The sequence below is a fragment of the Mytilus trossulus genome, chromosome 14 (assembly GCF_036588685.1).
Source record: "Mytilus trossulus isolate FHL-02 chromosome 14, PNRI_Mtr1.1.1.hap1, whole genome shotgun sequence".
NCBI classification, from domain to species: domain Eukaryota; kingdom Metazoa; phylum Mollusca; class Bivalvia; order Mytilida; family Mytilidae; genus Mytilus; species Mytilus trossulus.
Genome location: NC_086386.1, coordinates 36,285,616 through 36,573,973, shown reverse-complemented (window position 1 = coordinate 36,573,973; position 288,358 = coordinate 36,285,616). Strand labels below are relative to the sequence as shown.

General features: G+C 31.9%; 8 protein-coding genes across 14 annotated transcripts; 3 read left to right on the top strand and 5 right to left on the bottom strand.

The window, feature by feature from the left end:
* Positions 1 to 5,188: 5,188 nt before the first annotated feature.
* On the bottom strand, positions 5,189 to 15,921 carry LOC134697709 (short-chain collagen C4-like). Its single transcript, XM_063559994.1, has 3 exons — positions 15,558 to 15,921; positions 13,416 to 13,487; positions 5,189 to 5,649 (listed from the first exon to the last, which is right to left on the bottom strand). The coding sequence occupies exons 1-3, from the start codon at positions 15,895 to 15,897 to the stop codon at positions 5,189 to 5,191; spliced, it is 873 nt and encodes a 290-aa protein (XP_063416064.1). The 5' UTR covers positions 15,898 to 15,921.
* A 9,731-nt stretch (positions 15,922 to 25,652) lies between these two features.
* On the bottom strand, positions 25,653 to 26,699 carry LOC134697708 (3'-5' ssDNA/RNA exonuclease TatD-like). Its single transcript, XM_063559993.1, has one exon. It carries the CDS (start codon positions 26,697 to 26,699, stop codon positions 25,653 to 25,655), a length of 1,047 nt encoding a protein of 348 aa, XP_063416063.1.
* Positions 26,700 to 31,641: 4,942 nt separating this feature from the next.
* Positions 31,642 to 33,793, bottom strand: LOC134697707 (uncharacterized). The gene is made up of 2 exons (XM_063559991.1): positions 33,617 to 33,793; positions 31,642 to 32,886 (listed from the first exon to the last, which is right to left on the bottom strand). Exon 2 carries the CDS (start codon positions 32,869 to 32,871, stop codon positions 31,642 to 31,644), a length of 1,230 nt encoding a protein of 409 aa, XP_063416061.1. The 5' UTR covers positions 32,872 to 32,886; positions 33,617 to 33,793.
* A 62,283-nt stretch (positions 33,794 to 96,076) lies between these two features.
* Positions 96,077 to 97,096, top strand: LOC134697706 (rhodopsin-like). Its single transcript, XM_063559990.1, has one exon. The coding sequence runs from the start codon at positions 96,077 to 96,079 to the stop codon at positions 97,094 to 97,096; it is 1,020 nt and encodes a 339-aa protein (XP_063416060.1).
* Positions 97,097 to 154,701: 57,605 nt separating this feature from the next.
* LOC134696072 (centrosomal protein of 83 kDa-like) lies at positions 154,702 to 209,090 on the bottom strand. 4 transcript variants are annotated; one of them, XM_063557656.1, is made up of 10 exons: positions 208,979 to 209,090; positions 164,842 to 164,970; positions 164,184 to 164,315; positions 163,614 to 163,735; positions 161,866 to 162,123; positions 161,033 to 161,095; positions 160,447 to 160,587; positions 159,726 to 159,992; positions 158,937 to 159,170; positions 154,702 to 158,232 (listed from the first exon to the last, which is right to left on the bottom strand). In XM_063557656.1, the coding sequence occupies exons 1-10, from the start codon at positions 209,057 to 209,059 to the stop codon at positions 157,980 to 157,982; spliced, it is 1,680 nt and encodes a 559-aa protein (XP_063413726.1). In that variant the 5' UTR covers positions 209,060 to 209,090; the 3' UTR covers positions 154,702 to 157,979. The 4 variants fall into 4 exon arrangements, with proteins under 4 accessions (XP_063413726.1, XP_063413729.1, XP_063413725.1 ...); XM_063557659.1 differs by lacking the exon at positions 208,979 to 209,090 and adding an exon at positions 183,273 to 183,405; XM_063557655.1 differs by lacking the exon at positions 208,979 to 209,090 and adding an exon at positions 181,246 to 181,387.
* Positions 194,177 to 235,418, top strand: LOC134696069 (myosin heavy chain, striated muscle-like). 4 transcript variants are annotated; one of them, XM_063557650.1, is made up of 22 exons: positions 194,188 to 194,453; positions 203,044 to 203,168; positions 214,412 to 214,540; positions 215,125 to 215,250; positions 217,957 to 218,198; positions 219,435 to 219,728; positions 220,015 to 220,077; positions 221,362 to 221,427; positions 221,812 to 221,886; positions 222,914 to 223,150; positions 223,915 to 224,145; positions 224,605 to 224,817; positions 225,195 to 225,443; positions 226,439 to 226,633; positions 227,566 to 227,778; positions 228,329 to 228,517; positions 229,452 to 229,568; positions 230,539 to 230,718; positions 232,316 to 232,517; positions 233,474 to 233,569; positions 234,147 to 234,248; positions 234,906 to 235,418. In XM_063557650.1, exons 3-22 carry the CDS (start codon positions 214,412 to 214,414, stop codon positions 235,182 to 235,184), a joined length of 3,498 nt encoding a protein of 1,165 aa, XP_063413720.1. In that variant the 5' UTR covers positions 194,188 to 194,453; positions 203,044 to 203,168; the 3' UTR covers positions 235,185 to 235,418. The 4 variants fall into 4 exon arrangements, with proteins under 4 accessions (XP_063413722.1, XP_063413720.1, XP_063413723.1 ...); XM_063557652.1 differs by lacking the exon at positions 229,452 to 229,568 and having other exon boundaries at positions 194,177 to 194,453; XM_063557653.1 differs by lacking the exon at positions 222,914 to 223,150 and having other exon boundaries at positions 194,189 to 194,453.
* Positions 235,419 to 242,399: 6,981 nt separating this feature from the next.
* On the top strand, positions 242,400 to 274,599 carry LOC134697705 (gamma-aminobutyric acid type B receptor subunit 2-like). Its single transcript, XM_063559989.1, has 16 exons — positions 242,400 to 242,567; positions 254,097 to 254,234; positions 254,622 to 254,792; positions 256,102 to 256,212; positions 257,891 to 257,956; positions 258,953 to 259,141; positions 262,639 to 262,878; positions 266,210 to 266,270; positions 267,311 to 267,461; positions 268,166 to 268,298; positions 269,004 to 269,120; positions 270,210 to 270,332; positions 271,427 to 271,762; positions 272,156 to 272,311; positions 272,983 to 273,131; positions 273,882 to 274,599. Exons 1-16 carry the CDS (start codon positions 242,400 to 242,402, stop codon positions 274,567 to 274,569), a joined length of 2,997 nt encoding a protein of 998 aa, XP_063416059.1. The 3' UTR covers positions 274,570 to 274,599.
* An 841-nt stretch (positions 274,600 to 275,440) lies between these two features.
* On the bottom strand, positions 275,441 to 278,828 carry LOC134695878 (uncharacterized). Its single transcript, XM_063557347.1, has 3 exons — positions 278,657 to 278,828; positions 276,998 to 277,208; positions 275,441 to 275,585 (listed from the first exon to the last, which is right to left on the bottom strand). Exons 1-3 carry the CDS (start codon positions 278,766 to 278,768, stop codon positions 275,477 to 275,479), a joined length of 432 nt encoding a protein of 143 aa, XP_063413417.1. The 5' UTR covers positions 278,769 to 278,828; the 3' UTR covers positions 275,441 to 275,476.
* Between the last annotated feature and the right edge of the window lie 9,530 nt (positions 278,829 to 288,358).

Genomic DNA, 288,358 nt, shown 5'->3' with positions numbered 1-288,358 from the left:
TGTATGTAAATCATCCGTCAGTACGAAATGGCATGCATGTACCATGGGGTTTGAAAAGGTATACATACATACCTTATATTAGGTACGAAAAATTCTTCCAAGAGGTATGAAATGGTATACAAGTTAAAATTCTATGAGTTATGAAATGGTCAAGGTACGAAATGGTCAGGGTACGAAAAGGTTTTTGCCAGGGTACGACATGAGGGCGATGAGGGGCACATAATGATTAGGATACGAAATGATTATAATTCACTTAAGGTGGTACCCAACCCTTTATTTACTTTGACCTTTTAACAAATATATATATAATTTTAAAAAAATATAACCAACCGTTTTGTCAGAAAAGTTATATAGCAGTTTGAAAAACACCAATTTTGATCATTGAGAAGCTTATTATTCCTCTTACAACTCAACGTAATTAAAACGTTAAGCTGACTTTACAGAATTATCTCCCTGTAGTGTTAGGTACCACATTAAAAAATCTTGAGGCAAAAAATCTCTGTACTGGTTTTGAAGTTACCTACATAATATATGTATCTGTGTTAGGTTTTAGTAGCGAGCATACTACGTTCAATATATTCTAGAATGATACCAAAATCATTCGCATCTACCTGCAAACATTATAATCTACAAAGAAACTCCCCCATCAAGAAATACATTTGAAGAAGAGAAAGGAATCGTCATATTTATTAGCCAAAACTGCAAGTGTGAAAATTATCTTTATAGGTTTATTTTTTTAAACCTTACTCCTCAACAACTTCGTTCATTCATGATAACTAAAAGATTTTGTATTATATGATATACGTACTTTCTTTTTAACATGTGTATATTCGTTTTATAACTGCTTTGCCTAACAATTAAGATTTGTTGTAATATATGTTTCCAAAAACATTATCAACAGGGGAACAAAGCTTATGCAATTCTCTGTTAAGATTGTGGGGTGATCTCGTGTTCTGAAAATAGGTAAATGTAAATCGACGGAAACAAGATTGAATAAGAATGACTTATACCTACACCAGATCTTTTTAAGAAACAGTAGTAGATAAATAAAAAAAAGATAATACCACTTTAAGGAACGTATTAGGAGCAAATTACAAACATATTTTGGTTTATTGAACTCTTTTGAAATCCGAAACGAGTTCATATATAAAAAAAAAAAAATGCATTTTCTCTAAAATTACAGTAGTCTACAATATAAAGTTTTGGGGAACTTTTTGAAATTTGCACATGTTTGGAAACATACAAAATCAAATTGTAAAAGTTTAATGAGTTACTGTACGTTAATCCCTTTATTGTATAAAAATTCAACAATTGCTGGTCAAGTGTAACTCGAATAATTCAAGCCCTTTCTGTGTCAGATTTTCTCCCACACGAGGTTAATGTAACCTTCGTAGATCAGCGGAATATAACGACTGAATTATTCGGGTTAGTTCAAGTGCATAGCATAGCCATCTTTATCTTGCTGTATCCAGAGGCAATATATATATATATATAAGAAGATGTGGTATGGGTGCCAATGAGACAACTCTCCATCCAAGTCACAATTTAAAAAAGTAAATCATCAAAGGTCAAAGTACGGACTTCAACACGGAGCAAGACTATTATTAATGACAATTAAGAGAGTGAATAATATTATATAAACAAAATAGACATAATAATTAAAAAAAAGACAGACAGTTTCTTCATCAAATATAGTAAATTTTGGTATGATAACTAAAAATGTTTGAAATTGTTTTGAATTTGTCGTTACTTCTTTCAGATCAGGCCTATCCAGAAGCAAGAAAAAGAACAATTCATAGCACGTACATCTACAGAGAAAGACATGTTTAAAAAAACAGATTTGTTTTCAATTTTAGAAAAACCTGTTGAACTTTTACTATTTCTTATCTGTTTATTTTACATTTATATGTTGATATTTTGTTTTTTAAAATTGCTGCACAGTTTTTCTATTCAGTCCCATATAACAAAATCACCTAGTCCCATATAACAAAATCAGCTGAAGAAATTTATATTTTCATATTTCAAGGGAGTGTCCTTTTGCATTGTTGATAGCAGATATAAGTATTGTCTTAAGTTGGGTTTAAAAACAGTCAGATCGCAACTTCAAATAAAATACATTTTTATGAATGTTACATGTCATTAAATAGACACGAAAGATGGAAAATTATATAGGAACACATTTTTAATGACCTAAATGTATTGTCAAGGTAAATTTATTATGTGAACATATCAAATATTATCAAAAACACTGCTGGTTTAAAATAAAATTATTCTATGTAGCCTAATGTAATCATACAGATCAGTGTATTTTTTCCTAAACAAATTTTACATATTTTTATAACCAGAATAAATTTATTCTGTGGGTCAACCTTAACATAATTACTGTACTATCAAAATAAATTTATTTTATATATCATAATACTTTTAATTCACATTGAATGTAGAATAAATTTATTCTGTGTCGCCTCCTTAATATGATAACTGTACTTTCAGAATAAATTTATTTTATATATTATTATACAAGACAAAACTCACATTGAACATAGAATAAATTTATTCTGTGTCTTAACCTCACCATACAGATTACTTAACTTTCAAAATAAATTTATTTTATATATTATTATAATCATAAATGACATTAAATGTGAAATAAATTTATTCTGTGTCACAGGCTCAGCATACAGATTACTGGACTTTCAAAATAAATTTATTTTAAATATTGTTATAATCATAAATTACATTAAATGTAGAATAAATTTATTCTATGATTTTCTCGAACTGATAAAAGATATCAAGGCTCTTTATAATAATTTTATTTTATAAATGATTATATACAGAAAGCACCATGCATTTAGAATAAATTTATTCTAAGTTGCATCATTTACGGAGAGTTGAATGAAAATGGACAGTAAAGTGTAGAATTCAGTATAAATTTATTTTGAAATGTATCAAATAAATACTAATAAAACATAATTGTCTTTGTTTTTCATGATTTTTTTCTCAAATAAATGGGTTATAGAATAAATTTATTACGTTCTGGTCTTATTTTGGCCTCTAATTGCACTTGTCAGAAATAAGAGTGAAAAAAGAGGAAAATTGGTTTTTTCCTTTTTTATTCTGCTCTCTGTTAAATATAAATGAATAACGCATGAAATTAAAATAACGTGTTGGTTTTGTTTTTTTACCAGATAATTTTATGTAATTATATCACAATCACAGTATTACATGTTTATGCACCATTTTCATGAAAGAATAAATACCAGCAGAATATAGGCAGATTTCCGTTGTTAATTCCTTCGTTGAAATATGCTTGTAGCCAAGAGACAACACAATAATTCAAGAGAAGATAAACCAGTTTTGTTTATATAGTGTCCTAACATACAGGTATAAAGTTGTTTCTTAGAGGACCTTCAACTTTTTTAAATCAAAATATACTTGAAAAGTTTGTAAAACAAGGAAACTAAAAATGAACAACACTTTGAATTTTGTGAAAAACTAAGGATTTTCTTATCCCAGGCATAGATTACCTTAGCCGTATTTGGCACAACTTTTTGGAATTTTGGATCCTCAATGCTTTCGACTTTTTATTTGTTTGGCTTAATAAAATTTTTAATATGAGCGTCACTGATGAGTCTTATGTAGACGAAACGCGCGTCTGGCGTTCTAATTTATAATCCTGTTACCTTTGATAACTATTTACAAAATAAACAAATTTCGTTATGATTTGTTGCTATGATAACATGCCAAACTAAAAGTTTTTTTTTCATTTTCTGATATATGTATCGCATTGCACTAAGGACAAATAAAAAACAATGTATGGTAACTTTTTAGTTTGCACTCATTTAAGGGCAAACAAATGTACTTCTGTCCTTACCGTATGGAAAATGTACTCATAATCACCAGTCGGATACTCTCAGAACTACCTTAATTGGTAATTATAATGAAAGCTGTGACGTGAAAGGTAATATATTGTGCAATCTCCCTAATCTGTAATCGAATTCACAAAGGCAAAATAAATGAATTAAGTATTCGAATTGCATCATATTCATGACATACAGAACTTAAATTACATCAAATGGTATAAATGTCCCTGGAGGGTCTTGCATGTGTATGCACACAACAATAGCACATGACTGCATTTGCATAGCAAAACCAACGTAGATGTTTTTGTCCTTATCTAAAAAAACTGGACCTTTTAAACATATTATATCAAAAAGAGTGAAAAACACTACTAGTCGTACATAAAAAGTTCTCATGTAAGGTACATCTTTAAACTAAAACATGAGGACATAAATATAAATGACATAACAGATGAAATAGTGCAGATTGATATGAACCAGCAGACGTTTCAAAAAATATTACTTGTCTTTTCTTTGATTTTAAAGAACTGATTGACACTGTACAATTTGACATAAATGATTTTGTTCATCTTATCTGTTTTTAATTCTCATTTTGTGTATATTGCAATGTCTTTTTTTTTCTGCCAAATATTGTATAAATGGTTTGAATGTTTGCTGTAATCGTTATTTATTTTTTCAGTCATCTTAAGAAACGATAGTTAGCATCGCGACAGTATAAATTAATCTGTTATAAGTAATTATGTTTTTCAACTAATCTTTATAGTTCGTTCTTATGTTGTACTGTTATACCACTGTCCCAGGTTAGGGGGGTGGTTGTGATCACGCTAACATGTTTAACCCCGCCACATTATTTATGTATGTGCCTGTCCCAAGTCAGGAGCCTGTAATTCAGTGGTTTTCGTTTGTTTATGGGTTACATATTTGTTTTTTTCGTTCATTTTTTTACATAAATTAGGCCGTTTGTTTTCTCGTTTGAAGTGATTTACATTGTCTTTTCGGGGTCTTTTATAGCTGACCATGCGGTATGAGCTTTGCTCATTGTTAAAGGCCGTACGGTGACCTATAGTTTTTAACGTCTGTGTCATTTTGGTCTTTTGTGGATAGTTGTCTCATTAGCCATCATACCACATCTTTTTTATACTTGTTGGTTTTTTTAAAGAAAATTGAAAATGAAATTAATGTTCACTTTGATAATAATACCAATAACTTAGAAAAATTAATACTACTTTTATCATCGGGACAGGAGTTTATTTTTTTTGGTCAATCAACACCATTAAAATAATCATGCGTAATAAAACAAAACCGTAAGGTATTTTTTTGCATTGACTTTATTTTGTACAAACAACGCAAGTGAGGGGATGATCTGGCTTGTATGGAGGGCATTTTAGTGATCCACATTTGGCGACAACTTCATAAAACAGTTTACCATTGCGTGAATCTAACCCTCCTATTATATACTCTGGGTTAATATCTACGCATACAAAGGAGCTTGCTGCTTTATGTGAATGATATCCAGATGCAAGGTAACCGTAGTATTCCATTTTCCATCCGGGGTAGCAAGTATTTTTACCAGGTATCATAATTGTAGATGCCGAATGTTTTGGTCTACACAAGGCACACGGAACATCTTCATCATTAGAATTACTAGCAAAGAAGTTTGAGTCGAATTCTGCACCAAACATACGGCCATATTCACCACCACTTGTTTTCACGAAATCCGGGTCTGGAGGTAAGCATACATATTCTGCTGCGGCACCATATTGATCATAAAAACTACCACCAGCATAACCTGTAATTAGCTTTTATGTAAAATTCAAATTTATACTTTTATATATATATAAGAATAAGAAATTATAGTAAGGATGCTAAATAGAACACTCTCCAAAAAACTCCAAAAAGACACGAAAATTAACACAGAACAAATAATAAAACTCATACCACATAGTCAGATACAAAAGGCAACGAAATTACAAGTGTAAAACTTAGTATATAATCTATTACTTGCTTTTTAAATAAAGAAAACCGTTTCCCGTTTGTACTCTGTTTATTTTTAAAAATGCAATTGTCGTCAGAAGTGGACTTATATATAAAATTGAGAATGGAAATGGGGAATGTGTCAAAGAGACAACAACCCGACCAAATAAAAAAACAACAACAGAAGGTCACCAACAGGTCTTCAATGTAGCGAGAAATTCCCGCACCCGGAGGCGTCCTTAAGCTGGCCCCTTAACAAATATATACTAGTTCAGTGATAATTAACGCCATACTAATTTCCAAATTGTACACAAGAAACTAAAATTAAAATAATACAAGACTAACAAAGGCCAGAGGCTCCTGACTTGGGACAGGCGCAAAAATGCGGCGGGGTTAAACATGTTTGTGAGATCTCAACCCTCCCCCTATACCTCTAACCAATGTAGAAAAGTAAAAGCTTTAACATTGTTGGGTTGTTGTTTAGATGAGTTATATAAATATATATATATATACATAAGTCGTTCATTTAAAATTTCGAACACATCGTAAAATATTTTGAATGACCTTGCGTGATTTGGTTCTGAACAAAACTGTTTTAAAAGAAATAAATTAACAAACGACAATGATGGATTGTATCACAAAACTAATAGTGTTCGTTTCTACTTGAAAAAGGATCTTTGTTTTGTTTGAATATGTAACCCTACAAAAATGACCGTGTAAATGATATAAAAGAACAAGAGTCATTGCAGATAAAATATTTACCGCATTAATGCCATACATGTCTACTCATATGACAACTAGTCACGTACATGTAAAAACAGAAAACCGTTAATAGTAATTGTGACTCAGCTCAGCTCATGTCTGCAGTTTTGTTTTGAAATTTATTTTACTGTGAAATCATAATTATTCAAGAGATATTAATTTTATTGATTGCGTTGGTAATCATTAGCCAAGAATTTAAAAGTTCATCGTAATACATATATGTTAATGCTTGTATGCAAACGTTAGCAGCACCACAAAATCAAATATCCACTAAAAAATATAATTTGTTCTTTATCCACGAAAATTGACACCTATGACAATGAATCAAAATGTTTAAACTAAGTTCTATATAAATACAATTATAATTTCTGTGACTGTATATGTGATGTAAGTTTAAATATATAAGGACAGTAATATGACGTATATATCCGATACGTATTTTTAAATCTTAGATCAAAATAGAGAACATATATATATAGTCAAACTGACCAGCCAATTAAAATTTACAAAAAAAGAAAAAAATAACAGTAGACTAGTTGTATTTTGTAATTTTTGCAACTATGGAAAAGAGAAATATATTTCAAGGGGTACAATCAAAATCACGTGATGGATATACACACACCGGAAGTTACAGTCGATCTCGCCGCTTGAAAGGTAAGAAGTTGCATTTTCTTGTTTATATCAATTAAATTTTGATTAATAAGTTGGCACACCGAATATCGGATAGTATGTAGTTTTAAAATACACAATTGTTTTCGCTAGAAAGCGTGCAGTTATTGCAAACACTTCGACACAGTTTTCTGGTGAAATTTACGAACTGTGTCGAAGTGTTAGCATTAATTGCACCCTTTCCAGCAAGGATAATTGTGTATTTCAAAACAAGATAGTATCCGACATTCGGTGAACTACCTTATTTATTAAATTTTATTGATATAAACAAGTAAATACGACTTCTTACCTTTTAAGCGGTCTGCTCGACTGTTCCTTCCGGTGTGTGTATATCCATCACGTGATTTTGATTGTACCCCTTGTATTTGAAACAGATCAGATTTCTTAGCCAGACATGTTTTACTAATAAGTCAAAATAGCCAAAATTATCTATTTACACAGTTACTTTTGAATAGTACTATTTCTGTAATAAAATAATGTAGTACTGGAAATTTACTTTTTATATTTAGTACTATTTCTTTACTTCAAAACTATGGTAATATTGAGTACTTGTATTGTACAGTACTTGATTTGTACTAAATATTTTGGTACTGAAATAATACAATATTCCATGTTTGGAAATTATAACTTTCAGAGATTTGAAGAAGAAAAACTTTCAAAATGCTGAAAATATAACGGTAGTAACCAAAATCTGTAGTACCTAAATTTCAAGTAAAAATAAAGTACTGCTAAATACAGGTACCTAAATATTACAATAATTTTTGAGTTACAAAATAGAACTGAATATTAAAAGTAGATTTCCAGTACTACAAATGTTTAGTACAGAAATAGTTACTATGCAAAAGTAGCTGTGTATGCAAAATTGCTATTAAATTACTATTATGTATGTGTGTGAGACATAATCCATAAAAGATAGTAAGAAAGAAACTGTGAATATGAAAATGGTCAATGAAATATACATATTAGTTGAAGTGACGTCGTCAGAAGAACAGTTATATGCCAATGTCCACAAATGATAATGTTCGTAAATTAACGTTAACATAATGACTTCAGAGCTAATATTGATAAAATATTACTTGCTGATAAGCAACACAAGATTAAAAGATAAGCAATCTGAATGCAATTGTCAATCGATATTTACGTGTATTACAGACTAGGGGAATAGCTCTGGTAGCATGGATGGAGGCGATTATAAACGGACACAAACAAATACATCATCTCCAGTTTCTACCTTTTAATCAGACAAAGATGACAAACATAAATACAAAATACTGACAAAAGGGGAACAACTCTCTCTCACATACAGAAACATAATCTGACCATACATACTGATATATAACATCCCGCCCCCAAAACAAAAATTTACTAAGTTTTTACAATGGTCAATATGTTTATGAGTTATAAAAAAAATACAATATATAATAATTTCAAAATTGAAAGTTTACATGAATAAACTTAATCACTCGACACTCTAGTAATCATTTTAAAACAAACGTATCACCGCTTCAAATCCGAAAGTCTGGCATCTCGGACTCCTCCCTCGGATGACCTGATGCACGCATTACTCTCACACAAACAATTACAGTGATACACACATATTAATGGCATTTCCTACTAGACAAGCTGATATCATTATAGAAAGCTGAACACACATTTGATAATATCATCAGAGACCTTAAACTCCTAAATTTTATAAGGTTTTATTTATGATAAATATCACACCGCTAAATGATTATGAGTGGCCGTTCATGTAATTTGCGCGATTATATACGCGTATATAATTTTCAACGCGTATATATACGCGTATATTGTGGTTTTCAACGCGTATATTGTGGTTTTCAACGCGTATATTGTGGTTTTCAACGCGTATATTATCGTTTTATACGCGTATATTGTTAAAATAAACACGTTTATACTTTATTCCAATTTATTTATCATATACGCGTTAATATACGCGTTATTTGCATAAATATACGCGTTAATATACGCGTTAATATACGCGTTAATATACGCGTTATTTGTGTTAATATACGCGTATGAAATCATTATATACGCGTTAATAAACATTCGTTTGTCTTATTGTTTTAACCAATGAAAGCTGCGTTTTTAAACTGGTTTGCATGTGACAATTGGGTTACACTAATGACTGGACCGAATGACAGGACCGAATGACAGGACCAAATGAAAAATGCTAATAACTTTTTCATTTCTTTAAGGATTGATCTCAAATTTGAAATATAATAAGATTTTATCATTTGATAAATAAATTTAAGAAAAAAAATTAAAAAAAATTTGGTAAGAAACTTTAGAAAACGTGACATGACCAATTCTGATAATGACCGGACCAACATCGAAAATGACAGGACCAAATAAAAATGCTGATAACTTTTTTATTTTTCAAAGAAATTATCTCAGATTTGAAATATAAAATGGTATGCCATATTTTGACACCAAAATGTTATAAAAAAATATAGATTTATTTTCAAAAACGTGACATGACCATTGCTGACTGACAGGACCAACCTCGACAATGACCGGACCAGATGAAAGTTGCAAATTTCTCTTTAATTTCTTAAAATATTTTTCTGAAATTTGAAATGTAACAAGATTTCATCATTTGATGAATAGATTTAAGAGAACAAAATAAAATAGATATATATTTTTTTTAGAAAACGTGACATGACCAACACTGATAATGACAGGACCAACTTTGACAATGACAGGACCAAATAAAAATGCTAATAACTTTTTCATTTTTCAAAAGAATTATCTCAGATTTAAAAAATAAAATGATATGTTACAGTTTGAAATATCTATGTTATAAAAAGTATAGATTTATTGTCAAAAATTTTCAAAAACGTAACATGACCATCGCTGACTGACAGGACAAACCTCGACAATACCGGACCAGATGGCATTGCTAATTAATCTTTTATTTCTCAGAATATTTCTATGAAAATTTAAAAAATGAGAAGATTACACCATTTTATACATAAATATAAGAAAAAGGTATAGAAAGCTTAATTGCGGAACTGTGACCAAAATAACGTTGCCAATGACCGGACAATCATCTACAATTAATGACAGGACCAAATAAAAATGTTTATTATATATTTGTCAGAATATTTCTCTCAAAATTGAAATAAATGACAATTTATACCATTTCGCACATCATATAAGAAAAATATAGAATACAACGTATTGAAAGCTTGCGTTTGTGTGACCTGACCAACATCAGCTATGATCTGGCCGATGATAAATCATAATGTCTTTCTTATTTTACTGAATTTGTTCAATTCTGATCCATAATTGATAAGATATATCTTATTCAGGAAAAAATATTCTATGGTGGTTAAAAATCTTGATCTAGCTACTAAACATATGTTGGCGGAGAGCAACAGGACAAAAAACACGAATGATCACTATATTTAAGAAAGAGATCTTGAAATATTTATATGTTATAACATATAATCATTTTAAAGTTTAAGAGATAGTTCATTTAACTATAGATTAATTAAGATTTATTGAATAATCATCATAATATTTCTTGACATCATGAAGCCCGATTTAAGCCACTTTGGAAAGGTATCAAACTTTTTAAAGTAGTCCGTGAAAAAACGATCAAGATATACCCTGCATATACTCAAACATATTAATACATGGAAATAATTATTTACTGTACTGAAAATTTTATTAAAACAACGACATGAACTATTATGTGATTTTCATTACTGTCATCACAATCTTTATTGGATTTATCAACTTATTTATGGCTTATGTCAAACCTTTTGTTTGTTACCTTATAATTGTTTTCAGACGTGTCAGATTATGACCGGTAATTAATATACAAAGTATTCTGAATGAATGAATGAATGAATGAATGATCTTTACATAGTTTATAAAAAAAAAAAACCATATAGTTGTACTAGCGAGGAGGATAAACTTTCACAGAAATTAATTTAATAAATCTACAAAGTTTCTCAAGCTCAACAATATTTCTACAACTCGGATTAGAATATATACCAATAAAAAGTTCAAATAACGCGGTGGGCGTTCGCAGACCTAACGTTTTCCCCAAGTTATCTTTATTCCCTTATTTTCTAAAAACTTTTCATTAAATCTTAATTATGCTTTTTTTCATAATTCTTATAAATTTCAACCAGGATTTCTAAAGAAGAACTTTGGTCATTTCACGTTTTCGCAAAATTGATGTATTAAAGATGAGATCTTATTATATTTCAAATTTGAGATCAATCCTTAAAGAAATGAAAAAGTTATTAGCATTTTTCATTTGGTCCTGTCATTCGGTCCTGTCATTCGGTCCAGTCATTAGTGTAACCCAATTGTCACATGCAAACCAGTTTAAGAACGCAGCTTTCATTGGTTAAAACAATAAGACAAACGAATGTTTATTAACGCGTATATAATGATTTCATACGCGTATATTAACACAAATAACGCGTATATTAACGCGTATATTAACGCGTATATTTATGCAAATAACGCGTATATTAACGCGTATATGATAAATAAATTGGAATAAAGTATAAACGTGTTTATTTTAACAATATACGCGTATAAAACGATAATATACGCGTTGAAAACCACAATATACGCGTTGAAAACCACAATATACGCGTATATATACGCGTTGAAAATTATATACGCGTATATAATCGCGCAAATGACATGAACGGCCACTCATAAATGATAAACACGTTCACATTAGCTTAAATTCGAAGTAAACAAATAATGTAGATCAAAATTAACAGGAAAAGTATCTGGATTCATAAAATCAACAGTTAAAAATAGAATGTTCTCGTACAGAATAAATTCATCAGCTTTTCTTTAAAATAGGTCTTCTTGGAAATCTTCGAAACCATGGCGATACAATTATCAACAAAATACGGTAAATCTAATTACGTTTTATAACAGTTGATATAGGTTACGGCGGAATGGACACAACAGCAATACAGTCAACATTGCGCAATACATATCACACGTGTAGTTCAACGGATAAACTGGGTTAACAGCAATAAACAGTTAAAATGGCTCTTTTGGTGAAATCGGAAAGTTCTAGAGTATGCATGGCGATACAGTTATCACCGATACAAATGGAATAATGTCAAACGAAAATAGCATATAATAAATGTATAAACAGGATCCAAACGATTGTTACAGAAATAAAATGCATGATCATGATGCAATGAGATAAATCTCACGTGCTTCAGGTTAAAACGGGATACAGGTAGTTGACATTCATCACAAATCACAAAGACAGTACGTATACAAGACGAGACATGGTCTGTTCTTCTTTCCAAAAAATCAATTTAAATGTTGGTCTTATAATAAAAGTTCAGGTATAATTTTTTTAAAACAATGAAAAGTGTTCAGCATCATGGCGGCATGGCAGATCCATCAGGAACAGTCGTTCAACTTCACAAAGGAAAATATCCAAAATCCATTGAAAAACAAAATCCAAAATATGTATAAATCAATATTTACGACAGGGTCCCCACCGTATTACAGACGAGGGGAATAGCTCTGGTAGCATGGATGGAGGCGATTATAAACGGACACATAAAAAAACATCATCTCCATTTTCTACATTTTGATCAGACAAAGATGACAAACATAAATACAAAAGACTGACAAAAGGGGAACAACTCTCTCTCACATACATACACATAATCTGACCATACATACTGATATATAACACGTGAGTTCTTCTTTCAAATTGTAATGGACATACGTGATCAAGGTACATTTCAGCTTTACTAAATGAAAACAAGCAAGATGAGTGATTCCATTCATTTTGAGTCTTTATGTGTTCGCTATATTAAGGGTGACCAGTTATGAATCATTCGGATTTTGAAATAAAAGCGTGACAAAGAAATAAGACAGTTGCAACCTCATGGATATATTTTCAGATATTATTTCCGTTGTATGAATTCAAAGTTTTTACATGTTTTATGGTTGTCCGGACAAAATGTTCATGTACCTACGTTCGATTTATTCTATTTTATCAAGTTGAATTTGATGTTCCATCTGTTTTTCTTTGATACTTATTTCTTTTATACAAATTTAATAGTAAATGTTTGTATTTTAGATATAAACAACTGAGTCTACATGTATATGATATTAAATTACCTGAATAAACAAGTTCTGTGTCATTACCAGGACATTGCTTCCGTGCCCATCTGATATAGGTGGCTCCAGAAGCTGTAAATAGTTATCAAAAGTACCAGGATTATAATACAATATAATGGCAAATGATAATGCTTATTACATTTTCTAACGATACGAAACACGTATATGTGAGTTGATATCCCCAATATATATCTTCAGAAAATGATACTTATTACACTGCCCATGATCATGCTATCTCTCTCTCTCTTTTTGAGATCATTCACAATGAACTAGCATCTTTTATACTATGGTATTAGGGTTGAGGCCGCGTGAAATGATATTAAGAATGATTTTAAAACGAAAAAACTACATAAAAGGAAGACAATATTGAACAAGGGGCAGCTTACTGAATAGTTACGTGTTCTTTAATCTGAAATTGGTCTATTTATCAGTCATTTTCTAAAACAATGGTAGGTTTACACTGTTTCATATACACATGTACCTACACATCTCATTGTGTTATGTACAAAAGAAGTAGTTTAACCTGTCGTGTTATTGCTTCTTTTGAATTCTAAATCAATGAGTATCTTCACTTAGGATTTGTTTTGCTACTTATCATTTAAATACAATGTACAAAGTCCAGTGTTATAAAATAGTTCGCTAATATTTTAAATAGAATCATGTTCTCTGAGTGGAGCATCTTTCAGTTTGGACATGGAAAAAAACGCCTGAAAAAATTGAGGTCAATATTGAGCAATACAAATATACAATATTTGTACGTGAACTATTATACCCAAATCTCGTAGAGTGTTGAAATTGTCTGTAATATGCAGAAAGTCTTGCATACTGTTGGTGAAAGTCTGATGATAAGTCATAAATATGAGAAAAAAAATATGTTTATATAGTAAATTACATAAATAAATATTTACGAAGAGATTAATTGATTTACGAAATCTTGCATACATCTTTTTTTCAGATACTTACGTATATCCCAATTACAAATATCTGGCCTAAATTCCAACTCTGATAACCCAAAAATACATCAGGCTAACTGCCGAATTATGAATAAAAAAAAATCACTTGTATCACAAAAAAGTGCTTGAATACTTTGGTAATTTTGCGCTTTGATGTTTATTTGAACACAGAAATGGGTGGCAATCACTAAAAACATCACTCTTATATTAAGGTAGATTGATGGTATACCGCCATCTTGGATTTTACAATTACAGTACAAAATCGGTCTAGTTATTTGCCTAAATCTGCAAATTTGAAGTCAGATTTCCAATTAAATGATTAGATTGTTTTGTATATATAAAGAAAACTTGTTAATCAATTGTATTATACAAAATATTTTACCAAATATCATTTTTTTTTGGTTTTAGGATCATTTTATTCAAATGAGCCATTTTAGGGAAAATAACTCTTTTAGTACATAAATTATACTGGACTAATAGGGATTTTTTTTAAATTTTTACTTGTAGCAAGAAAACAAGTTTGGTGACACCATGTTTTCTTTTTATTTTCTTAAAACATATTATGAAACCTATCTTCTCACAATTTATTTCAAAATTCTATCTCATAGAATTTTTTTATGCACAAACCAAATTTTGGCAATTTTCAACGACTCATAGCTTGAAAAATAGCATGGTGACCAATACTTTTTATTAAATTTTTGAAAAGAGCTTAGTAAAATCGTCATTTTAGCAAATTATGAGAAATTCTGTCTCAAAAAATATATACTTATGATCTACCTTAAGCATTATGTTATTCTTCTGTAAATCGGATGAGTATCGTTAGGAAAAGTAACTGAAGTTGTAAAGATTATTGATACAAAAAATCACATCTTTTAACTCTAAAATTGAAAATTCGAAATTTAGATATGCGCAAAAAAATATCTTGAAAATCATGGATTGATAAAGATATATAAACGACGATGAGATTTATAAAATTAATGTAATTGAATAGACCTTTATCAATTGTGAGCAGTCAACATAGAATTATTTTCCAATTTTTCAACTCCATGTCAATATAAAAGACATGTTTGCAATACCTACATGTAAAACGCCCCACCGGAAGAAAAAACAACTGCCAAACAATTTTCATGTCTAGACAGTTAGATACTTGATAGAACTTTTTTTTCATTATGGGTAAAATTATACGTACATTGAGTGTTTGAAGACAATTGTTGAATACTTTTATCCTGTGTCTGGATTGTCAATCTTTGCTGTTGAATATCCTGATTTTGTCGAAGAATTTCCTGATTTTGTCTATGAATCTCCTGATTTTGCTGTTGATTTTCCTGTTCTTGTTTCTGATTTTCAGTAGTCACCTGTTGTAATGAAGCATTCAGCATGGAAACAATACCTTCCAGTCGAATGAGACGATTATTAATCACATCCGGATCATTGAGTAACAATCTCTTACTATTTATATTGCTACTGGTACAAAACTGATACAAGTTGCTACAAATAATAAAGTATACCAAATAGAGCACTTCAATCATTTCTGTTCTTCACCCTTTTCTGTGTATTCGATCCTTATCAATTGAACTAACATAATTTAACCTTTCTGGTTATCTTTTGGTATATATTTAGACTTGTCAGAGTTGAACTGTTATTATCAGATTAATCTATTCTCATATAGTTTTAAATAGGATCATACATTAAACAAATCCAATTATAATTTCTAATCTGAGAATATGAGTTAAGTAATAACATAATTGTGGTTTATAAAGGCAACTGTAGTATACCGCTGTAAAAGTCATTAATCAATTGACAGAAAACATATCCGAGTTACAAACTAAAATCCAGGAAAACACTTTACCTTTAAGAGGGAAACAACGAAACAACAAAAACACCAAAGTGCAACAAAATATAAACGAAAATGCAACAATTTTGAATTGTTCTTCTCCTCAATTAAACAAGAAAAGTCTAAAACAAGTAGGGTTCTGTACCATTAATCAAAATCAGTTGTATTGGCAAGCAATAGATATCAATAATTGCAAAATAATTTTAAATTTTCAAAATATAAATTATGTAAAAACTATTACAAAATATGGCAACTCGTCGGTTATCAGAGCGTTATACGATATATCTTTTCATTGTTAAAAATTAAATAAGATATTAACAGTGATTTTCTGATGATTTAGCGTGCAACTCTTTTTCTTTTTATGATAAATGAAAATGACATTGACGGATTTATTTATTAAGAATATCAAACCCGTGGCAACCAGCAATGGTACATGTCGATTGTTAAAGACACAAACTCTATAACTATTGAATTTCATTTAGATATACATGTATCCATATTTTATCTGTTTAGATAACGTTTAAATACTGCATTTACAAATGAATTATATACAGGGGACTATTATATTACCTCTTTCTGGTAACATAATACACTAGTATTTCTTTTGCCTTTCAATTACAATAGTATTACACATATGCAAATAAGAATAATTGGTATGATGGCCAATGATACAACTCTTCACAAGAGACCAAATGACACATTTATTTACATCGCATAGTCAACTATAAAAGGCCCCGAAATATCAAAAGTGAAAACAATTTCAACGAGAAAAGTAACGACATACAATGTAACTTATGTAAAACATAATGAACGAACAAAGCAACAAACAACAGCTACGCTATTATAGGCTCCTGACTTGGGACAGGCACATATAAAATGTGGTGGAGTTAAACATGTTAACAGGCGCCATACGCTTCCCATAACCTTAGACAGTAGTGCAACAGAACAACAAAATAACAACCTATAAAAATCAGTTGAAAAAGGCTTTTCAGATGGATAAAAATATAAATATATCCAATTAAAAAACACAGAGTGAACGTGTCAGGTACTTGTACATTGATACAACATTAATACACTTAATGATTCGATAGCTAGTTCAAAGTCAATACCACATGTATACAAAAAACTTTTAAACGAAATGACAAATTATTCCATGCTATCCCAACGAGACGTTCGAAATGATGACTTATTTTGATTGTTTTAGTTGTTCGGTGTTAAATTTTTTTGTATGATAAAAGATTTACTATGAAGCTGTTTTTATTCTCAATATATGTGTATAACTATCATGTCTACAATATTAAAAATTGATTGGCAAATATTAAGACAGTTTTGTGAAATGTAATCGATTAAGGCATAGTATAACGACGAAATCACCTCTAACTATGAAATAGATTATTGCTTTTTTTTATTTATTCCATATGCACTAGACTGAAATTACCATCCAAGAAATGTTCTGATTGAATTTAATCAAGCTTTGATGAACACTAAACAAACCGTAAATATTTGAAAAGACGTTCTTATATGTTCTGTCAAAAAACAAATTATCTACAAATTTAAGTATTAAGAAAACCTTTTAGTGATAGACCTAGATTTGATCCAGCCAAACTTTTCATTGTGTTGATTGAAATTGATTTTATGTAGCGGAATGTATGCAATTATAGACGGGCAAATAAGTAGGTCGGTCCGAATAAAAACAACTAAAAAAAGTACTGCTACTGTTGTATAGAACTATAATAATAATGAGATTTCATTCAACAATGAAGACACGATAAGTTTTCATCCGTAAAATAGTTTTATTAATTATTTGATTTGGTTGTACTTTACACATAAATATGATGTAAATGTATTTAATAGTTGTTTTATCCAACATTACCATTATCAGGACACTTGTTTTTTATAATCAGCATGCTTTAGAGCTCAACGATTTTTAAACATAGATATAAGAAGATGTGGTATGAGTACCAATGCAATGAGACAACTTTCTATATAAGTATCGGTTAATTTATGAAGACTGTAGGTTACTTCTTGGCAGTCTTTTTACTTAATTTGATATGTTTATGTTGTTATTTCATGCACTTATATATTTTTTTAACGTAAAGAGTCAGTCAAGTAAAATGTCAGTCAACATTTACGAATATTAAAGGAGAAAAAAGAGATGATTCTTGCCTAATTGTTTAGTTTTTTATGTTATGCAAGATAAAACAACTGCATGCATTAAAACAATTACTCTTGTACTATTTCATTTGGTCTGACTACTCATGGTTTTGGAAAAGGTAAATATACATGTGAATATAAACTTTTTTTCCCCTTTTTCCAGACAAAATAAAGCAATTAGAAGAGCAGTTCATTTGTGTTAAGCAAAATCCCGATTATCAAATCGTTCGTGTATCCAATATTTTGTTCGATCTAATATTCGTTGATTAAAAACAGTCCATATGCCAAAACTGGTATGATTGTCAATGAAACATTTTTTTGTATAAAATAAACAAGAACAAAGGGGTGACCAGCTGGATGTATTCGTACAACCTTCAACAATCCGAGAAAATAAATCGTAAATGAAGATAAACAAATGGCCCGGTTATAACAAGACCTTTTTTTAAACTTTCACTTCCACCTCCGAAGTCATTGCTTCCAACTGAAATTATCATAATAAAAAAGATGATTGGTAGCGGACGAAAAGTAAAAATTAATTGAAAGTTATCACCTTACATGTATTTCAAAGAACATAGTTTAGTTAACAAAAAATTTATATTATTATTTCGTCATTGTCAATAGTATTATATAAATGCCCTTGAAAAATCAAAAGTAACCACCAAAATATGCTTTCAAGGTTTAAAATTGTGTGTTCTTAAATTCAAGAAGTTATAAGCTTGAAAAAACACAATGAAACGTATAACCTCATTTGTGGTGTTGTGCCAAGCCAATTGCAGAAGTGGAAAGTAAACTGATGATTTGAAGACGATTTATTCTTGCTGCTAAATACATGTAGTAACAAACAGGAATTCACAATGTCGTTACTGGCATAAACCGAATGAGTGCATGCTAAACATAAGACTTATGTATGTTTCGTTTAATAGTTGATTTATGAACAATTGAATATAATACATATATTATATGATGTACAGCAACAAACAAAAACCACTGAATAACAAGCTAAGTTGGGATAGACACAAACAGAATGTGATGAAATTAAACATGTTAGTGGGCGCCCATCATCCTCTAGTATGGGACAGAGGTGTAACAGTTGCATATACACGATGAACAACCCACAAATGTCAGTTCAAAAGGGCTTACAATTAAGTAGCTTTTTAGCTCGATACAAAGTCGACATTACAAACTAATATGCATAAACATCTCGGTGAATTCTATTTTAGCAATAAATCCTACTTTTTATTCCTTTGAAAAAGATCAAACATACAAGGCGTATACTTAAGGTTCGTGTTGGTTATTCTTTATTTTTCTATGTTGTGGCATGTGTACTATTGTTTGTCTGTTTGTCTTTTTTATTTTTAGCCATGGCGTTGTCAATTTATTTTAGATTTATGAGTTTTACTGTCCCTTTTGTATCTTTCGTCCCTTTTTTAGAACTCTTGATGATTATTTTGTACATAAAAGGACTCGTCAGTGACGGGCCTAATATAGCACGAATGGGATGGGCATTGAGAGCTAAATTGTCGAAAGGTTTTGTCAAATGCAGTTAATGTTTGGATATGGCAATATCAAGTATAACTCAATTAAGGTCTGAATTCTGTGATCCGGAAGTAAAGCTACACAAGCAGTGGCACAGAGACAAGCGTTCCTTCCTGTTTCTTAGCCTTTGAACCATTTTTATATATTTTATGTCAGACCCATTTATTAATTTAAATAAATGTCAAATCCATACACTATGCCATGATTGTGTATAATATTTAGACAAATTTGATAGATGTAAATACAGTTTTCTGAGATCACCCTTTGACTGCTGGAAACATATTATGATAAGAATTACAATTTGGAAATCGTTTCATTAGACTTTCCCTCGGTGCTGAGATTGATTTGTACATTAGTTGCATGCATATCCTCCATAAAAACTTGCAACTACTTCAAAATAGTTACGAAATCATCCGTTGGCACACGAAATTGTCATTTTTCTGTAAGAAAATAACCAATTAATCTGTGATTTCCTCTGACATTTTTCTGAATATTTGACCCTGGAGGATTATGAATCTGATAAGATAGAAATATGTTTACAAAAGTGGGCTTTATTAATGATTTCTGATATTGAAGACGACTTTGTAGTGACGACTTAGATCATTAATTACCAAATACTTTGGTTTTTGTGAACGTTTCAAGGGGCAAACGCAAGAAAAAATAGATTGGAAGTATTAATGACAAATGTGAGTCCTATAAAAAAAATTATAATGCAATGTGGAGGGGAAAAGGTAAAGGTAATATACATCATTGTAAAAACTATAAACTTTTAGGCATAAGACATTTAACTTTTGTTGTAACATAATTATATGAGGTCCTTTAATTTTGTATTCTTTCATTTTGTTAGCCTTTCCCTACTCTTTATAAGTTTTTACCCTTAATTCTGTACTCTCGATATTTCTGCACTCCGACCTTTTTTCTCGAACTTTATTTTACTGGCCCATTTACTTTAGTATTGACCCATTATTTGTCTACCTTGACATAATCTTGTCTTGTCTTGTCTTGTAGTAGAATCGTCCTATATAAGACCACCTTCAGTAGACGGAGTAGAATGTAAGTCACAATTTTTCTATTTAAAAAGTTTTTTTGCTTAGGAACAGTACTTTGCAGAGAGATGGCTGTCCTTAATTCCTTTCTATTGCGACTAGGCAAATAGTTAGGAATACTATTTCTCCCTACGGCCAAGGTGTTTTAGCAGGTTCAGCTTGTGAGTACAGTTACATTTTCAACCACAACCACAAAAAGCGGCACCCGGGTTCAATATACATAATGTATCTACCGTTGTATTGACCTTGGCGGAGCACTTAGTAAACACAGACATTTCTCGAAGATTTTGATAATCATGCAAGATAGACATGCGTATAGGCGATTTAGCATTGTATTTTACGCGAAAAAACTCTAGTGTTTCTAACATCTAGACTCTTTCATATCCGACAAAATAATTAACAAGCCCAGAGTTTATCGAAAGGTTGTAAATACTCATATGATCCACGTACTTTTTTTACGATGGAAGTGTTGTCATGATAATTAAATAACTATATAGTTAGGATTTGTATAACCAAAAGGGTAAAATAGGACAGATAAATCAATTTTTAGTAACGATTTAAGAGGAAATTATAACATTTTTTTTTCATTTTTTTTTTTGAAAGGTTGCAAAATTTACCAGACACAAGTTGGTTCCTTTTTCCTTTTTCCTTTTTCGATATTCAAATTTTGAAAAATATTACAAGTCCAAACTAAATTTTTTTTTGCTTCAAATTTTTTTTTCCTCAAAATTTTTTTTCCTCAAATTTTTTTTTTCCTCAAAATTTTTTTCCTCAAATTTTTTTTTTCCTCAAATTTTTTTTCCTCAAAATTTTTTTTTCCTCAAAATTTTTTTCCTCAAATTTTTTTTTTCCTCAAATTTTTTTTTCCTCAAATTTTTTTTCCTCAATATTTTTTTTTACTCAAATTTTTTTTCCTCAAAATTCTATTTCCTTATTCAGTTTCTATTTCCTTATTCGGTTTCTATTTCCTTATTCGGTTTCTTTTTCCTTATTCGGTTTCTTTTTCCTTTTTCAATATTCATTTCCTTTTTCGGTTTCTATTTCCTTATTTAGTTTCTATTTCCTTATTTGGTTTCTATTTCCTTATTCGGTTTCGATTTCCTTATTCGGTTTCTAGTTCCTTATTCAATTTTCATTTCCTTATTCGGTTTCTTTTTCCTTTTTCAATATTCATTTCCTTTTTCATTTCTATTTCCTTATTCGGTTTCTGTTTCCTTATTTGATTTCTTTTTCCTTGTTCAATTTTCATTTCCTTATTCGGTTTCTATTTCCTTATTGGATTTTCATTTCCTAATTCAATTTCCATTTCCTTATATGGTTTCTTTTTCCTTTTTCAATATTCATTTACTTTCTCGGTTTCTATTTCCTTATTCAGTTTCTATTTCCTTATTCGGTTTCTATATCCTTATTCGGTTTCTTTTTCCTTATTCGGTTTCTTTTTCCTATTTCGGTTTCTATTTTCTTATTTAGTTTCTATTTCCTTATTGGGTTTCTATTTCCTTATTCGGTTTCAATTTCCTTATTCGGTTTCTAGTTCCTTATTCGGTTTCTATTTCCTTATTCGGTTTCTATTTCCTTAGTGGATTTTCATTTCCTTATTCGATTTCCATTTCCTTATTCGATTTCCATTTCCTTATTCGGTTCCTTTTTCCTATTTCGATATTCAATTTTGAAAAATATTACAAGTCCAAACTAAATTTTTTTTTGCTTCAAAATTTTTTTTCCTCAAAATTTTTTTTTCCTCAAAATTTTTTTTTTCCTCAAAATTTTTTTTCCTCAAATTTTTTTTTTTCTCAAATTTTTTTTTTCCTCAAATTTTTTTTTCCTCAATTTTTTTTTCCTCAAAATTTTTTTTCCTCAAAATTTTTTATCCTCAAATTTTTGTTCTCAAATTTTGTTTTTCCTAATTTTTTTCGTTTCCTTATTCAATTTCTTTTTCCTTGTTCAATTTTCATTTCCTTATTCGGTTTCTATTTCCTTATTGGATTTTCATTTCCTAATTCAATTTCCATTTCTTTATATGGTTTCTTTTTCCTTTTTCAATATTCATTTCCTTTTTCGGTTTCTATTTCCTTATTCAGTTTCTATTTCCTTATTCGGTTTCTATTTCCTTATTCGGTTTCTTTTTCCTTATTCCGTTTCTTTTTCCTTTTTCAATATTCATTTCCTTTTTCGGTTTCTATTTCCTTATTTAGTTTCTATTTCCTTATTGGGTTTCTATTTCCTTATTCAGTTTCAATTTCCTTATTCGGTTTCTAGTTCCTTATTCGATTTTCATTTCCTTATTCTGTTTCTTTTTCCTTTTTCAATATTCATTTCCTTTTTCGGCTTCTATTCCCTGAATCGGATTCTATTTCCTTATTGGGTTTCTATTTCCTTATTCGGTTTCTATTTCCTTATTCGGTTTCTAGTTCCTTATTCGATTTTCGTTTCCTTATTCGGTTTCTTTTTCCTTTTTCAATATTCATTTCCTTTTTCGGTTTCTATTTCCTTATTCGGTTTCTATTTCCTTATTGGATTTTCATTTCCTTATTCGATTTCCATTTCCTTATTCGATTTCCATTTCCTTATTCGGTTTCTTTTTCCTTTTTCAGTATTCATTTCCTTTTTCGGTTTCTATTTTCTTATTCGGTTTCTATTTCCTTATTCGATTTTCATTTCCTTATTCGATTGCTGTTTCCTTATTCAGTTTCTATTTCCTTATTCGGTTTCTATTTCCTTATTCGGTTTCTATTTCCTTATTGGATTTTCATTTCCTTATTCGATTTCCATTTCCTTATTCGATTTCCATTTCCTTATTCGGTTCCTTTTTCCTATTTCGATATTCAATTTTGAAAAATATTACAAGTCCAAACTAAATTTTTTTTTGCTTCAAAATTTTTTTTCCTCAAAATTTTTTTTTCCTCAAAATTTTTTTCCTTTTTGTCTTATGTAAAGGAGTTTTTAAAGAAATTCATTTTAACGATAAATAAAGGATAAAGCTCATCATAAATTACATGTAAGCATTTGGCAAAGAGTCGAAGTATGAATAAATGAACGAGAAATTGAAAGTAAAAGCAGCTTTACAGTATTTGTTGTCAATGCGAACAGATTTTAACCACAGCTATATGTGTTTTTTTTTCAAAATATAAGTCATTCTTGAATATATTGATGTAATAACTGGTACACAGACAATTTGAATTGTGTTCCAGTCTAGTGCGGAGTTGTGGTCCTTTGACTTAAAAACTTAACTCACATAATCAATTTTCAACACTTTTTTGTCATGATTACATAATTTATGTTCAGAGAAAAATTTAGTGGGGTCAGGCCCCCCCCCCCCCTTCTTGGGAAAAAAATTGGTTGCTTATATAGAGAATCACTGAAGCGTGACTGGAGCGGGCCCTCTATTAGGTCAGTCAGTGGATCCGCCACTGATATTGATTTGAAAATTAGTATATAGTTTTGTCATGGTAACTTAATTACAGATTAAGTTCAAATTTTTTCTCTGTCTGGTCTGATGATTTGTGCAGAGTTATGATCCTTTGACTTAAAAAAAATCAATTAAACAACCCGTTTCAACACTTTTTCGTAATGCTTAAAGATACTGACTTGATATTTGTCATGAAGGTTACACCATAACAAGTTATAGATCAAATAAGGATTTAGTTTTAAAACATTGAAAAAAGTAGCGGACTATGTCTTGCCATGTAATACTCGCAGAATGCTTGTTTCATAATGATTTGAGTTTTCGTCTGAAATGCGAGAGATTTAAAGACAAATAAATATGTATTATTCAAAAAGTAAAATCACCAAAAATACCGAACTCAGAGGAAAATCAATTTGGAAAGTCCACAATCACATGGCAAAATCAAAAAACAAAACGCATCAAAAACGAATGGACAAAAACTGTCATATTCCTGACTTGGTACAGGCATTTTCAAATGTAGAAAATGGTGGATTAAACCTTATTCAAATTGACATATGTTTGAATTATAATTAATATGACTATAGTGTGTGTTAACATTTGTGTGGGAATTCGGTGATTGCTATATCACTGTTCATCGCAATTTATGATAATATAGTATTTGCAACTAGACTGATATAATAAGTAAGGTTACCTTGAGTTATCCAAGTACGTGTATGGCAAATGGCAGATACGAGTTGAGGGTTAGACGTCTGTCTTCATCAAGCTCTCTGGTTATTCTGCAATGATCAAAGTACTCACCACAGGAAGTTGACAGTCGCACTATAAGTCAATGTCCGGTTTCGGTGATATCAGATCCGGACAAGTCGATTACAACATTCTTCCCCCTTCTCTCTGAAAAGATTGTTGGTATAATATAAATTCATATAAAGAATGATTAGTGATAGTTCTCTATTTTGAAGTCCTTTTTGTCCCACTATGATTTCCTTAAACGGTGAATGAAGTTACTGTCATTTAATCATGTCAGAAATTGTCCCGCAGATATCATGATATCTCCATTGATTTACTTATAACTTGAGGTGTTACTGTCATTTAACCATGTCAGTAATAACCCCCCTTTGTCCTAATATTTCCAGTGGTCCTTTGAAACGAAAGTCATTCAATAGAATGGCACAATATTTACAGTTACACATCAAACACACATAGTTCACATAACAGTTTTACAACACAGTACAATTGTTACAGTTCCACATGATACACACACGCATATAGTTATTTACAGTTAAAAATATATATACACACAAAGATACGCTATTCAAACTTATATAGCTGCTGAGCATTTCGGGTGGTGATGTCAGCAATTTCCCTTCCTGGAATATTAAACATGATAGACAATTTCTGTATAATAGATCTAATCAATATTGGAGAACTGTCCTCATAGTTCTTGGGGTGGAGGTATGGTGCATCACTTTCCAGAATGATGTCCTCTAGGCTCATCTCGCAAACCTGTGAGCGGAGTTGTGGATAGGTATCCTCCATTAACAGTAATGGAGAAATACCAAATTTTGTATTAGGAAAACACCGCTTTATATTTTCATATGTTGTCTTGTCCTGGGAGAAACAGTGCCAGTGGACACCATGATCCCTGTCCAGTATCTCTGACATGATATCTAAGCACCTGGCAGTTATGTTTTTACCTCTGCAGTGAATTACGACAGGTAACTTGTAATCTCTGGCCAACTCTAATTGTACTCTTAGTACCGTAACTTGCTCTCTTATATCTTTCTCCCCCTGACTTACGTCCAATCCACATTCCCCTATTGCTAAAAAATTACCTGGGATTCTTCTTTTCAACTCATTAAAGTTCCGACCCACCTGGTTCCCTGCTACCTTCGGATGGATTCCAATAGTGTGGAGAATTCTCTTATCCTCCCTTAACAAATCCCCATCTAGGCAAGCTGTCCATCGACTTGGAAAAACAAAATTTGATATTAATTTTCTAATCTGAAATTTTTCATTATCTTGTTCTTCCCAAATGTATGAAGGCAAGCCAGAAAATCTGGCTTGTAGGAAGAATTTGTCCCAATGAAAATGTGTGTCAATAACTGTGTGTATCGGATGTGAAGTAATTTTACATAGAGACAATTTACAATTATATGAAAGTAAATTTTCGGAATCCTCGGATGATTTAATTAATAAAGCTAAGACTTTCCAGTGTAAGAGAGAATGTATGTTTGATGGTGGAAAGACCGTGTAAGCTGATGATGAGTGAAAATGGTTTATCCTGTTGAAATTTAGCAGAAACGGCAGGTCTGTTTGATGAAAGGTTGCTTTGTCACACTGTTCTAGAGTGGACATCTCCCTGGCGAATGTTACCAATTTGTCCAGTGTGTAAACCGCGAACTGACGACAAAGTTCTATGAGTAAGCCATTCATCAATTCAACCCAGTCAACCAAAAATTCCTCTTTATACCCATGTGTCTGCTCTGAGTTGTGATAGTCGTTGCAATGTATAGTAAATGCACCCTGTTGGCCAAATTGAAGTTGACAGGTCCAACATGCCAACAGAGGTGCAGTATACCAGGGTACATGAGCCCGAAGTACATGTCTTCTTACATTCACAAACCTACCAGAGCATATACAGCATGGTCTTGATCTTTTTTTATTATTACTGCTACCTTTAATTCTTTGTTCTTTCAGCAAACACCCTTCCTTTTCTATCTGTTCTTTCAGCACACCCACTTCCTCTTCTTCTGGCTCATAGTCTAGCTCTTCCTCTTCCATTCTTTAAAAATAAGATAAAGAAAAAACAAATTAAACATTTAACCTATATACACTATTAATACACAAACTGCATCATCATTAGTCCATTACAAAATCTCTAAAGTGGGCAGGGGCCTTCCTGTCCCTCCCTCTGCTCCTATCAGACAGTTTAACTTGTGCTTCCACAGTATCGGCTACATTATAGATTATTGTCTGATCCCCAAAATTATCATCAAGGTTCATTAGGGTTTCCCAATCCTGTAGTGTAAACTGATCAGCTTCTTGTGAGCTCCTTTTATTAGTCAGAAAATCTGACTGCCCAATTCCAGTATTGCCTCCACCAGTCAGAGAGTCTGACTGTGCAAGGCCACTGTCCATCATGTTCCACAACATTGGCTCATTATTACTGAAAAGCCAATCTAGCCCTAAGTCACAGTGTTCTTCATTGTCAGTTAAATCTTCCAACATTTTCCTCTCCACCTGTTCTAGTATTCTTTTCTTAAGCCTTTGTGTCCAGACAGGTAAGTCACGAATTTGACTGAGTTTGAGCCTATCATGATGAACAACTTCAGATGTTTTTTTGTCCCTAATTTTGTATAGGACCGGTGATTTAACCTCAGCTACCACAAAGGGCCCTTTCCATGGTGCCTTCAGTTTTGGACATACCCCAACTTTCCTGGCTGAATCTATCTTAAAAACAATATCTCCTACCTTATATACCTTACAATTGACATTCAGGTCATAATCTCTCTTCTGTCTCCACTGAGCCATTTTAATGTTTTCCCTGGCAAGGACATGTACCTCTGTCAGCGTCTCTCTAAGAATCTTGATATAATCTGTTAGCTCTTTTTGTTCTTTAGTCCTGTTAGGTGCATCAAGACCCAAAACTAGGTCAATAGGTTGACTATTTTCCTTGCCAAAAACCATGAAATTTGGTGTGAACCCAGTTTGTCTGTTTTCTGTAGCTCTAATGGCACCAGTAAGTTGCTGTAGGTGTACATCCCAGCTATCTTGTCGTCTCTTAGTGAAACACCTTATCATCTGCGCAAGAGTGCGATTATAACGTTCAACTTGACCGTTTGAAGCTGGATGATATGCTGTCGTCCTTGTTTTCGTTATCTCTAAGAGTTCACAGAGCTGTCGTATCACGTTGCCATCAACATTTTTCCCCTGATCTGTATGAATCTCCAAGGGACACCCAAATCTTGATATTGTACTGTCCATAAAAGCTTTGGCAATTGTTTCTGCATGTTGGTTCGGCAAAGCACAACACTCAATCCATTTGGTAAATTGATCAAGGATCACAAGAATATATTTATTACCCATTTTAGTTACAGGTAGAGGGCCTAAAATGTCCATGTGTATCCTTTCAAAAGGAACCCCAGAGTGATATTGCCCCAGATCTGCTCTTGCTTTCCTGCATGCCTTCTTCTGCCTATTACAAACATGACATGAACTTACATAGATTTTGCAATCTGTTGACATCTTGTACCAGTATGCCGTCTTCCTTAGTTTTGAAAGTGTCTTGTCCTGCCCTAAATGTCCAGAAGATCTTAGATCATGACAACACCTGAGCAATTCATCTTTCAGACTGTCTGGAGTCACAAAAAGAATCCTAGAACCAATAGGGTCCTCCCAGATATAATACAGTATACCGTCTTGATATCTAAGTTGTGACTTACATTGCCAAAGATGTCTAACTCCTGGACTCTGCATCTGTAATTCCTGCTTAGAGAGAGTATGATTCAGTGTTAACCATGCAATAATAGTACTTAGATGTTTATCCTGACTTTGCAATTGCCCCAAGTCATCATTTGAATAACTGGTAGGCATTCCCATTATACCTATATTATTGTCTGATGTTACATTCCTTATTGACCTTATGGTTAATCCTATGATGCCAACTGGTGAAGTACAGCTGACAGATCTCGCTGTCAAAGGTACCACAAAGTCTACATCTTCTTCAAATGTTTGCCACTGGCTCCTTGCTCGAGTGCAGTACTTACAACCTCCACAAGGAAGCAAATTAAGGGGTATCTCCGAGCTGTAGTGTGAGCAAAGATCTTGGTGATTAGGTATCCTGGAAAGCCCATCTGCATTTGAATGTCTCTTACCTGGTCTATGTTGAATGTTCAGGTTATATTGTGATAACTCTTCTAGCCAGCGAGCTAACTGTCCCTCTATGTTTTTGAAGTTCATGAGCCACTTCAAACTGTTATGGTCTGTGCGTATAGTGAACTGGTTACCAAGAAGATAATGACGGTATTGTCTGGTAAAGGCTACTATTGCTAGAAGTTCCTTCCGTGTAGTGCAATATTTTCTCTGAGCTGGTGTCAATACCCTACTTGCATAGCTTACCGTAACACACTTGCCGTTTTGAATTTGACTCAATTCTGCTCCGATAGTATTTTCAGAGGCATCAGTATCCAAAATGAATGGAAAGTTCGGATCAGGATATCCCAATACAGGTGGTGTAGTTAAAGCCTTCTTAATACTATTAAATGCATCTTGATGTTCTGATTCCCATTTAAACTCCTTTCCTCCTGTCAGGACATGTAAAGGTGCGGCCAGAGCAGCGTAGTGAGACACATGCTCCCTGTGGTAATTAGCAAATCCCAAAAATGATTCTAGCTCTTTCTTACTTTTTGGAAGTGGCCATTTCTGTACAGTATCAATGTTCTTACGATCTATTGAGATCCCATCCTTGCTGACAATCTTGCCTAAAAATTTTACCTCTTGTTGGAACAGATTGCATTTTGATGGTTTCAACTTGAGATTATACTGCTGGAATCGCTCTAATACATGTCTCAGCTTCTGTAGGTGGTCCTCAAAACTATAACCCAAAATGATGACATCATCCAGATATGCTAAACACTCCTCCCAAGTTAAACCCTGCAATACTAACTGAACAACTCTACTAAAAGTAGCTGGCGAGTTACAGAGACCAAATGGCAGTCTGACGTGCTCGAACAAACCATACTTAGTCACAAAAGCGGTCTTATAGCGGTCTCTCTCGTCTATTTCCAACTGCCAATATCCCGCAGCCATATCCACCGTACTCATGTACTGGCGTCCACGCAAAGTATCTAGACAGGTTTCTATTTTCGCTATCGGAAATAAATCTTTTGTTGTAGCTGAGTTGAGCCCCCTATAGTCTAGACAGTACCTGATAGAGCCATCCTTTTTCCGTACTAGAACCGGACATGCCGCCCAATCAGATATTGACGGCTGAATAACCCCTTTATCCAACATATCCTGTAAATGTTTTTGTTCCTCACCTTCAAACTTTAATGGAGTCCGCCTCAGACGATGTTTTACTGGAGTAGCATCTCCAGTGTGGATACGGTGTTTAATTTCCCCTTTAAATAAACCCAGATCCATATCCCCTTTCGCAAACACATCTTGAAATTGAATCAATAATTCTGCTATGTCCTTACATTCTGACAGTGCCATACCTTTAATGGTCCTTGAATACAGATCTTGTATATGTTTTGGAATAAGTTCATCTATATCTTTAATTGAATGAACTTGCTTGACAGAGACCCTGTCAGGCATGTTTTTATCAAAATCTTGTGAACTTACCTCTGCATGAGAGTGGTTCTTGTCAGCTTTAATGGATAAAATTGTATGTGCTTGTGATCCCATATTTGAGTTTTCATTCGACTCTGACCCAGTTGTCAGGCTATCAGATATTCTGTCAGCCTGGGCAACTTGATGTGTTACAAAATCATTAACTGACTTGTCAGAAAACCTGTCAAGTTCATCTACATCTGTCAAGGGTATTGCACATTCTATTTCTGTGCCAATTCCAAATTTCAACCCTCCTTTCAAAGTGACAAACTTATTGGAGCCATTGCGTACTACTGTTGAGACCTCCTGACCTATTTTCAGCACGACATTCGGTGTAAGTAAACCTTTGAGTTCATAGTTTGGTTGTATAATAATATCAGAGTTAGGTGTCCTATCAATCTCAATTTTCAATACCTTCATTGACTGCGGTGGAACAACTGTTTTCCTCCCTACCGTTACTCTGTAAACATGTGAAATTTTACCCTCCTTATCACCTAAACAAATGGCGGGTATGAGATCTTGATTTATCTGAACAGTATAATTGCCTAGATCAATTATAGCCTTGAAATGTTCCAAAAAATCAATACCTAATATTACCTTATCTGTAATCTCTGCAGCCACAAACCTCCATTTGACTTTGAGTTTACCAACTGTCAAGTCAAGGTCATCTGTGTATCTGGCTTCCATTTCAGACCCTTTTCCAGCTCCTTTCAATATTATGTGCTGCTTCATCTTTACTCTTGGCCCCAACTGTTTAAGGAGTGATGTACTGATCACGGAAACCTGAGCTGCACTATCTACAACAGCTAAAACTTTTTGCCCATTAAGAGTTAAGTTTATGTACAATGTTTTTGAATTTGAATTATGTTTATACAAAAATAGTTCTTGAATTTTTGCTGTATTGTCAATGTCTTTTATTTGTAAATTGTTACATCTGTACATATTTGGCCACCATGTTCCGAGCTGATCAAGAATTGGCCGTCTTTCTTGATCCCTGGTAGTTTAAAGTGTTGTGATTTGGTGATGGAGACCTACTTCGCATGGGCGACCCATTTCGATACATTATCCTACTCGGACAATCCCTGGCAAAATGTCCTTCTTTTCCACACTGAAAACATCCAGTTCCCCTATATGGGCTTGTTGATCTTTCTGGTGTAGGAGACCTATATGTACTCCTTGACCTCTGATTTTGACCCTGATTTTGGTTAAGTATATTGAGAATCTTTTTCACAATAATTTTTGTCTCTGCAAGATCATCTTCTGTTTTCTTAATTCTTTTCTCAATACTAGCACTTACCCCTCTTTTATCATCATCTTTCTCAACAACCCTTACAGCAAATGTTTCTTCTTCCTGCTCTTGGACATCTTCTGTATCTGAAAATGTAACTCTCTTCACTTCAGACTTCTTACCACCCATGAAAACTTTTTGGTTAGCTGCTGCGCTACGTACAAATTGGACTGCTTGATCCAAGGATTCTGGGTTCTTGTCCATGGCAACCAAAGCAGCTCTTTTATCTAGACAACCTCTCAAAAATGCATCAGTAGCAAGCGTCTCAGCAAACTTCTCTGGAGTGTCAGGGTAACCATCAACCGCCAACTCCTGTGCCCTCTCTGCAAAATCTCTCAAATTCTCTTCATTTTCTTGTCTCAAATCCTGTAATAATCTACGTAAAATATGGGGTAACTCCTTTTTCCCAAATTTCTCATTAAATTTCTGACAAAACAGTTTATAATTGGCCTGTAATGATTTAACCCTGTTACTGTAGTACTTTAAAGCCCTATCTCTTAAAAGTTCTATTAATTTGAACAATCTTTGCTCATCACTCCATTTATATCTATCAGCTATGGTAGAGAACTGTAAAAAGTATGGTCGCCAGTCACTTTTGCCATCAAAAATAGCCAGTTTTGGAGCAGATGGACCATATTTGTCGGGAGTTGAAGGAGGTTTATAACTTACTCCTGATTTAGATTCCCTGTCAGTTATTACCTTTTGGATTCTAGCAAGAGACTCTTGCTGATCTATTTGAGATTGCATTCTCTCTGTTTTTTCATGATACCGGTCTAATTCCCTATCTTTAGTTTCTACCTTTTCTCTAAATTGATTTATCTCTAGTTTTACCTTTTGTATGTATTCATCTCGCTCTTGCTCATACTGCAACCTTTGTTGTTCCAATATGGCCAGGTTCTTCTCTCTCATCTGGTCGGCCTGTAACTGAAAACTAATTACCATTTCAGAGCGATCTTTTTCAATACTAGATATTTTATCCCTTAGTAATGCTACCTTTGATGCAAGATCTTCCCCCGGTGGCTTTACTTCTTTAAAAGTTATTAAATTATCTTTTAATAAAGATGTCCAAAGAGTACTAGAAATTTCTGTAATATCAAAGATGTTGTCTTCAGTAAGAGTACCTTTTTCTTCCCTTGCCCTTAGTATGGCATTTGCTTTAGCCTCCCCTATGCCTTTTAATGACTTCAGTTGTAAAAATGTAGCTGTGTTAATATTCAGTGGTTCTGTCATGATTGAATAAATCTATTTCTTAAAAAATGATAATACACAATGTCTTGCTATATAATTAATCAGTAACACTGACTAAATTGTTAATAGGATAAGTTTCAGTAACACTGACACTTGCCTACAGGTATCTCTTTGTCATTGACAATGACAAAGAAAAAATAATCGATCAAACTTCAGTTTCTAAAATGATTAAATAATTGTCAAATAAATAATCAGTGAAACTGACAAAGGATTATTGACAATTGTTTTAAACACTTAGAAAATTCTCCGTATATTTCGTCAATTTCGAATCTTTTCTCGTTTCAAAATTCGAAAAGAAAAATTTTGCCGCTACAAAATCATTACCGGTATTCTCCAGGTGAGTTGAAACAAACTTCTGACACCAATATAGTATTTGCAACTAGACTGATATAATAAGTAAGGTTACCTTGAGTTATCCAAGTACGTGTATGGCAAATGGCAGATACGAGTTGAGGGTTAGACGTCTGTCTTCATCAAGCTCTCTGGTTATTCTGCAATGATCAAAGTACTCACCACAGGAAGTTGACAGTCGCACTATAAGTCAATGTCCGGTTTCGGTGATATCAGATCCGGACAAGTCGATTACAACAATAATATATGTGTACAATTATAATTAATATGACTATAGTGTGTGCTAACATTTGTGTGGGAATTCGGTGATTGCTATATCACTGTTCATCGCAATTTATGATAATATATGTGTACAACTATACCAATCAGAATGATTTTTATGTCCCATTTATGGTCATTATCTTTTCTGGTCTGTGAGTCCGCCCGTCTGTTTGTCCCGCTTCAGGTTAAAGTTTTTGGTCAGGGTAGGTTTTGATGAAGTTGGTGTCCAATCAACCCGAAACTTAGTACACATGTTCCCTATGATATGGTTGTTTCATTTTAATGCCAAATTCGAGATTTTACCCCATTATCACGGTCTACTGAATATAGTGAATGATAGTGCGGATAGGGCATCCGTGTACTGGGAACACATTCTTGTTTTGCAATGTTTTAAGAAAAGAGTTTAATAAATCTTCACGTATCATTTGTAAAATATTTAATGTTTTAAAAGGGCGAATTTTCTGTATAAAATCAATAATTATGTAGACTCTTGATGGTAAGACTTTGTATTGCATATAATTACAATTAAATCCTTACTTAAGTGGTCATGAAACAAAATTCCAATCTGTCTATTTTTTTACAACAAAAGTCAATACAACCATTTTAAGGTCAATATCGGCTACCTCGCAACGTCTTGTAGCACAATGTTTTGAACGAGTGATGCTATCATTTGATAGATTTTATAATAGCTCTAGTAAATATTCCAGTTCAAATGACCAATCAATCTTTATGAAATCTTCAAATAAGCAGTTTGAAAATTTTCGCCCATTATGTATTTGTTCTGTGTAATATAGATGTAACTGAAGTTATGAGTCGTTAGTTGGCCAGTTGCAGTCTTATTGACTTCCCATGTCTCCATTTCATGACAACACTTTTAATTCAACATAAGCTAGTACATCCTTTTATGTGTACTTCTTATAAAACCTTCTTTAAGGATCGTGAATACCTTCTTACTTTTTTAACGCTCATGTCAGTAATGTTGCTCTCCCTAAAAAGACACCTTTGTTGATCATTTGTGATTGGTTTTTACTCCCAATGCATGTGTTGAAATGGTGTATTTGTTACCATCTGCACTTGTACAGCATGTCCAATTCGAACAAAAAAAATACAACCAACCCTCCACACCAAGCGTAAATTAATATGAAGCTGTATCAAAAATCAATCAGGTCAAAGACCAATCTATGTTACCTTTCTTGTAATAAACAGAATGGTTTGAATTTGATTTCACTTATGGAGAGGAGACTCTTCCGAAACCACAATTGATTTTTTCTGTACAGCTTTATTATTTTCGAAAAATGGAAAAAGGGAAAGGCGTGCGGCCAAATAACCAAATTCAATTTTTATACGACCGCAAATTTTGAAAAAATTTTCGTCGTATATTGCTATCACGTTGGCGTCGTAGTCGTCGTCGTCGTCGTCGTCGTCGTCCGAATACTTTTAGTTTTCGCACTCTAACTTTAGTAAAAGTGAATAGAAATCTATGTAATTTTAACACAAGGTTTATGACCATAAAAGGAAGGCTGGTATTGATTTTGGGAGTTTTGGTCCCAACATTTTAGGAATTAGGGGCCAAAAAGGGCCCAAATAAGCATTTTCTTGGTTTTCGCACTATAACTTTAGTTTAAGTTAATAGAAATCTATGAAATTTTGACACAAGGTGTATGACCACAAAAGAAAGGTTGGGATTGATTTTGGGAGTTTTGGTTTCAACAGTTTAGGAATTAGGGGCCAAAAAAGGGCCCAAATAAGCATTATTCTTGGTTTTCGCACAATAACTTTAGTTAAAGTAAATAGAAATCAATGAAATTTAAACACAATGTTTATGACCACAAAAGGAAGGTTGGTATTGATTTTGGGAGTTTTGGTCCCAACAGTTAAGGAAAAAGGGGCCCAAAGGGTCCAAAATTAAACTTTATTTGATTTCATCAAAATTGAATAATTGGGGTTCTTTAATATGCCGAATCTAACTGTGTATGTAGGTTCTTAATTTTTGGTCCCGTTTTCAAATTGGTCTACGGGTCCAAAATTAAACTTAGTTTGATTTTAACAAAAATTGAAACCTTGGGGTTCTTTGATATGCTGAATCTAAAAATGTACTTAGATTTTTGATTATTGGCCCAGTTTTCAAGTTGGCCCAAATCGAGGTCCAAAATTAAACATTGTTTGATTTCATCAAAAATTGAATAATTGGGGTTCTTTGATATGCCAAATCTAACTGTGTATGTAGATTCTTAATTGTTGGTCCAGTTTTAAAATTGGTCTAAATTAAAGTGCAAAGGGTCCAAAATTAAACTAAGTTTGATTTTAACAAAAATTAAATTCTTGGGCCTCTTTGATATGCTGAATCTAAACATGTACTTAGATTTTTGATTATGGGCCCAGTTTTCAAGTTGGTCCAAATCAGGATCTAAAATTATTATATTAAGTATTGTGCAATAGCAAGTCTTTTCAATTGCACAGTATTGTGCAATGGCAAGAAATATCTAATTTCACAATATTGTGAAATTGCAAATATTTTTTTAATTAAGAGTTATCTTTCTTTGTCCAGTATAGTAAGCAAGAAATATCTGCAAGAATTGTTTTTAATTGGAGTTATCTTTCTTTGTCCAGAATCAACTTAAATCTTTGTTATATACAATATACAATGTATATTTACTTTTTACTACCAACTGATAAATTTAAATAATCTTTACCATTCAGTGATAACAAGCAGTTTTTTTGCATCTTAATATTTTATGATGTATTTAAATGAGTAGTAATTGTTGCAAACTCCATTAGAATATTTTAATTGAAATTAGTTTTGGAGTAAGGGAAAGGGGGATGTGATTAAAAAAATTGGGTTCAATTTTTCTCATTTGAAATTTCATAAATAGAAAGAAAATTTCTTCAAACATTTTTTTGAGAGGATTAATATTCAACAGCATATTGAATTGCTCTAAGAGAAAACAAAAATTTTAAGTTCATTTGAATACATTCATTCTGTGTCAGAAACCTATGCTGTGTCAACTATTAATCACAATCCAAATTTAGAGCGGAATCCAGCTTGAATGTTGTGTCCATACTTGCCCCAACCGTTCAGGGTTCAACCTCTGCGGTCGTATAAAGCTACGCCCTGCGGAGCATCTGGTTGGTCTTTATTAGCAGCGTTTTGATACCTACTTTTAAAAATATCGTCTGGAAACAGAGTGCATCAAATTCAATGCAAACAAACAGTAAAAACCTATTAAACATTAAAGATTTCAACTTTCCAATTGTAAACTTGCCATTTCTAAGAAGCAACATTCCAGCAGCACCTGCATACGGGGTATATAACTCCCAATTGGTACGAGATTCCCGTGCTTGCATTTTCTATCATGATTTTCTTGATCGAGGGTTGCTGCTAACAAGGAAGCTGTTAAACCAAGAGTTCCAAATGGTGAAATTGAAATCATCCCTTCGCAATTTTACGGACGCAATCACGAGTTGGTTGACCAATATGGAATAACCGTTTTACAAATGATATCGGATATGTTCCTTACCTCGTAAATACAATTCATCCCCTTCCCTTTCATGACTGTGACCTACCGAATTAGACTATTTACCGGATTTGTTATCACATAAGCAACACGACAGGTGCCACATGCGGAGCACCTGAGATCACCCCTAGTTTTTGGTAGGGTTCGTGTTGTTTATATTTTAGTTTTCTCTGTTGTGTCATGTGTACTATTATTTTAGCCATGGCGATGTCAGTTTGTTTTAGATTTATGAGTTTGACTGTCCCTTTGGTATCTTTCGTCCCTCTTTTAAGGTTTTTGAAGTAGAAGAAACATGACTTCTATCTTGCTAAAAGAGGGACGAAAGATAGCAAAGGGACAGTCAAACTCATAAATCTAAAACAAACTGACTAACTAATAAACTTGCTAAAGGACAAGACCGGGACTAGCCATAAGAAAACCCACATATTTGATCGATTTCAATTTAAATGAGCTTTCCATTTATAAGACTTTCATGAGCAACGGGATGAGAGAAAGGAGAAAGGGGCGACAGAACGGAGAATACAGACTTGGATAAACAAAACTGAAGTAAAAAGTTAAAATGTGACAACTTTTCTAGTCTTAGAATTTTTACGAACAGAAGTGTTTAAAATTGCTATTGGATGAAAGATCAGATATATGCATAGGCTTGAAATTTAAGTTAAATCTTTTATAACTAAATGAAGCATATCAAGAGTTATATTGTTATTTCAATCAAAGACTATCAGTAACTTGCCATAAAAACTACCGTAAAAGGGGTTGACGTTTTAAATTCTTTTATCAATTTGAGATATTATCAAAGTTAAACAAACAAAAAAGATGAAAAGCACAAATGTGCTAAGGGAAGCACTGCAGTTAATGCATTTTTTAGACAAATTTTGGTCTCGACAGATCATACCTTATTTTGTGTCTAAAACATGATCAGAGTAGGAATTTCACTCGATTGTATTTCCCTTCTAACAACACAGGTAGATCTCAGGTGCACCTCTATAAATGGAGTTGAAATATGAATAACAAAATTTTACTTTTATATACATTATCTCAAGATGAAGAGAAATAGTTTGAATTCCCTTACAAACTTAACATGCCCCAACCTGAACTCTGAAAAAGCTTGTAACAGGCAATTCCTTATATAAATAATGGTTCATTCAATTTTGTTGCATAGCAAGCTTAACTCTCACTTGTGTGAACGTCGCATATTCCATTATATATGGCAAGCCGTTTTACTACTTATTCTAATTACAAGATATCTCCTATAATATATAAGATATCTTATATAATTTCATTTTTATATGATATCTCATATATTATATAAGAAATCTTTAATGTTATATACTATATCTTTAATGTTATATAAGATATCTAATAAAGTTAATAAGATATCTTATATATACTTTATAAGATATCTTATATATACTTTATAAGATATCTTATATATACTTTATAAGATATCTTATATATACTTTATAAGATATCTTCTACATTTTATAAGATATCTTCTACATTTTATAAGATATCTTATAAAGCTTATAAACAACTTTTATATAAGATATCTTATATAATTTTAAAGATATCTTATATAGTTTATAAGATATCTTATATAGTTTATAAGATATCTAATATAGTTTATGAAATATCTTATAAATACAATTATATAAGATATCTTATAAAGACAATTATATAAGATATCTTATAAAGACAATTATATAAGATATTTTACAAAGGCAATTATATAAGATATCTTACAAAGACAATTATATAAGATATCTTATAAAGACAATTATATTAGATATCTTATAAAGACAATTATATAAGATATCTGATAAACTATATGAGATATCTTATCTTATAAACTATATAAGATATCTTATCTTATAAACTATATAAGATATCTTATAAACTTTATGAGATATCTTATCAACTTTATGAGATATCTTATAAACTAAATAAGATATCTTTATAATATATAAGATATCTCCTATAATATATAAGATATCTTATATAATTTCATTTTTATGAGATATCTTATATCTTATACGAGTTCATTTGTTCAGACGTATATATGATATTTTCTTTTACATACATATAATAACTGAGGCGTTTCTGGTGTGTATTTGTACCTTGTGTATCCTGTTTCAAATATTATATTCAAAAACTATAATAGTATCGTATTTATATGTCATAGCTATACTGAATATAAAGAGTGAATGATACAGAAAAATTACATTGACATTGTATTGCTTATATAGTTGTCACATTCATCAAAAACGTATGTGTGTACATATATGGTGTAATAACATTGGAGATTTTTTTATGCCCGCATGGCAAAGCCTTCAACATCTTCAAAGCATATCTGTGCCGCAGCATATGTGCCGCGAGACTATACACAGCAATCATTATCATCTTGAAATAAATTAAAATATGTTTACAATTCAATACTTGTGTTAATTAAGGTTATTAATAGTGTGATACGTTTCAAACTGACAGACCAATACATCTAAATTATAAATAAATGTCTTTAGAAATTTCTAGGAAATGCTTCCAATATTTCATAATTTTCTCATTTGAAATTTCAAATGATAAATAATTACAGAATAAACTTTAAATGATAAATTATGAGAAATTTGAAGTTAAAATATAATATAAAATGGGGAAATAAAACTCAACAAAAGCCATTTGATTTTCTTCTGATCATTGACTATTATAAGGTATTTCCAATTTTCAATGGAAAGACCTTTTGATATTTTTCTGATTATTTTTTTTTCTGCCAAATTTTTTTCGCAGATCCGTTCATCATCCGTTTTGTCGGTTATACGTCCGGTAGAGGTCCGTTTCACATTTGTTCAACATTCGTTTTATACGTGACACATCCGGTCGAAATCCGTTAATGAATTTGTCTTTTTTACCTCCAACGGAACTGTAGCGGACAATTTACGGATACAAAATTGAAACGAAATGGACGAGTACCGTCCAAAACAGACGCCTACCGGACGTTCAACGGACACTTCATCCGTTGGACGTCCGTTGAAAGTTTTGAACATGCTCAAAATTTTCCACCGGATATAACGTACGCTTTACGGACACGAAACGGATATGAATGGACGTCTAACGATTGAGAACGGATGTATAACGGACATGAACGAATTGAAAAAAAGGTAATCGTTAGGTATCCGTTCGAGCTATCCGTTAATTCTCAGTCACACCTTACCGGATAGCACGAACGGACGCCTAACGGATAAAAAATTAAAGTTGTCCGCTGACGAAATTGTCCGTTGAATGTCCGTTCAAAGTTTTGAACATGCTCAAATTTTCCACCGGATATAACGTCCGCTTAACGGGCATGATACGGATATGAACGGACGTCTAACGGGCATGAACGAATTGAAAAAAATGGAAATCGTTAGGCATCCGTTCGAGCTATCCGTTGAGGTGTGAACAAGGCTTTCATGTGTGACAGTGGCTTACAGAAGACAACTCGCTACGCATTTTAGATTTGCTATGGATTTCATAAAATGTTATACTAAAATCCCGGCCGAGTCAGCATTTTTTGTTAGTGTATACTATTGGAGTCCATTTCTATCTATACTATTAAACGAGAAGACCTCATTTTGGGTGTCGCTTCTCTTCTTTCCACAATAAATTAATCTTCATGCCTCTGTGTCCTATATATACAGTGCATAATCGCATTTGTCATCCATTCATATGATTATACAGATTGAGTTATTTTGGGAGAAAAACGAGAAAGAAGTCGTCCGGATATGTTTCCGTCATTGGACGAAATTTTAAGTCAGATTAGACTTCCGGTTTGTGTTTTCTGTATACTTTTAGGTACCATACTTTTAAAATACATATAGTACGAATAAAGTGTATTTTCTGTCTGATATCCGTCATTGGACGAAATTTTAATTCAGATCAGACCTCCAGCTTGCGTTTATTGTATACTTTGAAACAAATACATATACTAGGAATAAAGTGTATTTTCTGTCTGATACCATTTTCAAGTTTACTATCCACGGCGGTCACAGAGTTTATTAAATAGAGGGCGTCTGTATAATATGTCAATAACCGCCGTGGGTCGATTAATAAACTGAGAATTGAATTTAAAAGAAAATACACTTTACTTATAGTAATAAATGAAGCAGGACCTTTTCGGGACGTCGGGAACGGGTGTTTTTAAGATCGAAATTTCAGGATCCGGTATTTCTTTTTTCGAATTTCAGGATGTCGAGATATTTAATTAATATTAAATTCGGAACCTCGGGATTTCATGTTCTTAAGACCGGGATATCGGGATCAGGACCCCGCCCGGTGCGATCTCCCCTTTTATGAATGTTCATAATATACAGATAAGCGCTACAATTATCAATGTGTCATTGAAATTAATAGAGAACTAACAAAAAAAAAGGATTTCTTTTGTGGAAAAAGGAGGAGCCGGGCTAGAAAAAACAATTATCCTGTCCCAAATTACCTATGACTTTTGATACCTTTTCTGAAATTCTCCAGTCATTAAGTTTTTTTTACAAATAAAGAAGCTGAGGTATGAATGCCAATGAGACAGCACTCCGCAAGAGACCAAAAATGACACCGAAATTAACATTTTAAGGTCACCTTACGGCCTTCAACAATGTGCAAAGCCGATACTGTATAGTCTGATATAAAAGGCCCCGAAATGACAATGTAAAACAATTCAAATGAGAATACTAACAGTCTTATTTATTAACAAAAAATGAACAAAAAACAAAAATGAAACACATCAACAAACGACAACCACTGAATTACAGGCCCCTGACTTGAATGTTCATAATATACTACATGTATGTTCATAATGAAATTAATAGAAAACAAAAAGATAGGAATTTTGGAAATAAAGGAGGGTTAAAAAAACATTTTCCTGTCCCCAAGTACCTATTACTTCTGATACTTTTCCTGAAATTCACAAGTCAGTAAATCTTTTACAAAGTTCTTCCTACAACACTTTACATACTTTCAACCACGCTCTAAAGTCCCGCGATTTCGCGGGTGTGTTCTAGTAAAGACTTAAAGAAGGACTTGATTAACTGTAGAACCCTATGGGATTTATTGTGTTAAATTTTCAAATAACTATTTCTCGAAAACAGTAAGTGATAGACAGACACGGTCTTCAGTAATGAGAACAGGACAATATAACAAATAAAATGAAATAAAGGATGAGTGCTTTAATCTATCTTGGAAATGATCGCGATCCCCAACTCTAAATCATATACATACGTGTTACGGTGTATATGGGACAATAAAACAAATCAAATGAAAATAAAATAAAAAATCCCCGATGTCGCCCAACCTCCTTCTGTTTGAGGATTTGTGAACGCTCAAGGTCCCCACAACTAAACCACATATATTCATTTATGGGACATTATAACAAATCAAATGAAATATATTGGAGTCCATGGGGTCACCCAATCCCTCCTGGTTTTGAATTTTGAATTGGTCGAAATCCAAACCCCTAAATCATAAATAGTCATGTATGGGACAATAAAACAAATCAAATCAAATATAGCAAGTGTCCCTTAGGGTCACCTCATCCCTCCGTTTTAGAATTTGGAAATTGTCGAGATCCCCACCTGTAAACCATATATGTTCATTAATGGGACAATAAAACAAATCAAATGAAATATAGGGGGAGTCCCTTTGGTCACTCAACACCCTCCTGTTTGAGATCTTGTAATAGGTCGAAATTCCCAACCCTAAACCATATACATTCATGCAAGGGACAATAAAACAAATCAAATGAAATATAGGGGGAGTCCCTTTGGTCACTCAACACCCTCCTGTTTGAGATCTTGAAATAGGTCAAAATTCCCAACCCTAAACCATATACATTCATGTACGGGACAATAAAACAAATCAAATGAAATATATTGGGAGTCCCTAGGGTTACCAAACATCCTCCCGTTTGAGAACTTGAAATTGGTCGAGATCCCCATCCCTAAACCATATATATTCCTAAATATCAAAACAAATAAAATTAGATATAGGGGGAGTCCCTTGGGTCACTCAAACCCCTCCTGTTTGAGAACTTGGAAATGGTTCAGATCACTACCACTAAAACCATATATGTTCATGTATAGACAATAAGACAAATCAAATGAAATATAGGAGGAGTCCGTGGTTTTCCCCATCCTCTCCTGTTAAGAACGTGTAAACGGTCGAATTCCCAACCACTTAATCATGTGAAGTCATGTATGGGACAAATCAAATGAAATATAAGGGGAGTCCCTGGGGTCACATCACCCCTTCTGTTTTAAAATTTGGAAAATATCGAGATCCCCACCCCTAAACCATATATCTATAATACTAAAAAGACGAGGTCCAATTTGTCAGCCGTCATCACGTAAAATCAACGAATCAAAGAATTCAACTTTATATACAACTAATATAGTACAAAGGTGTAGATTAAAAATTACACCACTCCAGGCCCTTTTGTATTCCACGTAATTAATATTGCCAATAATTAAGAAGTTCCGGGTCGAGTCCGATACCGATACCAATAGTATATTCACCTGTTGCCTGATACCTTATCTGTACGTTCCGCATCTCACAGGCGCACCACCAAACGGTGTACTCAGGATTAATATGCTATATACACGGGTCATAATCACAAGGTTGACACTACTAAATTGTCAAATTTTTACCTATTGTAGTATTTTAATCAGTAAGACTTTCTAAGAGGTTAACAATACGAATACTAAAAATCTGGACTAAAAATATGGCGTATGGGTACAGTTTTCAATTTGTCAGCGGGTATGACGTTAAACACCGAATCAAAGAATTCAACTTTATTCATAACTAATATAGGACAAATCTGTTGATTAAAAAATACCCCATTCCAGGACCTTTTGTCACGTTTCCAAATAATTAATATTACCAATATTTGATAAGTTCCAGTTCGACGGTTTTAAACAGAAAGCAGAGAAAACTGTGTATCTTAAAATCGGCATGACTTTATCAGATGACAATACTAATACTAAAATAAGGCTTGCGCATAGTTATATACTTTAATTCAGTCACGGACCCGCGATATCACGGGTGTGCTCTAGTATATATATATAAATAACCAATAAGTCAAATCAAATAGATTATAGGGAGAGTCCCTGGGGTTACCCAAACACCCTCCTGTTTCAGAACTTGGAATTGGTCGAGATCCCCACCCCAAACCATATATCCATATATAGAAAATTAGAAAAATCAAATAAATTATAGGCAGAATCCCAATTGTCACCCGCCCCTTTCTGCTTTAGAAATTGTAAACTGTCGAGATCCAAATCCCTAAACCATATATAGTCATATATGGGGCAATTAAACAAATCAAGTGAAATATTGTTGGGAGTCTTTAGGATCACCTCACCCCTCCTGTTTTAGAATTCAGAATTGTCGAGATAACCATCCCTAAACCATATTTATCTATGTATGGGACAATTAAACAATTAAATGAAATATAGGGGGAGTCCATGAGGTCACCTACCAACTCCTGTTCGAGTTGCCGGGTGACCTAAGGGACTCCCCCAACTCATGTTCGAGAACTTGGAAATGGTTGAGATACCTTAACCATATATATTCATGACAATATTACAAATCAAATGAAATACACGAGTCCCTTGGGTCACATCACCCCTCCTGTTTTAAAAATTTGGAAATTGTCCCCACCCCTAAACCATATATATATTCTTATCGGACCACAGATGAATTATCACGTTGTAATTGGTTAAAACTCCCTATGGATTTTACTAACCCTCTATGGATCCATAGGGGGTCAGTAGCGAACTATATAACTTATAATATATAACCAATAAGACAAATCAAGTAAAATATAGGGAGAATCCCTGGTGTCATCCCACATCCTCCTGTTTGAGAACTTGAAAACAGTCGAGATCACACTTCGTAGCCATATATATATATTCATGTATGGAACAATAAAAGAAATCAATTAAAATATAGGGGAGTCCGAGGACTCACCACGACCCCTCACGTTTGGGAACATAGCAATGGTTGAGATCCCCACCTCGAAAAAATTATATGTTCGTGTAAAAGACAGTGAACAAATCAACCAAAATATAAGGGGGGTCCCATGGGTCACCCACCGCCTCATGTTTGAGACCTTGTAAACAGTCAAGATCCTCACCCCTAAACCATATATATTCATGTATGGGACAATAAAACAAATCAATGAAGTAAATGGGGAGTCCCTGTGGTAACAACATCCCCTCCTGTTTGAAAACTTGGAATTGGTCGGGATCCTCTTCCCTTGAACCATACATTTTTACGTGGGGGATGCTATAACAAATCAAATGAAATAATAGGAGTCCCTGTGGTCACCAGCCCCTCCTGTTCTAGAACTTGTAAATGGTAGATCTCCACTCTTAAATCATTGGTTGTCATGTATGGGACAATAAAACAAATCAAATGATATATTCAGGGAGTACGTGGGTCATTATTTCCATCCTGTTTGAGAATTTGTAAACGGTCGAGTCCCCCACACCTTAACCACATATATGGGACAATAAACAAATCAAATGAGATATATGGGGATTCCCTGTGATCACCCCACCCACTCCTGTTTTAGAACATGGAATTGGTCGAGATCCCAATCCTTAACTATATATATTTATGTATGAGAAAATAAAACAAATCAAATGAAATATAGGGTGAGTCCCTTGGGTCACCCACCCATACCTGTTAGAGAACTTGGAAATGATCGAGATCCCAACCCCAAACCATATATATTCATCCCGCCACATTTTTTATGTATGTGCATGTCCCAAGGCAGGAGCCTGTAATTCAGTGGTTGTCGTTTGTTTATGTGTTACATATTTGTTTTTCGTTCATTTTTTTAAACCAGAAAAAATAATGCCCCTCTACTATCGTAGGTGGGGGCATACAAAAATTAATAAATAACACTCATAATGCTTAGAATGGTTGTCCTCGTGCAACACAGTTAATAACACCATATAGGAAAAACAGAACTCATTTTGTCATAAGACACTGTCAAACATCCATACATACTATCCACACTCATCTGTGTCCACACTTGTTTTTTTTTACATAAATAAGGCCGTTAGTTTTCTCGTTTGAATTGTTTTACATTGTCTTATCGGGGCCTTTTATAGCTGACTATATGCGGTATGAGATTTGCTCATTGTTGAAGGCCGTACGGTGACCTATAATTTTTAATGTGTGTGTCATTTTGATCTTTTATGGATATTTGTCTCATTGGCAATCATACCACAACTTCTTTTTTATATCATGTATAACAAATATAATAAGGTTTATGGCGAGTCCCTGGAGGTCACCTCACCCTTCCTGTTTGAGAACTTGTAAACGGTCAAGATCCCCACTCTTAAACCGTATTTATTCCTGTTCGTCATTTCAAAAAGATTTGAATGTCATACAAGATCATTCTCCTATGCGTTGCATATGTATATCACTTTACTACTCTTAACCAATGTGTACTGGACTTTGTCCAATGTCAGGCTTCAACGTGAATGACGAATTGTTGGAGCTTTATTTGGGAGACTTCGTAACGGAATCCCGTTACAAATAGTATGTTTATTATAAAATTTTATTGGTGCATAAAATGAGACTAGGTTAATTGAATTTACTTTAATTATTTTAGGAATTATTTCTGGGCCTATCACAATTTTTAACCGGATTTTTGTGACAAAAATGTCGGTTATTGATTTGGGGATGTACGGCGGGCGGCCGGGCGGGCGACAACCAAATGTTGTCCGTGCATTTACTTATGAACCATTCAACCGAAGCTTTTCAAATTTTAATATGTTGTTACAGACAACAAAATGAAGGTCAAGTTCAATAATGACGATTTTGACCTTTACCGTTCAGGAGTTATGGTTCTTGAAAGATAGAAAAATGGCATTTTCAGTCTCGTCCTTGCATTTACGCACTAACTGTTCAACCAAAGCTTCCCAAATTTTAATATGTTGTTACTGATGAAAAAAATGGAAGTCAAGTTCAATAATGACGATTTTGACTTTTACCGTTCAGGAGTTATGGTTCTTGAAAGATTGAAAAATGGCATTTCCAGTCGTGTCCGTGCATTTACGAATGAACTGTTCAACCAAAGCTTCCCAAATTTTAGTATGTTGATACTGATGACAAAATGGAAGTCAAGTTCAATAATGACGATTTTGACTTTTACCGTTCAGGAGTTATGGTTCTTGAAAGATAGAAAAATGGGCATTTTCAGTCGTGTCCGTGCATTTATGCACGAACTGTTCAACCAAAGCTTCCCAAATTTTAATATGTTGATACTGATGACAAAATGGAAGTCAAGTTCAATAATGACGATTTTGACTTTAACCGTTCAGAAGTTATGGTTCTTGAAAGATTGAAAAATTGCTTTTTTAAGTCGTGTCCGTGCATTTACTCGTGAACCATTCAACTTAAGCTTTTCAAACTTTAATATGTTGATACTGATGACACAATGGAGGTCAAATTTGATATTGACGATTTTTACTTTCACCTTTCATCAGTTATGGTTCTTGTAATATTGGCAGGACACAAATAAATGTTAATAACTCCGGTTTGCTGTCGTTGTGACAGCCTCTTGTTATTTATGGATCATTGTTAATTAATTTGCCATTAAATAAACATAAATTTACAATAAACGAATGTCTAATGTTTGAAATAAATTGAAGCAACACTGCCACAATTTCCATAATTACGTTTGCCTTGCTTTTTGGTTAACTGCCTACATCGCTTATAGTGTCTTGATTACTTTCTTTGGATACTCACACCGATAGTAGAAAGGTTAATTTTGTATAATTCCGTATTTGATTTTGAAATTTAAAAATCAAATGAGGCGTCATTTTGCATTTGCGCCGATTTTTTCTTTCATTTGCGCCGATATTTTCTTTCATTTGCGCCGATTGTTTTACAGGTAAATTACAGGTGAATAATTCAGTTCAGTTCAGTTCAGTTCAGTTTCTTGTATATTCCTCCATTAAATGTGGAGCACTACCCAAAGGGTATAGTTTGAGCAACTATTTACACCTTAAAACATAGGGAAACAATTAATTATATTATATACAGATGACTGAATTTGGTCATAATGATCACTAAATAATAGATATCATAATTAATTCATAGGATTGTCATCATAAAGTTTTGTGTTTTTTTTGTGTTTTTTTTTTAATATATAATAATTTATATGTGCTAGGGTGTAGGAAAATGCCGATTAAAAAAAAACTGCATATACATGTATTTACAGGAATTAAAATGGTCAAAAGTTTTAAATTACTTATAATCATTAGCTGAGAGTGCTATACATATAATAATTACATTAGATGTATGTTTCATTGTAATACGTTATTCTAATTGGCTAACAGTACATCACATGTTATTCCGTAAACAATTGCATGAGACAATAACATTTATCATGCATGATGACACAAGGTCCCACAATAAAGTGCACAGGTGAATTAAATAAAACTGGATAACAATCGTGTTTTCATGATCCTAGCTAAAAAATGTAATTATAAGTATTGAATGCTTCTTTTTGTAACTTTATAGTGTTGTAAAAGCGTTGACCGTGCGTACATTTTAAGAATGAAGCGCGGAAGCGCTTCATACAAAATGTACTTCGGTCAACGCTTTTACACCCCAATAAATTTACAAAAAGAAGCATTCAATTCTTTAAAAGATATAAGAAGATGTGATATGAGTGCCAATGAGAGAACTCTCCATCCAAGTCATGTTATTTTTCATTTTACATTATAGACCTCTTCCATTAGCCACTTGTACAAATTTATGAATTGTCAATCATAACATGTATATAACTGTTGTCCCCTGCTCACAGTGGGGAGGTGGAAGAAGGCCTACAAGATACATCTCCAGACATTTTCCCTGAACGTAACCGTAGTTCTTCACCCTCTGTCTTTCGGACATCTGCCACATATTTATGCTCGATCTGTGTTTTGACAATAAAATCCGTGGTGACTCTGGCTTTACACAGTTTTATAGTACATTAGTAAGATATGTTGTTATATTTCAGGACACTTATCTTCCGATATGTATGGCCCTTGATGATTAAAGAATTGTCTCCGCGGCTAGTTTCAGTGTGCAATATGTCTATCATGTTACAATGAAGTTGCAGAAACATATGAATCAAAATTATCTTAAAAACATAAATGAAAAACATTTAGAACCAAATTTTACCACTGGTATAGTACATGTACAAGTATTAACTTACCTGTAAATCTAATTAGGAGCAAATAAAAAAAATCGGCGCAAATGAAAAAATGAAATCGGCGCAATGAAAGAACGGAAATGTTCAAAATCGGCGCAAATGTCATACGCCCAAATGAGGATGAGAGTCGAGAACTGACATTTGATCTCGAGTGTTCGAATTGATATATCAATCAATCTACCTTTTCTCTTATCATAAAAACATGTTCTTTAGTAGAATAAACAATGCAAAATTTAAAGACAATAATGAATTCAGCGTTGAAAAAACTATTTGATATGTCTACATCGCTCAATATATAACGTCGACTGCTCGTGCCACGCAAGGTCAAGTAATCGACATTTTTAAGCTAGTGTCCGAGATAGCAAGTCGAACACTTCCGATATTTAGTTAGTAACTTGATTGTTTTATAATTAAGTCGAACGCTACAGGTATTATGTTGGGCGCCCAAGATATTGTAATTGAGGCTCGAGATATAATGTCTAGCGTTTCAGATGATATCAGTGATATTGTTGACTTTTTTCAAAACTCAAATGATGAAATCATAATCTTTCAGTCAGTTTAATTGAAGTCTGGAGCTGGCATGTCAGTTAACTGCTAGTAGTCTGTTGTTATTTATGTATTATTGTCATTTTGTTTATTTTCTTTGGTTACATCTTCTGACATCAGACTCGGACTTCTCTTGCACTGAATTTTAATGTGCGCATTGTTATGCGTTTACTTTTCTACATTGGTTAGAGGTATAGGGGGAGGGTTGAGATCTCACAAACATGTTTAACCCCGCCGCATTTTTGCGCCTGTCCCAAGTCAGGAGCCTCTGGCATTTGTTAGTCTTGTATTATTTTAATTTTAGTTTCTTGTGTACAATTTGGAAATTAGTATGGCGTTCATTATCACTCAACTAGTATAAATTTGTTTAGGGGCCAGCTGAAGTACGCCTCCGGGTGCGGGAATTTCTCGCTACATTGAAGACCTGTTGGTGACCTTCTGCTATTTTTTTTTTATTTAGTCGGGTTGTTGTCTCTTTGACACATTCCCCATTTCCATTCTCAATTTTACGTATGGTTTGGGTTATAGGTTGAGATCTAGACATTATAAGCATAGTGCTCATTAGTTTAGCCTTGGTATAAAACACATAGTGCTCAGGACGATGAATATTGAAAAAGGAAAAAGAAACCGAATAAGGAAATGAAAATCGAATAAGGAACTAGAAACCGAATAAGGAAATCGAAACCGAATAAGGAAATAGAAACACAATAAGGAAATAGAAACCCAATAAGGAAATAGAATCCGATTCAGGGAATAGAAACCGAAAAAGGAAATGAATATGAAAAAGGAAATGAAAATGAAAATCGAATAAGGAAAAAGAAATTGAATAAGGAAACGAAAAAAAATGAGGAAAAAAAAAATTTGAGAAAAAAAAAAATTTGAGGAAAAAAATTTTGAGGTAAAAAAATTTTGAGGAAAAAAAAATTTTGAGGAAACAAAATTTTGAAGAAAAAAAAACTTTAGTTTGGACTTGTAATATTTTTCAAAATTGAATATCGAAATAGGAAAAAGGAACCGAATAAGGAAATGGAAATCGAATAAGGAAATGGAAATCGAATAAGGAAATGAAAATCCAATAAGGAAATAGAAACCGAATAAGGAAATAGAAACCAAATAAGGAAATAGAAACCGAATAAGGAAACAGCAATCGGATAAGGAAATGATAATCCAATAAGGAAATAGAAACCGAATAAGGAAATAGAAACCAAAAAAGGAAATGAATATTGAAAAAGGAAAAAGAAACCGAATAAGGAAATGGAAATCGAATAAGGAAATGGAAATCGAATAAGGAAATGATAATCCAATAAGGAAATAGAAACCGAATAAGGAAATAGAAACCAAAAAAGGAAATGAATATTGAAAAAGGAAAAAGAAACCGAATAAGGAAATGAAAATCGAATAAGGAACTAGAAACCGAATGAACCGAATAAGGAAATAGAAACCCAATAAGGAAATAGAAACTAAATAAGGAAATAGAAACCGAAAAAGGAAATGAATATTGAAAAAGGAAAAAGAAACCGACTAAGGAAAAAGAAACCGAATAAGGAAATAGAAACCAAATAAGGAAATAGAAACTGAATAAGGAAATAGAAACCGAAAAAGGAAATGAATATTGAAAAAGGAAAAAAAAACCGTATAAGGAAATGGAAATTGAATAAGGAAATGAAAATCCAATAAGGAAATAGAAACCGAATAAGGAAATGAAAATTGAATAAGGAAAAAGAAATCAAATAAGGAAACGGAAACCGAATTAGGAAAAAGAAACCGAAAAAGGAAATGAATATTGAAAAAGGAAAAAGAAACCGAATAAGGAAATGAAAATCGAATAAGGAACTAGAAACCGAATTATGCGGAATAAGGAAATCGAAACCGAATAAGGAAATCGAAACCGAATAAGGAAATAGAAACCCAATAAGGAAATAGAAACCCAATAAGGAAATAGAATCTGATTCAGGGAATAGAAACCGAAAAAGGAAATGAATATGAAAAAGGAAATGAAAATCGAATATGGAAAAAGAAATTGAATAAGGAAACGAAAAAAAAATGAGGAAAAAAAAAATTTGAGAACAAAAATTTGAGGAAAAAAAATTTTGAGGAAAAAAAATTTGTGAAAAAAAAAATTTTGAGGAAAAAAAATTTTGAGGAAAAAAAATTTTGAGGAAAAAAAAATTGAGGAAAAACAAATTTGAGGAAAAAAAATTTTGAGGAAAAAAAATTTGTGAAAAAAAAATTTTGAGGAAAAAAAATTTTGAGGAAAAAAAATTTTGAGGAAAAAAAATTTGAGGAAAAACAATTTTGAGGAAAAAAAAATTTTGAGGAAAAAAAATTTTGAAGCAAAAAAAAATTTAGTTTGGACTTGTAATATTTTTCAAAATTGAATATCGAAATAGGAAAAAGGAACCGAATAAGGAAATGGAAATCGAATAAGGAAATGGAAATCGAATAAGGAAATGAAAATCCAATAAGGAAATAGAAACCGAATAAGGAAATAGAAACCGAATAAGGAAATAGAAACCGAATAAGGAAACAGCAATCGAATAAGGAAATGAAAATCGAATAAGGAAATAGAAACCGAATAAGGAAATAGAAACCAAAAAAGGAAATGAATATTGAAAAAGGAAAAAGAAACCGAATAAGGAAATGAAAATTGAATATCGAATAAGGAAATGAAAATCCAATAAGGGAATAGAAACCGAATAAGGAAATAGAAACCGAAAAATAAAATGAATATTGAAAAAGGAAAAAGAAACCAAATAAGGAAATGAAAATCGAATAATGAACTAGAAACCGAATAAGGAAATCGAAACTGAATAAGGAAATAGAAACCCAATAAGGAAATAGAAACTAAATAAGGAAATAGAAACCGAAAAAGGAAATGAATATTGAAAAAGGAAAAAGAAACCGAATAAGGAAATGGAAATCGAATAAGGAAATGGAAATCGAATAAGGAAATGAAAATCCAATAAGGAAATAGAAACCGAATAAGGAAATAGAAACCGAAAAAGGAAATGAATATTGAAAAAGGAAAAAGAAACCGAATAAGGAAATGAAAATCGAATAAGGAACTAGAAACCGAATAAGGAAATGAAAATTGAATAAGGAAAAAGAAATCAAATAAGGAAACAGAAACCGAATAAGGAAATAGAAACGAAAAAGGAAATGAATATTGAAAAAGGAAAAAGAAACCGAATAAGGAAATGAAAATAGAATAAGGAACTAGAAACCAAATAAGGAAATCGAAACCGAATAAGGAAATAGAAACCCAATAAGGAAATTTATTACATTGGTTGCAATGAATTACATTGATTTCCCAGTTAGATAAAACCGATAATTTCACATGTGAAATAAACGTGGTTATTTCACTCGCTGACGTCATACAACAATAGGCGTTGTCAAGACGTCGATAACGTCGGATCAAAACAAATTGTGAATGCGTAGGAAAAACATATAGTTCTTTACATTTTCAACATTAGTTTCATAAAAAGAAGCCATTACCCAGGCAATGTAATAAAAAGTATAACTAATCGCCGTATTTGAATATCAAAAATAAGACAACTTGTGACCGAACTCCGCTATGGATTAAACTCGTGCTGCGCACTCGTTTAATCCATGCGTAGTTCGGTCACGCGTTGTCTTATTTTGGATATTCAAATACGGCGATTAGTTATACTATAAATAATCCGATTCAGGGAATAGAAACCGAAAAAGGAAATGAATATGAAAAAGGAAATAAAAATCGAATAAGGAAAAAGAAATTGAATAAAGAAACGAAAAAAAATGAGGAAAAAAAAAATTTGAGAAAAAAAATTTGAGGAAAAAAAATTTTGAGGAAAAAAAATTTGAGAAAAAAAAAATTGAGGAAAAAAAATTTGAGGAAAAAAAAATTTGAGGAAAAAAAAAATTTGAGAAAAAAAAAATTTGAGGAAAAAAATTTTGAGGAAAAAAAAATTTTGAGGAAAAAAAATTTTGAGGAAAAAAAAATTTAGTTAGGACTTGTAATATTTTTCAAAATTTGAATATCGAAAAAGGAAAAAGGAAAAAGGAACCAACTTGTGTCTGGTGCAAAATTTAACACTGCATATATCGAAAAATTGCTGTGCAATGTTTCGGCCCAGTGATACCCTGAGACCCTTTAGTTCTCATAGAAATTATATCGACCAAATAATACCTGAAGGACTTAAAATCCATTCACAGAAATATCGATACATATATACCATCATTGTACTAAAAGTATTTTCTAACACAAATCTAAATCACACTCGCATGTACAATGTATGCAGAGAAAATATTCCAGACAAACATCCGTTTGCGACTTTGTTTTGAAACAAACAAATATGTATAATGTCCCTAAAAAGAAAAGAAATGTCCAAGAAAACAAAATTTCCAGTAAATTTCTTATTGCGACCAGATTTATCTCTAGAAGTAGGATATTTTTTGTATTCATTACATAATCGAATCAACTGTATGACAGATAGTTTGTATGTAAACTTTCGTCAAACATTCATCGGGGGATCAAACCTGTAACGTATTCCCTTAATCTGATATGTTCTTAAAGATACCAGAGGGACAGTCAAACTCATAAATCGAAAATAAACTGACAACACCATGGCTAAAAATGAAAAGACAAACAGACAAATAATAGAACACATGACACAACATAGAAAACTATAGAATAGGCAAAACGAACCCCACCAAAACAAGGGGTGATCTAAATGTCGTATATATTAAGCCATCATTTACCACGATTCAGACAGAACCAAGTAAGTTAAACTAACAAGGAGTGTCATGCAGGTATTAAGATTCACAACCTCTTCGAGAGCACCAGAGAACATCGATAGTATTGGTTAACGTCGTTTATTTTGCTCGATTAATTATATATTATCTTCGCTGTATTTAAAAAAAAACCTTCGGAATGTGTGTCTTCATTGCTCTTCAACTTTGTATTTTATTTGGTCTTTTTAACTATATTTATTTCAGCGTCAACTATTTATCTTTTGTGGACAAAATCCTTTGTCCCGATAAAATGTTTCAATTTCAAAATTTTACATTTGCTGAAGTTTCAGGATTAAAAAATTAATAAAAAAAAAATGATTACCGAATTTTGTGATGTCATGGGGTTGGAAAAGAACGAAATACCAATAAATATAACTTTGCGATTTCTATTAATATATCACTTGAAATTAATTAATTTACATACTGTTACCAATTGTATAAGTTTTAGAGTCGTCATATGGTTGTCACATAAACAGCAGAATCGGATAAAGAGCAATCGGTATCAATCCCGGTTTTTGTCGGAGTTCGTGTTGCTAAATCTTTAGTCATGTGATAGTACTAATGTTTGTTTTTTCTTCGATTTTTTCCGTTTATTGTTGTAGTTATGGTTTTGTCTGTCTATTTTCTATAGTTTGATTAAACATTCATTTGGTATCGTCCGTAGCTTCGCATTAGACACGTCCAAACTATTTATTAGTCACATTCAATATGATACCTTCATTAAAGCATATACGACTTCTGGCATATTTTGTGTTTTTCTTAAACCAATATTGTGAAACACGGCTTCGTCTCAGACGATAATGTTTTTATTTTGAAACGAACTCTTTTGTCCTATAAGCTATGTTTTTATATGTTATATCACTGTACAAATCAAGGGTTAGAAAATACTGACTTATCTGTGTGTTTTCTTTTATTTGTAAAATGCCATTGACGTCTACATGTTACAATGTATCTTCCAGGGATCGAAATGATAGGGAGACAGGTTAATTTCTCACAAAATTACTTTTTTGTTTTTCCGTGATATGTAATGATAACATAGTGACCTTTATATGTCTTCTTTCTCATTCTTTCATTTTGAAGATAGTTGTCCCATTGGCAATCATATCATATCTTGATTTTCTATCAAACATAAAATTGGCTGTCTACTTGAAGCAGTTACTGTATATAAATCAACTGAACTCTGTGAAAGTTGTAATCTTTACTAAGTCTTAATGATACATTGGTAAGTGTTGAAGGTACAGATCAATCATGTGATAAGAAAACACCAACAGTTGCTCAGTGGTTTACAGTACTTTTAACACTATAGATTGTTCTTTTGAGCTGTAATGGAAAACACTATTATAAATAAAACAGCGAAATTTGTAACCAATTTATTTTTTCCGTTCAATTTAATATGTTAGTGAAGTTAAAACTGGATTAAAAGACCGTGCTTACAATAGGAAATTATCTTTATAATGGCTGTCAAAGTAGCAGTGTGTTAGAAAAATAACCTAAATTAGCCAGTGAAAGATCCACAACAACTTTATATTCCACTTGAACAAAAAACATAATTCAATATTCCACGAAATAAGAAGAATGTGTTGTGTTACTCAAAGAAATCAATTTAACTGCAGAGGATTCTATTGGTAGATATTCCAATACTCTTAGCTGAAGTCCACTTAAATTTCTTTTTTCAAATCAGTATTAAATGCAATTACTGGCAGTAATGAACTATATGTTTTCGGTAAGCCTCTCGCAGTCGTGTTTCAAAACTATTTGCTTTTGTTGGACTTCATTAGTTTTTTGCTGATATTCAATTAAGCTTTCCAATACAAGACTTGTATTTTTGTTTACTAATGTTTGATAAAGATCCTCAATGCAACAAAACAATCACCGGACATGCTGAAGTTTGAATGTCATTATTTAAACGATTTTAACCGTTAAAGATGAACGGAACTACATCGTTTGGTCACGCTTATGTTAATTCGTCAGGATTACAGGAAGAAATAACAAATACCATTTCCTCAAACGTGTTGATGATAATAGAGGCTATCACAAGTCTCTTGTTAATGATAGGTAATGGTTACGTTATTGCATTAATTCAAAAAGGGAAGCTTCTAGGAAGATCAACAAATGTGTTTGTTTTTTCCATTGCTTCAGCGGATTTATTGAATGCGACCGTTTCTATACCGTCACATATATTATCTAATGCATACCAAGGTCAGATATCTATATATATGTGTAAGTCTTTTACTTTTGGATCATATATTTCTAAAACTATTGTTCAATACACTATTTTATTCATGACGATGGAAAAAGCAATGCGAATTTTGTGTCCCACCAGGGAAATAATAACAGTAGCGAGATGTATGTTTTGCACGAGTTTGTTGTGGTTTTTCGCGCCGTCGTTTAATATTTGGTGTGTAATTTTTTACACAATAGAAGGAAATAAAAGACATGTTCCTATTGTTATATTTGACACTACTTCATTAAGTCGATGTGTTTTGAAACCAAGATTTGAATATTTGCATATATATTTTCTTTCAATCGATGTAATAGTGTTGTGTGTCGCACCATTCTGTTCTGTTCTTGTCATATTTCTTATTCTGGTTCGGAAATATTTTACTGTTTTGAAAGAACGGATACAGACATATTTCTTTGTTATAAAATTACTGCTTGCATTATTCACTGTAGCTTTTGTTTGTCATCTACCAGTAGAAACGATATTCATCCTAGACAATTTCAAATCTGTTAAATCGCAAAAATGGACACTATTAGTAAATTGTGCAATATGTTTTTCATTTACACGTGGAATTTGGAATGTTTTTATTTACTTGTATTTTCGTCATTTCTTCTCAAAGAAGCGACATCTTGCAACAATAAGGGCCAGTAACAACGCTCGAAAAAATCATTTCCGAATGACTTCGCTGAATTCAAAACTCAGGAAATCTAGACATAAGGAGCAATGAAACAGATAAATTCTCCATTAGCAAGGTATGTACAATTATGTGACGATAAGATAATACTATGTACTATGCTTATAGGCAACTTTACATACTTAATCAAATTTTATGAACAGGTACAAGATTTGCTTCCCCCCCCCCTAATACAATAAAAACAAATCTTTTTATCCAATGGACTTTAATGATATATAAGTTACACTTATCTAATGGATAACGAGTATGTTGAATCTATGACTTTTTAATTCATTTCATTTATTTGTTTGCCGATTAAACTGTTTTAGCTTTACTGTAAACAACATTTGTGCAATAAGTATTTTATGACGAAAGGGACGAGACAAGATTAATTGATGGTGTCTGTTGAGATTGATGAAAGCTTTTATTTTGATTAAAAAATCCACTTGATATATGACTCAACTTTATAAAATTGATACAATACAGAAAGAAAACAAATTTAACAAATTTGGAATTAATTGAAATGTATACTCAATATATTGCTAGATTTTAAATGTATAGTTATACATGTATTTGTTAGGTTTGAACATGCATGTTTGCTTCTGTGTTTTAATGACAATCAGCTTAGCGTTGAATCAAGATTTATAACTAAAAGAAACATATACAGGGGTACAATATTATTTCATCAGTTATCATATTGATTCGTTTTGTTTTGATATATTTCAATCAACATATTTTAATCAAAGACGTATTTAGAGGCTGTTCCCCCTTTTTTGAGCTATAGACGTTTTCAAAATCCTTGTTCCGAACCTGTAAATCACCTGATCTTTCATCTAGTGACATAGTTTGGTTGTAACACCTTATGACTTTCTCTTTTTTTTTTAGGTTTTACAATTTTCTTGTGAGCTAAAACAATGGTGCAGGACAAAGTAAACAGGTAAATTATTATGTACAATTTGACAGATGCACATAATCATGAAAGGCAAATATGCAAAGCATATATGAGATAAGCGAAAGTTACAAAAAGGAACATCCAATTTCATAAGCTAAATATCATTACACAAAACACAATATTGAAATCTAAAAATTGAAACAAATAATATCTGAACATTATATATACACAAAAACATAAATTATTAAAGGGGCACTAAATACGAGATATATCAAAAATATAAAGTATGATTTGTTTTTGTTTTTGTTCAATCAATAATGAAAGTGAAATATTCAAATAATAATTCGCTTTAAGCAGCCGTAATGGTTCAATTTTGTCAAATAAGGCTAAATAACATTAATAATGAATTATTCACTTGCAAGTGAATAATTCGACCTCATTAAATCCGTATTCATGTAAACTTCAATTTAACCCCGTAACCAGAGATGGACAACGCATGCATTGTACGTTCACTGGTTATTTAAAGGAAGAGAATGTCAACATTGAAAGTGAAACAAATGTAAATCATTTGATGACTGATTCGATCCACCAAAAATCTTTCTTATACAGGTGAAAACGATAAAAAAAAAAACATTTATCTTTTATCAATAAAATATAATTAAACAGACCTATTTAAATCCAACTCCACGAGTTGGCTTAATCTATTTATATCTATATTTATGTTTACATCGCTTATATGGTCATCTGAGGTCAACTCGATAGTTAATTATATGGCGTCTACACTAAAATACTCATGAAACGAAACTACATATAATCGACCATATGGTCTGTAAATTGTTTACTTTAGATTTTTGATAGTTTGGATAAATGTTTTACATTGTTATAAATAAAATATGAGAATTTGAGTCAAATTGGTGACCATGAATTTGACAGCTAGTGTCCGTTTAATTAATACAAGTAAACGGTATACACAATGATGAACATATCAATTTTCATACTGAATAAATTTTTGCGTACAGCTATAGAGGGCGGTTATAAGATAAATGTATAGAACGGGCATTTCATTTTGAGGGGGGGGGGGATATTTGTGAAAAACACTAGTCGATAGAATACGATGAAAATTTCTTCTGAAGCCTTTTTGCCCCTAAAAATGACATACGGGTTCACTTTTAACGAATATCAATAGACATAGTAAGGTTTAACAATCAAAATGTAAACTCCATTTTTCTGTTACTTCAAGATTGTAGCAAAAAAAACCCGAATTTTAAAAGCACACAACTGTATCAGATCTCATATTAATAACGTAAAGGGTAAAGTTCCACGGTAAACTATCTCATATTAATAACGTAAAGGGTAAAGTTCCACGGTAAACTATCTCATATTAATAACGTAAAGGGTAAAGTTCCACGGTAAACTATCTCATATTAATAACGTAAAGGGTAAAGTTCCACGGTAAACTATCTCATATTAATAACGTAAAGGGTAAAGTTCCACGGTAAACTATCTCATATTAATAACGTAAAGGGTAAAGTTCAACGGTAAACTATCTCATATTAATAACGTAAAGGGTAAAGTTCCACGGTAAACTATCTCATATTAATAACGTAAAGGGTAAAGTTCCACGGTAAAGAGGGTAAAAAAACAACACCTTTATGTCGCAAGTGCATATTCACAGGCAATGGTTGCATTATCAATATTCATCTTCACAATGAAAACGCATTATAAATACGCTTGTTCTCAACCAATAAAAATCAAAGATCCTTGTGTTTCAAATAAGTATGAAACAGAACACACCGAATGAAGTTTGCCAAATCGGTCACGGTTAATGGAGGCTTCTATATTTGTTTTTCTGAATTGTAGAATTTACGACATCAAAAAAGAACTGTACAGGGCTGATCGTTGCAATTTGGACTATGAATTCTATATTGTAGGGTACATTTTAACTGTTAAGATTAAGAGTGACACAATTATACAAATTAAATCCACAAGTTTGCTGATTTTAGCATCAACGCAAGCCAAAGGTGATGTAGATTACTCCCCAGATCATAACCCTTAGACAGCGAATATGTCATCCAGTAGGGATCTATATACTGCCAATTAGAATTCAAAGATGGCCGCATATTTCTTGATATCCCAAAACTAAAAATAAAATTCGATGGATTTGTGTTTGCTTTCTTAACGTTAAGTGGCAAATATGGCTTGCCTATTTAAGTACAAAGAGAAAATAAACAACATTGATACACGTGTTCAAGTAGAACTATACAACTTGTTCACTTCGAACTATACACTGGAAAAGAACGTTAGTTCGCTTAAACTGAAAAAAAGGATTCGCCAACATAATGCCTTCAATAAAGTAATGGAATCCGATTACGATCATAAAATAATTACATTAATTTATTAGCTTGACATGAAACGCTAACTTTAATAAGACCAATATGATTCTAATTACTGGATCTTCATCTTTTTTTAAGCTGTGAAAACATTCTTCGCTTTACATCCTCTGATTGTAAAACCTTAAACTGAGTTCAAATAAGTAGATGACTATACATAATAATTAAATGGAACATTAAGCGATGCCAGAAACGCAATATTATTTAAAACCATTAATGTATGACTTCTATAAAAAAAATTGATAGTCAATGTATGTAGTTTTAGAAATCACTATGACGAAATGAATGTGAAACGTTTCCACATTTAAAAAAAAGAAATTAGAAAAAATGAATTATGTTCCGGATGGAAAAAAGAGAAACGCGTGAGTTTCTAAAATCATGTTATTAATAACTTTAATTCAGGAGCATGTAATTCAGTGGTTGTCGTTTGTTACTGGGTAACATATTTGTTTTTCGTTCAATTTATTTGTACATTAATTAGGCTGTTATATTAGTTTTCGCCATTAATTAGGCTGTTATATTAGTTTTCTCCATTAATTAGGCTGTTATATAAGTTTTCTCCATTAATTGGCTGTTATATTAGTTTTCTCCATTAATTAGGCTGTTATATTAGTTTTCTCCATTAATTATGCTGTTATATTAGTTTTCTCCTTTAATTAGGCCGTTATATTAGTTTTCTCCATTAATTAGGCTGTTATATTAGTTTTCTCCATTAATTAGGCTGTTATATTAGTTTTCTCCATTAATTAGGCTGTTATATTAGTTTTCTCGTTTGAATTGTTTTACATTTTGTTATTTCGGGATCTTTTTTAGTTGACTATGCTGTATGGGCTTGGCTGAATGTTGATGCTGAATGGTGTCCTCTGATTGTTATTTTCTATGTCATTTGGTCTCTTATAAAGAGTTGTCTCATTTGCAGTTATACCACTTTTTTTTATATTAACAATAATATATCAAGTCAGGATTATAAAAGTTGTTATCCGTTCGTTTGATGTGTTTGAGCTTTTGATTTTGCCATTTTTTAGCCTTAGGGACTTTTCGTTTTGAATTTTCCACGGGGATCGTAATTTTTGTCACTTTACTTTTCATATATAATTCGTCTCAAATTTAGTCAAAAATGGTTAGATCTTCAAATTTCCATTAGAAAATTGTATATTCTTCCCTTAGCGGAGATTCGAACCATTGCGTCTGTGATATTCTGAAGTAGATTATGATAAAAAGTCGTAAACAAAGTTTTCTTCTGTCGAACTGGAACATAAGACATAATTCGCTTACCCTTCTCCAAATGAAATTATTTTCTAATAACGGATCTATCTTTTTCAGGGAATATTTTCCAGAACCTATCAATTTTGCTTATTATATTATTTACTTAATATTCCTATGATTTTATTCGATAAATGTTGATTAATCAATCAATCATTCAAGCAATGAATCTGATATTATCATTAGTATTGTAAATGATCGCGTAATTTATCTGACACACAAGCGGCCACCATCACCACGAAGACCGACAGATAAAGCGTATAAAAACTATCAATACTTTTCTTTAACTCGTCATCTCAGGATCCTTGACAGTAGATTAAAACGTGTTACTGAAGAAAATCTTGTTATTCTCAACAAAATTCGTTTGTATACATACGGTTTCCACAAAAAAAATAAAGGAAAGAGAAAATAAACTAGCAGCGAATAACATATACTACTTTGTCATATATAAAGTATGTGTGAATAAAACAGGACAATTCAAAATTGTAAAAATGTAAATTTAAGAAATATATCGAATATTTTGTATTTCTTAATTTATATGATCAACGACCAATTGCAACTACATGTAGGAAAATCTTATTGAAATACAGTGTCTGTGTCTACTCTTCACATACAAGGATCTTATAAATGATCTTTCGAAATCCTTTAGTTTTGGAGTAATGATATCCACTTTCAAAACTTTAGATGCAGACATTTGACTGGTATACATGTAATACTTTCAAGTACAGTTAGTATAACGGGGTGTTTTATGTCACTGTAAGCATATCGTGCATACGTGCTCTATACTTCAATCGGATTGCATATATGACTCAATATCTGGAGTTATGCAAATCCGGAAAATGATAAAATCATTGAAATAAGTTCATTTATAAAATATGACTTCATAACTTACTCGAAGGTGTCTGAATATGTTTATTGTTTTGCCCTTTTGCTGATGCTTCTCTCGTACTCGTACATGTACATTAAATGCATCGTAAGATTAAAAATATGAACTGAGCTCGAAGAGCTGTACTTTAAACAATTATTCATTGTTGATCAGTAAATTTAATAGTATAGTTTTATATGACATCTATTTTAAATACTTTTTTTTAGGATCTCATAACATGGGCTTTCATATTTTATTGTTAATACTTATATAAGTGAATGAATATGTTGTAAAGCGCTTAGGGTAATTTTTGATATTATATATTGCGCTGTTATAAATACTGTATAATAATAATTATAATTATTTCAGAAGCTGTAACATTGATACCGCTTTAAATATAGATTTAAGTTCGAAGAGCTGTACCTAAAGATTAAATATTCAGACGCTATAAACTGATGACTCTTTCTAAATTGAGCTCGAAGGGCTATACCGCAAAAATTGATTTAAGAAGTTTCGTTTTTTTTTTTTGAAAGGAATATTCAATGCTAAAGCTATGTAGTATGCCAACTAAAAATACCACTAATACCCGAAGCACAAAAAAGGATTGACCGTACCAACCTAAACAAATGTTTCATGGATATGGTTTGATTTAGTTTTTATTCAATGTTATTTTTTCCCCACGTAATGTGGAAAAGAATATCAATTGTCTTTCCGCTTTCCGTTTTGATTTGGCAGTTTCGTTGTCGCTTGTTTTCGACTGACATTTATTCCCATTAGGTTTAGATCTCAATTAACCATACATGCAAATGTTTTAATGCCAAAACACTGAACAAAACACTGAACATATAACAAAGAAGATGCGGTATGATTGCCAATGAAATCATTCTTCACTAGAGACCAAAATGACACAGAAATTAAAAACTATAGGTCACCGTACGGTCTTCAGCATTGAGCAAAGCCCATAAATCACAGTCATCTATTAAAGGCCTCAAAATGATAATTGGAAATTTAAATAATCCAAACGACAAATATATCAGCTTCATTTATGTACAAAATAACGAACGAAAAACAAAATTTAAACAAAGCAAAAAACGACAATTGTTGTTTGGGATTGAACTCAATATATGTATATGTGTCTTTATTAGGTAAGTAACTTTTATGATAATTTTAAGCTGACCAATGCAAAAATACAGAAACATGATTTGTTTTAATAAAGATAAAATACATAATAATAGCTTAATTTGGTTGATTTTTTTCTCATTTTAGTTTCAGCAGGTAACACCGTGAATGAAGGAATTTTATACAGTGACTGTGATCTTGATAGATGTGATTACTACAGTGTAGTCATTTATTTCATAAGCGCTTATAAATGATTAATGAATCTGAACGACATCTTCAGGATGATAGATTGTAAAATTATACGGAAACGGTGGGCAAAATCTAAAAAGGCGTATAACTGTGAGTATTAAGCACAGCTGAAGACATTTATACAATTACATTCTGTGTTTGATTTTTGAGGAACAATGCATATTAAGAATGAGTTTATCATCATTGTAGCCTGTATTACCAGCAATATGTCTGATACTAATAATGCCAAATGGACGGATGGTTTTACAAGACGGAAATGCTTTACATGATTAATCGTGAATTGGAGTCTTGGGATGTGTAACTACAATGCATAACAGCGCTGAAAAAAATCTGGAGTAGCAACTGAATATTAAGGATGACTATAAGTCTTTGGATAATTTTATCAACAGTGATGATGTTTAATAATAGACTAGTGCTAGTTTCGCTTTAATTTCATCACTTTCCCACTAGAATTGATGCAATTTAGAGGTTATCTATTTCAGTGTGTTGGGGTTGTTTTGTCATTGGCATTTACTAACAATCGCACATCCTTTTGTTTAAACGATGCTTCTGTATACTTGCTGTATAAATATAGTTTGCCTGATAACGTACAGGGACAATCATATAAAACATCTTCACTTAGATAGCAAATCCAGCCATCTTACATCACTTATATACATGTATACACATACTGTGTATGGACCTAGATTTAAGTTTGGATAATCGAGGAATTCAGACAGACACCTTACTTATAATGGTACGCAGTCATGTTTTTTTTTCAAATTACTTTCCAAAATTGTTTAGTATATAGACCGTTTTTTTCATTCTTTAGTTAAATCTTTATGTAAGTCCTAACATATCAAATAGAACAACTTCAGTCGTCCCGGGTAAACGTAAGCATGGTAAGTGAGAACAATCTGTGGTACCATCCACGCCAGGACTTTTAAAGACACGGTATGGTTGAGACGGTTAGCAATAACAGACAGTCTGTTGATGTAAACTCCGGCTACATTTATCTCTTTGGGGTGAATTGTTAATGTATTTCTTTTGAGAGTTATTCTCATTTCAAAATTCTTATTCAAGTTATCGATAAAGCGGTATATATCTACCTACAAGAAACATTTAAAAAAAATTGAAAACAACACGTTTAATAAACTCATGCGTCCAAAGCGCTTATCTAGATTTACCTTTATCAGAAACGCTCAAATTATCGTCCTGATAATTTATGCAGAATTAGCCGCTTGATTTTTTTAAGCAACAGTCTATAATATATATCATATATTCCATGTAACCAACGAAGCGTATTCAAATCTAAAAACATATTCCAAATTGTAAGGAAGAACTGCTTAAATCACAGTTACCTACTTAAAACGTCATTTTGATTTGGCTGCTAAGTCCATATAAAATTTATGAATTAAACAAATAACTTGAAACATATGTATACTCAATATGTGATATAAAAAAGAAGATGTGGCATGATTGTCCATGAGACAACTGTCTACAAGAGACCAAAATGACACAGAAATTAACAACTATATATCACCGTACGACCTTCAACAATGAACACACCCCATACCGCATAGTCAGCTATAAAAGGCAACAAAATTACACTGTAAAATAATTCAAACGAGAAAACTAACGGCCTTATTTATATAATTTTTTTTTATCCCTATTACCAATGAGACAACTGCCCATGGCATTCCGCTGGCATTAACATTGGTTTTGGCACGTTCTTGTCTTCGACGTTTGCTACTACGTAAGGCGGGTCATATTCATATCATAGTATGCCTTTCCTGTCCACGCGTTTTGCATTGACAATTATACATACGTAATACAGTATATTAAACTTATATTCACCGGCTCCGTATAAGAACATTTATGACATATAATAATTTTCTTTTGGCCAAATATTCATAATATGATATATAATACTTTTCTTTTGGCAAAATATTCACACTGGACTTGTACAACAAACTAAAAGTCTGAACACCAGATTACAATTATTTCTACTGTGTCGTGTCTTTTTTGTTTCCCCTTCAGAGTCATTATTTGAATCTAAATAGATATAAGAAGATGTGGTATGAATGCCAATAAAAAAACTCTCCATCGAAGTCACAATTTGTAAAAGTAAACCATTACATATATAGGTCAAAGTGCGGTCTTCAACACGATGCCTTCAAATTTGACTCACACCGAACAACCTGCTATAAAAGGCCCCGACAAATGACTAGTGTAAAAGCAAGCAAACGGGAAAACCCAACGGTTTAATCTATATAAAAAAGACAAGAAACAAGAAACACTTTTGAACCACATCAACAAACGACAACCACTGAACATCAAGTTTCTGACTTGCAAACAAATGCAGTGGGTTTGAACTTTTTAATGGGTACGAACCTTCACCCTTACCTGAAATAATACATGTAGTACAACATCACAACATAGAAAGACACGATAAAATATCACTTTAAATGGCTTTATTTATTTAATCAATCAAAAGAAATATTAACACAAAGAGTCAGAAGAACTGTCTGACACAATAATACATTGCTTTCTTTTTCTGTTCCCTTTTTAACTTGTTATGTCTTTAATATTTTATTTCATCATCAGATTTACTACTCACTATATAGTTATAACTACAATATTCACAGAATAACGTATAGAACTAACTTGGCATATAATTATGCGTATTAAATTAAAAAAATAAATTCATATGAGTTTTTGTTTCAGTAGTATGTCTCTAGACAGACATCCAATTATTATGAGTTACCAACATCTCTTTTTCTTCAACAATGCAGACATGTGCTCGCACATATTTTTTTAATGCAACAAAAATGACTTTGTACTATGCAATGCTTCAAGTCATATGAAATTTGAAATTCAAAAAAAAGATGCATATTATCTTTTATAACTAAATAGCTAGTAGGTTTTATCAAACTTATGTTCATATTCTTTTTCTCAAGAAAATTCTATAATTTGTCAAAATTTAGAAGACATTTTTTTTTTTTTTCAATTGTCTGCTTTCAGTAAACAATTCACCGATATGTTTTCCGTATGCAGTGAACTCAGCGTGAACTTTCTCTTAAAAATCCGGTTATCACAATACCCATGGATCTGTCATTGGAATAAACTATAATAATCTTTTTGTACATGTTATACACGTGCTCAATATCTGAATGCTTCTTTGATGAGTGTTTACTTAGGTGACAATCGGTTAACTACGGCTTCAAAATACGACAATCAATAAGATGTCATATTTTAACATCATTACAGACCGAGAGAGAAAAAAATCACAATTATACAATTTTGATGCGTAAAAAAAGATAACATCGTGCACAGACGACTAAGTTAACTTTAAGATATTTACCAGCATTGGTGGATAAACATTATTTTTCACCAATCACTCGTTTCATCTGACTTTAACAGAAATATTTACGTATGAGTACATTTAAATTATGAATTTCAATTTTGTCGGGAGAAAGACAACTCTGACACTTCGTTAGTTTGAAGTTATTTTTTAATTGAAGAGTATATTCTTACGTCGCTTTGTATTGCTTGATTGTTGTTTGTTTCACGTTGAGTGTAAATGTCACATTTACGTTCAGTACGAAAACAAATTAACAGCAAATACAATACGTAGGAATTGACTGAAATGAAATATTAAAATGTTCAACTGTCATTAGAAAATGAAACTATATGGCTAATCCGTATGTTCGTCACTATTGATGTTATCAAATAACTATGCAATGAGAGAAAGAGAGATTTTTCTTACAACTAAGCTCATTTAAAACTAAATATGGTGCCATGTCCTCCAATAGAGGTCGGTCATTTACAAACGTTGCAACCGTATCGTATACGTTGACGTATCCGCATCTGCAGATATATAAAAAAAATATTATGTGATCCCGAGCTTATTAATAAGACCATGCTTCATTTAAAAAAAATCTGATTGGAATCTCTTCGAAACAATCAAACATACACTTTCAAAATTTGTGATAGTGGTGTTTTGTAAAAAAAATAAGGGGTTCTATCAACTACTTTAACATGCCCTTAAAAAGGAGCCAGTGTAGGGGTGGCACACGATATTCGTACACAATCCTTTAATAATCTAGTTAAAAAAATATTTCAAGATATTATATGAATATACACAAAAAAAAATCAAATGTACTACTTATACATGTAAGGGACTTTGAATATTGTTCATTTGCGATTTTATGAAAAAAGGTAATAGAAATGTACTGAGTATCACTCTATTTGACAATTAACAATTTTGTTCTACGTGAGCACAAGTTCATACACAAACAAACGATTTTACCGTATTCACTCCTATCATGCATGTAAACTTTTCCAACTATCCAGAATATTTTTAAAAGCTGGGTTACATATTCCACAAAAACTCGATATTTCCTAATTGTTTTGTAAATTTCTGCATTAGAAATTAATCAGTCGCCTGTTTGCATTATTGAAAGTACATAAAATTAAAGCTCGGGATCATATAATGTTTTTGGTATATCTGCAGATGCGGATACATCAACGTATATGATACGGTTGATACGTCTTTAAATGACCGACCTCTATTAGAGCATTTGCATTTATCAAGTATTTGCTGGCGTATCCGTATCGGCGTATCGTATAACACGTATATGACGAAAGGATAAATTAAGCCAGGTTGGTCCCGATAAAGATATTTTAGTGCAAAACATACAATAAGAATAGTTAATCGTATATAAAAAGTCACATACCGATAATACTAATAAACCCAATATAAACTTAAATAAACAAATAGGTTCTTCGGGCAACAAGAGCTGCCCACAAACAAACAACCCTAAGTTAAGTATCACTATGATGTCTGTATAGAGTTCCAACAACTCTTAAAGGTGTTATCAGGGGATGTCGCGATGGATATATGCAGTTGCCTCAAAAAAATGTTTCTGTGGTTTATAAAATTCGCGACGTTGCATAATTAATGATCCAAACACATTTCTCCCCTGGCGGTTTGGAGATGGGGGTTCATCCCAAACTAATAAGTTTCTACATATTGTCATAGAACGTTCTGGTGGAGCGGTAATCATCGATAACAATTCATTCAAATCTACATCAAAAGGCGATGAAAAGTTTAGGCGCATTTCAAGGACTTGCAAAACGAAGTCCATACTGGCATCAATTCTGGAAGAAAATTGAAGAAGGAACCAAAATATAACAAATACAATTCTACGTTGATCCAAAAAAAAATCAGGAAAATGTAAATATGCATTATATAGAAGTCTATAAAAAACAAAAATAGCTTTTATTTTCTTAATCTCTCTGATAAAATTATATTTAAACTCTCAAAGGTGATGTTGTAAAAAAAAATTGGGTCATTTTAATTAAACGTTTTGGATACGTTTTATGAATCGAGTACACCCCTTATTCTTAATTCAGATTTATGAGGCTCTGGATGTTTATTGTGTCTAATTGTTTGAGTTGATCAATTTATATCAAAGAAGTTATAATATCCGACTTTATATCAAAAACATTATTTCAATTGAGATATATACGTACTCCAGTCATTTGTTTCCTGAAGAAAAGATCCTATGATAATGTTTGACTAAAGTTAGAAACTATCCTCGTGTGCACATTCTACACGTATCCACGTACGTATCGCACACCGTTAGCACGAGTGCACCTTACAGATGTAGACAACTTGAAAACATGTCGAATAAAGCTATGAGTATGTATCTTATGTGTTTACTGTTCTTCATTTACGATATTTACTTGATAATATAAATGTTAATAGTATATACCATAATTGATGCTAAATACTGTTTCCAGTGAAGAAAAGGTGTGCTGGATTTGATTGATACTATAAGTCCGAAGCAATTGTGCAACCATAGCCCGTTTTATCGGCAACACGTATTTCATGTTTTATTTTTATTTTCTTAAACACAACAAAAAACTTCCATTGTCTCTGGCGTCTCTCATTATCGAGAAACTAAAAACGATTCCACAAATTAATCATTTGTTATAAGTCATATCATTCTAAAGGGGATTAGTTGCAATTTTCTAAAAACCCTGATCCTCGAAACAGCATACATGGGGCGGATGTAGACAAGACAAGACAAGATAAGCAGATGGCGCTCGCCCTAAATGCTCCCTTCTTGATATCCACAAAAGTAGTTTAATTTGTTTACACTGTTACGATTGAAATAACATAAAATAGATGAAAATAAATACTTCTTGAAGATTTAATTTTGTGAAACGGATGTAGAAAACAGGAAAATTGAACTATCTAAGCAACATATGCCATGCAGTTACAACAATAAAACGGACGATCTCATGTTTTGGACACGGCGAAATTGTCATCAACGTTCCCCTATAGCTTTAGCCTATGTAGTATAAAGAAACACACAAAAATAAGCACAATAAAACTCAGTGTTAAAAAATTCCGAATTCTATGTCAGAACAGGCAACAAAAAGAAACTAAACAAAATGACAATGATACATATATTCACAAAGGACTACTACATGTAGCAGTTACTGATATTCCTGTTCCAGACCTCAATTAAATAATATTATTAAATATTTTTCCTTTTTCTACCGAATAGCTGCAAAATATGAAGAATTTGATACTTAATTCCGAAAAAAATGTGTAGAATACACAAATGATGTTATACAATAGACTTTTTTTTTAAAGACAAAGCATACAAAAATGCAGCCCCACATACCTAAACCAATACCTTTGTGTCGTAAGAACTTTAAAAAGCTGGGATTTAGGGGAAATACATACAGGAACAAATTTAGATATAAACTGTGGTACATTGGCAGATCCAGGGGGTTTCATAAGTTGTTTTTTTTTGGCCAAACAATGCTTTTGAATGGGGACCCCCTTTTTGTCCTGAGTTGGGAATCCCCCCTTTTTAAAATGGTTGGATCCGCCCCTGTGGTAGTAAATCAACAAAGATAACTTGTGTAGCAATCAGTGGTGGATCCAGATTTTTTAGAAGTGAGATGGAGATGGGGATAGTCTCGCTTAATTTAACGGGTTTATTAGCAGTTTGATAATGGGACCGGGACCATATTCTGCCAAAATTCAATGATAATTTTTAATTAAATTCTAGATAAGGGTCCCTTATTCTCCCTCTTGACCCGCCTCGGGCAGTAAACACACTTGTATTAGTACATAATGTTCCCGTTAATGTTCGTAGACAAGGTGTGTTCGATTTGATCCTTTCATATATAAAATATTTGTATATGAAAAAGATACACTTGGCACACACATTTCTTAAAAACGAAGCGTGTATGTTCTTGGTCTTATAAAAGCTATGACTCTTTAGTTTTTTAACTATATATCATCAATATTTGGTTCATATTTTACATCTGTTGAGTTTTAATTGAGGTCGGGACTAAAATATTATTTTATACAAATCTGCCCGATACGTATACGTCGATCCGTGCACGTATATAGATACGTGAATAATGCAAATGCTCAATAGAGCATTTGCATTATTCACGTATCAGGATACGTGCACGGATCAATGTAAACGTATCAAACAGATTTGTTTACAATAATGATTTTACCCCGATCTCAATTAAAATTAAATCCATTTTATAATATTTTCATCGGGACCAACTTGACATAATATATCTTTTCCTCATATACGTGTTATACGATACGTCGATACGGATACGCCAGCAAATACTTGATTAATGCAAATGCTCTTATTAGAGCATTTGCATTATTCACGTATCAGGATACGTGCACGGATCGACGTATACGTATCGGGCAGATTTGTTTACAATAATGATTTTACCCCGATCTCAATTAAAATTTAATGCATTATAAAATATTTTCATCGGGACCAACTAGCCATAATTTATTCTTTCCTCATATACGTGTTATACGATGCGTCGATACGGATACGCCAGCAAATACTTGATTAATGCAAATGCTCTAGTAGAGCATTTGCATTATTCACGTATCAGGAAACGTGCACGGATATACGTATACGTATCGAGCAGATTTGCTTGAAATAATGATTTTACCCCGATCTCAATTAAAATGTAATGCATTATAAAATATTTTCATCGGGACCACATAGCCCTTATTTATTCTTTCCTCATATACGTCTTATACGATACGTCGATACGGATACGCCAGCAAATACTTGATTAATGCAAATGCTCTAATAATTAGGAAGTATACGTTAAGCAATCAGAAGATGATTTAAGTTGCATTTACTGGAAGAGAGAAATTATCAAGTTTATCGATATAAGACTAAACAGATATGATATAAATGGCAAAGTGATATCATCCACCAGAGTTTAAATTGAGTGGACTTAAGTTACTAAAGGTCAACGTATGGTCTCTACATTGACCAAAATCATTCCGTTCAATGAACTGTAAAGACTGGAAATGGCAAAATGTAAACAATAATAAAGACAACAACATGATACATTACAAAATTATTAACAAACAAAAATGGACAGACAGCAACCAACGTCGACTGCCGCTGAATTACAAACACATAACTTCGGACGGGAACTTTATACAGTTTGAAGTTAGTGTGAAGCGAATTAAAGATAAAACTCCTTCACTAAAAGTGGTCTACAAATGTTTTTGAATCTTGTAACTGGACACTTTACACACTGGTGGATTCATTGGAGTATTATGGCAACTAATGTGAACATAAGACTTTGTCATTCGAACTTGGTTTAAGGCTGTAATAGTTTATAAAGTGGTAATATATCGATGTTTATAGACCCATGTACTGCTAAACACCTGACCCTACACCATTATAAAAAAGTTGTTGTCCCCGCCGGTTAAACCCGAAACAAATCTGTCTTTGTGAGAAAATTACATTACATTAACTGCTTATGAAAAGAATTATGTACTAACAATTCACTACACAACTCAAAATACAAGCAACGCCTGCAAATAGATAATACTTTTGTGCTGATATTTTTCAGAGCTTGTGATTCCTATCATGATTTCCTTTAAAGAGGGCTACCGTTTGCAAGAAAGTAAGTTAACAAAGATTTTCAAGTCGTGAGGTTTAACTTTTTTCTCTGAATATTTGTGGATGCCATAATAATTGTTATGTACTGCCATGAGAAATCTTACGGGTATTGTATTTGGAGCAGGATCTGCATTCCTCTTCTGGTTCACCTAATATAACTCAAACTTTCTATGTAGCCCGTGTCACTCCAATTTAAGGTTTCAATGTTGTCATGTTGGCGTTTTTAGTTTTTATCACCATGTCATTTTCAGTTTGTCTACGACTTATTTGTTTCAACATGCTTTTAATATTATCTGCCTCCATTAGATAGATAAATCGGATTCTACCAGATTAGAGCAACAATTAGTACAGTCACATTTATCAGATTCGGTGTTAAGACGTCATAACAGTCAGAGAACACTGTTAGTTCCATAGTGTGCTAGTGACCTAATACGGTGTATATGGGGTCAGTAAATTCCATATGGGGTGATCGCGAAGCTCGAATTCCCATATGGAATTTACTGACCCCATATATACCGTATTACGTCACTAGCACACTACGTAAAGAATTTATTTTACCGACTATCTTAACGTGTGAAATTTAGACTAGTGACCTATCAAAATGAGCAAGTCTTCAGTACTGTTAGCATAAAGAAACTACTTTCATTGATCCTACAAAAACAGATGCCAACAATAACAACTTGTAAGGTTCAAATGTGTTTTATGAATTTTTTCTCAGTACCATTTTGTATTTATAAAGGGACGTAACACCACTACTAACCGTGTATGAAATAATCCCCGCCTCCCCTCTAACCTAATATGGAATATAAAGAGAAGTAACACCACTACTAACCGTGTATGAAATAAGCCCCTCCTCCCTACTAACCTAATATGAAATATACAAGGTCTCCACGCGGATGTTTTTAACCAATCATATTCCTAGAAGTGTATAGGAGGTAAGAAAAATGGCCTTGTAGAACTTCAATAGATATTAAGTGCATTGTACCCACAGAATGTAGGACAAGAAGTTGTCATATATACCAATTATATATATTTTTATTCATCACAAACACATTCACTTTAAATGCTGATAACAAAATTCAAAGACCATACTACCGAATTATATAACCTTTAAAAATCAGCTTATTCAAATGATCAATGATATAGAATGCACTTAAATGTGCAGGTTGTACAAACACATTCACCTTAAAAAGTAGGATGCAATATTTCTTCTTTTTTATTTTAATTTGTAATATAAAAGTAAGAGTCTGTGGTATAATGCTAATGAGACAACTCCCCATAAGATACAATATAATACAGAAATTAACCACCATATATATATGTCATCGAACGGCCTTAAATAATTAGTCAAACCCAAACGGCATAGTCAACTTTAAAAGTCCCAAAATAAAGAAATATAAAACACTTCAAACAAGATAACTAACGGCCCGATTTATGTACTTAATAATGAACGAAAATAAATATGATAAGCAGCAGCAAACGGCAGCTTCTAAATAACAGTATTCGGACTTGGGACAGGCACATACAGAATGTGATGGGGTTAAACTTGTTTAAAGGACAACCCCTTAACGATAGACGTGTTGTAACAGTCCAACATAAGAACAAACAATTAGAATAAGTTTAAAAGAGTTTATCTCATCAGATAGATACAAAGCAGAAACATCTATTAGGAAAAAACACAGGGTGGACGTTTCATGTTACTTATACATACCCACAACAAAAAGGCACTAGGCATACATCTGAGAGTACTCGCAGATACTGACAGATAGTGAACAGCCAAACACAACTGATTAAAAAAATATCTCAAACTAAAATATTTATCAGAATACATCCATTATCCAATGCATTTAGTGTACAGACTCTGGACTATATTGGGAGTAAAACAGACATGATGAGTAGTGACCTCTTGAACCTTTGAAACACCTAATATATGATGGTGTTCTATAGAAATGTTTTCAATTATGAAACTAAACGTCTTGCCGTTCATATTTCAACATAGTAGTACCAGTTGCCAACACAATGCGTTTTCTTTATGATGAAAATTAATATTTATATCATAGAAAAGTAACATAAACAATTCAACTGTGTAGTGCATGAAACATAAACAGAAAGTGCACGGGCATATGTACATTTTACTACTCTAAAAAGCAATTACACTCTTGAAAATTAAAAGTACAAGAAAATCATAGCAAGAAATAGCAATTTTCCCTCACTATATCTTATAAGTATCTTTTATTGAGATGAATAATGATAACAAAAAGGAGTTAACATTATAACAGCATACCATATATAAATGAATAACACCTCGACACACATCTGCAAAGTGGATAGAAATACATAATGCAACTAATGTTTTCTTATCATTAAGTGATAAGAAAATGCAAATAATACAAGTTATGAATATTTTACTTTTCTGCTGTCATATTCATTTGATTGCTCATCTTTCCTTATCTCTGAATCTCTGACGCCTACTGCCGTTTTCTTTCCATTCAACCCACACCTGATGTTTTGACCCTGTAACCTTACATCCAACGGTTGGCGGGTCAGTAGATGTGGCAAAATCTCTACTCACCAGGACTCGACTTCCAGCTAAAATAATCCTAGCGATACCATAACCAGCAAAATGAACATTCTGCTGTCTTCACTAGCTGTCTCAATGTTGTCTTCCTTCCCTTTCTAACTATTCCCATTGCATGTAGCATGTTCCATGCTGACTGTGCATGAAATCCTCTGTAGCCTACTTCTACTGGGTACAGCCACGCTTTCAAACCTCTCTCTATATATATTTACATGGTATCATCAGCTCTGTGTACGTTTTCTTTGTTCCGCTGGTTTGCCTTTTCACATAGAAAATGTTAGTTCTACTGATACTAGTATCTAGAATTATGTAATCAAAATACTATGTCAGGACGTAGGGCTGTCTGCACAAATTCAGGAAACACAAGTTTTTTGCGAATTTCAGCTCATATATTTCATTCACTGCACTTTCCAAGATGAAGTTATGTTGTGACTCTGTTGCATTACCAATCTCTTCCTCTATGACGACTCTGGTCTACCTTGCCTCTGTTGTTGTTGGTTTCTTCTTCCTCCTCTCAGCATCAAGGATATTTTAGAACCTTGTCGTGCCGCAATCGATATCTTCCCTGATTCATCATAACCCTACAACCTGAAATTATGTGTGTCATTGTACCTGGTCCACCAGATAATATAAGCTGGGTTATTCTATCAGTCCCCACTGATGTATGTTAGCGTAAGTCTGAAGGGGAAGGAAGTGTATTGTAGATTGATCTAAGCATGAATGAATTTCTAAATTATTTCATCCTTCATAACTATGCCAATGTGACTTTTCTTTCTGGCAAGTTCCATTGAATCCATGCATGCTCTTGATGGGTAAGCCCAACTGCTCTTTCCCTTCTTTGTTTTTTTATTTGTCTTTTTTGCTGACTGCACCAGTCAGGATGTCTCTGTTGGTGTTGATTTTTCACTTTTGAAAATTTGTCATTCGTAAGCCCTGCTTACCATTACCTATGTTTTCCACTATGTCTTTGTGATACTTGATCTACAGCAGTTTACATTGACCAATTACGCCCATTACGTGTCTATATTCCAGCCATACTGAAATTGCTATCCTTTGACATGTTTGAGTCCCTGAGAGTCTTAACAAGTCTGCTCGTACGTAATATATATCTTTCTAATATGCCGTTCAGACTGCTAAATAACTTACTAAATGCATTTATTCAGGGATACATAATTCGATGATGATTATGTCCAAATATATAAACTTGGGAATTTTAGTCAACATGATAGGCAATGCCAGGGAGTTTCATGAAAAAAAAACAATTTAATTGAATCACAACTTGTTGTCGTTATGGACCGGTTTTCAACTGTAATGTTTCTACATAGAAAAACAACCTTTCTTAGTTTAGATGTTTGTGTTATGAATTTAACACAAAACATCAGCAGCAAAGTGATGAAAAATAGTATCGATAGTTTTTATTCAATGGACTGACCGTTTTAATTTTGATTGATCATTTCGCAACTTAAGGAAGACATGTTTTGGCGGTCTTAAATCTTGAAACCCCAAAATATTAATATGATCTTTGATTCTGCTTGATCTTGTTATAGTTTCGAATGAATCTGTAGGCGCATGTTTGGTGATTCATGGTAAAAACAACCTGTCTTATGAATCAAAGTTTGGTCTAACAAATCTTTGCACTTGCAAATAATGATCATGACCATTAATACAAAACATGGATACCAAATTGTACAGGATATGTAATATTTTCTGGTTCCTCATGCTTAAGGTTGCAAAAGAGTAGCGAAATATAGCAGAAGGACAGTCAGACTCATAGATCGAAAATTAACTGACAACGCCACCATCGCTAAAATAGAAAAAAGTCAAACAGACAAATAATAGTACTCAAGACACAACATAGAAAACAAAGACTAAGCAACACAAACCCCACCAAAAACGGGGGGTGATTTAAGGTGCTCCGGCAGGGTAAGCAGATCGTACTCCATTTATGGCACTCGTCGTGCTGCTCAAAATATAACGAAACCCAGTTAATAGTATAATTTGGTAGGTCACATTCGTTAACATGGAAGAGGATTGTGGTTATGACATACGGAACATATCCGATATAATATGTGAAACAGATACTCCATAACGGTCAACCAATTCGTGATGGCGTCAGTAAAATGTACGAAGGGATGATGTAAACTTCACCATTTGAAACTCTTGGTTTAAAGGCTTCCTTGTGAGCAGCAACCCTCCAGTGAGACAACTTTTTACAAAAAATCGTTGACTTTTTTTTAGTTTTGAATATTGGTCAAATACTGTAACTGTTTATAACGAAGAGTGTGCATCACTGAAATCGCGGATCTACAAATTTAAAATAAATGTGTGATAAGAACTAACAGGACAATACAATCTACACGTCTAACGAATAAAAAAGTCATCCGACGGCCCGGGGAACACATACCCTCTGAAATCTACAGACCCACATCCTTTTCGATAAAACTGCACCATGGGTTCTACGATCTTTATACAGATTAAAATAAAACAATAAAACCAAGACGATATCTTATATCTAACATCATCAATTCTTAATTCCAAATGACAAGGGTGATGTGGACTTCAACAAATTCCTAAGAGTCAGGTTATATCAATCTGCATATCCAGTTCATAATATATTCCGTTGTTAAATAAATAATATGCCTTTTCATTGTTTCATAATGGTAATTAGTGACATACAATTTTCAGAGTTAACTTTAAATCCATAAATCATTCAAATTATTTCATTTACATGACTGTTCCGAATTATTCTATCAAAAGGCATTAACAATTCGCACCAATAATTCACATCACGTACACAATAAATGCATTTTTGGTTTATGATAATGTTAAATTCAATATTCATACAATACAATATTAATTCATCTGCAAAGAAAACATACCAAAAAGGAGTGTTCATGGACTCTACAATTGACCGCATTGTCATAATGAATTCGGCAATGACAATTAGAATGTCATGTCGTAGAGTACAACGAATTATACTTGAAACATTTCAGTTAAACTTAACACAATAATTTGAAAAGAATTAATTCCATTGAAAATGACAACAATGTCAATCTATTTCAATTGATTAATTTGAAACAGGAATTTGTTACTCTAGGCATGGAACAAATCTTATGAGATATTAACACAGAGCATGTGAAGATTGCAATTAAACGACATGTATTCATACTGTAATAAATTGCGGCTCATTTTAAGTTTTTGAAATCATTAATAAAATAACTATTCATGTTATTGGAATCGTTTAAATATTTTGATGGATCGCCTGAAATTCAACAGTCAAAATGATTAGTTACAGCATGATAGTTATGTCAGAAAAAGGATAGAAATTAATTATTAAAGGTCGATTTGATGATTGAAAATAATTTATTTTCTTTGATTAATACAAACGTATTCTGTTACTTTGCGTGGGAATATAACCAGTTTATGACTGACAAGTGCACAACAGTTTTATTTTTTGCTGTACTTTCTTTTAACAGAGATCATGCTGTAACATTCTTCACAACTATGAATAAATCAAACACGCATAAAGTAAACGAACGGAATTTTAACAAGTCTGGTATTTGACATTAAAAAGCTTCAGCTGTTTTCGACAAAACATTTCGGAATTATGAATCATAAAAAATCTTTAACATCGTACTGTATTATATCTTTTAACTTTGTTTTCTCGAATGTCAGTGATGAGTCTGGCGTAGAGTATATAATTGACATTTGTTAAGGGTGAATATATGTAATTCAAACAATTGGGTTCTTGTTGCTATATTTTTTGTATTTTTTATGTTTTGATTGGTAAGCTGTCGTATTTTTTTTTGCAAAATAATTGACAGTTTCGATATATAGAATATTATTATTTAGAGTTTGAATGTTCCTTTGGTATCTTTCGCGTATCATTTATAATTGTATTCTATCTATCAAGCTAGTCACATTGAATGTTTTGTGATCAATACATACACACTCTAACTTGGTTTTTTTCTAAGTGTATATATAGATATAGAAATATGTGGTGTGCGTGCAAATGATACAACTCTCCATCTAAAAAACGATTTAAAAAAGTAAACCATTATATCTCCACTTTGACCATTGAATTTGGAGTTGATTATAATGATAGAATGCATTATTTTTGTACACAAGAATAATATAAAAAGCAAAATATCAAAAATCCGTAAAGATAAACATTTACAAGATAACTAAATACAAAGAAAGTTGTGCATTTTGAAAATTAGTTCCTGACAAAGGTAAAACATTCATAGAAAGTTAGTTTAAGAGTTATTCGTTATTCATATATTTTGGGGGTTTGTAACGTGCGTAAAGGTTGTTCATCCTTGAACGAACAACAATACCAAAACCATATAGTTAACCATAAATGTCCTCAAAGTTTGTAACAACACACAACTAACAAATCTATACAACAGTAATAAAAACAAAAACACATATGGTTGATAGCATCCAACCATCTACATGCATGATCTCATCATATAAACATATACATGTAACAGAACATACTGAAATATCTTCTTCCTAAATGGTATCATCACGCTGTGATTAATTCATAGAAATGAGTCACCACCTGACTGACCAACAGGTCTTAAATTAAAGACGATGATTGAGAAACTTGGAGTTGATCAGGTATATAATTATATACTATTTTAGTTTTAAAATTTTTTGGAAATTAAAATAAAATTTTGGCTCACACTGAATAACAAGTTAAAAACAGAAAAAAGAAGACTTACAAAAAAAGATGAACCTCAATCTTATTTTTTATAAAGTGGCAGTATTTAAATAAGATATTGCCATAGAATCATATTCAAAACAGTGTGGTCCTGGCCATTGATTGACGACCTAAATTATCCCATTGACTGGGACAGATTAGGTGAATGTTTGTCGGTAACGACCATTGCTCACTTCTAACTTATTATAGAATTTAAACTGTGAAAAGGTTCTTAACGCCTTTAATAATAAAATAATTCGAATATTCAGGATTAACCTTTATGTTTTGATTAATATTATTGATATTTATCAACGCATCGTATTATTCCGGATTAGTTTTTCGAATTGCTTTATTTAGGTGTTGAGAACCTTTGGTGACCCCACAGATTCAGTGTCTTTAACAAGTACATAGTGAGCAGTGATTGTTACCGACAAACGTTCACCTAATCTGTCCCAGTCAATGGGATAACTTAGGTCGTCAATCAATGGCCAGGACCACACTGTTTTGAATATGATTCTAATAAAAATATAACATTTAATTAAAAAGTCTATTAACTGGTTCGTATTTTTTCACATAAAGTATATGTTTATCAACTGATCAATATTAGAACAACAAGATATCAATATTCAACCATAAGCTGTATGTGCTTTTAATGTCCCTAAGAATGTAGTTGCGAATAATCATATTAATTAATGTCTGATTTAAACTAATAACATCCCATACATTACACGAAAACAATGATCTATAATAAACCATTATGTATCTTACAGCCATGTCAACGACACTAATGAGATATCATAGCCGTGGTAGTAAAAAATGATTTGTTCCATCACGATGTTCTACGACGTAAATGTAACAATCATCTCCCCGAACTAAAACAATGAGAGGCAAACATCTGCTGATGATTAACTAAACAGGATATATAATGCTATTTTTTTGGATTCTGCGTCTTGTATATAATAGATATAAACAAGTGGTATGAGTGCCAATGAGGAAAATCTCCTTTCAAGTCACAATTTGTTAGAGTAATCTAGTACGACCTTCATCACGGAGCCTTGGTTCTCACTGAACAACAAGCTATAAAGGCGCCCAAAAATGACGAGTGTAAAATCAATCAAACAGGAAAACCAACGTATAACGGTATAATCTATATCAAACAAAATATAATGAAAAACCTCATGAACCACACAAACAGACGACAACCACTGAACTTATTTTCCGTGATAATCCACTTGAATAAACAGTCACAGTACAAACATGCTATGGACATATACGTCTAACAAATTATGAAATATATATTCTGATTTAAATTAGTAGTATGAAAGTCATTAATTATATTTTTGCAGCATTGACTATTGGCCAACTGATTAACACAAAGACGTACAGCTAGCAGTAGTGGTATCTCCATTACTTTGAAATACAAAACATCAAATTCAAAGTTGCTGAATTTTAACTTATATTCTATTTTGACCACATCAGAAAGGCTTTCATCTTGAAGTTTTAAAACGACATCAAAACACTGTTTATGTGTCACTGTGGTTTCTTCTTATTGATCGGCTATACCTCAGAATTTCATTCCTTTAAAATACCAACACTTTTTATCTGGGACTGCACTATTAAAAATAGATATAACTAATCAATCAAGTATGCGCTGAGACAATGATTACTGGGCGCGGAATGATTCAAATTTTATGGATACTTTCACGAAGACTGATGGGGTCAAAGAAGCCATTTAAATGTAATCTGCATAGAAAAGTATGGCAAATCAAAAAGGCAACTTGCCTCTCTTTGTAGTTTTTGTACTTTGATTGCTATTTAATGAACATTTGTAATATCTCAATTCTTTGCGTAGAAGGCACTTCTCTGTATAAATCATGATTTACCAAATATCTATATAAACATTGGGAAAAGTCACATGTTCCAGAGGAAAAATCGTTTGTAGAATGAATTAATGAAATGTGAGTTGTATCAATTTTTTTTTTTTTAATTCTAATAAACAAAATTTTGACTATAATTGCTAATGTTAGCTTTGTAAACTGTTTTTTTATCAGCAATCATATTGACTGTCGGTCTACATTTTGATTCTCTTTGTATATTTTACTGGCATCATCATGATGTTTAACCCTTGCGGAATTTATTAAGTTAAGAAAAGCGCCATGAATTGATAATACATCGTTGCTACGGTACAATGATAGTTTGGGCGTGTGATGATTTTACACAAATTAAGATTTCACATTTCAACACTTTTCAACTGGATAGGGACGCAAAATTCATATTATAAACGACAAAGTAAGCATGACAAATAACAAAAGTGATCAATGAGTGTTTTATAATACATTCTTATGTCAGTTGTAGAAGTTGGAACCTATAATTATTAAGGCTCTTCAAAAAACCAAACATATATTTTTGGAATTTAGTTTACAAGCCATAACTTGTACTTTTGCCTCTGTGACTTTTTGGCGAATGATAAACACAAATACAAACAGCCAAGCAAAATTGACATTCTAATATAAGATAACAAAGACTTAAGTTGCCGAATTTAACATATTTATCTGTTTTAACCATATGAGGAAGCCTTCATTTATTTGTTTTAAAACCCATAAAATAATAAACTGTTAGTATGTCATAATAACTGTGGTTTTATTATTGATCGGCTTAACCTCAGGATTTTGGAATGTTAATTTCTATAAAATTCCAACATCATTCAACATGCAAATCACTATCAAAGACAGATATATCTCATAAATCATGTATGCGTTGAAGCAATGTTTACTGGGCGCGGAATGATTCAAATTTTATGGAACCCTTAACGAAGACTAATGTAGTCAAAGAAGCCATTAAAATGTAATTTGCGTAGTAACAAATGGCTTTTAAAAAAGGCAACATGCCTCTCCTTGGAGTTTTTTGTACTTAGATTGCTATCAAATGAGCATTTAGAATATCCTTATTTATTGCGTACAAGGAAGGCACTTGTCTCTATTAACCTTTATATACCAAAGGTCCAAAAATATCAGGAAAGTTCACATTTGCCCGAGGGGAAACGGTTCGTAGAAAGAACGAATGCATTGTTAAACTATATCAAAATATACATACTTAATCATATTACGCAAAATTTTGACTATTGTAAATGTGAGCATTGACTGTTTTGTCTATCATCAGTCTTATCGATCAAAATCGTGAAAATATTAACTGAACTCTGAATCATATAAAGGTCAAACAACTACAAAACGCGTAATACAATGGTCAGCTTTATCAGTACAATTACTTGTGTTACATTATTAAGAACATTAATGTTTGATTTGTTCATCTTGATTTGAAAAAAAAGTCATGTTACATTTTGGTTGGATAATACAAAATGTAAATTGTTATGTCTGCTTTATTGTGACACTTTTTCCATATTTTTCATTCAAATATAAAAATAAAGCTTAAGGCCTTTACACAGTCGGCAACTATGTTTTACACATGTTAAAGAGTATGTAATAAAATATTTCAGTATAGTGCAGTACAGTTAAGATCAATTGTTCAATAATCCAGCCATTCTCAGCTATAACTATTCACATGGACATTAAAACAACGTGTTCTTTGTTACAATACGGTATAATTTCTATTGAAAATATGACACCATAATTATATTTAAGGATAATAAATGTTTAATAGAGAAATTGGCAAATAGTAGATGTCTCTTTTAGGACGGAATGAACTTTTCGAAATTTACGCTTTCAACCTGAAATGACCATGCAACGCATAGTTGTTTTGTTAAGCTATATAAAACCTACAGTTCTATCTGAAAGATATATCCAAGTGCAACAATATCTTTGAAAAATTGTTGTAGCAAAGTGGTTTCTTTTTTGGTAGAGCTGTTGCACCCATGTTGTGTTTCCATTATCAAAATTGATTTAATATATTCCATATATTGTGTTAAGAAGAAAAATACCCTTTTCACACGGACAACAAATTTGCATGTATTTAATGAAACCGGTATAAATTGAGGATTGGGACATATATTTTACAACAGTTAAAATACAGAATGTAAAAAGTATATGTTGGTATTGAAAATATTTGCTACATATACAAAAGGGTATATAGCATTTTAATTTTAATTTTTTTTTCTTCAAAAGTTCTATATAAACTGCAGTATAATTATCGCTAGTTATTTTTATCTTACATTCAAATTCACATTGCAACATCGCACACTCTTCAAAGCACAACCGAAATAACTGGGCTTAAACATTAGCTTAAACCCTTCATTTGATATAAACATTGCAGCATGTGTTCTTTGAAGGTTTTGTCATTGGGGATTTCATGCCTCTCTGTAATAGTATTAATGTTTAAAAGGAATTTACAATAACCTAAACCTAAATATTTGTACGGTAACACAGTTGTATATAGCAAATAGGGTTTGTAGTACATTTGAAGTGGTAGTATTCATACAAAAATAAGATTCGTCAAATAGAATTAGTTTGCCTAACCAGATGTGAACGGTGATTATTGCGCTTTAATAACTGCGTTTCCGGCATATACTCGATAAGATTCTTAAGAACAGAAAGAACTCTAAGTTAATATAAAACTGTTCAATTGACTAATTTGACTGAAATTGACAATTTTGAGGAAAACAAACAGTTTAATTGCCTATTTGATAAGCTCGTAGAGAAAATTCTTCGGCGTGTTGGAAAAATCTTTAATTCTGAAGAACGTGTAACTATGCCTAACCTTGAAATGAAATTACCGGATCAATTTATCTGCATTTGTCGTTCCCTGTAAGATAGGCAGTATCATTTGCTTCATTAATTTTTTAAAGGATTATTCTAGGTTAGCATATAAATATATAAAAAAGTGGTGAAAAATATCTCCAAAAAGATAAAATATTGAAGTGTCGTAGTTTTGTTTCGTTATTCATTGTTAAAGTTCGGTAATTCCTCCCAACAATTTACAAATAAAGAAATATCAAAGCGACCTTTCTATTATGAGCATAATGCAAACAAAAGTATTTATATTTTGTTTATCAGATTAGAGTGTTACAATCTTCAAAACCCTTATATCATAAGTCCCAGACGAAAAGAAAAATGAATGAAACATCCTGTCACATATTTCTATAAAAAAAATAGTTTAATCAATGAATTGATTTTCACATGGCTGTCTATTACTCTTAAGTATTTTCGTTTCGTAATTATTTTCTTGTCTCCCAAACGTGTGATTAATTTTCACATGACTTCAATTAAAAAAAAATGGTTGTGTTATGTGAATAAGATAAATTTTAACTTATATAACAGACTAGGTCAATGATCGGCATAAGTTGATTCAACTTAAAGTTGATTTATCTTCTTTACAATCTTTATCGTAAGGGTTTGCTTGAATACAAAAGTACAAGATTACATAATTGAGACCTACAAGAATGCTTTTATAGTTAAAACTGTTTGTTTTATTATAACACAAAAAAAAAAATTACACATTTTAAAAAAAGGAAAAAGCAGAATATCTTCAAAATATTTTTCTAGACTTGTGAGAATAGCTCGAGGTAAAAAAAAAAAGCACGAGAAAACCAATGGCTTTATTCATTACAGACAGTAAAAGAAAAGAGTTACAAAATAATGAACAACGACCACTGAATAACAAACTTCCTAATTTGGACAGGCCCTTAGATAATTTCGGGGGTTAAAAATGTGTGTGTCTGTGTGCAAACAGTCCCCTTTTTGTTTTTAACGTTGGACACTAGTGATTAAGTACATCACATCATAGGGAAAGCTTTATAAACAATTTTTATATGACTTAATTCAATAGATTGGAAAAAAACACACACATAACAACAAACATCAAAACTAAAGACACGCAGTGCCGATATCGGATCTCGAGTACTCGCAACTATGATAGCGTCTTTTTATTTATTGACAACTTTTACATGTTGTATATGCACTTGATACAATCTAGAGCGTGATTTGACACATTTCTATTGTTAAAAACTACACGTTTCTTGAAGGTTTTTTTTAATGCACTTCAATGTGTTTGATAGTTGTCCTGTTGCTACCATCTTATATTTGACGTATTCACTAGGTTATAGTTTTTTTTCTCTCAATCGACTGATGAATGTTAAACAAATGTAAACTACTGTTGTATTTATTTAGATATCTCATGGTTATCTTTTGTCATTTAGTAAGTGATTAATTGAACAATTCGCCGCATCCTTTTGATCATCTTCTATATTTTAACAAATCACGTCATGGTAAACGTTAATAGAAACAATATAACGTTGTTGAAAGTCGCATTATGACATTGAGCTGACGAGTATTCAGTGGGAATATGTGGGCCCTTTAAAAATACTTATAATTAACAGTTATAAACAAAAATCAATTAACACATAAGAGTAATTAAATTTGATAAAATACACTACTTTTTTCGATTGTAATTTCATAGACTGATATATGCAAGACCGATATATAAAAATGTCATATAATAAAACGAAACTTTTTTTTATCGCTTGTACTGTCCGAACGATAAAGCCTTTGAATAAAAAATTAAAAGATGATTGAGAAAGTAAGACATACATAACAAATAAAGGGCTGCGCTTGGTACGCCCTTTGCTCTTTTAACTTGTCTTTTAATGAATGTATATGATCAACTAGAAATAGTGTGAGCCCTGTCAAATACCCCCTCCCTCCAAATAATAAATAAAAATGCACAAAAAAATTGGCACTATTATAGTTCAAACGTATGACATTCAAGGAACCTATTTTTTTACAAGAAATTTAATGTTTTAAATTGAACTAAAGATTTTACAAATTTTATGTTTTCATCAGATTTTATTAAGTATTATTTGTTACATCAATAGATATATTTGTTCCGGACCATATGAGTATTTGGACCATACGCGTATGGTCTTGACCATATGCGTATACTCATATGGTCCGACCATACGCGTATGGTCCGACCGTACGCGTATGGTCGGACCATATGAGTATGATACTCGTTTGGTTATTAACGGGCCGGACCATATGAGTATTTGGAACATATAGGTATTTGTTTTTCAATAATATGCATTAGAAAACTTTATATAAAACAATGATTTCTACATGCAATTGTATTATTTACAATTCAAATAGCATTAAATAGTTATGCCAAAGCTACTTTTCATCGCTAATGGTATTCTTGCTTGTATGCGTAGGATGACATTTACTTCCATACGGTACCATAGCTTTTCTTGGGTCCTTGGTCGTTCCAATTTGTCTACGATGTTTTTTAAAAAGCTCTAGATCTCCAATATCGTAACAAGGCTTAAGTGCATCATATCACCAGACAACTTAGAAAATTAAACTAGGGTCCTTGCCGGTTACATCATTCAGTTTTAACAACCAAACACGTATTAGTATAAAAATTCGGAATATTGCACTGCTAAATACATGCTAATTATATAAAGTTTCAAAAGTAAGCAAATTATTAGACTCTTTATCCTGTCGACTTTTTTGTCAGTTAATAGTAAAACACTTGATTTTTTGTGTATCAGAGTTCATTAAGATATTTTTGGAAGTCATCTTCCCAGGTTGACGTTTTGCCATTCACTCGTAATAACATATCGAAAAATGAAAAAAAATATGTTTTTACTGTAGTTTTGACTAGTGATGAAATTTACTGTGTGAAAATGCTTATTTCATTTTGTTAACCTTGTTATATTTCTTTTTTATAGATTTATAATAAAATTACCTTTGGTAGTGTCTTTTTGATGACGCGACACCTAGAATTAAAACCTGTTAATTACCCCGACCATACGCGAACGGTCGGACCATACGCGTATGGTCGGACCATATGAGTATATACCCATATGGTCATGACCATACGCGTATGGTCCAAATACTCATATGGTCTGGAACATAAACAATTCACCAAAGTTTCATGGACATTGGTGAACGCCTTTTTGAGTTATTGTCCGAAGTGTTAAAAATCCCCCTTTTTTATGAATAAAGCCCCATGAATCCAAAACTTAAAATCTGAAATTGATAAAAATTGAAAGGGAGCTAACATCAATAGATATAAACAATTCATCAAAGTTTCATGGATATTGGTGAAAGCCTTTTTGAGTTATTGTCCGAAGTGTTAAAAATCACCCTTTTTTTTATGAATAAAGCCCCATAAATCCAAAACTTAAAATCTGAAATTAAAAACAAAACGAAAGGGAGCTTACATCAATAGATATAAACAATTCACAAAAGTTTCATGGACATTGGTGAAAGCCTTTTTGAGTTATTGTCCGAAGTGTTGAAAATCCCCCCTTTTTATGAATAAAGCCACATAAATCCAAAACTTAAAATCTGAAATTAAAAAAAAACGAAAGGAAGCTTACGTCAATGGATATTAACAATTCACCAAAGTTTCACGGATATTGGTGAAAGCCTTTTTGAGTTATTGTCCGAAGTGTTGAAAATCCCCCCTTTTTTATGAATAAAGCCTAATAAATCCAAAACTTAAAATCTGAAATTAAAAAAAAACCAAAGGGAGCTTACGTCAATATATATAAACAATTCACTTAAGTTTCATGTAAATTGGTGAAAGTGTTTGAGTTATTGTCCGAAGTGTGGACGACGGACGGACAGACGGACGGACGGACGAACAACGGTATACCATAATACGTCACGTCCCGGGCGTATAAAAACGTTTATCATAAATATAGGAAACCGTACTATTGTTTCATTGATGACTATAAACCTTAATGTCTGTAGCATTGTTGATTTCTGGCACCTATACCATACAGTTTTATATTGCATTGAAATATACATGTCAGTGAGAACAACACACTGTTCAATTTAGTTGCAATACGAAACGGAACATTATGCAGTAGATTTCTTTAGGTAAATCAGTTATGTCAAAATCGGTCAGCTTACAAATTTATATTGAATCTAAGGGGAAATATAATGCAAACAGCTATCCATACAAAAATATGATCATAGGTTTTATTGACTTGGCCTTGTGCATGTCAACATTTCGATATTCCCACAAGAGACTCATAGAGGAAGTTGATGGGGCTATTACTCAATACTGCCAGGGTTTAATAGTCTTTTATTAAACATTATTTACTAGAATGAACATTATAGAAATCAAGAACAAAACAGATTTCATTGGCGTAATGGAATAAGAAAAGAGATTCCATTTCGGTCGCATTTGTTTATTAGTCACAATAAAAGATTGAAAGCAATATTATGCAATTTGTATAGCATTGGAATAATGAAGTTTTCAACACTTTTGTTAGCTTTTTGTAGTAACTTTATATACATTAACACAGCATTGCAAGTGCGACTTGCGTGTCATGTTAGATTTTACTGATGGGGCTGATATTTAGATGTGTTTCTATAGTATGAAGAACAAACAAAAAACTATATTATTGAATTAACATACTCTTATACTCATTACAAAATGCCATTTAGAAGAGAAGTTGTGATTATGTACATTTTGTTTTGGCCCATTATATTCAAAATATTAAAAAAGTATTAGAAATCTATTAAATAACATGATAAAGATATTCAAACTAAGCTTTTAGTGAATCAGGTATCAAAAATTGTAGATTTATGTTTGTCTTGTGTGGACAAGGCGCGTTTTTGGCGTATTGAATTTTAAACCTGATGCTTTTTGTTATCTATTAATCATGTTTTTCTGTGTCTAATATGTTCTCCTATTTATTTGTATTGTAGTCCTGTAATATTATGTTGTCATTTCAATGTTATATTTAACTTTGCCATTAAAGTGCGAGGTTTGGCATGCCTTAAAACCAGGTTCAACCCACCACTTTTATTCCCCTTTAAAAGTGTCCTGTACCAAGTCAGGAAGATGGTCATTGTTATAATATTGTTCGTTTCTCTTTGTGTTGCATTTTAACGTTGAGTCGTTTGTGTTTTCTCTTATTTTTGAGATATTGAGATAAGACGTGGCACGGTACTTGTCTATCCCAAATTTATGTATTTGGTTCTCATGTAACATTTGTTATTCTCGTGGTGTTTTGTTTGATGATTGGTCTGTTTCTGTGTGTGTTGCGTTTCGGTGTTGTATCGTTGTTCTCCTCTTATATTTAATGCGTTTCGCTCGGTTTTGGTTTGTTACCCCGATTTTGTTTTTTGTCCATGGATTTATGAGTTTTGAACAGCGGTATACTACTGTTGCCTTTATTTACATAATTATTTTCTTCATGACTTTTTACGCACTTCCTGTATTTTAAGGACAACTTAAAAATTTGATATCAATGTATATTTACGCTCGAAGAATTACCCAATCAGACATATTTCTACAAAGTGTCTTATAAAAAGATCGTAATGTACATGTGATGCAAAAAGTAAAATCACAAAAATACTGAAAATATAATCGAAAAGTCCATAATCGCATAAGTAAGTTCGAATTTTCCTAGAAAAAGTTGGTGACTTTTTCGGCTTCCAAAACAAGTCACCGACTTTTTCTAGGAAAATTCTAATCATTTGTGGGGTTGTAACTTACTACCTCAGTATCGACAAGTTAGTAGTGGTTGTTGCAGATAACTACTTTGTCCATTCGGCTTCATCTATAGTAAAGGTTTTGGCCGCTTGAGTGTATACGTTTAGCTGTCTATTATGATGGATGAAAATACAAAATATACGTACAAATGTAAAGGAGCTGTAAATATTGAATAGAATAAAATAAATCTTCCTAGATGACAGAACTGAGTAAAAGGTACTTGTAAAATTGGGGTTTTCCATGTTCTTTGTCGATCTGTTTCTGCATTTCTTATATATTCTTCATATTCTCTGTCCGAACTACATGTTGTTAATAGTGTACACGAGCTTATATGTTATGGTTCAACTAGATAAATAAGGCAACCAACAAGTTTGTTTTTTTATCAATCTAGAAGCTTTTTTAATATTGAGGGGAAAAACAATTTTGTTCACTGTAAACGTTGAAATGATGTTTTTCATTATAATTGGTTAAATGGTATAGAGATTAACCTTCAATTCACCCTATAAAGGCAAATTTGAAAATTGCTTTCATTCTTTACATGCATTCATAGAATCACAACGCAACACGTGAACTTTATAACATTTACATATCCCTATTCAAATACATAACATTCTTGATGACGGTTGGTTCACAATAACATTCCAAACGTACGAAATGTGTTATTTTTTTTCAGGTTCTCACAATAGTGTAGCCTCTGTGTAGACATGAATTAGTATTTATGTGGTCATAATTATAAATTGCAATAAAATGTAACAGTTTACAAAACTTTTGATTGTTCAACCTTGTATACCACCCTTCCCCATGTGAAACTGAAAAATCGCCTAAAAAATAATTCACAATACCCTTCAACATAAAATTATAGCACATTTATTACTTTGGGAAACCTTAAGGCATATTTTGTTAATAGTAAACAAAAGAGCAAGACATGCTACACAGAGCAACACGTGATCAGTATACTCGAGTTTCTTATCGCAACATATTCCACCATTTTCTACATTTACAAATGCCTGTACCTAGTCAGGAATTTGACAGTTCTTGTCCATTCGTTTTTGATGCATTTTGTTATTTGATTTTGCCATGTGATTATGGATTTTCCGAATTGATTTTCCTCTTAGTTCAGTATTTTTGTAATTTTACTTTTTGTTGAATTAGAAGGAAGATTTTTTTCAACCAATTGTTGACATTCTTTTGAGAACGAATGGTGCGACTCTCCTTGCCGACCTCTTCTTATTTTCAGATGAATCGGAGTTCCTTCAGACACTTGTTAAAAACAAGAAGATCAAAGAAGTCAGGTTATTTCATTTCACCTTCCGGTATTTTGATGATGTTCTTTCCGTTAACAATCTGAAATTTTCTGGTTCTATAAATATATTCCCCTAGAATAAAAAATAAAGAAACAACGGACTTTCCGTTAACAATCTGAACTTTTCTGGTTCTATAAATATAGTCCCCTAAAATAAGAAATAAAGAAACAACGGACACGCCTTCTCCGTCACATTGTTAGACTTATACAGTCATCTTAGTACCAGAATCTATGAAAAACGAGACGATTTAAATTTAGAAATTATCAAGACTTTGTTGATAAATATTTGGTCTCTACGTGGGGTTCGTGTTGTTTATTCTTTGGTTTTCTATGTTGTGTCATGTGTACTACTGTTTGTCTGTTTGGCTTTTTCATTTTTAGCCTTGGCGTTGTCAGTTTATTTTAGATTTATGAGTTTGAATGTCCCTATGGTATCTTTCGTTCCTCTTTTTTTTTAACAAATAATTAATGAAGTCTTGAGAAATAACTGAGTGTCCTGACATTGTTTATCATCTTAATAACGTGTTTTATTGATCTTTTTTGTCTGTTTTTTGTGGTCTGTTTTTTTTTGTGATCTCCATTAGACGTGGCTCGGTACTCATGCATCCCGTCACTGTTTTGTTTGTATTATCTTTCATTTTTGCTTTTGTTTTTTGTTCGTGTGACTTTTTGTGTTTCTTTGATACTATATGACGTAGCTCTGTACTTAAACACTCCGCCATTGTTTTGTTGTTCTGTTATAATTTTGTTGTATTCTTGTCTTTCACATTTGCTACTGCTTTTCTATATGTCCTATTGAGTGTGTTTTTTTTTAGACGAAATATATAATAAGCATATATACAAGCGGCAAGTAGGGCAAGGTAAACTTAAAGCTTACATTCTGCAGAGGATAGTTATGCTTGAAAGAACTATAGACTGTAGTTTTTCATACTTTGAACAACAAAATAATTTTATATCTCGACCTGTGTGACGTTTACATTCTGACGTCAAACGCACGGTTCTACGCCAGAGTTAATGTCATTCTGACCATTCGTTCACAGTACTTAAAATACTTCATTTTTTTATGGTTGGCTTTACCTTACACAAATAAAATTTAAAAAAAAGAAAGTAATGAATGAGGCTGTTAGATTTGATGTATTTCTTTTTGCGCATCTTTTTAAATACTTGTATGTTTATTTTGATTAAGTTTGACGACCACTGATGATTGCTATACTCCTATTGTTGACAGTTTTACCGGTTATGTCTGCTTGTTTTGTTCATGCATCGTTGTCATATAATGGAATACGATGCGACTGTCATACAAGTGAATGGTTTAGCTACAAACGTAGCTATACAACCGGGTTCAATCCACCATTTTCTACATAAGAAAATGCCTGCATTTAGTCAGGAATATGACAGTTGTTATCCATTCGTTAAACATAGGGACCTTTCGTTTTACGACTGTTGACTTTATGTAAAGATAAAGGATACAACATTTACAGTAAAGTGTGTCTCATATCTTGACCTACATCTAGAAATTGACAATGAGGGTCGGTTGAAAACAAAACTTAACGAAGAAGGAGATGATTTCGGCTTTCCATTTGTGACTTTCATTTTTTGTAAAACGAAGAGTTACCAATGGTAAAGTTAAAATCTTCACTGCGTGATCTTTGTGTCGTAGCTTCAGTCCCGTTTCCTTTTTCCGAGTGTGGCCTACCAAATTGGACTATTTACCAGATGTGTTATTACATGAGCAACACGATGGGTGCCACATGTGAAGCAGAAACTACCTGTCCTGCAGGAGCAACCGAGATCCACCCAAGTTTTATGTGGGGTTCGTGATGCTGTTGTATCTTATTTCTGACATTTGTACCTATTGTGTCTGTATATTTTGCTCACATAATACAATTTGATGCGACTGTCATACAATTGAGAGGTTAAGACAACTTTAAAACCAGTTTTAATCCACAATTGTCTACATAAGAAAATGCCTGTACCAAGTCAGGAGTATGCCAGTTGTTGTTCATTCGTTTGATGTGTTTGAGCTTTTGATTCAGCCATTTTATTAGGGAGTTTACTTTTTGAATTTTCATCGGAGTTCAGTAATTTTGTAATTTTACCTTTTTAGAAAGGCATCTTGAAACAAACGAAGGTTCTGTTGGCAATAAAGGTATGCAATTTAGATAACTTACGTCCTTCAATGAATAATTAGCCTAAACAATTGCGATCAAAATATAAGAAAAATAACAATTATTCCAAGCCAATAATAGCATTAATTTTATCGAGATATTGCAGGGCGTTTCCTATCGTTATTTCATTTAAATGGGTTGTTTTTCATTCGAAATTTATGAACTCCACAGTTCGAAATGATAAAGTTGAAATCATCTCTACAAAAATATTTTTTGAAAGACAACTGCATTCTAGTAAGATAGTAAAACAAAGCAACAGTACAATAATTGTATTTGCAATATCTAAATTTAAATTCGCACTATAATTCATTAACGCTGTAACATGGGGCATTTATTTTTACCATTTAGTTCTATTGGTATACAAAATAAATGAATTTATGACGAATTATTCATTTCTTTTAGTTTCATATTTATGGATAAGGATTGAAACAGCGGGAATAAATATTTAAAAAATCCTTCAGGATTCGGAAATCCAAATAATCAATCTTCATTTGCAGCGTCGAGTTGTAGAGTAACACCAACTGAGTGCCTACTTGCATTTAAAATCCCCTTTAATGAACGACTGATTGACTCAATGTCCAGTTTACTGCAAATTTAGGAATATTAAACACTGCAGAGATCATTAAAATTACATATAGGAGGCTCGTGTTATGTAATGAGATGGAAGATAAATCAAGTTTCCGAAATGTTGATCATAAATTTTATTATTCCATGAAATCAAATTAAATGTGGTTGCCACAGATTGAAACTGTCAGTGTGTCAAAGGAAATAATTCTTTCCGCTTCATCCTTAAAATAAATGCAATTTTACGACCTAGGAAAAGAAATGCTAATTTGGAAGAAGCTTGCATTAAAACAAGTTGCTTCGTAGGATTTCCATTGATAGATTAAGTAAATGTTAAAGACAAACTTGTTTTACAAATCAATATTTTAAGTATTGGAGATTCTATTGGATGATTTTTGTCTCTGTCTTTTAACAGAGAGAAGCTTAATATCTAAAACATCTTTTGAACTTTAGGTAATATGCAGTGAAGGATGTCATGTAATTATTTGTCGTTTAATTGTAAATGGAATATTTATTTGCTATTCATCATGGTTGAAATAGGAAGTTAAATACATTGACGGGAGACGTTGATAGACAGAATTATCAGGATTTTTCAAGGAGAAAGAATGATTTTTATTTCAGAACTATAAAATAATTTTTTTACAACCTGAAAGTGTACAATTTGATAGTATTACGTTTAACGGAAAAGCAGAAAACATGTTGACTACACAAATCAGAAATGCAACAAATTTCGAATCCTCATAATATTTGTTTTATATGATGAATTATACTATTATATTAGACAATGCAAATGAAAGTTCACAAATATTGCAGAATGGATTTCCTGAGAGTACTTTGGCAAATGTAATCATTTTTATGGAGGCAAGTACTAGTGTTCTTCTCATGGCTGGAAATGGTTTTACAATCGCTTTGATACAAAAAAGAAAACTTTTGGGACGTTCAACGAACGTTTTTATATTTTCCATCGCAATTGCTGATTTTCTAAATGGAGCAGTTTCAATACCATCTCATATTCTATCTATAACGTATAAAGGAGAAATGTCTATATACATGTGTAAGTGTTACACTTTTGTGTCTTATTTGTCAAAAACGGTTGTGCCATATACAGTGGTGTTTATGTCTGCAGAGAAAGCCATGAGAATATTGTGTCCGACAAAGGAAATAGTAACTGTAGCCAGATGTATGTTTTGTACCAGTCTGTTATGGTTTTTTGCTGCGTCGTTTAACATTTGGTGTGTTGTGCTGTTTACCATACAAGAGGATAAAAGAAAAACCGACATTGGTAGTTTTGAAACAACTTCATTAAGTAGATGCGTATTGGACCAGCGATTCGATTATTTACACATTCCATTTCTTTCTATTGATTTGATTGTGTTGTGCATCTTTCCATTACTTACAACGATAATTATATTTCTCGTTTTGGCACGGAACTATTTCACAGTATTGAAGGAAAGACTTATAACTTACTTTTTCGTTATTAAGCTTCTTATCGCCTTATTCAGTGTGATAGTGGTATGCCACGTTCCATTAGAAGTAATTATTGTCCTTGATAAAACTTTCTCAGACGCCTCTCCACTATGGCCAGTGATTGTAAACAGTGCTATCATGATTTCATTCACTCGAGGTATATGGAACTTATTAATCTACGGCTATTTTAAACACTATGTGTGTAGGAAGCGACACTTAACAAGTATAAGAGCTAACCACAACATTAATAAAAATGTCTTTCGTGTGAACTCATTACGACAGCGAATACCAAGACGTAGAGAGGTAATTTGAAGCTTGATATTCCATTACATTCTAATGAGCTTGTTGATTTTGAGTGTATTACATTAAATTATATTTCACCCTGCTTACGTATTACTTGTGTTTACTTCTTTTTTGGGAAACAAGTTTTTCTATAAGAATCTTTTAGACTAAGCGTATTTTTCATAATTATTCAAAGTGGCAATTTCGATAATTGTTTTTCATATGCTCATACATATATATTTTTTTGGCATAGAACAACTTGAAACACGATTGAAAAAAACGAAAACTGTTTTTCCTCCGCTTTTACTGGTTTGAATAGAAAAAATACAAAATTTATTCACGACAACTCGTATTCAATAAACATGATAAACCAGTTAGTACAGAAGGGTTTGCTTGATGTTTAGATCGCTACATGTTTTACAACACTAGCTTTTTACATACGAAAAAAAAAAGCTAGAAAACTTTAACAAAATTACATTGTTTGTACATAGTTAATAAAGGATGTCCACTAGTAAAATATTTAACAACAATTAAAGTACAGTTTAATAAATTCAGAGAGAATACAACTTTAATGTTACACAAAATGTGTATATTTGTATATTGGAAACTGCAATTAAACTTGGTTAATTTTTACCGTTCCCTTTATTTCCTTAATATTGAGTTATATTATTTTTAGGAGAAAAAATACAAATTCGAAAATCCAATACCTAGCTGTTCAAATCTGTATTAATTACAAGCAAACAACCTAGTGAAAAAAAAAAACGTTATTTGATTGCCAATGAGAAACTTTTCATCAGAATTTAAAAGTCGATGATTTAAGCAACTGAAATAGTATCATAATGAACTAAAATTTACAAATTGTATATTTTTGTTTGATATTATTTTTGTTATAAATATGTTTCGACAAAAACCCACTTCAAATTAATAATATGTCTATCTAATGTAAAGTTCTAACTCCTTATCCGGATTTCGTTATAATGAACTTTTGGTCGATGATAAAGCTCTGTAACGTTTGTATTTGTTTTTGATTTTGTCTTTTATTTTCAAATTTATAGCACCGGATCAATACTGAAAAAACATTTAAATTGTCAAAATACACATATGGTGCAGTACAATTAGTGCAGCTAATTTCATTGTTTAAACAAACTTTTTGCTTTTATTTTGAAAGTTTTAAATGAGGTTCATAATTACTTTATAAAAAGACAATGGACACGATTTACATATAATTACAATGTCTTCGGCTTTGATTCAAATTGATTTGCCAGGAAACTGTTATGCACAATTGCTGTGTTTGGAATTAATCACTTCGATTATTTATCGGCTTCATTTTTCTTCTTCAAAAAAGTATCGCAAAGTATAATCTTTTAAAATAAAAACAAAGAGACTGATGATAATTGTATTACAAAATATTCTTATTTTAGTTAACTTATTAGAAATTGATAATGGGGCTATAAATGGTACATTTTGTATATAGGACAGAAAACAATTTCTTATCATAGTTGTTTGATTTTCCAGAACTTTTTAAATTAAAAGACTATTCAAATTAGGTAGATCTAGTCTTAGATCCAAAAATGTTTTATTAGTTGTTATTTGGTTTGAACTAGCTCTCAGTAACTGCGAGTACTTTAAGATATTAACGAAGTATAAAAAAGAAGAAGTGGTATGATTGCCAATGTGACAACTGTCCATAAGATATCAAAATGACACAGAAATTAACAACTATAGATCACCGTACGGCCTTAAACAATGAGCAAAGCCCTTATCGCATAGTCAGCTATAAAAAGCCCTGATAAGTGTCCTTTGTTGTTGGGATGTATAAGTACAAAACTCTATGTTATTGGTATATGTAATTTCCATATGTATCCATCTGAAGAGTTGACAGAGCCTTATTCAACTGATTTGTATAGTTGATTTTTATGTTGTATTGTAACACCACTGTCCAGGTTAGAGGCATGAGAGAGGTTTGGGATCCCTCTTATATGTTTAATTATTTAATTTATACATTGTGAATGTATGTGCCTGTTTCTAGTTAGAAACCTGTGTTTCAGAAGTTGTCGTTTGTTGCAGTGTAACACATTTGTTTTTCATGCATTTATATATTTTTTACATTTATTAGGCCGTTACTTTTCACTGCATTAATAATTTTTGTGGCCTTTTATAATTGACTATGCGGTATGGACTTTACTCATTGTAGAAGGTCGTACTGTGACTTTGAGCTGTCAATATCTGGGTCATTTGATTTCTTGTGAAGTGTTGTCCCATTGGCAATCACTCCACATCTTCTTTGATTTATTTTGACATTCTTCCCCAAGAATATACAACATTACAATTTATTGACACATTACACGCGGCAATGCAATTAAAAAAACAAACAAAATTTATTCAAACCATCATGTTGAAAAATATTATTATTGAAGCCTGAACGGTGATCACGAATTACTAACATATAAGTCCCGTTGTCTTTGGTGGATATTGTCTCAATGGCCATTATACACATCTTCTGATTTTATAATACCTGTATACACGGTGGTTATGGTTGTCCTGCGAGAGAACGTACTGTGCTGGTGATTCGGTCCTGACGGGTGCTGGTGATCAATGAAAAAATGTAAACAAAGACGAAAATGATGATTTTTGACGTTTTTACTCATAAAAAATGGAAGAAAACAGTTGAGATTTTTCAATTTCGTTTCTTATGGGTTCATATATAAACCATTTAAAAAATGACCCTCTAAACTGTTTCAGTAAGCGTAACACAAAAATGCTCATTTTCAGAAAATCTCGAACTAAAAAAATAAAACAAAAATGCTCATAGAGTCCGCTTTCTATGTCGCAATCCACACGACAAAACAATTTTGTGAAAAAACATTGCAATTTATTGAAATTTAGCATTTTCTCAATTTATTCATGTCCTGATACTGTGCTGGTGGGTCCTGTCATTGTGCTGGTGGGTCCTGATACGGTGCTGGTGATTTTGGATAAGAAGTTGGTCATATTTGAAACAAATGTTACAAAATCAATACATTTAGCCAGATAATTGTTGCCAACAGGATATATGACTCCTATTTTAGCTCTTGTGCATCCATTTGGCTGTTTAATATGTGTTTTCAAATGATCTGAACTTGTATTACATAATAACATAAAAGGGCAACATCTTTCGTCCAATATCAGATAACAATATATAGTATCTAAAATAAGTTAAAAATTCCACTTTACTATATAATTCATTTTATGTGTCAATTTGTTCGAAAAAAGTCGAAAAGAAGAGACTTTTTTTAATGTCATGATTATATGTTGCTTTCTAGATCTATGCTTAGCATTTATTTCAGATGACATGGACTTCTCACCCTGATGACCCTGCTGCCTTTCATAACTTTATCCGTATACATATATTAATAGAAAAACAAAAGGCTGCATGCAACACGTATTTTTGTATTTAACAAATGGAAACTGTGAGGGTCACAATCTCAAATTGCCTATAAATCTTGCTGGAACCAGTTTCGTTATCTGATCTGAATTTTCTGAATTGTGCAAGGTAGATAGACATTCGGATTTTTTTATTCGGAAATAAACCATTGTGTTGATCCCATGCTAAACATAACAAAAATCTCTGTACACAGGTCTGTGAATTTTCTACAAAAATAGTGATTTTATTTTCACTAAATTCTCCTTTTCTACTAAATACAATAATGAACTATAAATAATAATGCTTTGCGAGAAGTTTCCACTTGGTATATGTACAAAATTATATCTCTATTATTCATTGTCTGTGCTGTTTTGATACTGTTGCAGTTTGCACATTTCGGATTTGACAGGCCACAGGAGGGGTCATAAACCGTACACGAAAAGATAAAATATTGATATAAGTACTTAATTTGCATCTTTGAACACCCCCCCCCCCCCCCCACCCCGGATTGTTTTTTTTAGGAGCCTGGGGTGTCTGAAAATGGTCGATTACAGATAGCCGAGTACGCATTTTACTTTCCAGGCGTGTTATTGTTGATTGTTAAAGTCTTGAAAACGGATAGATGGAAACAAAACTGTTTGATATATCTGGCTTTAGATTCAGTTTTTAATATAATAACTCTATGAATTCACAATATAAAAAAAAGCAGAAAAAAAAATGAATGAAGTGAAATATCTAAGTAAGGTGTCATTACTACAGAGATGGTGTGTTTGACACACAAAACTTAAAAGCTTAGTGATATTACCAATATTAATATAAAAGTGTATTTTAGTTGCGTATTTTTTCCATTTACTCATTTTCAATTATAATCAAGGCACATTCTATTTTTATTCATGAAAAATATTTATATATAGAAAAGAAGGACACACTGTTCACTTCCTCCCCCGTAATTCTTTTTCAAAAGATATTTCTTATCTGAAAAGGGGGCAAGAAGTGTTCCATTAACAGGCCAATAAATAAGATTACAGTTAGTTTAAAAAAAAACTAAAGATAGGGGTATATTTTCTCTCATAAAAACAGTAAACAGATTCACAACAATGTCAATTTCAAGAAAGCAGACAACAGCTAATAAGTCAATATCAGTACAGCATTAATGATCTTGAATATATGTCACTTTTAACTAAAATATAAAAGCACAGAACCAGGACATAGGAGCACAGAACCAGGACCGTTTTTCTTATCACCAGCAAAGCGTCAGGACAATTCCGTTTAACGAACTTGCACGACTTTTGCAATATAATATTGTTGTAATATACTTTGTATGGTACTTATGACAAATCAGAGAAAAATTAAGCAACAAAACAGTCGTTTTATTTCCGTTCTGATACAATGTAAACAAACCCACCAGCACAGAATCAGGACCCACCAGCACGCGTCAGGACCAAATCACCAGCACAGTACGTTCTCTCGCAGGACAACCATACCACCGTGGTATATGTAACAATCTAGGTTGTTTCCACGTTTTACCACTGCATTGACGCAAATAAGCCGTCTAGAGAGCCATTGTAACGTAGTAAAAACTTTTCCGTTCCTTCATTTAATTTATTCATACCTAAATGTTAGTATCACCATTATATGTCGACAATAAAGAATGAATCTTGAAATGAATAACAAAAAGGGCATTTCAGAAACACCTGTGTTTCACAAATAAGACCAAACTACAAGGTATAATTTAAAAGTCATGAATTGGCAATAAAACATTTCCCTTTCTCCCTTAAAACCTATAAAATCAGCACAGGCACAGTTAATGATGACCTAGTAAGTTGTAACTCGTAAATAATGGTCTGATAGTTGTACCGTGAGAATATTTCTTTACATTGCTTTTTAAGTAAATTGGAAGTGAAATAAAAACATGGGCGTCAAGTTGGTTACCTATTCTCTATTCCCTATTCGTTACCTATTCCCTATTCCCTATTCGTTACCTATTCGTTACCTATTCCCTATTCCCTATTCGTTACCTATTCGTTACCTATTCCCTATTCCCTATTCGTTGCCTATTCGTTACCTATTCCCTATTCCCTATTCGTTGCCTATTCGTTACCTATTCCCTATTCCCTATTCGTTGCCTATTCGTTACCTATTCCCTATTCCCTATTCCCTATTCGTTACCTATTCGTTACCTATTCCCTATTCCCTATTCGTTACCTATTCGTTACTTATTTGATTTTTAATATCCTTCGCCCTTTTTAATTATGGCATGGAATAGTTTAATATGGCTGCCGTTACCATGGAAACGGCACAATTTTGAAAAAAATCTGTTTTTGGTTTTTGTTGAACTGTTTGGATATGCTTCAACTCAGAATCATCATATTTTAAAACAATGTAGGTGCCCACTATGTACAGTTGTTGGATGATTTTGGCGATCATTGGAACTACTATGTTGCTATGGAAACTACACCAAAATTTTCAAAATTCTCCAAATGCTCAAAACTTCATGAAACTTAGAGATGAAATGACCCTATTAGAGCGCATGTACCCGTTCCAGCGCTCGGTAAATAACCTGCTATTTATTCGTTACTAATTCGCTTTTAATGCGCGGGGTATACGGTGCACCTTGAAATGAATCGTTTTTTAATTGTTTTCAAGTCTCTGGTGGTCAGAATGTGTTCTTAGAGATGAAATGACCCTATTAGCGCGCATGTACCCGTTCCAGTGTTCGGTTAATACCCTGTTACCTATTCGTTACCTATTCACTTCTAATACGTTTGTTGTACATTGCACCTTTTAGAAAAGGATTTTCAATTGTGTCCACGACTCTGGTGGTAACAATGTGTTCTTAGAGATGAAATGACCCTATTAGCGCGCATGTAACTGTTCGAGCGCTCGGTTAATATCCTGTTACCTTTTCGTTACCTTTTCGTTACCTATTCACTTATAATACGTTTGTTGTACATTGCACCTTTCAGAAAAGGATTTTCAATTGTGTCCACGTCTCTGGTGGTACCAATGTGTTCTTAGAGATGAAATAACCATATTAGCGCGCATGTACCAGTTCCAGCGCTCGGTTAATACCCTGTTACCTATTCATTACCTATTCCCTTATAAAACGTTTGTTGTACATTGCACCTTTTAGAAAAGGATTTTCAATTGTGCCCATGTCTCTGGTGGTAACAATGTGTTCTTAGAGATGAAACAACCCTATTACCGCGTATGTACCCGTTACAGCGCTCGGTTAATACCTGTTACCTATTCGTTACCTATTCGTTACCTATTCACTGATAAAACGTTTGTTATACGTTGCACCTTTTAGACAAGGATTTTTAATTGTGTCCATATCTCTGGTGGTAACAATGTGTTCTTAGAGATGAAATGACCCTTTTAGAGCGCATGAACCCGTTTCAGCGCTCGGTTTATACCCTGTTACCTATTCGTTACCTATTCGTTACCTATTCACTTATAATACGTTTGTTGTACATTGCACCTTTTAGAAAAGGATTTTTAATTGTCTCCATGTCTTTTATGGTAACAATGTGTTCTTAGAGATGAAATTACCCTATTAACTGTCATCTCAAAGAATACATTGTTACCACCAGAAACACGGACACAATTGAAAATCCTTTTCTAAAAGGTGCAACGTACATCAAACGTATTATAAGTGAATAGGTAACGAATAGGTAACAGGGTATTTACTGAGCGCTGGAACGGGTACATTTGCGTTAATAGGGTAATTTCATCTCTAAGAACACATTGTTACCACAAGAGACATGTAGACAATTAAAAATCCTTTTCTAAAAGGTGCAACGTACAACAAACGTATTGTCAGTGAAAAGTGACGAATAGGTAACGAATAGGTAACAGGGTATTAACCGAGCGCTGGAACGGGTTCATGCGCTCTTATAGGGTCACTTCATCTCTAAGAACACATTGTTACCACAAGAGACATGTAGACGATTAAAAATCCTTTTCTAAAAAGTGCAACGTACAACAAACGTATTATGAGTGAATAGGTAACGAATAGGTAACAGGGTATAAACCGAGCGCTGGAACGGGTTCATGAGCTCTTATAGGGTAATTTCATCTCTAAGAACACATTGTTACCACCAGACACATGAACACAATTAAAAAACGATTTATTTCAAGGTGCAACGTATACCTCGTGCATTAAAAGCAAATAAGGAACGAATAAGTAACAGGGTAATATCCAAGCGCTGGAACGACAACATATGCGCCAATAAGGGTATTTCATCTTTAAGAACACATTATTTCCACCATAGATATGAACTTAATTGAAAATTCTTTTCTAAAATATGCAACGTAAAACAAACGTATTAAAAGCAAATAAGTAACGAATAGGTAACGAATAGGTAACAGGGTATTAACCGAGCGCTTAAACGGGTACATGCGCGCTAATAGGGTCATTTCATCTCTAAGAACATATTGTTACCACCAGAGACACGGACACAATTGAAAATCTTTTTCTAAAATGTGCAACGTACAACAAACGTATTATAAGTGAATAGGTAACGAATAGGTAACAGGGTATTAACCGAGCGCTGGAACGGGTTCATGCGCTCTTATAGAGTTTTTTCATCTCTAAGAACACATTGTTACCATTAGAGACATGAACACAATTATAAAAAGATGTATTTGAAGGTGCACCGTATACCCCGCGCATCAAAAGCGAATAAGTAACGAATAGGTAACAGGTTATTTACCAAGCGCTGGAACAGGTACATGCGCTCTAATAGGGTCATTTCATCTCTAAGAACACATTGTGACCACCAGAGACATGGTCACAATTGAAAATCCTTTTTTAAAAGTTGCAACGTACAACAAACGTTTTAAAAGCGAATAAGTAACGAATAGGTTACGAATAGGTAACAGGGTATTTACTGAGCGCTGGAACGGGTACATGCGCGCTAATAGGGTAATTTCATCTCTAAGAACACATTGTTACCACAAGAGACATGTAGACAATTAAAAATCCTTTTCTAAAAGGTGCAACTTACAACAAACGTAATATAAGTGAATAGGTAACGAAAAGGTAACAGGGTATTAACCGAGCGATGGAACGGGTTCATGCGCTCTTATAGGGTCATTTCATCTCGAAGAACACATTGTTATCACCAGAGACATTGGCACAATTGAAAATCCTTTTTTAAAAGGTGCAACGTACAACAAACGTATTAAAAGCGAATAAGTAACGAATAGGTAACGAATAGGTAACAGGGTTTTAACCGAGCGCTTGAACGGGAACATGCGCGCTAATAGGGTCATGTCGTCTCTAAGAACACATTGTTACCACCAGAGACACGGACACAATTGAAAATCCTTTTCTAAAAGGTGCAACGTACAACAAACGTATTATAAGTGAATAGATAACGAATAGGTAACAGGGTATTTACTGAGCGCTGGAACGGGTACATGGGCGCTAATAGGGTAATTTAATCTCTAAGAACACATTATTACCACAAAAGACATGTAGACAATTAAAAATCATTTTCTAAAAGGTGCAACGTACAACAAACGTATTATAAGTGAAAAGTGACGAATAGGTAACGAATAGGTAACGAATAGGTAACGAATAGGTAACAGGGTATTAACCGAGCATTGGAACGGGTTCATGCCTTCTTATAGGGTCATTTCATCTCTAAGAACACACTGTTACCACCAGAGACATGAACACAATTAAAAAAGGATTTATTTCAAAGTGCACCGTATACCCAGCGCATTAAAAGCGAATAAGTAACGAATAGGTAACAGGTTATTTACCAAGCGCTGGAACGGGTACATGCGCTCTAATAGGGTCATTTCATCTCTAAGAACACATTGTTACCACCAGAGACATGGGCACAATTGAAAATGCTTTTTTAAAAGGTGCAACGTACAACAAACGTATTAAAAGCAAATAAGTAACGAATAGGTAAAGAATAGGTAAGAGGGTATTTACTGAGCGCTGGAACGGATACATGCGCGCTAATAGGGTAATTTCATCTCTAAGAACACATTGTTACCACCAGAGACCCGGACACAATTGAAAATCCTTTTCTAAAAGGTGCAACGTACAACAAACGTATTGTAAGTAAATAGGTAACGAATATGTAACAGGGTATTTACTGAGCGCTGGAACGGGTGCATGCACGCTAATAGGGTTATTTCATCTCTAAGAACACATTGTTACCACAAGAGACATGGAGACAATTAAAAATCCTTTTCTTAAAGGTGCAATGACAGCAAACGTATTATAAGTGAATAGGTAACGAATAGGTAACAAGGTATTAACCGAGCGCTTGAACGGGTTCATGCGCTCTTATAGGGTCTTTTCATCTCTAAGAACACATTGTTACCATTAGAGACATGAACACAATTATAAAAAGATGTATTTGAAGGTGCACCGTATACCCCACGCATCAAAAGCGAATAAGTAACGAATAGGTAACAGGTTATTTACCAAGCGCTGGAACGGGTACATGCGCTCTAATAGGGTCATTTCATCTCTAAGAACACATTGTTACCACTAGAGACATGGGCACAATTGAATATCCTTTTTTAAAAGGTGCAACGTACAACAAACGTATTAAAAGCGAATACGTAACGAATAGGTAACGAATAGGTAACAGGGTATTAACCGAGCGCTTGAACGGGTACATGCGCGCTAATAGGGTCATGTCATGTCTAAGAACACATTGTTACCACCAGAGACACGGACACAATTGAAAATCTTTTTCTAAAAGGTGCAACGTACAACAAACGTATTATAAGTGAACAGGTAACGAATAGGTAACAGGGTATTTACTGAGCGCTGGAATGGGTAAATGGGCGCTAATAGGGTAATTTCATCTCTAAGAACACATTGTTACCACAAGAGACATGGAGACAATTAAAAATCCTTTTCTTAAAGGTGCAACGTACAACAAACGTATTGTAAGTGAATAGGTAACGAATAGGTAACGAATAGGTAACAGAATATTAACCGAGCGCTGGAACGGGTTCATGCGCTCTAATAGGATCATCTCATCTCTAAGAACACATTGTTACCACCAGAGACATGAACACAATTAAAAAACGATTTATTTCAAGGTGCAACGTATACCTCGTGCATTAAAAGCAAATAAGGAACGAATAACTAACAGGGTATTATCCGAGCGCTAGAACGAGTACATATGTGCTAATAGGGGTATTTCATCTCTTAGAACACATTATTACCACCAGAGATATGAACTTAATTGAAAATTCTTTTCTAAAAGGTGAAACGTACAGCAAACTTTTTAAAAGCGAATAAGTAACGAATAGGTAACAGGGTATTTTCCGAGCGCTGGAACGGATACAAATGCACTTATAGAGTTATATCACCTCTAAGAGCCCAAATCTTCCACCAGAGACAACAAAACAATTGAAAATGATGTTTTAAAAGGTAAGATACTCGTATTATAAGCAAATTATAAGTGAGTGATCGAACGAATTAAACAAGGTAATAGCATGCTCCGAAACGATGTACACCCTGCTTACATGTTTAACTCCACCACATTATGTTAGTATGTGCCTGTCCCTAGACAAGAGCCTGAAATTAAGTAGTTATTGTTTGTTTTTGTGTTACATATTTCCGTTTATTTTTTTGTATATATAAAAATTGTTGTTTGAATTGTATGAGGTTGTCATGCCTGGGCCTTTTATAGGTGACTACACGGTTTGGGCTATGCTCATTGTTGAAGGCCGTACAGTAAACTATAGTTGATAATTTCTAAGTCATTTTGGTCTAATGTGGAGTGTTGTCTCATTGGCAATCATACCACATCTTCTTTTTTATGCAAGCGCTAACACGGTGATTTCATCCCTTCGAACCAAGATCCATCTTCAAACATACGGACATAAAGCAGTTAAAAGGTAGAACGTATAAAAAAACAAGTAAGGAACAAATGCGTATCGAACATGAAGTAAAAGGATCGGTTGAGCACAAACACATATAAATAGGTCATAAAAAGATCATTTTACCTCAACAAATTTAGAACTATTACCATATGTAAGAGTATTAACAACTAGATTTGTAATTGCTAGCAATAACGAATGGCACCCTTCCCCCTCTTACCAGGTGAGCGGCAGCCATTTTGACAATTCCAAAGTTAAAGAGAGCATCTACAGATGTCTAGTAACATTTTTGCAAAGTTACATTTTGAAATGTTTGATATTTTTGCTGTTTCCATGGTTACGGCTGCCATTTTGAAAATTCTAACTTCAAAATCCAACTCTGTCTATGCCAGTTACCATTCCTGTAAAGTTTCATCCAGTTTACTCAAAATTCTTATTTTTTAAATTTTTGACCTTTTTGCATTGTTTCCATGGTCACAAGACCTATTTTGGAAATTCCAACTCCAAATACCACATCTACCATTGTTGCTCATCATTACTGTGAAGTTTCATGAAGTTTTGAGCATTTTGAGAATTTTTAAAATTTTGGTGTAGTTCCATGGCAACATAGTAGTTCCAATGATCGCCAAAGTCATCCAACACCTGTATATAGTGGGCACCTACATTGTTTTAAAATATGATGATTCTGAGTTGAAGCATATCCAAACAGTTCACCAAAAACCAAAAACAGATTTTTTTCACTATTGTGCCGTTTCCATGGCAGCCATATTAAACTTTTCCATGCCATAATTAAAAAGGGGGAAGGATATTAAAAATAAAATAAGTAACGAATAGGTAACGAATAGGGAATAGGGAATAGGTAACGAATAGGGAATAGGGAATAGGTAACGAATAGGGAATAGGGAATAGGTAACGAATAGGTAACGAATAGGGAATAGGGAATAGGTAACGAATAGGCAACGAATAGGGAATAGGGAATAGGTAACGAATAGGTAACGAATAGGGAATAGGGAATAGGTAACGAATAGGTAACGAATAGGGAATAGGGAATAGGTAACGAATAGGGAATAGGGAATAGGTAACCAACTTGACGCCCATGTATCATATACCGTGTGAACAATTTTGCGCAATAAAAATGTAACAAACGCATGTATTGCAACAAACTGTTGTACACAATTATTTATGCAGTATACTGCTCTATTTGTTCAAAAGTCATTGTCCCTGTGGATGATGAACTCAACAACTGCACGATTGATACATATGGACATGTATTTAATGTGGTTTTTTTTTATTATTTTGATGATATATTGTATTATTTTGTTGATTCATGTATGCCTTCAACCCCATTGTGGTATAAATGTGCATTATTTAATAGATATTTCATTTATCAAATCTTTTTAAAAAAATGGTATGGATTCCTTATTTGAAATGCATATTTCCTAAAACCCGAACAAGTTTTCAACGTCAGACAAATGAACACCAAAAAAATAGATACACTGTATATGCACATAATAGTTCACACCAAGTAGATGATTAACAGAAAAATCTGACTAAAAAAGAAATGACACCAACAAACAGTTTGTTGGAATATTCTCAACTACTCTCCGTGGTAGTGTTATGTTTTCGAACACAATTTAGTTTACCAATACGAAATGTCTAGGTCACAGACTACCCTAAAATGTTTAAATCATCATAGCCACAATCAAGTCATTCTTTTTGTGTTTATGAATTACGCCTAATTCTGCTTAACCAAGATGATACCAAACACCTTGAATGAAAAAATTCATTTGACCCGTTTAATTTTCATAAAATGTTGACAAAATATTTACCCGGACAAAAATATAGAAAACTTCATAAAAAAATGCACCTTACACTTTAACGTAAAAAAATTCATAGGAATATATAGCAGTTTGAGTAACACTAACAACTTTGATCTTTGGGAATTTTGTTCATCTATTGAGAGACATTTTATGAACTGTTGTTCGTTTTTTCGTTTGTATTTTCTTGTGGCTAAAACATTAGTTTCCTTCTTCGGCTATAGTATCTAATTTCTCCAATGGTATCGTCTAACTTTAATCTATATCCATTTCAACTTCCAAGTATTTGTCAATTAGTTGTGTTGGAAGACGGCTTATGGCATGACCTTGTCAAAGTGTCAAGCTAATTTATTTTTTTCTCCATTTTCTGCTTTAGATAAAAAAAAAAAAACTGTTTGATAGATTAACCATTTTTCACAAGCGACGTTATTCCATTGAGTACACACGTACTAACAAATTGAATTCGACCATGAACTCAGTTTCATGCAGAGATTATCTGAATATTCATAAATACTTCAATTATTCAAAATTAGTTAGAAATAAACAGTCACGATCCACTGCATGCCCATCCCGTTGTTTAATTTTGTGGCTCTTTCAAAAAAAGTCGATTAATTATATAAGATTTGAAATTTATATTCACAGCATGTTTCTGGTTATTAAAGTTTATGTACTAAATTACTTCCAGTAATTAGATAACACGTTCGTTTGGTAAGAATGTTCATCAAATACCATCCTTCCATCTTAAATTGCCGGAAATGCGTTGTGGAATATAAATATAATTCTTGTCAGAAGAAACATGAGGGAGACAATCATATTGAATATGAGGATGTAAATTATGAATGCATGATATCAACATTTCGTTGTAAATTTATATTCATGGTTTTGATTTCCTTCAATTTATTGGTCAGTATACATGTAACACATACGTTGCAGAAGTGAAAGTTCAGTTCTTAGTACATTGAGTTGAATATTTTGATAGAAATTATTATAAATCAAGGATGTATCTCCCTCATGCAAAGCTCTGATTCCTTTCACGGATTTGGCTATACCTTTTGGACCTTTTGCATAATAGCTCTTCATCTTTTATATAAGCTTTGGATTTCAAATATTTTGGTCACGATCATCACTGAAGAGACATGTTTTGTAGAAATGCTCATCTGGTGCAAGAAAATTGGTACCGTTAATTTTATTGAATCTTGTTCGTGAATAAGGTGAAACAAGTGAAGACTTGGGTAAAATGTTATCATTGCGTCAGATTTGAAGCCCATCATACATCGCGCATCTTGAGAGTTATAAAATTGATTTAAATCTGGTTTGGAATAGAAGTTCCTCAAATATCTCTAAGGAAAAAAGCAAAAATAAAAGCAATCCTCATATTAATAGAGATCTTAATCATTAAATTAGTCAAAAACTACCTATAAGTGTTCATTTCATTTCCTTTTTTGTAAATGCTGCACTGCTATTTGGTAGAAGGTTTTGTTCAGACGATATTCACACAAATTGCGATACACTGATTTTAAGATTCGTGATTGGCATATCTCGGTACTTTATTTTGCATAAATATGAAGAGGAAACTGCGAAATACCAGTTCATTATTTGATTTTGATAATTAATAAAGCACGTTATACAGGCCTTACTTATACCTTTCAATCATGGAATAAAGATAATAAACAAGTAATATTCCGTTTAAAAAACACATTAAGTTTAAAAGATTCATTGTTGTTTGCTGAAACATCCAGTGGAAAAACATTCTTTCGTTTTTAAGACAATAAGAAATTGAACAATAACTAGAATCGTTGATTCTGCAGATTGGGACGAACTAGATAAAAGGTTGGTAAGCGCTATTAAGAAAAAAGGGCAGTTCGAAGATTAGCCTTTCGACAGGTGATCATCAGATTATTCAAAGATTGGTTGCTAAGGTTTTTCAAATGTACACAGAAGTTGGTACTCTTCCATCATATACCATGAAAAAATAATTTAAATATAATTATAAGTTAAGACGCTGTTTCGTATCTATATATATGTTTTAAGGTAATATCTACAAGCTTACTGAAAGATTATGCAAAAATTGCTTACCATCTTGCACTACATTACAGTTAAAAAAGCCAACAGTAGTTTACCGCTTTTCGAAAGTATTTAATCGTTTGAGAGAAAACAAATCTGGGCTACAAACTAAAACTGGGAGAAACTTATCAACTATAAGAGGAAAACAACAGAAACACTTTTGTGCAACCAAAACCAGACGACAATACAATACACACAAAAAGAAAACTATAAGGGGACGACCATTTGATATTCTGGTGGGGGCCAGGAGGATTTGTTTTTGATCGGTTATTTATTTTTATAAACTGAGAGGACAGATTATTCATTTTCTGCACTACTGAAGCAAGGTTTTTCATTTTCATTAAAACAAGGGACTGATTATTCATTTTCACAACTGTATTTATGATATTCGAAAACATACAATTTTTCAAATATTTGTAAATAAGGAATAATATAGTATTAATGTATGGACTTTTTAATATTGGCCCTGTAACATGCCCGAGGTGTTAATAATGGCCAAGGATGGTTGTAATGGCCCTGAGGCAACGCCGAGGGCCATTACAACTGTCCGAGGCCATTATTAATATCAAGGGCATGTAACAGGGCCAATATGAAAAAGTCCATATATTGATACTTTTATTAACCAACTATAAAGGCAACTTCATTCAAGAACCGTCTTCGAGTCTCGGATCCAAAATTATACAGCTATCCACACACTACAACAGGACCAATACAGAACAGCCCATTTCATAACATTTCTATTTAAAAAATAGTTTTAATTCTTCGATTAAACAAAGAGTAAGAAACTTACCGTGAAGAAGATACATGTACAGGAATTTCATAGCTGTTGTCTTTTCGCATTCAATTTCGCATGGAATTTTAGTCAACATTGTGACTGTCAGATGTAATTTCTGATTTCTCATCCAAGTACTTAATTTTATGCTATTAAATTTTATTTCATGTAGCAAATAAAAAGTAGCTAGGAAGAATAAATCAGACAGTTTAACTATTCTAAAGACTGCATTCTGAGGATTGAACAACGGAAATGAAACAGTGATAATAATCGAAAGTCGTACTCGAAAAAGGCTGTGAAATATTTCCGTTTCAGGTCGTTACAAAACTATGTCAATGAACATCATTTAAACTTGTTTTTATGATATTAAGTTTAAAAAGAATAAAAAAATGTCACTCTTATTTAAAGAAATAAAACGACATTTTGATTTAATCGATGTCCCGTTTCATCTGTTCATAATGCATGACTGTGATTTCGTAATGCACGGGTGTGATTTCGTAATGCATGGCTGAGATTTCGTAATGCATGACTGAGATCTCGTAATGACTGGCTGTAGCAATTTCTCCGCTCATAATGACCAGATGTCGAAATTTTTAAGATAATACATAGGGATCGATACAGGACAAACGAAACACAAATACATAGTAATAATTATATTATAAAAGACAATGAAATTTTTTTTTTGAAGGGTTTTGGAACCGCTGAAGGCCCAAGAAGCTATAGGCCTGCAGAGTTATTTATTTTCAATACATTGCAAGTCAGGTTATTTATTTTCAAACTACCACAGAACAAACCATTTATTTTTGTGATTATCAAGGCCGAGTTATTTATTTTCAAAATCCTCCTCGCCCCCCCCCCCCCTCAAATGGTCGTCCCCTGAGATACCAATTTGCAATTCTCCTGATTTGGTACAGAACATTTTAAAAAACAATATTGGGTCTAATCCGGTTTTGTGACTAGTCAAACCTCACGCTTTTAACCTTGTCGCAAGTGTAAGTAGAAGTTATTGGCTCTTGTTGTATTGGTATTTTAAAGAAGCATTGTAATATTTTTTTGCATCATACAGCAGTAAAAAAACTTGCTTAAACCAGATTTTTTTTTTTTAATTACTGAAGGAATAAATCAATAGCCATCATTAGTTACACACACTGGTACCTAAATGATATTTAATACAATTGTAAATAACACCCGTTTCAATTGAAAGATAACCTAGTGTTGCCATACTTAATTCAAATTGCACCACGAGAAAGAGGCTTGTATTAAAAAAAACAGACTTGAATATCACATATGTCGCCTGAAGAACATTAAGTACCTCATGAAGTGGAAAGTTTTAATAGTGTCCATGTTAAGCCATATATTTACAACAATATAGCTGAAATATTCCGTGATCAATTACCATTTTCTAGGATTTGTAAGGCCATGTAGTACAATGTTTATAAGGATATTAGCAAACATTCAGTAAATCTATTTATTTCTATGTAGCATTAAAAGACATAAATGATAGTTTCCGAAAGTAATTTATCACATTAATAAGCTTTTAGAGCAACAGTTTCTCAATACAAAATCTACGTACAACGTTGTTATCAAAGATATATGTTTTTATTATGGGCGTCAAGTTGGTTACCTATTCCCTATTCCCTATTCGTTACCTATTCCCTATTCCCTATTCGTTACCTATTCGTTACCTATTCCCTATTCCCTATTCGTTACCTATTCGTTACCTATTCCCTATTCCCTATTCGTTGCCTATTCGTTACCTATTCCCTATTCCCTATTCGTTACCTATTCGTTACCTATTCCCTATTCCCTATTCGTTACCTATTCCCTATTCCCTATTCGTTACCTATTCCCTATTCCCTATTCGTTACCTATTCGTTACTTATTTTATTTTTAATATCCTTCCCCCTTTTTAATTATGGCATGGAAAAGTTTAATATGGCTGCCATGGAAACGGCACAATAGTGAAAAAAATCTGTTTTTGGTTTTTGGTGAACTGTTTGGATATGCTTCTAGGTAACCAACTTGACGCCCATCACAGATACGACGTTTAAACTTGAAATACGGGCAATGACCATATTTTGTCCCGTTGTTAACCGTTTAGAAGATTTTTATAGATTACCATTAGAAATCTCAACGTAATTGATTATCTCGCTTGAGCCAGTATAATTCGGGTAACCCACAGAAGTTAAGTCGATACCCAAAGGTAGAAAAGCAACCGAGTTAAAGTTTACTAATGATAATCTGTGTATCGCTATTTTTACTATGTAATGACGACATTGTTAATTTTATTGACAACGGGCCCTGAATTTCTAGCGATATTTGTTTTATATTCCTCTACTGTGCTGAGAACGGAAATTATCATTTAGTAAGATTAAGGGATAAATGTAGGTTTTATGTATGTAGATACATATATTTGCAATGTGTTTAATCATCAAATCTGAGGTAGACTGTAGTGGCCGTTTGTAATTTCTTGTACACGAAGTGTTTGCAGTTCATCCCTAAAATAGTGAAGAAAAAAAATGTTTGTCATGTAAGATATCATAATGTTTGATCTGACTCTAGTAAATGTCCCGTGGGTTGTACACTAGATACGGAGTTTCTGCAACACATGGCTTGACAAGTAAAAACATGTCGAATTAGAAATAGTAATGTGTGATTTTTTTTTGTCAGATTAATTCCATATTCTTTTTGTCCCTTGATTTCAAGCACAATCATAAACTGAATCAAACTTAACGTCTAGACATGTTTACTTTCATCACGCCTTTCCAACCCTATTGGAAATAAAACAATAGTATTAACGGCTGATGTTGTCAAGATAATCTTGTTAAATCCCTATAGACTATCACAAATTACATTGTAACTTTTTTCTGACAATGCCACTGCTTATTTCTTCATGTCATAGGGTGATGAAATATTTACATGTTAATGTACGCCATTAGCTGTTTCTTAAATCTAAATTTCATAAGAGAATTTCGGAAAAGGTTAAACAAGCAGTTAATTGAGTTATATTCAAGACAAGTATGTCAAATTCCTTGCTATCTGAACTCAGTTATTTGAAAAAGGGAGCGCTAAAAAGTTTCAAATAAATTTTATTAGAGAATTCGAAAAGTGACACAAGCAGTTAATTGAGCTATATACAAGACAAGTATGTCGAATTCCTTGATATCTGAACTCAATTATTTGAAAAAGGGAGCGCTGAAAAGTTTCAAATAACTACCAATAGATTATATAAGAGACATTGATTGTTACAGGAGCAGAATAACTAGATACTTTACGTTTAAATGAGATATCAGAAGTTTAAGAGACACAAATTAAACCTTCTATAGTGTCCCACGTCTTTTTTATTCTGCCCTTATAAATGGTTCCATGACTTTAACTCATAATTGTTTTATCAATAGATATAGGAAGATGTGGTGTGAGTGCCAATGAGACAACTCTCCATCCAAATAAAAATTAAAAAATTTTACAGTTTAGTTATAAACAAATAATAAGTCAAGGTAATTGATAATTATTTAGAGTGTAGAAAACTATTTTGATGTTTTAAATATAAAAAGCATTCATTGGATTGTCCTTTCATTTCGGATGACAGTAATTTTGCGACTCTTCACTACATTTTCAATATATCTAGCAGTATGTTTACGGATTATTTGTAAGTGTTTAAGGAAATTTCGAACACACTTGACTATTTCATAACGACCAATGATGGGAGAGGAAGCCGAAGTATTCAAAGAGAACAACAGACCGTCGTCAATTGAAACTGTAAATTCAAGTTATTTTAGAATCGGAGCCGAACGCATTCAACAGGCTTCAAATTTCTTTCAATCAAATAGCTCTTCGAAAAATCTGAATGCAAAATGATATGCTGCTCCACATATCAAACATTATATATTAAATTGAAATGTTTAATATTCCAACGGAAATTGTGATACAATAATAAAAGTTAAAAAATTATCCTCTGGAAACATCTGTGTTCGCTTATTAAGAAATAAGTTCATCGATAGCTTGTAATTATAAAAAGATGTGGTGTGATTGCCAATGAGAAAACTTATCACAAGGGATCAAATGACACATTAATTAAAGGCCTTCAAAAATGAGCGAAGCCATAACCGCATATTTAGCTATAAAAGGCACATAAATAACAATGTATTTTAACAATTCACCCATAAAAACAAACGGATGTTGTTTCGATGGGTCTTTGCTGATTTTAGTCATTATTTGTAATTATAAATTAATATTTTTCAATAATACGGACGCACTTTAAAAGCCATGTGTCAAATTTTACAAACTGTATGATTTCTTGCAGAAAAAAAAAAGCAGCAGTATGATCATGGTTTGATCATAATGTTTCGTTTAATTTAAATATCAAAAATCTATACTTTGATTGTTAACCTAAGGAAATAAAAGATTGGTTTACATCCGTTTCAAATTCATCAAGCTACATTACATGTAACAATCTATCACCTTATTCCTGTCACAAGGTATACATATTGTCATTATTTCGTGATAAACAGATTTTAGAAGTACAAAACATTTAACGATGACTTGAATTGTCGTGCAAAAGAAGCATATATTTACATGACTTTACGTAATAACAACTAATTCATATTTGGAAGTCTGGAATCTTAATTGTCCAACCAAGAACAATTATACAACCTGCAATGACTTCTCATTTGTGTTTAATGTATATAATTGTAAACAGGATATCAAAAAGGAGAGCACATACTTATGATATGTCAATAACCTTTTGGCACGAATCCGATAACCATATAAGTTGTAGTACTACATTGTAAACGGTAACAAGCAATGCAGACAGCAAAACTCATTAAAGGTTTGTCTTTGAAAGCAGTTTTGAAAAAAATTCTAAAATTTAATGCTTTATATGATATTTATTACCTAGTTAGATAGTGTTGACTATAATCAAAATAAAGAAAGACATTTCAATGCAGTTAACGAAAAAAACTGACAAATAGTAGTAAATCAGAACGCCAAATCTCACCCTTGATAATTTGTAGATTTCTACTTTTCCACCAAATGATTAAGTATATACTCAAACCGACGTCTTTTATTCATGTTTTGTTTACAATTTGTACAAAAATCAAGTTGTCTTACAATAAAAAGTCGTCCCCTAGCGGTTGTGTTGAATGTTTATTTAATGTTATACGTGTTATTATGATAGTTAACGAAGAATAAAAGGAATAACCCGTACCTAGAGAAAACAGGTTTATAACCGATGCGCACTGAAAATAACGATACAGCCATGTGTTATGTTGATTTCAAATTAATAATTATGTTGTTGACGTAAGATGACGTTTTACTTTTTTTGTTGTCAAATTGACCTTTACCTCACCTGTCCTAAAGCTAGAACAAACATTCATTTCAATGCGTGGTACTTTTTTCTTTACAGACGAGCGTGCAGTTACTATAGCCTTACAATTCTAGTATTATATAAACTATAACGTTATCATCGTTCTAAATGTCATTTGATAGATTGAGTATGGTTTACAACGTAATTACGATAATAATATTGGTTTTTAGAAATGTTCACCAATGACATACACTAGGCTACTTTTGGTTATCGTTACCTGAATAATAGTGGTAAGATGTATTTAGACTCTTACTAAGAGTCTTAGAGGTCCTTGCAATTGTATGAACATTATAACGTATAACTATATCAATAAAGAATAGACAGAGGGTAGTAAACGAACAGAAATCATAGAGAATACTGTGGATATAAAATATAAGGGAAACATAACTGAAATTTAAAAACAACCCAAAAAAACGGACACACAAATGAAAATATCACCCCTTTTCTCATCAACTAAACTCTCTTGTAAGGAACGTGCAACACAAGCTTTTATCTTTCGTTTCCTTGGAAGATGATTTATTTTGCTCCCTCTAAGTATGCATCGAAATAATTGACAGCAGAAGAAAAATGTCTTTTCGTATAATATATTTTTTCCAATGATTTAGTTTAATATTGAAGCAAATTAGTTTTTGATCCGTAAGTTCAATGCAATATAAAATAAACTCTTTATGAATGATAATTCAATTTCCTCAATTGTAACATCAGTGTACCGAAAAAACAGATTGGATTGTAGGGAATAAAATACATTAAATATTATGAAAGGAAATAGTACTTCAAATATCTGATCAGAGTTGTTATTAGAAGCAAAATAAAAAAAAAACAGATAAAGACTGAAAAGAATAAAATTTCTATAAAAGAGGGACGAAAGATACCAGAGGGACAGTCAAACTCATAAATCAACTAAAAACTAATAACGTAATGGCTAACAATGAAAAAGACAAACATACAAGCAAAAGTACACATGACACAACATAAAACTGATTCAAATATATAACATTTTTTTCTGTTACCAAAAGCATTCAACATGTTCGTGTTGTTCGTTGTTGATTATCGTTGTTGATTATCGTTGTTGATTATCTTGCTTGTGTGTGTATTTATTATTTTATGTAAGAGTAGCGTGTTAGAGATGTGAGGTATGTGCATTACTGTACAATGTTAATCTTAACTAACTAGAATTGAAGCTTCAGACCGGAATATTACGACATAAAAAAAAGGCAGACAAAATAGAAAAATATGAAACAAATATTTATACGTTATATTAGTAATTTTAGTTTGATATGAAAACAAATAAAGATATTGAGACAACTGTCAACCATAGACCAAATATCGTATTTAGCAACAGCTACTCTAATTTAATTACTACAAGTCACTGTACTGCCTTTAAAACCCATAGCTAATATTTATACTATAAAACAAATATATTTAGACAAATGACAAAATGAAAAACAATTTAAACCAGAAAGCCAATGATTTAATCTATTATGTACAAAACAATTTAAGAAAAACAAATATTTATGACACGGTCACAGTGCCTACTTTTCTGGTCGAAACCTACAATTTGACATAAATTAAGACTATAATTATAAAGACTAAAGACTAAGGATACAAATTACCGATCTTCATATAGAGTACTGTAGATTACTGACAGTTTTCACAACACCAATTACAGCTAACAAATAAATCACGTTTCCCGGACATATAAATATTGGTTTTTTTTCTGAATCAAAGCAAAAAGGACAAGATTATCCGAACTTATATAAAAAGCCAGAAATTGTGGTATAATTACCAATACGACAATCTTCAAAAGAAAGCAAATGATGTAGAAGTAAACAACACTTACTATGGAACATCGTACGATACGAATGGTTTCTCCCATAAACAATGTACTACAAATATCTAATTCTACCTATTGCTACCATGTGTTCCTACTTGCAAATATAGCATTTTATTCCAAACGTTTTAATCCCAAAATTTGAAATAAAAAAATGTTGAATGATTGCCAATAAGACAACTATCCACTCATGTTCAATTGAAGGTGATGTAAGAAATCATAAGCAACTACACGAAATATCACTGAAAAATTTAGAGTATATTATACTTTCGTGTGTGGTTTTTTTTTCCAAACATGTACATCAATCTAAAATAATATATTTAACACATCATTAATTTTGGATATTTGTTTAAAGTCTTTTTCTGATTTGAGTTCTATGTAAGATCATATTGGTTTGATAAGAAAAATCAATGCGATTTAACATTTGGATATAGGCAATCTTGTCACATTACACTCAGAGAGATTTCAAAGTAAATTTACGAATGAAATAAAACGGTAGCAAGTGGTTATATTGAATTCAACATATAGTCTGCAGACAGTTGCGCCTCTTAAAACAGCTGAAAATCAATAATCTACTGACTAATTTGCATACAAATGTCTGAGATACAATAAAAATACTTCTAACACTATGTTTAAACTTTGTACGTAGGATTTTAAAAGCAAATGTCGAGTACTGAGTCTCATTGTACGAATACGTTGTTTGTGTAAGAGACGTGTTATAATGGCACAATTTGGCAGTTCATACATGTTCAGACTTAAGGTTCGGGAACACCAATATTAAATAAAATCGCGTATTTGTTGACTATCTGAAGAAATCAAAGAAACTAATTACATTTCAATCATTAAACATTACTGACAAAAACTGCTGTATATTATGAAAGATAAATAAGTTGTTGCGTTTATTCATTATTCAGCAGTGTCTATATGTCAGCGTGAGAATGCCATTAGTTTTCTTTGACGTTGATAATTTGTATGTCATTATTAAATAACTGATTTTAGATAATTGTCATCTGTATGTTAACGATGTCTCGGCATACAATGTAGGACATTTCACATCCATTTTTTCTAAAAAAAAAATTAACACCCAGACATAAATCTACATGCAGTTCTCTGTGGAAGTTTTTTCAAGCAGGAATCATGTTATCACAATATAGTTTAATAGCGAAAGAAATGCCATGCATGATGGTCTGTCTTCTTAAAATGAACATAGTGTTTGAACCAGATTTTATGGCTATAATAACATTCCTTAATAGCTGGAAATTAACGATCTAGATTTTTTTCTGCAAATTGGAGGCTAAAGAAAAATATATTTATTTTGCGACTTTTTCTTTAAACAAAAAAAAACGCATGGTACCATGTATCATTTCATAACACAAAAAGGAAAACAACATTGATTGATTGATTTCGCTTTAATCTAATTTTGTTATATCCTGCAACGGAGGTATCTTAAGAAATATACAGCACACGAAATTTATGAAGTAAAATCGAATACGATGTACCCAATATTACCAGATTGCGCTGGTTCCTTAATCATTATCATTAAAGTATATCGTAACCGAACTACGGACATCTTGCCAACGAATGAAAAAGCAAACGAAATCAATAATAAAATGTAGTTATCGACAGTCACCATTCATAACACAACAATAATGGTAGATTGTAGAATTATATTTATATAGGAATACATATAAGTTTATAGATGAATGGTTTGATCCACTTAATATTGTCGTTTGTTTTCTTAACCCTTCTTTGCATATTACATAAAATAGAGCATGCTGGCAGGATAAAATTTCGGTCAAGAGTTCACACAAACATATATAGGTCAGATCATGATGATTACTTCAAGTTTCGAAGTATTATCACGTGGGAAACAATGGGACCATATTCCTAAATGTTATGGACGCCATCACGAGTTGGTTGACCGTGATGAAATAACCGTTTTAGGACTTTTGGTCCCCGATGCTCTTCAACTAAGTACTTTATTTAGCCTTTTTAACTTGTGGTATACCAGCTTCACTGATGACTCTTATGTAGACGTAACACGGTTTCACCGAATTTGTAAAAACATCAGCAACTCGACGGGAGCCACATGTGGAACAGGATTCGCTTACCCCTACGGAGCACATGATATCGCCCCCCCCCCCCCCCCCGAGGTTTTTGATGTTGTTCGTGTTGCTTAGTCTTTAGTTTTCTATGTTTTGTCTTGTGTGTACGTACATTATTTGTCTGCATGTTTAGTCTTTTTAGCCATGGCGTTTTTCGTTTATTTTCGATGTATGAGTTTGACTGTTCCTCTGACATTTCTTAGTTGCCTTTTTTTATTTGTGCAAAATGCATCTTTTCGATACATATATTTTTGGTAATTTTTTTCAACTAATTCGAAAAAACAAACGAGAAATCCAAGCCTCTATAAAAAGAAAGGAGTAAGACCCCTTTTTGGCCCAAAAATATGGCGGCTTGACTAAATTGATAAAATGTAAACTTTTAGTTATTTATTGGATAGTAGAATGGTTCTGCTACATAAATATGGGCGGTTTTTGACAATAAAATGCACATATATTGGGTACTAGCACCATTAAGTCATGCTTTTTTTGCTAAATTACTGAAATCTTAACAATTCCAGCATTTTAGTTAATATTTAGACGGTTTCCGGGTAAAACGAAAGTGGCCGCATTTGTGTTCATCCAAAATATTGAAATGGAAGCTGTATTTGATGATAATACATAATATATATAAAAATTGAGGATGAACACGGATGCGGCCACTTTCGTTTTTGACAAAAAACATCTAAAAAGTGACATTTGTTCGCATATTTGGTAAATTTTTCATATTTGAGCTTGAATCGGATCATTTTAATGACGAAATAAGTTAAAATCATTCACATAAATTAATTGAATCATAAGAAATAGACACTTAAGTGTTTAAAAAGCGGTCTAAATCTTTCGTCAGATGAAACTGAAATTTGAGGCCAAAATCGGTCCTTACCGGACCTACTCCTTTGTAAAACCACACAGACAAGCAAAATAGCGACAACATTAATTAATTAAAAGATTAATTAAAGTAAGATGGACTCTTGTGATATTTTTCTTTCATTTCTAACATTTAAATACATGTACCAAGTTTTTGTTACTACATATCTTCATTTTAAGCACGTGTAGCACGTTATATCGCGTGAAAAGAATTAAATTTGGTGTTAATTAAAATTAATACAAACTGACAACACAGAGCCTTGACATTGTTCATATATTACAATTACCACTAGTTGAAGAAAAGAAGTACTGACTAACGAATAATCTGACAATAGAAGAGTATACATATTAAGATCGATGTCATTAACTTAATTTTTGGACGTAAAAAGACGATGAAGGGATAACGCAATGTATGTTTAACCTTGAAATTACTACAAAAAAAAAACGTAATAATTCACAAATAATGTACAAAACTTCAAGAGTAATCGAATGATAAATTGCTGTTAAAGAAATGTTGAGACCACAATTTCTCGAATTTATTTTATTATTATGTTAAACACGCTCAACTATTTATATATCATCAAAATAGAGCTATGCTATGTATATATCAACCTTTGTATTCAGGGAAAAACGGGGATACACATCAGTTGCATCTAGTGTCCTTGCTTTGTCTCGTGCAATAATGATAGTTAAATTTAATCAGTAAAAAGGAATAATCATATTGTTATTGCTTTATACTACATTTTTAAAAGTGTTTACATGTACCTCACATATTAACGATATCGGTGTTGATCCATTCGCGAATTTGGTTTCGAATGACGTAAGCTTTGACAAGTTTGTCATAGTAAAATCACTAGAATACTGAACTCCGATCAAAATTCAAAACAGATAACCCTTAATTCAATGGCAAAATCAAAAGCTCAAACACATCAAACGACAGGATAGCAACTGTCATATTCCTGACTTGGTACAGGCATTTTCGTATGTAGAAAATGGTGAATTAAACTTAGTTAAATAGCTAGCTAAACCTCTCACTTTTTTGACAGTCGTATACAAATCCATTATATTTACAACGATGTGTGAACAAAACAAACAGACATAATAGAACAAAAGATTAAAAAAAAATTGGGTACAACAGTTAACGTTGTTTTTAAAGTAAATTTCACAGAAATACGTGCAATACTCTAGAAAAAAATTAAGAACGATATCCTATCAAGAATTAAAGTAAAACGTAGCTCACATCGAAAGGGCCAAATATAACAACATCTGGAAGTTTTTAACAACTTTGACTGGTTTTACTGCCCTTGCACGGTCGGTACCAAATATAAATAGTGTTGACAGATTTTTTTTTTATTGAAGTCAAGAATTGTTCTTTTAAACCTAAATGTACTATTGTTTGGGAATTTTTATTTAACACCAATTTAATATTGGCCGATTTTGTTTACGGTTTTTTTTTTGTTGTATTTGAATGTTTTGATGATATTTCGATGACACTGTTTGCTAAAAAAAATTATATAACTGTGACATTTAATCCCTTTGAGTGGTTTATTCATATATTAATGTTAAAAGATTTGTGAAAGTACTTCTTTTATTGTAATTGAAATGTCACGATGAAAAATGACTATTGCAGAAAGTATGCATTTGAAAATTCTAAGAAACATTTATGTTTATGTGTTATTTCACCGTACTACCATTTATTTTTGTACTTTAACATTATACTTGTTTTGATGGTTATTTGCCATTTACAATGATCAGTCTAAAAGACATACGACAATTAAATGTACATAAATGTTTTAATGAAACTCGGCATTTGGAAGGAAAAAAGAGAATAAAATTGAATGAGCAATCTACAAAATGTATTGTGTAATGTTATTGCTTTTTACCAGACAAAACGGGGCAGTGATACAACAATAACGATATATTCGCCATTTTTGTACTTTAAAATGATTTTAAAGTTTCCATTATAAAAAAAAACTGCCATATTTTCATTACATTTTCCTAATAACAGATTTGACACATACATATATTTAAAAAAAAACGGGAATGTTGAATGTATAATAAAGATAAAATTACTCTTTCGTTACAAAATTAAAAATTTTCTCACCTGAATTTCAGATTCAAAAGAGATTAAAACTTGACAAAAGAGCAGAACACAAGCTATGGCCATAAAAGGTCTTCAACACAGTGAGGAAATCCCACACCAAGAGGTGGGCCACAGTAATTTCCAAATGATAATGTAGACTAGTCGAACAAAATGTACTTGAGAGTATCAAACTCTTATACACACAGATTCAAATGCCATAATACTAACACATGCTTTTGTTGAACAGGAGCTGTTATGCGACAGTGTTAAACATATTTTTTCAGATCTCAACTCTCCCCCTATATGTCTAGCAGCAATTGTGGAATAAAACACACATAGCAAAACGAACTGTTAAACTTTTTTTTTAAATTGCAAAGGTTTGTGTAAGCTCTTACACAAAACTGTAAGACAATATTTGAAATAACAACTAATAAATAATAATGTGTTCTCTTCAACTTCGTACTTTATTTGGCCTTTTAAACATTTTTTTATTCGAGCGTCACTGATGAGTCTTATGTAGACGAAACGCGCGTCTGGCGTAAATATAAAATTTGAATCCTGGTTTCTATGATGAGTTTATTTGTTTAGAACTAAATTGTATTATACACATCTGATGCATGATGAATTTATAATACTATTTAAATATCGAATGCAAGGGACCAAACTTACGTGGTTTTATCTTACCGTCTCCTTTGATTCTCTGACTGTAATAATGGTAATGGTAATAACCTCAAAATTGCCCGGGGCAAAAAGGAGTATATCGATATTCTGCCCGGATTCCAAACGACGTGATGTTATTGCGTGGTTTACGACAATTTTTAACACTTTTGTGATAAGGAATTTAGCATTTTACTAGTTATGTTTCATTAAATTGTTATAATTGATTTGTTTTGCTCATAATTCTGCAGAACTTAAATATGTGATCAATAGATTGTAACATGTCTTTTCCATATCAGCCCTAGTATCATCCCTCAACCCATATCGGCCCTCGGCTACAGCCTCGAGACCGATATGGGAGTCTCGGGATGATACCAGGGCCAATATGGAAAAAGGCATGTTATAAACTATAAATACTAATTTAAAACCAATGATGCAATTACATTATATTGACATGGAATAGTTATATCGAGATACAGTTTAGAACAAAACATTAACATAGTATAACATGGTATGATAAGCAAAGTAATAAAGATTGATAGATGAAAATCAAGATCAAAATGAATGAAAATCAAGATTAACTTTTATTACATTTTCACATCTTTTATTTATCATTATGCCCGCGTCACACTGTCCCGATTTTTACGCCGATGTCATCACGATTAGGGAAATTTTCAAAATCGGGACTGATGGTATCCAGATCGGGCTATTCGTAATGCAATCTTTAATCATCGTAGAACCATCGGCAACTTTTTCTAGACTTCGGGGACAACTTCGGGAAGGGTTCTAAATTTTTTAACATGTTAAAAAATCGCCGAAGGTGCGTCCGATGTTGAGGGTTTGTATTGAGTTCGTATCACCATCCTCACCATCGTAATGTCACCGGGAATGCATCTTTGAAAATCATATTGCATTCGTGTTTCCATCGTTTCCATCGGGCAGTTTTGACATTACGATGTCTACACGAATGAATCACGAAGCTACCAGAAGGTCTTACGATGGAAACTCGACTTCGTGAAGACCTCATAATCCCGTCGTGTTGCCATCGAATTAAATTACGAAGGCGACAAGAGGGCAATAAATTCAGCTAAATGTAAGTTAATTTTCGCGCTAAAATAATTTAAAGTGCCATTCGCGATATGCACTGTTCAGTCTAATACGACAGTTAAGAAAGACGTTCACAAAACAAGGAGCTCATATCATATGATTCTATCAGAAAAAGAAAGGCGACAGCGTTGTTTCTATTAATTCAAATAAGAGCAGCTATTACAGGCTCAGGATTTACTTTTACAATCAAAATATTATTTTTTGTCAATTTTTCATATCAAGTAACATAATGAAAATCATAAACGCGCCTCATACACCAACACTGCATATTCACGTATATAGGGAAACCAACTTTTCTTCATTATTCTGATTTTTTATGTATCGTCTGAGTTGTTGACACACGAACGTTTACTACATAACCATTTTGTTTTCTATATGTCATATTTTTCCTCATTTGTTGCTTTCCCCACATCCTTCCTTTTGTATATATTGTTATGATATTCTCCTTGAAAGAAATCTTTTTGTATAAAAGGGATCAACGCACCCATTACCTTACATTTAAGATAGATCAGTAAACATGGGCATAATTGTGGGTGATTATTCAGACTAGTGCACTCATTTAACAGTTCAAACAAGACAATGCCGAGCGGTGGCATCCCCTCGTATGTAACATATTGGGGACAAATATGAACACTATATTTGTATATGACACATGCAGAAAATGGTAAATTGAATATGCATCTTTGATACATAAACTATTCTTTTACAAATCAAACAAAAGATTCAGTAACTGGAAATACCTTTAATATTGTCTTTAGAATAAGCAAAAACAAAATTGAGCAACCAATTTCCTGTGTATTATGCTATTTCAAGGAGAAAAAACATGTCCATCTGCATGACCTTGACCTTTGGCCTTGAACGTAAAAAATGTCAGATCATAACAAGGAGGAACTATATACCAAATGTGGTTAAAATCTTTTGAAGCATATTGGTTTGAGAGTGTCAACAAGGGTGGTATTGCCTTGTATTACGACTGCCACTGTGACCTTGACCTTTCAACTTTAACGAGTAATACCATACCAAGTTTTAAACATTTTGGTTCTAGAATGTCCATAACAATTTTATCTACACACAACTTACATGTAGTAGGCGAGGGTATGTTAAACTCAGTTTTATAAGAATAAGACAAAAAGATCGAGTTCCCGCCATGCATGGCAGACTTGTACAGAAACGATATGTTGTCGAAATTCTGTTCGTATCATAAAAAAGTTCAAAACAGGTAGAACGCATTTTTAGATCGTTTGTATACTTATCGTAAGCTGTACACGACGTCTTTTATACATCGTATGGCCATGGCGCCATCATCGTAATCAATCGTGTAGCCTTCGTAATCCATCGTGTAGCCTTCGTGATCCATCGTGTAGGCTTCGGTTGAGTTATGAAGCTTAAATAACCTTCTTCGGTTAACCTTCGTATGTCCATCTTTTGCTATCGTATATGATTTCGGCACCATCGTATAGACTTCGTTATTCATCGTACTTGCTTCGGTCACTTTTTGGTATTTTAACGAGATCGGGACCAACTTCGTACGAACTTACAATTTTCGCATTCGGGTGTCCATCGTATATACAAATCGGGACAGTGTGACACGGGCATTAACGATTACCCAACGATGCTATTACTATGTAAATAAGTTTGCATTTGATATTTTTACACGAACTGAAAACAAAAATGTATTTAAATATTATAAGCAATTATTAATTTATTCCCATGTATCAAATGTATTCAGAAAATCACGTTACGACTTTTAATTTGTTTGAAATGAAATTAAGATTTGAAAAGAATTCGTTTATTACTAAAGGTTATATGTCATCTTGTTGTAATTTTATAAGCTTTGTTTGTAATAATTAATTCTGACTATTGCTATTAAATTTCAAACATGAAACCTTAAAAAAATCTTTTTGTTATCCATCATTCGTATTCAAGGTATAGTTTTTGTTATGAAAATTGAGTAATTGATGGAAACATTTTGATTTAATGTACTTTCAAAACCTCGCATAACAATTATTTGACATTATAGAACTTGCAAATGAATCAAGAATCTTTACAAATTCTTTCGTGTCATACAGGGTTTATTCAATGAGTTACAGAAGCCAAATGTTCAATCTTCTTTACACAAATAAAAGTAAAAATCATGACAACATCACATTTATTGCAAATGCACCTTTCCAAAGGCTGGTATAATTTCACTTAAATTTTAAATTTCTAAAGAGTACTTATAAACAATGACCTCCTACCTTTACAGTAGTATAGCACATTTAACTTTCACTCAATTAATAAAGGAGAATATCTTCAAATATATGTACTATTGTATTTTTAATTTGTGTATGGTTCTGTCTTGGATGTTCTTGCATTTATTTGTACTGTGATGCTGTCATGTATAGATGTCAGTTTAGTGTTATATTTAATATCATTGTTAAAATGCAAGGTTGCGCTAGCCACAGAACCAGTTGCAACCGAACATTTTTGTCATGAAATGCAAGGTTTCAAGTCAAGAAAAAGGCAGTTGTTATCTTATAATTCGTTTCTGTGTGTGTTAAATTGTCGTTTATTTTTTTTTAAATTCAACAGTATGTCTGTTGTTTCGTTCTCATCCTCTTACAGTTGATGTGTTTCCCTCGGTTTCAGTTCTTAACCCGAATTTGTTTTCTGTCAAACAATTTATGACTTTCGAACAGCAGTAAAGTATTGTGCCTTTATCAAAACCTGTTTGAAAAAGAAACGAAATGACAACCGAAGACCATACATGTTATATCTAGATTAAGACAGTACTGCATATTTGAGTAACACATTCAATCGAGAAAAAAAAGTTTGCTGCCAAAATGACTTGATTCTTTAAGGTATTCGTCAATGTGACATCTACAAGAATAAAAATGTATAAAAGAAAATAAAAGTATTGTAAACTGTGCAGTGTAAGAAATTGACAATTGCTTAAACAATCATTTTAACGACACTTTCATGCTCTCCTAAGTGACTGTTCCATACTCCCGTGGGTATCAACAGTCCAGTACAGAATGTTCAAATATATTGACCTTAGCATCACAGAAAAGACATTTATTGTCTAAATGAGCATCTTGTGCAGAAACACTTATGCTGTTAATGTTAACCATTCACTATGTTCACTTCATGCTCTGATAAATAGATGATAAAATCTCAAATGTTTGGGACAAAGGTATTTCTTTAGTTGACATAAATACAAAAGAGAGACGAAAGATACCAGAGGGATAGTTAAAAAGTTTGTTTCAACATTTTTTTGCATTAATAGATTCTTCTAAGGAGAATATAAGATTTTAAAACTCTACTATAGTAGAATTCCACATAATAAAATACCTTCACCATTTTAGTAAGATACATGTTTTTATATATTTGTTTAATATATTTGAGGTTTTGATTTTGCCATTTGATTGGGGATTGTCCGTTTTGAACTTTCCTCGGAGTTCGGTATTTCTGTTAATTTAACTTTTGTTACCTATTTCTTTTTTTTTATTTTAAAGCCATACTATTGTCGGTTTATATTCGACTCATGAATTCGAATGTTCTTTCGGTCATTTTCGCCTTTTTTTCTGACAAACGTATTGATATTGGTTCAGTTGTAAATCAATTTTGAACAAAGCAATCATTTGAGTTTATTTCAAGAGTTTTCATAAGCTTTTAAGTACCTGTTCACACAATGTAATACCAAATTGTATCAAAGGCTACTTAACATGCTGGATTTACTGTACGGAAATGTATCTGACAGTACTTAATCTGAACTAACAATAACAAGTACCTTGTAAATTTCTCTTCAACAAGACTTAATGTTTTCAGATTCTGACTTATTAGATGATGATAAGATCTACTGTCATTTAAGACTATTTACCTTATGCAGCTGAGACTTTTAAAACTGATCAGAATATAAAACGCTGTCAGAAGATATAAATCATTTGTAGTTGACCGTATTTTTTATTCAATAAGAATACTAAAACAGTGCTGCCGTTATCCCAAGGCAAAGAAATCATTAAAATGTATTGTACTTTAAAAGATTAAGTACATAGCATGAACATGTACAGTATACTCGAAGATAAAATCTAGGCACTCTTGTTTTGAAGATAACATATTGTGACTGGTGTTAGCTTGTTTTAAAAGTGAATATCAGTAAAATAAAAATTATTCGAAAATGCAAATTAACTCATCATATATACCAGGATTCCAATTTGATATTTGAAATGCAGTTAAATTAGGGCAACAGTAGTAACCGGTGTTCAAATGATAAATTGATTTAGAAAAATCCTGGTATACAAACCAAAACCGAGGGAAACATGTCAATTATAAGAGGAAAACAAATGAACATCAGGAACACTGAAGTGCAACAAAAACAAACGCAAATTCACGTAGAACAACTGCCATGTTCCCGACTTGGTACGTACCGATTACAAGTTGTCTGCAGATTGATATTGTTTTATATAAACCGCGAGTCGCAATATGCAATATAACAGCGAGGTCAGCAATCGATATAAAAAAGCCTTCATATAGAGTCGAGCTGCTGATATTTTACAATAAGCAGTTAACCTGATACTCAATTTATCGGACTGTATCTGCGCGTTTTAGAAGTTTTTTCTTTGTTTCACAAGCAAACCGGATGATGACTTAATACGTGTGGGTCAAACTTATTAACGTCGGTACAAACATTATGACGTCGCTGATATGTCCGGGTTAACGCTATTATGGCCGGGTCAACGAATTTGATATCACGTGATATGGAATATCATTAATGGCTGTGCTGAGTGATATAGACACTTGGACGACCGATAAAGGATATTGTCAGATACAATGGTGGGTTTAACCGGGTTTAATGGCATGCCAAACATCCAGGCTTCTGCTTTATGACAATGTTAAAAGTATTGCTAAAACACTACGTGACAGAAATACAACACAAATACATCATTCATAACAGAGAAACACAGAAACAAATAATATAACACTCGACACAACATGCAAACCGGTTTAGTGTTAAAATTTTCAACATTAGAGCATCATTTTGTTCAAACGAAAAAGTAGTTCAAATGAATTTATTCATGTTGCATGCAACCATTATTTGTTGTCGACTTTTTTTATTGCAAATTTAGATTTTATCGTTCCTGTTTCTTATTTTAACATCACAACGTGAAATAGAAAATCAATGATAATTAAATAATCTTAAATTACTTGTCAAACTAAATGAAAATTATCCTTATCTAACCCCTAACCGAAACATATAGACTACTCCGAAAGGAGGTTAGTATATCATACATAATAATGAGTTCAGGGTTCAGCTGGCAAGTTAGCTAGGCAAATATATTACCTTTACCTAAACACTCAATTCATTTTGCTGTAATAAACTATAATTTCTGATAAAAATTAAACAATTGCATCAACTCTGATCGACCTGTAATGGTAGTCTTATAGTAGTCTTTACTGTTCTTTTGTGTGGCATATTATGTTATACTCCGCCATGTCAAAACAAATATTTAAAAATTTTCACTTCTTAAGTAAGGTTGGAGAATTTCAGAATCAAACAAAGGGTTTTAAGCTACAAATTCGGTGTGTATCTGTGAAATAAAAAGGGAGATACATATTTAAAGAACATTAATATGTGATATGCTGTTCGATTTGTTCGTATTTACTCGTCATCCCAATTATCCTTGAAATTAATACAACTTATCGCTAATCCCGGCTGAGCCGGCCGCATTGTGGCGTCGGATATTTTGTTTTATGACGTCAAAATTTTACGGGAACCTGTTTTATATTCAGTAATGGCGGACAAATAGCGATATGGTGTATGCATGGTTTATGAAATTTGATCAATACTAAAATGTGTAAATTAAATCATGTCCCACAGTTTGTTTGTTACTTCTATGTATTTTTGTTTACTTCCTGTACAGCTTTTTATTTATCAGTAATAACTATTATCCTTAAAAAAAGAGTCCAGCGTATTATCAAATTGATTAAAAAAAACACGGTATGAAGCAAATTTCTGCTTATAAGAATGTACTTACCACAATCACTACAGTCGGGTGATGCTATGCCCGTCATAGCCCATGTCATATTTAATTACTGCTTCGATAATGACCAAACTTAATAAACTTTAATAGAAGTTCATCGTCCGATATTATATCATTTTCAAAAACAATTGATTCCATTAAATTGAGGATTTCTAGGAAATGTCAAAACCTTTCTAAATATCAGACCAGGAAGTAATCTCGTTATTTTTCACAAAAAAACCTTTATGAAATATTTCACAGCTGGAATGTATAAGGGTCTTTTCAATATCTTCAAGCTTCAAATTTAAGTGTTTATATTCGAAAATGTAATTGCACATTAAAACGATAGCATGAGACATGCAGATTGGGAAATCATGTAAAACGTTTTAATGGAAAAATATTATCTTTTAAGAAATGTCATCAATTAAAAGCAGAAATGAGATATGTAATGTGTTTCACTTCTTGGTTTTGTATTCATGTCTCTGATCGTTGTATAATTCAAACATAATTATGCGATGTTGATAAAATTATTTATTGTGGTTTTGTCAATATTACCCTAAACCTCAAATTAATAATATAATAAGTTAGATTTGAAATAATCAAATAAAATCTTTTTAGACTTATTACGATACTTAATTATACTTGTTAGAAACAACACCATCAGCAAAATAATTTTCCCTTTTAACTATGATATTTTCAGTAGCTGCAAATATTATTTGATATTTTACAAACACTATCAATTTTGAATCTCAATGCTCTTCAACCTCGTACTTTATTTGCCTTTTTTTACAACTTGTTATGTGAGCGTTACTGACGAAACGCGCGTCTGGCGTATATATAAAATTTAGTCCTGGTATCTATGATGAGTTTATTCACTTAGTAAGTTTGTTTGTCTAGAGATGATATTGGTAAAAGAGTGATAAAATAGTAAATAAGTCAAAGTATATATATATTTGTTTTATCAATTGAAGATGGAGTGAAAGGTAAATTCAGAACAGCACTTCAAAAGCATTGCAATTTGGAGAGTGTTTTTATTTTTTCCGATGTTAGAGTTGTACCATTGTTTTGGCTATGCATATATATTTTTAGCACATATGTTTTTTTACTCTTTTAAGGTTCTTATATTTTTACGCATGTGTTTGTTAAAACAATCTGGTGACTATTGCATATATCCCATCTAACTAGTTAAGGGATACAATAGATACAGTAAAGTCGGCCTCATTTCTTGACTTACATCTAGAAATTGACAATGAATGTCGGTTGAAAACAAAACTTTACGACAAAAGAGATGATTTGAGCTTTCTAATTGTGAACTTTCCAGTTCTAGGAATCAACATGCAACCCGGTTAAGTGTTAAAACATTTAATATCAGAGCATCATTTTGTTAAAACAAAAAACTAGTTCAAATAAATATGACTCATGTCGCATGCAACCATTATTGTTTATGTCGACTTAATTTTTATTGCAAATTAAGATTTTATCGTACCTGTTTTTTATTTTAACATCACAACGTCAAAATTGAAAATCGATGATATCTAAATAATTTTATATTACTTGTCAAACTAAATTAGAATTATCCTTATTGAACCCCTTACTGAAATATATAGACTACATCGAAAGGAGGCTAGTATATCATACCTAATAATGAGTTCATGGTGCAGCTGGCAAGTTAGATAGGCAAATATATTACCTTTACCTTTACACTCAATTCATTTTGCTGTAATAAACTATAATTTCTGATAAAAATTAACCAATGGCATCACCCCTTATCGACCCACGTCGGTAGTCTTGTAGTAGTCGTCACTGTTCTTTTGTGTGGCATATTATGTTATTCTCCGCCATGTCTAAACATTTTTTTTTAAATTTTCACTTTGTAAGTAAAGTTGGAGAATGTTACAACCAAACAAAGGGATTATATCTACATATTCGGTGTGTATCTGTCAAAAAAAAGTGAGGTAAGAATCCTTGAAATCAATGCATGGTTGGTGAAATTTGATCAATACTAAAATATGTAAATTAATCATGTCCCCAAATAATGTTTACTTCTATGAACTTTGTTACCTCCGGTACAGCTTTTTCCTCAGTTGTAACGATTATCCACAAAAAAGCATCAAACTGTTTAAAAAAGAAGCATTGTACGGGTGAAGCAAATTTCTGTTTTTAAGAATTTACTTAGCCCTTGTCATACTTTAAAATCTACTTCTTAACTGCTTCGATAATGACCAAACTTAATAAACTCGGATAAGTTCATCGTCCGATATTACATCATTTTCAAATGCAATGGTAATAAAAACCTTGTGTTTCATTATATTGAGGATTTCTAGGAAATGACAAAACATTTTCAAATGTCAGACCAGGAAGTGATCTCGTTATTTTTCAAAAAAAAACCACCCAACTTTATGCAATATTATACATTAGGTCTAGTAGGGTCTTTTCAATGTCTTAAAGATTGAAGTTTAGGTGTTTAGATTCCAAAATGTAATTGCACATTGAAACGATAGCATGCTACATGCAGATTGGGAAATCATAGAAAACGTTTCCATAGAAAATTATCTTTCAAGAAATGCTTTCAAGCAAAATCAGAAATAAGATATTTAATTTGTTTGACTTCTTGGTTTTATATTCATGTCTCTATTCGTTCTGTAATTGAAACATATGCTTAGCTATGTTTTGTCTATGATACCCTTATCCTCAAATTAGTAATCTTATAAATTAGATTTGGAATAATCAAATAAAATCTTTTTAGACTAATTACGATACTAACTTATATTTGTTAGAAACAACAACAACAGTAAAATGATTTACCCTTTTAACTATGATATTTTCTGTAGCTGCCAAAATTATTGGATATTTTACAAATACTATCAATCACTTAGTTGGTTTTTTAGTCTCGAGATTATAGTGGTAAAGATTGATAAAATAGTAAATAAGTCAAAGTTAATAATTCTGTTTTATTTATGCAAGATGGAGTGAAAGGTAAATTCAAAACAACTTCAGAAGTATTGAACTTTGGAAAGTGTTTTTTTCTTCTGCTGCTGGAGTTGTAGCATTGTTTTTGGCTATACATATATCTGTTTTGTATTTTCATATACGGTTCTTATATGTCCATGCATTTGTTTACTGGAACTATTTAGTGGCTGTTTTGAACGCATCTATCCCATCAAACAAGAGATAAAAGGATACAACAGATACATTTAAGTCGGCCTCATATCTTTACTTACTTATGAAATTTGACAATGAGGGTCGATTTAAAACAAAACTTTTCGACAAAAGAGACGATTTCAGCGTTCCAATTGTGAACGTTCAATTTCTAAGTAGCACCATTCCATCAGCATCTGCATACAGGGAATATATCTTCCAATTCATACGATATTCCCATGCTTGTATTTCCTATCATGATTTTCTTGATATAGGGTTGCTGCTCACAAGGAAGCTTTTAAATCAACAGTTCCAAATAGTGAAGTCAAAAGCATCCCTTCTGAATTTTACGGACGCCATCACAAGTTGGTTGACCGTTATAGAACAACAGTTTCACAGATGATATCGGATATGTTTATTACGTCGTAACTACAATCCCTTCACTTTTATGAATGTTACCTACCGAATAAGACTATTTACCGAATTTGTTATAACATGAGCAACACGACGGGTGCCAAAAATGGAGATCACCCTCAGTTTTTGGTGGGGTTCGGGTTGCTTATTCTTAGTTTTATATATTGTGGCATGTGTACTACTGTTTGTTTGTTTGTCTTTTTTATTTTTTGGCATGGCTTAGGTCAGTTTATTTTCGTCTTACGAGTTTGACTGTCCCTTTGGTACCTTCCGTCGTCCCTCTTTTAGAAATCCTTTGAAATTGGAAATAAACTTGTATGAGGTTCGGGCTATAGACTTTTAATGAGAATTGAAGGGACATTTTAACGCAATGATGGACATGATATCAAAATAAAAGTGCAAAATGATATGAAAATGGGCCCATTGATTCGCCTTTATGCATATGTATACATATTTTTTTTAAACACAATAACTAGTTATATTACACGGGTAAATGTTTCATGAATCGTCTGCTTGTTATTGCCATTGCTTCCCCTCGTCCGAACAAGCCTATTTTCTGTAAAAGAAAATTTAAAAGAAGACTGAATTATATATCTCAATTAGATGTTTTTTAAAGATGTCTTTGACAGAATAAGCTTTTTGCAACGTAAAACAGGATATAGGAATTATGTTTAGTCCTCTTAAAAACAATAAAATAGTCACAAAATGTCTTGTTTATGGAAATCAGTATCTATAGGGACTTGACATATAATAAAATAACTATTACAATAATTTTGATGTAAGGAATTAAACCGTATACAGTATATTATTTACTTTTCGGACGTAGCTGTCATGGGATGTTTCGGAATAATACTCAATAAGATAGTGTATAGGATTGATCAAGTTGTCTGATTATAAATCATTAGGTAGTATTTGTAATCTTTTGTAAAGGTCATTTTAAAATTAACTCTTCATAGGATCAACGTACTATACGTCAGACGCTCGTTGTGGTTTACAAACATTCCTAAGTGCATGATTCAAATCAGTTAACTCGGCCAAAAAAAGTTTAAGTTAAGGATCATTGAAGGCCCTAAATTCCTGAATATTTTGGCAATTGCATCTAAGGTACACACTTTTTTCCTGGATTAGATAATCCGTCGTATTTTAAACAAGTTTTATAAACAATTGTTTATGTAGATATAACTGCAGAAGAAACGCTGAATTATCGTTAATTTCGATTCGTTCAGATATTAGTAACGGGTTTTATTAAAGTACTGATACTCAAAGATTGACTATTTGCCAACTTACATAGTTGGTTTACTTGGTGGATTAATTGTGTATATCACTTGATAAAATTGTGTGTCCTTTGTTCATTGTTAGAGGAAAAATTATTTATAAAATATAGAAAAACTGCAATAACTATGAAATAACGTATTATTTCACTCATTTGTTTCGTAGAAACATGTAAATAACCACTATTGTGAACAAGTTGTAATTGAATATAACAGCAATCAACTACAATCTTCTCAAGATATGATACACGTTCTGTACCTGAACCTTAAATTACTAATAGAGAGAGAATAATATTTAATTATTGGTGTCATAAACCCTGAGTAAAATCGTTTGACTAGTTCTTGTTAATTTCTCTCGAGTGTTTTTTACTCTCATCTAAATTGATTGCCTTTTATGCTTCAGGCCAATAACATACTTTGAAAAAGAATTTCTAGAAACGTCGTTAATTTGACTTTATTTGATTTAAAGTGTTCACTTGATACGTTTTATATTAGGGATGATGTGACTTAACATCATAAAATTAATGCACCATCATGATTCTACAATCAAAGTTTAATTTTGGATTTTCCAGTTTTTCAAGGTTTCTTAAAATACAAATTGGATGAAATACGATACAGATTCTGAAAAATTTGAAGTTAACAAATTGTTTCAAGATATGTGGAAGCAATGAGGTCAATTGTCTAAGCTGGTTAAAAACTACTTCGTGCGATCTGTAGTAGTTGTAAATTTTTCGATAGTCATACAAGTGAAAGGTTTTCCTAGCTATAAAACAAGGTTTAATCCACCAAGAAAATGCATGTACCTGGGCAGGAATATGATGGTTCTAATCCATTCGTTTGATGTGTTTGAGCTTTTGATTTCGTCTAATAATAAGGGACTTTCCGTTTTAAGCTTACCACATAGTTTAGTATTTTTGTGATTATACTTTTTTGTTTGATTTTCTTAAACAATTTGTGAAATTATTTTTAAATCAACTCATTGTCAATTTCAAGATGTAAGTTTTTTAACTGGGAATACCGATGTCATATCCAAATTTTAAATGTAGTATTTCGATTTCAAATTCTTTATAGGTAAAGAATTCACCAATTGCTGAATTCTTTCTCAAATAATTCATTTTACTCTGAATTGAGTTTACATATTCATTGTTGATGTTGTCCATAATATAACTCACTGTAAAGCTAGATTGTATATGATACATATTAAATGTTTCCTTTTAATATCTATAACAGAGGTGAACATGGTAACGGTTTACTTGTCCTGTTGTGCATGCACTCACCGAATTTCCAATCAAAATATCACAATTGTGAAAAGAATACACACATGAAAACAACAGGTAAGAGAAATATCCGTGCTTTCAACGACCTAAGACTGTGAAAACATGTCGCTTATGAGTTGAGACACATATATCTTGTCAAGCAACCAATTTGATAGAGAGGGACCGTAAAACGTATGTATTGTTGACTTCAGTCTTTTTAACACGATGTTGAATCAGTGTAGATGTAAGGAGCACATCAATGCTAATTATGTCCATGCTTGAGCGTGAACTCAGAGGAAAATTCAATCGGGAAGTCCTAAATCACATGGCAAAATCAAATGACAAAACCCATCAAATGAATGGACAACAACTGTCATAATCCTGACTTGGTACAGGCATTTTCAAATGGTGGATTGAATCTGTTTTTATGGTGTTAAACCCCTCACTTTTATGACAGTCTCAACAAATTCCGTTATATTTACAACGATGTCTGAACAAAACAGACATAATAAATAGAATAGTCAAAATATGGGCACAGCAGTCATCAATGTGTTACAAACTCACTCATCATATATTAATATATATAAGTTGAAATGTATAAAGGCAAAGGGTGCTGTGTTCCTTTAAAATTGGAAGTTTTAAAGTTAAAATAAACACGTTTGTGTAGATTCGATCTTGTTGTCGTACATTTAGATCAATATCAATAAATATCAAGATACCAATCCGACTTTCTAGTTTCGAAAGAATTTTCAATCCCAACTTTCCTTGTATATAGGAGAAAAAGCACCCATTGAAATAGCGGTCAATGGATGACAGAACATCAACAATATAATTGTTAACAATTCCTTTAGTAAAACATCTAGCATGGTCTGTTTTCTCTTTGTCTTTGCGAAGATTGTATGTGAACTCTTCGTCGTGTATGCACAACAACAAATCGACCAGTAGATGTGCAAAACTTAAATCTCTGAACACAAGCTTTTATAACTTTAGAAATATTGAGGTTATGAACTTTTGGAAGATGTTAAGGTTTTTTTATTTGAAACTAAGGTCTCACTAAAATAGCGGGATACAATTTATAATTTCTATAAAAATAAATCCTCAAGAAGGATGACTTGTGGCTAAAGATATGGGTACAAGTATCTTCATTACACCGTCACCAGAACCCTTGTGAAAATAGAATATTCGTTTTGCTGTGCAGGATGTATTAGTACGTATATGAAGACATATCCAGTCAGATTTGTGACGATAAATCTGATGACTTGTGTAGTTGGCGTGCAACGTTTATGCAGATTTAGACGACTTTTTAACAATTTTCTGGAGGGTCTGTATGTGCAAGGAAAAATGTCTTTTATATCCAAATATCTTATGTCCAAGTAGAAGTTCCAAATGTTCCAGACTTTCATCCCGATCGCCATCTATTACAGGACCTACTTATTGCATTACTTGGTAGTATACTAAATTATTAATAATATTTTTTTACAACAGTGAAGGACAAATACAGAGATAAGAATTTGAGAGTAGTTGGCATATTAAATGATATTTGCAGCTTCTACATAACAAAAAAATATATGAATTAATTTAGTTTAATTTTGTTCTTATAATGTAAAAACAAGGTTTAATCCACCAGGAAAATGCATGTACCTGGGCAGGAATATGATGGTTCTAATCTATTCGTTTGATGTGTTTGAGCTTTTGATTTCGCCGATTGTTAAGGGACTTTCCGTTTTAAACTTTCCACAGAGTTTTAGTATTTTTGTGAATATACTTTTTTGTTTGATTGTCTTTACCATTTGTGGAATTGTCATATAAAATAATATTTGCAGCTTCTACATAACAAAATAAAAAAGATAAATTACATATTTTAGTTTACTTTTGTTCTTATAATGTAACAACATATGGGAAGTATTATGAAATGTTGTATGATATTTTGCTATGCTAAATTTATCAAATTATGTTGTTTTCGTTTAACGCTATTCGTGTGTCATCTAAGTATCAGTTTCAAAACATAAACGATTATTTTATCAACTTATCTCATGTTTTAACAAATGAACATAGCTATGAATGAATTCCCAGAAGCAAAACATATTATATCGAATTGTCTAATTTAATTAATAACATTTATGGAAAGGTCTTTTTACTGTGGCAAGATTTTATATGATTTCAAATTATGAGCATGCTAGCGATTAAATGTGCAAACAGTAGAATGCTCTTATCTCACCAACGGACTTTGGGCATGTTGCAATGACGTGTGTAAACAATATACTGCATCTTGCTATATGTTTTAATTTTGTCTTTAAATCATAAATACTGTAACAGTTATTGTCACAAACGTCCCTAGATACGTATGGTATATACAAATATTTACAGATAAAATTGACATTATGTTGGATTTTGTAGTTCATTACTGAAGATTTGCCTTAATCCATTAGTTCACGTTTGGCACGCGTTATCAAATATAACTGAATTAGACTGAAAAAAAACAGATCATGTCAACAGTTAAAACATATCAAATGTGAGAGAATGCGTTATTTCAGAATACATTTTGTTAACTTGTCTCTGACTTGGAAACATTTCTTTTTGCCGGAATTATAAGTAACACGCATGATGACGATTGATTTTGACTCTTCTGAGATACATATCCTTCAAAACAATAGGCAGTGAAGTAAATTTATTAATGTTAATGTTATTGGTTTCTTGCTAATTTTTTTTTCTTTCCCGCAAATATTAAATAGAAAACAAAATATTAATATTTGAGTTATGTCTCATTACGTTGCCTATTTTAGATTATAACATGAATTACATTTCGTTTTATCATAGATGTTGAAAATAATGGTGTACTGATCAATGAGGTCCTTGAAATAAATTTGTCATCTTATTAGAGATCTTTGGTTAAAACTTTAAAATCTGACAATCCCCTATATATTTTAGTAACGTTTTTACCTTCTTCAAATATATTGTACGCAAGGGTTTGATTGATGGTTGACTATTTGAAGCACTCATATTAATTGTAATTTCTTCTTCTTAAATAACTAAGACCCCGTTTACACTGGCAAACAAAAATCGATCTTTGGTCTAATGTAAACGGGAGAGATCGATCTTCAATTGGACTTAAAAAGTATACCGCCAGAGGTGGTTTTGAAAAGATCGAATTTATTTTAATTGATCTTTCTTTTATTGTAAAAGCTAAGACCTATCGCGATCGAAATTTTTTCAGGTGAATTTTATGTTCCGATATGAAAATAAATCTGCGCATGTTCGGCGGCAAAAACACACGTGTTTCAAAACGATAGAAGGAATAAGAAAAGTAAACATGATATATTCCGCTGTTTTGGGATTATCTTCTAAATCGATAAGTTCCATTTCTTTGCTCCAAATCCTCATCTTCAAAAGCAATGACCGTTCGATTTTTAGCGATAGTCTATACACATATTTTTGTTTAATGACTTGTGATGTTTGAACCAAAATATTAAGTGATAAATCATTACGAAATCCAAATGAGAAAACTGTTTTCTTCATCATTTTGCAGTGTGTGTGAGATGCAAAATTTCCATTAATATTCTATTATTAAGGATTATTTCTTTACGAAATATAAGGTAATAAGGTCAGACCTGTTCTATTATGTTGTAGTGTTAACGCACTGGATTAAATTAGATTGACATCGACCGATCTTGCTTGTGCAATTCAAACGCGAATAGGTCTTTTTAAGATCGATTCAATTTCGTTGCCAGTGTAAACGGGGTCTAAGATTGATGTAAAAAAAAACTCTCAAGAGAATTGATAACATTCATCTGACTGTACACGCTCTGCATTGTTCTGTAATTTTCAAAAATGAATAAAAATGCATGTTCGTTTGGTTTGTCCTAATTCAAATAGCACCTACGATATGCCTTTCAAACCTATGTTATAGTTAACTGAACGCGGTTTTCATATTTTTATGCAAGTATGATTTTGAACTGAATGAGGTTTAGTGCCTTTTCGTTTCACTTTTGTTTGTTCTGTGCATTTTTTACACTGATTTTATTTAAGTGATTTTTATGCTTCAGGCAACTACAATTCATTGAAAACGACTTTTAACCACGTCTTTTAATTATTTTCATTACGTTTCAGGTGATCATTTGATACGTTTGGTATTAGAGATAACGTGTCTTTGTATTACAAAACTAATGCACCGTCAAGATTCTGCAATCGAATCTTTCAATTTTATAAATTTCAATTGCTTTCAGGGCTTTTTTATGGTAAAAGGTGGATGAACTCTTGGCAAAAATTCTACGCAAAATGTTATACTAATGTTATTGATAGTATATTGTATGAAATGCATGTACATCTGATGATCATATCGTCGGTTGTAACTATTCAGTGTAAACAAAAAAAAAATAAAAAAAAAATTTGTTGAAAATGTTTTTAAAACGAACAACACCAAAAGAAAAAAAAAAGAAAACATTTTACAAAACACAAAAAAACAACATCGACTACTGACTGAAAAATGAATAATACAATTGGTACCAAACGGCAAGGAATTTTACAGAGGGAGACGTGGTTATAATTTCCAATCAATAACTGGGAATGATTTTGTTCTCTAAGATTTACATGTTGATGCAAAATTGTAAAGAAACATAAAAAAAAATAAGAAGTTGTAGCTTAGATTACGTTTATTATGTAAAGGTGATACACGACGAACAAAGATGAATACGTTTTCTTACATGATAGTTTTCAGAGGTACCAGGATTATTATTTAGTACGCCAGATGCGCGTTTTGTCTACATAACCCTCATCAGTTACGCTGATATCAAAAGATTTATAAAGCCAAACAAGTACAAAGTTGAAGAGCATTGAAATAAATTAAACATACTTCATATTTACAAAGTAAAGTCCAGCTAATGCAATCTTTCTATGGGTGAGGAAAAAATAGTGTTTTGACTTACTCAAAATAGTGTCGACAAAAAACATCTACATAATCATGACGAATCATTGATAAATCATTTTAACGAAGAAATACTGTTGAATGGGCTGGTGAGACATTTGGGTACAAAGATTTCATCAACAGTGAGAATGACCAAAGTAGTTGTCAAGGCTCATGCAAATACCAGGACGATGATTAGTTACACTAGACGTGCATTCCTCTACATTTCACCTTACAAGAACAAACGAATCAAATCAGCTGGATCATCAAATCACATACAAAGTAGTTAGCACAAACACAGATATTCAATAAAGTTGCAGTAAATCTTCCTGAAACAACCCTCACCAGAGCCGGGGAATTGCAATCTTCAGTAAAAGAACACATACGATATGTTAAACACAGATGTCCAATGTTACAAATAATATAATATCAAAACATATCTAGATGACAGGATGCTTAGTATGTTTTATTGAAGATCTAGATATTGTTTTACAACCAAAATGTAGGTTTAACGTGTAATCAACAACAGAAATTTTGGTTGGTAGAGTGTGTTAGTTCGTAAAAGGGACTTTAAAGGATACAATTTCACATTGAGAATCCATTATTACAAAGTGTGTCAGAAATTATATCTGACATCCTTCCGCAGTCATAATAACCTTCCATCATTACCGAACTGAACAAAGAAATAACACGACGGGTGCCGTATACGGTGCAGGAAATTATTACCCTTCCGGAGCACTTGATTTCACTCCTGGTTTTAGTGGGTTTCGTGTTGTTTCTTAATTATTATTTATAACTGTTGATGTAAATGTCCTTTGGTTTTGTGAGTCTTTGTTAACTACTTGGTTTTGATGGTTATTGTCTTCTAGAATTATTATCAAAACGACTATCTTGTGATTTGTTTCTCGATATGTGAAAGAAATTTGCATGTTTTTTACTTGGTTAAGATGTAGTATAAAGCACACAGAAGACAAACCAGCATTGTACATTACCTAAGACGACATAATTCTAGAATATGGAATTTTTAAAACTATTTCATTCAATTTAATTACAGGTTCATGAAGTGGCGTAACTCGTAATATTCCTAAGACGTTTTAATACGATCAACGATGTATCATCAGTGATTTAATTCATCATTCAGGTTCAACAAAAGTTCAGCTAAAACGTTTTTTCAAGGCATCATAATTAATATGAACTTATAAAAAAAAATCATGTCGCTTTCTTATGATGCTTGATACAATTTATAATTTTGATGTAATATATGTGTTACTAAAAATTTTATTTCTTAATTTTCAAAAAATGTTTAGAAATAAATCTATTAGACGACTAATCAATTAAAAACCAAATTTGGATAATTGTTTGCTTCTCGTCCCAATAACTACATACTTCGACGAACATATTTGAAACAGTCTAGTAGCCTTACCATGCCTGCAGATAATAATATGAAAATAAAAATGAATAGGAATTTATAAAAATATATCATTGTTTCATTTTGGAAATGTTTTTTAATTAAAGAATGTATCTTACTTTTGCATAATTATGTTGAGGTTTTTTTTGCCCAAGCTTTACGTTTTGATTTTTCGGCCTTATAAACCATGATGTATTGTAGAAGGTTTTCAAGCCTAGAGTCCGACTCGATATATATTAATTGTCAAATCGTGTATATGTAGTGCAAATATAGGCAACAGTATGGTACCGCTGTTAAAAAGACACACATCGATTAAAAGAAAACAATTCAGGGTTAAAAACTTAAACCGAGAAAAATACATTATCTATAAGAGGAATACAACGGAATAACAGATCCCTAAAGGATACCAGAGGGACAGTCAAATTCATCAATCGAAAAAAACTGACAACCCCGTGGCTAGAAATGAAAAAGTCAAAGTGATTAACAATAGTACACTAAACTGCAACAAAATCAAACGCAATCATACATAATTAACTTAATTAATAAAAAAATGATAACTACATATATGTCAATTAATCAGCTGCAAAGTCCATGTTAGAGTCATCAAGTCAATAGCCAGTACTTCGGTATAGTCGTTATAGGTAAAGCTGCTGTTATAAAATGTCCAAATAATTCTAAATTAAGGAATGTATCTCCGTCACGCATACTATGTGATTATCAAATCGTCAACATTTTATAATGTTCGGGATTCTAAATAATTTGGCTTCAAGCTTCATTGAAAATGCCTTTATAATCGAAATTCGCTTATGGTGCCACGGCGGGTATGGTTGTCCTGCGAGAGAACGTTCTGTGCTGGTGATTCGGTCCTGACGGGTGCTGGTGATCAATGAAAAAATGTAAACAAAGACGAAAATTATGATTTTTGACGTTTTCACTCATAAAAATGGAAGAAAACAGTTGAGATTTTTCAATTTTGTTTCTTATGGGTTCATATGTAAACCACTAGAGCGTTGACCCTCTAAACTGTTTCAGTAAGCGTAACACAAAAATGCTCATTTTCAGAAAATCTCGAACTGACAAAATAAAACAAAAAAGCTCACAGAGTCCGCTTTCTATTCCGCAATCCACACGACAAAACTATTTTGTGAAAAAAACATTGCAATTTATTAAAATTTAGCATTTTCTCAATTTATTCATGTCCTGATACTGTGCTGGTGGGTCCTGTCATTGTGCTGGTGGGTCCTGATACGGTGCTGGTGATTTTGGATAAGAAGTTGGTCATATTTGAAACAAATGTTACAAAATCAATAAAATTGGGCAGATAATTGTTGTCCATAGGATCTATGACTCCTATTTTAGCTCTTGTTCATCCATTTAGCTGTTTAATATGTGTTTTCAAATTATCGTAACTTGTATTACATAATTATATAAAAGGGCAACATCTTTCGTCCAATATCAGATAACAATATATAGTATCTAAAATGAGAATAGCTTTATTAAGATATTATTTTACATTGATGCTTCAACAATGATCAAAGCCCATGCCGCATAGACATGTTTGTTATCGTTCCACATATCCATCCCCACTTCTACCCAACCAACCCTCCTTATTTCCTCCTTCCTTGTTACATTGGTGTACCAACACAACAATTTATCACATAAAATAATAACACAAAGACTCACATTATTGAACAACGAATGCTCGCAAGTACTGACAGCTAGTTCAAAGCCGCATTTTCAACTAATAGAGAAAACATGTTCTCATATACAAAAATCCCAATCGTGTCGATTAAAAAAGTCTCAAAACTTAAGTTCACTTTTTAATGTTTGATAAAGCAAATCCTTTAAAGTGTACAGTGAATCTTGTGCTCACAACAGTTATTGTCATAATTATGTTGACATAACACTTATAAAGGAATTATGAATGTACCAAGAAATATTTTACAGTTCAATTTGCTGATCATGAATGGAAGGAAATGGTACGGCAGTTTACATAGGACAAAAAGAAATTGATAGTATTTTTTGGCGAAAGACTTAAACGCTTCTTTGCATTATATAGTACAGCTCTTCTATAAAATCATGCAAAAAAATCCTTTGATTGACTTGCTTGCTATGTTTGCTTGGTTGTTTTCAAACAAAAGGTAGGCGGATGTTCAATACATAGTGGGATTTGATTGGACAAATACAAACTGCATGACAGGAATTGAAGTTAATGTTTATTGTCCAAACAAATTATAGTGTATAGTAAACAGACTACTTACCTGTCGTTTACAAACATCCAAACAATCATAGCAAGCAATTTAATCAATGGTTTGCTTTGCATATATTTATAGAAGAGCTATTAATTCTTAAAAAAAAATCTTGTTGTCATAGATGGTTAAATTCTTAACAAACTTTGTTGGAACGAATAAAGGTTTTAAACCAAATTTTCGTGGACTTTTTAGCTTCCACCCTGACGAGGCATGTTAGCTGTTCGTATGCTGTTGCACCTGACGCACGGATACTTTCACATTTTCATGTTCTTTTCTGAAATATTTTACCCAGCTCATACTTGACAGGATTGTTACCCTAGTAAAAGGTGTAACCAATGAATTGAACCAAAGTTAAAAATTTCACAATACTATATAATTCATTTTATGTGTCAATTTGTTCGAAGAAAGGCGAAAAGAAGAGAGTTTTTTTAACGTCATGATTATCTGTCGCTTTCTAGATCTATGCTTAGCATTTATTTCAGACGACATGATCTCCACACCCTGGTGACCCTGCTGCCTTCCATAACTTTATCAGTATACATATATAAATAGATAAACAAAAGGCTGCAACTGGTGTTTTAGTATTTAAAATGATTCGTTGTAACGAGAATATATGTGGTGAATGGAAACTGTGAGAGTCAAAATCTTAAATTGCTTACCAATGTTGCTAGACCCAGTTTCGTTATCTGATCAGAATTTTCTGAAATGTGCAAGGTAGATAGACATTTGGATTTTTTTTTACTCGGTAAGTTGTGCCCTAATTGCTTGAATTTTTGCAATATTGAAGCCGATTTCAATGAGTGTGTAGACAAAGGGAATATCTTTGGTTATCTTGCTTGCTTAACAGAAAAGTCATTTTAGTAATAAAATTAACGGTACCAATTTTCTTGCACCAGATGCGCATTTCTACAATACATGTCTCTTCAGTGATGCTCGTGGCCAAAATATTTGAAATCCAAAGCTTATATAAAAAATGAAGAGCTATAATCCATGCTATGTTAGGTTATGTAAACTACCCTACTTTTAGAGTAGACTAGTCTGACAAATGACACATCTTTCTGTCTGTAGGACCAGGCTACTTCGAAAGGAGTGTAGTATACCTTACCTTACAATGGCTTCACGGTTAAGCTAAAAGGCACGCTAACCAAAGATATAACCTTTGCCTACATACTCAATGGAATCGGCTGTAACTAAATACTCGAATACGTTTTAACAGACAGTGGTCATGTTTGTAAAAAAAATATTGTTTTTCCTAGATTCACTCTTGAAAAATCATTTGGTAACATTTGGTAAAAGTAATTTCAGAAAAGATCTTTTTGTAATTGAGGACGCCAAGACAATAAATGAATCTCGTACGACCCCTCGACACAGGTGAGCTAATATATGACCTTTTAACGATTCGGGTTGATAACCAGTTGAAGTTGGTAGTATGAAGCTACGAGATATTTTAATTTTTGAAATTGAAGGCACAATACACAAAGCAAACGTTAGTTTCAAATACTTTTAGATAGATTGTTAAGGATAAAAGAGGGACGAAAGATACCAAAGGGACAGTCAAACTCGTAAATCGAAAACAAACTGACAACGCCATGGCTAAAAATGAAAAAGACAAACAGAAAAACAATAGTACACATGACACAACATAGAAAACTAACAAACAACACGAACCCAACCAAAAACTAGGGGTGATCTCAGGTGCTCCGGAAGGATAATATGCCCTTGTATTAATCCCATGCTAAACATCTCTGTTCAAAGGTCTGTGAATTTTCTACAAAAATAGTGATTTTGTTTTCATCAAATCTCTTTTTCTACTAAATACAATAATGAACTATAAATAATAATGCTTTGCAAGAAGTTTCCCCTTGATATATGTACAAAATTATATCTCTATTATTCATTGTCTGTGCTGCTTTGATACCATTGCAGTTTACACATTTCGTAATTGACAGGCCACAGAAGGGGTCATAAACCATACACGAAAAGATAAAATATTGGTCTAAGTACTTAATTTACATCTCTGAACCCCCACCCCCGGCTTGTTTTTTTAGGAGAGTGTCTAAAAATGTTCGATTACAGACAGCCGAGTACGCATTTTACTTTCCAGGCGTGTTTACGTTGATTGTTAAAGTTCTGAAAACGGATAGATGGAAACAAAAATGTTTGATATATCTGGCTTTAGATTCAGTTTTTTTAAATATAAGTTAAGGCTACATTCTAATATGATAATACTAAGAACTTATAATATAAAAAAATGCAGAAAAAAAATAGATGAAGTGAAAAATCTTAGTAAGGAGTCTTTACTACAGAGATGGTGTGTTTGACACACAAAACTTAAAAGCTTAGTGATATTACCAATATTAAAATAAAAGTGTTTTTTAGTTGGGTATTTTTTCCATTTACTCATTTTCAATTATAATTAAGGCATATTTGATTTTTATTCATAAAAATTTTCAAATAAAGAAAAGTAGGACACAGTGTTCACTTCCTCCCCCGTAAATCTTCATATTTATATATTTTGGAATTTTGAAATGAAAAAGCTAAGATATCTTAGTTTTGTTAGTGTTCTCTAGGTTCTCGTCTTCATTCTCTGACATATTCTAGTCTGCCCTTTTATAAAATAGTGATTTTTTTTTAGTGTTCTACCGAACTTTCGAAATAAAATATAAATTACAACGTATTTTGGTGATCTTGCAAAATGATTGTAATCCCGAAAATCGTAAACATATATAAAAAGAGCCAGAAGGGTCCCATGAACAGGCAAATAAATAAGATAACAGTTAATTTAAAAAAAAATAAAAAAATAAGGGTATTGTTTCTGTCACAATAACAGTAAACAGATTCACAACAATGTCAATTTCTAGAAAGCAGACAACAGTTAATTAGTCAATAACAATACAGCATAAATGATTGTAAATCTATGCCACTTTTAACTAAAATATAAAAGCACAGAACCAGGACATAGGAGCACAGAACCAGGACCGTTTTTCTTATCACAAGCACAGCGTCAGGACAATTCCGTTTAACGAACTTGCACGACTTTATAATATTGTTGTAATATACTTTGCATGGTACTTATGACGCATCAGAGAAAAATTAAGCAACAAAACAGTCGTTTTATTGCCGTTCTGATACAATTTAAACAAACCCACCAGCACCTGACAGGACCAAATCACAAATCTCGCAGGACAACCATACCCACCGTGGGTGCGCTGAAATTGTTATAGTTATTGGTACAACTGACAAAAAGTCTTCAGTGTAGTAAAAAGGTGTAGTTTTAATGGATAGCAATAATGATAATTCTCAAAATAGAAATTCGCAGCGTGAACATACCTTTTCCCCGTCTGATGGCGTTTGGTTATATCAATTTATTTGCATAGCAGTGATGCATGCATAGCAATATATCGACGCACCCAGTTTTGATCATTTTGTAGTTAAATTTGTCTCTTTTGAATTTGTTTTACTTGGGTATGTAACTTTGTTTGCCTGGCTTTAATCTGTTGATGGATTTACAAAATCTGAAATAATGTTGTTCACATGTCTGCGGCACAGTTGAGAGGGAACATTTACGGATTAAGTCAGGTGATGTTAAAATTTATTAGATTTTATCGAGATTATACAGGGTACAAAAGTTTGCCCAAAATAACTCATTTATCTTTTCAAGGAACACAATAGCTCATTAAAAAGGTTGTTACACAAATTTAAGCAGATGTAGATTGCTTACCTTTCAAATATACGATGGGTGCTTCAAATAATGGCAAAACTAAATGTAAGGTCAAAGCCCAACTCAACCTCTCGCCAATAAATAAAAAATCAAATATCTCAAAAATTAGTTCAATAACCTATCAATACTTTTGGTTTAATTTTTTGCAACTAATAATCAGCTGATTTTATTTAGTTTTCATCAATAACAAATCTCAAAATCTATCAATAATTGTAAAATTAGTTAGTTTATCTGTCTTTCCCAACGTTTGCTATAACACAATTCCTGTAATTGTTTACTCTAAAACATCACTCATTCATATGATATTTATTCCGCACCTAGTTCTAACAAACATATTAGCTTTCAGGAAGTAGGATAATTAAATTTTCTAGGGATGATTTGTTATTTGATTTGATTCTTCCATAAAGTAACAGACAAAGGATAACTGATTTGAAATTGAATTGTCTGTTTTAAATTATAAGCCTGCAAACAAATCAAACAACATTGTGTATAATCATATTGGACGTTAGTTGATCTAATATAAAAACATATCAACAGATGTAGCTTTTACCAACACTAACATTTATCATGAATACTGAAAACTTATTTTATCCTTTCATATAGAAATCAGTTTCCTTTAATAGAATCCACAATGTTAATTTTACTTCAATTTCAACTTCTATGTTGATAATGTACGCTTAATTGGGCAACATTTTTCAGGAATTTGCTCTTCAACGTCGTATTTTATTTTACCTTTTTTTACTTTTGGTATACAAGCGTCACTGATACATGAAGGTCTTTTGTAGACGAAACTTGCGTCTGGCAAACAAAACTTTATTACTGGTATATATGATGAGTGTGTTTACAATGATAAAATATAATAGTTTGATACAGTTAAAAAAGTTACAAACTATAATCGAGAGAAATTAAATAAACTTTATGTTGAAAACTACGAAATAATAGAACACAGACGTGCAACAAAAAACAAACAACAAGGCACATTCATAGAGACAACCTTTTTTAAGAACAGCTGTCATATTTCTGACTTGGTAACGGGACATTTGAAGAAGAAAAAAGTGGGTTGAACCTGGTGTTAAGGTTGCCAAACCTCCGCGCTTTATGGTATCGTTTCCTATGTGATTAAAACTGACTTTAAAATTTTGCAATTATTTAGCTTTTTCCCAACCGTTTTTATTTTACTTTTTACTTCTGACAAACTATTCTGTTGAGTAAAATACTATTGCATTGGCCCTGTCGTATAAAACATTATAATAGATTTTGTGACGAAAGTATGTATAAATAACTAATTATCTTATGAATCTCATATATATCTCCAGAAATGATAAAATATTCATTGATCAGCTTCATATTCCAATCGAGACCTCAGTATTTCAATTTTTATATATGCTGAATATATGTTACTAAAAGACAAACACGTTAAAATGTAATGCATTCGAACTAAAGATCACAAAAACTCACCTTTTAAGCTATCAAGATTCACGCTTCTGAATTCGTGATATATTGATTATGTAGCAACAATGTAATATATATTTATCAAAGGTACCAGGCTTATAATTTGTTAAGATAGATGCGTGTTACGTCTACATAAGACTCCCAAGTGACCGTCCGATTAAAATAATTAGAAAGCCAAACAAGTATGAAGTTAAGGTGGCTCGGGTGTCTTCCTCCATCTTGGATTTTAAATAAGCAGATATCTTTGGTCTATATATTTGATGAAATGTGCAAATTTTGAGAGTTGTATGTAAATTATGTAAAAGACTTTTGATATAAATATAGAAAATTGTGTGTTTTAACATAACTTCAGTTGTAATTTTGTAAAAACGCCTTGTTTGTGTTTGATAAGATTTTTTCAAACTTTGCCAAATAAGGGGAGATAACTCCGATAAAGTAAATTTTACAATAGAAAGTGTTATGAATTTACCTATTTTGATATGTAGCAAGAAAACAAGTTCGGTGACCTCATTTTTTCTTTTGCTTATTTGAAAGCATGTTATAAGAGCAGTATTCTCACATTTTATCTTAAAGTTCTTATAGTACGTTTTCGTTTTATCACACAAAATTTGATTTTCCATGAATAATCTATACAAAATCTGACAATTTTGCACAACCTGTAGCGTGAAAAAAAGTCCGGTGACCCATACCTTTTAATACAGTTTTGAAAAAAGCATGATAAAAGCTTTATCTTGACAAGTTATCAAAAAATTCTGTCAGTTTTAATTAAGACGCCCCAGCCACCTTAAAGACCGTTGAGGACCCAAATTCTAATAGTTGTGCCAAATACAGCTAAGATAATTTACACCTCGGATGAAAAAGTCCTTAGTATTTCGAATAATTCCTACTTTTGCAAACAGTAAATTTCTTTTAAAAATGACCATATAATTGATATTCATGTCAACACCGTGATGAAAACTACTGTCTAGTAAAACCCTCGGATACGAAACGTCACCCAACAGTGGTACGTATATCATAGTCGATAGCTTGTGTTTCCAAACATGATTTCCTACGGCTTACAAGGAATGAATTGGACAAATGGCTCAATGTAGTAAAGTTGAACCCTTCCTATTAAATGTCATACGGACGCCATTAGGAGTTTGATGAAAATATTTCTGTTACAGGTGACCGATTAAATGTTTCCCTTGAACATTCAATTCTGTCCTCTTTTTCATGATTTTAACATCATTGAAAGAGACTTATAACTAATTTTTTTTTACCATGATTAACACAAGGGTTCCACCGAACATCAGACATCATTCACGTTTTAACAGAATTTAAGTCAAAGTATTGCTAGTTAGTGTATTGATGTATGTTTTTTTTTATTATTCACTAGAGGTAAAGAGGGTTGAGATCTCATAAAGCATTTAACCCCGCCGCATAGATGTTTGCTACTGTCCCAAATAGGGAGCCTCTGAACTTTGTTAGTCTGTGATGATTTTTAATTTTAGTTCATTTATATGTTTTAGAGTTTAGTATGACGCTCATTATCACTGAAATATTACACATTTTAATTAGGGGCCAGCTGAAGCACGCCTTCAGGTATGAGATTTTCTCGCAGTGTTGAAGACTAATAAACTGCCTGTCTTTTTTTGCGCTTTTGTTGGATAATTGTCTCTTTGACACACTCCAGATTTCCATTCTGAATGTAGTTTTGGATTACATTATGTTTTTAAAGTCTATCGTATTTTGCCATGTTTTACTTTGAATTCTGAGTTTCGATTGTTCCTACTGTATACTCTGACTCTCTTTTCATTCCGATGACCTATTTTATTGGAATAAAATGTAAAACAATTGAGACCAAAATTTATTATTTTATTTCAATTTTATTGATCTTACATTTGAAAGTATATATAAATGTTGATACACTCTACAAAAACATGTATACCAAAAACATGTTGTATTATTCTTGACAATATCAAATGTATCAAATATTTACCATGAAAAGACTAAATCTTCGTTTCAATATTCAAAGTTTCTTATTTATGATTTCAATATGACCTATTACAATAAATTTACTATGTACAAATATGATTTATATATGTGTTATGTAAAATGATGTTTAATTTACAATAAATGTACAATTTGATGTTCATCAAGAAGAATTTATTGTCACTAATCATAAACATGAAAGTCTGTATAAAATGAACAAAGAGAGATAACTCTAATATTTTGAAAGCTGAATTGATTCACTGTAAACAAAGAGTATTTTCAAGTGTATTTTTTTCAAATACATAATATTATTCCTTTCCTTATTCACACTTACGATTAATGTGTATCTCTATCAGTATGTAGCATTGGGAAAAATCATTTATTTGTATGAAAAGTTCGCATGAGTATACGTATGTGTCTTGCAAACGTGAGAACTAAATGGTAATGTAGAATATAATTTTTCACATCCTTCATGTTTCCTACTGTTTACACTCATGCTAAATTTTATTATCGTTTCCATTTGTTTCAGGTTTTTTTTGATTTTTTTTTCATCACTTTTATATTAAAACTATTTATTTTTCTTTGGCTCACTATGAAACATGAAACTTTTATCAAGTAAAGCCGATTAACCATTTCCTTATAATGCGAGATTCATATAAGAAGATAATATACATAAAGTAAAAACAGATATCGGCAATTATTACATTGCTTGCCATGAATTACTGAGATTTTGCAGCGAATTAAAAATAAAAACAACGATAATTTCACGTGTGAAATAAACTCGTTTTTTTCATTCCTCTGACGTTATAAAACAAAAGATCTTTAACGGCAATTTTGCATCAAAGTACCTGTTAATGCATAGAAAAAGATATTGTTCTTTAATTCATTGTCAATTTTAGAAAAAAAATACTTATCAAAGAATTCAAATGTCAAAAAAAATTTCAACTTGTGACCGAACAACACTGATAATTAACTGATGGGCTACGAGCATAAGTGAATGTGTTGTTAGGTCACTCGTTGCTTTTTTGCTCTATTTGAATTCTTCATTTAGTTATTCTAAGAATATTACTGAATGATTGCTGGTTAAAAATAACAGGTAATTCAGCCAAACTTTTAACAAATATTACAATAGATTTTAATTCACTTTAATGTGTTACATGAACATATAAGCAAACATAAACAAATACAAATAAAGATACATGTAAGATAGCCACTTTGTGACTGTTGTCTGATGAAACATAAATATGCTTTTTTACAAACAAACAACACATGCATCAAGCAGATGATTGCATTATTGATTTTAAATCTATCAAGTTTAGCTGATCTTAATTGAAAGTATTCGGAGGAAGCCGTATTGTCTACATTTCCTTTTTCAGAAAAAAGTAGCAAATATCTTATTGTTCTAAATATAACTTTTACATGTCACTCGATCTATATTCTATTTACTTCTAAATGTATTTCAACTCATTGATAACAAAAAAATATACATTTTGGTAACCGTACGCAATGAATAATACATTATTTAAGTTCTTTCGAAATAATATTGAGTGCCAACATATATTTGCAGCATATCAAATAGCGCGCCCTGAAAATCAAAACTCAAAAAACTTTTTTATACCATGCACCATCCTTGTCTCATTTTTCTAGTTTACAAAGAAGTAAATGTCTTGTTTTATGCAAAAGGACACATGACAAATGTGATGAATATGAAATCTTCAAAACAAAAAAATAAAATGAATTGAACTTAATGGTATTAGTAATAACAGTTCAAAATTTAAAGGGAGACATGCTTGCATGCATGTGCAAAGTGAAATCGAACCCGAATTAAGTATGCAAGCGCTTTGTTCCAAATAGCATTATATATCAATTTAAAGTAATGACTCTTTCCATTCAAAAGAAATAAAAGGTTTATGAATTGCACCACTGGGAAGAAAATTTACATTAATTTTCTCTAACAAGACGCGAAAATTTTAAAATACAAAAACTCATGTTTTATAATCGGCGCCGTTACATTAAGAAACTTTAAATCAAATTAAAAGGCGAATTCTATATTTTTTTCTTACCATATAACAATAGAAATCATTTATGATAAGTCAGTTTATATGAGACCATAGTTCTCTGTATATTATTGTCTTATTCGAATGAATTGAAATGCTAATGGATAAAATTATATCTGAATTTTGCAATATTATTTACTTTTTTGAAATGAAAAATGAAAATGAAAAAGAAATGTAAGTAACATGATGCCCTTTTATGAAGTATTGCACTTTCTAAAAATACAAGAAGTTAACACATTATCAAATTAGTTAAATTCGCACATATTCCAGTATAGAAATTAATATCAATTTTTATAAATTTGCATGCAAACGTGTGTTCAAATATATCCATTATTGCACGTATTCATTTAACTTTCTTTCTTTAAAAATGAATTTGAACTACAGCTTATATATATTTAAAACAATATATAAAACAAGTCCAAAATGTCTCTGTATACCCATGTACATTCACAAATTGAATTACACATGCTTTTTAACATGCATAATCCAAATGACTTTCATACAACTACATTCCATACTTACATGTATAAAATATAAAACAATTACAGCTAATTTCCTAATGCATGTAGAGCAAGACTTTAGTTAGCTTGCTTGCTTTGTTTTTATATTGTACAATCATAAGGATAACATCCAATTAAATTCAAATATTATATATACAGGTTAAACTTCGACTATATATATTGTTTAAAGATGTCAATCGTATTTACAAAGCTTGTGTAAACAAATATACAAACAAAGCAAGCAAGCCAACCAAAGTTTTGCTTAACATGCATTAGGAAATTAGCTGTAATTGAATTTCAAAGGTTGTCTATTCGATCTATCTATCATTTTGTAAAATGTACACAGTACAGTAAGATACATAAATACATTTATAAAACCCATGTTAGTAAGTATGGTAATGTATATATACATGTATCAGGCATTTGCTTTGATAAACATTTTATATTACAGTTGCATTAAAATGTTGTAAGTATTTTGGCGTCATTTTGATTTTCTCGAAATTTTACATCCAATTTCTGTCGCCTTTCTTTTTATCAAATTATTTTAACACAGCTGCCTTTCAGAAAGACGTTATTTATGTATTTTGCATTATAATAAAAAAATAAGTTTTTCACATATTATCCTTTCCTTACTCTCAACTCATTTTTCTGATTCCTTTTCCTTTAAAATTTTATAAGCCCTTTGAATTTTTGTGAGTTTCTTCACCATAACGTTGACTTCATCCCTTTGGGTAGGTTCTTCAAGTAAAGTGTCCATACTTAAGCCACTCTTTTCTGAATCCAATCCTTCAACATCTTTTTTAAACTCATTATACATTTTGTTTATCTGTAACGTAAGTGGTTGCATTTCATCCTTTTGTTTAAGATTTGGCTTTGATCCCTCTTGTAATAACCTTGAAAGAAGAATCATAAATGACTATAGTGTAGTAAGTACTTGTACAAATAAATAGTGAGAAAAACTCATAAAAGATACCAAGCTTATACGGCAGATGAGAATTTTGTCTACAAATGAAAAGACTCACCAATGTCGATCGAATTCAAAAAGTTAGCAAGCAGAAATCAAAATTAGAGAGGAATGAAGAACAATACAATATGAAGTCAATGAACTTATCCATCAAAATACAGATAAAAAAAATTGCTATATATGACATTCAGGATGAAGCAAATTAACATTTGATTTTGTTTCGTTATCAAAAGCGTGCAAGTCTGATTAGATATAATACTTGATGAAAATACAAATACAGGCAACAGTAGTATACCACTGTTCAAAACTCATAAATCGATGGTTAAAATATCTGGTTAACAAACTTAAACTGAAGAAACGCATTAAGGAGAACAACGACACAACATTAAAATGTAACACACATGGAAACTAACTAAGCATTGGACAAGATCCGATGAGAATAACAAATATAACATAAAACCAAATACATATATTTGGAATAGAAAAGTACCGTGACACGTCTTATAGTAATGTGAATTCACACTCAAATAAAAGAGAAAACAAACGACACAGCAGAAACACAACTTTAATATGTAAAACACACATACATGAACTATAATATAACAATAGCAATATTCCTGACTTGGCACAAACCTTTTATATTGTTGAATACTGGCGTTGACTTGTTGTAATTTAGCTATTGCCAATTCTTTTTCCTTTGTATCAAGTCCACTAACTGAAATGGATCCAATTGAACCTCTGCCATGTTTATTGTGAGCTGATCCATCGAGTTGTGTAACTGTGCCATGCATTTTCCCAATTTCGTTGGAAATATCTGTAACAGCTGTTCGTAACTGATGAATTTCGGATTCTTTTTCCTTGATTATCCTAAAAGAATCATAGATAAAAATAACAAACATTTATATGACCAATTTTTAATTAATTTTTGATTTAATTCCCGATCCGCTATCATAATAGTGGGATGCCTAAACTTATTAATATACCTTTTATCGTATTTTTATGGGAGGAATACAATAGGCGTCGTAAATTGAGTAGAAAAGTCTTTTGGAACCATAAGATCACCCCAATAATTGTACGGTGTTGCTCATTCTTTAAGTTTTCAAAATATAAAAAAAAAAGGTATAGACTAACAACACATGAAAACCCTTTAAATAATTCTAATGTAGAGTGACATTTTTTTGACAATATTTATACAATATTCGGTTGATCAATCGTTGATCGAAAAAAGGAATTAAACGATTTGAGAAAATTAAGTTAAAACATTTTGGTGTCATTTTGGTCTTTTGTGGACAGTTGTCTCACTGACAATCATACCACATCTTCTGTTTTATATATTCATAGGGCAAGAGTATGTTATTATTTATTATTATTCTTTAATCAGTATTCAAATTCCTACATAAAGTTGAGAAAGAAGAAACCTACGATTGAAGTCTATCATTACGATCCTGTAAAGTCTGTGCCTCATCCTCTATACTTGAAATGTTCCTCATGAGTTCGTCAACACTCATCGTACCGGGAGAGCCTGATGCTTCGTCGCCACTTTCTTCATCTTTTTCTGAAATAGTCGTCATTTCTCTGTCATCACCTTCTCCACCACATAGTTTTTTGTGTAAACTTATTATAGCAGTTTTTAGTCGGGTTACTCCATCCATTATCATTTGTTCAAGAACGTCTTTTTCTTTCAACGTTCTGAAATAAATGTATTTCATTATTTTTATGATTAGTACTCAGAACTTGCTTTTAGTACTGTAAAAATTATATGATGATTTTTCCAATTGTGCTGTGTTATGCTGGGTCTGACTAAATTAAGTGATCGATACACAGTTTCTATTGAGTTTTGTTTTTCCACTGATGTTTGTGTGTGTCTGTGTAGAGAAACAGGCTGTTAATAGTTTATGTGCTTTGCACCTTTGGAAGTTTTGTCTTGGTTTTAGATTTAGAAAAAGAGTTCATGTTTGAAGAACGTTTTGTTAACATTATATTTTAAATTATATTTTAAATGATAAAATGGTAAATGAATTCTTCTAAAATCTAAGTAAGCCAAAGAAAAAAAGACATATCTAAGTATTGCTAGAAAGGTTGTAAATTTCAAGTAAATCTCCATCCTGTACGACGTTAAAATATATACTTCTTTATGACTTACTTCTCAAGACTGACTTGAAGTTCACTTTCTATTTCTGAGATTTTGCCCTCCATTCCTTTCTTCTGACTTCTAAATTTCTTTTCCATTTGCGCCACTTGTTTATCTTTGGCTCTCGATGAAATTGGCTGTGTACCTTTAATTCTTTAAAAGAAATTACAGGAAACTTATATTTAGGCAGACGAGTAAATTTGATTAACAAAGGTTGAGGAACATACCGTCAAAACTTTCAGATACAAGCTTAAGATAAGACAATGAAAAGTTTCAGTGGACAAATAAATAATAAACCTTTTTTTTTTTTAATTGTTATTTGGACGGAGAACTGTCTCATTGACACTCACACCACATCTTCCTATATCTACTTAATCATCCTTGTCTATACATGTAGGCGTACTGTTGATATCTGGCAGTAATACCTCACCTTTACATTTTTCAGTTAAATTTCTTTACCCAGTTGGTGGTAATATTCACGTTATTCAAAAGGTAAGTTCATGTTAGAACGCATGGGAAAGTGTTGCTCATCAATAAAGAGTATATATAGTTACTAGATGGGCTGATGAAAAACATTAAATTTAGAATAACAGCATACCTGTCATGATCTTTCCGCAAGTCTGTCATGTGCTTCCGTAGTAGCTGGTTTTCGTCTGACAGCCTATGTACAGAACATGTATATATTATGCTTTCTTTTATTCTTCACATTTTGATTAATCTTACGAATTCAAAATTGAATCATTGTATTTTCTTGCATGTTTGTGTGCAATATTTGTTAATCTTTCAAATCGTTATCCTCGGTGCGTTATCTGAGATTGTAGTATTCACTTCCCAAAATATCCTTTTCATCAAAGATATCAGGTTTATATGTATGTTCGATAAACTCATCTTCATCAGTGCACTCAAATCAAAACGTTAAGATTACATGTATTTCCTCGTGCATGTAGTGTTTGTCCTTATATTATACAGTTAGGATGTTTTGCTTGACTGTGAAAAAGCAGTCTACATATTCCAATATATTAATTAAGTATTTGTCTGTATCATTTGGTCTACTACGAAGAGTTGCCTCATTTACAATCATACCACATCTTCTTATTTTTATATGTAGACGAGAATGTAATTGAGAAAACGAGGATCTTCCATAATATCTTCAACAGAATCAGGAATGGAATGTTTGAGGAGGTACAAGTTGTACTGTGTGCAAAAATTTGCTGCGTTTTTGTTTTTTCTATATAGGATATAGGGGGATGACTGAAATGGTTAAACAATTTATGAAAATGAAGCGTGCCAAATTATAATTTAAGTCAAGGTGTTTAGTACCACCTTAAGTATTTTGTCATCATCCTTCATTGCTGCTTATAATATGATCACAGCTTGATAAGTGGTATTATCTGAAGCGAACATAGTCTAAAAACTCTTTCATTAATTTACCTCATAATTTCGGTGTGTTGAGCTGCTCTCTGTCTGTTTAGTTCTTTTTCAAACTGCTTCAGCCGTTTAATGACGTCTGAAAAATTCGAATCATCAAAGTCTTTCATTTTTACGACTGTGCTTGAACGTCCTTGAATTGACAACATGGTGACGTCCTTAGACTCGCTGCCTTTCTGAGGCTTAAGATGAACAAACAGTTTTCCTACGGCTCTGTTTACACTTTTAACATCTTCAATATGTACAGTTGCTGCATATCGTCTAAAATAGACACATATTTTGTAGTATGCCTCTATCAACAAAGTGAAGTAGTCAGCTGAGAACCAGCTTAATTATGTTTAATTGTGATTTATACATGCAGTTTTTAAAATCTTTGTTATTTGGATTTGGTGGATAATTGTTTTATACCACATCTCCTTATTGTAATGGTATCTTGTGATTTATTGTTCTTTTAAAATAAAGTTACAAATAGAAATCGTTGGTTAACAGAGTACTTATTAATCACCTCATATGAATGTGGGTTCATAAGAATATACAAATATTTACGTTGTATCAAAAAAGAGGGACGAAAGATACTAGAGGGAGAGTCAGACTTATAGATAGAAAATAAACTGACAACGCCATGGCTGGAAATAAAAGACAAACAAGCAATTGAAATAATAGTACAGAAGACACAGCATAGAAAACTAAAGACTAAGCATCACGAACCCCACCAAAAACTTGGGGGGAGTATCAACTTATCCCTTATGATTTATAGAAGATCATTTTCAACATCCATAAACAGTTTATGTTATAAACGAATAAAACGAGTTGGAGGATAAGCTTAAGTGTGAAAGAACAACTCAGACACAAAAGCCGAAATATATCACTATACTTAAGCCATTTTTGTATACAAATGTATATGATTAAAGACAGAAAGTAGTTTAGGTTCTATGCCAGATGTCTTTGTCATTAATCTATTAAGTCTGACGCATGTAAGTCTGAAAACGAAAAAAAATATCACCGATATCCTATATGCTTTCAAGCAAACGTAATTACATTAATTTATTCAATTAAACATTATTCTTCATAATTATGTCCCAGATGACTGGACATTGGCGGTAAATTTCACAAGTTTTGTTATAGCTGTCATCAATCATAAATCTTGAAAGAATAAGACTGAAAGACAATCTGATTCGACACGCAGATAAGAAAACCCAATATAATGAACAACCTGCATTTTCAAGTAGACGCTCTGATAATTGCATATTGCACAGTATTGAATTTATGTCTTTCTTTTCACAAAGTTTAATCAATTAAGGTTATGTAAAAGTTTCAAAGTCATGTTCATTCATAACTATTGTTTAAAATTATTAGTCAGCTACTCCTGATTTTTACTTGTTACGCTGCAGATGTTTCACTTTTTGATAGTTCTTTTTTTTTAATTGATCTTATACTAAATCTTTTGTATATTTGTTCACAAGAGTATATCATAGCATAAATTGTCCTTGACTTATTAGCACTAAGGAAGAGTTTTACATTGCGTCATTAGAAAGAGCCAACAGGTACAGTCATACAACATGTACCAAACTCTAGGGAGAAAACGGCATGTGTTCCAAATTGAGTTTTACTTGTATACAAATAGATAAGTTTTAAGAAGACAGAGAACCGTTTCCTTGTAAAATAGAAACGAAATGTTCTAGTTGTATTATTTGAATACAATTTTAATTCATAGAGCAGATGACCGCCAGTACTTTTATGTATATACTTACGCAGGAGGCTTTGTCTCTGATCGGTGAGTTACTGCTGTCGGAGCCCGACTTCTGTTTTCTTTTTTCTCCTCATCATCAAGTGCATCGAGGTCTAGAAGAGGTTGTGGTTTCGCCGAAGGAGACTGCAAAAATAAGATTTGAATGAAAAAATGTTGACATGTTTCCTCTCTGCCATCAGAGCGTTTTTCTTTAGTTAGTGTTGTTAGTTGTTCAAAAGAACATTGTATGTATGAAGCATTTACATTTGTCGCTCTTTTGTCCAGCTCATTGTGTGTGACGTTGTCATAGTGAGCTCTAGGTGTCATGTATGTTGCATTTCTTTAGGACCCATCTCGATTGTGTTCAACCAATCTAAGTAAGAATCCTTATACAACATAAGTTTAATCTAAATATTGTGGTCCGAAAATATTCATTGATAGTGAGCTTGTTTCATCCCTGAAGCGAACATCCTTAACATTATATTATCAGTTTTAGGAAGATTAAATTTATTATTATAATAATTCTAGTTTGCGGTTTTGCCCTGTTTTGAATATACTAATAGATATAAATATACATTCAAAACATACTTACAGAGAGAAATTCTTTCTTCATCCCGACAAAAAGTCCTTTAACATTTTTGAACAAACCCTCCTTCTTCAAAGCTTTTTCCAATCCTACAAGTGTCTGTTTGACTTCAAGGGCAGACCCTTCATCATTCTGAATCTACATAATTATAAAACACAATGTATTTTGTCAAAGTCCTGAGTTGTTTATTTCAATTCAAATTGTGGAAGGATAAGATCAGAAGCAGTTGTATGGTGTTTTAAGTTATAACTGTTTCTTACTTTTTATCTTACAAAACTATTGAACTACTACGTTGAAACCGATGCAGGTATTCTTTATTTCTTCCCAATAGCCATAGCTTTATTTTTGACATGATTCATTTGAAATATTTTCTATGTACATTCCAAGTTCATTATATTACATACATGTATTGAATATTAAGGTAGACACATCGTTTTGTAAAGATTTTTAAAACAAACACTATCATACACAACATATTTCGTCGATACATGTAGCTATAGAACAATAATGTTGCTCTTGAAGTCGAGACTATGTCTGTAAACAGGTAAGAATATTGCAGATTGTTGAAAAGATTATTTGGAAGATAACCAATATAGTACATACATGTAAGATAAATAGCAAACACAAAGAAATACATTTAATATAACAACGATTAAAGTCAAACCTTGTCAACCGCCTCCTGAAATGCTTCAAACTCTTGTGAAACAACTTTGGAATTTAGCGACTTCTTTTTGGAGAGTAGCTGAGCTACATTTAACTGCAACTGTTGTACTTTGGATTTATAATTTGCCATCTGAAACAATAATAATTTCAAAAGTAATTTGTGTACTTGTGAAGGTAAATAATAAATGAAAAACAAAATTTGTAAACAGGGCCTTTTTTAAAGATGAAAAACTGTGAATGATCGTCATGTGCTGATGATGGATGTGTATATTGGATTATTTTGCTCAGATGTTGATTTAGTAGTACCCCCTGTCAATAAGTGTAAATGATTAAATCTAATATTCTAATAAATTGTTAACCGAAAACCGAAAAGTGAAATATGACAACGAACTTAACGATCCGGATAAATGAGTGAATTCTATTCGGCTAGATCACAGCTGGTAACTGTCAACCTGTTTGTCTTGTAAATTTAACTAAGGCCTTTTGTTTTTGTTAATGGCATAAACTTTGTTAGGCAGATGACCTTAATTTAATATCATGTTTATCATATGACACCGCTGTTTACCATTAACATGGACCTTCATTGACCAAACATTGGTAAAAGCACGTATAGAAATTCATTTAGCAAAGCGGACGTTTTATACATGAAAATATTAATTGAAAACCAGAACGGTTATATTTATTACCCCAAAATACAGGTATTGACTTTTTGAACTTTTTATTATGAATCAATAAAGACAAACAATCTTTGGTATTCTCTAAAAATCTTATATTTGTACTGCTGGAATTGGACTGAAAACACCAAGAACTTAAAGTTTAAACTAAAGCGAATGCATGATATTGAAAAAGGGGGAAGATACCAAAGGGATATTTAAACTTATAAATAAAAAACAACCTGACATTGTCAAGATAAAAACAACGAAAAACCACAAAAAGTCAAACAACAGTTCACAAAACGCAACAGAAAGCTAGAGACTGATTAACACGTACCCTACCAAAACGGTCCAAATGCCTGTTGCAAGTGAGCATTACACTTGTGGAGAGTTGTCGCACTAGTAATCATACAACATCTTTTTTTATATACTACAGATTGTTCCTATACTTCTGACCATCGAGACCTTAATAATTTCTGTTATAGAGAAAACATCTACTATGTATATAAATTATGATAAACTGCCTAAATTAATAGTTAATTGTTATAAAAAAGATTGGTACTACAGAAATTGAACAAAAACATCAAGAAATTTTAATTCATACTCTAGTATATGCATGATATTAAATAGGAGTTTCAAATTATACCAAAGGGATATTCAAACATATAAATCGAATACCAGCTGACAATATCATGGAAAAATTAGAGTGTTGACCCTAATTTAACGGTCCACTTAACATAGAAAATGAAAGTGCGAGTGGGGAATCGGTGTACTATGGACAAAGTCTGGTTATGAAAAGAAGGAGATGTTGACTATAAATCAATAAGAAAGCAAGTCATTGCTACTGAATATCAAAAGACATCTGAAGGTCAAAATAGTATGATGTTCGACAATACGCAGGTGTCTGTACAATGAATATAGAAATAAGATGAGATATGATTGGCAGTGACTAAAGGACGAAGATGTTGAAACACATAATGGACACCATCTGGCCTTCACCAATGAGTGAAACTTAAGGTGGTACCTAACACTACAGGGAGATAACTCTGTAATGTCAGCTAAACGTTTTAATTACGTTGTGTTGTAAAAGGAATATTAAGCTTCTCAATGATCAAAGTTGGTGTTTGTCAAACTGCTATATAACCAGTGTATTTTTTCTGACAAAACGGTTGGTTCAAAATTTTTGATATTTTTATATTTTTGTTAAAGATTTACTTTGACAAAATTTTATGAAAATTAAACGAGCCAAATTAATTTCAGTGAAAGTGTTGGGTACCACCTTAAAGCAATAGAAAACATCGATATTCAAAATGTGAAACAATTAAAAACAAAAGTTCTATCCAACGCAGCTAAAGCATAATCAATAACCTGGTCATGCACAAACAACGGACGAAAACAGATAAGACGGACAATAACCGATAACTGTAAAACAGGCTTCTTTGAGAAAGCAAATAGACAACATAGGGGTTAGCTATCATAGGTTGTGCAAAATACTTCAATAACCTTTGACAATATCGTAGAGCACAATATTAACATCAGTTAGAAAAGATGACAACATGTGTGTCAATTAAAATATTTGAAACGTATCCAAGTATTAAGCAATGATAGCTTAGGATATAGTTATAGGAAGATAGGGTGTGAGTGCCAATGAGACAACTCTCCACCCAAATAACAATTTATAAAAAAGGTAAACCATTATACCATATAGGTCAATGTACGGCCTTCAACACGGGGCCTTGGCTCACACCGAACAACAAGCGTAGGATATCTCTACAAATGTTAATACATATTGTAGGTACTAATAACTCATTATTTATTTTGAATTGATCACAAGTTTCCTTACAAAAGTGTGCTTTAAACATGTAATAATATGAAGGAAGACAAAACTTTGGAAATTTGAGTAAAGGTTAAATTCAAGTCTTCTAGTAAATGCCCGATTAGTTATATGGCCTAATTAGTATTAAATTGATTAGTGGAAATGTATTGTTTTAACTTGGAATATTTCCATTTTACCATTGTCAATTATTGACTATTATTCTTTCTAGTACCTTCCATGTCATGCATGTGCATGATGAAATGGGGTTTATAATATATTTAAGGGCATACGATACAGTTTTGATCCTGTATTTACAAGTTCATGAAAATTTGCATATAGGCTATTTTTTACCTGATTAATTTAAATATGTAATAAAAAATATACCTTCATGTGCTACTTTTTGAGTAAGACGAGGTCGAAATTTTGTATATTTGCTCAAAATTCAGATTTGTGGCCGTAATTTATTTTTGGAAAGAAAGACATAACTTTTTTGTTATAAAAGATAAACACAATTTTATTTTTGTTAAATAATCGGTAATTTCTGTATTTTATAAATATCCTAAAAAACTATGCAATTTTTTATTCAAAAATAACTAATATTTATCAAATGTTTATGAATTGAGGAAAAAACGTAATTTTTTACTGCATATTTATCAAAATTAAAAAAAATCCTCTATTTACAGTTTTATAAAATTTGGGTCACGTAATCTCCCTGCAAAATGAAACTAAATGCCGTTTTGAAAAATAGGGGTCCATGAACTCGTTTTCAAATTAAATCAGTTTGAACGATAAAAATCAGTCAAAAAATGCATCTTTTCCCAACATGTCACAGTTTGACGTCGCGAAAATAACAAATTACGTTAGCAAAGTCACTGCCTTCCCTGTAACTGTATCGTATGCCCTTAAAAGACGATTGTCGGTATATGTCAATGAGACAGCAACAAAACGACAAGAACCACCAAGATACATCTGAAGGTCAAGACAGTCTTCAATGAAAAAAAACATGATTCAAACCATAATTGAATAAATTGCTGTAATTGTAATACTGTTACTTCAAAAAAATGCCTTGCGATATGTGATTGAAATCCATTTACTGCAGGGATTTTTAAAAGCCATTAAATGAATTCATCATCATTTCGTTGAAAAGAGGTATGAAATTTTAATCGATTTTATCATTAAAAATGCAATAAAATGATCATGGGAATTTTAAAAAAGACCTCCTTCTAAGACGAACAATTTACCTGGTACTGACAGTATGTCAGCATATTCATCTAATAAGACATATTGACTATTTACCAGATTCATGATATCGTACATTAATGCCTCAAAACAAAATTTGCTTATTATATGAATAAACAAATAATGTTTACTATATAAGAATCAGAAGATGTGGTATGCCGGACTGACAATGATACAGCTGTCCACCAGAGTGTTAAGGACGTGAATATAAGTAACACATATGCTGATGTATTAATGAAATAAATAACAGATCGCAGTTCTAAAATACAGTGATGGTTGACATTTGTTATTCAAAATATTGTATTATTATTTTTCTATGATGCTTTTCTTGGTATGGTAACCACAATGTTAGAAGGCTAGTGATCACTGAAGATGGTATACGTATGCCATTCGGACACCGACGCCCCTCGTTTGCAAGTGAGTCATGTATTTCTTCCCTATTTACTTTTTTTTTACTTTAAAAATGAAGGAATATTCGTTTATATTAATACTACACATACTAGTATTACTGTTTAAATAATGGTCTTGAATATTTCAATACAAGTGAAGAATACAAATGGTGATGTATGAAACATCAATGATAAATGTTGAGAGTCATAAAAAATAAAATTTCACTGACCTTTGAAGATGTTGAAAGCTTCGAAAGCCTACTGTTATCATGTATAAGTAAAAAGTTATGTTTTGATTCTGCCATTTTGAATTAATTTCTTCTAATTTTCTTAATTCACTATAATAATAAATCACTTTTATTCACTTTGACACTGTATCTACTAATAATATAAAAACGTTATACAAATGTATATAGTTGCTTTTAACCAACGGCGAGCGAACAAAGGGTCTAGCCAAGCAGTAAAAGTTGAAACCGGAGTATCTTATTTCTTTTGTTTAGAGATATAACCACAAACAACGTATACGTCACTTTATTAACCATTAGAGTTACAAGGTGTGCGACCTTTGCACTTGTATTGATTTAAAGCAAGAGCAGAATACGAATCTGTTACTGTTCGTTAGTTATACAATATATTATATCATCCATTTGTCAAATTTATACGATATTGTACTTTCATTTTTATTGTATACGCAATTACTAAACAGTATATTCAGTCTTATCCAAAAGTGTCCAAACTATACGATCACCTATTTGAAATTTTAATTACTATAATTATGCAATAAAAAAGAGATCTTTCAGAGAAAAGGGTTTGCATATAGGAATAGTCTTTATAGGTTATGAAGTAAAGGAGAGTGAATGTCCATAAATAATCTGAACACGTCCCTAATCAACACATATTCTAAAATATTTATTATAGACCTCTGGATAATTTATTAAACTATAAAAAGGTATAAGGGACCTCGAGGATAATTTATAAATCTATACAAAGTTATAAGATGACCTCCGTGACCGTTTGTGAACAGGTTTCGCCCCCCCCCCCCAAAAAAAAAAACCTTTTCCGGGTGCGAGATTTTCTGCCGTGTTGAAATCGTACGTGTATAGATGGACTTTCTCTGTTTTCTGTTCTTTGGTTGGATTGTTATCACCTTGACACATTTCCTGTTTTAATTCTCAATTTTATCTCTCCCTGATATTAACATTTTATTATATTTTTGTAGATTATTTATCTTAGTAACCAGACTGCAATCATGTATACTTGAATTTGAGTATATTGTGCACAGTATTATTGGTCTTAATGATCTAATCGATTGAAGCGCAGTGAATGTAAAGTACATGTATGTATTTTGATTAGCCAATAATTTTTCATCTCCTTTTAGTATTACAGATGTACAATGTATTTTATATTGTGCTGTTAAACCACTATGGATGTTAAGTACAACTAGGAGCCCGATGAAACAATATACGATCCTTGATACTATGTACATTGGTTGGTGTTTTTTCGATGGTTTTTTTTAGGGAGGGTCAGGTGAGAGATATGGTGGTTTTTTCCATAACTGTTGCCCTATTTATGTAAACTTTATAATAAATCTCTTAAATTTAATTTATGTTTCCAATTTAGAAACTGTGTCTTGACTCTAATGAATTGAAATTTTTAAATTGTACTTGTATATTGTCTCTATGTATATAGCTGGAAAACATGTAATACAGTATTTACTTGACATATTCTATAAATCACCGAAACCAAATGATATTTATTTGTTCATATTTGTTTACTGTCTTTACACTCGAAAAATTGTAAATGCTTATTTATTAGTATGCACTACTCCGAAACAAATTAGCAAATAACGATTTTAAGTGTGAGAGCTCAAATTTCATTTATTGAAAGCGAACTAATGACTGTTCAAAAGAACTAACGACGTACCGTCAGAAAAATATATAGGAATTATAACTTTCTCTTCTTAGCAAAGAAAACTGGATATTTGCAGTGTTTAGGGGGAGTTAGTAAGGGGATCGAGGGTTGGGATCCCGCTAACATGTTTAACCCCGCCACATTATTTATGTATGTGTCTGTCCCAAGTCAGGAGCCTGTAATTCAGTGGTTGTCGTTTGTTTATGTGTTACATATTTTTTTTTCGTTCATTTTTTAACATAAATAAGGCCGTTAGTTTTCTAGTTTGAATCGTTTACATTGTCTTATCGGGGCTTTTTATAGCTGACTATGCGGTATGGGCTTTGCTCATTGTTGAAGGCCGGACGGTGACCTATAGTTGTTAATGTTTGTGTCATTTTGGTCTTTTGTGGATAGTTGTCTCATTGGCAATCATACCACATTTATATTTAAACAAGTCTTTAAGTTAGATTGGATTTACAAATAATCTTGAGTTATATTTTGTTTTATAGAGAGTATGCAGTATACCACTGATAAGTTTTGATTTTTTTTCCCGATGGAGTCAATAAAAAAAAGAGTTGCAAGCACGAGGAAAGGTTCACTATTAGTATTATTACGTTTCGACATTCAACAAAATGAACATTAAATTTACATTGTATATAATACTAGTGTGTGTTCGGTATACATATTGAATGCATTTTCAAGCTTAACGTATATTGAAATTGTTAGTTAGATTTATCTTATATCCAGCCAATAAAGATATTGAGACAACAGAAAGTATTGTCATAATTTTAAATATTTTACTTGATCGGAAGCTTACATGTATATGTTGACAAGTTTATAAACTAGTACATGTAGTGTTTAGCGACCTTGACTGTCTGGTAAGTCCTCGCACGGTCGGTAATTGGGAAGTTTTATAGTAATCATTACATTTTATAGCATTTATTGTCTTTTTACCTTGACCTTTGACATTTTAATTACTTAACAAGCCATTTAACATAGAAAATGAGGATATAATATCCCAATTTCAAACGTTACGAATGGGTAATTACTAATATTTTCTTATTTATGAATACCATTAAACAGAGCATTTTACCCGGCCAAATGTAATAAAAATATCAGTACAAAAATCATGAAATAAAATATAATCACAACATCTCCACAATAAAAGTGGAACTTGTAAATATAAACGCAAACGTAAAAAGCTTTTGAATATACGCCAGTGATTCAGCAACCCAAAAATACAGCCAAATGAAAAGCTATGTTGAAACAGTAGTCAACATTTAGTTCGACAAACTCTAAGTAAGTATCATTGGCAATCAACCCACATCCCTTCATTTAAGTATTAGTGTATTTTCAATTCCAAACTTGAGTAAGCATGTGAATGTTTTGCCAGGAAATCCCATTGTCTTATAAAAATTAATATATATATATTCAATTTTCAACTATATACATGTAAGTGGAATAACAAACATTGCATAACAAACCGTCTAAATTTTTTTGAAAATATTAATTAAAAGAAGTTATTATTTTATTGCAATACATGATTATATAGTGGACGTTAAGAAATTCCGTGAAATGAATCAGGGGCGGATCCAGCTATTTTAAAAAGGGGGGTTCCTAACCCAGGACAAAGGGGGGGGGGGGGTTCCAATTACATGTCCCCATTCAAATGCATTGATCGTCCAAAAAAAAGGGGGGTTCAAACCCCCGGAACAACCGGAATATTTAAATAATCTGACTGTTATATATTCACAGGGTTTCCGCTGGCGGTCGCCATTTTCGCAATTTGCGAAAAAATAATAATTGTGGCGATTAAAATTCGTCATTGGCGAAAGAATTTGGCGAAACAAATATATATAACGATTTATTTTCAGCCATCTTGTTTATTTACTTTTTTCGGGTTTCTCGGACTTACCGATCAGACAATACTCGGAATTTACCTTGAACTCGTTAAGATTTTGACAGAAAATCAATAATCAGCTGATTGCATTCATAGCTATCGACATCAAAGGACTAATTAATAAAGGTGTTAATTATATGATATGACAAAATGATATAGTTAAATGGCTTCTGTCATGTGTCACAAAGGGGATTTATTAACCACTTTGCTAAGCACGTGTTTGAAGCAAAATGTTTACGCTTCCTCTCCTTTTAATGATAGTCCAGAAAAGAAAATTGTTGTTATGACGAAAAATGTCCAAAAGCAAGAAAGGTCTCCGATTTAAAACTTTACCATTTAACTTTCATATAGATCATTGATTTGAGTGGGTACTTCAAAGTCGTTTCAGTTACACACGTGTTTCAAGCATATAGTTTTACTTATTTACGATGGTCTAGAAAAGAAAACTGTCGTTATGTAGAAAATCTATTCAAAAGGTTGGCATGAGAGTAACCCTTCAATGTAATGACTACACCTTACACGAGGGATCAATTCAAAGTGATAAGATGCTTCGTTTTGTTTTAAAAATCACTTCTTATTTAGGGGGGCTGGAAAAAAAGTTTAATTTTTAAAAGGAAAATGTATTTGTGTAACTTGGCGAAAAAAATAATAAAGTGGCGAAAAATATATTGTTTTGGCGAAAGAGGTGGCGAAAAAAAAAATTGACCCAGGGGAAACCCTGTATTCATGTACAATTATCTTTGAAACGTGCATCAAGATCGAAAGTTATGAATAACTTGAGTGTGCTCTATGATAAGAATATTATAATATTCGTCTGAAATCAAATTTAAATAAACCAATATTAAAGTATTATTTTTATAGTTAGAGTTATGTCCCTTCTAACATTAGAATTTCATATACGGTCATATACCATATGTGTACTCAACGGCATTATAGATGGTATAAATAAGATAAGATACGATAAGATTTATTTTATTAAAGTGTCCTCATCCATTACTGTATCTATATATCAGTCATTTCAAAAAAATGTACATTTTTCGGTTATTGCCTATTGTCTGTTTTATTTGTAAGTTTGACATATTTTTTTAATTTAACATAAGAGTTTACATATTGTGCAAGATAGTACATGCAAATATAAGTGTGCAAAAAGTTTCATATTTTTTTTATATTCGTTGAAGTATGAAAATTCGCCAATTTCCATGCGTTCATTTTTGATAAATAACATTTGCATTCAAATTATCTGTACATAAAACTGTCTTTAAAGGTAAACAGAATGATTTTTCTTCATTTAGTAACATCATAATTGAAAATAAATAACTTTCTATGTTTTGAATCATGACAAATTTTATTCCACAGTCACTGGAATGTCTGTTCATCAATATTTGTCCTTCCTAATACTATTTATTTGTTTACGAAATAAAAGTAGTTTCTCCCTCAAATAACGGCGGTTTTTTATGGTGACGTCGTAGGCGTGGATACAGGACGTAACGACATGGTAAAATTTTTTATGTGGTATTGATGTATGCGTACCTTTTTATAATGTCTTTAATGTTACCAGTTGATAGATAATTTTTAATTGCATAAGACTACTGAAACGCTTGTTACCGTAACTGAAGCATGGGCCGGAAGTATAAAAACACTACATCAGTTATTAGGGAGCGACTATTTTAAATCCAATTTAAAGTTATGTACTAATTTTTCCATCCTGTTACTGTCCTTCCTGTTACAAAGACAGAGGTAACAGGAGGGACAAACATGGTAACAGGATAGACATACTTTGTAAGATAACTCAAAATGCCTCTTACATTATCGCAAATTACACATATTTATTACCGTACGGTATATTAATTCATAAAATGTACATTTGTATTGAGGTATTTCTAGAACAAGTCAAGTGCTACCTTGAATGGTAACAGGATGGACAAAATTATTAATTATGCAACTATTTTTAAGAATTCAGTTGCCGATATTACTGTACAGCTATTATTCAAGCGTGTCATGTAGAATACGCATTGTTTCTTTTCAATACTCTTTGAATGCTTTACCCTTTGCGATTTGTACTTAAATGCTTTCTTTAGTACCTGAACCTAATCTGGTTCATTTTGTTCCTTGATGAGTTATTTTGTTTTGCTTGGGTTGCACGGTGCACATTATGTACGTATGGGTCGACCCATTAATTGATACAAGAATTTCTACCCAATGATGTATTGCCTTCTTAAAGTTGCAGGTCATTGATATCTTTGCCATTCCAAATATAAATACGCACACCAGCGGCAAATCTGTGTGTATTATTAATTTTTATGATTTTTATTATGAGATACCCCCCTCCCCCCTTTTTGGACGCCTGCGTGTTTTTCTTTGCCAAAAATAATTGAGAGACGCTGCTACAGCCACTTCGTGAACTTATGGAGATGATCCAAAAATCCAAGAATGACAAACCTTCAGTGTTAAAATGTGTCAGAAACTAGCTACATGTATATCAGAATCATTGGCAATAAGATAAACATAATTTGAATTTTCGTTCAGTTGTATTGTTGTGTTCTTTAATATGTCCTCCTGTTTATAACATATGAAGTTAGTTTTGCTTTTTACGCCTACATATTCAACCTTCTCTAAGACGTTACGATGGGTGGTTGTTCTGGTGATTGGTTAGTCTCCAGGATACTTAAAGGCATATTCAGGAAGAGAATATGATAAATAAATAAGAACCAAAATGCTGAACTTGGTCTTAAAAGCGGTAGTTCACAGAAAGACATGTCATCTTATGTACTGATTTTTACGACTTGCGGCAACCAAATCTTACTTCATACTTAGCGAAAAAAAAAAAAAAACACCAATACCAATTTTTTTATTTGTTTTTGTTTTGTTTTGTTTGTTTGACCCGGACAGGATTGATTCTCGTATACATGGTTCGTGTATAATGTTTAGATACTTATATCTCCCGTTCGTATCCCTATGAAATTTAAAATCCAGTTTTTTTTTATTGATTTTTGTGGCCTGAATTATGTTTTGTCTCTACTGTTACCACTTTGTCCTCCCTGTTACTGCCTTTGTTCGTTCCTGTTACCCAAAAAATGTGTAAAATATTTTTTACAATTAACATAACTGACCTTTTGACTAAGTTTCCAGTTAGTACAGTTGAAAAGGGACATAATAGTAAATTTTCAATGCCATTGTCACCACAATATTTTTTTAAGAGTGTTTGAAAAATAAGAAATGTGATGATTTTCCTGAACGTACTGACAATCTGCAGATATTTTTGGGTAATCTCCATAAATGATAAATGTAAATGTGATTTCAAATGAACACTGCTATGCAAATGTGAGCCACACTTTTCATTGGATATTGTCTTTTCTATTATCCCTTTTGCTATCAGTTAAAAAAAGTAACAGGATGGACAAAATCGGACACAAGCTGGCACACAATTTTAAAATAAAATTTTCTCAGGTGTTGGTAAGATTGCATATGATATTTTGAAAAAATATTAACAAATCAATATGCTATTTGTTTTTTAAATCAATTTGCCTTTATTTTAACTTTTTTTTCTCGAAAAGTTCAGATACCGAATTTGTACTTTATTTTGAAATGACTGATATAAATACACATAAAGTCATGAGAACCTAACAATTGGGTAAAAGGATGCCGGCCGAAAACGACTTATGAGACACTATCATTAAAACAAACATCTAATACACACATAAAAGGACAACTTTGTTATAATTACTACATTGTATCACCCGAATGCCTATTTTAGTTTTTAATCATTATAATGTTGGCAAAACTTATATTTTGTATGCCTTGATTCGTATTTGAGATAATCAAAATGTCTTATACTTAAACAATAAAAAAGAAGATTATACATAATGTATGCAGTCGTACGATAAGAATGCTGTTTGTAAAAAAAATGGCGATTTTCAATATGGTCCTGATTTTCAATATTGTCCCCTATAGGCTCTGTCTGCTGCATGAACAAATCAACAGACCGAATTCACAGATACCCTTACTAGAATAATTCATACGTTATGTTAAATAAGCCATTAAATGCCCCGAAATTTACAATTAACAATTCAAACGAGAAAATTTACAGTCTAAATATGTAAAAAATAATGAACGACAAACATGTATGTTACACAGCAACACACAACCACTGATTTAAAGGCTCCTTTGTCTACTTTTTGAGACTTTAACACCATGTTTGTATTGTACTGAAGGCGAGGTATTTTAAGCATTTTCTGCATATAAAAGATATATATATGTTATGTATTCACGAAATACGTCTCTGTTCATACGAAACTTATTGTTCAATGAAAAAGAATAACATATTGAGTTTGGGCTTAAAAGAAAAATGTATACTATGGGGGGGGGGAATCAAGACTGACACCGCCAGTGTTCAGTCCTTTGAAAAGGGATTAGGTTCTCCCTTAATTAATTATTGATAAAACGCATTACACAAGTAATCTTATGATTAATATTAAGGTGTATGTATTTCGTCACCTTCATTATAACATTCACGCAGATTTTAAATTAATTGGTTATGTATATGTCTCTAAATGATATCATGTTGGTAATAAGATATTAATTTACTTTCCAGTATTGTTTAGAACGAGTTTCAGATCACATTCCATATGAGTTATTGCATAATCATGTTTAATCATTACTTAGCATAATTGACAGAACAAATGTTAATATAGTATTACTGTCTTGTAAAATAAACCTTAAAATGCTGATTAATCAAAATACTGCCATAAAATATGTCCAGCAGTTGGAACTATTATACTAGCAGGAAACGCGATATTATTACAGAACTAATTTCCCAAGACTTGCATTCGGCCATGACATAAGTAGCTACTGTAATAGTTATAGAAATGTAAGAGGGCTACGACCAGTTTATATTTACCTTTGAGAGAACATTTGCGACATACAACTTGTTGTATGAGGCACCGAGGAGATGTTTGTTTTAACAGATCGTTTCATTCGAAACAAGTTAAATATGTCCATAAATGGTAGTAGCTTGAGTTTGATTGGGTTCCTATATTTCATACATTTGACACGGACAATTTACTTCTAATTTTTGTATAATTTCAAAGCACAGTCACGTGTATAACTTTCTCGCCTGAAAAAAACCCTCACGAATTATCTTTATAGGTTTAACATTATTTTGGTTTCAGGGATACTTATTCCGTTATGAAAAGATTTTTTTGTATTTTTTTTTTCAACTGACCAAGATATTAATATCTGACTGTTTTATCATCATTTCTGAATTATCGGAAATGCAGCTTAAAATAGAAAAGCACGGGAAAACTTCTTAATGTTCCGTCATCATGGTCATTCCAAGAAGGTATACCATGTCTTCTTAAATATGCAATAAAACAATCATAAAATGTTTCGTACGATTTTATGTCCCTCCTACTACAAGGACTTGATTCACCATACTTATGAAACAGAAGTTGTGGTATAATTGCCAATGAGACACAAATGACATAGATATTTACATTTATAGGCCACCGTACGGCCTTCAACAATGAGCAAAGCCCATACCGGATAGTCAGCTATAAAAGGCTCAAAATGACGATGTAAAACAATTCAAACGAGAACACTAACTGCCTTATTTATGTAGACTAAATAAAAGAAAAACAAATATGTAACACATAAACAAAGAGCTACCACTGAATAACAGGCTCCTGACTTGGGACCGGCACATACATACATGTAAGTCAATTTTGGTACTTTTAAAGAATGTTTTTCATTTTTCTTTTCTGCGGATTCTTTTTAAACAGATATTCGTGTTAAATGTTATATTATAAACGTATGATCACAACCATCTGTATTTAACGTTATATTCACATTTATTTTGATACTTTTAATACTTTTGATACTTTTAATTCATTTACATTTTGTTTGAAGATTTTATCTCTACAATTGAATTAAAAAAAAAAAATTCACAAAAATACTGAACTCTGAGTTAAATTCAAAACGAAAAGTCCATAATATGAAATGGCAAAATCAAAAGCTCAAACACATCAAACGAATGGATAACAAATGTCATATTCCTGACTTGGTACAGTCATTTTTTATGTAGAAAATGGTGGATTGAACCTGGTTTTATAGCTAGCGAAAACAAAGAAGCACAAAATGACATACAGACCAAGCATATAGTAAAAATTGAAGACAAGAATATACAAATTAATCATAGTGCAATAACATAATGACGGGATGTATAAGTACAGAGCCACGTCATATTTGTAACGAAGAAACATAAAAAAACGTATAAAGACAAATCGCCTATCAAAAATGAAAGACGAGCACAAACAAGTTTTGAAAGTAACACCAAAAAGCGTATAGACAAGTCACATTAGCAAAATGAAAGACCATAATACGAGAGTATCATAAACAATAAGGACAGAATGTACAGGTACAAGTCTCTCAATACAAATGAAACAAACAAATACTCAACTTAGATCTATTGACAACTATGGAGACATATACAAGACCATTCCCACTTTCCTTTTCTTTTAGGTTGTACTTTACAAACTGTACTGTATTTTCATAGAGACAATTGGCAAATAACAAAACACACAGAAGTATTACATTAACAGTATAAGTAAACACATCATAGATACCAGGATTAAATTTTCTATTAACGCCAGACGCGCGTTTCTTCAGTGACGCTCGAATTCCAAAAAAATTAAAAAGGCCAAAGTACGAAGTTGAACAGAGTACACAGTATAAAGTTGAAGAGCATTGAGGACCTACATTATTAACGTTTTGCCAAATACAGCTAAAAATATCTATTCCTGAGATAGAAAAGCCTCAGTATTTAAAAAAAAAAATATTTACGCCAGACGCGCGTATCTTCTGAAAAGACCCATCTTTGACGCTCGAATTCAAAAAAGTTAAAAAGCCCACATGAAGTACGAAATTGGAGAGTATTGATGACCGAAATCCCTAAACGTTTTGTCAAATACAGCTATTGTTATCTTTTCCTGAGATAGAAAAACCTAAGTATTTTAAAATTTCAAAAGTTTTGTAACAGTTAATTTATAAATATGATTATATCCATGATAATTCATGTCAGCCTAGAAGTGCTGAATACTGCCCTTGTGATACCCTCGGGAATAAAACTCCACCAGCAGTGGCATTGACCCACTGGTTGTAAATAAACTCTTCATTGATACTAGAATTCAATTTTATATTTACGCCAGACGTGCGTTCGTTTCGTCAAAAAAAACCTCATCAGTGACGCTCGAATTTAAAAAAAAATAAAAAGGCCAAAGTACGAAGTTGAACAAAGTACAAAGTATAAAGTTGAAGAGCATTGAGGACCCGTTTTGCCAAATACAGATAAATTTATCCTTTTCTAAGGTAGAAAAGCTTAAGCATTTCAAAAATTAAAAAAACAGTTAATTTTATAAATATGCCCATATCAATGTTAATTCGTGCTGACTACTGGGCTGGTGATACCCTCGAGGAATTAGACCAAGTGGTTGTAAATAAACCCATCATTGATACCAGTTTTTTATTTTTATTTTTAAGCAGAAGATGCTTCATCTTTGAAAACTTAAAAAAAAGCATTTACAACATTAGTTTCGGAGATGATCATGGATGAAAAAAAAACTTTTTTTATGAGGCATACATTGGATTTCAAGTGTTCTTTTAAAACAGTTATTCACAGTTCATATGGATCTTACTTGTGTTTAAATATGACGGCTTAGCATAATTGATAGAAATAAATAATTAAAATACTTGCATAGTATAAGTTCAGCGAGAAGACCGTTATTACTGCAGAATTATTTCCAAGAGAAAGACAATCTACATTGACATGAGTAGGACAATTTATAGAAATGTTGATTATACAATAAATAGTTTTAATCATAAACAGCCATTTTGATCTTAATATGACCTGAAAGTCTGAAAAAATAAACGATTCAGTCATTTTAAGTCTTTATGCCGATTTTATTCATATCCACTGCAGTTAATTCAGTACTGTTCAAACAATTCGCTTGCAAACAATCAAAATCTGTTCTGTTTATGTTCACCAGGGGCCAGTTTCAAGAAGCTGTCTTAGAAATAAGACATGTCTTAGGATAGTCTGACGACATATCCAGCAGTGATACATATATAAATATGGATTTTGAATTGGGAATAAACGTAAAATAGAAACAAAAATAACAATAGACATAGGCAACATATAGTATTTTGTCAAATAAACGGCTGTCTATGCAGTATGTCAGGGCCTACATCGCCCAGAGTCAAAACAAAGATAATCAAGAACTACAAAACAACATACTTTTAAGTAAATTTTGAAAGTTCGAACGTTTGCCCAGTCAGAATAACTAACTATCGCGTGAATTATTAAGTACACTGTTATTTCTGAACCTCCCTTACATGACATAATTGTGAACAATGCAGAGATATTATGTTTAAAAATGTCCAATTTTAAAAGTTTATATAAGTAATTGATTGATTTTCAGATTTTCATGGTGCACATTTTTATACAGTTAGTTCTATGACCTACCGTCCTTCGTCTTATCCGAGTCCTTTCCTTTCTATAAGTGATAACAGGTTCAGGAGTAGACTCATAAGAGGGGTCCGTCAAATAGCTGTCCTCGTCGTTCATTTTCTTCAAATTTATATCGCACAAAACAAGAGTTGCTTTATACCGTTACTCCTCTTCAAGAGTTGAATTAATACTATTTCCCAGATCAAAAATTAGTTACTTTTGTCAAGTGAACCTACCCACCCAAGGTTGCCTTATCAACGTTATAAAGACCTCGCATTCAAAACTGCTAACCAGAACAATTTTATTTTTTGTTTCTTAAAACTGATACTGTTGACATTTTGTCAAATAAATCAATTGATTCGTTTAAGTGTAAATAACCCATTTGTCTTGACTAATTGAAATATGATTTTCATATACCTAGATGATTAGTTAAAGAAATATGTTGATTGTTATTTAATCATCCAATGATAATTAACGAAAGCGCGAGTATATCACATTCCCGCGATGACCTAGAGATATTTGTATATTAATCAAAAGGTGTAACTAATTAATTATGAAATATAGGTATGACAAAACTAACATCGGCTCTCTTTGGTGTCACAACTTATTTAGTTTGAACAAAACTGCAACAGCTTAATGAAAATTTATATATTATATTGATTGAATCTTGATTTTATGTGAATATTTAGGATGAGAACACATTAACCATGGTACGCTTTCCAACATTTTTTTTCAGGGGTTACGAAGAAAAACGAATCCCGATTTAAACAAGATAATTAAGGAAATTTTGTTGGAAATAAGATAGATATCTTTCCTTGCAACATACCACTTTTCTCCCCTTCCAATATATGCAACAAGCATGCACTATCTTTCAACGAGGCATCTGTTTTGACGTCGACCATATTCAGAAATCATTGACTACGACCTTATGTCTTCTTAATGGGAAGCCAAAACCAACGTCTTTTTAGGCTAGAGATTATATTTTACGGATTTGGGAAGCCAACTAATTTCATTTCTATCCATCAGTAAACATGAGGGGATGGAATTGTATACTTGTTATTGAGTTTCATCTTTATCACATTAATCACATACACGGTAAATCAAATCAATATTGCGTCATGTTTGCTATTATAAACTGCATTGAAAAGCAGCAATGGAAATGTGGAATTCAAAATAATTATGAAAATACACACGTAAGTGATCCTTCTAATTAGAATATATATACTCTTGGACAAGATTTTTATTTAAGATAAAAATTTAATAAGGACATGTAACATTCACTTTAAACAAAAATCGAATATTTAACAAAATTTGTAAACTTATGGTTAGCTATGAAATAACCTATTAGCGGGATTCAAGTAATTATTCGGGATCAATTTTAAACATTCTATCAGCGGTGGTCAATAGTCAGTCATAGTAACTTAAAACAAAACAGACCAAATTGTCGTCATGACTATTGTTTAACGAGATTAAGATGTTCCTTGCATGAAAATAAAACATAAAACGACTTTATAAGTAATGAACCCAAAATTTGAGGAAATTGTTAACACAGTAAAGCGATCTACAAAGTGATCATCATCTAACACCTTCCTCTGTTTAACTCTGATTTAGTAATATACAATAGAATTTAAAATATATCGAACATCTGTAAACTAAATTAAATATACAAAATACAAGGGGAGGTTTTAATATGACTTAAAAACGATATCAGTGTAAGTCATGAAGCTGTGCTTCTACCTTGTGAAATAAACCATAAGTAATATAGGTGTTCCCCTAAATGCTTATAGGATAAATGACATAAATAGTGTTATTTTCATTTTTGACATTACAGAATGGATGCTGCAAGTTTTTACTTTTCGAGCACAATAACGTTTTAAAGACATAATTTTAAGAGATATCCCTTGGTAAGAATCATACGTCATATTAGCTATTTTCGTAAGAGGAAAAAACATATGTGTTAATCTGAATACTTTGAAAACCTGTTAATGCACAAAAAGGAAATACCTTTCTATAAAAACACATGCGATAAATAATAAATTTACCTCTTTGTCATAATGAAATAGTCCAAATCTCAAAGAATTTTTACTGATTATAGTTTTTTCATCCAACCTTTCCATAAATGTATTTGTTAACCTAATAAGTACGTAATAAATAGATCCATTCAAGGTTATAACTATACAGAAACAATTCCAAAATGAATTTTACTTATATGTTTTAATATTAGCATGCGATGGTTTTATATCTCGAGAACAATCTCATTCTTAAGATTTAATTAAATACTCGAATAGTTAATTTTAGACCGAACATAATAGCTAGTATTGATAGACTTATGATAGCTACTTTAACAAAGGTTTTAAAATTGTGATCAACATACAATTATGTTATTATGTCTAAATAAGTCAAACTGACAAATGTGTGGGTCAATAATATACATGACAGTTTTGTACAAATTTATCAGATGTACTCGTTTAAAATAGCTTAAATACCCACCATTAAAATATTGATAAAATTAAACCTCTTTTTAGAAAACACGCATTTTATTGTATAAATCGGTATATTAAACTTCATAACTTAATTGAAATATTTGCAATGCTTCAATTTTAGGGTTATGCAGAAATAAAAAAAATATATATACAGTTCGAGTGACCACTGGAACATTTAAAACCCTCCTCCTGAAGGTTATAAAGCTTAAAAACATTTTGTTTACTAAAATAAAGAGAGACAAAAGTTTTTTTTACATCTATCACCTTACATTGAGTCTCCACTTATCATCAATTGCCACTACACACTACTTTCGAAAAAGCCATTTTAATCACAGCTTCTCGTCTGTTTCTTCTATGATCAACTTTTACAAGGGTTACTTTATGAACAACAATTATTAAACAATTTATATTCATTATTTGTATTTATTAGGTTTCATTGTTTGAACCATTAAGGTGGTATTGAAGTCTAAAAAAAAATGATAGAATTCGTTCATACTTTGCCAAAAACCTATATATATTGATATATGTTCACAAATATGATAAAAATGATAAGTCACCGTGCATTTTTCAAGCTATGGATTATACAGGTAAAACATTAGGTAATTAGAAGCAAAACTGAATGATAGAATTGTAAAATGAAATACGAAAATATAGCTGTTAGAAAATGCTTTGATAACATAAAAAGAAAAGATAGGGTCACCGTATATTTTGTAGACCTAATAATACAAAATAGGAAACTTTCATGTAGATTCCTTCAGAATTGCACTGTTTCAGGGTTAAAATGTCAATTTAAAAACATTATAAATCAACCTAAATGATCTACACTTGTGAAAATATCAAAAGTTTTAAGTTAAAATTTTATTATTTTTTTCTTTTAAATGAACATTCACATTAGTTATCTGCATTCCAGCATCAAATTTTGCTAAATTGATTGAAAATCTTGACCTTATATACCGTACCTTGACCTATAATGAGTTACTTTATTAATTGTGACTTGGATGGAGAGTTTTCTCATTTCTACTCATACCACATATTTCTATATCTATTAATGACATTAAATGCTTTCATTAAAAAACAAAAAATCAGAAAATTTGGAGGTATACATTTTACCTCTACGCTCTTTTGACATAGCGTGAACTTCTAATATCAATGACAATTTAAGTGAAACTCAACGTTATCTATCTCGAATCAACTCTGGAGTTTGTCAGCCTTCTTTAACACTTGCATGAACTGCGGGACGCCATAGTACAATTAACATAAAAACATTGAAACTGCCGACCCAGACTCCGGGTCTGGAACTTTTAATAGATCCGTTGTCAAAACGATAAATGAAACAAAACTCGTTTTCTTATTCATTTCCCCTTAACTGGATAGATATAAAGCTTGTCCATGTACTGTAAGATAGAAGTAGATGTATATATGTAATTGACCTATTCGTGGGGGAAATGTGTTTTGTAAATTTTTTCAAACCATATTCTAGTTAGAGGTGGTCTAAACGCAATAAATTATACAGTTATACATGAATTCCCTCACCGGATATGCCCGATTAGATAAATGTATTTTCCGGTTCATTTGAAATAGATTTTTAACAAGTTGTGCCTGTAGACACCAGTTTCACATGACCATTTGAGTGTTAACCATTTTTAATAGCATTGATATATATTCAATAGCATCATCTGACACGGAAAACAGGGTATGAATTACAAATATCTTTGGGGTTGACAAAAATAACTGGCCTTTAATAACACACACGAGTGCGCAGTTTATGTTTTATACTTCTATTTTAGTTTAGGTTTTCCCACTTTGTACAAGAAAGAAAACATATATAGGAGATCTTAAATTCTGTTCTTTTGATTACAGTTTGATCTGGAAAACCCCAGTAAATGTCCCTATATTATCATGAAAAATACATCCAAAATCTGATTGTCGTCAACCTCTTCAAACGTTCAGCTTTATGAAATATTATAACATTTCTTTATCCGTCTCATCTCGTTGCAGAATCAGTTCATACACAACAAAGGGAAGAAATATACAACCAAACTAAGAATATTTCACAAGAGTTACTAACAACTACATGCGAATACGGACAACACCATGGTAAAAAACATTTAAAAAAACAGCAGTTTACTAGACTCAACGTACAAAATACAGACTAACCAACACAACCTCTAAACAAATTGTCTCGAACTCGTCGTTTTACTCATGAATAAAAATACATTAATCAGGTTAACCTGTGCAGTTCATCTTTAAATCGCTATGTAGATATTTAGACATCAAGCTGTTTGACCTCTTTGTGATACTTTGAGTAACAGATAAAAGATCGGTGATGTCATACTAATTATAATGAAAACAATAAAAAAAAAAAAAAAGAAATGAAAGAAAGGTTCGAGGGTATCACCAGCCCAGTAGTCAGCACTTCGGTGTTGACATGAAAATCAATTATGTGGTCATTTTTATAAATTTCCTGTTTACAAAATTTGAATTTTTCGAAAAACTAAGGATTTTCTTATATCAGGCATAGATTACCTTAGCCGTATTTGGCACAACTTTTTGGAATTTTGGATCCTCAATGCTCTTAAACTTTGTATTTGTTTGGTTTATAACTATTTCGATATGAGCGTCACTGATGAGTCTTATGTAGACGAAACGCGCGTCTGGCGTACTAAATTATAATCCTGGTACCTTTGATAACTATTTACACCACTGGGTCGATGCCTCTGCTGGTGGACGTTTCGTCCCCGAGGGTATCACAAGCCCAGTAGTCAGCACTTCGGTGTTGACATGAATATCAATTATGTGGTCATTTTTATAAATTTCCTGTTTACAAAATTTGAATTTTTCGAAAAACTAAGGATTTTCTTATATCAGGCATAGATTACCTTAGCCGTATTTGGCACAACTTTTTGGAATTTTGGATCCTCAATGCTCTTCAACTTTGTATTTGTTTGGTTTATAACTATTTCGATATGAGCGTCACTGATGAGTCTTATGTAGACGAAACGCGCGTCTGGCGTACTAAATTATAATCCTGGTACCTTTGATAACTATTTACACCACTGGGTCGATGCCTCTGCTGGTGGACGTTTCGTCCCCGAGGGTATCACCAGCCCAGTAGTCAGCACTTCGGTGTTGACATGAATATCAATTATGTGGTCATTTTTATAAATTTCCTGTTTACAAAATTTGAATTTTTCGAAAAACTAAGGATTTTCTTATATCAGGCATAGATTACCTTAGCCGTATTTGGCACAACTTTTTGGAATTTTGGATCCTCAATGCTCTTCAACTTTGTATTTGTTTGGTTTATAACTATTCCGATATGAGCGTCACTGATGAGTCTTATGTAGACGAAACGCGCGTCTGGCGTACTAAATTATAATCCTGGTACCTTTGATAACTATTTACACCACTGGGTCGATGCCTCTGCTGGTGGACGTTTCGTCCCCGAGGGTATAACCAGCCCAGTAGTCAGCACTTAGGTATTGACATGAATATCAATTATGTGGTCATTTTTATAAATTTCCTGTTTACAAAATTTGAATTTTTCGAAAAACTAAGGATTTTCTTATCCCAGTCATAGATTACCTTAGCCGTATTTGGCACAACTTTTTGGAATTTTGGATCCTCAATGCTCTTCAACTTTGTATTTGTTTGGTTTATAACTATTTCGATATGAGCGTCACTGATGAGTCTTATGTAGACGAAAAGCGCGTCTGATGTACTAAATTATAATCCTGGTACCTTTGATAACTATTCGATTAGTCTGTAGTTATATCACAACAGTTTATGGACGTTTTAAACAATTTACAAGGCAAAAGGAAAGGAAAAGACAAACAACTGATACCCACACTGTATGTATGTTTTTTTAAGTGACTTAGATTATAACACAATATTGACTGCTGTATTTTGACATATTTACCTATAATATCTGTTTGTTTTTACAACGTTGTTGAATATATAACGGAATTTGATGCGACAGTCATACAAGTTCGCAGTTTAGCTAGCTATAAAACCAGGTTTAATCTACCCTTTTCTACATAAGAAAATGCTGTATCAATCAGGAATATGAAAGTTGTTATCCTTTCAGTTCAGTACTTTTATGATTTTTTCTATTTTCCACAAATTACTCCCAAGATGATTATACAAACCAAACTTAAAACTGGAACTGAACTCATTTGCTCCAATTAACAAATACAAAACTGATGATTGCCAAAATCTTTTCAATTATCTATATAAATCTTGGTATTCGCTATCGATCAATCACAATCATTAGAGCCCTTATGGCACCTCAGAGAAATGGGAATTTCTTACCAAGAACCAACCTGAACAAATTGATGACATATGACAAATGAAATGAGTATCAATATGAAAGAGGCTCAGAAAGGAAACGCTATGGCGATTTCAAAATTCGAGTGAAACTCGAATAGTCAGGCAGGAGATTTGGAAAAAAATATATCAATGTGCACAACAGATTAGACAACCACAATCAAATACTATAGTTTATAAACCACTTAACGCAAATAAAAAATGTACACCGTTGTATCAAAGACAAGAAATCGCTATTTACTGTTTTATACATTCTTGATACTGTACAGGGAATTGTTCCAAATATTTAAAATTCTAAACTTAAACTATGGAGTGAGACCCTCAGCTTATTGTTATAACTTCATTAACATTGTATCTGGTATAATGTAGAAACATCCCTTTTTGTAACATCACTGGCATTTTGCTGATGATACAATTGTAATATGTTTGATTTAAATAGTCCAATGAATTTATACATGGTATTGATTCTAGGACGAGGAACTGTAGAAATACTTAAGGGGGCTCGCGGCTCTAAATCAATTTTTTTTATTTAATATAGGATTTCGCTATATTTTTCTATAAATGAACTTTATCTTATACTTAGGAGAAAAATGAAATAAAAAAAAATGGGGTCACCGTTCATTTACGCTCACAATCTGCCATCGAAAGAAGCATACATTTTTTTTACTGTCCTTTTTTTCTGTTGAACAAATAAGAGAAAAAGCTGTAATATCGAAATTAAAAAAGAACTAAATTACAGAAATCGCTTAAATTTTACAATATTTTATGTATAGCTTATTCGTAATAAAAAATAAAAAAATATAGGTCACCGATGAGTCAAATAAGATATTTAATTTTAATGCCAAAAAAATGATTTTTTTTTTCACCAAAGGGAGATAAGTTGGAGCTTTTTCAATGATATCTACATTTTAAAAGTCATCTGGGGCCAACACGAATTGTTTTTTTGGAATGATTTTTGTACCATATGATGAAGAACCAACTACTAAAGGTAATTGATAAAATTTGTAAGGAAAAATAAATGATTAATTTTTTTCTGGAAAATCTTATACCCGCGAGCCTCCTTAAACGAATTCTTTAGTTTTTTTATATTTGACTTGCAAATAATTATGATTTTTTAAATATAATGTATATCTTTAGTATAAAGTAAAATCACAAAAATACTGAACTTAGAGGAACATCTAATCGGAAAGTCCATAATCACATGGCAAAATCAATTAACAGGACACATCAAAAACGAAACGACAAGAACTGTAAACATATCCCTACCTCGTCAATGTGCATTTCCGCTGCAAATAACAACAAGGTGATAAAAAAACGCATTTATTCAAAAGTAAAATCTAAATTGTTTTATTGACACCACAACTATTGATCGTAATGATATCAAAACTGTGCCAAACATAATCAAAACCTATATCAATATACAATGTAAATAATAGTGAGAAATGGTGGATGAAATTTACCCCCTTCCGGAATAAATGGTATATATCGATGAAGTAAATTTGATAGGCTTCTTGTTGAAAAGCAATTTATTTAAATCAAACGATTGTTAAATAACATTTTACGAATTTCTTGTAAAGATAAAAATTTGTCTCCATTGACTTTATGCTCATTTTCCAAAGAAAGGAGTAGGTCTAGCCTCAAATTTCAGGTTCATCTGACGAAATAGTTTGACCACTTTTGAAACACTTAAGTGTCTATTTCATTTGATTCAATTAGTTTATGTCAAAGATTTTAACTGGTTTAGTCATTAAATCGATCTGATTTAAGCTCAAATATGAAAAATCTACCAAATATGCCGAAAAATGTAACTTTTCAGATGATTTTTTGTCAAAAATGAAAGTGGCCGCATCCGTGTTCATCCACAACCTTTATATATGTTACATATTATCATCAAATACAACTCACACTTCAATATTAAGGATGAACACGAATGCGGCCACTTTCCTTTAACACGGAAACCTTTACAATTTAAATTAAATGCTAGAATTGTGGAGATTTCAGTAATTTAGCATGACTTAATGGTGCTACTATCCGATATAAGTGCTTTGTATTGTCAAAAACAGCCCATATGTATGTAGCAGAAGTATTCTTCTGTCCAATAAATAATTAAAAGTTTATATTTTAACAATTTTGTAAAACTGCTATATTATGGGGTCAAAACGGATCTTACTGGACCTACTCCTTTAGCTACAAAGAACTGTAGTTGAACGCTCCAGCAGATTTTGAGAAACTCTTCTATGCATTTGGAATAAACCTGTTTGATCCACCAACATTTACTGATTTTCTTTACTTCTTTTCTTCTTATTATAAATTTTACTTTACAATTTTTTTTTTATATTAATCAAAATGGATTAGCCTTAAATACTATTTCAATATACTTATATTGCACCTGTCCTCAGAATTCTGTTGTTCAGTAGTTGTCATTTGACGATGTGCTTCATAAGCTTTTTATATAGATTATAACGTTGGTTTTATTGATTGAATGGTTTAACACAAGTCATTTTGGGGACCATTAACGTTTGCTGTACATGTATGGAATTTGCTTACAATTTGAGAGGTTTTACAATGTCTTATTATCATATTTACAGTTGTTATTCCTAGTTCGTTAGTGTACATTTCCACAGTTAACAAATATCAAAAGTATTTTTTGTATACGCTATAAGTGTATTTTATCTTCAGAAGACTAATTAATGACTATCAAATCAGCAAAGAAGAAAGACTAAAGCAAGTACGAAGTTGAAAACATTTATAAACCAAATACCGAAAGATTTAGACAGTTACATCTAGTAAGTAAATGCAAAAACTTTCTGTTTCATTTTAATCATTTTTATAATTGAGCTGCAAAAATCTTAACTTTTATCAAAACTGATGTAATATGCTCCATAGATTAAGAAACGCTTTTCTGTATAGGGGATCAACGTTTTGATTCTTTAAAATTATATTTTTTTATATTTATCATAAATGGTAATTATTTTTACTATGAGTTGTATTATTTACTAGTCAGCTTTTTGTATACGACACAAGACAAAGATTTCAAACTCTAGCTTCTAAAAAAGTAATTTTCAGTAAAAATGTGCGCTTACTGTATCATTTTCCCCCCAAGATATGATACGTTCACGTAATGAAAGCTGTGGTGTACACTAGTACTTAAACTACAAATGCGTTCTGCAAAAATATAGTTACCTACATAAAAATTTAATGCGTTCAATTAATCAAATGACTTTAAAAAAACACACGCAACAAAAACAACACCAAGTACGGTGATGTCTATGGTTTCATCATGTTTCTTCTCTGTCCATCGGGATCGACTGTATCATATGTATAATATCTTTTACATATTTGATTCAATTCAAAATAATTTAGAGGTTTTTCTTTCTCTTCAATAGATTTTTTTTGGTCTATTATTTTCATGTCGGTTATTTTTTTGTTTCTTTATGTTTTATTCTGAACATATTTGTGCTCAATTTTAGCTAAATGAATTATATATAGATACTTTCAAAACATAACTATTATATCTCGGTATCGATCATTATAAAAAAAGGTTATATATTTTTGGTAAAAATGTGCATAATGATATAAAGTTATCTATACATGAGGCTATTGCACACCATGTCGTTATAAGCCTTGTATCTGTAAATGAGTTTATTTCATAACACGTAAATATTCCTTATTTCCAATGAAGCTTAGTGAATTTTTACAAGCAAAATGTAAATACTTAATGATTATTAATTCAACAAATTATGTTATTATGAAAACCAAAAAACAGTTGAATGCATTATATGATTTTAAATCATTTAACGAAGGTATTTTTTTATAATATATAGAAATAAAAACAATCTCAATGTAAAAGTGCATGCATATTCGTTATCAGTATATTGGTAAAAAATAAAATATTTATAAAGGCTTATGATATATTTGACATTAAAGCATATGCTACATAGCTGTGACACTTTTAACAAATACATTCACAGTAGGCTATTTTATTGCATGTGTAAAATTTGTCATTTAATATGACGGAACAAAGACGGCTTCCTGGAGAGCAGATAAATACTGAGTGGAAGAGACATTTACAAGAAAAGAATGTGCATAAAGATATAATCATTGAAGTGAAATGAAGGTTGAAAATGTAAGTATTATATTCTATATATACATATATATATTTGTCGCACATTCAATTTTTCAGATCAAACATATATATAGAGAGAAAAAGTTACAAGACTTATAACCTAGAAAGTAAGGCGTGCGTTTTGTCAAGACAAATCAGTGACGCTCCCATCCAAATAGATGAGAGGCCAAATACATTTTACAAGTGACACACCTTAAAGCTTACACTTTAGAAAATGAAATCAAATCTCCCTAGTACCAATTATGTTCGGGGATACATTAACTTTGTTGTTTGCCATGAGTATCATTTTTCATAGAGATTAAATGCTATGAAACCAGGTTTAATCCACCCTTTTTTCATATTAAGGAAGTGCGTGTACCAAATGAAGATCATGATAATTGTTTTCCATTCGTTTGATGTGATTGACCTTTTGAGACCGCCCTTTGTAAAGGTATTTTCCACTTTAAATTTGCAATTGAGTTAGGTATTTACTTTTTACTTTTTACCCGTGGTTATTGTAAATTTTAAATTCATTGACGAATCAAAAATTAATTAAGAGAGTGGTGTGTTTTATTGGTGTTTTTTTCTTTCAACTTGAGAGCAATGACAAAATTAAAATGGAGAAAAAAAAGGAGATAATCGAAAAGGATAAGTATATAAAGAAAACACCCATGGTAATAACGATAAACGATGACAACACAGTTACATGTAACAAAAAAAAACATTTCATAGAAAACTGAGGATTGAGCAATTTAAAACAAGTCAAAAATGCTTGAGATACTCAGTTTCTAATCTACTTGTAGCATCCATCGTATTAGATAATGTCACAATCGAAGTAATTGCGATTTGCTTGTGGCTACGACAAATAAACCAAAGCTGTTGTCATTCATGCCACATATAAATGATAACGGTTCACTAAAAAATGAAAAGTCCACAATTCTTACGAAGGGAACACTTTCAATAATAACCTATGACACCCTTGATTCAAAAGAAGCCTTATAAACAGTTACAACGAAATTATAATTGGAAACGCAAAAAAATATCAAATTGGAGACAAATAATCTATTTGAAACCAATGAGTGAATATTGCCTCACAAAAATGGAAAGTTCTCAATGAGAAAATTTACATCATCATTTTTTGTCGCTAACATTAAGTTCTAAATTTATCCTTATATTAATTTTTTTATGTAATTGAGAATATGCAGCAACCGTGACTGAATGTGTGGTACCCTATATTTTAAGATTGTGATGGATGCAGTTACATTAGTCACCAAATCTTATTTAGTTAAAACGTCCTCGCTAATACGGATGGTGAAATTAAAAATTTATGCCACCTTTTTTCTATTTTGTTGAAAACCTCATATATAATGCATATGCCTTTATATATAAATTTATAGATAATTTATTAAACCTGGCTGTGGTCATTCGTGGCTGAAGTTAAGAAAAACAACTTTTTTAATTTTTATATATGATGGATAACAATAAACATAAAATGACGCAGAACCATGTAATTTATAGATACTAGTAAACGGTATTACATCGATTTAAAGGGAAATGACCGCCTTCTAAATTTGACTTTTAATTAAAAAATGTTGACGAACATTACCAATGTTTTATTTGTAAATATGTAAAACGAAAACAAAATCAGACAATTATAAAATAAATCTATAATTCATACGATTAACTTACATTCTGATCATAAGTATATGCATGCAGTGCTAAAATTGTCTGTCTGTTGCACTTTCACAAATTTATTTACATCGTATATTTTTTGAAAGTATTAGTATAACAACGTTTTTTTATATATTTGAATCATAATATTCAAATTGTACTTTCAATCAACATGCACAGTGCAAACAAATCAATCTTTGCATCAAAAGGAATGTTTATTTCATTTTCTTTAAGTCGTCATATTACAGGTATAATAACCCCCTATTGTAACCCCATATTCATCAAAGACCTTTAAATTTTTGATAGAAAACATGTTTTTATCAGTGAACACTGAATATAATACTGGTCCTATTCATTTCCCATCAACTATGTCTTTCATATAATTTTGATTTCTACATTAAACTCTGAATGATATCAAATTGTAGAAATAACGGTGTGAATTATACATTGACAGTACACAAATATATTAAATTCGAATATACATATACATATAGGTGGAATTCGACATTAAACTTTGAATGATATAAAATATTTTAGGAATAACGGTGTGAATTATACATTGACAGTACACAAAATATATTAAATTCGAATATACATATACATATAGGTGGAATTATTGTAACATCGACAGGATTAAGGTAAGAACACAATTTTGATCTGTGATTTTCTTCCTATGTCAACTTAGTTTTACAATTAAGCAGGTCGCGTTGACGTAGTTATAACATATTTTGTTCATTATAGTCCAGAGAAGCTTGAGAATGTATATTAAATTACCATCTTGTGTTGCGTTATGTCCGTTTGGGTTGATTGTTGCTTATGTACACAATCGAACCTTGAGTAAAAGTCTGCAAAAATACAAACCAAAATATCCAGACAAAATTTAAAAAGCGTATCAAGGTTCGTTCAATTTAGCGTGATTTATTGTAATGTTACATTGCGAGTACCACATGTTCATCGGGCAATCACTACTATTAAAGAAATTTTGCCATATTACGTCTTGTGTTTTACATTACTTAAACATGCTTGTCTTTCACATTATGATTGCTCATTCCTTGTGAAGGTCAATACAGTGAAACGCTTCTGACGCATTTTTACAATTTTAATATAATTGAGACTTAAAATTTAAAGATGTACTAAAACGGGTAAAATATGTGTCATTATAAGGTCATCATACTCATACATTAATTTTTGATACCCAATGCTCTTCTTTTTTTGGACTTGTTTGGCTTAATAACAATTTTGATATGAGCGTCACTAATGAGTCTCATGTAGACGAAACGTGCGTTTGACGTACTAAATAATAATCCTGGTAACTTTTATAACTATTAGTTTTTGATTTTTTCTATTTGTTTAAGGATCTTTATATAAAAACAACAACGAAAAAAGGAAGCACATCAGGGCCTTAATACCTACACTGCTCTTATATTATAGAATACTACCAGTTTATATTGGAGCATGCTTTAAAACTGTGGTAACCAACAGAAAACAAGAATGTGTCCAAAGTACACGAATGCCCCACTCGCACTATCATTTTCCATGTTCAATTGACCATGAAATATATTTAGGCATTACAATTAGAAAGATAATATCATAAGGAACATGTGTGCTAAGTTTCAAGTTGATTGGACCTCAACTTCATCAAAAACTACCTTGACCAAAAACTTTAACCTGAAACATGCCATTTCATTTTCTATGTTCAATGGACCGTGAAATTGGGGTCAAAAGTTTAATTTGGTTTAGAAATTAGAAAGATCATATCATAAGGAACATGTGTACTAAGTGTCAAGTTGATTGGACTTCAATTTCATCAAAAACTACCTTGACCAAAAACTTTAACCTGAAGCGGGACAGACGGACGAACAGACGGACGAACGAAAGGACGGACAGACAGACAGACGAACAAACAGACCGCAGAACGAACGAACAGACAGACGGACGAACGGACGCACAGACCAGAAAACATAATGCCGCTCTACTATCGTAGGTGAGGCATAACAAACGAGATAGAAGAAAATAGGTCACTGCTTAATTTTTAAGAGATAAGATTTTTAGCTCCAACATTCATTAGTTATGAATTGATGTTCTTGACATATTGATCGTTATTCGGCAAATTGAGTTCGAAATATGGGTACATTGTATGTGTTCAACTGTTTATATTAAAATACACGAGTGACACTTTCATTATAAACCTACAATACGTCAAATACTTTATGTTTCTTATATTAACTATTGGCACTAGGTCGTAATCGTGCTCTATCGATATTTAGATTAACTTAAAGACTTAATTGAAAGTTGTCAACTGTTGCTAACTTGAAAACGAGATAATATAAGGTAAACAATAAAAGTAAACATGTTGTTATTATAATTATGATAACGTGCACAACATGTTATTATAATACAAAATATAATCGTTGTTTTCACATGATATATTATTTAAACTTTCAAAAATTACTTGTGTTAAGAAAGGATTAAAAGTTTCGAATTATTACAAAGTATAGAGATTTCTTTCGTTTATACTGAATGTACAAATTTTAAAATATTTTTTCTGATCAATACGATATATGCGATGGTGAAATAATTGAAAACATCAACCAATACAGAACATTAAAACAGTATTAACTATTGTAATGATTTTAGCGTTTTATAGTTTATAGATTTGTTAAGTGTCAGACGACTTGTTAACTAGAACATCAAAGAAAAACTAAAACTGCTGAGTCATTATTGACAGAATTCGTAATTAAAAAGACTGTTTATCTCAGTAATTTATCTTTATAAGCCAGCTCATTGCAGTACTAATATCTCTTGACGGAAGCAGGCAAAATGATTATTATCCAATTCAAAGTAAATCTGGTTAAAGACATGTTAAGTCTCTTGGCTTTTGCTTCCTGGTTCGTCTGGTGATCTATTACGATTTTATAGTATGCCAACATTGTCTCATTTGAACTGATCAATTCATATGTTTTGATCGTTGATTTCAATGAAAATGGTTGCATATACCAGAAAAACCGCTGAATTACAATTATTGGACATAGTCAGTATGTAAATATTATTATGTCGTTAAATGCCCTTCACTTATGGCTAATGCAGACTCTGTTCGACGTTCGGGCAATACATTATACAATAGTGACATAACTTTGTTTCGACTGCACTTTTCTTTCAATTTTAAATGTATACGTTTCAAATTGAATCAATTGCTTGCCTAATTTTTTCGGATCAATATCAATATCCTTATTTGGCAAAACTTCTAAGAATTTTTAGTCCTCACTGCTTTTCAACTTTGTACTGTATTTGGCCTTTTTAACATATTTTGATTTGAGCGTCATTGATGAGTCTTTTGAAGACGAAACGCGCGTCAGGCGTATATATAAACTTTTAACTTTTAATCCTGGTATCTATCATGAGTTTATTTGTTACCATTTATATTATTTAAAAAACGTCAAATAGTGTAAACGAATAGATATCTTTTCATTGATTGATTATTCAAACAATACCACAAAAATATATGGGCATCAACTTGAATCGGATAAGTACGTAATATTCCTTCAAGTTCTATTTTTACTTATTTTTTTGTGGTATATTGTAACTTCATAAACTTATCAATAAATGATTAACGTTTGACATATCCAGAGCATTTTTCTTCTTATAAAAATAACAATAAATAAAGTATACACTTTATAATATCTACATTTCGTGAGTGTACATAGCAGAAAAAGACTTAACAATGCACCTTTATTCTATTTTTTTGGGGTATTGAAATTTTTCACTAATTCAGTCATTGAAAAAGTCAAGCTATAAATCAAAATAAAACCTAAGCAATACATTACGTTTATATACAAGAGGGCTTTATACTTAAGTAGTTCATTTTAAACTACCCTTTATCTGTGTTAATTTCAAATATTTATGTAAGACGTGTTCGGATGATATTTCTTAACGGTTTCACGGGAGCGAAGTCAATTATTTGTGTATTGCTGTAGCAGGTGTATAATGCTTGGACTTGATAACCATAAAATACAACAACTATGGACTAGTAAATAAATCTTGTGTGAATGTGAAATATCTGACACTTGTATACCTATACAATGTAACATTTGTTTCTTTAAATATGATTTGCAATATAAAATTAATGAAACTAATTGTTCGTCAATATGTCACCACAATCAGAATATCAAACTGTATTTAATTTACCAGTCATTGTATTGTTGTCTTCTAAATTGTTTTTTAAAGTAGGTTATAGTTTTTTAATAATTTTTCTTACTTAAGTTCCTGTTGTTTTACCTTGAAGTTCACTGTTTGTTTTACAATAATTATATTCGACGTATGTTTAGTGTCATACATATTATATATGTAAGTACATAAACCGGTACCAATTTTTCTGCACCAGATGCGCATTTCGACAATCATTGTCTCTTCAGTGTTGCTCGAGATCGAAATATTTGAAAATACAAAGTATATTAAAAGGATGGAGAGCTATATATGCCAAAAAGAAAAAATATATAGCCGTAACCGGGCAAGGAATTTGCACTTTATATGATGATGGGCATTACTTAATTTTAACCAATTTCAAACACAAAATGTACCGAAGTAGATGCTACTGGGATGGTGATACCTTCGAGGACCCATCACCAGAGCCATGGACCCAGTGGTAGTAATTACATAAACTGTATCATTTTTTTCTGCATTAGATGCGCATTTCGGCTATGAATGTCTCTTCAGTGATGTTATTTGATTCTATTATAGTAGTGTATATTAATAAATTGACCTTACATGGATTTGACTGTTATATAGACAATAACTGTTTAGTGTTTTTAAATATCAGCTGTATTTGTAAGAGACTAGGAAATAAGGTGTATGCGAGCTTTTAGCGAGCTACTACACCTGTTTCGAGCCGAGACCTTCTATGCAGGACTATAAGTATGAGTTTTTCTCAGTTTGGAAGGTCGTATGGCTGCCTGTACTTCCTTACATCCGCTTGATTTGAACTTTGCTGGATAGTTGTCTTATTGGCAATCATACCACATTTCCCTATTTATATATTGAGATACGCACACAAATTGTATTTAAACATGATAATAACCAGGTAGTTCACCCTCTAATCATGGACATAGGGTAACAGTATAACTTAAGAACCAACTGTAAAATTAAGCAGTATGTTTATGCATGTACACCACTCGTACTTGTTTTTTATTCGTATCATTCAATTGTCCAATAATACTACAATTGTCGGCGGGCGTATTGAACGCAACACTATGTTTTTGAACTTCTATTTTATAACTCGAATTGAATGGAATAAGTACATTCGTATCTTATATTCAAAATACTAATAACCTTGAAAAGAAGCATTTAAATGAAAATAACCATTTAATTGTATACATATTAAATTTTGATTATTTGTTGTTAGGTACATGATGAAATTGTAATTATTGTTGAAAATTATGTAACGATATGAATCTCACCCGAGTACATTGTTCAGTGAGAAACATGGCAAAAACGTTGGTTTGTAGAAACCATACGATCCATGATATACGATGAATGGTATAATTCATAAGCAGGAGCTTTTCATTTGTGCCTCTGTCTAAGACCACTGCTGAGATGTCTTTTCAAAGTGCCTCTTTGATCTCAGATTTACCCTTTTATAAATGAGATCAAATACCTACCTTATTATCGTCTTTCCTTCTCCAACTGCATTAGATAATCAAAACATAAAAAATGGTAGATTTAAATCGAGAAACTATTTTGAGAACATTCAATATGAAAATAAGGATTTTAAAATATAGTATGATTGACAATGAAACAATTGGCCGTTATAGATCAAAAGACAAAACTATGAACAATTACATGATATCAATCGACCCTCAACAATGAGCATAACTAATAACGTATAGTAGTTTATAAGTGCTTAGGTGATGTCATTATAAATTTGAAACAATTCAATGGAAGAGCAAATGGCCTTATTTGAACTACAATAATAAACGAAAAATAATTACCACAGAGGACAATCAACGGCAATTGGGTATACTGAATTGGTTTAAAGCTTTTCATTGAATGTTCATTGTAAAAAGCAAGGTATTCTTACAAAGAAATATAAACATTATAATGGTGCAAAAAATTCTTATAAACCAACAGTTCAAAAATTCAAAATCAAATTGGTCGAAGGTATATTGCATGAAATTCAATACTAATTATTGTTAAAAATAACTTCTGCCAATAAAAATAATAGCTGAAGATACGAATTCTTGAAATTACAGAACATTTTGGGACTAGATGGGATGCATAAAATCCTAATCGAAATACTATGACATAAAAACTAATATTAATCTCAACCATTATTTGCAGTTTTGATTTATACCGATATCTTAAATCGTTTAATGTTATTTTTTATATAGATACATTATTTTCTTTATGAGACAATTTATGCTCTTCATCTAAAAATGTATTCCTTGTCAGTGAGAGATACAAAGAATGTACTTGTTTAATGGATTCCTACATAACATCACGCTGGCTTTAGCAATAAATCATATACATTATAGTTTAATCAATATGTAAACCGTTGAATCACAGTTACACTGTGTAGATTACAAAAGTTTTCAAACCAATAATTACGCCATGAACAGAAAATTGTCATATATGGAAACACAACAATCAACGTTAAATTTGAAATATTATATGAAAGTATGCAGTTAACTAATCACTGTTGAACTCATACATGCTATGTCATTTCTTTCCAAAACTGAATGAGCTAAGTAAAAATAAAATATAGTAGAAAAAACACTATGTACGGCAATGGATTTTCCATATCAAATGAAATAGAATGTACGGTACCAATCTGATTTATCGTCTGGAGACTTGATTCTACATGTATATAAAAGGTTGACTTCATACTGGAATGTCTAATGAAGAATGAAAAGAAGCTGGAACTACATTGTCACTTCACAATCCGCTATGAAGATGATATTGTCTCACTAAAAATTCAAAGTTTTGTGTATATTAAACGCATTTATTCCATTGAAATTGAAATAACGGATACAACAAAGAGATGCCATATATGAGGTTTCAATGAGACAACTAGCCATCAAAGTTATCAAATAAACTGGATGTATAAGCAAATAAGCAATTAGGGCAATCGTATCAGAAAAATCCATACCGTATGTTCGCGTATCAAAGGCACTGACATGGAAAATCTGAAACACTTCAAATGAAAAACTATCAGCCTAATGCACAAAACAGTTTACTAAAACAAATATGACAGAATAAAAGCGAGAGGTTTTGCTATCCACAAAACAAAGTTAAACCCACCATTTTTCTTAAAATATCCTGTACCAAGTCAGTTGGCCATTTTTATATAATAGTTCGTTTCTGTGTGTGCATTTTTTTAGTGTTTCTGTTGTATCGTTCTCTTCTTATATTTGATGTGTTAACCTAAGTTTTAGTTTGTAACCCGAATTTGGGTTTTTCTGAGTCAATTTATGAATCTAAACCTCGGTATACTTCTGTTGCCTTTATTTACGAATCATGTAACGATATTCACTGAACTACAGTCTCCGTGATTTGAGACACGCACATACATAATGTAGTGGGGTTTGTGAGCGCTCAACCCTCCCTTATCCTGAGACAGTGTTTTAATAGTTTAACATAAGCACAAACTATGAAAAAATCTGTTGAAAAAGGCTAAGCTCATCAGATAGATACTATTAGAAATAGTAAATCTAACAAAAACAGAGTGGACGTGGACGGGTACTGTTGCATTCACACAACAAAAAGGCACTAAGTACAGATCTGAGAATACACACAACTATTGACAGCTAGTTCAAAGCAAATACTAGTAACAAAGTGTACCTAAGGCAAAAGTCTTTAGACCTAATTTGACAAAAAATGAGTACTGATCTTCTATTACATGTGAAGACTTGTTAAAAATTGCTATTTGGGGCAAATTCGCATAAGATTTCAATCCAAACTATTTCTGATAATACTTAGTATACGTCAAAAAAGGTTCAATAGGTGTCCTTTTTTTAAATCCATAGTTTAACCTGTTGAAACTAACCTGTCACTATTTGTAATCATTGTTTGATAACGTTATTGAATAAAGATTAAAATGCTTAAACTTCCAAATAAATGAGTTTGTTACACTGACTGAATAAATTGATTACACATTTTCATACACAGCTTACATAATAGTCATATCATTATAATTTTGTTTTTGTTTTTCCCAGATACACAGACCATATTATGTGTAGCTAATTTTTAACGATCATAATTTCTGACGCTTCGACAAAACCAATAGCATAGAACATTGATTTGCTGTTCCATAATCATAGAGCGAAATAGTTTATTTGTTCCCTTAAAATCGTTTGAAAAAAGGGAAGAGTAAGGGAAAATACACGTATTGCTGTTCCTCCTCACAAAGGCGTGTTTTTTATATTTTAAAATTATTTCACATTGCATTTTCCCATCGTCTACCAAGACCGAGTGCATAGATAAATAAAACCATTAATGGATCTAAAATAAAGAGGTAAAACAGTCAATTGACAGATACAAAATTATATGAAAATAATGCCATAGGAACAATTTTCTCGTTCCTTTTTTTTTTCTTTTTCATTAACGCATGATTATATTGATGAGATACTTTAGAGCAGTATCAAACCAGCATTGAATCTTAAGTTAAGGAATGCGAATACAGTTACTGTAACATAAACTGAATTTATTAAAGCTTGCATCTGGTGGTTTTAAAGTTGCGTGGTACGTAAAATATAAATACAAGTTCAAAATAATATAACTATCTACCATAGGATCGAATTTCATGTGTAGGTTTCATTTAAAGAACCAAACTTTTCAACAAGTTTCTTTATTGCATAATGGCTAGCTTTTATGTCTACGAACAAATAGGATATAATTATTATCAATACACATCACGATTCTCACACAGATTAAACGCACAATGAAGAAATAATATGTTTAAATTATGATAATGTGAACTCAATTCTAGTCATAAGAAATTATTGTTTGCATTTTAACAATAAATGTATTTGTAAAGAATGCATTAGTAGTTGTTGAAATTTTAATTTTCACTTGAAGAATACTTTTTGAAATATTAATTAATCTAAACATTTATATTCTATATATATTAAATTTTCCACTTCACGTATTCTTTATATTCAATTTGTAAGCGACATACGAGTTTTATAAATCATTTAAGAAAAAACTTGAATGTCATCTAAATCTGTTTACTTTCAGAATAGGACAGTGGTGGATGTTATTTAGAACAGACATAGGTTTTGCACGATAAAATGAATGCCTTCTAGATACTACACCTTTCAAATCACACCATGAAGAGTGGACAAAAGACATAAAACTGCAAGGTAAGTTAATGTGGTACCCAACACTTTAACAAAAATTAATTTGGCTCGTTTAATTTTCATAAAATTTTGACAAAGTATTTACTTTAACCCTTTGAAAAAAATATAAAAATTTCAAAATATTTGAACCAACCGTTTTATCAGAAAAATTACACTGGTTATATAGCAGATTGACAAACACTTATTTTGATCATTGAGAAGCTTAATATTCCCTTAACAACACAACGTACTAATTGAAACGTTTAGCTGATTTTACTGAGTTATCTCCCTGTAGTGTTAGGTACCACCTTAATGTAGATGAATTATAAACTTTAAGGGAATCAAATACAAGTGATACATTGATCGTATATTTGCGATATATCCGTAATGGCTTTATAAATTCTATTAGTTATACACCAACCAATACAGGCATAGATACGTAGTCATTGTGACAATGTTTTGTTTTTTTGGGGGTATGTTTTTATATCGCTATAGTTTATTTATTCTGGTTTTTAGAATTCGCTGTTTTTGGTAATGTTTTACCCTATATTTTGCAACACAATTACATGTATATGTTTATGTGTACAATCATACTATTTACTTAAGCATTGCATCCCATCACTGTTTTGAATCACGTTGTTTTAAGCATGTCTTACAAACAGAACATGATGCATCCATCGAAAAGAGATGATACTTTACATGGAACTTTTTTATTCACATGTATTCTGATGATTACGAGTATTACACCTAGCTTGTTTCTGAAATTCTGATATAAGTTTTAAAAAAGAGAAAAAATGACAATAAACAAATAGAGAAGAGTGGAATATATGTTTAAATTGTATCAAATTAATGATGAAAATCCAAACAACAGTTAGATTGTTCAAAAAAGTCTTCAATAACAACGGTTTATACAATACGCCAATCTCTCATTCGTTGTTGGTAAATAAATCAAACTGAAACAAAAACTCCCTATTCTCCAACATTAATATATATAACAAACGGCAACTATTGGCAATGTTCTTCACAGGGAACATGCAGATGAATATGTGGCAGGATTACACACTTAGTTGTTTTACTCTTATAATAACCTCCACATAAGTAATTCATGTTTTTGCCAGTTGAATAAGAAAATTTTAAAAATAGAAATAGAATAGAATATTAATGAATTGTGACTTTACATGATATTTGTTTTACGGAGCTTTTTTTTCTGAAAAACACTTAAAAAGCGTCATTTATGTTTATATCATTGATATGTATCTGTTGTGTACAAGTTGTAATGTTGTACAAATTATGATTTGTACGGATTTTTGTTATCCAAGGACCTACCAAAAATTACATTTACTCGCATATTTTTAACAAATATGTTGGAGTTTTAGACCTATTACCTTTGCTGATGGTGGTCGTGTTGTTCAGTGTTTTGTTTTGTATGTAAAAGTAGTGTTTTGTCTTTTCGACGCCATTGTTTTTGTTTGCAATGGGACTGGAAGTTTCTTGACACGTACGTTTTGTTTCTTCCACCTCTTCTAAAATTAAAGGCGATATCCCTTATGACTTTGACAGTACCTATACGAACTGTTTGGGTCAAATGTGTCAATTCAAGCATAAGTTTTGATAATTTGTTGTATAATTTAAGCTAGTTTTTGGTTTATCAACCGTCCATGTCATATACCAGTGGACCATAGTTTGTTATATAGTGATGTATAAATAAAGGCAACAGTAGTATACCGATGTTCAAAACTCATAAATCGATAGAAAAAAACAAATCCGGGTCACAAACAAAAACTTAGGGAAACGCATCAAATACAAGAGGGGAACTACGACACAACATTAAAATGTAACACACGCAGTTACGAACTAAGCATTCGACAAAATCCGTAACTCATAATATGCATGAAATATAAGAATCTATAATACTTAAATGAATTAATTGTTTAATCAATATCACGACTTTAAATTGTTTAAAAAGTATTAGCCATGAACAACTTGAATATATTTTCACATATGCTTACAGAAAATAGGTAAAGTTGGGAATTAAATTGAAGACAAGCGAAGTATATTTTGGAATAAGGAATAGCTTTGGTCGAAATAATTTATATATATCTTTTTGTAAATTTCGCATCTTTGCCTTCCATATTTCAAGTAGAATGCTACAATAGCCTTTGCCTTTAATGTTGCGCATATACAAATTGTATGTGAATTGTGCCATCTCACAGAAAGTCATTCAGTGTACCAAAATGATTACAAATGCATATCGATAAACTTTGCATGAGCGGTAATATGCTATGACAATTATGCAACTCGATTACGGCAAATTCTGAATACCATTCTATAACTCAATTATTTACCTTAGAAAACCCAAATTAATTTCGAGCTTTGAGTCAATACTCTATATTATAAAACCTTTACTTATGCATTTATTTCATTTAATATTTTACACAATACTTAATTCTCCGTGTTTATTTTTAATCATTGACATTGCAGTTCGTATATTAAACATCAAATCTAAAGTAATTATTCTATGCAAATGGTAATTTGTGCTAATTTGTGTCATATGTCAGGTTTTAATATTATATTGAAAATACTTTTATATAAAAGTGTACAATTATCCAGTCAAGTTCGAAAACCTCGCTATCACCAACAATGTAGAGAAATACACCATCAGACGTATAAAAATATCTGATGTAAAATAAATCCAAATAAAAAGATTAAATGAAAATTAATTCAAACGACATTAATAAGTAAAATACTACAGGTTTGTTTTTGGACATGGTTAATCATCAGATAAATAGTTAAATATAAATAATGTGAATAGGGGTGTTAATCAATGGTAATATTTTGATCGTCTGATAAAACCTTTCGTTTGAGTAGTTATTGAGAAGTTGTACGTACTAGACGAGTGCTTCCAACATTCACAAAGATGAACGAAAACTTAAAAAGTTTTACTCGAAATCAAAGAGACCAAGAAAGGAGGTCATATGTTTTTGATTCGCGTGCATCTTGTTTGACTGTACTATTAATTTAAAAATCATCCGAATAAAATGAACTTATCAAATTAATTTTAGGATTTTCCATTTTACTTATTTCGATTAAAGACGAAATGAAAAATAGATAATATCAAGATATTCGTCATGAAATTAAATAAATGACTTCACTTATCCAAGTAGCTTTGATCGACACCATTTGTGAAGTAGACGCAAAACTGTAAGCTCAATCATAGTATCGTAGTTTGATATACTGGGTTCTACAGTATATGCCTTGTGTAACTAAAAAAACAGAAACCAACAAACAGGAACTGATTTCAAAACCAATCCTAATAAATGCCACGTAGGCAAAACACAATCTCTTATTAGAGAGATATAATGGTTGTATACGACTGTCGACTACTCCCTAAGAAAATATTCATCCCAAGAGAGCTAAGCATTATCTACAAGATTTTTGCCAGCTAAGTGTTTGTTTTCAACAAACTTGTACGATATACGGACAGTTCGAGATAAAGAGCAAGTAATCCGAATTGAACATGATATATATTATAAAGGTAAGTACTCTTACCTCATGATTACTAGTATTCTCCTTTTGTCTTCTATCATAATATTTATAATATATACCTAGATAGGTCGCACACATTTTTCAACTGTTATTTCGAAAATTTAATTGGACTAATATTTCATTTAGACCTAATGACCTTGCATTTCATAAATTCTTTCATTTAGACCTAATGACCTTGCATTTCATAAATTCTCATAAATAGTTTATTAATACATTTAACGCTTCTCTTACTATTGGTATATAATTATCTGTTTCTCTTCAATAAAATATAAATTCTTAATATATCATTTGGCATATTCTTAAGTTAATATGTTTTTCAAATTGTATAACGTTGAACGTGCTATGGTGGTATTAATTAGACCATTGTTGAAAGTAACGAGACTTCAACTAGCGTGGTTAAAAACATATGTTTAAACCATTGAAAAAAAAATTGCTTTGGCTTGATTTATTTTGATCGACTTCATGGACTCGGTTTATTAATACATTATCACTAATAACAGCATGAAACACAAAATTGTGACAAATATTTTTGATTGGTTGTTGTTTGCTAAACATCCAGTGGCAAATATTTCATGGATATTCAGGATGAGACCAAGTTTACTTCAGTATAGATTGATTCAGTACAGCGGGTTAATCGATTGAAGAGAGTGACTCCATCTTATCAAAGAGAATATGTTAGTTAGGGATTAAAATGTAGGCCTGGTAACAAGCCATATTTGTACCATGGTTTCTAAGGGTTAAAATAGTGCTGATGAATTTACGTAGACCTCTAACTCTCCATAAATTACTCCAGGTAAGGATGCCGTCATTACGTGATAGTGTGTGACTACATCTGCATGTCATAACCATACATTTGCCCTCCATGTAAAGTGGTAATGTTTTCCCCTTCTGCAACGAACGAATTCCCATGCACCCCTTTTTTGGTGGGGACGTTGACGGGTTTTTTTTTTAGTAAATACTTTCAAATGGTATGTGAAACAGCAAGCATCATTTTTTTTATAATATATATACTCCATCAAGTCAATTAATTCGTATAGACCATATAAATGATTATAATGTGATGTAACCGCTTTTTTTATTTAACAACAGGCAAGACTGAATTTCAGTCTATAATAATTATCGCACACTACCACATATACAAACTGCTAAATGATAACTGCATGTTGACATCTGCAGAAGTCTTTGTATTACTATTTTAATGGAAAATTCACTACTGAAAAATGTACATATAGAAAAGAATATGTGGTATGACGGCCAATGAAACAATCTTTCACAAGAGACTAAAATGACATAGACTTTAACAACTATAGGTAACCGTACGGTCTTCAGCAGGTACTAAAACCAATACTGCATTGTCAGCTACAAAAGGCCCCGATATGACAAGTGTAGAATAATTCAAACGAGGAAATTAACGGCCTAATTCAAGTACGAAATAACGAAACACAAATATGTAACATAGCAACAAACGACAAAAACTGAATTACAGGTTCCTGACTTGTGGCATCTACATACATAATGTGGTGGTTTTAATCTTATTCTAATTAAGGCAACCCTCTCCTACCCTGGGACAGTGGTGTAACAGTACAATGTACTAAAACAATCTGTTGACAAAGGCTTAACTCCTCAGATGTATAAAAATAGAAATATTTTGAAAAAGGCTTAACACAAATAGAAATACATCTAACAAAACCATAGTGAACGTGGCTGGGTACTTGTACAGCCCAACAACTAAAATACACTTAGTAAAGATCTAGGAGTACTCGCAGTTACTGGACAGCCAATTCAAAGCCAGTAACTCCTGATAAAAGGGAATCATGCAACTAAGAATAAGCATTTTTATGTATGTGTTAGTTTCAATATATTTGTTTATAGTGGATTGGGAATCAAGTTATTTCAACTTATATTAATTCCTTTTCACTTTGCGAACTCGATTGCTGCCTTATAGCGGCATTAACTTGCTCTTTTTCAAATCTACAAGGGTGTTTTTTACGTGCAAGTGATATGGCTCTCTCTTAACACGATTCAGCCATTTATCGTCACCTTCGAAGGGACTATCATATTTTCTCGAGACTATTCTCGCGAATGGTGTCAAGGGAGAGCCGAAAATTCAGTCCCGGAAATTTTTACCCCAGAACGGGTGTGTATGTGTTCGTGTTCGCGATCAACAACGTATATGAATTACACGGATAAAAAACTGGTAAAGTTTAGCAAAAACAATATTAAAGTGAGATTGAATTATTAATTTTACGAGAAGGGGTTTCTTGATCAATAAAAGTAGATTCACTTACCTCGGCATATTGTTGTTTCGTCTTTGGTCCTTTTTTTACAACATAATATTTATAAAATATATCAAGGTACGACACAGCCATATTTGAGTCCTCTCAGAAAATCTGTGTGACAGAAAAAATACTACAGAGACACTATCTTCATAACAGAAAAAGTCAATATTGTGGATTAAGATGTCCAAATATATAATAATTTATCATTGTAATCAAAGCAGCATGATTATGCACAAAGTGTCTTCTTATGCAATGAATTTGATTAACTGTTCTGTTTAAGCTGGTGACTTTCAAAACTTTTCAAAAATGTTTTTTTATTTACAATTTTGGCACTATCCCATTTGAATCTTCTGATGTTACGAGAGCTCATTTGGTTGATTTGTTTAATGTTCTACTCTTTTGTCATTCATGTAAAGATACATAAATATGCAACATCAATAACAGTTTTCTGCATCTATCATTTTCCGTTCGACATGCTTTGATTCACTTCAACAGATATTTTTACTTCATTGCTTATTTAATATCTTTATGTTAGTTCGTTCAATTCATGAACAGGTAAAGCATTTTTGTGATGATATTTTGAAGACCTTAGGAATCAATACTATTGACTTGGTCAATATTTATATCTACCGACCAATTTTGCAATCTTATAGGATTTTATAATGGTATTGTAGGTGACATGTAAGCATACTGATAAGTATAAAACTTTAATAATAGACAACTTTCAAATTACCAACACTTTTAAACACTGCTAATGCTTTGTTATCGCCATTTGAATACGGAATAAATTATTATTTATTTACCTACATATTTCCTCTTTGAACTGAATAAAGTACGTTTTTATTTGATTTGAACTACATATTATCTATTACATGAAAGCTTAGTAAATAGATATTATTTGTTTTGTTGTTGAAAAATGAATTATATAAAATAAACTAACTATAAATCTGTACGAGAGGAAGAGCTTGATGATAGTAACTACTGTATGATATTCGGTGAAATGTAGTCTTGACTACTGATTTTAAATTACGTATAGAAGTTTAATATAAATTATTCAATTATATATAACCAGAGATCTCAAATGAATAATTTCGCTTCCATTAGATTGATACGATAAATCGCGAGGATTTGACGACATTAAAATTCCTATAATTCGACAGAAAGGTAAAAATTACCGATACATTGTACCTTAACTTATGTTTAAAAGAAAGGAAACGCGAAACCAAAAAACATGAACAAGCTGGAAATATTGAATTATTTTTAAAATGGAACTAGACGCACACGTACATAATTTTTTATTAACTTATATGTGTAACATGTTAGTTTTTTGTTCAGACAGTCACACAAACCTACAAGAGAGTTTTAGAACAATAGTCATTTATACATGAATATAAAAATTATGCAAAAGCGTACAAGATAAGAAAAACTATAACAAGTCTTACGCCATTTGCATTTGTCTGTTTGTCTTTTTCACAAACAGTATTTGCATGTCTTTTTCTTTTTTAGTCACGAGCTGTATCTTTCTCCACTTTTTTACAAGCCGGTAATATTCTACATAAACAAAAAAATGTTAAAAAAAACTGCAAAAAATTGTCATAATTCTAATAAAGATAAATGGAAACTATTGTGCTAATTGTTGTGTGGTCCATTATTTCTTGTACGTAAACAATTGACGTTAGGTAGCAACTTTGTTAAATACTATAAATGTATAAACTGTGAACTGGTAAATTATTTAATATTATGTAATAATGTTTTATGCCTAAACATTATTTAGCTTCTGAATTTGTACATCTACAAGTAAGTTAAAAGGTATGATACTTATATTTGTTATATGCAGTTTCGAGATACGCGTAACTATTTATAAGTAAAACGTTGTTAATCATAACGTCTATTCGTTCCATTAGTTGATGAGATAAAGTTATGTAGAGATAAAGTCTTACGTTTGATTTTGTGAGTTTTTAAGGACTGCCCTAGTCCAAATAATTATGACATCTTGAAAGGCTATTATATTTTCTTTCTTTTTCGTAAAAGCACAAATTTTAAATAGCCTTCCAAGACGTCATAATTATTTGGACTATGACTGCCCCTTTTTTAATTTAACTTGGAGTTTGTTATTTTTGAAAAATGTAATACTTATTATTGCACAAAATATTACAATTATTCATGAATATACTGAACCTATTTCAGTAACAAATTGTCCGATATATGATCGCACATTAGTTTAATATCAATCAACATGTATAAGTTTTATAGTTTTCAGTTTAGTTTTTATTTCACAATGACGAACATCGCTCTGTTGTTCCCTTGAGATGCTTATTTACAAAAAACTTTTCTCTATTTAAATGGTTAGAGATTCTGTTCTTTGGTCATAAATGTTGTACTAAATAATTTATGTAATCGATTTGTTTTCTTATATTCAGGACGTTGTTGAATTAGGACAGATCAAAAAGAGGACAAAATCAAGGTCACAATATAATTTTTAATAATTTTGTTCATACAAGCAAATTTCTTATATTTATATCATTCATTGTATAATTCAAATTTATGTTTATGTATCACTAGTTTGAATGAAGTTTACACGTTTGACCTTTAAATATTACTAAGGTGAACAGACCGTGCAGTGGGATTATGGATGGCATGCAGTTGCTTATACAAAAAGAAAAGTATATTTAAATAGTAATCAATATCTGAATATCCATTTTACCATGAAGTGCTTTGAACGTTTCACACTTTGACTTATTAGCCTTTCGCACTTGTAAAACAAAACTGGACCTGTACGGATTCTATATATAAAGCCTACAGAATTACTGATTTAGCTTTTCTATAGTATAGGTGATATTTACCTAACGCCAAGAGCAGAACCAATCAATTGCAACCGCAGTTGATTACTGTAAAGTGATCAATTTCTTATTCATTATTGATGTGTTTATCGACATGTTGACGTGACAGAGTAACTGAATAACATATCGTAGAATTCCAGGCGGTAATATTCCCGCCATATATCTGACGTTTCCACTCTGGATTAAAGTTTTATGAGCCACTAATCTGTGTATCTCTAACGTTGTATTGAAGATAGCTTGTAAATTGAACTCTGTTTGGTCTCTGCTTTGACAACGTTCGTTGATTTACAGATAACTAAAGCTAGATTGCAAATTTATTCTTCCTTGTCTGCGGGCCATTTATGGATTCGAATCCAGTTTGTGAGTATAGTGTTGCTATGTTTGTGAAGTTCATTTATTCTTTGATGCAGCCTCAATAAAATTTCACAAATGGATCAAACACATTGAATGTATATGCATGTTCAGTTAACAAAAAGAGGTCAGTAAATACATTTTTTTGTGTTAAGAGTCTTTTTACCCAAATTCGGTTTTATTAATGTCTTTAATGAATTATAAATAGTGTGATAACCTTTCCATTTTTTACGGATCAAATAGATAGATAATAAAGAACTCTAAAGATAACCCGCGATGCTGATACCATATGGGGTACACAATTACTATATGTTGTTACTTTTACTGTTTTTGTATAATTTGAAAATCAATCAACATAACTATTATTATTACACTTGAATTCATCTTCAATAGCGTATTTTATAGCTGTGAAATATCATTATATTTAATGTGAATATGTGTTGCTTTGAATATATTTTTTCGCAGAGAAATTGCATAGTATTAACCCTGATATTTCCGTCCCAACTTTCAGTCACATGCTAAAGGGAGACTGATTTATAATTGTTTTCCTGTTTGCGTATCCCTATATTTCTATTATATAAATAAATTGTTATTTGTGCACTTTCAAGAAATTAGATATGGTTGAAACTAAATTATTGAAATTGTCAAGCATCCTTGACTAAATGGGAGAAAAAAAATGTGCAAGTATTGATCTTTTTAATGGACTAATACACTATTTGACAGTTACATATAAAATATCAGAATGCGTTTAATGGAACCAAATCTGTCTATTTTGGTTGGTGTTTTGTTGAGTCAACCCTTTTGATCCAAATGCTTCATAGTACTGTACCTCTACTAATTTCATACGGGGTTAGAGTGAATTTACAGAATCTAAAACTGAGAATGGAAATGGGGAATTATCAAAGAAACAACAACCCGACCATAGAAAAAACAACAGCAGAAGGTCACCAACAGGTCCTCAATGTAACGAGAAATTCCCGCACACGGAGGCGTCCTTCAGCTGGCTCCTAAACAAATATATACTAGTTCAGTGATAATGAACGCCATACTAATTTCCAAATTGTACACAAGAAACTAAAATTAAAATAATACAAGATCTGTATACATAGTATTTGCGGTCACTAGTGCAGGAGAGCCGTGGTGAAGTGGTTACCGCATCGGCATCGGGTTACAAACTCAACGGTTCCTGGTTCGATTCCCGTTCTTGTGAGAAAATTTCAGGGACTCAATTTTCGGCTCTCCCTTAACATCATTTGCGAGCACAGTCTTGATAAACGATGATAGTCAATCAGAAGTAGACGATAAACGATTTTGTGTTTATCGAACTTGGTTGTTGTCTATTATGTTCGCTTTTAGTTTATTGTCTTGCTGTGAAGTAGGCCGTTGATTTTTTATGTTTGAATTGTTTCATATTGTAACGGTGCATGTTGTGAATTTAGATCTAGTACAGTTTAAAACGTGCTTACATACTATGAACAAAAAGGGATCAAGGTACACTTTAAAGAGACAACAACCCAACGAAGATAATCAGATGGCTTCTAACGAAATGTCAAGCTCAGAGTAATCACTTATAATTTAATACCGGTATACACAATATGTGATCTTCCCACAACACACAATTCTCTAAAATAAGATAAACACATTAAGACATGCAGAGACTCATTCAGTCAGTCTAGGTTCCTTAAAATTAAAGTTTCATGACAGTCAATATCAATAAACTGTAATTTAACTCCTTGGTACACTTCCGGTTACCAAGAAGACATAGACTATAACCTGCCCCCTTGTGTACCCTTGATGAAGGCCGTTGCTATAGTGAAGTCACCACAGATAGAACGTGCCCATTTTAGTATTAATCTATTCGATTTATAAAAAAATTGTTTGAAGACTGGTATAACAAAATTTAATTTGTTTATTGATTTTCACAAAATATGCATCCTTCTGACCTTTTCACAGCATAAATATATTCCGAATGAAAGAACCTGTATTACTAAATGCAATTAAAATGATTAAAAGTAGATGAGATTCAATTATACGGGTGCAATAAAACAGCATCTAGTCTGTGTTATATACAAAACATGCTTGCAAAATTTCGGATCATTAGTTTAGATTGTGCATAGTAACAGACTGGAGCAAATACTGCAGTATCCCTGGGCATCGAACATAGGGTATGTATTAGATCGTGTGTGAGTAATTATGTTTTTTTGTGGTTTGATTTTTATTTAGTTAACCAGGGTTTTGTTTTTAATTTCAGATGACAGTTAATACACAAAGGCTGACCACATTGCAACAATCACTGGAAAATTTACTTACAGAGAAACGTACACTCAACTCTAAAGTTATATCAGACTCATATAATCATTTCAAGAATTGTATTTCAAAGGTATTTATATATAAAATTTTGCTTATTAAATATAACAGATCCTAAATCTCGATGACGTCACCTAATAATTAGAAGACAGAACATACTGACTATGCGGTATGGGCTTTGCTCATTGTTGAAGACCGTACGGTGACCTGTAGTTGTTAATGTCTGTTGTTTTGGTCTCTTGTGGACAGTTTTCTCATCATGCCACATCTTCTTTTTAATATTTATTGTTTATATCAAAAACTGATACAGAGACAAAGAAAACTGAGTTAAAAAAAGAAGGCATGTCCTTGCAGGGCAGTTGACTGTGACCATACTATAAAAAATGAATAGACAGTGGTCAGAATAGAGTAATATATTTTGGAAATAATTGTAATTAATAAATGTATCTTCATCACGAAATGCAACTACTAGTATTCAAATCCTACGTTATAGATATGTAGAATTGTGAGTGCCAGTTTGTATCGAATAAGAAAATCAGTTCATAGCCCCATTAATAATTTACTGAATACATTGTACAACTTTATTGATTCTAAATAACATTATCATACATATTACTGACGGTAACATAGCTTATTCTGAATAATACTTCATTATAGACTAAGGCAGGACAGGCAAATGACCTTAAACCATCTTTAAAAAGATTAGAACAAAGCTTAAAGAACGAAGGTGCTTATAAAAATGTCAAGGCAAAGTTTGAGCTAATCAAAGCTGATATCTTAGATGTGAGTACAAGCACAAAACGTATTACATATGTATATTGTTGTTAATTTTCTTCAGGTAAGATAATTTTGTTTAAACAAAAGTAAATAAATAAATTTGGTTTATTTACTGTCTTCTGATTGGTTAAAATTATTAGTTTTATTTTCAATGTTGTCAATTTTGATGGCGACACGCCCACTCTGACGTTGTGTATTCATACGCCAACATGTGTGTATGTTGTTATTGTTAATATAAATAATAAAAAATGTTCTTTGAGCCTTATTTTTGATAGAAATTTATTTATAATGAATGGCAATAATATATTTTGATTTTATGGAACCATAAAACTAATTTTTGACTCTTCACATTTTACATAATCCGCTTCGCGGATTATTCAATGTGAAGAGTCAAAAAATAGTTTTATGGTTCAATAAATTCAAAATAGATAATAGCCATTCATTTACAAACAACGAAATCTTCCTTCGGTTCATTTTTTTTTTGTATTTTTATCATATTATAATAACTTATAAATTAAAAAGGTTGTGGCTCATACATATAGCAATCGTTATAAGTGCATTCAGTACCAAAATATATAACACATATATTTGAAATGTTTGACGTACAACAATGAAAGGTGACAAAACACCAGGTTTCTAAACTATGGTTCAAAAGTCAAACAACAACTTAATGTGAAACAAAATGAACGTGTAAATTTATCCAGCTCTGTCCTGTGATAGGAAAATAGGGAAGGAAGTTAAAACTCAGCTTCGTTTATGTTCATGTTCTAACGAGAAGTTATGTGGAATGAAACTGACTCTCCTTTCATTATCTCTATTGTTTATCTCTCTTATGCCAACATGTTACCCCCAATTTAATGCTGATAAATATTCTTTATAATACATTATAATTTGTAAACTGAGCTGTTACATACAGTAGTTGTTTTCCATTCATTTGTCAAATCATGTTGTTATAGAAATTATCACGTGTAACAGAAAACAAAACATTTTCCCGTAATGTTATTCAAAAAATAATTGGTTCTCGTTACAAACCATTATCGCCATCCAACAGAAAAAAGGACCATCAGTTTCATGTTTCAATTTGCACCTGGTGTTTTGCAGTACATTCGTACAGTGTTAATTGACAATTTATCGACCGTTGCGATAAAAGCGGAATTAAAAATAAAAATTTCTCAATTTTCAGTAATAGCTGAATAATTTTGATAATCGTTTCCGCCAATCCCGGTTAGAGGAATGGGGTGCTTAGATGTTCTGTAGCTCTTCTTATCAATTCATTGATGGTTCGTCACTCTTGATGTTTTTATGATCATACAACAAAGATGTGCTAAGGTTAGACTTCCCGTTTAAAAAAGGTATCAATATTTTTACTATTTCACTCAGGCTTTCGCTGTGCATATTCGTCGATATTTCTATCCATTGTGTACTATGGTTTTGTTTGTTTGTTTGTTTGGGATTTTGGGTTTGGGTTTGTTTTTTGGTGTGTTTTTTTTTTTTTTTTTGGGGGGGGGGGCACTATTTATACATCATTCTTGTCAAGTAATGTAACCGATGACTGACTCGTTGTTGTTCAAATACTTGTATTGCTGCTTTGTGATACACACGAATATTATAGCTGACTATGAGGTAGGAGTTTTGCTCATTATTGAAGACCTTACGATGACCTATAGTGGTTTACTTCTTTATCATTTGATCTCTTGTGGAGAGTTGTCTCATTGGCAATCTTACCACATCTTCTTATTTCTAATATGACAGGAACGGCCAAACAAACCTCCTAGTTCACCAAATTAAATTAACTTAATCACCAACACTTAACAAACAAAGCAGCTGACTATTTGTCACTGCCTTTGGTCCTTTTTGACGACCGTACGGTTACATGGTCTGTAGTTGTTAACATCTTTGATCGGTGGTCTTTTGTCGATAGTTGTGCTATTGTCAATAGTACCATATATCTCATCTGTTTTATATAAATTAAAGTTAAAGCAACAACGACCAATAAACATGAAGCAGCTAGAGACTTGATTTGGTGCAGGTTGAAAATGTGATTGGAATGTAATGTAAGTAAACAAGTTTTACGTGCATAAAAACTTCCCATCAGCCTATCCATTTCAAAGTTGATACCGGACAATTATGCTCCTAATAACTCGTTACTGGTAACTACAATCCCGTCCTATTGTATGGAAGTGACTCATCGAATTAGACTTCGTTCTAACATCAGCAACACGACGGTTGCCACATGTGAAGCATGTACGCGTTTTGCTAACTCTTCGGAAACACCTGCGATCACCATTAGTTTTTGATGGAGTTCATGTGCTTGACTATTTAGTGTTCTATGTCAATTTATTTTCGATTAAAAAAGTTTGAATATTCCTCTGGTAACTTTCGTCCTTCGTTTTGAACCTAATCACGCACAAAAAAGAACACAAATGCCTGCACTGTTTGGCTACCAATATTTACGAAAAAGAGAAACATGCCTTTTATTATATAACGAATAAGATACTTAGAGTAGCACAATAATTCATCATTAATTGAAAAAAAAATAGTGAAAAAGACATGAACGAAATTGTAAGTCTGTAGATATACTGGTGTATTTGCCTATATAATTGATAAGCATCTGTAACTCCGAATCGATCTAGGTGGCACCATCTTATATGGAATGAGTTATTATCAGGTATTGTTTCAAAGATCAGAAATAACTAACTCAATACATTTCAGGTTGTTGATCATACTTGTACTATGAAAGCTATAAAACGTGACACTCAGAATCCTCAACGATTGGACAAAAAGATAGAAGACAAATCTGGAAACAGGGCCAGGACGGTAACTCTTCAACATGCTCAGGATAGACAAAAAGCTAAAGGTCACGGACTACCTGTAGCACCTGCCATAAAACGCCCAGTGATACAGTCTGACCAAGCCACATATAAAAACAGTCATAAAACACCAGATATTGAAGTGTGAGTTATTAAAAACACTTGTAGAGTATAGTTAGTCCAATGTTATTAAATCTAGGATACCTGTGTAAATATCAAAGTCGAAATGTTCATAATAATCCTATATCAATTATAGATGAATAACTGATAGAATTATTGATTAATATGTAAGATCTCTGCAGGACTTCAATCTGTGAAGTTTTTTAATGTGTTGCTTTATTTATTTGAATGACTTGTGATACTACAAATACGGTATAATGTAAAATATGTATTATGAGTTATTTACTAAGTTAACCATAAAAGTTCGCTTTTAGAAATCAACCAACTACATGTATTTGAAATATGATCATTTCCATGACTTTGTCAGCAACCAGTTCTTTCGTGGAAATGACATCTGCTGAAAAGCCACTATGCTTTACTTGAAACAAAACCAAATGATCGAAAAAATGACAAAGCAAAGCTTCATCTGGCAGCCTACTCGTGTCAGTGGACTAAATGTAGCCCCGAGTAAAAGTGGACTACTTAGGATAAGATTTGGAGGTGATAGATATATTTAAAGTGCTTGGAAAATGAATGAAATGCTTACATGACTAGTGAAATATTATAAAAATGCCATAAAACTCGGACCAAACTATAATTGAATTTAGAAATTAGATGATTTTGAATGACCTCCAAGTCTTTAGAGATGGAAGACCTAAACCCATGTGAACCCGGGACCACCTTCAATAAGTCAACGATTAACATAATAATAAACATGGAAACAAAATACTCTTAAAAATTAGACATCAACGGGATATTCAAACTCATTAGTCGAATTAAAACTGACAATGTCATTCATTAAAATGGAAAACACACACGCACAAACTGAGTTTATAATTTTTAGAAGTTTGCCTTGGTGAGTATATTCAAAACGGATTTTTAAAATTTTGCACATCGGTAATTTATAACGATTGCTGTCTTTTATTTTCCATATGAAGACACATGTTTTAAAATTTTAAACATCTTTGCAAGAAAGATGTTAGAAAGTTGTTATTGTTGTGTGGATGCAAAGGAATGTGTCATGTGCTAGCGCTTGTGGTGTTAATGATTTTACAAAGCAGTTAACAAAGTCATGCGATTTGGCAATAAAGTTAAAATACTGAGTTGAAGATATTAAGATTAATAATTTTGAAGTTCAGCGACTCCATCTTACACTAATTGGCACAGTTGCTCACTTTGAATGTACGTGTTGTTTCAAAACTATCATTTCATGATTTACAGCAATGGTCGAGGGAATAGTGGAAGTGCTTCCTCAGAAGAATTGCTGGGACTTAATAAAACAATTACTAGACTATTTGATCAATTAGACATTGATAAAACCAAACATGGACAAAATATACCTCAAAGTGACACATCAAAACAAACTGCAAAGACTACAAAACCTCAGACAAAAACAAGTCATAAACTTCCCAAAGGTGAAGAATTAAAAGATGTTAGAACCCTAGTGGCCAAATTGAAAATTTTCGAGGACGAGTTTCATAAAAGGAAATTAACGCAAGAAGAATACTTACAAAGGTTGGTATGCGATAGATTTATTTTATTTGCATTATTTAACAGAAAAAGGACAGATATTAGATTCGTAAGGTGTGTATTGAAATACCATCAGGACGCAAATGAAAACTTCAAGTGAACAGCGTGTACATGAATTATATACTAGTAATGCAATGGGGAGTAAAATGTATAAATAAATGTTTAATTGGCTTTTATTTGTCATGAATATATAATTCATACACGTAGCCAAAGATGTATTCTCTATCTGATTTTAAAAAGCGTTAACAGATGATTTTGAATTTGTTTTTAGTTTACAAGTAGAAGTGGAGAGATTACAATCAGCTTTAGGTAAAAAGGAACAGGAACTTGACAGGTTAGTAGTGCAAAATTAAATAAACGTAAGTTGATCACTGCATTACGAATGTATATGTCTTTGGCTTGTGTTATTGTTGGGGTGCTGTTAAGCCGACATATAGTGTCTTTTTGTTGTATGGATATATAAATACCCTGCCACGTCCGGTGTGTTTATGTTAGATGTTTTCTGCTTTGTATCGATCTGAATACAGATGGTTAAGCACTTTTCAACTGATTTTTAAAGTGTGTTTTTATGTTGTATGGTTACGACAATATCTCAGGTCAGGGGAGATTTTTGCGCCAGCAAATAAGTTTAAACCCCTTCACACTATATATGTGTAATTGAGTGGTTGCATGATATTGCTGTCTCTTCTATTCTTTTTTTTTTTAATCGTTTATAGTTTTTCTCCTGTGTTGTGCCTTAACTACTGTCCAATACTGGGGGTTGTATGTGCGTATAAATCTTGATGATCATGAGTTTTATTATATTTTTAGCTGATTTCTTTTATAATAGTGTGTTATTTCCCAGGCTAGACAAGAGCATGTGATTCAGTGTTTGTTGTTATGCCCCACCTACGATAGTAGAGGGGCATTATGTTTTCTGGTCTGTGCGTCCGTTCGTCCGTCAGTCCCGCTTCATGTTAAAGTTTTTGGTCAAGGTGGTTTTTGATGAAGTTGAAGTCCAATCAACTTCAAACTTAGTACATATGTTCCCTGTGATATGATCTTTCTAATGTTAATGCCAAATTAGAGTTTTATCCCAATGTCATGGTCCACTGAACATAGAAAATGATAGTGCGAGTGGGGCATCCGTGTACTGAGGACACGTTCTTGTTTGTTGTTGTTTACCACAAGCGTTCGTTCATCGTTTGGGACTTTATTTAGGCCGTTTGTAATCTCGATTGAATTGTTTTAAATTTGGGGCTTGCATATCTGGTTTCACATATTAGGTTTTGCTCATTGTTGAAAGTCGTACGGGTTCATATAGTTATTCCTTCCATGTAATTTGTCTCTGGTGAAAAGTTGTCTCTTTATATTATCAATCTTACCACATTTTCTTATTTTTATATATAATTTATGAACATTATCTCCTTATGTTTAGATTCGAATTGACTATTTTAAGAATCAACAACATTCTTGTAAAAATTTCAAAAGCCCTTTTTTTTATAAATCAATTCTATTGGAAGCTTCTATTATCATAGGCATATGAGAAATCATATCACATTTTAAAGAAATGTTTGTAAACCTTGTTTTTGTCACTAATAAACAAAGCACTGATAAATAAGCTTTATATATTCTGCAGATTACGAAGCACTCATTCTATTGCTCAAAGAGCAAAAGGAAAAACAGTAGAAAAAATGGCAGAAATGTAAGTTAAAGCTGTGTGTGGTTTTTCAATTTATATTTCATATAACAAAATTTGTTTAATCAGATACTGTTTATGTTAACATTAATAATTCATATCATAAAATATTAAAATGTATGCAAAAAGTTTTCTATAGATTTTATACAAGACGTGATTGTGACATTAAAGTATTTTTGTTATGGTATTCACGTTTATCAATCGGAGACATTCGTAGCGGTTGTTTTTTTTTTGTTTTTTTTTTTGTTTTTTTTTTGTTTTTTGTTTTTTTGTTTTATGCAATTCTGCTTTGAGGATTAAAAAAATCTTGCGTTTTCTTCGATCTTTTTAAAAATCTGTGAAAACATCACATACGAAATTAAATTGAATGTCCCTTTATTTTACTTTCAGTCATGAACATGAGAAGCGAGATATGGTAGTAAAACTTCAGACATTGGAACTAAATATTAAGAAGAACATGGAAGTGTAAGTCAAGTTTTTTTCGTTCAAGGGGTACAATCAAAATCACGTGATGGATATACACACACCGGAAGTAACAGTCGAGCAGACCGCTTGAAAGGTAAGTAGTCGTATTTACTTGTTTATATCAATAAAATTTGATATATAAGGTAGTGCACCGAATGTCGGATACTATCTAGTTTTGAAATACAAAATTATCCTTGCTGGAAAGCGTGCAGTTAATGTTAACACTTCGACACAGTTATCCGTCGAAAATTTGGAACTGTGTCGAAGTGTTTGCAATAACTGCACGCTTTCTAGCCGTTGAAAAACAATTGTGTATTTTAAAACTACATACTATTCGACATTCGGTGTGCCAACTTATTAATCAAAATTTAATTGATATAAACAAGAAAATGCAACTACTTACCTTTCAAGCGGCGAGTTCGGCTGTAACTTCCGGTGTGTGTATATCTATCACATGATTTTGATTGTACCCCTTGTCGTTGCTTTCATTTAAAATTTTCTTATTGTTCGAAATTTCTATTGGTTTGGGGTTATTTATTTCGTTTTCTCTATAAAACGTTTTCTTACATTAGAATTTATATACTAATTTTAAATTCCTTAAATGTGTTAAACATGAATGTGTTCTTATGAAGGTGGTACCCAACACTTTCACTAAAATTAATTTGGCTCGTTTAATTTTCACAAAATTTTGTCAAAGTAAGTACGTTGACAAAAATATAAAATTTAAAATATTTTGAACCAACCGTTTTGTCAGAAAAGTTACACTGGTTATATAGCAATTTGACAAACACCAATTTTGATCATTGAGAAGCTTAATATTCCTTTCACAACACAACCTAATTTAAAAAAACGTTAAGCTGACTTTACAAAGTTATCTCCTTGTAGTGTCAGATACCACCTTAATTCTTGGTTTGCTGCAAGATTTTGATAAATCTCTTACAAATAGAATTTTGAATTTGTAATTTATGCTAATATGATAGTCTTTGTAGTAGATAATATAACATCTTAGTGCATGTTTCCTATTTAGTCACCACAAAGAGACGGAGGACACAAGACATCGTCAAGTACTGGACAATTTATCGTCGGAAATACTTCGTGTGTGTACCACTGTCAACAAACGCAATAAAATACACCGGACACGGTCAGAAGCGTCCAATATGAATAAAATCAGAGACAAGGATACTTATGATGATTTACTCCCAAGGATTGTTAATTTAGGAGAGGAAATTCAAATGCTACAGAAAACAAAGTCTGAATTGTCTAGGTTAGCGCTACATGTCGTAAATATTGTAAACTCATCATTTATATATCAGGCTTATTTTTGTATTGGCTAGACGTGCGTTTTGTCTTCAAAAAACTCATCATCAGTGACGCTCTGATCAAACAAAACGACAAAGAGCACGATGTTAAAAAGCATTGAGCACCCACAATTCGGAAAGTATTGCCAGGGAAAGCTAATGTTATCTATATCGGGAAACTATCTTTCTGTTCCCGTTGACAACCCGAGAAACAATCTACGAAACCAAGGTTCAAGCTTCTTCATACACAAATGACATTTATTGACACTCCTCTGACTTTCCTATGTTTGATTGTAGCTTTTCTAATATTGTTAATTTATGAAAAGTACTTCGAACACACGATAGTTATATAGATATATAATCATATATTATTGGTATAACGTCTTGTGCAACTTAAAATTTAAAACTATCGTCCAGAAACCGACAGTTGTGACCAACGGTGTTTCGACATTATTAGTATTATGCATGTATTTATAGGAGCAAATATCCCAGTACAGTATTTGTTTAGCTAGAAGCTAGTTAAAGACTGTTAACAGCTAGAAAATATTAACTCTCAAATTAATGAAGACAAGTCTACTTTCCGTTTAAATGATTTCTTAATAAGCTCTTAGTTCATAACACGATTTAGATTAACAATAGTACTTTTTAAAATAGAATAAAAGAATGATTCTTCAAAGTAGATATATATCAACCAAAATTTGTCACAATATATTTATGTTGTTTTACACAGAGATAATAATGATTTACAAGTCTGGAAGGCTAGTTTTGCTGACATATCTTCGGAAGTTGATTCGCTATGGAAAGACGTTTATTCGAACAGAAACTTTCCAGATGTTAGACATGTATCAAAGACAACAGATTCCGACAGTCCAAGATCTAAATCTGCTCCAATCAAAGCAAAAATAGCAACGGCCAAAGCATTACTAGTTAGTAATTCTAAAAGACTTGAAGAAGCGGAAAGGTAAAGAAATATAAGAATTATTTTGAAATCATAGCAGCCAGATATTTTTGGGGTAGGAACTAGAGTACCATCGGCCTCTGTCAGATATTCCTTGTCACTTACGTTTGGTGTAGAACCCACTTTGCCAGAGAGGGTTTCAAACTTGTAATCTCAGTACCGATAGGCTAGTGATTTCTGCGATGGAAACATGTCAAGAAAAGAAAAAAATGTTGATTCAAAGCATATTTAAAAGTGTTTAATGCCTAAATGTATTGCAATCCGTATATTTTATCCTGATGTTATGATAGGCGTCATGATTAAGACACTCAGTCAAGTAACATATTTAAATGTACATCGAACAAGCCATAATCTCGCCAAAAACGGATTCTGAAACTAATATGATTGGTTTTTTATTCAAATTATACTTAAATAGAAATAACCTTTTTGATTTATTTCGATGGATTTCTTTTTATTATTCAGAAAATTAAGTGAAGGTGTTGGTTCTTCAAACGGTAGCGATGTTTTGAAAAAGGTTGCAGAGGAGTTAAACAAACTACAAACCGATTACAGACCATCTAACAGCAGACTGAGTTTGAGGAGCATTAGCACAAACAAATCAGAAGAACTACCAGAAACTACAGAAATAACTCATTCTGTGAAAAATATCAGAAAATTGATGCAAGATTTTGAAAGGTATGCATTCACAATATGATAAATGAATCCTATTATTAAATAGATATTGAAAATGTTTCAATAAGCTTTAAAGAACTAATGAATTTAGATTTTTAAAATATTCAGATTTCACAATAACTTTCCAGCAAGATGCAGATATGATTTTTCACATTTCCTTCAAACAGATTATGCAATACCATATGTGAGTATTAGTACTTGACCGAATTGTCATAATTGATATAAGAAAAAATCAAAGTATAGGTATCGTTGCAATGCGATCCCATTGACGTAAATCCATTGTTTACTAGACTAGTAAGTGCAATATCCTACGAAATGTGATCCAATTTTTCAAGGCTCAATTTACATAAATTTTAAACATAAGTGACGTTTCTTTCCAGTCGTATAACCGAATATGAAAAGACAATCAAGGAGCATGATAATGACATGGAAGTTCTGCGTCACAGGATTGTTAAACTTGGTGCAGGTGTACTAAACGACGACAATATTCACGAAACAGACAGTGCAGTAAATGGAAAAATTAAAAACGTCCACGTGCTCTCTGAAAAATTGAATACTATGATAAAAAAGTTAGAAATATTTGATGAACGTTTGAAACAACTTCAAGAACAGAACAAAATATATAAAAGGTAAGTACCGTGCAATCAACAATTTCTTTTAGTTGAGAAAAGATGAACTTTTATCTAGAATGACAGTAGAAAATTCATTAAAATAAAAAAATCGAAAAATTTCCCGAATTTTTCATTGACAATCGTTCAATTTTTTTTTGTCGCGTTTTTGCATTTCCGGATCGTTGCAGAAATCTACTTCCGTTTCCGGTCTTGTTTACATGAGACTTTGAATAAAATGTACATATTTATCAGTCTAAGGAAGGAACTAATACTAATTCATTTAAAAATGTTAGTTATTTAAAAAAACGTTACCTGATGACAGCGTTTCTTTGTTTACATTGAATATGACGTCATAACTTAAATAACGGCACAACTAAAATCCCTAACAACAGAACCAAAATCGGAAACGTTACAGTATTTCCGTTTCTCTTTTTGACATTTTTAATTTAAAACAAAACATCAATCATAGACTTCGTCCCCATTCACAGGTAATTTCTGCCTCAAATTAACCTTACAGTTGATGCGTTTCCTTTTGTTTATACATTCGTTTTGATATAATCGCTAAATACAAGACGTTATATTGAGTGGTTTCATGCTTTTAAATTAACTATTCACGGAAGAAGTCAAAATGATCCAAAATACAATACGTTTCTCTAGAATTGTTTGAATCCCTGTTTCGTTTTTAGGAATAGTTCTCTTTTTTTTATGCAACTGTCATGAAAGTCTGAGAAGTAAAGCTAACTTTAAAATCAGGTGTTTTCCTCAATGTTTTACACAAAGAAATGCCCATGCAATGCAGCTATATGGCAATTGTTTTTCATTCGTTTGATGTGTTTTGAGCGTTTGATTCATACCCGGGGATAAATGTATTTTCAAATTGCGTATATTGTTCGTAAATGTAAGAGGGGTCCTGTAACTTCAATATTTGCAAATATGCTTTGAGTACTATAATCATTATTACATTATATGTTGTTACGTTTAAATTTACTTTACATTTGAACATTTGATCTCAGGCAGCTGGAAGGAAAAGACTCGAATAGCCACAGACTTGCCGTTATCGAGACAGACCTACACGAACTTTGTAATATATTGAGAGTTCCAGACATAGAGAAACAAACAGACTCATCGGGTGATAAACTGAAAGCTCAAATAAGACTTTGTAAGAATGTATCTAGAAAACTCACTGACGAGAAAGAGAATATTGAAAGGTACATTCGAGTTAAACACTTTAATTTATGGTTTAAACGAGACCATTTCTTTTTTCTTGAATTGAATTAGGAATTTTTAATGCAACTATCTCTATGTTTGCCGAATTGGAATGAATCGTTTTAATCACAATGAACTTTGTTAATAACTCATCATTCATACAATTTTACTAGGCTTAAAATTTTTCGCTATAATTGTTAATTTCTATGTCATTTTGGTCTTGTGGAGAGTTGTCTAATTGTCACACCTTCTTTTTTTTATAGTAAAATTTCTTACGGCAGACAAAGGACTCATTAATCTGAATCTGCATACTCATAAAGGTCTTAAAAAAATAAAAAGTCATTATTTGTAGGTTTCAAACTTGATGTATTTGTAGTTGCTGTATTACATTTGCAACTAACAACCTACGACGTTTGTCAAATATGTATCTTTCAAATCAGGACCATTAGGATACCGGACTGTTACGTTAGTTATCAAGATTGGACGATATACTGTCTTAGCGTTTTGTAATGTATTACGGCAGTTATCAAGACTGAAGTACAACGTCCTTGCTATTTTGTAATATTCTAAAACAATCTCAAACTTTAAAGTAAAGTTGCATCTATTTACACCTCTTCGAAAAATAATTTCTGCTGCGACATTGGTATTCATTCAGTTCGATTGAATCTAATAATAAGAAGACGGCTATGTTCTAACGAATACATTATATACGCGATTTGGAAAAATAACATCACTAGTGATATGTACAAATAATTATTTCCATTAAAGCTGACACTTACATGTAACCACCTTTAATAATTTACTGTTAAAGTATTTATACTAAGTTCTTGCTAATTGTATAAAGCTGTTAACTATACAATAGATCTATAATTGATATAAAATCTAACGACTACATTAAGAGAATTATAATGGTAAATTATCTCCATCATTTCAGAAAACTTGCCAAAGCAATTATGGATGTATCTGATGTGACTAAACATGTTTCTACCTTATATCACCATATAAGGAAAATACGTCACGTGACAGGGGAAGGATGGAAAAGTGATCCTAATATCATACAAACAGCAATAGAAGAAGCACAACAAAAATTGAATGACGTTACTCAAAATATAGATCAAATGTCAATGGAGAAGGATGATTATAAAAGGTACAATGGATGTTTGTAATGAATTTATAGATAATGTTAATTCTTTTGGGGAATACATTCGTTCATATGAATAAAGTAAAATGTGAGATACATCTTTTTTTAAATAATAGCTTTATTGCACTGTTTTTTGCTATAACGACAAATTACTTGGCCTCCAGCATTTGGCTGAGTATACCTATGAATTAGTCACAAATCTTTGCGACAGAAAATATATACGAAGTAGATATTAAGTTTTATGATTATGAGGCCAAAAACAACTAAATTGTGGTTGCACAGATCTAATGAAAGCAATAAAAGTATACCGCTGTTCGTGATCGAGTCATAAATCGATTTAACTGAAACAATCTGGATCACAACCAAAATGGTTGGAAATGGTAACACACCAACTCTAACATCTAGATGAAGGACATGAGCTGTTCAACACTTTGATGAAAATATTCTAAGCACAGAAATCTTCCATCGGGCTTACAATTTCCCTTAGATATAATTTAACGTTGATTATCTCTATGATCTCTTACTGGAACGGTGAAATAGTTTTATAATCTTTTAGAAAGTACAAGACTTCAGCTGATGATCTCACCAGAGTGGCACATACAATACATCTGCTTCGACTTGAAATAGAAGGCAGAAAAATTGAAGAAGAAAATTCAAAAAGTGTAGATTACAATTATACAGCAGATATTGAAGCCGTTAAACAAAATTTATGGAAAGCAGTTGGTGAGAAAAGGGCATACATAGAGTAAGTAAATGTTCTATACATAAACGTTAAGAACTTTAAACAGCATGTTGAATAATTTGTGTTCTATTTGTGACCTCACAACTTTAATAACCTACATTTAACATTTTTTGTAATAATTGTACTTAAACCAAGGTTACAACTCATACAGGCTAATAACATATTAACAGAATTACAGATATCCGGGGTAAATATTAAAAGGGGAAGTCTATAATACCTGGCGTAATCAAACGGCTAAAAAACTACTGTCAAGTTTTATATTGTGAAATTCTAGCAAATTTAGACAGTTAAAGTGTTTTTGTTTAGGCGGTTTTGTTTTCGACGCTCTTAATATATTATATTCTCGACTTCTAAAATACTTCAGACCATACAAACTAAGTCTTAGTATTAGGAACATTTGTGATGAACACTGATATCATAATTTGTTTTATTTTTTATTTTTTTAACATAAACTAAGATGCATTTCCGTTCGACAAAATCGACCATCGATTTTTTGACCCGGTTTTGCTTTGATACAGCTTTGTTTAAATTGATTTTGTTTTGAACAAAAACTAAAATGCATTTCCGTTCGACAAAATCGACCATCGATTGTTTAACAATTTTTGTCTTATACAGCTTTGTTTACAAAACCACTGCTGAAGCATTTTTTACAGTCTATGATACAGCTTAATCATTGTAACCCAAATGAGGACATTAGTGGAATAAGGTACACAAGAATCAAAAGATTCGACCAAGCAATTGGTGATTCCCCCTTTTCGGGTTCACTTTAATCAAATATATAACGACCTTTAGGCTTATACATTTTGTACCACGATAACCATCTATTACTTATTCAAATTTGATGACATTATTATGAGGGTTCTAATTTCGTAAAAAAGGGGATGACAATTGTTTGAATATGTGCTATATTTATACTAAAAACTTACTTTCTTTTTAGTACTATAGATGAAAAATCAAGTCAAATATCAGATTTAAAGGAACAAATAACGAAACTGCAAATCCAAGTTACTGTTCGTGAAAATGAAATCAAAGAGAAAACCCACGAACTTCAAAGGTATGAGACTTCAAGGAAAAATCAGATCTAAAAAATGAAATCAATATTTCAGTTGTGATTGTTTTGCTTTTAAATGATATTGCTACAAGTAGCGTGATCAGTTAAGGAATAAAGTTATTACATAATCGAAGTATTACAGAATTTAAATTTAAAAAAAAAGAGAGTTTGAAAAAACAATTTCTAAAATGATCCTTGGTAGGACAGGTTCATACACACATATATCAATGTTCCCCTTTATCTCGATGGGTGAACTGTCCAAAAGCAACAACAAGAATATACAATAAACACCGTTACAGGGATAGGAACTTCACAATTCAATGATGATGATAAAATTCGTATTAAATGAAGATTATGCAAATATACGTTAATACTAATGGAATGTTTAAAATCCATGGCTCCAAGAAAACTTTAAGACATACTTGCATAATAATAGTGACCAACAGAAATTTAATTTGTCAAAATTTTGGTCCTCAATGCTCTTTAACTTCGGACTTTATTTGGCCTTTAAAACATGTTATGATTCGAGCGTCACTGATGAGTCTTTTGTAGACGAAACGCGTCTTTTGCGTAAATATAAATTTGTAACCCTGGTATCTATAATAAGTTGGTACCTTTGATAACTATTTACACCACTGGGTCGATGCCACTGCTGGTGGAAGTCTCGTCCCCGAGGATATCACCAGCCCAGTAGTCAACACTTCGGTGTTGACATGAATATCAATAATGAGTTCATTTCAATAAATTTCCTGTTACAAAACTTTGAATTTTCGAAAAAACTAAGGATTTTCTTATCCCAGACATAGATTACCTTAGCCGTATTTGGCACAACTTTTTGGAATTTTGAATCCTCAATGCTCTTCAACTTTGTACTTGTTTGGCTTTATGAATATTTTGATATGAGCGTCACTGATGAGTCACTTTGGCATAACAGAAATGATGTAACATAGGAATTGTCTCTCTTTAATTGTAGATTTAAAGATACAGGTGGAGAAATATCAAAAGAAAACAAGCAGTTGCAGGATAATATAGAGAGCACATCAAGAGAAAAGAGACAATTAGAAAAAGAAACGGAAAATTTAAAATCAACCATAGAAAAGACTTCGAAGGAACTAAAGGAAACACAGGATGAAAAATCAAATCTTTTGAGAAGGTAGCATTTTAAAAAAAATACCTCAAAAGTTCAACTTTAATAAAAAAAAGTAATGAGTGCTTCGCAGAATAATAACTATGCAAATTTTCTAATTAGTTTGACTCTTCAGGGTGAGGGAAAGCGGATACAGACGTCCAGCAGGATTTTAAACAAACCAATTCATATTTTTGTGTACTAAAGCATTATCACTCATTCATATATTTATAGGAAAGTCGTCAACCGTTACAATATTTTCCAGGTATTAGAACTATGATGTCAATCTTATTTTAATTATCAACATGAATCACTACAGAAGATACTGAAATATATGACCCATCGACAGATATATATTTCAAATCATTATTTTTGTGAAATTGCATCTTAGTGATATATTCGACATCGCAAAACATTACTCATACCAGCGGTTTGTCTGCATATAGCTTTGTAAAGAAGAGACGGTCACTGGCTCAAGCTCAGACCACATTATGCAGTTATCGACCAAAGTTCAAACGTGATTCTTTAGAACTCGCCGTTCGAGTCTCGAATAACCATCATTAAAACTTCATCGTATAAATTTTCTCCTTTATAACAGGAAAGCATGAATTTTATTACATAATTGCTTTGTCTACCCCAGGACTCGCACCCAGAACCTCTGTGTTATAAAACAACACTTCAATCGACCGAGCTTAATAGTGATACCCCAGCTCAACCGCTTATGACTGGCTAAGCATCTTCCAAATGTATAGTGATAAGGTGGTAACTTATCGGATGAAACTAATATGTTTGCATCGTGACGCAATCAAACATCTAAATGTTTTATAATTCATGGCAGTCGGTCACACAATATTTCCTATTTTTATAGTCATTGGAAGTAATTATCAATAATTTATATGGCATGGCTCGAGAATTATTCTTCTCTTTAGGTAATACTATTTTTACTGCAGTATTTCCTTCTTACATTATAGTAACCATTGTTCAATCAACGTATAAATTATATCATTGCATGACTGAAAAATATGCAACAAAAAAAAAAGAATTTCGTGTACTACGAAATAACATTAGTATTATCTACCAAAAACTATTTTACCATAAATGCATAGTGCACAATGACTTCCTCAATCCTTAAAGAATTGCAACGTCGATGATTGTATCTTTTAAATGAAATTATAGGCAAATCAATGACCGACATTAATGTAAATCAAAACGTAAAATTAAATTTATTTTTGAAAAGATATCTTTGACATGTGATGGGAAATGCGAGGTAGACTAGTTATCGTAACGAACATTGTACTTATGTAGATGTGTTAAACGATTGACAGCTTTGGACCTAGCCGACACATTTGTCTTTAACAAAGAGTCTTGCTACACAATGTGGTGAAATAGAACCTACATTAGTAGTACAAACTTGTTGGTATACTATCTTTTTAATTAATATAGTCTTCCCTTCAAGTGTTATTCCATTTTTACTCCCTGCGAGTCCGAATTTGTCTCACATGTACAATGCTTGTTAAAAAACTTATTGTGTCCTAAAATACTTCTGTATGGAATTATGTTCTTTTTAATAACTCCTTTTTGAATTTTAATATTTCATAATGGAAAGTACGTTTCATATTTTTAGACTAAGTAAAGCAATGGGTAATAATCTTAGTGATGGTAATCCCACAGTAGCAAATCTAAGTGATCCATTCAGACCAGAGAAAATGGCCGAGAAGTTTTCACAATTATATGACGATGAGTGGACAAGTGCATTTGAAGTATTGACTAGTATGTTCTCTATGGACGAGAAGATGGCAGCAGATTGTCTTTTAAACGTTGCAAAGGTAAGTATAAACAGCAACGAAAAACAAACAAGGTTATAAAAAAGAAGATGTGGTATGATTGCCAGTGTTACAACTCTCTCTCTACAAGAGACCAGAAATTAACAACTATAGGTCACCGTAAGGTTAGACAACATGTCAATATAAAAATACGCAATGACCCCATTTACATCAAAATTAAAATGAAAAGTATAAATCTGATATAATTTCAAGTAGATAAAACATGCGCCTCGTCCACATTCAACAGTATAATAAATTAACACTCAAAGTACATCATATATATCGCTTGAAGTATGTGAAGCTAAGTCTGAGATTATTAGATGACATCTTATATTTTATACTAAAATGTCAAGTGATTGTGGTGAAGAAAGTGCTTTGTTGTAATAAATCAAAGACAAAACACAAGAAGTGTCTGATACAGTAAACAATGTTGACCTCAATCGATTATAAAACCTACTATCTAAAACCGTACTTTAAGTTTTTTTTACATCATTAATACAATGAAATTAATGATAATAAATTTCAAATATTTTCCTGAAAAAAACATATTTTGTTGATGTTTTTTTTTTATTATGAAACTGTAATTTTTATTGGTTGATTTATAATAGCATTTATTATATATCTTTTTATTATGATTATTTCACTTCAATTCAATGTGGTAATCTTGTTTAGTCAAATTTAACGTATCATCGACTTTGGGGGGGTGTATCAAAAAGAGGCGTGCATTATCTGTCACATGATCTACTTACCCGTTCTGTTCATCTGAAACCATCATCATTATTCGCCGGATAATCATGTTGCTAGGTGTTAGTGTTCTATGAACTGTTTTGAAGACTGAATGTTCATTAATTTAATTTTTTTGGCAATGGTGTTGGACGTTGGGTTTCTGAATGTCCCTTTGGTATCTTCAGACTCTTTTACTGATGTCTAAATCTATATGTTTACATTTTGTCTCCCAGGAAAGCTACCATTTTTGTCTTCGTCTAGCTGAGGGTCAGTTAAAGGATGTTACTCGTATTTTACTTATGATACATAGGGATGGTGTCAATGAAATGGTAAGTGTAAAATTCTTAAAGCAAACCATGATAATTGCATTACTAGATATATATATATGACCGATACTTGTTGTACATGCATAAGTTTTCTGAATGATGGGACTGTAGAGCAACACATAACTACCACTAGATGTATAGGTGTAGGAAATATACTATTTTGTGATACTAGGAGTACAAAATTGTACGCCTGACACGCTTTCATTTACAAAAGACTCCTCAGTAAGCCACCATGGTCTAGGTTATTGAACAGGGGTATTCAGATATGACGTTAAAATTATTATATGCAGTAAACTAAGTTTAAGTCTAACCGTCAACCAATTGCTAAATGGCGACCGTAGAACTTGAGACATAATGATATCAGTTAGGATTAAAATGCTATAAACATGATAAAATGGTTTGCGCAATTCTTCATAGGATTCATTTGGTTGTTTTTAAAAATGAAATTTACAAAAAGTAATATTTGACGAGGTTAAATATAAAACATTGCCATGCATGCCATATCATTTGCAGTTATTGAAATTTCTTATTTAATATTGAGCTCTTACTATCAAAATGTTGATAAATGAATATATTTTAGGCTAATCCAGAGAAGACGCATTCACTTAGTAAAGACGATAATCGCCAAATTAAAGATGTAAGAAAAGTACTCGCCAAATATTCAGCAGCCACTGTTATAGGGGTAAATATTATACAATTACTGTCTTTTGATGAGGTAAATATGTAGTTTTATTGACTTTTGAAAAAATGATATTCACTGAGTCCGACGGCCGAAGTGAATATCAGTTTTTCAAAAGTCAATTAAACCCCATATTTACCGAAACACAAGACAGTAATTGTTTTATTCCATATTCCGAGGAAAGAAAATGTATTTGGTGTCAAACATATACCAAAACAAATTTTACTTGAAACATTTTACCATAACGTAGCATGTAAAAGCGCGTGACGTTTAGCGCGGTGAATAACACTTTCTCAGGTGAACATGTTTTTTTATTCAAAATCCAATTCATACAGAGAAACCTACTAAAACAATACCAATATGGAATAAATTCTGATATAATATAATATAACGAAGCGTTGGCTAAAGCTCTTCTCATTATATCAATCAATATTCCGTGTTGTTCAAGATACAAAATGTGGAAGCATTAACCCTTTTCGATTCTTAAAAGTATTATACGTACATGTAATAAAATCATTTGAAAATTATTTGATAGCAGCCAAGTTCCTGAAATACATTTCGATATGTACATATAAAACAAGAATAATCACACAATGCAATTCAGCGATGGGAAGATGACGTCTAAAATAACTTGAGAAATATATGTATTTTTATTTCCAGTTGTACCAGACTTCAGAAGGTAAATCTTATATCACTGAAGAACAAATAGAACAATGTGAACAATTTGTACATAAATGTGTTGAACTGTGTTGGCTAATGGCAGTCAACGATCCACCGGTACACATGTTTAGTGATATGAAATCAGGAGAATCAATAGATACCACTTATTTCCGACACTTCACGAGTTCTGGAGATTATGTTGAATATGTTGTTTGGCCTGCATTATTAATTAGCAAGAAAGGACCTGTGATATCTAAAGGAGTTGTGCAGGCTATATGAAAGTCTTAAACAATACTCTACATAATATCCTAAAATGTGATTTTATTTTTAATAAGGCGTTGTTGTAAATACAAAAACGTTATTGGTACATTATTTATGGTCACTACCTGCATTATATGTAGTATCACCTTTGACCGTCATATAATATACATGCAGCACTGGTGCTAATATACTGTCGTTTCACAAATTGTTTGTCAACATGTTATATTTAAGAATAAAATGTTACGTATACTGTTTCCGAGTTAAAACCTATACAGATAATCATTTAAAAGTTGAAAAGGATTTTTTTGCAAATGTTTAAAATACTACTTCTAAATTTCATTATAGAAGTAATAGAATAAAATGGAAAATGGAAATGAAAGCTCATTCTGTTTGTCGAATGAATTTATACTTGACTCAACTAATCTGTCGAAATGTTTATCTTCCCTAAATATGGGTTGCTTTCCAAACACTTTTGATTTGGATTGCCAAATGTCAGCACCGATGTCAAGTAACAGAGAATTTTCAAAATATTTATCTTTCCTTTAACACCTATAATGTAGGCTGCTATCAAAACAGTTTTTTGGGGGATTACCAAATGTTTATCTCCGATGTCAAATAAGAAATATATGGCAATGATAAACTGTACTGCACCCGTATTGTCGTAACTTACCAAATACAAATTGATATCAGGTAATTCAGAAAAAGGCAAAATCACTGCTGCCATTTCCAAACAATGAATGTGCCAAGATTATTTTTTGTCGCAGTAAATACTCTTAGAAAAATCGTCATCGCTATCGTTAATTACAATTTATACAATTATATTGAAATATCGACAAAGAACAATAACCTTCTTGGTTTTACTATGCTAAATATGAAATTCGAGGAAAGCTTATGTTAAATTCAACCCAAAAAAAATATAAATAATCTGATCTGGGTCTCAGAAAAGTTTGAAAGAGGAAGCTGATACGGTGTTTCCAAAATTCCGATCGTTTGGGTGTTTGTGATTAAAGTATTATAATACGCGGGACTTATTCTATTTGAAATGTTAATCTATCAGAAATGTTCATTTGACTTTATCACATTAGATTGTCAAATCTTACTATTTGTAATATTACTGTCTTAACTTTGCAAATATTTTGGTTATATCCGGTATACCACATTGAGTATATTTCAGAAGATTTGATGGTTTTTAAGCAATTGAAAGGATTTTTCAATTGAAGATCAAGAATATATTTTATTAATTTGGTCGCTAGAACATTTGCAATCATTATAATGTTTTTACATATTAAGATATATAGTTCAACCACTGCATCAAGTGTGTTACTATATACTTCCACATGAGGCAATTAAATTTTGATATTTGAGGCGCAAGACTTGACGAGTTTAAATTTGAATATTCAAAATCTAACTGTTGAAAGTGGAGAATTATCGCAATACACCAGTTATGTGATAGCAGCGATGTCAAGTAACAGAGAACTTCCAAAATGTTTATATTTCCTTTAATACGTATAATGTAGGCTGTTATCAATACACTTTTGTTTTGGATTGCCAAATGTTATATCTCCGAGATCAAGGACAAAGAAGATTTGGCAATATTCCCCACCCTGGACAATTGATATACTGTACTACACCCGTATAACCGTATCTGACCACATCCCCATTGATATCAGGTAATTCAGAAAACGATGCAGAGTCACAATCACTGCTTTCATATCCAAAAAATTTATGTGCCAAGAATATTTTTTGTCGCAGTAAATACTCTTCAAAAAATTATGTTCGGGGGAAAGGTTAACCCCAAAATCGTTTTCGGCTGTATGTTGGCTGAAATGCAATCAACATAGTCATAGTGCCTAGAATTACAAAAAAAATCAAAATCTATTGTTTGACCAAAAAAAAAATATAAAACAACACACGTTAATTTTGAAATATCTAGCTAAGTGGAAACACTAAACCCTTGTCGAAATTAAGTGGTGCTCCCTCATGGTACGTGTGTGTGATTTCCGGTCTTGAAACAAGTTTTGATTTATCTTTGTTTATGATGAAAAATTGTGAAACTATCTGAGTTTTTGAAACAACTGATATTTTATTTTTGGTATACATTTAGCCAGTCGTCTAGGTAAATCGCTATTCTGAAGTTTTGAGTCCCCTATTCTCCCTATAGTATTTCTGTTCCTTCCTTTTCTCTAAGCAAGTACGAGTCCTTTACAGGTAACTCCTCTTCATGTGAAAGAAGAAAAAGGACATCTAGAGCTCAAATCCTTAATATTGTACAATCCCCTACATGCTGAGTGCGTAGAAGCTGCTTTGCGGCTAATAACGTATACGAATGCACCAGATTGATACTCATGGTATAATGACTTAATACTTGAAAAGTGTATCTTACAGTCGGACATGTTGTGCTTTTGGGAATGTTCTGAAATCTTCTATTAGCTATAGATCTTTTAGCAAAGACCCAATGATGAATATATATATCAAAGAGGTAATGTTAAATCATGATGTTAGTTTACTCGAAAAACCAGAACTTTCAACATGTTCAAAAGGTTGACTCTATAAATGTCTATGATTGTCTTTATTTCTTTTTCTAAAACTTGTCGTGACCCAAAAGTACGGTATAAGTTTAGCGCTAGACTGACAAGTGTCCTACGCTCTTCTGACAGAACTTTACCTAGATCTATTCTGATCATTGTTATCCAAAATAGAGTTAGCAAACTATTGAGAAACTATCTAAATTTGCAAATTTTAAGTTACTTTCTAATGCTAATTTTATAAGCAGTCTGTAACGTCTTTTATTAAGAACGTTTCTTTATTTCTTACGTTTTCCCCTCAAACTAGCTGTTTTTCTACTCGACTAATTTGGGTTTTTTTATCACATGTAGAATTAATCGTCACGATAGACAACATTTGCGACTCCCTGTTATCAGAACAGTGCATACCGTCATCGCTATAGTTAATTACGATATATACAATAATAAAGAAATATAGACAAAGAAAAATAACCTCCTTGGTTTAACTAGGCTAAATATGAGATTCGAGGAAAGCTTATGTTAATGTTATTCAACCTAAAAAAAAAATAATAATCTGATCTGGGTCTCAGAATAGTTTGAAAGAGGAAGCGGAAACAGTGTTTCCAAAATTCGGATCGTTTAGGTGTTTGCAATAAAAGTATTATAATGCGCGGGACTTATTCTAATTGAAATGTTAATCTATATCAGAAATGTGAATTTGACTTGATCACATTAGATTGTCAAATCTTACTCTTTGTGATATAACTGTCTTAACTTTGCAACCATTTTGTTATACCCGGTGTAACACATTGAGTAAAATTACAGAAGATTTCGAACAAATCTTATTAGATTTGATGGATTTTTAAGCAATTAAAATGATTTTTCAATTGAAGATCAAGAATATATTTTAATAATTTGATAGCTAGAATATTCGCGATCATTATTATGTTTTTACATATTCAGATATATAGATTCCACCACTGCATCAGGTGTGTTATTATTTACTTCCACTCGAATCAATTAAATTTTGATATTTGAGGCGCAAGGCTTGACGAGTTTAAATTTGACTATTTAAAATCTAACTGTTGAGTCTGGAGAAATATCGCAATACACGAGTTATAGTGGAGAAATATATATTTTTCTAATGATTTTTATATTCAATTTTCAAAGATGAACAGAAAGTTGCTCTCCTCATATGTGACATCATCAAGTATGTTCGACTTTTTCATGATATCCCAAAAGGAAATTCAGCAAAAACCAAGAAAATTTAACATTTAATCATTTGCTGAGAACAGATATTTTACAAGTCAGCTGGAAGAAAAATATTTTTCTTACCCCGATCAAGAATTGTGAAATATCACCCAAATAAAAGAAAAAGCTATTACTAGTGTCAAGGAAATATTTATTTTAAAAAAAAAAATACTTCATAACTCTAACAACACAACCACATATTCTGATATAGAAATAAAATATAATTCAATTCAAAATCATATTTTAAAGTTAATAATTAGTTAACAATTCACGCTAAACAAACGAAAAATGTAGTAAACTTTGCAATTCGACTATGTATGAATTAAGTTGAGAGTAAACTATATGTGTTAACCTCCAAATTGAATCACAGGAGATATCTTAAAATGTATTGTATTAAAGACAAGATCAGACAAGACAAAAGTAGTTTATCGATTATCTTACTGAAAACAGTAAATTAATTTTAAATAAACAAACCATGAGAGAGAAAAATGATGGAATTTAGTGAAATACAAATGGAACAAAGCCGATTGATTCGTGTGAACTAGATTCTTCTGCTATAAAAGAGGGGTGAAAGATACCAAAGGGACAGTCGAAATCATAAATCGTAAACAAACTGACACCACCATGGCTAAAAATGAATAAATAAAAACATACAAATAATAGTACACATGACACAACATAGAAAACTAAAGACTAAGCAACACGAACCCCACCAAACACTGGGGTGAACTCAGGTGCTCCGGAAAGGTAAGCAGGTCCTGCTCCACATGTGACACCTGGATTTTTCCTCACTTATTACGAACCCGGTAAATAATTTAACTTGGTAAGTCACATTCATGTAAAGGGAAGGGAGTTGTAGATACGACGTAGGGAACATATCCGATATCATCTGTGAAACGGTTATTTCATAACAGTCAAGAAACTAGTGATGGCGTCCGTAAAGGTTACGAACGGATGATTTAAACTTTTTCGAATTCTTGGTTTAATAGATTCCGTGAGAGCAGCAACTTTCTATCATGGAAACCATGATAGGAATGTATCAGTTGCTTATTTCTACAATTGTTTTATGTACAGAAAACTAAATATATTTTCTGTGTTGAAGATCTTAAATGAACACCAGGAAAACTTGTGATTCGCAAAGTAAGATGCATACATATTGAGTGTATTGAGTTGTGATTATTGTTCGTAAGAATTGCATGTTGTTAGCTGACAATGGCAACACTTAAGTTGTCATAAATTCAAGTTATAAGTTGACCTTAGCTGTCCACCATTCAGGTTTTATTGTTGGTGGGATTTTTCTGTTTGTTTGGATGTATGAATACGCATTTACGTCTGAACAAAATTGGAACATCCGCACCGCAAGTGTTTTATGCTCTCGTATAACTATTATTACTTGTATTCTAATTGCGAAACATAAGTGTCCGCAATTGACCGATTACCCTTCAATGCGCCTTATAAAACGTGTTCGTTCTAATATTTTCATTTAATTTGAAAAACTTTCCTAGTTGATTGAATTCAGACTCAAACTGAAATAGGATTACATATTGGTCACTGCAAATTAGGCAAGGTACAGCTCTCGACTTCAAAAAAAAAATTAATTCTCTTTTTAATGATTCGAGTCAGGTTGTTGTTTACTCTTTATACAAAATGTTTATGGAACAGCACATGTTCTTATGACACCGTATCTGTGAATTGTTCACCTCGTTCCACTATTGATTAAGGTTTACCATAGACGTGCTTTTCTCGGCATGGATTCCTTTGATAGTTATTTTAACCAAATAAACCCTTACGATACTGACAAATTTACTTAATTTGACAAGGAAAAACATTAATGTCAAAGAAAATGACTAAGTTTGGATTATTTTAATCAAGAAAATCATTCATGAAGCGATTTTGGTTTGAAGCGGATACGTTTCCATACTATTTGATTAGAGTATAACGAATTTTCTTGGAAAGGAAGGTTGAATGTTACTGGTTGAAAAAATAATGTTTTGCAGAATCTGATCACCGCATATCTAATATATTCTAGTTTATCTAAGATGAAATCAATGTCAATAGAACTAGAAGAACAAATTAAACATGATACATAATAAAATGAATATCATATTGATGACGCCCCTGTTATATGTGTATAATTACCATACAATCTTTTTAAAGGTATTAATCCCTTTACAGTTAAGCTTTAAAAGACATCTATTACGACTTTAACAAAGATTTGACATTCACATTTAATTCATAAACAAAAACAAAAGCAGAAAAAATTAGCATGAACCAAAAGACTTATCATTTTATAAAATTCCTGCCTAAGTACTAGAATTAGCATGTGGCGAATGACAATTACTTTTGTAAGGTCCTAATAACTAAATTTTCAATGAGTTATACCGTGGGCACCGCTACAGAAAAATATAAACATATAATTACAAAAAATACTCATCCAAAATAGGTATGTGTTAAAATAAATTTTTATTATTAGTTATGATTAAAACAAAAGCTGGATTATATGCCAACGTCAGAGCAAACAAACGATATAAAAATATGATATAAACCTGCAATAATATTGGTTTCATATTATCTTTACTGACAAAATTAAGTATCTGGTGAATATTTTTAAAACAGTATATCAATCTTCAATTCAGAGAGAAGGTCATAATGTCATAGATGATATAAAAAAAATCAGAAGTGAACACCTTGTTTATGGTGGGCGCAAATTCTGAACGATAACAAATGAAAGTTATTAACGACATTGACTGGATATACAGCCCTCGCACGGTCGGTAGGAATTATACACAAGTGATGATACTTTTATACAGTAGTACGTACCGAACATTCATACACGTCTCATCAATCGATACAATTAGTAGTTAAAAAAGTTATAAAGTAATAAATCAGATTTATTCCAACATAACCACGGCTTCCTTCAGTGTTATCCATACAAAAGAGAGAGGTGCGCCTTAATGCGTTTATAACAGATCAAATTAGCGCCAAATTAATGGTCTTAGAAATAAACAATATATACAAACATTAATCAGACGCAAGACTAACAAGTCTAAATGTAATATTGCTAATAGACTGTTGAAATGTAAATTCCTCTTTTCAATATTAATAAATCAAAACTGACAAATATACTGAAAGGTTTCCATTAATATTATCAACATTTTTCTTCCACAGAAAATATCATTGATCCAAATATACAATCATATAAGACATTTAGGCATTTTCATTTGATGTAAAAAAAAAATATATCATTCCATGCTCTTGGAAACATATCCTTGTTGGATTTATTCGTTTCAAGATGCACAAATACTTTAAAGATAATTCCATATTGTTGTATAAAATTGTTTTTATAAGTAGTGCGGTTTTTCCTTCAACAACTAGCGAACGATCTTGTTATGAAACTTTTAACCAGTGCGGATCAAGTTTTCTGCAGCTCTATGGAAAACAATTATCAGTGAACAGCAATAATAGTTATACCGCTAATATGATGACAAAGAATATCTTTCGAATAGGTGGACTTTTTGAAATAGATTCGATCAGAAAACAAAATGCAATTTCAGAATATAAGGCTGTGCAAGTAGCTTTAAAACATGTTAATGAGAACAGAGTCTTAGACGAGTATATGCTAGACATGGTTTCCAATGATTCAAAGGTAAGACTTTTTTTTCTTTTTAATGCATGTATTCATCTTGGAACATAAAATAGTTAAGCGAATTTCAATTTGACGTACACTATGAGATTTCTGCTTCAATGGATATAAAGAGAGATCCCTTAAGCTAAAGTGAAATAATAGACTATACTTTAAACAATCATGATTTTTATTTTTTTATGCCCCGTTTATGTGCTCTTTGTATTCTGGTTAGTGCGTCCGTTCGTCCGTTCGTTCGTCCGTTCGTCCGTCCGTTCGTTTGTCGTCCGTTCGTTCGTCCGTTCGTCCCGCTTCAGGTTAAAGTTTTTGGTCGAGGTAGTTTTTGACTAAATCAACTAATTAAAACTTAGTAAACATATTCCTTATGACATCCCATTTTAACGGTAGACTAAACATACTTAAATGATAATGCGGATGGGGCATCCGTATACTTGAGACACATTCTTGTTTATTACAAATTTGATCAATTATGAAGTCGAAAACATCTAAAACTCTAATTTGGAACTACTTTGGCTCGTTTTGATCTTATTTACTCTTAGTTGTATATTGTTTAGATTCAGTCTCATGATTTGAAACTCTTCCGAAGGATTAGAGTAACTTAAGAACAGTTACAATACATACGTTCTGGGGTTCAATCTTCTTAAAAACAATGTTTCGTTTTTAGCTCACCTGGCCCACAGGGCCAAATGAGCTTTTCACATCACTTGGCGTCCGGCGTCCGGCGTTAGCTTTTACAAAAACCTTCTCCTCTGAAACTACTGGGCCAAATTTAACGAAACTTGGCCACAATCATCCTTGAGGTATCTAGTTTAAAAAATGTGTGGCTTTACCCGGTCAACCAACCAAGATGGCCGCCATGGCTAAAAATAGAAGATAGGGGTAAAATGTAGATTTGGCTTATAACTCTGAAATCAAAGCATTTAGAGCAATTCTGACATGGGGTTAAAATTGTTTATCAGGTAAAGATCTATCTGCCCTGAAATTTTCGGACAAATCGGACAACCGATTGTTGGGTTGCTGCCCCTGAATTGGCAATTTTAAGGAAATTTTACTGTTTTTTGGCTATTATCTCGAATATTATTATAGATAGAGATAAACTGTAAACAGCAATAATGTTCAGCAAAGATCTACAAATAAGTTAATATGACTAAAATGGTCAGTTGACCCCTTAAGGAGTTATTGCCCTTTATAGTCATTTTTTACCAATTTTTCCTAAATTTTTGTTATCTTTTACAAAAATCTTCTCCTCTGAAACTACTGGGCCAAATCAAATCGAACTTGGCCACAATCATCATTGGGGTATCTAGTATAAAAAATGTGTGGCGTGACCCGGCCAACCAACCAAGATGGCTGCCATGGCTAAAAATAGAACATAGGGGTAAAATGCAGTTTTTGGCTTTTATAACTCAAAAACCAAAGCATTTCGAGCAAATCTGACAGGGGTACAATTATTCATCAGGTCAAGATCTATCTGTCCTGAGTTTCAGGTGAATTGGATAACCCGTTGTTGGGTTGCTGCCCCAGAATTTGGCAATTTCAAGGAAATTTTGCTGTTTTTGGTTATTATCTTGAATATTATAATAGATAAAGATAAACTTTAAAATACAATAAATGTTAAGAGTTATTGCCCTTTATAGTCAAGTTTTAACCATTTTTTCGTAAATCTTGGTAATCTTTTACAAAAATCTTCTCTGAAACTACTGGGCCAAGTTAATTATAGATAGAGATAATTTTAAGCAGCTAGAATGTTCAGTAAAGTAAGATGAACAAACACATCACCATCACCAAAACACAATTTAGTCCTGAATCCATCTACATCCTTTGTTTTATATTCACAAAAACCAAGGTGAGCGACACAGGCTCTTTAGAGCCTCTAGTTTTATTTTATTTATTTTCTCTCGCTACTATTAAATGATACCTATAAGCAGTACACCGAAAATGTTATATGTTTTAGATATTTCATTGTGATATATGAATGATAACTGTAGGAAGTTATTTCAACAACGTAATGTAAAGTAAATGATAAATGGTGTAATAGCAAATGCAGTTGCAATCATTACCTTTGATTGGCTTCCTGTCAATAAACTAAAACAATGTGAATACGTCGTCATTCAATTGTAATCTAACACTATAAGAGTTCCTTAAAACGTACTCAGGTCTTTTTCATGTATAATTCTTGGTATCTTGTATTTGTATTCGACTCTACCTTTTAATGCATATTTATTGTTTAAGAGTGAAGTAGCAACATTTATATACAGCTCAATGAGCGATTGATGTATCTATTTCGATGCTGGCTTCAAATAACAGTCATGTAAATAGCAGTAACAAATACCTGTTGTAAACACAATTTTTAAAAACATTATTCATACTAGAACACAACCGCGAAATCGCGGGCATTCAGAGCGTATTTGAAAGGATGTAAAGTGTGGTACAAAGAATTTTGTAAAAGATTTAATGACTTGAGAATTTCAGGAAAAGTATTAAAAGTCATAGGTACTTGGGGACAGGAAAATGTTTTTTTTAACCCTCCTCCTTTATTTCCCAAATTCCCATTTTTTGTTTTCTATTAATTTCATTATGAACATACATTTAGTGTACATGTATTATGAACATTCCAGTCAGGAGTCTGTTATTCAGTGGCTCAGTGATATTTGTTTTTCGTTCATTTTTTGTACATAAATAAGGCTGTTAGTTTTATCATTTGAATTGTTTTACATTGTCATTTCGGGGCCTTTTATATCAGACTATACAGTATCGGCTTTTGCTTATTGTTGAAGGCCGTAAGATGACCTTTGAATTTTAATTTCGGTGTCATTTTGGTCTCTTGTGGAGAGCTGTCTCATTGGTATTCATACCACATCTTCTTTTTTTGTAAAACATTTAGTGACTTGAGAATTTCAGAAAAGGTCAAAAGTCATAGGTAATTTGGGACAGGATAATTGTTTTTCTAGCCCGGCTCCTCCTTTTTCCACAAAAAAATCCTTTTGTTTTTGTTTGTTCTCTATTAATTTTAATGACACATGAATAATTTTAGCGCTTATCTGTATATTATGAACATTCATTAAAGGGGGGTCGAGGTAGAGGCGGATTTATGGGGCCCGGCCCCCCCTTTTCTGGAAAATAATTGGTTGCTTATATAGGGAATCACTGAAGCATGACCGGAGCGGGCCCCTCTTAGGAAGTCAATGGGCCCCTGCGTATGAAAATTTCTGGATTCGCCACTGCGGAGGGGCCCTGATCCCAATAGCCCGGGCTTAAAAACATGATATTCCGAGGTTCTGAATTTATTATACAAATTAAATATCTCGACATCCCGAAATTCGAAAAGAGAAATCCCGGATCCCGAAATGGTCAATCCTGAAATTTCGATCTTAAAAACACCCGTTCCAGACGTCCCGAAAGTGTATTTTCTTTTTACAGTCAATTCTCAGTTTAATAATTGATCCACAGCGGTCATTGATATATTATTCAGACCCTCTCTATTAAATAAACCCTGTGACTGCCGTGGATAGTAAACTTGAATGTGATATCAGACAGAAAATACACTTTATTCGTAGTATATGTATTTGTTTCAAAGTAAAAAGAAAAACGCAAACCACTTTATTCGTAGTATATGTATTTGTTTCAAAGTAAAAAGAAAATCGCAAACCACTTTATTCGTAGTATATGTATTTGTTTCAAAGTAAAAAGAAAAACGCAAACCGGAGGTCTAATCTGATTTAAATTATGTCCAATGACGGACATAAGGCAGAAAATACACTGTATTCGTAGTATTAATGTATGTTCAAAGTATACAGAAAAACGCAAACCGGAAGTCTAATCTGACTTAAAATTTCGCCCAATGACGGAAACATATCCGGACGTCTTTTTTCTCGTTATTCACCCAAAATAACTAAATCTGAATAATCATATGAATGGATGACAAATGCGATTATGCACTGTACCCATAGGACACAGAGGCATAATGATTAACTTATTGTGGAAAGAAGAGAAGCGACACCCAAAATGAGGTCTTCTCGTTTAATAGTATAGATTATCTATAAAAAAAAATAAATACGTAAGAATTATTTGTTAATGTGCACGAAATAACACATAACAAAGTTCATATTCCGTCAAATTTGAGGACAATGTGAAACAAAAATATGTATCCTGCTTCTCGGGACGCAGACAATTTGGACCGTCTATCTAACCAAAAATTCAGACGGCGGTCAATGCAGGTAATTCGGGACATATTTAGAGTCACCTCGAACCGTCTTGAGAAACAATAGCTGGTGGTTTATTTGATTTGAAAAAAAATGTTGAAGACAACTAGGACCGTCTTTAGAGACAATTGCAACTGGGGCCAGTCCAAATATATTACATAAGGAGATGAGGTAATAGTGTCCAAAGACAACTATCAAACAGAGTGGCGTACATTTAATGTAATATAAATGAATAGCTTGCCCTGCGGATTTAAACCATGACCAAAACCCATAATTAAACAGTAATCCCCTCCCCCTCAGAAAAAAAATAATAAAACAAATATAAGTTATAAATATATGTATTTGTTTCTTACAACTGTCAAATTCAAGGGAATATTTCTTTCAACACTTTTTCGTATGCAACCAAATTCGACGTTCAACTTGATACGACGTACTATGATTTAATGGTATTACATATTTGATAAAATTGGAAAAGACTAGCAATTTCTCTACATTACTTTTCACATATTAACGAGCTTACACAGCGAATGTGGGGAGCCGACGACACTTGTGGGAATTTACACGATATAAAAGACATTGTTTGACAAAAACTGTACTGTAGCAGTTACTAATATATATTAAATATATATAGGAAGATGTGGTATGAGTGCCAATGAGACAAATCGCCATTCAAATAACAATTTAGGCTGTTTTTGTCGATTTTAATCACATGCGCAACTGTGCATATACATTTTGATGCCTTTGGGTTTTTGGTTGCATACATAAAGGTACAATCATTTCAGTATATTTAAGAATAAATAGAGATAAAGGATTTTTCATACAGTTAAATCCACTGCGTTTTGCCCTGAAATAAAGTATGAAGAAAAAGTTTTAACCACTTGACTATTATAAAAAGCAAGCAAAAATCATTCGCGACATTTATTACAGATTGTTTCTCTAAGCTAAACGATACGCGTATGATTTAATTTTGGATGTGACGCGTCCTCTGATTGGCTGACGTCTTGTTTTGTTTATCAGCTCATAGACATAATTTAGTCATGTGACCGTGATGTCATCAACGTTTTTTCAAGGTTTACTCTATTTGAAATGGAATTTAGAATAAGATTAAGAGAAATAACTGTAAGATGATTTTCTTTCTATGAAGAAATAACACAACAATGTTGTATAAACTTTAAAATAATCATCTACGCGGGTTATTCAGTGTACACAATTGACATAGAGTCGAATTTGAATACTTATAATATCTCCACTACTTAAGCTGCAGCTCTTTATAACGAATGGAATGAATAAATTTTGAGTAATGCATTCAACTAAATAGGCAATTCTTGTGAGGTTCATCAGTGCAACCGAGGATACATTGAATCAAAATGAAGAAGATTACGGAAACAATGTCAATGATACCATCGCTTCTAAATTGGATATTGACTTAAATACAGTCATAGTGTCGCATGTCCGTTAATACGACAAACAAAGCTTGAATCAATTCAATTTTCTTCCCTATCATGGATAAATCTTAAACACAAACTCTTAAATTATAATTGAAGTGTCTTGTGTCTTTTGATTAAATTGTATTTTCATGTTGTCAACTTTGATACTATCAGACCGAACCGCCAATGAAGATGCCCGAAGAACAATACTATGTTTCTTAATGAGAATGTCGGGTCTGCTTATACCTTTCTTCATCTGGATTAGTTTATTTTGTCGTGGGAAATTACTAAAACAGGTTTCCTATTGAATATATCAGGCTTATTGTACTATCACTGAGTGATCCAAGGTACAAAATCTACGTGATTGAATTTTTAAAGAATTATAGTGAACAAAAACTAATATTACTAAAACAAGGATTTTAAAAGTTAATCCAATTACGTACAGTCCTGGTAACTTATACAGTGAAAGTGCAATTTTTTTTTTTGATTACAAAGTAAATCAACTGTTTCATATTGAATACCATGTGTAAAATTGAAATCAATGGGAACTGGTATCAAAATCGAGCACTGTTAAATTGGATAATTTGCATATATATTCACGTAACTGTTCTAAATCAGTCAATTTTAGGACATTCATGCAGTTCTAGTCTAATTGAAAACGAAACGTGCACTAATATTGTTATTAAAATTGGAAGTTTATTTGATATAGATGGTAGTAGACCGGATTGGATGGGATTTTCAGAATTAATTGCTGCAAAAATCGCGGAAAAACATTTTAATGAAGCTTCGAACAATTACAAAATTGAACTGTTAGTCAACGATTCAAAGGTAGGAGTATAATCAATATTGGTCCAGGCGTCTATATAAATATAAGGATAAGTATGTATCATCTGTTAAAAAGATAAGGGTACGTCAATCCTTTCAAACTTACTATATCAATCAAAAATGTTACAATCTGTCTCCCTTTTTACACGTCCTTAAGTCATTGGAATATTCGTTTAGTTTGGATGTAATTTTTATTTATCATTGATGTATATTCTGTTATGGGTTTTATCTATGTTGCGAAGTTTAAAAGGATGAATATGTGTATGGAGAATAATGCTTACCCAGAATTCAGCCTTCAGAATTGTATAACTATTCTGATTTTGAGAAGCAATATTATTATCTCCCTTATAAACTAGAAGGGATTTACAATCCATTATTTGTTAAACCAAGTTCAAATTTATATTTTCTTCATTCACACATTAAAAAAAATAGTTTTGTTCATATGTAGATTGTCCATCCGGGCTTTGACCTACTCTAGAGGTGTGGTTAATCAGATGTGGATACTTAAATGTCAAAAGATCTTTGAGAGTACATGCAATTTAAGACTCTTTCATCTTGCAATAGTATAAAGACGTTTGAATTGTTTTCCCTTTACTAAATATTCCCCATTCCATACTAAAAGACAAATTATAAAAATTTGTTCTGTTTTGTTTCATAAAAAGAGTATAACCAAGTTAACGGAGATACACGTGTCTTGTCTTAGGGAAAGATAAATCTGACTTTGTCCAAAAAATCACTCAGATTCAAGCAAAGAATTTTCTGACACTGACATCAAGATGCTTTATTACTAGATTGACAATATAGTTGTTCCGTTTGGAGGACGTGATCAAACAATTGACATTCCCAACGGAACAAACTGTGTCCTTTTTTGCCGATTTCTTCCTTTATTCATATGAAGCTGAAATCATACATGAACTACTTAGGAAGAACAGATGTTAGCAGTATCATTTGAATTTATAATTTTCAGCTATATATATGATATACTCTCACTAAATATTTCTAAATTTAGAATTTGAGATTACAGATATAATTAAGGCTGTCTGATAGCTTGACTTACATCATTCTAGAAATTGACAATGAGGGTCGGTTTACAACAAACCTTTACGACAAAAGCGATAATTTGTACTTCTAATTGTTAAATTTCCATTTCTATATAGCAACATTGCAGCAGCGCCTGCATACGGGGTACATATCTCCCAGTTAACACGATATTCCGGGGCTTGTGTTTCCCATCAGGATTTTCTTGATAGAGAGAGGGTTGCTACTAATAACGAAGCTATTAAACAAAGTTTCAAGTGGTGAACTTTAAAGCATCCCTCTGTAAGTTTTACAGACGTTATCAGGAGTTTGATGACAGTTTTTGAATATCAGTTTCACAATGGATGTGTTCCACACTACAATTATCCTATCCACCCTTTTTCAGAATGTGACCAACCGAATAAGATATATACTTACATAAGCAATACAACTGCTGCCACGTGTGGAGCAGGACCTGCTTTCACTTTAAGAACACTCACAATTATTAATACCACCAGTTTTTGGTGCGGTTTGTGTTACCCAATTTTTAGTTTTCTACATTGTATGTTGTGTACTATTGTTTGTCTGTTTGTCTTTTGTAAACCCTTTTAAAACATGACATTGTGACTACTTTAATTCAATTTCAATGTACCTCTCATACCTCTTATACCTTTTCCCTCTCTTTTGCTTTTGTCTATACTTAAAAAGATCCATCAACATTCTAGGTTTATAAATACATATTTTTTTATGTACAATTTTCATGCAAGCAATGCTAGCGCTCCAAATCACTTTTCAAATTCAATAGCTGTTGTGACTCTGAATCCATCCGGAATCTAAATAAATACCAAGAAATGGGGTAAACTATTGAATCCCAGAATGTAACATATTATAAATCGTTTCTGTACAATCTCTATGAAATTAAACGTTCAGCTCTTCAAAGTCCCGATGTAGACTAGTTAAGTACTACATACACATGAAAAGGTGTTAATCTCTTGAATTATTCGAATTTTAGCATTTATTTTTCATAGTACTGTTTTATCTTCTTTTGACTGTTCCCCTGATTTTGGTAAATTTTTCGATCAATAATAATTTAACACTTAATCATTTAATATACTTTTTAGCAACTTTTAATTGATTTATTTCGATCATGTGATGCAAACAAGTCGTCTGCATGAGGTGATGATTTCCTGTCCAAGGTTTCAATGCAAATATTCAATTTATTTAGCTTAGCTATCAGATCATTTATAAACATGGAATACATACAATGAAACCGAAACTTTATCTCCTTGGTTCTCAGACATTTTACATGAAAACTAGTCAGAAAGTTTTCCGTTCTGAACTGTTGTAAATGTTCGTTATAAACTTGGTAATGTAACCATATGAATATAAATAAGAAACATTTGTCTCTGTAGACAAACTTGAAACATTTTGTTAAGTCTATGAAAAGCACAAACAGTTCAGCATTATTCTTATTGCACGATTCATTGAAAACATATTGTCCTCAGACGAACTGATTCCTCTAAAGCAATTTTGTCTGTTATACAATATGCGGTTGTTCCCTAAATAGTTCCTCTAACTAATGAACGCACCGTAACATTTCCTGATAAACTATAGCAGACTATCACCTTTATAATTCATAGGATCTGTAACGTCTGTATTATAATCTGTATTATAATCTTTCAAAAGATTATTCGTGTGGCAGGTTTTTAAAAGTGTGCACCTCGTTTTGAATGTTATTTCGAATAGACAATAAAAAAAATATTACAGTTATTCCTCATAATTTAATTCTAAAAAGGATTAAATAATGATAAAAACGATAATGACGACGCGGTTACATGACAAAATAATGTCTATGAGCTGATAGACAAACCACTTTTAGCCAAAAAAAAGACATGTTACATCCAAAATTAAATTATTGAATAATAAAAATTCAGAAATATCTGCACTTCCATACAATGTTAAGGAACTATCAATATAATTGCTAGAAATGTTTTTACAAACTGAACTTATAGATAAAAAACTTATTGAGATAATTTAAAAACTATGCAATTAGTGAAACATATATCAGGTTACGTTGTCCCTCTGGTATCTTTCGCACCTCTTTTACGGGTGTCTGTTGCGGTGTATATTTCAAAATGCAAAAATTGAAATGATTTTATACGTGTGATGTTATTGTTCATGTCCATAGGTTCTATTATATAGCTAGCTCCAGATCTGAACATTACGGTACAAATTTAGCATAGAGTAATAACAGTTTATAAAGATTCTGAAATAACTAGTAATTTTGGGGCCCTTTATAGCTTGTTGTTCGGTGTGAGCCAAGGCTCCGTGTTGAAGGCCGTACTTTAACCTATAATGGTTTAATTTTTAAATTGTTATTTGGATGGAGAGTTGTCTCATTGGCACTCACACCACATCTTCCTATATCTGTTTAATCATTATCAAAACTGATTTCGTTTTCCTATTTTACAATTATGTGCAATCAATAACCCAAGTTTTGCTATTAATTTTGAATGGAGGTAATGATTAAGGTATGAGTAATAGATTAAGAACCCAAAATGAAAATATTTTTGGCTTGTATTTGTTCATCTGCGATGTAAGTTATTGCAGTTGTTTTTTTAAGCGGTTGATTTGAACTTATCGATGCAGCACACAGTAAGAAATTACATGAATCATTTAAATGAACCTTTAAAAAACAAGTGAAAAGGTTTCGATGGCGCCTATAAGAATATACATTTAATGAGAAATGTGCCAAACTGTATCGACAAAGAAGTACATTAAATGAACATGACTGACACCTAGTTTGACCTTATTGGACCTACGAAAGCAATCAGTTTCTAAGAACTCGTGTTAACATTAAGTCATGATACAATTTGAAGTATATCTATTAGTTTATTGGATGATTTTTGAATTAATGTATTAAAATTCATCTGAACGAGGAAATGTAATTAATTTTTGTCAATCAAATCTCGTTAAAAATTTGACGTAAAGGCTTCATTTTTGCAAAATTGAAGCAAGATGCGGGAGTTATTAAATGGCATAAATTTCAATCATTTTTAGCCAGAGTCGATAGTTCGATTTAAAAATATTAAATCAACAGATCGCTAATTAGATGTAAGTACATATAGTTCGGAACTTCCACTCTATTTGAATTGTATATAAAATCCTGAATTATTAGAAGGAAAACATGTTATTTCTTTTCAAAAATTCAAAAATTAATTTCACTTTAATCGCTTTTATGTGGATTAATCGATATATCATGTTCTTATGGGTTTTTTGTAATCGTCTTTTTAATTTTCTAAATGATGCAAATGTAAAGCATGATATATTGTTTAGTCTGTTTGATATATATATGATGTGGCTCTATACTTATACATCCCGTCATTGTGTTACTGTTCCATGATAATTGTTTTATTCCTATTTGTTAATGTGCTTGGTGTATTTGCCTTTTTGTGTTTTTATGATACATATGAGGTGACTCCAGATTTGTACTTCCCGTCATTGTGTTATTGTGCTATTGTACAACAGTATGTACCCTTGTCTTTCATTTTTGCTTATGTGCTTTGTTTATATGCCTTTTTTGGTGTTTATTTGATATATATACGACGTGGCTCTTTACTTGTACATTCCGTCATTGTGTTATTTTGCTATGGTACGTTTTTGTGTTCTAAACTCTAATTGTTGCGAGTGTGCTTTGTCTACATGCCTTTTTGTGCTGACATATTTATTTGTTTTCATAGTGATTGAGATAATGACACAATGTTGACTGCTATGCCCAACTTTTCACATTTTTACCAATTTTGTTTGTTTGTTTTGTTCACACATTGTTGTCAATATTATAGAATGTGACTGTCATACAAATGAGAAGTTTAGCTAGCTATAACATCTGGTTTAATTCACAGTTTTCAAGATAAGAAAGTGCCTGTAGCAATTCATTTGTATGAGAGTTATTATTCATTCGTTTGATGTGTTCGAGGTTTTGAAATTCCCATTGGATAAGAGACTTTTCTTTTCGAATTTTCCTCAGAGTTATGTATTTTTTGTGATTTTACTTTTAATAGTGTGATCCAGGTGTTGCAACAGACGCACTTCTGGATTTGATTTATCGAAAACCACAGATACTTATGGTAATGGGAGGCGCATGTTCAGAGGTGACAGAAACTTTGGCAGAGCTGTCCCCATACTGGAATTTGATATTAGTAAGTAAATAATTCCTCAGAACACCAACGTCCATCGTCAACATATTCACGAAGATTAAATCTTGAACTCGAATATGTACATCTAGCATTAACCAACCCATGAACTTGGATATGTAAAATCTAAGTGATAAATGCACGAACCATGGCTTTAACCTACACGATCTTCTTAATGGTAATAAGACATCAAAGTAATGCATAAACTAACACATGAACATAAGCTCATTTATAATTATGTAGAATGAATTTTAAAATGTTAACACTTTTTACGAATGAACACCAAAATGTAGTTTTAACTAAACCTTAGATTCTTTCAACCACTGTGTGTGTATGTACATTAATATCTTTATCGGACATAATCATATAACATTAGCTGAATATTTTTTGTAGGTTTCATATGCATCAACCTCTCCAGCTTTAAGCGAAAGGGAAAAATACAAAACTTTCTTCAGACTGGCGTCAACTGATTCTTCCAACAACCCAGCGAGAGAATTATTTATTCAGCATTTTAAATGGGATACTGTAGCTACCATATATGAAAATAAGGAAATGTTCTACCTTGTAGGTGAAAAAAAATAGTTGTGCCTTATGTTGTTTAAATGTTACCATTTATTTATATCACAAAGAGCAGACAACATGTTTCCTATGATATGATCTCTCTAATTTTGATGCCAAATTAGAGTTTTTATCCCAAAGTCACGGTCCATTGAACATAGAAAATGATAGTGCGAGTGGGACATTTGTGTACTGGGGACACATTCTTGTTTCATATATGTTGCCAGATTCCTTTTTCGAAAGTCTTCCTTTCTTTATTTTAACCCAGGGCTGTATGGGAATCTGCTTATTTAACAGTCTAACGATTTGTCTTTTTTCATTTGTTTTCTAAATGACTTATTAAATATTTGACACTAAATACACTCGGAAAACAAAGTTTATAAAAATATGGAAGAAACAGATGTAAACAAATTGCAGAAAACTATTGAACAAAGACACGATTCCCTATTTAGGCTTATAGAAATAACATCTGATGCTATCACGTACAAATGAGTAAAGTCTTTGTATCCTGTCAAATAATGTATAGTTGTTAACAAAAAAGAAACATCACCTAGAAGGCAAATTGTGCAAGACTGAAAAGATTTTGACGTTAGTTACTATCAAATATTTGTAAAGTAAAATCCTCCTTAAAAATGAAAATATAGTTATGATTTATTGATGTCATACAATTGATTTAAAATTACTTAACGCAACACTGTTTTTTTATCATTATTTCCATGAGCAACACTTATGAAATAAAAAAAAATCTTGCGTTTCAGGGTACTTGTTGCGATAGCGTTGATTTTAAATATATAAAGTTTCAATGACTGTTGATTGTCTTTTTGAACTTTTCTCCTTTCTTAAGATATCTACTGCCTTTTACATTTCGAATTATTGAAAGCAACAATAACTTCAGTGACATTTGCAACTTTTGTTTTACTAATTCAAACATGACAATACCCCCTCCCCCTTTTCCTCAATTTGATATTACATATGTTTATTATAATCTCTCTTATTTAAATATGACATTTATATTGATCTGGTAATTTTATATGATTCAGCTAAGGTACAAGAGATTTTTTACTTGTAATAAACAATGTTGTTGTTGCAAAATTGAAAAGAAAATGCTGAGTTTTATTTGTAGTTAGTGAATTTTGTGTAGAACACGTTTTTTTTTACTTTTGTATGCGAGGTTTAAAGAGTTCTGTTATTTTATTCTTCGGCCATGAAGCAGTATCTTTTATCCTTTTTTGATTTGTGATCATTGTGGATGTTTGTCTCATTGGCAAATGTCCTCATTTTTATATTGAATCCATCTCTTATCCTTTGCTTTCAGGCTATTGATGGACTGGCAAAAATATTAGAGAAGAATAAAATAACAATCAAAAGATCCGTTTCATTCAACACAAAAGAAACTGAAATATCGTCAAAAATCCTCGAACTTCAGGTATTTTTTCTAATTTTTTTTTAAATCTCAATTAACTGTAATCCAATTTGCAAGAGACAACCTAAAATAAATATGGTTAAGCCGCATGCATTAATAAATGTCTGCAGAAATCCGATAATGAGAAAAATAGAGTATGTCAAGAACACGGTTTTTTTTTTTGCTTTCTAAAATCGATCAAACCTTTGTGATGGTTTTGGATAAACTAGAGCAAGCACTTGATTGGTGTTGATGTTATGTGGACTGTAACTTAGTCCATATGAAAAGCCATTCAGAAGCTAGATATTTATAGTCATTTGCAATCGTTTTATCTGGTCAATTTTAACAGTGAGTATTAAGTTTAAAAACAAATTATTTTAAAACATTAAAAATGCATTTTGTTAAGACGTGAATGCTATTCTGTTTGGGGCTTTCAATGCTGAGGCTTTCAATATTTTGTTATATATTTGCTACTGTGCCCGTTTTGTACTATGGTACATGCTAAGCATTATTTCAGAACCATTTGTCAGTTTGGTTACTTGTAAACTGTTAAACATCACTCGATTCATTTGTTGAAGTTTACTTTCTGCATTGGCTAGAGGAATAGGGGAAGGGTTGAGATCTCATAAACATGTTTAACCCCGCCTCATTTGTGCGCCTGTCCCAGGATCCAGGAGTCAAGAGTCCCTGGCCTCTGTTAGTCTTATATTATTTTAACTTTTAGTTTCTTGTGTACAATTTGGAGTTTAATATGGCGTTAGTTATCACTGAACTAGTATACATTTGTTTAGGGGCCAGCTGAAGGACGCCTCCGGTTGAGGGAATTTCTCGTTGCATTGAAGACCTGTCGGTGACCTTCTGCTGTTGTCTGCTCTATGGTCGGGTTGTTGTCTCTTTGTCACATTCCCCATTTCAATTCTCAGTTTTATACACTGAAATGAAAGTATAACAATAACTATTTTACAAACAACAATAAAAAATGCCCATAAAAGAATTACAAATGTAGACGAACATGTTACATCAAACACACAACTTGGCATTGCACAAGAACATGTTTTTCTCTGACTGTTTATGACGTCTTTACGCTAAATCCATTGTATGTTGGATGTGTACGGATTGAGTGTTTAGTCTTAGAGGCATGATTTTTTCATTAGTTGTTAGTGGCTATGAACTAGATGTCAGATAACTGCGAGTACTCTCAGATCTGTTCATTGTATCTTTTTGTGTCGGAATGCAAAAGTACCCGGCCACGTCCTCTTGTATTTTTGTCTATCTGATGAGTTAAGCCTTTTTCAACTGATTTTTATAGTTCTTTCTTATGTTGTACTGTTATACCACTGTCCCAGGTTAGGGGAGGGTTGGGATCCCGTCAACATGTTTAACCCCGCCACATTATTTATGTATAGATCTGTCAGGAGCCTGTAATTGAGTAGTTGTCGTTTGTTTATGTGTTACATATTTGTTTTTCGTTCATTTTTTTACATAAATAAGGCCGTTAGTTTTCTCGTTTGAATTGTTTTACATTGTCTCATCGGGGCCTTTTATAGCTGACTATGCGGTATGGGCTATGGTCTTTTTTGGAGGCCGTACGGTGACCTATAGTTGTTAATGTTTGTGTCATTTTGGTCTTTTGTGGATAGTTGTCTCATTGGCAATCATACCACATCTTCTTTTTTATATATTCTATCTTTTATTTTTCTAGCGAGCGGATATTCGAGTCATAATTGGAGGTTTTTCTGAAGTTGCAGCTAGAAAGGTTTTCTGCCAGGTTAGATTTATATTGAATTACTTGTAATACGTGTGTGTGTATTAAATTTTGTTTATTTGACTATGAAGAACTCATATATCACAAGATAAATATAAAAAGGTTCCTATCCAAACAACAAAAGACGTTAGGCGAAAACAATCACAAAGAATCCGTATTTTAATGCTGTAAATTAGAAAAAGACATATCACGTCTTACACTCGTCATATTTGCGTTCTCAAAACAAATTGAAAGGCTTTCGACTCTTACAGGTCACAACATGATCTTGAACTCTGAATGAGAGCTGAAACCATACTAACGATGAAATAGCGATTTTCGTCTAGCATTAGTACTTCAAAGCTGTCGAGACTAGTGGTATAATTATAGATAATGTACGAACAGTGCATTCAGGAATTTAAATTGAAGGTTTCTGGGTTTTTTTAAATATAAAAGGATATGTTTTATATATCAAAGTTAAAACGGATAAAATGTAAATTTCTCCGACACTTGAGTTTCCTGGTGGGTTTCTTGCTGAAAATGCCTGTACATGATAAAATGGTAAGTGTTCTCAACTTGTTCTTCTGTCGGTTAATAACGTTTGATTCTGTCAGTGTCTATGGACTTCCTTATTTTGGACGGGTGCCACATGTATAGAGCAGGATCTGCTTACCCTTCCGGAGCACCTTAGATCACCCCTAGTTTTTGGTGGGGTTCGCGTTGTTTATTCTTTAGTTTTCTATGTTGTGTCAAGTTTACTATTGTTTTTCTGTTTGTCTTTTTCATTTTTAGCCATGGCGTTGTCAGTTTGTTTTAGATTTATGAGTTTGACTATCCTTTTGGTATCTTTCGTCCCTCTTTTATTTTGAATATGCCTTGGCATTTGGTACTGTATTCCATGGGATGTTTACTTATCGTACTCATGTGTATGCATGCTCTTTTATCTTGAATGATATACAACTTTATTACACCATTCTTTTTAATACATAAAAAAAAAAGTACATATTTGATAATTTTTTTTAGGCGTACAAGCATGGTATGTTTGGATCCCGTTTTGTATGGATATTGATAAAAGAAACCGTAGAAAGATGGTGGGAAGCTTCAAATGATACAGAATGTACAGTAGCCGAGTTACAGCTAGCAACAGAGGGATATTTCATTGTTACAAGTTTGAATACATTCAATAATAACCAAATGTCTGTTTCAAACATTGTGAGTATTAAAAAAAAATCGGTACATATATCTCAATAATTTAAAATGAGCCTCTTCTTTTTCTTTTTTCGTTTTCATTTCTCCCACTTTCTTTTTTACCTTTTTCCGTTCTCGGAAATCTGATAGTAATAAAGAATATTTGGCATTTATAAAAACCAGCCTCATATGCATTGGGTATCAGATTGATTAAGAATTTGCCATTCTAAAAGATATAACAAAAGTAAGATAAATCCATCTGAAGGTTTTATAGAACCTCCTTCTATTATATTAACCCTTTTAAGCCTTAATAGGGGGAAAAAGTGAAATAAATGATAGGTTTGCATCACATGAGGACACATTTTTACTAACACGGATATTGTTTACTAAAATATAAAAATGTTTAAAGTTTTTAAATCGTGCATTTCACGGGTGTCATTCGGTTTAACGAGAGAAGTGATCGTGAAAGAATATCTAATGGTGGTCAAGTATTGCGAGACGATCGTGAAAACTCTGGTACCGGATCGTGAAATTTTTTTTATGTAAATTTTAGGTCAGAATCTGAAAAAAATCGCTAAATATTCAAAACGCGGAACAAATCTGAACAAAAAATTATGTCTGTCAAAATGGTTCAACTTCCTCAACATTACTGTGGAATATGATCAAGAAAATATGCAGTACTTTACGAAAAATCGCAAAAAGGCGCAATGCATGTCTATGGAAAAAAATAGAAAAAACACGCTTTTTGTACCTAATGGTCGTAGTATTTCAATAAATCCTGATTATCAGGCTGATATGTTTGACATTTAATCTTTGGTGTATCTGATAGTACAGTAAAATTAAAGTATGTTCTTCCCTTAAAAGCGTTAATTTGTTCACGAAAACTTTGAATTTTGTTAAATTTTCAACAAACTTTTTCGTGAAAGATCAGGCAACGCATTATTTTGATCATGAAAGATAATGCATGACCAGACTTATTACTAGTAATCAGTTATCAATCTTTCTTTTACTATTTTATATACCTGCAACTAGTTGAAACCTGTAACTTTTTGAGAAGAATGAACATTAAAGCTATTATTTTTTTTAATTGAGCACTTTACATCGAAAGTTTAAAAAACAAAACAACTAAAAGGTACAATTCAGGCAGACCGCCACTATTTAGCCAATAATATGGATATGCGTTTCTCGTTTTTATGTAGATTAGACCGTTGGTTTTCCCGTTTGAATGGTTTTACACTAGTAATTTTGGGGACTTTTATAGCTTGTTGTTCGGTGTGAGCCAATGCTCCGTTTTGAAGGCCGTACATTGACCAATAATGGTTTACTTTTTTAAATTGTTATTTGGATGACGAGTTGTCTCATTGTCACTCGCACTACATCTCTCTTTATCTATATGCAAGGTTTAAACCAAAATATAAACCATCAACCAAAAACGTACAGCAAAAAACAGCATTTTCGATGATAAACAATTTGAGATTGAACGATAACCAACATTTTGTGCAAAGTACTTTCTTAAATTCTATTTGTCTTTATATATAACGTAGCAAATTTGAATTGATTTCCACTGAGATAACTATATACTACAGACTAAAGAATACCAGAGCGCAAATGCTAAAATGTCTTGTCTGCTTTACTTATGATACTAGTAGTATATTTGTTCAACATCTGTAATACCTTAAGGGTTTTAATAGAGGTGTCGAATACGCTTAAGATTGTCAATGGTTAATAAAAAGAGGTCAAGTTCAGATGAATTATGCCATACATATCTCTACAAACATCCCGTACACCAAATATAGGTGTTCCGATCCTCACACTACCTAAGTAACTGACAAGTTAGGTTTGGTCAATTAATTTTGAACATAAGGTCGAAAGTATATGAACCCTGACCGACAGCCAGACATAGACATCTTACTATTATTCAATATATCAAATACAGTTGACGTCATTTATGAAACATGCAGACAGATATGTACACCATACACCAAATACCGTGGCGCTATAGCATACAGGTATAAAAGGCCAAACAGCATAAAACGAACATATCCAAATGATGCATGATTATAAGGTCAATGTTATTTAAAACCTTGCAGAAGTAAAAAAAGTACACCTTACAATCATAACAACAGAATTATCCTAAATCTTAACGAATATGGACTTGACCACAAAACTTAATCTTGATCCATGAAATGAGGCAAAGTCGAGGTCAGGTGAATCCTGTCTGACGGACATGTAGATTATAGGATCCAATATACAAAATGTAGTTATCCTATAACTCGTGATAAGTGAGTACTTCACATGACAATGAAAATGTTCCTCCTACAACCAGCTAACTATTATACAAATAACATAAGAATAATTTGTTTGTATTATTTGTACTTCTACAAATAAAATCTCCTGTTACCCCGCTTATATCGCGAGCAAGCGATATTATGGATTGTCCTCATGAGTATCAGTTCTTTTTAGGCTGCTGTTCGAGGTCTACGTTTAAAAAAAGTTTCAAGTGCCAGGTGTAACTTACAGGATAATAGCAACATTTTTTTTTTTTTTTTTTAACTTCAGATACTTTATTTTACTATAATAGTTGTTAATGTTACAACAATGGCATTAAGGTTCTGCCCTGTATGGTTAATTACCAATAAAACCAGGGGATTTTATTGGTAAACTTTTTATAATTTTACATACATGTAGTATTGCGTGTTAGTTACAATTAATATATTTTGTACCTAAAACAAACATTAATTATCATAAAATTGAAGAATAATTTGAACGTCTCCGTAGCATCAGATCTTTCACGATCCTTTTCACGATCTTCAAAAAAGCGGTACGCTATCTTTCGCGATCAGAAAAATCATTTTTTTGTAAATATTTCTTTTTTTACCAAGTTTCAGATTATGCCTTTACAAAATAAATATGAGAACCATTTGATTCGTTCAAATAGAATGCTCTTATTCGGATAAAAGTAGTTTATTTTATTCGAATTTGTGAAAGATCATTTTGTTTACATTTTTTATGTCATTAAAAAATGTCGCGAAGCAATCAGCCTTTTGTTGTTTTGTAAAAAATATATACTTTTAAAACTGGATTTTCTCACATACTGATCATAATAATGAACCATTTTGACAAACAGTTTTATTTTATTGTAAATTTGTCTGTGTTATTAATTAAATCAGATTATTTAATGATCTTTCATATGTCTTCTCGATTAAACATCTTTCACGATCCGGTACCAGAGCTTTACTTCACAATCGTCTCGCAATACTTGACCATCGTTAGATATTCTTTCACGATAATTTTTCTCGATAAACCGAATGACACCCGTGATTTTGTAAAGTATACACTAATTGCCTAAATATAAATGGATCATTTATTTAGATGGAGAGTTGTCTTATTGGAATTCATACTACATCTTATAATTGCTATCTTATATTATAAAACATTATTGTTAATTGTAATTTTTTTTGATTTCGAAATTGAACTTCTGTGAACATAAGCTTATTTTATTTTTATTATAAAAACTATAGACGGCAGGTAAATTTCTAGAAGATTACAAAAATATAAATGGTACAGTGCCTCTCAGTCCATATGCTACCAGTGCCTATGATACAGTTTGGACGATGGCGTTAACTATTAAAGAAACTTTACGACACTGGAAAGAAAATAGTTCATCACATAACATCTCACAATTTGATTATGATGACGGAGAATATATTATGGCAGATCTGCGACGTGTTATGCAGAATTTGAGTTTTGATGGTCTATCGGTAAGTTTTAAGAAGTTGAACAACAATTAAAACTATTGGAACATATTTATGACCCTGGTATTAACAGTTCTGTCATATTTTTTTTCGTTTTGGGAATGGCCTTTACTTTTCTTTTTTGAATAATTACATTAAATGCATGTTTCATTATGATATGTTATTCTGATTGGCTAACTTCACATCACATGTTATTCCGTAAGCAATTGCATCACTCAATAAAACTTTTCATTCATGATGACACGAGGTCCCACAATAAAGTGCACAGGTGAATGAAACAAAAACTTGATAGAAATCGTGTTTTAATGATTCTAGCTAAAAGAATGTAATTATAAGTAGTGAATTCTCCTTTTTGTAACTTTATAGGGTTTGTGAAAGCGTTGACCGTGCGTACATTTTTAGAATGAAGCGCTTCCGCGAAAACAAAATTTATAAAAATTACCACAAAAGCTTTATCAGATAAATATAAAAAGTGCGCATGTACAGAAACGTCGCACGATACTGGTGTTACCTAACGTTACACACTCAAAGACGTAAGCCAAAATTAAAACGTTGGAATGCATGTTGTTCAGATGGCTTTTTACAATAAATTTTAAAGGATTGATTTTTTTTCCCTAAAAAAGGATTAATTTTGTTTTAGAAAAAATATGTTAAGCCTTAGTTTTATTAACAAATTGAAAATAAAAAAGTAACTTGAATTGAAACCATTTAATTATAAAGTCGAAGTCTCGACAAAAACGAGAAACACGTATGACTCATATCGTCAACCACTGCAGATCACGTTCCCGACTTGGAACAGGTACAAACAAATGCACTATTGTGTGTCTTGTTTCTCTGTGAAACCTCCTTGCAATTATTCACCGAGTAAATAAAGTGCCGAGTTTCTGCTGTTATATACAGGAAATGTAGCGATGTTATATAATACATGGAACTTATTGAAACGAGAATAAACTAACAGAAATTACTCATAATATTGGATGGTTCAACATACCAGGCCAACCAACAACATCCATATCCCTAATAAAAAAATAAGGACAATCAATGACAAACAGCAACGAATGATACTCAGTCCCTATATCTTAATGTTGAACATGCACATAAGGCTATGTATACAATTTTGTTTTGCTAAAATGACAAATTAAGTTATTTTGACAATTTTCTTCCTGCTTTTTTTTTTAAACGCCAATCACTTCGAGGACATACAAAATCTTTGGTTGAGACGCATTTTAGACAACAGTAGTTTACACATGTTGAAATTTCCGAAATTGATTGAAAAGACACAATCAAAAGTACTATAATATAAAAATTTGAGGAACTCGGATTTACTCTAAAAGAAGCGATATATAATGCGTCTTCTGCTATGCTAACACCACCCGCCATGTGGATCCACAATGAGTCCTAATGTCACAATCGGGAATGGAAACTTCGGCATTAAATGTTTTGAACCCATGTAATGAATAGTTATACTACTGTTTACACTTATTTTACGGATTTTCAATAAAAATAAAGTTGTTTTATTGGTTAACTTGTCAAAATCATTTAAAAATATAAATGAAAAATAAATAAATCATACCGATACATTCAATTTATTATTAATTTTGATCATTGACATGTGCCCAAACTACATCTGTATGATCATTGTTATGTTTCTTGTACACATTTGATCTAAGCAAGGTGTTTTGGCAAAAAGTCCAGTTATAATCATTATTACTTAGACAATTAGTTTCCATAAAGATTTCGTGATCACAAATTGAATGACTATTTCTCAACAGTACTTGTTACATCGATTACAGATCATGAATGTGAATGTACATAATTGATGAAAACATTATGTAACAGACTAGTAGCTGTAGTTAGACTGTAATTACGTTGTCAATTAGTTTGTTATCATTGGTAAATGACCAATATATCTTTCTTGTTTTGCATCGTTTTAGAAAAATTACTGAATAAAGTCAGTTTTTTACAAATGAAATTTTAACACTTAAAAAATGAAATGAAGTAAATCTTCATTATATTAAGTCTAAACCATTAGTTTTGAAAAGCAATTCACCAAATGAAATGTGGTATCTCAATCATGCCACTACTGAGTCGATGGGATTGCTGGAACTTATAGTCCTTAGGTATACTAACTACCCTAGAGGTTGTAAATGAAAAAGATTAGGATTTGTCGCATAAAAAAAGCAAAACAAATTATATAATGTTACTCTCGACATTACAATACAATGACACAGCTCAGATTGAAGGGTTATGTAAGCGTGTACAGATTAAAATTTCCGATAAAACAACTATAAATGGAAAGACATATATAGATTCAATGGGTCGATTAAAAAAATGCATTAAAAGAGTGAATTCAAAAATGATATATTCAACGTTACAACTTCAATTATATTTTTTACTTTCATGAATGCAGTTTAAAGAATCAACAAGCATAATACTTCAAATTTTACAGACGAAATATCTATCAATCAACGTTACATCACCACAAAGTTGCATACAATTTCTACTTCGTTAGCGGTGATGATCATAGCAAACCACATTTGTCTCCCTTTGATAACATCGAAGTGTTATAAATAAAATATATTGACAACTAAAATGATTAATAGTGTTCCATACAATCCACTTTGCCCCGATAGATATTACTTCTGTTAAATGGTTACATTATTGTTTTTCTATTCAATTAGATGTAAGCAACCATAAATAATCTCTGACACTTTTGTTACTACGACTCTGATTTATCTTGTTTTTCATCTCTAAATAATAAAGATCCTTCTGAAGCAAGACAAACGAGTGGGCAGAAATTAGTAGAATAAAGATTAAAAAAAAAAGTGGGCGAAATTAGTTTGGAATGTTTGACGGGTAAAACAGAAATGGGTTCATGAAGTTTGTTTAAACAAAATACGGAGAACGTTTTAATACAATTTCATTTCATGCTGAAATTTTGAAAAAAAAAGTACAATCGTAATTACATTTATACAATGACAAACCTTATACTCTTTTTTTTTGTGTATGAAACGTAAAGTAATAACAGCAGTTCAAATCTCATTGTTTACTGTTATATATTTACAGTGGACTTGAGAAGAAATGCAATAAGTTTTCTCCTAAAGCTTTTTGAATGTTATGGTTTGAAATAACGATGATGATACCGCTGGTGATTGGGGCATTTACTAAAACTATATAACTGTACAACTTAGTTGAAATCGAGTCAAACTGTATTGTTTTATTGTATATATATATTCTTAAAATTAAAAATGAAACTCAAATGATGTTACCACTTTATTAATTGAGAAATGTCGTCCTTTTAAAAGAGAACTATAGATTTTGTTTATTTTGATTGCAGGGACCAATCTCATTTCAAGGCCCAGATAGAAGAGGTATATCGGTTGTCTCACAAAATCAAGGTATTTTTGCAATTGAAATATCGTCATGTATTTTATAAAGCTTTTGATCTTTATCAAAGTATTTACATTTGTGAAATTATTTTGATTTTTTAATTCATTTTCCTTTATATAAATATCCGTTTATAACTTTTATCAATGAACAACTAAACAATAATGATTGATAATCCATCAGTTTTTCCATGCTGATATTCATTTTTTTGTTGTAGGCGGTAGAATGAAAACAGTTGCTATGTACGACCCTGAAAATCGAATTTTGAATTTCAATTGTTCCCTATGCAACACTATTCTGTGGAAAGGTAATGTAAGCTTCTGTAAATGATAAAAATGTAGTGCAAATTTGCGTTTTAAGTACTCGGGTTTATTAAATCTCATTTTTTCGAATCAACTCCAATACATTAGAGAACACGATTTGTGGGAAAAAAACAATGTTAAGGGGAAATCGACACTACGTAAAACCAACATTCCAAGCGACCACGTCATGTTTGAAGTATCACTGGTCCTAGATCTCAAGTAACTAGACAAATGTTGAATATAAAGCATTTTCTTAAAGCAATTCTTGTTACTTCTCCGTACTAGTATATTATTATTGGCATTACTTAGTTCAGAAACACACTTATAGCAAAAATATAAATAAAATATCATAAAAAGCAAACAAAAAACAAACGCTAAATGATTGTTTTACAAATGGTATAATGTGAGCGGACGTAAAATCTTTATCTGAACAATATGAAAAGTTCGCATGTCCAATAGTTTTTATTTATAATTAGATTATAATTAAGTACGCCAGACGCGTGTTTCGTCTACATAAGACTCATCAGTGACGCTCGTATCAAAGGCAAACAAGTACAAAGTTGAAGAGCATTGAAGATCCAAAATTCCAAAAAGGTGTGCCAAGTACGGCTAAGGTAATCTATGCCTGGGAAAAGAAAAACCTTAGTTTTCAAAAAAATCAAAGATTTGTAAATAGGAAATTTATAAATAATGACCACAAAAGCTTTATCAGACAAATATGAAATGTACATCATTTCCATTGTTTACAGGAAACACCTTTCCTAGAGATAAAGTTCTGTTCATCATTCGACAGAGAGGGATAAATGACCATGCATTTTACGCCATAGTATGTGTCTCGCTGACAGGAATTATCTCCTCCGTTTGTTTTCTGCGGTTCAACTATCATTACCGTAAACTAAGGTATTAAGATGATTAACGAGCATAAAGATTTCATTTTATTTATTGTATTTATTTTTAATGGAACTTTTATTTGACCATAGAATCGTATTGGAACGTATGTTTGGTTGATATACTAGTAATGGTAACAGATATTGAAATTGAGTATTGTGCACTGATGTACTGAAATAATGGGACTTAGTAGAAAAAACTTTAAACGACAAACGACAAAATTGTATTAATTGAGTTGTGGTATTTACCATTTGTTGATAATTACAAATTTTACAGAACTTATGCACAATTTCAAATCTCGGTCTATTTCAGAGATTTATTCTAACATACTTTCGATTGTGTAACCCTGTATGCCAACATTCCCCTTGTGAAATTATAAAATTGTTTTGTGTAAACAATGAACAACAAAATTTCTTCCTATGTGACATATATATATATTTCTGACGTCTACATTTGAAAATGCCTATACCAAGTCAGGAATATGACAGTTGTTGTCCATTCGTTTAATGTGTTTTGTCAATTTGATTTCGCAATGTGATTAGGGACTTTCCGATTGAATTTTCTTTGGAGTTCAGTATTTTTGTGATTTCACTTTTTACATTATTATCATTATAGCATTATATTGGAAATGATATAAGGCATGAGTTGCATATAAGATACAATACTGCATGATTTGATTTTTAAAACTAAGGCGATGTTTCTATTTGATATTTCAGGTACATCAAACTTTCCAGTCCTAAACTGAATAACCTTGCCGTGTTTGGGTGTATTTTGGTGTATAGTGGGATTTTACTGTTAGGTCTCGATGATAACCGACTGCAACAGAAAAATTATCCTGTTTTCTGCACGGTAACCACAGGAAATTATTTTATTTATAATTATTCTATTCAAATAAACTCATCATAGATACCAGTATTAAAATTTGTATTTAAGCCAGACGCGCTTTCCTTTATGCAAAATGTAAAAATTCGCAAAATTCTTATGTGCCGATTATCAAGTTGTCTGCATCTTTACATTGAAAATATCAACTGCGAGTCGCAATATCAACCTTTTTGTAGAGTAAGCGCAGCTAACATTTTCAAAGCCTTCAAATTATGTCGAGCAGATAGTATTTTACAATATCAATTTACAGATAACCTGATAATCGATTTATCGAGATGTGTTTTCGTCTAATGGAAGTGTTTTCTTAGATTCACCAGCAACCGGAAGTTGACTTGGTAAATTCTAGTCAAACTTATCACGTCGGTGCAACGTGAAATAGACAGTTTGACGACCAATTCATCTACTTCTAAAACATACCAGTGTTTACAAATTCGTCCGTTAACATGGCCAGATAGATTTGGAATCTAAAAACATTTGAACAACTTCACTTATGAAATACATTTAAAATGCTAATTGGTGAATCACCAAAAATATGCCAGTATGTGTTACAAGGCGAATGGTTCTCTAAGTAAGTAACAGCCCACCAACATTGACATCGAGCATGGGACAATAACTCCAAATAAAGATAGATGTTATAAGTTTTTATTATGTATTCTTTATTTATACTTTCAGATGCGTTCATTTATGTTTGCAGCAGGGTTTTCATTAGCATTTGGATCAATGTTTACCAAAACCTATCGCGTACATCAGATATTTACAAGGGCACACAGCGGATTGATTAAAAGTAAAGTATGTTTCGTTATCTAAATTATTATGAAATAATTATTACTTCCAATTTCTAAGATATGAAATAAGTAAATTCTTGTATTTAGACTAAAGGCAAAATATGGACTGAAATTTTCAAATCATCCTCATAAGTACTACTTATACACTTATTGAAGACAAATCAATATTTAGCGATCAGTACTGTAACAAATTAAAAAGGGTATCCGACGTAACCAGACAGGTGTGGGGTCAAACAGGTGAAACCGTAATAAAACGAAAGCTCAGGGCAATACGAACTACGATCGAATATTCATAAATGTTATCGTACTTCAAATTGATTTATATGTATATTTTTTCCGGAAGGCGGGTTTAACTTGTGTGCACTTATTTTATAGTATTTCCATAGTGTGAACGTATCAATTTTGGTATCTTATAATTTCAAAAAAAAAGCTTGATATATCTGTAAAAGGGGATTATGGTCCTTAAATATTGCTTTATAATTTATAATCATATCACTTTTTTATATTTCATTCATCTAGATACTTCTATTACTCTTTAAAATTGTCATGTCGCACCTGCAAAAGTATAAGTGCATTTTTCTTAATTCGTTCGTCCGTCTGTCCCGCTTCAGGCTAAAGTTTGGTCAAGGTAGTTTTTGATGAAGTTGAAGTCCAATCAATTTGAAACTTAGTAGCACAATGTTTTCTATAATATGATATTTCTAGTGTAAATGTTAAATTATACTTTTATAAAAAAAAATGTATCGTCCACTGAACACAGTGCAAGTTTGACATCCATGCACCATGGACACATTTTTGTTTTCTAAAATGTAAGCCAATTCGTATATATCTTGTGGACAAGTTGTAATTTTGCACAAGTACTAGTTTTGAGTAGTTTATCTCATACATGTACCTGTTTTTACCAGATGATTACCTTTTATCTGAAATAGATAACTAGGTGTACATATTGTTAACTTAAATTTAATGTACAGTTGTATGTCATAAATGTATATATTATTGTTATTTTTCTAAATCAATGTTGTTGCTAATGCAATAAATATTCATTCAATAACATAAAGCACTGTCCTAGAGATGTCCAATATTGTGATTTCAGCTGTTACAGGACAAACAGTTGATTATAATCATATTCGCCTTACTATTTGTTGATTGTGCAATGATGGTGTTGTGGGTTTGTGTAGACCCTATGCAACGACAGATATCAAACTTGACAACAGAGGTAGTTTTATAAATTAGCACAATTTTGAAAGAAATCTTAATAACATCCACTTGGTACAGCAACATGGCAACATTTATAGGCAACCGAAAAACCAAATAAAAACAAAATACAGTCAGGGTGGAGGTTCATTCGACTTTCCGATAAAAGAAGGACGAAAGATACCAAAGGGTCAGTCAAACTCATAAATCTAAAACAAACTGACAACGCCATGGCTAAAAATGAAAAAGACAAACAGACAAACAATAGTACACATGACACAACATAAAAAACTAAAGAATAAACAACACGAACCCCAACAAAAACTAGGGGTGATCTCAGGTGCTCCGGAAGGGTAGGCATATCCTGCTCCACATGTTGCACACTTTAAACTAAAACAAAAAAAAATATTTTTGTTAGTTTGATACAAATGATATATATGCAAACATATATGCATCAATAAGCGTACAATTGATACTCTGTTGGTTGCCTTCTATCTGGCTTAACCAAATATGAATACATGCATATGAAAAACATAAGGTGTCGAATATCTTACATAAATACGATACATATAATTGACAATAATAGATAACAACTTATACATAAGTATGTATTTATGTGACACAATATCAAGAAAAAATAACATCTATAATACAGTTTTTACCGAGTACTGGAGTGAATATAACCTTTTATAAAGCATGATTTATACAAATGACATATAGCGTAAGTCAATGTAAATGCAGCAGAGTGAACACAACTTCTATCAACAATATAGATATCTCCTGATCTATATGCATTACTCGTGAAATGATTCCCGTCTGGAAGACCAGTTTTTGTATATCATAAACACTTGCAACATGCTCGCCAAAATTGGTCCTTGCTCGATTTTTTTTCAGTAATCAAACAACATAGTTGCACTAAAAAATCTATTATCGAATATTTGCTGTAAAAACAAGTTCTAAGGAAAAATTAAAGTGATGTTAGCATGCTTGATATTTGGATTTCGTATCAAGAAAATCTTTGACTTTTTCTTGCTCAATGATATTTATTTTATACGAAAAAAGGTGTACGTTCCAGATACGGAACAGATTGTAATTAAGATTCATATTTTGTTGAAGCCATCACCAGAGGATCCAGACATACTATACATATATCAGTCCTCAAGCTGTCAATCCGTTCATATGGATAAATGGTTGGAATCATTTTATGCATTTAAAGGCTTCTTATTGATATTTGGCGTATATATGGCATGGGAGACACGGAACGTGAAGATTCCAGCATTAAACGACTCCCAGTATATTGGAATGAATGTTTATAATGTTGTTACAATGACAATTACAGTGGTGGTAATGTCAAACATCCTATCAAAGTCACCAACTTTGTCTTACATTATAGAGTCGACAATTTTGCTTGTATCAACAACTGTTACACTTTGTCTTTTATTTGTACCAAAGGTAAGGATATTCGTTATTCAAATCGTCATCGTAATCGAAGATAGATTAACGTTATGTGTTTTGTAACTTTGCTATACAAATGATAGATTATGCTACACTTTCCCAAGAATAGAAATGGTCATATCTTGACTTTGCCGATCCTGCAGTTAAACTATTCATAAAGTGAGATCTCTGTTAGGCAGTTCAGAAGATAGAAATACACAGCCACTTTCTTTTATGCATGAGAAAAAAAATTGTATAAAATAACAGTTTTGTATAGTTCTGCAATCAAACGTTTTTTCTAGTTTTTATCTTTCAATATCCACTATAAGTCAAACTAAAAATATTATCTATGTAATGAATTTATGACTTTTAGTTTATTCTAGATTTATAATTAAATAAATTGTACTTTAGATATACTGTATTGTTATGGCAAAAGGGGCCCCCGTGATAGCTTCCTCTGGTATTCTAGTAGAGGATAAAACGAGACGATTTATTGTTGATGATAAAAGAGAAATATATTACAGAGCAGAAGTTCAGAACAGAGTTTATAAGAGAGAGATCGTTGAAGTAAGTCATGCATTTCTATCTTGGTTACCTTTATTAACTGAATATAAGAGAATATTCAACTATAAGTATCATCAGCTAACGTTGAAGGTCAATATGTCAGTACGATTGAATCATATATCATTGGTGTATACATACAAATCATCTTCTTTTATCATATATCTATTACACGCCTTAACATAGACATAGAGACATTGTATGAGAGCTTTTCTTTTGTCAAATTTTAATATTACACCAAAAAGAAGACAACAAAGAGACTGCAGACATGTGAACATTTACATTTTTGTCTGGATTTCTTACATATGTAGGCAAAAATCAATAAGTGTCGGTAATGAAAAATATTCAAGAGGAGAAGGTTGCTTGCTGTAACAAACAGAATGTTAGTACAATAAATATGAATATGTAAAGATCTCACAGATTGCCACTTTACACAAAAGAAAAAGAAAAAAAAATGGCATTTCAAAACGAATAATGAATCAGTCCATGTAGAATGTAAACTTTAACGGACTATATCACAAAAGAATTGAGAAAATAAGAAAGAACTTTTCCTGCTTAAAAGCAAATGATGGTTTGTGTTTCAATTCTACAAATAACTTGGTATGCATATTTTTTTTAGTTTTTGGTATGAAAGTGTATTTACAAAGTCCTTTATGCAACATTTTGTATCTTGATAGTTAGAACAAGAGATTACAAGGCTAGAAAGATTACTTGAGCAACCCCTTGAACCTTACCCTAAGATGACGTCCGACCTTATGAAAGTTCTACCTGAAACTCGTGTTGATTCTTTATCTCCTACCCAAGATATAACAAGGCGAATAAGAAGGTGATTAATTCCATAATAATAATGATAAAAAGTAAAATCACAAAAATACTGAACTGCGAGGAAAATTCAAAACGTAAATTTCCTAATCAAATGACAAAACACATCAAACAAATGGAAAAAAATTGTCACATTCTTGACTTGGTACATGCATTGTCAAATGTAGAAAACGGTGGATTGAACCTGGTTTTATAGCGCTAAAACTCTCACTTGTATGGCAGTCGCATCACATTCCATTATATTATAACAATATGCACAACATATTTTGAAGGGTAAAATGACATTTTGTATACATTTACTATTACCAATCACTTTCTTAACTTGCATTTGTGGTTTGAATTATATTTATATACTATTGAATACTGATATTCCCACCTTTGAATGAGCACACTTATATGACAACTTCTCTTTTAAATATGATCAGCATCAGTTTTCCGGAAGGCGTGTGATAGGTTTGCATTTTTAGTGACACGTATAAATCCTATTACATTGATATCCTTCGTATACAGTTTTAAATAAAAGGTTAAACACCCTAATTAATATGCTGTAGTCAAGTCGAAATAAGGAAATCAAACTAGGTGTGTTCATAAAATGATGTGCAAATACAGTCGTCTTTGATGATAAAATAAACTTTCTATTGTGTGTAGTTCAGTCAGCAACAAAAAGAAACACGTGCAAACTATATAATTCAACCGATTATACTAAATTAAGAAGATTTGTAAAATTATTAACTCATGTTGTACCATTTTGTAGACGTTCTATTATTGTAAACGGAGAAGAAGTCAGTATTGATGGATTTGGTTCCGACTCATCAGATAGTAGTGTATCAGATAGTGATACTATTGCCTCTGGTAATATAGTTCAGCCATTTGCTAACAAACGGAATCCTCTGCGTATGAGCATAAAGAATGCGGCAGCATCAACTGCACGTCGATTGTCACTTTGGCGAAAAGCAATTACCGAAAAACATAGTAGAGAGAAGCCGAATGCAAATAATCTTCAACAACGAAATCATCTTACATTAGACATTAGAAAACCTAAAAGAACGAACTTAGAGAATGACATTTGCATATCGGATAACCTTCAAGTTCCTAGTATTGTAAGTTATTCACATTTGAATGATATGAATTCTAGACAAAAATGGAGAATAATGTTAACACCAGAATCAGAAAGTGAAGATGTTATTGAAATTACTTCAATCTCTCCAGATATGTCTATAGAGACCTGCATTGCTGAAGATACAGACAGAGGAATCGTCAGATCGAACTTGCTAAAAGGGGAGGTAACCCCTCGACGAATTGACAGAAAAGATGAATTGTTAAGTTTTCTTTTACTAAATGAAAGACGAAAAAGAATACAAAAATTACAAACTGATATTAAGCACATTCACGAGGAGCTAGTTAATTTAGAGGAATTGGAATACGTAGTTTCTAATGTTTAGAATCGTTAAATTATTCTTTATGGTTTGTATCGAAAACACATACTACGAATACTGAACAAATAGAATTAATTAACTAGATAATTATACAATATTACATGATATGTAGTTGTCATAAATTTGACAGCTGTTATCAAATAGTCATATGGATGTTGATATCAAAAAGTAGGTTTCTATGTATGTTGGCAATTGTTTTTGTTGCAGTTCAGTGTTGCTGTTGTTTTCCTCTTAACGTTTTTGTGTTCCCTCGTGTTTTGTTTGAGAGCCGTATTTGTGTTCGTTTAATCGACGTATGACTATTGAAAAGAGGTATACTAATGTTTGTTTGTTTAAAATGTTACATCCTCAATCATACCATTTGATAAATCATTTAGTGCTATTTCAAACTTACATATCGATGAAAGTAGTTACCTTGATAACACTTTGTTTGTAATGTTTAGAATCGTGAATTTATTCGTTATGGTTTGTATCGAAAACACATTGCACGAATATTGAACAAAATAGAATTATTTAACTAGATATTTATACAATATAACATATCGATAAAAATAGTTACCTTTATAACACTAAGATAAAATAATTTACTTCTTTGGTTTTCTTACATTTGTAAATAACAAAAAAAATAACTAAAAGAAGACTAAAAAGAAAATTAAAAACCTCCATCTTTGCCTTATGTTTAAGAACGTTCAGTTTCTAAAAACTTTTGAATTGTTTTAAGGCGAATTTCTTAAGTGTTTTTTATAAATCAGTTGCGAAGCATTTATTTATTTATTTAAAAAAAACGTTCGACAAGCCTCTAATCTATAACGAGTGGAATAATGCCGTATGAAAACAAAAAGATGGCTAAAAAAAAGTTTAATAGATATCCCTTGAAACAAAAAACGGGTAGTCTATCATTTGAAGACTACAATTAAAAAAACGCAGTTTCACTCCCCCTTTCACCACTACTGAATCCCCCATCAGTGCCTCTATTGCCAGAGTCAACTTGCATATGTGGTACATTTGTATTAGCCGTACTCCTGAAATTAATAAACATTATGATAGTATTGTCATACATTGAGACATATTCAAGATGTAAGATAAATGTTTACAGAATTGAAAATAATTGGGATATCTTTTTTTATATTACAGTTTGTTACGTGAAAAAGATATTTACAAACACTTAACATATTTTATAATCCTAAAAACCTGGATGATTAAAAACATGCAAAGTGGAGGAAAATTAAAACATAAAAATTGTATCGAAAAGAGTGTAACGATGTAAGGAGTTAAACATGCGAAATGATTTAGGTGTTTGGTGTATGGAGTAATGGCGAAGTAAGGAATATGTTGAATGATGTATAGTGACTATGTATAGTGTATGGTGCATTGTTTATGAAGTATGGTTTATGGTTGATGGTTTAATATAATGTACGGTGAAACGAAGTAATGTGTATGGTGTATAGTTTATAGTGTTATAATTCTTATATGATTTGCATATCTATAAATACTTGAATTGGATTGGTCAATTTGAATTTTTCTCTAAGTTTACAATTCGATAAACCATGTTTCCGAAACTACTTTTGTAATCTATTCATGCGCGATACACAAGCTTGCAGTGATCCCGGGATGTTCAGCAAATTTAAATTTAAAAACAATTGCATAACAGCTGTGACTATTCAAGTGTATATATAACAAAAAAAAGAATTTAATGCACTAAAGCTTCAAAAATGTATAAAAATAAAATTTAATAAAATTCCCCGAAATTTCATGAAGGATTTGTCGAATTTACGTCATGGCAAAACACGACGTCATACGATTGAAAACTTTCAGACGGAAGATTATTTCGTTACTTGTTCGCTTCAAATTCGGATAGTATCTAATTAAAATGTAGTTTTTGAGGTAGGTGCTATTTCATTTTAGATTCTGTTGCATTTGTCGGACATTTAAGTTTTTTAGAAAGTCAAGATGGCGGCGTACTCCTTAGTTACGACATGCCATTGTGTTTCTGATGGTACAAATAGTAGCCATCAAAGTAATAATGTAAATTAATAATCGCGTATGTTTGGCTGAAGAATTATAAGGATTAAACACATTTTTTCTAGAGACCTGGTTATTGATGTGTAAACCTTGTCTCTTACTCACAAACTTGACATAGGACTTTTATTCAGTTTGTGAGTTAATCGCCCCAGTTTACACATCAATAACCTCTAGAAAAAATGTGTTTAATCCTATAATGATGTATGGTATATGAAGTATGGTGCATAAAAAGTAAAAATTCTCAAAGGAATTTTTAAAACGGAAAGTCCCTAATAAAATGGGCAAATCAAACGAATGGATAACAACTGTCATAATGTAATGGTGTAAATGTACATGGTATTAACAAAAAAGTGGGAAATTGCACCATATAAGGACAACATATGATTTTGTTTTTGTCGAATTCAGAACTTACATCATTGACATCATCATCATTCCACCCATCATCATCATACCCATCGTAGCAGCACTTGAGCCAACCGCTGTCCCGGGTGACGCGGCTGCCATCATTGTTCCTGGGTTGTTATTAGCAGTCTGTGTCATCGTCATCATCATTGGCATCATTGCTGGCATCATCATTGGTATGAACAAAGCAGCAATGACTAATAAGGGTAAAATTCCTAAAACTAAAACATTAATATCATTATTTATTAAACTGAAATTGTGTCATCGTATTGCTAGATCTGCTAGAATTACTATTACTTCTGCGTGTTGTGATTTTTATCGGAAATAATCAATGGACAGTAAAGAAAGAAACCACAACAATATAAAACCAGAAAGATATTATGGTGGAAATATGTGCATTGAACAGAAATCTACGTTATCTAAAGTTAATAGTTATCAAAGGTACCAGGATTATAACTTAGTACGCCAGACACGCGTTTCGTCTACATAAGACTCATCAGTGACGATCAAATCAAAATATTTATAAAGCCAAACAAGTACACAGTTGAAGAGCATGGAGGATCATAATCCAAAAAGTTGTGCCAAATACGGTTATGGTAATCTATTCCTGGGATAAGAAAATCCTTAATTTTTCAAAAAATTCAGAGTTTTGTTTTCAGGAAATTTATAAAACTGACCACATTATTGACATTCTTGACTACTGTGCTGCTGAAACCCTCGGGGACGAAACGTCCTTCAGCAGTGGCATCGACCCAGTGGTGTAAATAGTTATGTTTTCAGGAAATTTATAAAAATGACCACATTATTGATATTCATGTCAACTGACCACAACTAAGTGTTGACTACTTGGCTGAAAATACTCCATTGAAGACGTAATGGACTTTTCACTTGGTATAAGACTATGGTCAATTAAATGTCGAGTACTCCTATTCATTCCGCCTTGCAAAAAAATTAAAATCCGTTCCTGGAAGTCCATGAAGACAAAAACTTAATTGAAGCCGTTTTCTTTTTTTTATATATAATATGCTATGAAGAGAGTTTCATTCATTTTTTTGTGAATTCAAAATAGTATTTTATGAATGTTCCACAAATTTGAAAACGGTTTAAGGAATGGATGATGATAACATGTTTATATGCATAAGGAATCAAAGGCTACGAATGTGTGCAACGACCAAACAAACATAATAAGCTTAGGACATTTAGACGTCAAACAGACATCATCAACAAAAGACAGACGTAAATATACCACTCCAATCTCAAAATAATACGAATGAATTTTTGCAGACAGTTATAATAGTTCCTATATTTTTTTTTTCTAAAAAAGAGATAGTTTCAACTTCATAATACTAACCGGTCTTACAAGTTTGTTTCATGTAAAGTAAAAATGTATATAGCTTGTTATGATAAGTTAACTATAATTATAAACGAGGGTCTATGGGTATCTTTTATTTTTGTATTCTTTGATATTCGGGTATGTTTATCAGTTCTTTATATTTTTACCCAATATTCTCTATTCTTTACATTAAACCGCCCATTATTCACTACTGTTTATAGTTTTATTAACTATTTTTCACCAATCTGATATTATGTCCAGCTTTCCTAAATATTGAACCGTTATTCTCTATTCTGTACTTTCAACCCAGAAACTAATAACTTTTGTGCTACTTACGCCCACTTGAGTTAGATGAAGGACGGCGTCCAGAATTACGTATTACTATCGTTGCTGGTTCTTGTTGTACATCGGGGAATTGAACTGGATACGGATAAGGGATTGGGACCATGTTCGATGAATCAGTGCAGACTAATATACATGACAAGACTATGAAGCATGACACAAGATAAGCCATCATTCCTGTAACAAAGTAGAAAATAAATTAACGGTTATGGTAAAATAGAATTAAAAGCTTATTATTAACAGTGCATTTATAATGCGATAGAAAAGAGGCGAAAGACACCAAAAGGGTATTCGAACACACTGACAATGACATGGCAAAAAATGAAATACGGAAAAATGACAAAACGCAACACAGAAAACTAAAGACTGCACAATACGAACCCCTTCAAATGCCTGTGGTGATTTCAGGTGTTCCAGAACGGTAGACCTAATAAATATCCCGCTCAATATGTGGCTCCTGTCGTGTTGCTGGTGAAAATACATAACCAATGAAAATATAAAAAAGGAGATGTAGTATGATTACTAATGAGACATTTATCTATGGACTTGAACAATTATAGACAACCATAGGGTCCTCAGCAAGGAAACAAACGCATACCGTAGGGCCGCATATAAATAGCCCCGACATGATGAAATTTAAACAAATCAATTTAGAAAGCTAACGGTCTTATTTCTAATAAAACAATTTATGGAAAACAAATTTCACATACGTAAACCAACGACCAACACTTAACTACAGGCTCCTGAATTGGGAGAGGCACAAAAATAATGGCGGGCATGGTCGGGAAATTATAGTTTAAAACCAATAACTTCTTATGAAAAAAAACATCAGGGGACGGGAATATGGTTTGACAATTGAAACATATCCCCGGTCATCTTTGAAACAGACATTCCATGACGGAAAAAATAACTCGCTAAAGCGTCCGTAGTATTTTCGTTAATGTCCCTTTAAAAGTTACAAATACATTTAGCCAAAGCAATCTGTTTTCTCCTTTTTTATTTATCGCATAATATGTATTTTAATGTTGATAACGTGCAATAGAATTAATTTCTGGATATCGCGTTGGTTTTTCTGTTGGTTTTTTTTTTGTTGGGTGTTAATACAACTTTGGAATTTGCGTTTTTGCGTTTTCTTGGTTTGCGATTGTTTGCGTTTGTCAAACACTGCATGAAATAGTAACATAATTTTTATCTTCGATTTTGAAGGAAAAAAATGGTATACATCCAGTAAGTCACAGTCATAACGATATTGATTTATAATTATTAGTAGTAGTAGTCATAAGTAGTATCTGATTTGATAATATAAATTTGGAAATAACTTGACTGGATAATATAATTTTTAAATGCTGTAAATTTTCACAATGAGTATTAACGTATATATACAGTAATTGGTAATTTTAATTAGTAGCTCCTAAAGATGTTGAAGCAAGTGTTTTCGTGTTTGACGTTGATGCCTTGAGATTTTACAGATAAAAAAGTATAAATCGCTAAATATTGATAGCTATACTCGAAAGCAAAAACGCAAATGCTCCATCGCGAAAACACGAAATATCAAAAGCAAAAGCGCTAAACGAATTAGATTTTGCGTTAAAAAAAATGAATTTTAGCCATTGCGGATTCGTATTTTTTCGAAAACAAAGAAAAAATATCTCAAATATATTTTAGAGACGATGACTGATCCTGAATGTTATAACTTACTGGTTATTTCATTAAAGGGGCACTAGCTGTAAATTTCAAGTTCATCGTTTTGACTCAAATTCTCATATATAAATATCTGTCTAGATGACATCAAATCAATTACAAATGTTTTTACTTTTACAAATGAGTGTTTATGGAATCGAATCAGTAAATCAAATTGATTACCTTTGTTCCTCTTTTAATGTTGTAATTTTTTTTTTCCTTTTAATAATTGAACACGCCTAAATCATACGTTCCTCATTCACATCTGAGGGATTAAATTAAAGGTGGCATGAATACAGATTCAATCAGGTCAAGTATTCACTTGCAAGTGAATAATTCATCAACATTGTTTGTTGGCACAAAATTGAACAAAGCTGGCTGCTATTGTATGTATGTATGAATGTGCGAAGATCCCTCCGTGAACGGAGCATCCCACGCTTGCTGCGAGGGTACAGTGGAATCCGTGTACCATTCCTATCAGAATTAATGGAGATGTGTCTCTAATTTCTATACAACCCACCACCAGGACAAGCCCCAACCCAACACAGAGAGAGTGTTAGGAGACACAGGGAAGTCTGTTATTGTATATTATATTATTATTATATTATTATAGGACTAATTTTTCATTAACTATCGAACAATCGTTCATAACCCGCCGTCTTTTTAATTGATAGTAGAATCTTCAACTAGTATTTTGTTGTTTTGATGTGACTTGATACAGTAATCCTCTAATTATCAATGCAAATACTATTTGAATCAAAAGTGTACAATAGTACTCAACGTATTACAAAAAAAAAACAATACAAAATAAAACATCATTAAAAATCTATTAAAATGTTTTTAACTTTTTCAATTGAATCAATCTTAGTTTTCAATATCATATTTGTGTATGATTTTTCAGGCAGATTTTTGAACAACAAAGCAACACCAAGATATATATATTTATAGTTGATATCTTAACCCAGAGGCTAATTAAGAAGTAAAACAACACGTGAATACACAACGCAAAGGTACCCAAATTGCACTTTTTTTTACCTTTTTTGTCGTAATTTTATCTATGATCCAAACCACAGTGTGGGAACGGAACTGTACGGTTTTCTAATAATTTGGTCATTCGGGAGACTGTCAAGCAGTGCTCCGACATTCGCAAAATAACAAGTTGCTTGATGGAAACTTTGACGAACTCTTATGTTACTATATAACGTTTCTGCTTCAAAATTTGATAGCTCAAACATTCTTTATGTAAATATGAACCAATAAAATAATTAGAAAGATATATGCATCAAAACGTTTTCCTTAGAATGGTGGAGCTCCGTGTAAAACGATCAAAATTGTCACACAACAGCGATCAAAAATGTCAAATAAACATCGAAAAATCAATGTTTGCTACCTGAATTTTCACATGTATCTTTTCTGATATATAGTCTTACCTGTCTGAAAGTTTCAAAGCCATTGTCTCAGTAGAAATCTTAATTTATTCATTTTCTCCATGTCGGATATTTTTATTGACTGTACAATCGCTCGCAAGTTTACTGTAATATCACTCGGAGCCTTCCTGTACACTCACTCGGAGCTTTCCTGTAGAATTGCTTGGCCAAATTTATTAAATTCATTGTATATGCATTGCATTGGTTGTTTATTGCTGTCTTATTATATTCATATATGGTATTTGAAGTGAAAATAAGCATATAACCAGTTATTTTGACAATTAAGATTCTATCAAGGAACCCTTTTATATATGCTGACTATATCAGAGACAAAAACAAAATGTGTACAATTGATATAAAAAAGAAGGTGTGGTATGATTGCCAAAGGGACAACTCTCTACAAGAGACCAAAATGACACAGAAATTACCAACTATAGGTCACCGTACGGTCGTTAACAATGATCAAAGCCTATACCGAATAGTCAGCTATAAAATGTCCCGAAATAACAATGTAAAACTAGAAAACTAACGGCTTTTTATGTACAAAAAAGGAACGAAAAACAAATATGTAACACATTAACAAACAACCACTGAATAAGTATACAAGACAAAACTAAAAGGACAGTACAAAATATGTTAAGAATCTAATTTAAAATGAAAATGAAAATAATCCTCGTACAAAATAAATATTTATGTATTCCGAAAAGGTGACTAGATTCTCTGGAAGGGTAATTATCATTTTTTGAATTTTACTTAATATATTATTTACCAGCAATTTAAAAAAATATTATAAATACATGCTTGAATAATACAACAAAAAAATTTTCATCACAGGTTTGGGATATTGAAACAAGGAATTCGAATGAAGAAGGGTGGTAGCTAACCAATGACACGTATATGTCAATAAACATGATATTAGAATAAGAAGATGTGGTATAATTTCAAATGAGATGTCTGTTTATTACAAGTTATAGCTATTGGTAGAAAAATCTCCAGTAAAATTAAATTTTATCAAGGATGAGAGAGGACTTGATATCTGAAAGACAGAGTAAACACAAAATCCTTCAACACATTTTTTTTTTATATCAATGTCACGATTCAGGAACTTTTCAATATTCCCAACTATAGCATCCGACAAATGAACGAAACAGTTGGTTTATCAGACCACATTAATTTTATATCTTCAATATTAAAATAAGGAGATGTGATATGATTGTCAAAGTTCAAAAAATAAATGGATTTAAGCAATTATAGTCGGCTATAAAAGGTCCCAACATGAAACATAAGAATCAATACATTTCGAACTTAACTGACGGCCTATTTCATAATAAAACAATTTACCAAATACATATACGACAGACATGAACCAACGACTCTTGACTTGAAACAGGTACATAAAGAATTTGGCAGGGTTAAAAATGTCTGTGTGCGCTCATTTCTCTCCAAAACTAGCACAGCATAAGACCAAACTATAAAAAATCAGATGAATGATCGGATCATCATACTATCATTGACGATATCAAGTGCGGATCCCGCCTTTCTGCAAAAAGGGAAACCAAACCACGGAACACCATGAAACGTCCACATTATAAAAAATTCGGAAAAATGGGGTTTCAACCACCAAAACTCCCTCTTCCTGCATACCAGATCCGCTAATGCAGGCTGCATCCATTCAAATAAAACTGAGCGTCAAACATCATTAACACTTTTGAGTGTGTAATTGAGGTTTAAAACAATTGTAAGGGTTCCGCGAAACCCAGTGTCTCGCCTACTTTGGCTGTTAATTGCAGGCTCAACAAAAAAGAGGAAACAAATCAATGAAAATATTCCTCTTGATACTATCTTTTGATTGTAAATAAGAAGCTTCCGTCCAGGATAGTTAATGAATCTAATAAAGGTAAAAAAAACTTAAACTGCAGATTGTAAGAAATGTTAACTGGAGGAAAACTAAGTCCATTTATAAGTAACATGTAGATACACAGGTACAAAGTTTTAACAAAATGTTCTTCTAGATACTAGCTTTTGATCATAAACAAGCTTCTGTCTAAGTTTGGTACAAATCAAAAATAGTATAAGAAAGTTATTTAAATTTTAAGAACTTTAACCACAGAGTGAATGGGGTGTTTCCTGGCAGAAAATCTAAGTCCATTCAAAAGTAAAACACGAAACAAATGGATTTAATTTTTTTTCAAGATTTACTTCTGGATACTATCTTATGATCAAAAACAAGCTTCTGTCCAAGTTTGGTACAAACCCAGGATAGTTTAAGAAAGTTATCAAAATTTGAAAAACTTTAACCACAGAGTGAATGTAATGTTTCCCGGCAGAAAAACTAAGTCCAGTCATAGGTAACTTACGGAAAGTATAGAATTTTATTTTTACAAAATTTACTTCATGATATTATCTAATGATCATAAACAAGCTTCTGTCCAAGTTTGGAAGAAATCCAGTACAGTTTAAGAAAGTTATTAAAATTTCAAAAACTTTAACCACAGAGTGAATATTTATGGACCCCGCCGACGACGACACCGACGCCGACGGAATGTAGGATCGCTATGTCTCGCTTTTTCGACTAAAGTCGAAGGCTCGACAAAAATGAAAAAAATACCTACTAACTAACTGTTATTAAATCGTAACAGAAAAAGGAGAGAAAAATCATGCCAGACATATGTGGTATTTTGATTGCAGTAAGCCATCAGTTTCCAGTTTTGGGAGAAAAAAATAATTTGTTTTTGATTCTGAGCTGCCACTCTATGTAATACTAAAATTGAAAGAAGGAATAATTTTCGACTTGTCGCGAAAATAAATAGATTGTTTTACGACGCATTCGAAAAAATAAGTTTGCCAGAAAAAAATCCATAGCCCCCCCCCCCCCCCCCCACCCCCCTAATACCTTCGACAAGCTTGCTTGCTAGCTGGACCGTAAAGCCATAACAAGGTAAAGTATGTTACTCTCCTTTCGGAGTAGCCTAATTGGCCAAACGATGAAAAGAATAGCTCCAAGGGATTGTACAGGAAGGCTCCGAGTGATATTACAGTAAACTTGCGAGCGATTGTACAGTCAATAAAAATATCCGACATGGTGAAAATGAATATATATAGATTTCTACTGAGACAATGGCTTTGAAACTTTCAGACAGGTAAGACTATATATCAGAAAAGGTACATTTGAAAATTCAGGTAGCAAACATTGATTTTTCGATGTTTATTTGACATTTTTGATCGCTGTTGTGTGACAATTTTGATCGTTTTACACGGAGCTCCACCATTCTAAGGAAAACGTTTTGATGCATATATCTTTCTAATTATTTTATTGGTTCATATTTACATAAAGAATGTTTGAGCTATCAAATTTTGAAGCAGAAATGTTATGTAGTAACATAAGAGTTCGTCAATGTTTCCATCAAGCAACTTAATTGTTATTTTGCGAATGTCGGAGCACCGCTTGACAGTCTCCCGAATGACCAAATTATTAGAAAACCGTACAGTTCCGTTCCCACACTGTGCAAACATGATTAACGATCTAGTTCCCGTTCTGTGTTTATTTTGTAGATGTGTAATTATTCATTATATTTTTGTTTTGAATCTATACTGAATCATAAAAATGTGTTTGAATAGACTCAAAAACGGTCCATGGTTCTAAATTAATGAGTGCCCAAATTGCATCCATGATCATGATCATGATGCTTTAATTTTAAAATCAAATTACGGATAATTTTTAATTTTATTCAAATATTTAGAACAATTAGACATTAATCTTCGCTTACTATTAATTTCTCAAGAAATGGATGCTTAAAACATATTTTATTTTCTCATTTTCACAAGATGAGCTTTTGATGGATGTTACATGGCGAATTTTCAGTACATTTTACCTTTTGCAGTTATATAGCTATAAAAGTATGAACATTCACGGTGTTCATTCTGTCGATAACTTTAATAGGTTTTTTCTTTGACTATTAATTATATATAATGACGGCTTTGTTCTAAATTCATTGGATGTGAACTAATTAATATTTTAGGCTAGATTTATGATTTTGTTTAGTTGTTGTCAGCTGCTAGCTAGCTAACTGTAACTGCGAGTTCTCTGGAACAAGTGTTTTGTATCTTTAGTGCTTTTCTATTGATCTGATCAGTTAAATCCTACTTAACACATTTGTTTAGCTAGATCGTATGTAGACTGTTACACCACTGCCACATGAAAGAAGGATTGGGCGCCCGCAAACATGTTTTAACCCCGACACATCATATATGTGCCCGTCTGAATGCAGGAGATTGTATTTAGATGTTGTCGTTAGTTGCTGAATATCTTATGTGTTTTTAGTTTATCACTTTGTACTTTAGTAAGTTTTTTGTATGATTTGTTTAACCTGTTCATTGCGGGTTTTTATAGCTTGCTATTCAGTACGGATTACTATGTTTATTCAAAGCCAATGATGTAAGAAACGTTGACTGTGCGCACTTTTTTAGAATGAAGCGCTTCTGCTATTCATACAAAATGTACTTTGGTCAACGCTTTTACACCCCAATAAAGTTACAAAAAGAAGCATTCAATTCTTAATTGATAAATGTAGTTTTGATAAAGGGGTTCTGAATAATATTTAGTTGTGCAAATATTGTTAAAATAGAAATTATGGTTTGATTAAGAGATGCAAAACTGTTGTTTCTTATCACGTTTGTGAAAAAAATAATTAGATCAACATTAAAGTTGTTCACGTTTTAAATATGAAACCATTAGTTTTCATTTAATATATAAAAGAAAGTGAAAAAATAAAAGTAATGTGTTTCCTTTGATTATAGTTACTACTTTCAAGAATAAAATTATGATTAATCTCTTAAAAAATAAAATAATTTACCTTATTACGTAATGCAAGCCCTGGTTGAATTACTAGATTGTTGTAAACGTCAGTTTTCTTTATAAAAAGAAAATAATATTTATTACCTACTTTTTTAGTGCAAAAATCCAAAGATGTTTACCCTAATCTATATTTACTTTATCATTCTACATTTTATGAACTCAAAATAACCAATTGGATATTACAAAACATGCATTTTACAGATCGTTAGAGGCAACATCTAGGTTAATTGAAAGAAAAAAAACAGGTATATTCTGTCAAAAGTCGGGACATTCTTGTATGTTTTCTTCATGGTGTCAAAATGTCAAGTAGTTTCAAGAAATATTCTTTTCGTTGCATTTTAAAAAAACAAGAATTATACTTATCCTTAAAATATAACACATGATTTTGGTAATAAAAGAAATTCGCAGCTTTTCCCGTTGTACTCCTTTATTTTTAATGAATGCAGTGCTAGCAAGGAATTCCATAGAACAATAATATAAATTAAAAATATTGATTAAACCAAATTTACAAATGGACTTACACCTTTTAACTATATAAAAGATGCTCTCGACTTTCGTGGATCAGCCAGAGATTTTTGTATAGTAAAGGTTGCTTCGGATTTTTTAAAGACAATAAACGCCAGCACATCATGAACAAACAAATGCGTTAAGTATTCTTCGAACCTTGATATATAAAGGTTTTCAAACTTTGATTTGGATGGAGAGTTGTCTAAATTGACACACATACCGGTACCACATCGTTTTCTATATATTTACAATTTAATCACGAATACCTCTCTAATAAAGTCTTTTTTCCAAAAATTAATGGGACCAAATCCTAATTTTCTATTAAATGCAATGAAATATTTGACGTTTGAAAGTTCGCATTTGTATATGTAAAAAATTTCAGTTTACTATTATGTATTTTTACTGTTCTAATATTGTAATAACTTGCATATTTCATATTACAAAGGACTACAGAAGTGGTCATTAACTTCAGCATACTTTATGATAATACCTGTCAATGGCATTACATGGTGTCCTTCTTTTCTCAGACTAGTGTTATAATAATAATGAGTTGTTTCTACTGTATCTGTTGAGTGTGTACTGAGTGTTGCTCAAGTCTGCAGAAACATGATTTTTGTGTAGTGTGCTATTTAACTTTGTGCTTTATTTTGAATATTAAAGTGTTTTTGTTTATTCGAGCGACATTGATTAGTCTTTTGTAGACTAATCGCGAGCTTAGCGTAAATACTAAATGTCAATTCTGGTATCTCTGTCGAGTTTATTTTGTTGAATATTTAGTAACTGCAAGAACTTTTTGATCGGTTTTCTGTGTATGTTGTCATTTTTTATTGGTGCCATGAGGTTATCCTTTCCCAGGTGATGCGTAAGGTTTGTTTTTAAGCTTTCCTGTTCCGTCACTGTCAAAGGTGAAAGAATAATAGTTATTATGTTTAACCCTACCTTATGCTTTAAGTGTTAAAAGCCAGGGGTCTGTAATTCATAGTCCGAGATTACTCTGACGTCCAACGGCTGTTTTGCCAGACAAGCTGGGGTCGTGGGACGTCAGAGTAATCTTGGACTAGTAATTCAATGATGTTCGTTGATTTGTGGCTGGAATATATTTTTATGAAATAGCGCTGGAATTAATTAAAGTTACAATTTACATGTACAGTTTTTTCATATTTCTCTTGTCATCCTGAATCGTATTTCCATGTCGTATACCAGAATCAGAAACCGTCAACTAAAGTG

Excerpts from the sequence above, each read along its gene's own strand:
- LOC134697708 (XM_063559993.1), bottom strand. The coding sequence starts at position 26,699 with ATGTCCACTCTAGAACAGTGTGACAAAGCAACCTTTCATCAAACAGAC.
- LOC134696072 (XM_063557655.1), bottom strand. The coding sequence starts at position 181,347 with ATGAACGACGAGGACAGCTATTTGACGGACCCCTCTTATGAGTCTACT. Across the intron at positions 164,971-181,245 it reads CTCGGATAAGACGAAGGACG|ATGGCAAATTATAAATCCAA; the intron begins GTAGGTCATAGA and ends TTATTGTTTCAG. Across the intron at positions 161,096-161,865 it reads CAACACACCGAAATTATGAG|GCTGTCAGACGAAAACCAGC; the intron begins GTAAATTAATGA and ends TTCTGTACATAG.
- LOC134697705 (XM_063559989.1), top strand. The coding sequence starts at position 242,400 with ATGATGACAAAGAATATCTTTCGAATAGGTGGACTTTTTGAAATAGAT. Across the intron at positions 259,142-262,638 it reads AAATGTCTGTTTCAAACATT|ACGGCAGGTAAATTTCTAGA; the intron begins GTGAGTATTAAA and ends TAAAAACTATAG. Across the intron at positions 262,879-266,209 it reads TGAGTTTTGATGGTCTATCG|GGACCAATCTCATTTCAAGG; the intron begins GTAAGTTTTAAG and ends TTTTGATTGCAG.
- LOC134695878 (XM_063557347.1), bottom strand. The coding sequence starts at position 278,768 with ATGGTCCCAATCCCTTATCCGTATCCAGTTCAATTCCCCGATGTACAA. Across the intron at positions 277,209-278,656 it reads TTCATCTAACTCAAGTGGGC|TTTTAGGAATTTTACCCTTA; the intron begins GTAAGTAGCACA and ends TTAATGTTTTAG. Across the intron at positions 275,586-276,997 it reads ATGATGATGATGTCAATGAT|GAGTACGGCTAATACAAATG; the intron begins GTAAGTTCTGAA and ends TATTAATTTCAG.
- LOC134697707 (XM_063559991.1), bottom strand. The coding sequence starts at position 32,871 with ATGAGAGAGAAGAACCTGGCCATATTGGAACAACAAAGGTTGCAGTAT.
- LOC134696069 (XM_063557650.1), top strand. The coding sequence starts at position 214,412 with ATGACAGTTAATACACAAAGGCTGACCACATTGCAACAATCACTGGAA. Across the intron at positions 228,518-229,451 it reads GAGAAAAGGGCATACATAGA|TACTATAGATGAAAAATCAA; the intron begins GTAAGTAAATGT and ends CTTTCTTTTTAG. Across the intron at positions 234,249-234,905 it reads CAGCAGCCACTGTTATAGGG|TTGTACCAGACTTCAGAAGG; the intron begins GTAAATATTATA and ends TTTTATTTCCAG.
- LOC134697709 (XM_063559994.1), bottom strand. The coding sequence starts at position 15,897 with ATGATTGAAGTGCTCTATTTGGTATACTTTATTATTTGTAGCAACTTG. Across the intron at positions 13,488-15,557 it reads ATTGTCTTCAAACACTCAAT|CTTCTGGAGCCACCTATATC; the intron begins GTACGTATAATT and ends AACTATTTACAG. Across the intron at positions 5,650-13,415 it reads CACAGAACTTGTTTATTCAG|GTTATGCTGGTGGTAGTTTT; the intron begins GTAATTTAATAT and ends AGCTAATTACAG.
- LOC134697706 (XM_063559990.1), top strand. The coding sequence starts at position 96,077 with ATGAATTATACTATTATATTAGACAATGCAAATGAAAGTTCACAAATA.